The sequence below is a fragment of the Amia ocellicauda genome, chromosome 19, assembly GCF_036373705.1.
Source record: "Amia ocellicauda isolate fAmiCal2 chromosome 19, fAmiCal2.hap1, whole genome shotgun sequence".
Taxonomy (NCBI): Eukaryota; Metazoa; Chordata; class Actinopteri; order Amiiformes; family Amiidae; genus Amia; species Amia ocellicauda.
In genome coordinates this window covers 14055814-14340326 of record NC_089868.1, presented here as the reverse complement: position 1 = coordinate 14340326, position 284513 = coordinate 14055814, and the positions used below count along the sequence as shown (strand labels likewise).

At 39.2% G+C, this 284513-nt stretch overlaps 10 protein-coding genes across 16 annotated transcripts in view; 3 read left to right on the top strand and 7 right to left on the bottom strand.

The window, feature by feature from the left end:
* Positions 1 to 68691: 68691 nt before the first annotated feature.
* Positions 68692 to 84140, bottom strand: rgsl1 (regulator of G protein signaling like 1). The gene is given in 18 exon segments (XM_066692685.1): positions 68692 to 72257; positions 72777 to 72833; positions 73221 to 73296; positions 74244 to 74321; positions 74995 to 75173; positions 75484 to 75627; positions 75936 to 75959; positions 75961 to 76112; positions 76329 to 76551; positions 77234 to 77423; positions 77426 to 77464; positions 77760 to 77988; positions 80396 to 80502; positions 81001 to 81208; positions 81773 to 82547; positions 82918 to 83079; positions 83530 to 83604; positions 83784 to 84140. Coding segments are annotated over 15 exon segments (2478 nt in total). The 5' UTR covers positions 82493 to 82547; positions 82918 to 83079; positions 83530 to 83604; positions 83784 to 84140; the 3' UTR covers positions 68692 to 72205.
* A 4281-nt stretch (positions 84141 to 88421) lies between these two features.
* Positions 88422 to 92675, top strand: glulb (glutamate-ammonia ligase (glutamine synthase) b). The gene is made up of 7 exons (XM_066692714.1): positions 88422 to 88520; positions 89317 to 89501; positions 89820 to 89981; positions 90090 to 90236; positions 90612 to 90739; positions 91089 to 91288; positions 91569 to 92675. The coding sequence occupies exons 2-7, from the start codon at positions 89336 to 89338 to the stop codon at positions 91885 to 91887; spliced, it is 1122 nt and encodes a 373-aa protein (XP_066548811.1). The 5' UTR covers positions 88422 to 88520; positions 89317 to 89335; the 3' UTR covers positions 91888 to 92675.
* A 54582-nt stretch (positions 92676 to 147257) lies between these two features.
* znf648 (zinc finger protein 648) lies at positions 147258 to 152024 on the top strand. Of its 3 annotated transcripts, XM_066692373.1 has the most exons (3): positions 147263 to 147359; positions 148145 to 148205; positions 149013 to 152024. In XM_066692373.1, the coding sequence occupies exon 3, from the start codon at positions 149092 to 149094 to the stop codon at positions 150829 to 150831; it is 1740 nt and encodes a 579-aa protein (XP_066548470.1). In that variant the 5' UTR covers positions 147263 to 147359; positions 148145 to 148205; positions 149013 to 149091; the 3' UTR covers positions 150832 to 152024. The 3 variants fall into 3 exon arrangements, with proteins under 3 accessions (XP_066548471.1, XP_066548470.1, XP_066548472.1); XM_066692374.1 differs by lacking the exon at positions 148145 to 148205 and having other exon boundaries at positions 147258 to 147359; XM_066692375.1 differs by lacking the exons at positions 147263 to 147359; positions 148145 to 148205 and adding an exon at positions 148217 to 148314.
* A 4217-nt stretch (positions 152025 to 156241) lies between these two features.
* Positions 156242 to 172455, bottom strand: sec16b (SEC16 homolog B, endoplasmic reticulum export factor). 4 transcript variants are annotated; one of them, XM_066691959.1, is made up of 26 exons: positions 172296 to 172455; positions 171207 to 171321; positions 169766 to 170157; positions 169084 to 169187; positions 168444 to 168564; positions 167938 to 168043; positions 167482 to 167623; positions 166779 to 166930; positions 166187 to 166248; positions 165890 to 166028; positions 165309 to 165551; positions 164915 to 165012; positions 164451 to 164532; positions 163899 to 164016; positions 163631 to 163742; positions 163264 to 163369; positions 162599 to 162736; positions 162396 to 162509; positions 161994 to 162078; positions 161451 to 161729; positions 160839 to 160867; positions 160239 to 160355; positions 160009 to 160116; positions 159795 to 159909; positions 159344 to 159405; positions 156242 to 158858 (listed from the first exon to the last, which is right to left on the bottom strand). In XM_066691959.1, the coding sequence occupies exons 3-25, from the start codon at positions 170071 to 170073 to the stop codon at positions 159386 to 159388; spliced, it is 2898 nt and encodes a 965-aa protein (XP_066548056.1). In that variant the 5' UTR covers positions 170074 to 170157; positions 171207 to 171321; positions 172296 to 172455; the 3' UTR covers positions 156242 to 158858; positions 159344 to 159385. The 4 variants fall into 4 exon arrangements, with proteins under 4 accessions (XP_066548056.1, XP_066548054.1, XP_066548057.1 ...); XM_066691957.1 differs by having other exon boundaries at positions 156242 to 158824; XM_066691960.1 differs by having other exon boundaries at positions 156242 to 158824; positions 159795 to 159906.
* Positions 172456 to 175947: 3492 nt separating this feature from the next.
* LOC136714980 (growth arrest and DNA damage-inducible protein GADD45 alpha) lies at positions 175948 to 178730 on the top strand. The gene is made up of 4 exons (XM_066692639.1): positions 175948 to 176151; positions 176558 to 176659; positions 176795 to 177008; positions 177922 to 178730. Exons 1-4 carry the CDS (start codon positions 176057 to 176059, stop codon positions 178033 to 178035), a joined length of 525 nt encoding a protein of 174 aa, XP_066548736.1. The 5' UTR covers positions 175948 to 176056; the 3' UTR covers positions 178036 to 178730.
* Positions 178731 to 185185: 6455 nt separating this feature from the next.
* Positions 185186 to 235744, bottom strand: gng12b (guanine nucleotide binding protein (G protein), gamma 12b). The gene is made up of 5 exons (XM_066692638.1): positions 235457 to 235744; positions 214110 to 214171; positions 189217 to 189271; positions 189026 to 189134; positions 185186 to 188529 (listed from the first exon to the last, which is right to left on the bottom strand). The coding sequence occupies exons 4-5, from the start codon at positions 189116 to 189118 to the stop codon at positions 188404 to 188406; spliced, it is 219 nt and encodes a 72-aa protein (XP_066548735.1). The 5' UTR covers positions 189119 to 189134; positions 189217 to 189271; positions 214110 to 214171; positions 235457 to 235744; the 3' UTR covers positions 185186 to 188403.
* Positions 235745 to 245655: 9911 nt separating this feature from the next.
* Positions 245656 to 249103, bottom strand: LOC136714413 (GTP-binding protein Di-Ras2). The gene is made up of 2 exons (XM_066691913.1): positions 249020 to 249103; positions 245656 to 247800 (listed from the first exon to the last, which is right to left on the bottom strand). Exon 2 carries the CDS (start codon positions 247652 to 247654, stop codon positions 247058 to 247060), a length of 597 nt encoding a protein of 198 aa, XP_066548010.1. The 5' UTR covers positions 247655 to 247800; positions 249020 to 249103; the 3' UTR covers positions 245656 to 247057.
* A 4290-nt stretch (positions 249104 to 253393) lies between these two features.
* On the bottom strand, positions 253394 to 272552 carry wls (Wnt ligand secretion mediator). 2 transcript variants are annotated; one of them, XM_066691682.1, is made up of 12 exons: positions 272312 to 272550; positions 266286 to 266558; positions 262946 to 263070; positions 262464 to 262625; positions 262196 to 262332; positions 259494 to 259662; positions 259244 to 259341; positions 258015 to 258078; positions 256544 to 256687; positions 255891 to 255974; positions 255349 to 255502; positions 253394 to 254675 (listed from the first exon to the last, which is right to left on the bottom strand). In XM_066691682.1, the coding sequence occupies exons 1-12, from the start codon at positions 272415 to 272417 to the stop codon at positions 254566 to 254568; spliced, it is 1626 nt and encodes a 541-aa protein (XP_066547779.1). In that variant the 5' UTR covers positions 272418 to 272550; the 3' UTR covers positions 253394 to 254565. The 2 variants fall into 2 exon arrangements, with proteins under 2 accessions (XP_066547779.1, XP_066547780.1); XM_066691683.1 differs by having other exon boundaries at positions 254576 to 254675; positions 255318 to 255502; positions 272312 to 272552.
* Positions 272553 to 277949: 5397 nt separating this feature from the next.
* Positions 277950 to 282215, bottom strand: dr1 (down-regulator of transcription 1). The gene is made up of 3 exons (XM_066692155.1): positions 281476 to 282215; positions 280610 to 280773; positions 277950 to 279357 (listed from the first exon to the last, which is right to left on the bottom strand). Exons 1-3 carry the CDS (start codon positions 281693 to 281695, stop codon positions 279211 to 279213), a joined length of 531 nt encoding a protein of 176 aa, XP_066548252.1. The 5' UTR covers positions 281696 to 282215; the 3' UTR covers positions 277950 to 279210.
* Positions 282216 to 284063: 1848 nt separating this feature from the next.
* LOC136714797 (retinol dehydrogenase 8) overlaps positions 284064 to 284513 on the bottom strand; it is a 4389-nt gene continuing 3939 nt past the window's right edge. The window contains exon 6 of the mRNA XM_066692413.1: positions 284064 to 284513. This exon is cut by the window's right edge and continues 519 nt beyond it. The gene's annotated coding sequence lies outside the window, so the exon portion shown is untranslated.

The window sequence follows — 284513 nt, the reverse complement described above, 5'->3', positions numbered from 1 at the left end:
TGCGAAATAAATAAACTCAGAAGTGGTTTGTTATTCAATTTTTTTAATACAAATAAAGACTAAGATGATTCGTACTATTAATTCACTTGAGACATTGCCCCCATGGTGGACTGAATGCTGAAAAAGACATACAAAAAAAAAAAAAAAAGCTGTGGTGCCTGCCTATTTGTATGTTTTCCACTTATTCTGAATCACAAAGCGCGCTGGCAGTGGCTTTGCTCATACAGGTATCTGAGGCGGACGAGCTTCACCAAGCTTCACTGGGTCTCCTTAATTTGCAGCAGTGACCCATGCTGAGCAGCCGTGCAGCACGCCCTGTGACTGGCCTGCCTCAGCGCTGCCCCGCAGGCCCCGGAGGGACGCCCAGACGCGCTGCTCAGGCAGGGATATTGAAAAGCAGCGACTGAATACTGTGACTGGGGCATCTGGAAAACAAAGGAATCTCTGGACACTGGTCAGAGGGCAGATACCATTTGGCTAATTTAGATCTATTTCTTATGAGAAAGAGGATGGGAACCTATAAAAGGCAGCAGCAAACAACAGATACAGGTCAAAGTAGTTCGTGACTTGGATGGGGTTTATAGTATTCATATTTACATTAAAATCCACACACTTACAAATATCCTGACCCATTGCACTCATCGTCACATTGGCATCTGAATCTGTTTCTTATTGAAACCTATCCCAGAAAACCTAAAGGGACTGAATTTAATCCTGCTTTATTTAAAACTAAAAAAAGATTACCAGCAGTCTGCTTTCCAATGAAGCACCAGCCTTTTTACAATCTATAAAGCGGACAGTATTTCTTTATATATATATAAAACACCAGGGTTTTTCCAGTAAGAAACAGCACTCTGACCTCCTTAAGGAATCTAAAAGAATATCTGCTTTAAAAACACAAAACCTCAGCCTAAAATATATTATCAAATGTATACTTGCAGTCACCTCATGTTTAAAAAAGCATGTAAACAACATGCATATTTTACAGTTAGTACATTTTTAGTACTATTTGAAATACTTAAATATGCTGGGAAGTGACATCAGTGGTGCCCAGCTGACATACAATCAAGTCTAGTGGAACAATGGCTCCCAAACTCTTCCAGCCGAGTGACACCTTTTCAGACTTTTTTCATTCAGTGGGAAAGCCCTAGTTCCAGCTGACACACCGTTTGACTGTTGAAATTTGAAAATGAATATGAATAATACATTAGTAAAATTAGTAGAGCAAGGTTACAAATGCTGAATAAATGCAGTCAAGGACTTTCTATTAAATAAATCAAAACGTATCGCTGAATGAGGACTGAGAGCATGAATGAGGCATAAGCATGAATGAGGAGAGAGCAGCAAAACATTGATTTGTTTTGCCTCTCTCAGGGTGGTTTGTCGCGGGGGGTTTTTTGGGGACCCCCTGGGATGTCTGTGAGGATTTTCAAAGTTCTTGGGATCTTAGTCTGGAAACCCCACCTGGGTTATGTTTACAGTACTGTATGATGAATTACAGTTGAGGTGACAATCTTGTGAAGCTTATTTAAATTCCCCATACACAAATACACACAAACACACACAAAATACAAACACGCACATTGTCAAGTTTTGAAGCCCAAGGTCCTTTCCGTATTCAACGTACTTTAGAAATTACATCATATATGTGAGACACCTTGTAGTTTATTTCTGTCTTGTTGTAAAATATGTGAACACATTTTTGGAACTAGGAAAACTTTGCCTGAGGTTTGAATGAACGATCTCCGACAAAGGCACATGACTAGTGGAAGAACATACGTAGTTTTATATTCATATAAAATAATAAACCTTCCTTTAGTTTGTAATCTATACCCATATAGAAACACACGATATAAGTGCAACTTGCTTGGCATCAATGAATAGACAGAGACATACAATTACAAGGGCTTATGTTTATATAGCTACTCAGACAGCATTAACCTATTCGTTATTCTATATAATTTATTTTAATCTTCTACAGTGTTAGACAAATGGGTTTTCATTTAGAAGAATGTAATGCTCAGGATGTAGGAAATCCACTAAATACATATATTACAGACATTGATATGTTATGTTCAATGGCGGTCTGCATTGTGAATCAGGGAAGTTTCATATTAATAAACACACAGACAATAACAACAACATTTAAAAACACTTTCCAACATTAAAAAAAAGGAAATGGAGTAAATGTTTAGGATACGTTTTTTGTGGTGCACACATTCACTTCTAGGTTAATCAATGGTTATGCAAGTTATTGAAATTGTGCATATGTTTTTTGTTTGTTCATATGAAATCTTTGTCTCTCTGTTCCAATTCCTGTAGAGTTACGGTGGTCATACATCCCAGTACAGCTCAGAGCTGGATTACAGCGTTGTCACACATCCCACATCCAAATCTTCACAGATGTTACAAACAACCTCAAACACAGACGCCTATTTAGTAAAAATAAATTAATAATGGGGAATATTTATGCAACAACCACAAAAAAAGTACATAAAGCAAATTAAAAGATGAAAGCACTTTCAGTCGGAGAAATCAGACGAAACCGAAACAATGATACCATCTGGAAGAGCACAACAAAGCAACAAGTTGAACGGAGGACATCTGTGCCCTGTGTCAGTGTTTATTTGCATAAGCATTCATTTGTATAAGAAACAAATAAGTATTGCAATTCAGGTATACTGTGATATGGTCAGATTCTGTGATGGTCTGCATATACTGAAATGTTAATCAAATAACCATGCTTCCTTGTATTTGCTTATACCTAATTAAAGGCTTAGACATTTGAATTTTCAGGACTACTGATCGAAATCACTGTTTGAAATGTGTATCATTTTATACTTAACATTCTTGTATTTATCACGGACTGAAGGCGATATGAATCAAAATTATTTTTAGGGAACATTTTGGGGTATTGGATAAACACAATGGGTCATATTCTTAGCAACAGCATACATACACTGTTTCTTTAAATCCAACAGCAGAAGACTACAGCTGCATCAGCAACAGTCAATACCAATTGCCACAAACAAAATCAATACCCTCTGATGACTTTGTAGTGCAAAAAAATTTAAGGAAAAGATTGCTTGAAATGATTGAAAAGCGAGCTTTTGTAGAAAACAGAAGGACCTACTAACATACCTTTGCTTTTTAGTAGCATATGGAATATGTTTATCAGTATATGTGATTTTTGATTGAGTTGTATTTTTCTCTGAACTGTGGTGTCTCAGCACAGCCACGGCTTCTGATCAGTCAAATCTAACCCTTCAGAGGAATTCACTGCCACACCCTACTTTGTTCTCTATGAAATCTAGGATTGGATGTGGTGTATCAGTCTGTAACCCATTCATTCAAATGTCAAAGACAATGCTGCTCCTCTACCTTTTTCTGCATTTTGACCTTTCCCATAAAACCGGCGATGTTCAAATAATGTCCGTCATTTGATTCTGTCAGACATGATCTTGTAGCACCATCACAGAAAGGTAAAATACTTCAGTTGTATGTTTTTTAAATGATGTTATTGATACAGGATATTTCATAGATGTTATATGGAACAGTATTTTACATATGTTTTATTTATTTTTCATTGGAAACACATCTGTAATAGTCATTATATAATCAATTAATAGTGATTGACACATTATTTAACAACATTTAAGATGGTTTTAAATATTTAAGCATTGATCTTTTGCATTTTCCCAACATCATTTCTCAACATTGCCATAACTGTAATGTAAATGAATGTTTGCAGAAACATTGTGGTTGTGTCTCAACAATGTTCAATTTTCAAGGAGAATGTTGTGACAACAGTCACCGTGTTCAATTGTTAGCTGGGAAGCTCACAATTTTTAAATATCGTATCCCATTTTTAAATTATTATTCATAATACTTTATATTTGGTTCATCTTGAATACATATTCTCACACCTTCAGAAGCTTATGATTTTCTTTTTCTTTTTTTTAGAAAAATCTGAATTTCAGATTTACATTACTTTTCAGTATTAGACTGCAGACACTGAGACATCAATTCAGTTACTACAGGCATGAAAGAGGATACATTACAGCACATTGATTAGCTCTGAATTTGGGGTCTTACTTTACATAACTTCAACAAATCATCTCAAGATGACCCCAGCAGTAAAAAGCATCCTATAAAACGATGTATTTTGTTTAAGAAGGCAGGAAGTGTATACATTATGTTTAGCACTGTAGGTCATTCTCAGATCTGGCTTTGAGCAAATCTAAGCTGACAATGTTGCAGTCAGTAGTAGATCAGTTGACATTCTTCGATGCTTCAGACTGGAGTCCATCTTTAGAGCCTCGGGTCATTTTTTAAAGTGTAAGCGCATGAATTTGTACTTTCCCCTTGACTTGACTATAGTTTTCTGCAATGTGTGCTAAGCATTAAAGAGAGCATTTTGTTTTTGTGCCGTTTTGTACTGAGGTACAGATAAGTCAGAGCACATCAAAGACGTGGACCTTCTCCGTTGCTGGGGCTGCATTTGTGCCACTGGGCTATAGACACAAGCACAATACTCCCATATCTGTAATCTTCACCATGGTCAAATATTGCACCAGCAGGGAGTCGGCTGTATACAATTCCTTGTGCTTCTTCAATTTAATGGTCCTGAATAATATGATAATATTCTCAGGGTTCTTTCTTATTGCAGGGAAATGCACGACTAGAAGCTGTATTGAATTAAAGCACTTATACTGATGATTATTTAATGTGAAAGAGACTCGAGTTTGATTAAAAAAATAAAAATAAACATTAATTAGCATGTTGGAGATCTACCAAAGAGGCTTGGCATTTTTTATTATTCTTCAAAGAAACTCAACATGCAACATTTTCAAGTGTTATACATGCAAAACTTGGAATGGTGTTTTTTTTATTTATTTTTTTATTATCATATTTCCAGCATAATCTGCTATTTAACTTATTTCTACTTACATATGTACAAATTTGTGTTCAGAGAGAAGCATGATGGAAAACAATCTTAATGCTTATATTGGAGAGGAGGCAAGCCAGTTATTAAGAAAATGCCTGTCTCTGTTGCCTAAATTCAAATGCAAGCTGATTCAATGTGTATGATAATGCTTTCAGCCTAAAGGCAGTCTAGGCTTCGGAACAGTTGAGCTGTGTCTTCATGTTTTTGTTGCTTTTATTATTATTATTATTATTATTATTATTATTATTATTATTATTATTATTATTATTATTATTATTATTATTGGTTATCATCACAATGACAACAGAAAGAAAGACACAGAAATCTACAGTTGAACTGTCGGTTATACAACATCTTCCAATACGCTGTTGATCATAAAGGTCTCTTTAAGGCAATATCTGTAAAGCTGTGCAACTATTCTATCTGAAATAAGAAAAACAACCTTACATCAAGGCAATGCACCTGTTTCTATTGTATATGAGCAAACCCTCTATTAAGAACCAAAAACACAGCCTTAAAGTGTACACCAAGGACAAGGGGCCTACATAAAGCTATGGATCACTCTATAACCATGCCTTGTGTCATGCTCACTTTAGTGAGGCAAGACAAAATGAAAAAGTTCTTTGTAGAAATGAAGAGGTGGACAAATATAAATATAACTCAGGGTCAATGGTATAGAGACACATTTGTAGAGGAGTAAACGGCCGAATTGCTCAGCTGGTATTTCCTATTGCCTCTGCCATGCACAGTGGAGCCCATCGCATCCCGAAGCACTCATTTCTAATGGAAACACCTGCTGAGAGAGAGCAGACAGGAGCAGGTGTGAGTCTCCCTTTGGCCATGGCAGGCTAGTGTTTGCATCTTCAGCTCCAATCTGCATCAGTTTGAAAAAGCCAATCACACAGGACTGTACTCCACAACAGCATCTATCTTGGAAACAAGATTTTCCTGCCTGTTGCGCTATCTAGTTCATTGGCCATCAGTGTCTCTGTGGCCATTTACACTTCCCAAACAGTTCTGAAAAAAGTCCTCTGCCGCTACAGGCTTCATTTGCCCAGACACTTTAGATATTGGCTGTTTTGGAAAAGGCCCCTTTGGGCACAGTTTTGAGCTGATTCACACAGCTGGAGTTGTAAAATCAGGGCTGTCATAGACACAGTAACCTTCTTATCATTATACCTCCAGAAGTGAACAAGAAAAGAATCAAGATAAGAGCCTCAATTAAGAAGTATTTTCTTGTCAACATGAACGCTGACGAATCACTGCTTTGGATTAAAAGAGGTGTAAAAGAATATACAGATTAAATAATGACAACATGGATTTAGCTGGAGTATTTCTTAACCACTACATTACTACACTTTATAGTAATCATTTAACATGGATTGTGAAAAACTTTGAAAACCTATACATTTACATAATGGATCATTATTGAGGAAATATGATGGTAATATATTCCACTAAAGTATAAACATTGATGTTGCAATATCGCTCTACATTCAAACAGTGAAATATTGCTTTGATACAATTTCCACTTGAAGCTGGCCATGTTACAGTCTTAGAAGGGGTTATAGGTCCATAAATGTACGGTATAAGGTCAGACAATTACACATTGAGCAATGCTGAGCAATTAAATACACTATACAGTGCATATTATTGTAAACAAAACATGGTATGCATCAGTGCTGTAGTATTGGGTATACTCTAATACCAAAATATGACGGAAATATCCAATCTTGGTGAAGTGTCGACTAGGGAAGGTGGGGGGTTATGCTTGTGGTTTGTCGACTGGGGAATGGCGGACAAATTAAATAATTAGTTATAGGAATTATAAGGAGTGTATATGCCAAATCTTTGAGGGTATACGCAAAGATTCGTGGGCATATGCAAAGATCCCTTCAAATGATGTGGCTGCTTATGCCCTCGACTAAACCACTGGTAGGCTGTTTATTGAAGCATTTTGCCCTTCACTTTCACCTGGGACCTTGGTGGTGATTTTTTCTCTTGTTAACAGCAGGATTGATGTTTCAAAATCAGGCCATTGATAATCCACAGGACTGTGACACTAAGCAACAAAGGAATTACACTCTCCAAAGAAACTACTCAAGCTCTGTTTATTCCTTTACTTCAAATTTTAATCCCATCATTTTTCTCAGAGTCATATTTTTGTTGTACATTTTACAGTCCTCAAGATATTAATTGCAGATTTATTTATACTACATAACAAGTAAATAAAGGCAAATTATAATTTTGAACACTCAAGTTTTATCTCACTACCCGTGAAACAACATCACAAATCTGGGACAACCATCTGGGATCGGAGCTTCATCACAAAGTTAAATCTTTGCAAATGTACTTATTTTATGTTAGTAACACTGAGCTGGAGCTACATTGGTGCTATATCAGTTTTATTACTTATTTCAGTAGTTGGTGTTCAAGGTGCAAAGTTTTGGTTGTTTCTAGTTTTCCAGTTTATGGTAAAAAGGGATTACCCTTCTTGCTGCACACACCATCCTATGCTCCTCTCTGAGGTCAGTACCATATTTCAAGTTACACAAGTGATGTCATTTTCCTTACAAAAAATAAAAAAAGTGACATTTACAAAATCTCCCATCAGGATAAAACCCTGTTAAGAGCCAGTGCTCAACAAATTGAACCTCTCTAATCTATTGGCTTCCCACAGCATTTAATATGTTATTATGCCATGCCATTATATTCCCTCAGGTGCAATGATCAGGCAAACCCGATCAATCAATCAATACGGTGAATAATTGATCCATCAATCCCAATGAGACGTGTGTGCTCTTTCATGGGACTGAACTGACCACAAACACAAGCCTCCATTTTAAAACTAAGGAATGGACCAAAGCCATTGACTGAGTTCTCCATCCCCACGCCTTCACATCGGGCCATTCAAACTTTAACATTTAATCTTTAACATTAGTCACAGGTCAGTGACAGGGGGAAAAAATACTTATTATATTATTACATTTATTTTGTTTCTATTTGTAAAAAAAATATTCTGAAACACTCACATTTTAACGAGAATAATGACACTTAAAAGTTAACTTAATTTGGAAAGGAAATGTAAACTTGCCAATGCTGCAATATTTACTTTTTTATATGCAAGAACTTTAATTAGTGTTTTACGTTGCTTGTACTGAGTTTTGAAAAATCAGCAGGTTTTTGTTCCCAATGGTAATGCATGGAAAAAACGTTACTACTAAAGTAAAGCTCTGTAAATGTGTTCTTTTGCGCTTTTCTTTATTATATGTGAATGCATATGTACACTACACACTGAGCAAAGAGAAACCGATTGATGCCGTGCATTCACATATCTGTAGAATATCTGGGAGCTTTGCAGGGACAACATTTCTCAAACGCACATCAAGAGACTGGGATCATTGGTAAATGAATGTCAGAGGTCAAATTCTTACTTCTCCTCTTAGATTTCAATAATAGTCACTCAACGTCATTCAAACACGCAGAATTAGATGTCCTTGATGGTCAAATGAAGCAATTATGCGGAGTAACTGCGACCCTTGATCTGAGTAATCCAGGGCCACATTTACATTTATTTTTCAAGATTCCCTGAAGACTGCTAAGCAAAAAGGACAGGTTTCCACCGCTTAGATGAGTTAAAGAAATCAAGACACACAAGCACTGTGATTCCTGACCATGCAAAGCTTTCATTCCTTCCTTTAATGTCAGGGGCACATAATCTCATGCAAACCTTATGTTGCATGGTGGCATTGGTCTTACTGCAATTATATATATATGTCATATTTACATGCATGCTTTAAATATATGGTATGTAACACTGATAACCTATAAACCAAATTCAAGAAAGCAATTATTTATAGTACAGAATCAGACTGTGCAAAACAATCTGTGAATTATGTTTTAGTAAGACACTGTATGTTATAAAGTTCTCTGAACTGCACAACAGCACCAACCTGTTGCTCTTTTTAGCAGGCTAATGCATTTTTATACAAATCACAACTTGAATCTTCCACTATTTGTTTATTAGTTATTTATAAACCAGCACTTATTTATTTATGATGCTAGTCCCGATACTCGCATCTTGGTTACCAGTATTCATAAATTACTTTAAATTAAGCTTTTTTTCTCCTCAGCAAAATACATACCTTGCGTACTTAAAGTGTAAGTTTTAGTTCCAGCTACAAGTTACTAAGGTACAAATACAAAATTGGGAAAACTGTTTCATTTTAAAAATCGATGGAGTTCATTTAAAGTTAGAATAAGTAAATCAAATCTACGGGAAGCAAGAGCTTTTAGTCCTGGAACGGAGCCCTAATCTGGATACCCACAGAGGTAAATTGTACAGTGTGACTTTCTTGTTTATTTTTTCCACAGAATATTCAAAGAAAGACCTAAGCTATACATTTTATATCCAAGCTGTGCATTTTGTTAATTTAGTTTTAAAATGTGAACCACGTTTTCACTCCGGACTTCAGTTTGGACTGAAGCTTTTCATTTGAGGAACTCGCTCGAATACTTCAAACAACTATGCTGGAGTTTTGTGATTTCTTGCCTTTTATTTTTGCCCTTGGCAGTGTTCCAGCCTGAAAAAGGAGGGAGAAAAAAAAACAGGGCTCCAAGGTTGTAGAGTCTTGTGAAGGCTTTGCCGGCTGCCAGGGAGAAGAAGAAAAAGGGCATGTTACGGGCTGGCTTAAATAGACCAAGCGTGAGTCAAGCTCATTGGGAGAGAGCTCTGAATGGATCAATACATTACAGAACAAAGGAGATCTGTACTTCAGGAGAGTTCAGGAAAGAAAACCAAAGACAGGCCAATTTCTCAACCGCTGTCACCATTTATATGTATTTCTAGTATTTCATATGTATTACTATGTATCCCAATTGTATTACTGCACTTTGGTAATACCTTAATAAGTTCATTGTGTAAACTGCCATTTACTCTGCTAATAAACAAACACATAAAATAATATGTACCTTTGTATGGGTAATGTAATGGGCAAAAATGTTTGTTTCCCTCAGCACAAAGGTACTCCTATATATTCATGTATAGTATTTCATGACACAGACATGTTAAATTATATTTAAGTTTCCATATGTATCAGATTTCAAACAACTTCTCTGTTCAAATACTGTTTGTTTGCTTGTTTGTTTTAATTCTTAGGCACCACACACCATTCTTGCTCGACTCTGATTGGATATGGAATTCAATTAGCTCTCTGCTCAGGGGAAATGGGTTCTGACACACTGTGCACTAGTACATGCAGTCATTGACTCCTACATTTTATTCTAAGTAGTTGCTGAAAAAACTACAACTCAAGATGTCACCCTGCCAGTGTACCTTTTCAGAATTTTATCTGAAGTGAGTGTGGCATGGTAAGCTGATTACCACGGCACTACAGGAGGTCTTTAAACTGGGACAGATACACGCCCTGCCCTGAGACGATCCAAGTTGGATGTGGAAGGAGCAGAAATCCATCTTATGGTAATTCTAGATCCTAAGATCCTTCCCCCCCCTCTTTTCTTGTGCTTATAGCAATCAAAGTCCAGGAAAGCCTCCACAAGCACACACTGTCACATCAATCATAGCCTTGTTTATGCATGTGGGTGATTATGTTTCTGTGGCAGGTCTTTTCTTTCTTTTTTTTTCCCTTCTATACACAATGGTCCAAATGACTTTTTGGAATTAAAGGGTTTGTGAATTCTCTTCACCGAACAAATTTAGATCACAAGTAGTAGTATATCATAAAATAAAACATAAAAAAGTACGGTCATAGTTTCAGAATCCCCTCTCCATTATTTATTATATTGTCTGAAACTGTTTTTCAGTTACGTTTCTTCTTATGATTAGTGAAACAGTCTTCTGCTGCTGCAACGCACTGGGGAAGACCAAAGTGGACTGGGCCAGACTGCAAAACACCACTGCTGGGAGTTCAACTGGCAGGCAAAACAACAGATTCTTTCATTACAGTTGGTGGAGCCCAAGTCCCCCAAATTATTCAAAGCCCCTACTATGGAATTTAAAGCTGGTATACAGTGTGCAAGCAAAAAGAAAAGGTATCTTTGTAAGCTCCCACAGGTTAGGGAGAGTAAATCAACTGGCGAATATTCACCTCAGCACTCACTGGAGAGCCCAGCAGAGGAACGGCTGAGATTGAAAAGCTCTTGAGTAAGGATGAGGCCTTCATGCATCTCAGGAACACATCCTGCCTGCCTGTGGCATGTGAAATCTGCACTCCCACACTACGGCACACAGAGACCCGAGAGCAATCTACGCAGGGCCAATTCCTGAATTAAAGAAGGGGCAGACAGAGAACCCAGTTTAATCTGCCACCAATGCAACAGTGCTTTTGAATTCAGTAAAAAAAAAGTACTGTATGTGACGTGTATTTTCCTTTTCATAAAAAATATATTAAAATCCCACTACATACCTACAGGGGGAAAGTAATTTTCCTAGTGTTGCTTGGGATATTGCTTTTGGGCTGCCGATCTCATTCAGTTTAGAAAGAATAATAGACTCTTTTCAACCAATCAGATAGGGCGTTTCGGGGCCACTGACACACCATTCCATTGGCACCCCCAAGGGGAGTTCAAGCAGGCAATAGACCGAGGTTGAGATGAATGTCTCCCAACAGGACCATAAGGCCTAGACTTTAGACCTATTGTTAACCCATTGACAAACAACTGCAGACACCCCTATATCACTGCTTGAAAATAAAAAAGTAAAAAGGCAAAGATTCTAGTCTCAGCAGTCCGGGAAAACAGGTAGAGAAAAACAAAATCGCACAACAGTTGCCCTATACAAACATCTATTTACAGAGACCCTAATTAAAACAAATAACTGTTTGTGTAACCATATATATCAGGCATGAATAAACTGTGACTGGAACAAATAGAGACTACACGCTGTTTGCAGCCTGAACTGCAAAAAGTCAGTAACTGTGGACTCAGAATTAAGCTTTAATCCAACCATAGATAAATTAAGAGGCAGGAGTTGACTCAGCATTTCATTGCCCTGACGATCCATTGACCCTGAGTGTGGGGCTGAGAAATTGAGAAATGTTCTTTTTAATGTCTATTCAATATATACAGCATCTAACTCAAGATGGGCTGAGCAATCAACTACCAATCCATTAGACTGAGATGTTTTTCAAGATTGACATGTCACTTGCGATGCTGTGTTGGCTCGCATTCAAGGTTAACCTTTTAAAGGCAGCTGATTGTTGCAAGAAGGTTAAACAACACATTAACATGCATTAAAATATTAAATTATGGCTCCATTTGCGTTATGAAAGAAAACAACAACATAAAAAAAGAGGCTTTTAAAATTATGAAATGAATTGATGAAGTGGTTTCCCGGGGGAGCTCCGCAGAAAATGACCATTCAGGAATATCTGTGTAGAAATGGGCAAATAGGCAGAAAAAAAATTGAACTTATTTTCACACTGAGGTTAGCATGTGTATGGAGCCAGTTGGATTGCTGTGAAAGCAACAGGTACAGATAGGACTCAAGAGGTAGGGACTGCATTTCCCACAAACCAAAATGGGCCATGAACAAAACAGAGTACATCATTTTGCTGGAGACTGAAACCCTTTTGCATTTTTTAATTGTCTCTTGCTGCAATAATAAATGTATTTTTGTAGTCTGGTACTCAGTGGATGTCATCTTTTCCAACAATCTACGCAGACAGTTGCTTCATAGTACATGACACCAGGTCTTTCCTGTAGGTACAACCCATCCAGGCTACAGGACAGAGGCGGAGGATTGAGTTTTGAGGTCCTGCTGGTCTCTGGCTGTGTGAAGGAGTCCTGTATTGGTGGCATCAGACAGTTGGATAGTGGGTTCTACAGGTGTAGGGTTTTCAGGAGGCACTGAGAGGTGTTCAGACTTGGTGCTCTCCATAGGGTCCTCTCCTGAGTATATAAACTCCACCTTCCATACGAGGACTAGCCATTAGCCGATTTGAAAGGCTCTGGATTATGGGGGAAAGGAACAGCACTTCGATCTCTATCACTTCCACTTAGATAATTAAAGCATCCGCAAAGCCATCCTGCTTTAAATCTAGAGGAGAGCTCTCCTATCACGATTGGATTGTGCACACCACTGCTTCCAGCTGAATCTCAGACCTTTTACAGTCGAACGCCACACAGCTGAATGACAGCTTTCCGCTTTCAGCAACAAACGGTTAAAGTGGAAACGAATGATTATAAATTATATCTGAATTGATTATTGTATAGATCTCACTGTTATTTGTTATTCTATGTTACCTGTTCCATGGCTCTACAACCACAATCCTCAAAACTAGCGATGTGCTTTGTAACTTAAAGGTAAATCCCCTACCCTCTGGACAGTCATGTGATAAATAACAGAAGAAGCTGGCGAGGAGAATAATGTCAACTGAGTGCAGGGCCTTGATGGGCTCGGGAAAAAGGGAGCACTTGTCACACTTAATTTAATATCTTTCGATATCAGGTGAGGTGAGTTAAATGTCAAAGGACATGGCAGTGATTCTTGAGCTAAAATAACAACATAATGTACAGTTTCACCACATGACTCCTAGCACAAGCAATTCCACAATATTAAAAACCAAAAAGCAGGTTTTTTTATTTAAAATTATGGCAAAATGTACCCCAAGGAAATAGACACATTTATCCAAGACTACAAGAGAAACATAACAAGATTTACCCACTCATTAAAACAACAATTACAATCACACAGTCGACTTGAATATATTTTTCTATTGATATGAATGAGGAATAAGAATGGCTAGTGAGCCTCCAAAACCCTGATGATGCATTTTGTGAGATTGGCAGGGCACGGTTTCTCCTCTACTTTAAATCTATTAGCTCTCTGCTTTCTTGGACTGTGCCTTGACCCCAGCTGAATCATTTCTGAATCACTGTGGACAAGCAATTACAATGCATTGGGAGGACAGAGAGTGTGCAAAAGTATAGCATCCAGAGACGATATTTTCATCGCCTGCAGGACAAATGACGCCGGGGTGTGCTATAGTGAATCATGTCTGGGAAGGTAAGGTGCCAGAGATTACACTGAACAGGCATCCAAAATGCCAGGACCTCCCCAATGCTGCTTGTAGATGCAATTACGAAACTGCAAATCTATACATATGTTTTAAAAATCTGTCCTGTGAGGATCAGTGACATGCATTGCTTTATTTCTCGGCAAAAACGCTGTGTTCAAAGTTTCACAGGCAGCATTCAAATCCACATTGACTACACTGACACCCTGTTGAACATGTGAAACGATACACTAAAGCTCAGTTACCCTGCTCACTCACTGCACAATGTTTAGTCCCCACTGTACACTGGTAGATGGTGTTTATTTGGTTGACGATGACCTCTCCCTGCGATCTGAATGTACGTGATGAGCTTTGAGAATGAGGGAGTAATAGAAAATGGCATCTGCACGCTGTCCTGCACTTCAGTTTGTTTTTACTAAAGGATGTTTACTGTGTCAATGCTTTGGAGTGACATTATTTCTGTAAAACTACAGGATCCATATATGTAACAGCACTCGGGGCTTTTATTAAAACTGAAAAATGTGACTGATGCAAAAATCAGGAGCCAGTAGCTGTTGCTAGCATTTTTCTGGAGTAATTTGCATTAATAAAGAGGCTGTTCCTTGTCGGAATGTGTTTTATCCAGTTTAAAATCCCAGGGCGATCCCTCTCGGAAGAGCTCTGGGAAAATCCGACTGTCAGAGCCGACAAGACAAATGAATCCCAATGTCAGCAGCGTGTGGTTCAACGATGACAGATTGAGAAGAACTGTCCCTCTGTCGACAGGCATGCTTCATTTTCAAATTAATAAATCTGAATAAAATATTTTTCCTTTCATTATGAGTAGTGCTGGTTTGACAGCTCTGCTGACAGGAGGGAGTAGGGATGCTGACGAGAACAGCTTGCCTGAATTCCACCTGGGCTTCAGCTGCTGTATTTTTATCTATCTTTTCCTTTTGTTATTCCTCTCTTCTCTTGCTGCATTCACCTGCAAACACTCTCCCTGGCAAAAAAAAAAAAAAAATGTCATTGTGGTGGCATTGGTAGCCGCAGCTTCTTTGCTGTGTGCTTTTTGTGCCACACATCTGCTCCACGAGAAAAAACAAAACAAAACACATCCTTAAAGGCAAAGAAAATAGCACACGGCGTAGCGATAACTCAAGGCTGCCTCGCAAATAATAAGGCTGGAAATGAATACAAATTTTCTGGTCAATTAATCATCATTAAAAATAATGATTAGCCAATTAAATACCAAATAATTATCTGTACCAATTCAGGCTGAAATATGAGAACTTCATCTAGGGTCCTTGTGCAGACACATCCACCCTCCCCTTGGTTTTATTTCCAATCAAAGGAATATGCTGGTTGACTGTTGTTGTGCTGTGCTGGAAAGCTATGAAATAAAACTGACACATTTGCCTTGTAAAATCAGACACAATTAACGGTAGTTCTCATAAAAGCCTTACATAGCAGTAGGCCTTTCCTGAGTGTCAATAGTTGAACCAATGTGCGCCGTGTGCTGATAGATACGGTATGACTGTTGCAATCAAATGGGTAAGTTAGCAAAATATGAGAAAGCAAGAAATCATGATTACTACTCTGGTGTTCCTCTGACGTTGCCGCCGATGATTGACGCAACTGTATTCCAAATGAGAAAATATTTGAAGAGTAATCATTTCCAGAGAAAATGAAACCAGATAATTCACCACTAGCCTTGTCTTAGTGGCTATCAGCGGTAAATAAGGGAGCGAGAGGAGAATAGTGGGGTGGTGCGTGACATCAATCCTTTCTGGTACAAACACCAGAGGTAATCCAGTATAGAGGGTGCTGAGACATGGGATTAAAGGGAGGAGGTGATTTTTACTTTTTCTAGAGGTGCAGATTAGTTTTAAACCCGCTGTTCTTTAATGAAACTTTAAAATAACCTGTTAAAAATAAAATGCCCAAAATGCACACTTACTCCAATCGCTTTGTTTGTGTACAGCAGAATAATAAATGAGAGCGATTACATTTTTTGAATAGAAAAGGCTGAGTGATAGCAATTTAAAGCATAAGCAGGATTTAAAAAGTAAATTCCATGCAGTTGCAAAATTTTTTATTGGATGCATCCCATAAGAACCAGAAAGAAAATGAGCGTAAATTATTTTAAGAACGCAACCACAACCACAGGAGTGCAGAGTTCTGTGAAATAAATATTTTTGGAAGCAAAATACAGACAAACCCACTATTGTTATGGAAATTAGCATTATAACAACTGTAAAAGTGAAAGAGTTAAATTAAAGGGATTAGTACATTAGTTAATGACCTTCTGTATTAAATATTTACAGTTGCCTGGATTGCTGTCATTATTTTTGTAAGACATCTTGCTAAACACACATAACTACTGTTCCTTTTCTTTGCAATTTGTAATGCATGTATTCAAAGCCTCCTCTTTTTATCAAATTATGTATTTCCACTGAGAGAAAATAAAAATGAATTAATGTTTCTAATCAATTTCACAATAAAGGAAGGCAGGAAAGTATATTTCCTTCTGACTGAATAAATCATCACATAAAACGTGTTTATAACACTTAGAGGAACTCAACTGTTTACGATGCAGAAACCTGCTAAAACGAATACCACACATTCATTCAAATGTACTGTATTAATCCCAACAGTAAGAGCGTAGAGCAAAATGTAAGCATCCACCAGAAAACATGTGCTCCACTAAAAGTATGATAATATATGTGAACATCTGGTATTCAGAACTGTGCCAGGATGAAAGACAAAGCCGCACATTTAGGCACGGATTAACAAAGATCCCTTGTGATGTGCGCACAGACACTCACCTGGCTACAGAAGGAAATAACGACCCCTGTTTGGAACAGATGATACCGGCACTGTCTCCACTGAAAATAACATTAAAAAAACTGTGGTGCATAAGTGGCACAGTCCAGCAAAAATAATTCTGCATACTCACAGGCCGAACAAATTAATATACAACAGCAGGAGAAAATAAAAGTGCCCTTTGAATGCAACTTTAAGGCTTAATGTTGCCTTCACACATTCTCCCTGGTCCTAATGCAAGCTGATTTAAATGAAACAGTATGGCTAGGAATGCCATGGGTCTATAACCAGACAGCAAGGTACAGCACAATTGTGTATCAGTGCCATTCTAGCAAGTAACACACTCAGTAAATGCTGATAATGTTTCCCTAAGCTTGGCTCCTCCAAGCTGTGCTCTTTAAGGAAAGTATTGTGATCATTTATTATGAGCTTACAGAGACCAATTAAGTAATTAAGCACTACCTGAAAATAAAATCCTGCAATGCGATAGACTGGAGGACAACCAATGTCCTATTCCTTTAACAAATTCTGGCATTATCACACTTTGTATTTGTTACACTTTTATTCTTTATAATGGTGACTTCACAGGACTCTATACACCGTTTTGACGTTTCACATCACAGTAAACTTATTAGCACTGAAATGGTCAGTGCAATAACATACACCACTGATTAAAACCAGATTTGAAAATTATAAATGCGTTAAGAATGTTTTAATAAGAATTTAGTTTTTTCTCATTAATTGTATTCCCATCTGCCTGTGATCTAATTACAAGGGGAGTTTGAGGTTTGATCAATTAATTTAAATTACATAACACGTGCACATCATCAACTCCATTGTCTGCCGTACATTAAGTTAGGTGTTACTCCTTGTTTACTGCATCTGCCGTAAATATTTAAACACGGAACATGTTTTTGGGGGGGATATGACAGTATATGTCAGTAAAATTTCAGCAATAAAAGCTTTCTCTGTAAATGAAACGGATTCAATCCCAATGGGAATGCAAAGCTTTGTCAACAAATACCAATTAATAATAGAACACAGGTACCTGGCATAAGAACACTGCGTGACATATTTTCTCGAAATAGATCTTCTGATTAGAATCCCTGTATCTGGCTCAAACCACTCTAAATTAATCAGAGAGGAATTTTAATTGCAAGGACTTCATGTATGGTGAAATGACAACAGACTCAATATTCTGTGAGAAGCTGTTTCTTCACAATAAAAATAAAAACAAAAATAGACACCAGAGAAAATGCACTCTACAAAAAATGCACTTTTAACTGAATAATATTACAGCATAACTCAATATTTTTGCTATAACTGAACTGATATATATATAACAGTTAAAGAAACGTAAAATAGTTTATGTGGTCCCCATGGCTAGACTGGGAGAGCTCTAGGAGTTGTCTATGTTTAGTGCTTTCAGTAGGGATGTAGCCAACGCACATTTAAACAAAAACGTGAATTGTATCGCTTTTCAGCGTATGTAACATTTTTTTGCATGTTTTTCATTTTATACAGCAATTATTGCAGACAACAGATTATCTATCCAGTACATTTATAGTGAAACAAACTAAAACTGAAGACCTCAATATAGAACCTAGAAATACATATGTATGAAACTAAAGGCAGTACATACATTAACTAATATACCAAGGTCCCTTCCATCCAAATGTTTTTACCATATCATTTACTACTCATTATGTTAAAATATTACACACACGTTAACTGTCAAAACCATACAAAAAGGTGCTAATCTACCAGACTCTGTACATGTTCTCTCAGTCTTCATGTGTATAATTAAACTGAAGTCAAACTCTAAACAAGGGAATATTATGTACAATAGTTGCACACAATTCAGCCGGATGCTACTCTGGGAGGAAATTACATCATGCACATATCAAAGACTTGAACTTATATACATAGTGTATAGATATCAATAATATTTTGTTGTACAGCTCAGAGAAGAACAGTTAACCAAATATTAAAACAGTATTTATACATAAAGATACTTATACAAATCATACATTTGTTTTATGTCAGCTAAACTGTATCGGGAAGCACTGTTGTGCTGTTGTGTCATGCAGAAATTAACTGGAGGTTCAAAGGAAAGGAACATTTTGAAATCATGCAATAAGCAAACTAAAATATACATTAAAATCAAGGTGTGATACTCTGAAATTAAGCCACTCAAAGCATTCCTACCTGGTGATTTATTTCTTTACCTGACAGATTGAAAAGGCTACAATTCTCAATAATTGAAGGCAAGTTCCTGGCTGGGGCTAAAATCTATACTGTTGGAGGGCCGTGATTGGAAAGCACTGCCCTATCAAACAGAGTGAGCTCAACAGAAGTGGACTGACAGCTGCCTGTGATCCAAATAGGGCCCGGCAGGAAGGGCCCGAGTGCGGAGGGATAAAGAAGCACCCCCATTCCACGGGGGGTGAAAGAACAAGCACACCGTTACACCCTTGGCCAAGAGGACAGTGGGTCACGTGTCACCGCAGGGTCACGGTCACTAGGGAAAGGTGACGGCACAGTCCACCAGTCCGGACCCATCTCTTTTCAGATCTCAAAATGGAGGCTGGACTGCTAAGGTAACTAAGAATTTTCCCAGGGTCATGCCACTTGGAGTAGCACAATATCCTGCATTAGAAAACCAAACCCTCCAGTGAAGGAAGACTGAAGGACCACTTTTATCTACAGATTGCTTTCAAAAAGAGGAGAACACAATAAATATCTTTTTTAGTTCATACAAATAAAAACAAAAAAGCGACTGCAAATAAGTCTGTATTTCTCAGCTCGGTGCTCCATAACCATTTTTATTAGACAGTATTTTTCCTCTAGGAAAAAAAGAGCACAGCATCTATGATGTACAGCTTTTAAAGTGATGCTTTAAAGCATGTAGAAATATTACATTTTAATATTTCCCATTAAACACTCTGGAAGGAATATTGCCACTGATTTTACTAATTCAACCGCATTCTTTTATGATGCATTTTGTTGGTGGCCATCAAACTGTTCTCTCGTCTCCTATCTATGGGAAGAGACAGCAGTGTGACAGTTTTATCTGCAGTGCTTAAGCCGGATTGGTTTCGTTAAAACAAACAGATACCCAGAGATAACCAGCGCTGAGAGTGCTCCGTCTCCATTCAGCATCCATCTACAAATAGGGGTTATACAATCTGAAAGCACATTAGACAAACAAACACAGGCGTAATTGTCCTGTGGCCTGCGCTGGGGGTTTTCCTGCTCCCTGTAATGCAGGGAGGCGCGTCCACAATTGTTTCAGAAGAGAAACAGTTAAAGCCATAAAGACATACCTCAGCCATGACCCCTCACCCTCCAAGGTATCCCCTGTGCAGAATTCTTATTCAACTCCAAACTGACAAAGTGTTTTTAATCTTTTCTTTCCTTCTCTCTTGGAGATTGGGAAACAAAAATCAATACTTGCTGGCAGGCGATCTAGCAGGCTGTGAATTACAGGGCTGCATTTTAGAAACGGCGCTCTCTGCAGCCTTGAGCAGGGAACCTTGGGAGTGCCATTTGAGATGGGAGGTCATGAGTTCAGCCCAGGACCACAGTCTGAAGAGCAAGGTATTTACTGCCAGTGCACTGTAATGAAAAATAACTTCCCACACCGTACCAGGAGAGAGGGGTGCCCAATATCGCCGTCTTTTTGTCCTTTTGTTTTCTCCATATCTCTGGCACTTCACTTGCAATATATCACGAGGCAGGCTGGTTATCATGCCCACACCGCAAATCTGAGGGGACAACATATTGACACCCAGCCCTGTCATTATCTGTTAATCATACTTCTGACGTCCATTCCAGGACCAGGGGTTTTGGCAGCTGTTCAAGCAGCATTAAAGGCCGTCGAATAAATTCACCAGGATAGGAGGCATGTTATTTTTCAGTCGATTTGCTGATTGTTTTTCCCTTTGTTTATTTGGGTTAGTTCATTTTAAAACCACTGCATATTGAAATTGCACACAAACCTTCCTGAAAAGAAAAACACTGAATTTTAGATACACATTTTTAAAAGCAGTAGAGCCTAATTAGAAGAACATTAAATTCTAAAAATCACTGGTGTATCTCCAATATGAAACCGACTACTTATATTATGTTCAGAACCAGGGTTTGCATTCGTCAATGTAGCATATTTAGGTTTTTTTAAAAAGAAACTATGTGAGACAGTGGCAGACGGACATCAAAATATGAAGCGCAGCATAGAACACACCAAGAACACGCCAAACATGGCATTGTGGGAGGAATAGCAAAGTATGCAAAAATAACAGGATATGACCTAGCACATCAAAGTATAAATCAATACTGTTTTTCATAACTGGAACTGATGCACTGTTAATATCTTTAATGATCACACCTGAAACCAACCCCAAGAAGACAGCTTGGTAAAGTGACACTTTAGCATTGTAGGACTGTTTTGTTTGATTGTTTCACCTCAACTCTAATCTTTGTGTATCCTGAAAAGCAATGTTGTCTTTTATGTTATTCTTGTTTTGTTTTGAAGCAGTTTTCTCTTCAAGGACCCTATTTGCACCACATTGGCCTCCTGTCATTGAGAATGAAATGTGTCCTGCACTGCCACACTTCCCCATTGGCACTAAGGACATCGGCCTGACCCTACAGCTTGAGAGATATTAGATGCAAATACTTTTTCTAAGTCTTGAGTTGCGTGGGAATCCACAGCTTATGACAATGTTTTCTAACAGGTCTTCAAATTAGAACTGGAAAAACTGAAGACAGAAACTCACAGGGATACAATTGTTGACAATACAAACTCTTAGCATTAGGTAGGAAGTCAACAGTTTGACAACTTTGTCAGTTTTAAAGCATTTAGCCACAAAATCACTTCCAATAAGGTGCCAATCCATTACATTCAGGGCCGATTTTATTTTTCCATAGAATAACAAACAAACAAACACATAAAAACAAGTAGGTGACCAAGACTTTGATGCTAAACCCAGAATTGTACTGAAAAAAGCCATAAGCGTTTGCTTAGATCAATGACCAAGACTGGGGTTCTCTTCAGTGTCAGTCAAACTTCCTGTGAAATAGCTGATAGATGTAATCCTAACCCTAAGTATCGGTTACCACAGCCTTTACTGACCTTTACGAAAACTGTTCTGATTATATTTGAATACAGGAAGCACAACAAAACCACAATGATGTACTTTTAATGTACACAAACTTATCTTCCTCCTCCTTCTTCTTCTTTTAGGATTATATGATCAGACACATTAGGAATGGTTCTCAGAGCGGAGATAATTGCAATATTCAGAGACAGTGCCAAAAGAGAAGATAGCATCTCACAAAATCATTTTCTTTAATGAGGGTGAGCTGCACGATAGTTGCCCTTAATAAACCCGACTCCTTAATTAGATCATTAGCTTTCCTTTTTAAAAGCATAAGCACATTTTTTTTAAACTCAAACAGGAAGGGACTAACAATTTAGTATGGAATGGAGTGTCACAGACTAATCTAGGGCTACTTTACCTTCCATAACATTAAGCAATCTGCCATTAGTGCTAACCAGGCAGTTGTAAACCCAGGCCCAAAGAGTCACCAATGAAGATTTAATTTAAAAAAACATACTGGAACATTAATGTCTCAAAAGCAAATTGTAACACAAATTGTAAATCAGCATGTGTGCATCCACTTATCTCTACTTGATTTCTTCAAAAAATGAGTTAGTGTGCTTTTACATTTGCAGACAAGCTTCTTTACTATAAGGGAATTACAAAGAGTAAAGTTTAATTACTAAATTCTAAATGGAACATCTAAAATTACATAAAACGGATCAGAAAAGCAGAATTAGTGAATTAATGAAAGCAACCAATCCTTCATGCAAACTCTCATATTTACACATTATGACAGTATGAATGCTCTCTAAATGACTACAGCGTGTATTGACTAGCACCCAACTTTGGCATTGTCGAAAACAGTTTCCTGAAAGATGGAGTCGCATATCAACCAGGATTGCTAAGTAAATAAAGATTCACTTATGACGGGAGATGGTTTCGGATGCTGTCTCACAATGTCATATTACTCAATTATCCCAACTCTCAACAGCTGGCTGCCAAACGATTAGGACTGTGACGATGATAATGATGATGATGATGAAGGGAACGCATAATCGTTTTTCAAATAAGCAAAGAAATCGCTCACTCTTTTATGGGCCTACATAGTCAACTTTCCTATCGTTGCTTATCTGTATAACCATAATGGCCACACGACAAAGCCACACAAACGGTGAGCTGAGCATTTGTCAAAACGCTCTTCATCTGAAGCCAACCAATGGATTTAGGAATTCAATTCACCAGCCACGCTGCATAGAAGCAAAGTCATGCCCAATGCTCTTACCCATGGAGGCCCAAGTCCACTCTTCCAGATGACTGTTTATGCTCTTATCTTCTATCTCATTTCTTCTATCTTAAGCAGTGGGTCACTGCCCTGGTCCAGGCGACATACTGTCCTGCCGGTCTGTATTCTAGCTCAACTCTTGGTTACATAACTGAAACCTTAGCAGAAATAGTAATTTGCTTAGTTTGACTTCATTTATTTGACTTTACATTTATTTAGTTCTTTGTAGCTTTCGAAAAGTTTGAGCATTCAAGTGCCTTACATCATTTTACATTTCCCCAACCGTTTAATGTAATTAAAAAGCTCAGATAAGCCAAATCATTACTTCAGTTAAGGCTTCAGTGAAGTAAATGAGAGCTGGGCTGGACGGTGGGCTGAGAACCACTGATTGACAGTAAACACCTTCAGGGACATTAGACCGGGCAAAAGAAAATTGATAACAGTGTTTGCTAAATAAAGGAAGATACAAATTAAGTTGATATGAAATTCATTAGTTACCAGATCAAGCACATTGCACAAAATACTTTGTTTGAATAAAAGCTTTAGACAAATGTCAATATTATACAAGTGCTGAAGACATGTTCAGATATTTTGGAAATTCAAAATAGTTTTATAATCAAATATGCAGACAACGCTTGCTTACAGGGTTGACAGTATTGAGAATTGCTGACACTTAAGAGGCGCTATTATTGTATTTTTGGATACATTTTATTTCTGAAACTGAAGTTTATTTTGACAAATGAAGGGATATCCCTTGAATATTTTATAACCCATGAAACAAAATATTGATTTTGGAAAATTTTTCTGCATTTGGAACTGATACAATGCACACAAAAATAATACAGGCAGAAACAAAACTAAAGACCATCAAAATCATCAATGTCTTTTTCTGCATTTACACATTAGTGATAACAGTAAACAAAAATATTCCATTCAGGTTTAATGACTTGAATGTCAAGCACTCAAAGGGAGAAGGTGAAACCCTGCATCTGTCTGCCCATTAAACCACAGAACATCGCTGTGGAATTCATTGTTGCCTCTAATTTCATCCACAAAGACCTAATTGAAACTTTCTTGCGATGTTTTGCTGCTTGATTTGACACTGGCTTTTCCCATTGTCATAAAATCAATACTTCTGCCTGTCTCTGCTCTAACTGGTAGGGCTCCTCTTTTCATTCAGCGTTTGCAGGAGATCAATGGGGTTAAATGATCTGTTTATAATGCCTGGCCAGCCTGTCGGTGGATGTGCGAGGCTTGGGATGTGTGCCACAGAGCGTCAGGAGCTAGCCACCTTTTGACGCATTTCCCTGTAATGGCCTTGGAAAAGGGGGCGGGCGGCCGCACGGCTGATTATAAATGCCACGCGTCCAATAAGTCATTAAGTAGGAGACCAAGCACAGGGAAACCAATCAGGTATGATAGCCCACACATGGCGAGCACAAAATAAGAAAATACTTCAATACAGGCTGAGCAGGAAACTAATGAGTGGAAATAGATGAATCTGTTAGTTTATTTCATTTATTCATGTCTTTCACTACAACGAGTGTGGACTCGTACCCAGCCATGTTGTTAAAGCTGACTTCCTTAAAAAAAAGGCTGGCTGAGATTCCTGTTTGGAAAAGCAACTAATGCAGCGAGATGGATCAAATAGCTTCCTCTCGTTTGTAACCTCTCTTATGTTCTTTTATTTGAGAACACAATGGTTCCATTAAGTATCCAAATCCCAGGGGGGCAAACACTTGATGGATTCAATGTTTGAATCCTGTTTATACAGTCCACAGAAAGAACAACAACAAGAGATTTTCATCTGTCCTCCTTGTTTATTTATGTTATCTAAGAGTTTTTTGTTATCGATTTTTCAGGCCCTTTCAAGAGCATCAAAATAAAGGACCTAAACTTTGGGTGTATTTACATATTGGAGCCACAGTCAGTACAGATGGCCTGAACAATGTGGACTAAGAACCTCACACCATCTCAAATGGACTCTACCGACCCTGTGGGCTCCAGACACTTCTTTCTTCTGGTTATGTCAACTTGTCCTACAAGTGGCTCGTATCAGTTGATGATAATGACACAAGTTTACTGTGCTGACACGTCAAAACCCATATATTCTCAGGCCAATCTGAAGCGAGAGCTCTGGCCTCCTTGATTAGTTTACTATGTGTGTTTGTTGCATGGACCGTGGCAAGCAATAAGCCCATATTTTAAGTGCCAACATCCATGCATCCATGTTTTTCTATGTGAGGCCCCAAAGCACAATATTCTTTTTGGTATGTAGTTGGTTGTTCAGTCTGCTTAGAGAGTGACAACCAATGTTCATGGAATGCCTGCCCAGATCAAATCAAGTCAAATCGTACTTTAGACATGAAGACAACCATAGAAATGACTTCTGCTGCTCCCGTATAAACATATTGACAGTGGTGTGTAATAATAAATTAAAAACCATTTACAGGAGGGTGAAGCAATACCACAAAGAAGGGATACTAAGAAACTCAAAAGGTTTACACTTCAGTGTCAACTGTTTTCCTAATTTCTGAATTTATTTATGTCTGCATTAGCTTACTTGTTTATTTTGACTATAAATATGATTCAGTGTGAAAGGTAAATGAGTATAACATAAAGCACCGATGAAAAAGGCAAAGTGGCAGGAGGGGGTGGGGAGGTGAATTAGTACTTTAGTTGTGAAACTGAAGCAGGAATAAAATGAGTTGATATTCCAAGTTAATGCACTTTAGCAAATAAAGGAAAGCAGAAGCCATTTGGGTAAGTAGTGAAGAAATTACGTGAGAAGGTGATTTAAGAGAGACTTGTCAAGGTGGTGGCGCGCGAGGACCTCTCGGGAGAAAATTAAAATGGCTTTCGTAATGGGAGAGACGAATGTGTGACCACTCCGGATTTGGGACTATTACAGCTTGTCAAAACACTGGAGACAAAGAGGAAAACTATGAGGATAGCAATTAGACGACGTGAAGGAAAATGGGCTGCGTCAGACTGATGAAAAGGATACAGAAACAGACTTTGGGAAAGGTGTTTAGCAGTGGAATTTATTAGCCCTCCTAATGAAGCACGAGATTAAATGTTTTTGCTGTTTTTCAATTTAGTTCCTTGACGTTATTTTAATTGGATTAAGTAGATGACGAAGTCATTTTAATATTTCTGTAGATGAATGTCCCTTCTGCATTTTAACTACTACACAACAACCTCATCTCTGCTCAAAATAATTACAGAATACCATCCCCTTTGCGCTGTCTTGGACTGACTCCACTTCAATTACACATTTGCTCAAGGTAAGACCGGTTCACGACTTTTTTTCTGTTAACTGGACTGTTTAATAAAAAGGTCATTGTGTCTGACTGGAAAACAGAAAACAGGCTAGATCTGGGCAAACCCTGAGATGGACATTCACCTCTCAGCAGAAGATGGAGTTTTTCGTGCAGCAATGAATTCTCCACACAAAAACACAACCAAACAAGCGCAAATTAACCCAACAAAGAACTGTTTAATCTGTTCCTTTCCGATTTCCAACAATCTCAGCACATTTTCCAGCATGGGAATCTCTCCTGCTGTGTTTGTCGGTTAATTAAAGACCCCTCACACACAACACACTTTTCCTAAAGAGCTTTGGCTGTGGCGGCTCAGTTCCGGTTTCCCACTCTACCCCCTCTGTAATTCTTAAATCTCCCTGCATCCCCACGTGAACATCAGTGCGGAGCTTTAATGTTCAATATAACCCTCCAGCACCAGCTTTTAGGCGTCTTAGGTTCGCCTCAACCCACGGCTTATATTTGTGACCAAAATGTGCTGATGTTAATTCTGATGATTATGACTCTTATTCAGAGTCGCTGTAAATTCATTTGCCTCCTCTCTAATCTGTTTTATCAGCATCAAAAGAGAATCAGGCCGTGGGCTCCTGAGGCTACATTTGTAGGTCTGTGGCAAGCTAAATTACAGGTTGCAAAATTAGGCTGGAGCACAATGGTGATATGAACGTATTTAGCCAATTTTTTTCTCCCTGGCCCATTTATTAGCCTGTGCGTACACCAGACGCAGATGAAAATAAAATGATTTGAACTCTGGCATTCAACTGCAGGCTTTGTTTCTCATTTGCATTTGCATATTAGAGTGTTTTCTTGAAATGAGCTATTGAAATTAATTCAGGATTAATTGGTGTCTTTATCTCATTAGGACAATCTAATTTGGGGATGATGAAATTGTTTAGACTCCCGTTTGCATAATTGGATTGCTCTGAATTGCTGTCATTATTGGCTCTTTAGCATCATCTGTAGGCCTCTCTCTGAGCATCAGCCTCATAAAGACCAATCATGTGTTGCAGCAGTGTTTAGTTAACCCTTAGAATAAACTCTCAAAGAACAGAGTGCGAGGCAAACAGCACAGTGGTGGTTCACTCACTCAATCATCAGTTCGTTTTGTATTCACTCTCACCTAAACATCTTTAAAGGTCCTACAAGGGAAGACACAATAGCCTTTCAGAGATGGGCCCTTCCCAGCTCATTCCAACCCTTTGCATTGGACTTGGTTCTTCCCATTCCTGATGCATCATGGATTTGTTTCTTTTCTGTCCCCTGTCCTTTACTGAAATGATAATTAGCAATTAAGCAATTAACAGCTTCATGCAAATAAATTCCTTCAATGGAGATGTTTGGGAAATGTGTTTTTGTCCATCCCCGTAGGGCAGGAATCGCCAAACTGTGAGATTGTGTATGTCTTGCGAAGATGCCATCAAATGAACCTTTTTAATGAGAGCTCAGAGGACTATTAATGCATGGAAATCAGCTTTCAGTGTGTATTGTTATGAATACCACCTGACCACAGTCCAGGACAATTATCAGGCCACTCTGGGAAGGCTATTTTCCTCCATATACACACAACTCCATGTAGACTATACTGTAATGAGTTTGCGTGACTTAGATTTCTCAGGAGTGCTTTACAGGTCAAAATTATAAAAATTCTCTGCAACCTATTGTGTCCCCGGGATCCTCATACATATTCTCCCCAAAATATCCTTATTCCAGCACATCCCTGTAAAAACCAGCTAGTTCATTTTTAATTAGATTATGCAGCAGATCTAATAAGCAATTTGGGACCAGCTTCGAAGAAAGCTATGCAATTAAATTGGAATGGACTGGAGCATCAAAGATTTTTGAGCCAGCCTTTCATGAAGGTAACAATTTTAATTGCAAATTTAAAAAGGAAAAAAAAAGAGGACATTGGGAACATAAAAAAGAAAAACGTAATTTAAAGGAATGCTATGTGACACCAATAGACATTCAATACAATGTTATTTATTGTGCTGTTGGAGTTGACATCCAAAGTTGAAAACATGATGAAGAAAAAAGCTAAAACAAAACAAAAGTTATGTGTACTTAAAATAATAAATTCATTCATTCACTTATTTCTTCTGGCTTCTCCCACAATCCTTTGCATACTAGCTTCCTTCACTGCAGTATTTCAGGGTGATGACAGGGGAGGTACCCAGAGTATTAATTATAACTGCCTGTCAGCGCCCACAATTCTCTTATAGCAGTACACCTTTGTAACTATGGAAACAACTTAACAAGGCCTGCAGTGCCCCAGGTGTGAAGGAATTTCTGTATCAGGACTTGGGAAGATGTATGAGAGAGGGAGCGAGAGAGAGAGAGAGAGAGAGAAAGGAAGAGAAAGAGATGGATACAGACAGACAGACAGACTATAAGAAAAGGAGAGTGACAGAGAAGAGAGACTGATACAGACACAGACAGCAGCGAGAGAGGGAGAGGGAAAGAAAGATAGAATGATGTACAAAGTTTATGTGAGCCAGTAACTTTATAAAGGGGCACATAAAGTTTAATGTGCATGTAATTATTTGATCTGTGCTTAATGTTCAGAATTGAACCCTTCAGACAAAGTGCTATTATTCCTACATTTTTTTCCCTAGATGTTGCTTTGCAAATCGTACCACAGAGGTAAACAAACCGGACCCGTGCTTCCATCATTTTGCAATATAATAACATAATAATATATTCCTCAGCAAAACAGATTCTAATCTGGTTACTCTGACAGCAAATCTCTTAAGTAAACAACAGATAGCGGAATGAAATTTATGGTGCTAATACCTCGACTCTGCGAGTCAATGAAATTAGTCCCTAAAGGAGCCGTTTAAAACATGAAGACTGTAACTCATTTAGCTAGATATGCAAGAAATGCCGTCGATGTAAAGGTGTGTAGGAGGTCATCCAAAACGTATCTTTCTTCTCTGTGCATTTAAATCCCTTACTTATTTCCTTCAGAAACAATAAAAGTGTAGTTTGTGGGATATTTATGGTAGATGTAAGTAAAAGTCAATGTTTAGGATTGTGAGTTTGGTTGAAAGTATGCATTCAGCAAAAAAACAAAAAACAGCTGTAAAGTTAAACAGTACTGGTGTCTTTAATATTATTCATACATATTATTATAAGTTTAAAATCAAACCATAGTGTTGTTTTTGTTGTTGCCACAATTCCACAAACAGATACTTCCATAAAGCAGTGCAATACGTGTCACTCATTATTGTGATCGTGTTTTGGATGCATTTAGCATTATTTATGTTTCTTAAAGTATGCTTCTTAAACTACTTCCTCTGTGTTCCCTGTGCACGTCTGTGTTTGAAAACAGAGAATGTCTCAGAATGCTTGATGAATACATTGATTTTAAAATAGCCATTGTTCTAGCCTGGTCTAGTCAACTCTCTTATTAAAATGCCTTAAGCTATGTTCCATTTCTGAATTATGTAATTTATTCGTATATATTCAGTCACATTTGAAATAGTTAAGGTTTAGTGTGTTCTCTGGAGGTCAAAAAAAGTAAGCTATCAATCCACAGCCCATACCGTGTCTTTAGGAACAACTGATTCGATCCTCACGTTTTTAGGAAGCCAGGTTTTGAGTGAGTTGGTGTGTAGGGGGTCCGGAGCAATTAACAATTTCAAACTACTGTGCCGAAATATCCTACTAAACTGGACTATATTTTACCATTAGGCAGTTATCACATCTTCAAATCGAGGTCTTCAGAGGGCACTTCTGGTTTTTAATTCACGTGAGCTCTTAATTAGTTAATTAAACTAATTATTTACTTAAATGAACCAATTTGAGCCTTTTCCCAGGTCTAAAACAGGCAATGATTGAAGACCTATAAACCCCTCTGGATGGTGGCCCTCAAGGACAACTCTGCCATAAAAGGCTCATCTATGATCCAAATGTGACAAATCTGCTATTCTTCTCTAATGCTCAGCACCTCCGATGCATTTAAAGGATACGCCTGAAACAAGAGTGTCTGTTTGGTTGTCACTTTGTGAAGCCAGGCACTTCCCTGCTTTTGTGAATCGTTATGTGGTTCACGATTTTGCCATGCACACCGTAATGTGTGCGGGTTTGGCTACTTTCAAAGGAGCCGAGACGCCACAGAAAAGCATGCAAACCGCTCTCCAGAGCAGGGAACATTAGAAGCCATCAAGCTGACAGACGAATCATTCTTACATGTAAACATAAATATGAGAGTATGTTTTTTAAATTTTGCAATATCTGTTGCTAGGCTACATTGCATTGTGAAGTAGCTGTCATTGTTCATTTAGCTCTAGGGATTTCATAGATACCATAAAGAATATGTTATCTTTTATTAAATTTCTCCCTGTATTGTGGTAGTTAACCTTGCTCATCGCTGTTGCAGACTACTTCATTCTTTCCAGCAATCCCTTTAAAAACTTTTTTCCCTCACAATATAATGTACATGTTTTTATTTTATTTTAGTAGACTGCACTTAAACTCCTAATTTATAGATATTTCAAATGGAAGACTTGTGCATTTAGACGAGATTTGTTTCCAGGTTTGTGCAGAACAGTCAAGATAATACATTTCCCAATATTCCTTCTGGTTAAACCGCACATTTTGAATTATTAATATTTTAGAAGTGAGTATTATTTGTCATCAGTCATTAATGTTTGGGGGGGAGTGCTTGAGAAGAAGCTGATATTTATACAGTAAAGTAAGTGATATTGTCGAAGATTAGGTTCCACTTTGACTTAAGACAAAATAGATGTCGAGATCGCATCATTCATCCACACATAAACCATCTGTGTTGAAAGGTGACACCCAAGCTTTGTTTTTTTATTCATCTTCATCAAGCTATCTGTGAACATCGCATATTCCTGATCTGTAAATTCTCTTCCCAGCATAGCAAATGGATTTAATGGTACATTTAACAAATAGGTGATACATTCAACCATTAAACAGACATATTTAAAGGCTGTCCATCTGTCCAACCTCTTCATTAAGAGAAGAACATCCGCAACAATTATACATTAGAGACCAATAAAGACAACTCCATATGTACATCACAATACAACAAATTACCAGAAAAAAACAAATCAATCCTAAGAATCTGTTACTTTCAGCCAACATTTTATTTTTTCACAAGATGATTTTGTAAAATTGATATGCACATGAAAGACAGTTGATACTGTTTTATTTTTTCAACAAGCTTAATATTGTCTGAGTAAACCTTAGCTTGGTTTTGTCTCCACACAATTCTACTTCTTTTTCCTCACCTTAGACACACAGGGATCTGTGGAAGTAACAGCCGTCTGCAGACTCCAGAAGATACCTATTCTTTAAGAGACATTTAAATGCGAACCTCTTTTACAGTGGCAGCTTGCAGAGTCTGTTCTGAACCAGATTACAGCCCCTGCTGTGATTCTCAAGAAGTACATCGGGTCAGGGGCATTTCTTTGGGTGCAAAACCAATTTGTGTTTGTTTATTGCAAAAAAATAATGCAAATCACATGGATAAATAATAGACTATCCTGGGGAGAAACACTTCCATTTTGAAAGTTACAGTAAAAAAACTAAAACCCACTAAGGCTTATAATCCAAAAAACTTAATTAGCTGCTGATTTTCCTAATGAAACAAAAAAGGGGGGGAAGTTCCACATAAAACTTACTAATTGTACTAATTACTAATTTAAGTAAAGTAAATGCTTTGCTCATTTCCTTTGTATCATTGGGTGTTGGTGTTTTATCTTTGAAAAAGGGGGTAGTAAATGTAACTTGACATTTGAAGTTTTATGAACATGGGGATGGGAATTAATAGTCTAAATACCAAATGCATAAAATGTTGTTTTATACTATAGAAAGAAAAAGAAGGGGGGAGGAAGCCTATAATTTATATATCCAGGTTTTAAAACTGAACAGCAGTAGAACATAAATATAATCAAACACTGACTCATCAGTCTGGGCTCTGTCCATATATGTGTATGAAAATTATGGATTTACATTGATATGAAGCACATTATTCTCCAATCTCCCCAGTTAGAGATACTGGTAAGAGCTGTCAATGGTAGCTGTGGTCTTTACCACTGAGCTTAGTTGGGCTAAAATACCATTGCCCTTCACGTTTCACTGGCAATGTAAGTTCCTCGTTGGGTTTTATCCTACACAACTATTACGGGTGAAGAGTGCTGGTTATTTCCTGTGGAAACTCAAATACAGCATTGTCAGGTGCCGTGCATCGTCTGGCTACTGAAAGGTATAGTTTGTCTCATCCTGCATCTTCACATTGAGTCTTGTCACACATACAGGTTTTCCGCTGATGTTTTCTTCTTAGTTATTCACTATGCTTATGAAATAGTTCAACAAGAACAGACGTAAAGTGCCAGTGAAGAAGCCCCTGAAAAGAAGAATATGAGGCACTTCTCAAAGTTTCCTACAGTTCTCCAGCATATCTGTGGCAACACACACCAATGAGGAATTACAAAGTCATATGAAGTCGGCAGTGGCCTTCACTACACACTTTCCGAAGGTGCACACAAGCACTGAAGGCGATCTGATGCAGCAGAAATATTTATGCAAGTAACTGGGAGATATGCAGTTTTCCTGCCTTGCAAGAGAAACTGTTTCATGAAGAGAACGGGGGGGGGAAAAAGCAAGCTGCCTAAACTCAGTGCCCTGTTGTGAGATTTCTTTGAAGTGTTTCTCTCGCACACGCCGCAGCTCCTTTCATCTCTCACAGCGCTTCATCTTTGCATTCTCCACAATGGCAGGCTTCAGGGATGCCCTTCCTGTCCAGCATTCACAATCTCTCTCTGGCCTGTGTCAGTATTTATTATTCATCTGGTGTGCATTAATGATTCTCTGGCTTGGGATGAAGAAACTGACTTTTGCTCGTGCTTGAAGTAAACCCAAAACAAAACAAGAAGGTGTAAACATCTATAAAGTAGATTTCAGAATACAAATAAATCAAAATTTAAAAATGATAAAGTTACTAATTTAATTACACAAATAAAGTGCTCAATTACAATGTAAAACAGATTGTCTTCTATTTTGAAATGTAAATAGGGGGGGCAAAAAATATGCTTAATCAAAAGACATCTACTTTCACTTTTAGAGGTATGGTGCCTCAACCAAAGCCTGGGGTTCCAGTTTTGGCTTCAGACACATCCTATGGAAAATAAACAGTAAGCAAAGAATACAAGAAAAAGCATATAATAAAAAACATATAACAAAAGGCAAAATGATATATGCTAAGAACGTTCTTACATTTTTTAAGGTATTTAAACATTATACGTTTTTAGAAATAGCTAGTCCATAATTATAATCATCATACATTCTTGTGTTAACTAAAACTCAATAGTTTGTCTTACATTATACAATCAAATGATTGGATTCAGTGACTTGAAAATATGCAAACTGACATCTGCAGGATTTCTTTGCACAACATAATAATGTACAAAAGCCAAATCATATAAAGCTACTGAAGAAGGTGTAGATATAAAGCTCTAGTTTTTCTTTGTCAGAAAATGGTGGTTGTGGTGAAGAACTGAAGGGATGCATCACTTTAATGTCTGTAGAAGTACCATCTAGTTACCGCATGCTTTTCTGTACGAGGGTTTAAAACATGAATGAGCTTCTTTATGTCTGCAGGCGATGTCTCACCTCTCTCACCTGTCTAAGAATCCAGTGCTCTCCCCTGAACTGCTCAGCTCCTTCATAGATTTCAACCCTGCAGTTTTGTGTCTTAGAGACCGCATTGCTAACCTGCAGAAACAGACTGTGTTTTGTAGTTTACAGAACTCTTTAAAATAAGCCGTGATACTCAACAGCACCAATTTAAAAGTGCTTAACCTAATTAAGTGGAAATTCCCTTTTGATTTCATTTTAAAGAGGTTGTTTTCATTTGTGTGTGAGAGGGCAATACACTATTTATTCTGCCTCCATTTGGAAACTACAAAGAAAGGGAATCTCCTCTCTGCCTAGAACAGTGTTTCCACATTTACTTGTTTTATGAATTTTAAACGTCAAAAGGTATGCTTTCCCGGTAATTTCATATAGATTTTCCACGCACCTACGGATTTGCCACCAGCTTGATTGAGATCATACAAAACACAAAAGGAAAATAAAAAGCACTTTGCAGATGAATAAAGACTTTTGAATCACTTGTTAAACACTCTGATTGAAGGCAGCTCTCTCTCCTTCTCTTTCTATTCCTCCCTCACTTACTCACTCACTCACGAGCAGGCGAGATAAATCACGGCTGAAACAGAATGAAAGATTTTGGGCACGTCTTATTAAAACTGTGTAATTGAAATGTAAAGCCTCAAAATCCTTATATCTCCATACAAAGAGAGAGAGCAACTGCCCCATATATATGTGCTCAGTGCTCTAAGACCAACATTTCTCCAGCCAAAGAGAGACCGCCCTCAGTTCTTCTCACTTGAGGCCTGCACCGCCTTCAGGCCGCGATTCATACCAGGCATGAATCATAGAAATGTCAAGCGCAAAGTCCACTGTGGCGCCCAGGCTCCAACACTACAGCACTTTCCATGAGGCAAGGAATCTCATTTATTTCTTTTGTGAACATCCTGCATATGCTACTGAGAGATACAGTACACAGAATCGAGATTACTGCGCGTCCCAATCCCATTAAAAAGAAACAGTTGTGCTGAGAGTGAGACGGGCTCTGCGTTTGGTTTCTAGCTGGAATCCACAAACAAAGCAGCACATTTTACCTCGCTGTGCGGATGCCGCCTGGGCCGGCCTGCATTGTGTCATTTCCTTTGACATGGACTGGAAGCAGTTAACCCTCGTCAGGTTACTTAATCTCAAGTCATGTACCGCGACAATACGTCATAAACGTGCTTATCTGTAGTATTACAGTGTGCTTAAAATCATTATAGGATGATTCACTAGGAAAAAGATTAGGGCTTGATAACCGGCTTCCTGTGTTTATTGGGATACATTCTCATCAGGCAGTGGTTTGAATATCAGTAACGTAATAAAACTCACTTATAGTTTGATCTCACGCTATTTAAGTGGCAAAAGGCCATAAAAATATAAGTATTCAAAAATAGGTTAACTAGAGCTCAGAAGCCATGCAAATCACTAAGAAGGATCCAGAGATTAATACAAGCCATCACAAAAGCAAGTACAGCAAGACAAATAAATAAACAAACAATATCTAATTGTGCTAATTGTATTGTGCCGTTTTGTCCGATTCTAAGTGAAGGTATCTCTCTTCCCTTCTTTCATTTCCATTGCATTTCCTGCCCTTGTTCTAAACTATATGATGATGCAGGATTTCCTCTTTAATTTTGATTAATTGATGCAGAGATAATTTTTCTTGACTGCATATTGCACTGTGCTTACAAGATACCGTATAAATTGTGATGTGGATACTAGGCATTTTAATAACAGAAAGTCTCTCTCAGACCATTACATACCACCTAAAGTTATGCAAAAACCAACGTGGATGTATAGAAACTCTGGAATAATATTCCAAGCTTCCATTTGTTTATGTCCAACGCCTGACTTTTAACAAGAAACATAATACGAAAAAAGCCACATTATAACAATTCCCATATGCCTTAGGGATGACAATTTCTCTTCATTACTCTATCTGTAATGGTATTATGTTACAGCTATTTCATTGTGACAAGTGAACTCTCTCTATGTAGAAATCACAAGCTTGCTGCAATGAGCTCCATCTCTGTTTACACTGAAGAATAAAGGCGTGTTCTGTTATTGTTATTATTATTATTATTATTATTATTATTATTATTATTATTATTATTTATTTATTTATTTATTTCTCAGCAGACGCCCTTGTCCAGGGCGACTTACAAAATATAAGAGCAATACAAAGTGTTGTGTGGAAGACTCCCACACCTTGTGCTACACACAGGGAATTACCTGTACCTTCTACATGAAGAGTAGTAAAGAGCAGTAAAATGTATCTTTAAAGCCGAACTGGATTTTAATCTTTCTTTCTTTCCAATAAGTGCCATGTTGTATTCTAGTGGGCAAGACAAGCTGCTGCAATTCTCCCATTCATCGCAGGTCATTTCTGACCGGCATCTTTTGTCCAGCAATGTCGTCTTGCATAATGGATCTGGCCGAGGGTGACTGGCATGGTTCTTTGTGAGCTGTTTGTCTTCTGCGCAGGTGTCCCTTCCTTGTTTGTGAACAGCCTTCTGCCGGGAGTTTGTTTTCCTGTTGCTTTGTGATCAATGTCAACCTTGTTATTTGTTTGGTGCATTCTGTTTTGGGAGGGAGGGGGTTGGGTATCTTTCCCATTATCCTTTCTGCGTCCTTTGTTGTTCTTAGTGATGGAGTCTGGTGGCAAGGTGGCTCAACAAACAATCGAACCAGCGCAAAGTAGCACTGGGCCAATCCCTGCCTATCTGTCACAGATTTGTATGCTCTGTAGGATTGCTAACAACCCAACCAATTACGTGACACATGGCTAGATTTTAAAATGGAACCTTGTGTCTGTACTTCTGTTTTAACCAAAGCCAACGTATTTCTACAGCAAAGGTGCAGGTTAGTAAATAGGTATGATACAGTATAGGCTGTACAGAAGTTTAAAAACATCTTTTGATTTCTTGAGGTTTACAGAAACCAGCCAATTTCACCACCTAGAACTGCTAAGTATTGTCTACACATCGTATTCAACAGATTTCTCCACGGACTGACAATCCACACACAGTAGATAAGACCCAGAATAGTATAATATTAAATAGATACAAAATTAAGTGACAGGAAGAGATGACAAAGACAAAAAAGACAGGGAAGTTAAATGTAAGAGCACTACTGCACCCTTGCCTGACCCATGTTCTGACAAGAATTTCCACACTCAGCGTTCAAATATAAAATTTGAAAAACACACTGGTACTGTTGAGATGTAAACTTACCGGTATACACTCACCTAAAGGATTATTAGGAACACCAAACTAATACTGTGTTTGACCCCCTTTCGCCTTCAGAACTGCCTTAATTCTACGTGGCATTGATTCAACAAGGTGCTGAAAGCATTCTTTAGAAATGTTGGCCCATATTGATAGGATAGCATCTTGCAGTTGATGGAGATTTGTGGGATGCACATCCAGGGCACGAAGCTCCCGTTCCACCACATCCCAAAGATGCTCTATTGGGTTGAGATCTGGTGACTGTGGGGGCCAGTTTAGTACAGTGAACTCATTGTCATGTTCAAGAAACCAATTTGAAATGATTTGACCTTTGTGACATGGTGCATTATCCTGCTGGAAGTAGCCATCAGAGGATGGGTACATGGTGGTCATAAAGGGATGGACATGGTCAGAAACAATGCTCAGGTAGGCCGTGGCATTTAAACGATGCCCAATTGGCACTAAGGGGCCTAAAGTGTGCCAAGAAACCATCCCCCACACCATTACACCACCACCACCAGCCTGCACAGTGGTAACAAGGCATGATGGATCCATGTTCTCATTCTGTTTATGCCAAATTCTGACTCTACCATCTGAATGTCTCAACAGAAATCAAGACTCATCAGACCAGGCAACATTTTTCCAGTCTTCAACTGTCCAATTTTGGTGAGCTTGTGCAAATTGTAGCCTCTTTTTCCTATTTGTAGTGGAGATGAGTGGTACCCGGTGGGGTCTTCTGCTGTTGTAGCCCATCCGCCTCAAGGTTGTACGTGTTGTGGCTTCACAAATGCTTTGCTGCATACCTCGGTTGTAACGAGTGGTTATTTCAGTCAAAGTTGCTCTTCTATCAGCTTGAATCAGTCGGCCCATTCTCCTCTGACCTCTAGCATCAACAAGGCATTCTCGCCCACAGGACTGCCGCATACTGGATGTTTTTCCCTTTTCACACCATTCTTTGTAAACCCTAGAAATGGTTGTGCGTGAAAATCCCAGTAACTGAGCAGATTGTGAAATACTCAGACCGGCCCGTTTGGCACCAACAACCATGCCACGCTCAAAATTGCTTAAATCACCTTTCTTTCCCATTCAGACATTCAGTTTGGAGTTCAGGAGATTGTCTTGACCAGGACCACACCCCTAAATGCATTGAAGCAACTGCCATGTGATTGGTTGGTTAGATAATTGCATTAATGAGAAATTGAACAGGTGTTCCTAATAATCCTTTAGGTGAGTCTATATAGGTTTATTTCCCCCCCTTCTTTTTTAATCCGGTATTTTTTCTTGAGGTATTATTTATGAATTCCTATACTTTATATTAATATATTCCCGTTCAGCTTCCAATAGGATTCTGTATGATTTTCACAGCCAACTCCGGCTTTGTGCATTCTCGTGTAAACTTGTAAGTTAGGAATATTTAAGCAGTATCTCAAACATGTAGAGTTATGATAAAAGCCGCGAATGACATGCCAAATCTTCAAAATAGCAAAGCACCAATGTATGTGTTTATTCCTGGAACTGTTTTAAGTTAATATTCCTCGGATTTTCATTTAAGACCCAGCGTACTAACCTCTTTTATATATTACCCCGGGGAAATGGGGATATGATTAGGAATTAGCTGGTGGGTTTCTATTTTTATGCTGATGACACAGTTTCTCTCATACTTCTCACTGCTCTTGGCTCTTGACTTTCTAACTCTGTCTCTATCAGCTTCTTTAAGCCTCCTGTGAACTAGACATGGAGTATCTAGACAAGGCGAAAACCTGAAGAAAGACGCACAATCTGACAACAGCCAGAGCCCACCCCTTAAACAAAAAGCATGTTAATTTTAATTAAAGGAAAAAGGCATCTTTGCAAACAATATTGGAATAGTTGGAATCATTTTAAAATCAATTATTTATCCAATATATTTTTCACTGCATAAAGTCTACAAAAACATTTCCCCATTTATGGTACACTTATCCACTTGATTCGTCAAAAAGCAGCCTTTTGGAAAGACAGAACGTGCAAATAGTTTTAAGTTCACAATTCTTCACAGTCTAGGACACTACATGTCTGTTTCACTCAGTCAAATTCAAGTACAAAGTCAAAAACACAGACACAACAGCTCTAATCCATCGGAGAGAGGATACAGGCACATTAAACCTGCTCAGTGCAAAGGTCAACTAAGAATTGACATGGTTCTCCAGGAAGCTTAGATCATGTTTATAAACCATTGCCAGCCCTCGTGTAATTACTCAGGTGAAGCCAATGCTAAAGCAACACTTGCTGGTTGCCTGGAAAAGATTAATTATTATACAGACTATGACAGCTTCAGGTCGATCTGTTTGTGAGAGACCCCTGTTAGTTACAGCGTGTACCGAGTTCTTTTTTTTTTTTTCGGTTCGTCTTTGCTTTTTCCTCAGATGGATTGGGATGCATTTTAAAGCACAATCAAACAGTTTCTTCTCTGAATTCTGTTTGCTATTCTGCTTCCGAGATCAATAAGAAGATCCTCTGAGGACGCGGCGCTTGCTGATACCAGCAACATTCCCGTTATTTTCTGTGCAGAGATCACCACAACAACTTCAGGCGCAGAGACACTTTAACACAGTATGCTGGTACTTCCACAAACCTTAATTTACATTGTTCTCAGATTCTCCTATTGCTCCACAGTGACCTCAGTCAACACAGTTCAGTGTAAAATATGGACAGTCTGGAAGAAAGAAAGCTTTAATTCACTTTATACACAATGTAAAAGAAAGCGGGAACTCACCATTAAAGGCACACATCCTTTGTGAAATAAAACCCGGTATCATTTGAACCCTCCTTGTCGGTTCAGGTATTGTGCACGTGCAAACATAATTACGGCCCAGGACAGGGGCTTACTGCCACCACGTTTGTTTTTCATTGAAAGGGATTACAGAATCTGACACAAATGATTAATCACAGCGTGGCAGACGTCTGAATGTACACCCAGAAAGGTTCAACTTTAAATTTATTCCACATACAATCTATTCAAACCAGCTGTTAGGTTTTCTAATTTTCTCCTTTTTCCCTCTTAATGTCCACTGCATTCTACCTGCTTTCTTTCTTTTGGGGCTTTCAAAATGAAATGAAAAGAGACGGAAAACTATTGGCGCCTCGAAGTGCTGCATGCAGGGCGGGGGAGAGCATCACAAAAACGGTTCTTTATGCTTTAAGGTATGAAACGAATACCCCAAATACTCCATTGCAAGAGAACAGAAAGCACGGCTCATTTCAGCTGCTCTCTTCATATTCTTCATGGCAATTAGAGGTTCTGTGTTTTTCTTTTTCGTATTTGAGAAAATACCAATTATTCTGATACTTGATTTAGTCCAAATTTTACATTAATTAAGTTTATCTACATATATACATATTGAATATGGATGATATCAGCAACAGTTCAATTAACCACAAACAACCTGTTCTCCATCATGATTTGAAATGTAATAAAAGTAACAATCCCAGTAGATTAATGTTAGATTAATTTTGAGCTCTAGTATTGAGATTCACTGCGCTGGCATAGCCATCAAACTCCATATCCCAACAAGAAGCGTCTTTTTCAAATAACTTTCTCTGCGACAGATTGCCAGCCACCACAAAAGGTACACTTCACCATATATGAATGCTTTTTAAACAGATGGACCAAAGATGTATGCAGTAGAGAAATCTGGAGCTTTTAATAATTCAGCACTTTCTTGTATGACATTGACTGCAGTTCAGCTATCTCAGACTGGGCACAGATGGAAAGGCAGACACATCTTTTACGAGGAAAACTAAACAAACAGGAGAAATCTCCAAGGATGCTCATAAAAAGTTAAACAGTTAAGGAAAGACAGAATGTTGTGAAACCCCTGAGAATAAGGAAGACTACTCTCTTTCTGGATGCAAGCAGCCATAAACAGTTTGAGATTTTCTCCATCTAATACCCTTGTATATTTGCCTGATGATTTACCACTTATTCAACACACATTCCCAACACATTTTCAGGCCAGTGGCTATCTCATCTGGGGCTTTATTAGAGAGGGGTTAGATATTAGCTCTTGAAATAACATGGGTTGTATTGACAATCACAGGGCAAACAATGTCATATCCATAGTGTTTTATATATCTTTCTGTGAAAACACAAGATCCTTTATGCCTTCCTGAGCAATCAACCAATGAAAACCTTCATTGACACACAATTTGACGCCTTATTATTACATTCCAAAAATACATAAATAATATGAAAGGAGACATTATAACTAAACAATTGCACATCAACAAATCCCTTTTTTGATTATATGGTTACAGTGATCATCAGACGCTTTGACATTTTCAACTCTCTAGAAATTTCCAGTTGTTGGCTGCTACAAAAATAAATGAACGAGGAGCTCTGAAACAGCCTTAGATGATTATATATTCAAGGGATTTCACAGAGCAGGCTAAGAACAACAACACTTGTACTGGAATAGGGAAAGTATCTTTTCCTAAAGCATTACTTAACTTTACATCCTGCATATGTTATTTACAAAGATCGCAAGTCATACAATCTTCTTGCCTACCACTCGGTGACAAGCCGTGGTTGACCTTTTTCACCGGTCAGGAAACTTAACACATAGCCACCATTCACATTAATGTAACAAGCAAAGGGGAAATTTATTCAGAGGTTTAAAAGGTAAGCTTTTTACAACAACATCCTTACAAATCCCCATGCAGCCTGTGCTCTCTTAATGAATGTTTTAATACTATTAAATCATCTGAAAGAATTCACCACCCCCTAAAGGTCAGAATTTGACATTTATTCTGTGCTGGTTTCTGTTTGTAAGTGTCTCTTTTTTAAGCATATCAACTCGCTTTACTCAGATGGTCCCGTTTTATTATCACTTCACTGCTGCATGTAGTTCACTAAATCTTGTCTATCGAAAACCTTAGTCAATTAACTGCACGCACTTGCCCTTTAGCCTTCTCTCCGGGCTGTCTTCAAACTCCGCAGAAAATGCTTGATGGCTTCAGTTCTGCTGACTAATTACACTGTCTTTGGTGTTTCTACAATTTCAATAAATATGCATCATTCAAATCCTGAAGTCCTCTTTCCATGTGAGGAATATATTGAATGCCATTACATGCACAGATCATTTCTACACATAGGAAAAGGGAACGTCACCTGTGTGTTTACATTCCCATCCCAGACTGACAAAACACACTCACAGAATACATTTTTATTTCAATTAAATCTGTCTTAAGTCGGTTTGGCCTCGTGCCTCATTCTCTGGTAATGATGTGAAAGTCTAAATATTTAACAAGTGTCCGTGTACATCTGTGAGCTGCAGTACAAAAATAACATTTTTGTTCCTGCAAAATTACAAGTTTACTGACAGATTGCTTCGAATGTCTTAAAAAATTACAATCCACGTTTTCCACAAACTCTGCGGTTCTGAAACAGATTAAACTTTGTTTTGATTACAGCTCTGATTTAACTGTAGAAGCACATTATTATGAGCGTTAACACAGCTACAACTAGGCCCAGAACGAATTCGCCATAAACCGTATTCCAGCCCGTAACATGCACGTGCGGGATTTTCAGACAGTATTATTTGTCAATACTTCCCACGAACCTACAGCGATAGTGAAGGGGCAGATCAAAACGAATGAAACTGACTAAGGGTCTGTGTCAACAGGAAATCTGTTTTGTTATGAAAACAGACAGGTAGTGATTGGTGAAGTCCCTGCGAGTCGTGTCGTGAGGCCTCTTTTCTTCTTCTTTGGACCTTGAATAACCAGCCAGCAGATGTTTTCGGTTGTATGGCGCTGTATAATTTATAATCCGTGGCTTTTGTATTGGCATGAGCAGTTTTACAACAAGACTTCAGGGAAATGCAGCCCTTGGTTGCCAGGTTAAGCAACACTGTCTTCCAAATGATGACAACCAATAAATAACAACATATAGTATATAGTGCTCTCTCTATATTGCTCACAAAGGTATGGTCGATCATCATTGGAAACAACATTATGCACTAATTCATTACCAGCACACACAAGTATTAATCAGAATACACTACACTTCAAATAAGTCATAAATAAGTAATTAAATTGATTATAAATGTGTGTTTCCCTAAATTACAGCAATCATTATGACATCCTTTAAAGACATACAATTTTAATTCAAATAGGATAGACTAAAATAGACAGCTGAAATGTATAGCCGATAGGCACATTGAACAAAAAAAAAAAAAAAGAAATGCCTGTTTACTCTCCTCGTTTCAGAACAATTCGTTATACAGTGACTCTTGGCAGTGACAAAACCTTCCACACAACTTGGCATAGCTTCCTGTAACCCGTTACTAAACCTCTGGGCAGTATATGAGTCACATATTTTATAAGGATATCTTCCAGCTCGGCTAGTTAGGTGGGCTGAGGACTCCAGCAATTTCTCTCTCCTCTCTTTAGGACATCCCCGAGCAGCTTGCAGTCATGAACGTGTCGCGGTGGGGCCTGGGGAAGGTGTACTATTATGAGCAGCATCTCATTACCTCGGCGCAGTCCGGCGCACTGGTGTGACACTGCGACTGCGAGGGAGAAGAGCACAGTTGCGGCAAGAGAATGATTCGTTTGGATGTTTCAGCAAAACGTCTCTCTATCCTGTAATCCTTCACCCATGATCCATGCCACAAGCAGTAGCAAAGTCCTACAGCATGTGTAATTCTGTGTCTGTGTGCGACACCAGTTCCTCACTGGGCAACACAAATAAATAAAACGTATCATTATGCCCCCCGATCACATCCACCTAACTGAGGGGCATGAGGGCAATGTTTCATCGCAGATACATTTCAATAGTTCTCTTCCACTCAGTTAATCATTTCAGAACAAGTGCTTTGGTTTGGATTATTAATATCAAGGCGGACAAGCTTTCACAAGTCAAAAGGTCAAAGCATTTGTGTTTTTTCATAACCAAAATCGCCACTTCTTCGTTGACAACAAAAGTCATTGACACTTAAAGACTTGTTTGATAAGACTGTTAACAATTTGTTTAATTTTTTTTTATAATTTACAGGTTGATGACATTGGATTACTAACGCTCCATACGTCCAGAACGGAACAGATTTAATTTAATAAACTGGGCCAAACTCTAATCCCAATTATTTATGATACATGCATTGACAATACAAGACATTTCTTTTACGTTTATTAAAATATGGTGTAACCTGGGTAAAGATAAACAAAGCAGCACATGTTGTAGTGATTAAATAATATCTGTGCAGAGTTTACATTTGGAACAACAGTAATATTCATGACAGAGCCATACAGACTTTCTCTTTAATTGTACGAGCGCCTGAAGAATTGCTGTAGAGCGTGCCATCTCAAATATCGCTCACGTAATCTTAACTTAATAGTAACTTTTCCATTATTGTGTCCAGGATGATGGCTAAGAGTACATTCACATGTACGACTAAAACTCAATGAGCCTGCTGCACTGACATGCTGTTCTGCCAGCCTTAATACCTTGTGATTGCTAACAAACAAAAAAAAAATACAGTGTGGCTTCCTTGCTTTTCTAAGCTCCACGGTTTGATTTTTCAAATTATTTAATAGTTCGATTCCACTCGGATTCACAGCATCCTTAATATCGAGAGGTAGAGCAACGATGGCAGCAAAATGTGTTGACGTCTAGTGTAACGGTGAAATTAATATTTCATAGACTTAAATAAATAATATCCACCCGACTCTCCCTCAAATGTTGCTCAGAGTGAAACATACTGTGCTTCTAAAAATATGTCAAATATTTTCTTTTTAATTGAATTTTGTAAAAATTGTACCATGTTGATAACCAAGAGGGGTAAAGGAGGGGGAAGTAAACAATGAATAATCTTTCACAGAGAAAAACAATTGGAAAAGGAAGTTTCATTTTAAATAATTACATTGGTTTCAACATATCATTATAAAACATTAAATACTACACATCTCTTAGTGGACAAATAATAGTGCTAAAAGCAGATAACTGAAATAAAAACTTCAATACATTTTTCAGATAACTACCTAGTCCAGTAAGGTTGAACTTATTGATGAAAATAAAGCACACGGGGGAAAGGCTTTCAAAGTAATGTGACACTAAGCACTGGTCCTGTTTTAACATTTCTAACAGGAGAAATTGACATTTTAGTTTCAATTATTGTGATGAGTATTTAAAGTGGACTTTCTGATGTACAAGAGATTTGATTTACTTTGTAGCCACAATACATTTTCTAAAAGGTTACAGAATACACACGTCAAAACCAATAGGATATAGTAATCCCAGTAAGCTGCAGGATGTGAATGTTTTTGGCATTTTTTCTGTGATTAAGGTGATTAAATTGCTTAAAAACACCTTGTACTGCGAGACAATGGATATCAGAGGATATCAATATGGGGACATGTCAATAAGGCATCCACAGCATCCACTAAGAGATCTGGAGGCAACCAACAGCTGGTCTCCAATCCGGGAGAGGCGTTTACGACATGAACCAGGAGTTGTCAGGGAGACGATGCATAACCGGGAGAGTGAGGCAGGGGTGGTGTGGGCAGAAGTCAGCTGGGACTCCTCGGACCATTGCACACCAGTCACTCCCTGTAGCTTGTAGGCTTCCTGCAGGTTATAATTGTTAGCAGTCCCAGTCACATCAAGTTTTCTGATTGGCATAAACACTAGCCTGTAGGCATACTGAACTTGCAGTCACAAAAACGGCAGATTGCTTAGACAACATGCGGTGCAAAGGACGCTTGCTCTGTCGGTGGGTAGATCAATTCGGTAATTTGCGATTCTAAACTGGAGCGAGAAACAGTTGGGCGGAAAAATGATTGGATATTCCAAATTCTCCAGCCACAGCAGCAGGTGATAGGGGTGGCCCTAATCATGTCATCTAAAGATCAGGCAATAACAGCAGAGTTGTGGCCGAATTGTCTATCACCGATCACTGCAGTTAATCTGCCACAAGAACATGGACTCTCTCTCCCCTCCTGGTTTATGTCTCTTTAAAGCCAGAGCACGGGAGGGGATATTAAAAGTGGGGTACTGTCCATTCAACCTGAACCATGAAGTAATGGATCTTTTGGCCTTTCACTGACAAGTCAGCATGCAGTCTGCAAAGCAATTCACACATGGTAATTTCCACTCCTGAGCTCCCGTCTCAGAAAGACATTCTTCCAGAGGTCGCGGAGTGATGAAGGGACCTAATCATGACCAGTCACATTGATCTTTGTGTGCTTTGGTAGAGTCAGACAGCACACAGGGACAGCCTCCTCTTAGCCATTTTGGACTATGTGAAGCAGTTGCTGGTTTCAGTTTTGCTTGATTGAAAAACAATGCTCGCCCTGCCCACTGCGTCCCTGAGAGATGTGGGAATTTCCCAGATCTTGACTCGATTGGACATGGGCAAGGTGGTGCCACAAACGTTGCTGTACCCAGAAATACCCTCTTGAAATGATTAATATGAGAAAATTCCACAAAAAGTACAATTGTGGGCCACTCCCTAAGGATATAAAATATAAAAACGAAGGTTTATTTTAGTTCAAACTCTCTTTCGGGCTCACCAACCACTTTTCTATTTTCAGTTTTTAAAAATGTATTACACAAGGGCTTATAGCATCTCCCTATTCCCAGATGGCCATCCAATGTTTCTTTATATATATATATATATATATATATATATATATATATATATATATATATAAATAAAGATGTGTGTAATTTAAATTTGCAGTTCATCATTAAAAAAATAAAAACCAAGTCGATGGACGTGATTCCTTTTAGACAGTGAGAACGTCGTGCAGATACAAATGTGCTGCCAGCTCCTTTTTAATGTAAATTGTGATGGTCTAGTAGCTGGAAGGCGGGGGGGGGGTGCTATCAACCTGCTCGGAGTACCTGCACAGCAGTTTTTCCACCTGCTCGGTTGTCACAACGCTGGTTTCAGTCTGAATCCTCCAAAGCCCCAGTGTGTCTCTGAGGCATCTGTCTGAATATGGAGATGCAAGCGTTAACGACGGCATGGAAATGAGAAACAAGCGAGATAGAGACGTCAACAATATCAGATAGAGATAAGACTACTTCACAGGTTCATCACTGTCTCTTATTTATCCAAATTTACTGTACAAGAGCTGATGTTGAAACGTATACCCGCACTAACCTACTGTGAGTGGCAAGCAAAACCATCCTTCCTTTCTCTGGCTGGAGAACTAACACAATACGGGCAGTAGTGTGGAGTAGTGGTTAGGGCTCTGGACTCTGGAGCACAAGGTTCACTCCTAGGTGGGGACACTGCTGTTGTACCCTTGATGAAGGTACTTTACCTAGATTGCTCCAGTAAACGCCCAGCTGTATAAATGGGTAAATGTAAAACATAATGTGATACCTTATCTGGATAAGGGTGTCTGCTAAGAAATCAAATAACAATATATTGATAGGAGGACCATATGAAGGGTTGCCATTGATTTATTTTATTTTATTTTTCATACTCTCACCTTGTTCAGTGATATTTGTATCTTCACTACATTTATTTCAAGAGAACTGGAGATCCACTTTTTCCATTTTATTGTCCTTCACAAATGTGGTTGACATGCAACTGGTTTCATTCTCCTACAGCCAGCTTTGAACAAAGGGGTGGAGGTTTCTACCGCAGTGCCACACACTCGCTGTGCCCCCAAACAAGGGAACAAAAAACAGCGAGAGCATTATTGACAAGGGACCCCCCTGTTTTCCTTCAGGATCTGTTCTAATACATAGAAGCAGCAACTTGTTTGACTTCCTAGTTGGTTAGTTCTGAAAAGTGCTTTTTTTTTTTGACTGCAGCACTCTCAGTTTTTTTTTCCACCCCTCCATACGTTTGATGGTTGCTTTAAGTCACGGATGATTACTATTAAACTGCTATAAAAGGTACAAAAGAAAACAAACACTTTTTTAAGTATGTTAAGTAGGCAAAGGAGGAACTGGGAACATTTTTACAAAGTAGTGAGAGGATCATCTTCGATACTGTCAACAATACATCTGTCTACTTTTTTTGCTTTGTTTTCCCTCTGATCTCCGTGGAAGAGATTAGCTCCTTCCCATGCCGCAGAAAAGGCATGGCACGAAAAGTAGAAAGCCGCCGGTAAAAAAATAAAAAATCAAGGAAGGCATTCAAGAGAGCCGGGTTTTATTTGCTTGACCTTAAAGGGATTGCAAGTTTGATTTTCTTATTTTCTGTTTTTAAAGCTCAATAAAATGTCAGAGAGGTTTAAAGTTCCCTGTTCTCCTGGAGATCTCCAATCAGGCGTACTGCTCTGCTTTCATCTGTCCTGATCACAAAGGGCACGGTTTCGCACATGAAGTGGGTGTTGAATTCCGCCTTAAATTCCCTTTTTTTCTTCAGACAAAACACCAATTACACCGAGAAAAAGCTATTAAGGAAAATTTTTACTCGCTCATCCAAGAAGCAAGGTGGGAAGAATCACCCCCCCACCACGGCTTTGACAACATGCCGCATTGATATACAGATACATTTGTGGGTTTTTTATTTTGTTTTTCCCGTAAATCAATTTTAAATCTGCTCAGGAGTGCATCACTATGGATTTTGAGGCTATCAAACAGATCATCAATGTATTTCTAGCAATCAAAAGGATGAATGCATGAATAAAATAAATAAATGAAAGAATGAATCAAATGAATCAATAAAAGCATGTCCTCATGCAATAACAGGAACAGCAAAAAAAAAAAAACAGGGATTACAGTCATGCATATGTGAGATACAGCTATAATCGTCTTTTACTTTGCAGGGAAGTAACGCGCTGCTTGCACTGTAACGCTGTGCAAGTTCTTATTTTACTGGCCTGTCTACCCGTCTCTCCTAGGACATTCTGGGAAGCAAGATGTGACACCTCAAAGAGACTTTTTCATCTGATTCATAAGCCTGAAGAACATCAATATCCCATTTTGTTTTAAACTGTATCTCTTGAACTGCTCTATTTGTTCCTTAAATGTGACAAGCGGGGGTGTAGCTTTCATCAGGGATGCAAGCTCACAGGGAGCATAGCATGGGAGGGGGGGGGGGGAGAAAAGTTTCAGATCTCCTGCTAGGTACCATATGGCTTGCTTTTGATCACAAGTGCACTGTTTACCAACAGAGCAGGTAGGGTGCCAGCTCCCTGACGCATTCTGTGCACTGGGGTAGTTCAGTCTCATAACCACTCGATACTTAGGAGTCATTTAATCCGCAAACTGATCTGAACACCATCCAAAAAGAAACAAGGTGTGGTGGCGGCAAAGAATGTTACTGCTCTCTTACAAGGCATGCTGCTGTGCAGTCAAGGAGTAAACCACAATCAAACAATACCAACTTGGCAAGTTTATAGAACCTCACTGGCTCGTTCACATGAGTGACTGATATCATTTCAAATACCCTTGGCTAATGAACACAGGAAATCGTATACGACCTATACAATTACTGCAGACAGATTTACAGTCAAACAAGCCTACTGTTCCATTCATATAACTCACATTATATCCAGGGTATCATCCTTGCCTAATTTCTATTGGCCACCACTGAATTCAACATGGAGGGATTTCTCAATCCTTCTGCTCACAGGCAATACTAATAATGCATCTCATTGGTGGTCTTCACTGGATATTTGGTTATAATCGTATCTTGTTAGTTGCTGCAGCAGGTCTTAAGGAGCTTCAGCACTTCCTACACTGGGTCTTTGGACCCAATAAAATATGAACATGGTCGGCACAGACACAGAAACTTAATTAAAAACAATAAACATGGAATAAGAATTCCCACCCGTTACATTTCCTGAGAAAGTGTGAGCCGTGGAGCATGAACATCCATTAGCCGTTTTGTGCATTCTCATCCATGTTATGATGCTAATCAGGCGTGCTTTCTGGGAGCGTTAAGAGAAATGTTCCACTGTTTTGTGGATAAAACTTGGTAGGTTCCACAACTTCAAATTGCTGTTAGCCTGCTGTGTTCCGGGAGAATATGAGAAAAACAGGAAACTCGTTGAAGGTTAGAGTAATCTGCTTTACTTTTTGTTTCAATTCGTTCATACCCTCCAGGGAGTTTTATAAAATGCCAGTTTGTAATTTTTAAATTTCATGCTTGGAATTGATGGAAAAGGTTATAAGATTTTCTTTTTCAGCTCACTCATGTACCATGACTGACTGCATATTGTCACTGGAGTAATTTCCAGAGCCTCTCTTTGGTTCTTCCATACTTTTCTTCCTCAGACAATTTTTTCTGGGGAGTGTTGTGAAATTAATAATGTATTAGGACTTTAATAAAGAGAACATAATCACACACAAGAGTTTACGTAGTGTGATATTCACTTATTACTTTGTATGAAATCTTGATTTTAGACCTATTCATTAGAGCTCAACATCGGCCTCTTAATAATACAGTGTATTATTCAATTATAATTTACACACACTGCGATTATTAAGAAAGTAAAAGACCCATTCAAATGCATTATTAGATATAAGCACAAAAAATAAACCTGAGGTAGTCAACAGCAATGTCTATCTAGACCAACAAATCAAAACAAGAGCACCACAACTGGAAGAAGCAGTACAATATTGAGAGGAAATCTGCCCATTTGTCACAAAAGAGAAGTATTTGAGCAATGCATATTAGCAGTGCCCGTCTCTGAAACCTGGTCATGGAATATAACCAAGCAATGGTCTTTCAGGGACAAAGAATATAAAACGAAAAACACCATCTCAGTGGGAAACTTGTGTCACGAGGAAACCTCACCTTATTGAATATGCTAGTGGTCTACAAGACTGATATTTCTTACCTAAGACTTAATTTACTTGGGAAATAAGACTCCAATATGTTTTCCCTAAGACTTTAATCACTGCACTTTGCTCATTGCCATTACCCACCCAAAAGCAGGGAGGCTGTGGTTCAGGAGCCCGTGCAAAGGGGAACAAGGCGGGGAAAATCGCCTGCAAGTGTGGCTGTGAGGGGGTCTGGCTAAACGAGCTCAATATGTGAGCGAGAAATCCTCAGGGCTGTTTTCTCTTCCTCCAGAGAAGGAGACGGGGGATCACGGGGTGAAAAGTCGAAGGGAGGACAACTTGACAGATAGAGTCAGGGTGGCGGGGTCAGTGGAAGGCGTCTGATTCAAACTCAGGCAGGGTTATTTCCTTAGTGATTTTTATCTGTGTCTGTTAACACAATGCACCACCTGGCCGCAATACACAAAAAATCTGGGGGGGGGGGGAGTATTTCACATGGCCAGAAATGTAAAAGGTACAGTAGACTTTATCTTCAATCTGAGGACTTTAGCGTCTCTGTCCAAATGGTGACTTCTTCATTCTTTTTTTCCATTAATGGGAATGTAACATAGTTGTCAGTGTAACGTATTACACAAAGTGTTACACAATCCGATCTGCAGCCCAGCTACTTTAGTACTTTTTTTGAACGGCTAAGTCTGTTTCTCTTCTTGACCTCTAGCATGGCTCTCACCTCACTGTGTAGAACTGCAATTCTTAAAAGAGGGAACATTTCCGACAATCCAACGCGGAGGAGACAGGGAGTGTGAAGACTTAAACAAACAGAAAAGGGCTGTGGGTCTCATTCTTTAAAACCTACGTCTATGTCTAGAAATATGTTTTCGGGTGAAAAAAGAAGCTGGCAACTGAGAGAAAGCTTTAAAAGTGTTAAAAAAGGAACTATAAAATACATAGTAGAAAGTATTCAAATATTACTAAAATCCTTTATACAGTCCATTGCTATTATAATAGTCTGCAGAGATGGAGAAAATAATGTTCTTTTCTCACGTCTTAAAGGAAGTTAATTTAAAATACAATTAACATTGCATGGAAGCTCCTCTTAATCATATTGCTATAGTGTTTAATCACAATAGTCCCCTTCAACAGAAGATTCAATTATATCAAACACCTGAACTAACAATATGCGAGAGCAAATTCACACTGTTGGGAAACTGTTGGTATAAGAATTAGCTCAGTTAATAAGCGGGATTGATTTGAATTTTTTTCCTTTTTTTATTTCTGTTCAGGTGCCAGCATACTTTTTTTTACTTCTTTTGTTGGCTTTTCAATATATTCTTGGATTACATTTGATTATAATGCACAATGTAAATTTCATTGGTTAGAAACAGGTCCCACATGACAACCTTTATGGTTTGTATCAGAGCCATCTTTGTGGAAAAGGAGTTGGTATCTATTCAGCATTTCAGCTCACAGTCCTTCTTAGCACTATTGTGCGCAATAGTTTGTGTATGATGACCCCTGATAGACTCATTTGCCTTCTTATACATCATAGCTTTAGTTACAGCAAGTTTGCACAAAAAAAAGTATTGAATATTCTTCAGAGCATTTTCAAACTAGCATCAGCACAATCCATTATCAATATTTGTATTTCTGTACAGAACTCTATAAACATGAGCTGAAAGTTAAAGTTTGTAAATTTAACTCAGTAAAATATTAGAAATCATTACACCTAATAAAACATCATATTTGTATATAGTATTAAACATTTTCACTTTCTCTTCTCATCATAAACTATAGGTTGAGTAATCAACTGAAAGTATATAAACAGTGTCATGGTTACAGCATTACACTTAACAGCATAAATGCACTTCTTCCAGATAAAACGGAGGTATATACATCATCTCCAGCCCAGTACGGTATGTAAGGGTACTTCTTTACAGAGTGGGTAGTTCATAAATCTATCTAAGCACACTTAATGAAGGTCTATGGTCCAATATAAGTGAGCTTGCGAGAGATTTACATACAAGATATGACACTTGAGAAGGTTCCCCTCACGTAGCGCCATCCACTTATATTTTATGGAGGAATCTATAGTGGCACCCACTGCTTTTTCATTAATGTTAATAGTACAGCTAAGTGAAATAATATTAGGCAAAAGATGAGAGTATCCACGGAATAATGGTTTAATCACACTGTTAACATGTGTGATTGATATTTAAGTATATTTAAGTGATAATGTGTGATGGGTTAGAATGAATAAACTATATGTATATACCTTTCAAGGGTTACAAACAGCCTCAATACACACAGATGCACACACATTCACAAAGAGAATTCACTCATCTGACATGATTTGGTTAGAAAACTGTTAGAATTAGGTATTTCCTAATGACATTGCATTTCTGCTTTAAGCACAAACAGACGGAGATGATCCTTCATCTTTTTACAAATATATTATTTCTTTCTTAGCCAACCACACGGTTATTGACAGATCAGAAATGCAATTTTATTCCTTTGCTAAAGAGATGCGAATCGGGCCCTTTTGCCTGAGAATGATAAACAGGAGTATAAATAGCCCGGATAATATCAGCCTGTATTAAGTGGATCTTGATTCTCAATCTTCAGTATATGCTATTAGAAAACAAATAAAGTATGAGATCGATGGCCTGGCAGGATCTTTTCTTTTCTTTTTTCCCCCTGTAAGCTGGCATTCAGCAGAACATGTTGTTTCTGAGAATACTTTTCTGTCTCCCTCTCCCGCTGTGCGGTGCAATGTGGGAGGGAGGGATCCGTGTTCGCTATCAACTGCTCAGGAGAGCAGAGCGGCACAAGATTGATGATACTCTCCCAAAGTAACAAAAGATCTCCCGCCTGTGAGAGCCTGCTTATGAGACCTGATAGACTTGTCATCTCTTAATAAACATCACTGATATGTCAGCAACAAGAGCAGCACCAGGAGTTGCTAAAGGCAAAACCACCAGCTCACTTCTGTACCTATTTGATAATGATCAATATCACACTCAAAAGGATGATGATGTAATAATATTATAATGTTCATAAGAGTTTGGAGAGGATGCATGTCAAGCAATTTCCTCCATGACTCTCTTTCACTAGCCTTTTATCGGTGTAGCTGAAATTACATTTGGCAGGAATATGTTTTTATTTATTATTTCCTGGTAATATATATGTATATGGTCTGTGGACTATTACGGGAAGGAAAGTTGTTCCAATCAAAGTGTACAGTACTAATAATAATAATAATAATAATAATAATAATAATAATAATGAAAAAATGAAGAGACCACCACCGCAGCTCTTTAGCTTCAAACAGAAATGTCTGACGCTGGACTGATCTGTGTCTGAACCATTCCAGTGGATGATGAAGCGTAAAACCAGTAATTCTTCTTCATCGGGTCTTGCAAATTGCTATCAGTTCGGGGCATTAACAAATTAGCCTGTTTTTCTTTCTTTTTTTCATAGACTTAACTGCTAAACATTTATAAATGGACAAACATAATCATAAAACACTCTTCTCTTAGGATATAGGATTTAAATATTTAAATGTACAGTGGTCTTTTATTACTGTTGTTGATGTTTAAATGAATCCACAACCACTGAGGACGAAGCCTCCACTATGAAGCTATTCAGCACAACAAATAACAAATTAGCTCTTGAGATTAAAAAGCATGACAATTAATTTAGTACCACTTCATTAACAAAGTGAGATGTTCCCTCCTTAAATGAAAACTGTTACACTAAACATTATTTTTTTGTATATACATTATTGCTTTCTAATTAATTACTTTTTTGAACTATAACATTAATTACATCATGGAGAGAACAAACAAAAAAGCATGTAACCGCCCAAGAACTACACACATAATCATTACTTATTTAAGACTAGTAATCCCAGCCTTTGTATGACTAACAATCATTTATATTGCTGTTACCCTACTTGTAACGGGAGACACGGAAAACATCTGAAGATCTGAAGGAAAAGGCAGACTTAATAAAAGGTTTTACTGTTGGAAATACAAGACCGCAAAAAACGAATAAACAACTCAAGCACTGAGGAAGAAAGCTTGGTTGAGGTGTCAGCTCTGGTCTCCTGGACTCAATAAAACAAACTTTGGTGCTAAGAGAGAGGCCAGTTCATTGATACGGGTTTAAGCAGTAAGAACACCACTTTTTCTTGTTACAATTCTCAGATCTACTTCTAAAATCGACCTAAACACAGTTTCCACTACATCTCCATACAAGAAGAATACCATTGCTGACTAACAGAATCTCCCAGGGATAAACAGCACGTTGTGTCATGCTTGCATAGGGACAGCATTTGTGCTATAGTTCAGTCATTTAAACCTGGCAGGGATTTCTTTCTAAGACAGTTGCTGATCTGCATACATTAAATACAGTGCAAGCTTTATTGTTCCAGAGTAAGACCAACAGCTCTCCGTCTACAGCAAGAACCACTAATGTAGTAAGAGTGACATTTGATATTGTTCAGACAGCCAGACTGTAGTTGGAAGCTGAACAACAAACACGCACACACTCGGAGGAAGAAAAAAAAAAACACGTTATTGCGAGCTCTGCCATCTTTATAGAGTATACCATTTACAATATTCTGTATTTTCACACAAAAAAGTGTTGTTTCTGTCACAATTCAATCTCCCGAACTCTCCCTGAACACTGTATAATACCTAGTTAAAGCCAGCAGTGTGTGAAATGGTATTTTAAAATAAATGAAACCGACTAGGAAACAGAGGAGTAGAGGAATATTGCGATGTCAAGCTGACAGGCAGGCTCTGAAAAGTAACAAGAGTTATCATCTTAAAGAAAACTGGATTAAATAAAACCCACGACCGGTGGTGCATTTCCAACTCTGATATTGACACGGCAGTGGCGGGGGCTATTTTTCATTGTCTCATCAAGACAAAGCATTATGGGATATCAATCTTCTCTCCATCAGATAGGCCTTGTATAAAGTGCTGGGTATACATTTTATTATGCTACCCTTTATCACGGTCCAGACACAGTCCACATCCTCTGCATTTTACAAACGGCGTCTAAAAACTGTCAAGGTGATTTTAAATGTGAAACTCTCATGCATTGCCTTCTGCACAACTTGGGAGCGTAGACACCTGGTTGCTGCTACGGTTTTAATTGTTGTGTCTGTAGGAACAAGGCTGACCTGTCCCCGCTCAGTCGCTATTGTCCTGTCCGTTACTCTTACAGTTCTGTCATTTTCCCAGCATGTGGTCGGCAGACCTGTGCATCATTAATTAGACTAATTAGTCAACATGATGGAGCTATGATTAGTCTTTTATTCCTGTATTCCGGTGGCGATTTCATAACAATGCACCCGGGCATTTCTTAACATGCCTTGTCTATTTAATGTCATGACCAGGAACACTGCCAACCTATCTAAAAACAATTGTACGCTTACAAAAACACCAAGATTGATTGATTAAGTGGATCACTTTAATTAGCAAAATGCCACCAAGCCTGATTTTACTATTATGATTTTTCTTTTGCTTGAATTATAAGCTCCCCTATCAAAATAAGCATAAAAAAGGTATTGCACATTAGTTCTATAATTAATTTATGATATACCAGTTAAATTTCAGTTCTACAAAGAAGCATTATATATGTGTGTGTTTATATTTAATATGTATATCATCATGATCAATGCTATGTGTTTGCCATTTAAGTATCTTTATTATTAGAGTCACCCACTTGGGGTTTTGTGCAATCAAAGACTTCCATATACAAATTTAAATGGCCGCAGTCGCTAAAATACCTGATTATATACTTATAATATATCTAGCTTTGTAAATACAAATACAAATATGAGGCTGAACTGGGGGGATTTTTTTTTTTCCTCAATGTGTATCTTGTGAGTATTATAAATAGCTGAAGCCCTTTGCTAATTGTCTTCATGTGTAACAGTGTTTATTGCTAATAAGACACTACATATTGATATCAATGTTTACGTATACATACATCAAGGGGGTAAATCAAATAAGAAAAAGAAAAGTCCTCCCGGCTGGCCCTGGATATGTTTCAGACGCTGGTTGTGTTGCAGGAGCAGGATGAGAAAGCCGCCCAAGCACAGAGACGACGCGAGGTGAAAGCTGTAGGCAGCGTGCAGAACAGCGCCGGCCTGTTTCTCATTCTCTGTGCCATCACTGCACATTAGCTCTGTATGATTGAGGCATATTTTCTAAGACTGCATCAGACTTTTGATCTCAGTCTCTGTGGAAAGGCATGTGCCTCCAGCACGGATGGGATGTTTATAATGTAGCCCAAGACTTGGCCTGGGACCACCAAGAATACATATATTTTTCTAAGTCCCTGAATGGCTATCACGGTGTAATATCTCGCTGTGACTTCTACCCAACCTCCAGTGGTAAAAACCCAATAGCCCCTTAGGGATTTCCACATGGAGCCGCTTAACCGCCTGCCTATTGTTGCACTAAACTTCCTCCTTGAACTTGTACAACATGCCACACTTGAAATAGCATTCCCCCAGGGAAGGCAAAAACACAGGCGGCTTTCATCAGTTCGTCATACCTTAATTGAATTCAAATCACAACAAAACCTTAAACACGGTATACTCACAGCTATCAATATAGTTTTAAATTTAATCATATTGGTTTTAATATTTCATTTTATTTTTAATCTGTTGCTATGGGTGCTAATTATTTTTTTTTTAAATGAAGGAGGTGTTTTTGAATGATCTGATCGACATGTGGAGAGGTTATAAAGGCTGCGTTAAAGCACTGAAGGTCTAGTTACTAGTTACTAAGACTTTCAAGGACCTACTTTTACACCTACACACAGACAAAAACAGTGCCAGTTTAAACCATAGTTTGATATGATACCTAAATGAAAATGAGAATATTCCTATAACACATGATGTTGTAAGCCTTTTATATACATTTCTCATAGAGTAGCACTATAAAACGCAATGTTACTGCAAACTACAGCAAGTTTGAAGGATGAATGGTACTGTAACATATTGATATTAGGGTTATAATCACACTGAACAGAAGGGTTTTGTGTGCATGGGATAGTTCATTTTAACAGGTAAGCACAATTCTACTTCAATAATCAAGACAACGGTTATAACAATAATAACAATATTAATAATAATGTGGTAAAGACAGGAATACATTTATAAAAATATATTTCTTAATATTTGTTTTACATTTTACTTCAGCTTCAATTTCATGTTGAATTCTCAGATGCAAGCAAGAAAAGTGGACTTTAAATGAACTTAAGCAAAACCAAAGTCATGTTTAACAGCTCTGCTAAATCGAAGAAAATGAAGTAGATCAATGGATACTTGAAGAAGTCAAAAGTTATATTTTCTTTGGACATCAAATCAGGGCAGATGGAGGTATTATAGAAGAAATCAAAAGGTGAGAAATGGATGGAGTAAATTTGGATGAAACAGCACTGTTGAAAGGAAATCTACCCATTTGCCAGAAGAGAAAAGTATTTGATCAATGCAGACTACCAGTGCTCACTTATGACTGTGAAACATGGTCACTTCACGCAAAAATGATACAGAAACTGACACAAAGAACCATTGAAAGATGTCTGCTTGGAATAACAAGAAGAGACAGAAAAATAAATGAATGGATCCGAGTCCAAAACAAATTACACAATTGAAAGAATGAAAATGTTAAAATGGACAGATTGCAAGAAGAACAGATCAAAGACAGACAAAGGAAACAATCAAATTAATACCAAGAGGTGAAAAAACACCTAGAAGACAACCACATAAAAAATAGGAAAATTAAATAATAAACTTTGCAGGCGTAACATGGAAAAATTAATTAAATAGACTCAAAACTAATGGTTCTGGCTTTTTTGCGGGACCAGAAAATGCTGTTGTGACACACACTGTATGATCTGTTCAAAATTACACTGAGATATATAAACGTAAGTGCAGATAGGCTGAATAGAAAGCAACTGTTTGTTTTAGTTTTCAAATTAAAAAATTAATCAGCCAGTTAACAAACCTTTAGATGTGTGGGATCCTAAGGGACTAGCCTGAAGCCTCAGAGGACGGTGTATTAGAAACAGGGTGCACAATACAGAAACCACTTTTCAGTCTGGTAGGATTTGCTTTATTGTTAAGATCCTCTTGGTTCATATTTACTGTACACTCTACAATATTACAGAGGATACATAATCATACACTATACAAAAGCATTACTAAGAAACTGCTTAGTTGGCCCAGTCACTAGCCAGAGCCCACAATGGCAATAATAACCATAAGCTGTAAGGATTTCAAATCTGTAAAAAATATCTGCAATTATTTTCAGCCGAACTGTAAGTTTAGTCATAGCTCAATAATCAACCTCCTCATGGTTTTACCCAGTGGGACTCAAATATATAAGTATTGGACTGTGCTAGTAGGAATACAGAACTGAAATATTTCACCTGTAAATAAATAAATAGCATTCAAACAATGAAGCATCAGTGACTAAGAGGCTTCAACAAGGACTTATTAATAATACAGAGTAAAGGTCTAACCAACAGAACACAAAGCCACCTTGTCTCATACTTCAATGTTTTTGAAGAGACTGTATTAAAAAAAAAAAAAACACAAGCGCAGTTTAAGGCTGTGCTAATTGTATGCACTCATATGAAGGCACATACCAGGAGTGATGACAACACTGAATCAATTAGAGGTTGCGTTCAATTTGCAGTGGTATCACCAAGACTGAGCTGCCTCTCTCACTCATGGCTGGGTAGTGGAGCAAAGGAGAAAGGAAAGTTTTATCAGAAGGAATAGCTGCTGATTATTCAGCTTGAGACACTAGGTGTTTTCACTTTTTAAAACGTGATACTCTTATTGCCTTTCTCCAAGTGCAATTTGTAATCTTTTAGAAATTATGCCAGACATAGTAATAATTTTTAAAAAAAGCTCTTGGGCTACATTCAGGATGCAAGGACTGTTTGGTCACAAAAACACTGCTAAACAGATAAGCTGTAGCCATTTTAGAAATATGAATGTAATACTCATTGCCTTTGGTAATAAAGCATTTTTTTTAAATATCAATCAAAATAGTTGTTGTTCCTTATCTTCATTCTAGTTTACGCATGTTCATATATTTACTTTAACAAATTCAGAAATGTGTCAAAAGACTGAACTGAAAACAAAATGAATTACCTATAAGAATGTATAAAACACATTAAGGCTTTACTGTCAACAAAACAAATTAGTTTAGTTCATTGTTCACACTGAAAATTAAAATAAAACCCAAATACATCCTTAAAGTTATTATTACTTAATAGTCTAGGTACGTTTAACACTGTGGTGTCTGTACATAACGTATGCCTTAAATCCTTAATATCAGGATTTCAATAGAGGTTTTTAATCCCATTTTTAAGATTTGTTTGAAAAGCCAGACTTAAATTCAATGACATGACAATGTATATTATAATTTACAGTATGATATGTAGATAGCTTGACTGTATATTGAGAGATTTCTAAAACAATGTAGTTTTAATACTACTTTATAATTTCTGTAAAGGTCTTTGTCACATCCTCAGTTTAACTTGTCATGCTTGATTGCTTTATCTGAGAAACCTGTGACCTGAAAGGACTAATCTTAAATATCAGTCAGTAAAAAGGTAGATGGCAAAACAATTTTCAATGCATTCCAGCATTCGTCCAGTATAATGTCTTTTAGTATAAGGAATATGGGTGTTGGTCTGAATTACTGGTAGATAACAGTAAAATACCTGAAGCCTAGTATCTTGGCTAAGGAAAAAATGCATCCAGCCACAAGGACTCGTGTAAAAGAGTATGATTTATTAATCAGTGAATGTCGTTAAATATTTAACCTCAAGAGCTCATGCACTGAAGTCCTGTACTGTGGTGCATTGGTTCACTCAGATGAGAAATAATGAATTGTGCACCAGAGATGTTTCCTAGAACAATCTTCCGCCTGTTTTATGTTTATCTTTCAAAACTATTAGCATGCTCCAGAGAAGGTCTCAACCAACACACCTGAACAAAGCATGAGCGCTGTGCCTCGGCAACAGCAATGTCAACAAGATTGTACCCTCGCCAAAACAGAACCTGTCACTTGGAAAATCACACCCAGTAACACGTAGTACTATGTGAAGATTCCCCTTTTGGACGAGTAATCTGCTGACAGTTCAGAGCCTGCAGTGTGACGACGGAGAAATGAATGAAATATCATTAGCGCTGCGAGGTTAGTGGAGTGCTTGCGATTTTAAATGCCTCATGCTTTGTTTATGTGACTCTCAGGGGTGAGATTACACATTTCTGGTCAACAGTGCCCTCTGCTGCGGCTTTCTGATACGCATGTTTGTGGACAGCCTTTGTGTACCCTCCAATTCAGTTAGTTTGCGAACTAACAGGATGGAAGAGTCACACATGGCAATATTAAAGCTGCCCCTTTCGCCGTCTGTCTGATCTCCTTTTCACCCCACAGCTGGCATGACAACTAATAACACTAATAATCTGAACCCTTCAAACTTACAATCTTGGCAGCATTTGAGCGAACACTGTTTGCCTCCGAGTTTGCAGTGCCTCATTGAGCAGTAATATTGAGAACTAACCTCAGATGTTCAGTGGCCTCTGAAATCCTAGATGAGTCCATTGTACTACTGTATATAGATCGGCAGATAATTCCTACATGGTTATTAACTCTGAAATAATGAAACCCATTCATAAAGAAGCCTGTAAATAAATCTGTCTCATGATAATCATCAAACAGTAATGATCTCTGCCTGCAGCTGAATTATTCTAACATTACACATGTTGCCAATCTTGAAAATGCTGACTGGGGGATGTCATACAGATATCTGTCAGAACTTTACCTTGAGTGAGCTATTCATATCCTGACCTTAATTTGCAGGATACCTTCTGTAGCAGTTAGAGTGAACACATACTCTTCCCTGGAAACACTAACTTGTGATCATGTTATTAAGTAACTGCACAGATATGTGGCTAAAGGATACTGTTAATTTCACAACTGTAACTTTGGTGCAATTTCCCACTTCTTGGGTCCACAAATGCATATGTTCCAGATTTCCTTGCTTTTACCTTACAATATTTAGTATGAATTCTGACACTACTCACTTTGTTTCATTTGAACATAGTAAGTGTGTGTAGGTGTCATGCATTTTGTTTCCAAAAGCAACTTTAGGGTAGAAAAAGTTTTTCTGCATTGACTTATACTTAAAAATACTGATAAATGATACTAATAACAATTGTATTTGTGGATGCAGTACTTTATTTATAGACTATGTCAATGCCTTGGTTAGATTTAATGCAGGTATTTTGTTTAGAAAAATATCAGATTCAAATGAATTGTCACAGTCTTTAAAAACTACATATTAAAAAAGGTATAAAGGTATAAAAAAATGAAGAAAAAAGTAAATCTTCCATTTCATCAAAGCAGGGTAAAAGAAACATAAATACATTCATAAAAACATATCCAACTTTGAGGTTTAATTGATTTAAAAATACATATATTTTCAAAAAGGTGTAGTTGTGTGGCTCGGTGGCAGCTGAGCTTCATAACCTAGAAACACTTTTATAATTAATGTCTAAAAATGAATACTGGCAAAGATGCATTAATTAGTCCAGACCACCACAGTCTATTATCTGGTTTTGTCATTAAGATCATCCTTACAAAGTGTTTAATTTAATTGATAGTGTGGAAGATCATAAAATCTACCTAAATCACACAGAGAAGCAGAAAAAAGTTAATTAGCAGACTTATTACATTTCAGAGACTTTCATAAAGAATTACATTCAAAGAAACCTCCTATTCTCATTACATTTCAAACAGCATAATTGGATTTCTAATAGATAAGTAATTAGAAAAATCCCAAAGTTTTTTTTTTCCTCCTCCTTATTTTTGGTGGAGAATATTCTTTTTTTTCTTGTTTGCTTCTTTTCACAGAGGATGTCTTTGAAATGTGCTACTTGGAAGGAAAAGGGGGATTTTGCAGGAATGCAGGAAGATCTCTGAGGTGATATATAACACTGAAAAGTGCAATCCCATCAGGAGACCGTACATCATTAGTCTTTGGAAGAAGGTCAGTGTCCATCCCTTGATATTATCGTGTCATTCTATTTTCATTTTTTATGGCTGGAAAGCACTGTCTACATTATAAGGTGATAACAAAACTTAAATATTTTATTATCCATCAGCATATATTGGCTCCGTAAGCTAAGTTCCCTATTATACAGCACTTGACACACACACGCACACATACACACACACACTTGCCTCGGCTATACTGACTCTATAAACCCCAAAGGGCGAGTTTGAGATTTTTCTTCAAGACGAATGTTCAGACACTACACACCCCGAGCCGAGGCCTGAACTCGAGGCAAAGCAGTACCTATTACAGCTCAGACCTCCCCATGTGGTAGCACTGCATGGATCGCTTTGAGCTTCCATATTAAATAGGGTGTTTTTTCTTTGACACTGATTTCCAAGGAATGACAGTGACTTCATTGCCAGGATGCTATTTTTATAATACAAACAGGAGGCTGGAGAGATCTTTCCTCTCTTTCCCAGTTAACAGACAGCTCAAAAATGACACCAAAAAGATATATAATTATCACATTCAGCTATCTCCCAGTAAGAACAAGGACTTCTTTCGCGTTTTCTGTTCAAGGTATCATGTTTTTAAAATATTTATATTTATTTTTTTCAATTGCAAAGGTGTTGATTATCAAGACTTTGTGTAAATTGACTTTAAACAGCATTGCCCGCCAGCCACAAAAACCCCGTTCAACAGACAAGCCCTGGACTGTGGCTGTTCTCTTTCTGCAACACAGAAGGCATTGGCGTACATTTTGGACTGTGGATGCAGACAGAAATCAGGAGAATTTTTTTTTTAAGAGAATAATAAGAGGTTTCCATGAGGATCCCGTCAACAGCAACAATATCTGACAAATGCAAAGCAGACTTTGGCCACAGTGAGGAGCAGAACGAGATTTATTTATGTTTCTGTCATACTGTTTCACCATTTGGCACCGCTCTGTGGAATTCCAGGCCGCTTCCCTTTTTTTTTTTTTTTTTTGCTGTTGCCGCTTGTTTTTTTTCTCTCTCTTTTCTTTTTGAATAACGTCAAACATCTGGAGGAAGATAACTGTATCATCCATTGTTTCTCTATCATGACAGTCTTGTCAAGCACTGGGAAAGTACTCTGGACTTGGTGCCTATCACCAAGACCTAGAATACTTAGAATCCACAGAAGGATATTATTTTTTTAATTAAATGAAATGTCTAATAATACAATTATTCCAATGATGATAAAGTCAAATGTATGCATCTGGGGAGTGATAAATAAGCACTGAAGCATTTCATTTACACAAAATGACAGACTGTGCATGCTGTCTTCAATTTTGGGAAACCTCACCATGTTGATTAAGCAAATGAATGGTATTATTCCATTGTTATGGCGCATCTCTGAGCTAGATGTGACATTCACCGCAGCGTAGTATTTGCATCATCCCGTTCGGAGGTTTCCGTCTGTGAACTAGAAGGGCAGAGAGATGTTGACAGGTTCAGCTAATGCTCAAACACTCCACAGAGATGTAACTAGGAAAAGAACATCCTTTAGTTATATTTCCAAATGCACGCGGTTTGTTTTGTCTCGTTTTCCTTTTGTACTGTAATTTTATGCATCACCCCCCCCCCGCGCTGCACTGTATTTACAATGTAAAGTGACATGAAGTCCTCTATTCTTAACTCCTTATCCCTGGGCCATATTTGGTGGAAAAAGCTTCTGGCAATAGTAATACTGTGGCATGTCTGACAGTACATATATCCCACTCAAAGGCAGCACATCCAAGAAACAGAAAACCATCTGTTAAAATGATGTTTTCACTGTGAGTTTCAGCCGCTGACAAACAGGCTAATTAGGAGATTTACAGCAGTAATTATATATTCGCAAAACTGTTCATAAAGATTCTATTTGTTTTCAGTGAGAGATTTATCTACAATTACAAACCAATGTCGCATGTTTAACACTGTGCATTTTTTTTGTTTTGTTTTGTTTTTGTTTTCTTGACATTCATTAAAACTGACATCCGACAGACAACGGGAATAGCTGCTACGCTCCTGGCTCCTGAGGAAAGTTGAAAGTTACTTCTTCAAGTCCCTGAAACTTCTAAGGCACAGCATCTGTGATTAAAGTGAAAGCAATGCAAATGTTTACAGGAACATTTCTGCCATTATTGAAGCACAAATAGCTATTTTAATGATACTGCCACCAAATGCAAATTCTTCGGTAAACCTGTATTCAGCTCACGATTCTCGCACGATTGCTGACAGCTTGTAGCTTTGCTGCTTTCCTTACCCATTCACCACAAGTCATTAAGAAGAAGAAGAAAAAAAAAAGCACAGTTTTAGGTTTATGTCTACGTTTTTCAGCAATATGTTACCCATTAGTTCAGCCCAAACTGTTAAGGTTAATATATGAAAAAACGCAAACATTTATTATTAATATTATTTATTTATTTTGCAGACGCCCGTATCCAGGGCAACATACAGTTTACATAAGCATTACAAAAAGTGCAGCAAAACAATTCAATTCAAAATTCAATTTAAACAGTAGTACAAAGTGCAATTTTAAATTACCAAAGTGCAGTTAATATAAAATACAAAGCATACATCCTAGTTCAAAGAAGTTACAAGTGCAGATATAACACACTAAAGTCCTAGGTATGAGCTAAAGAGTGGGGGGGGTGAGGTAGGAGAAGTCACAGTAAAACAACAGGCAATCTAACAATGTATAAGTAAGCAGGAGCATAATGAAGCATAGTCCTATAAAGTGTGAAATTACAGGAGTGCCGAGCAGCTCAGGAGAATAAGCTGCTATATACAGTATAGTCTGAACAGATGTGTCTTGAGTGATCGCCAGAAAGTGGTCAGGGACTGTGCAGTTCTGACCTCTGTGGGAAGGTCGTTTCACCACTTAGGGCCATGGATGAAAAGGAGCGGCTCTGGAGGAAGAGGGGGCAAAGTTAGACTTCTGGCGCAGGAGGAACAGAGGAGAGGTCTGCAGGGAGTGTAAAGAGAGATGAGGGTCTGGAGGTGGCTCAGTGGCATCTGGTCGAGACAACGTTAGGCAAGAGTGAAAGTCTTGAACTGGATGCGAGATGAGCTCGCGATCAATTCAAGGGAGCTGAGTAGTGGAGTAGCATTTGCAAATCGAGGTAGAGAGACACCAGATGAGTTCTGGATGAGATGGAGCGGGCGGGTGACGAGTAGCTGAGTCGAGTAGTCTGTGAGGAAGGAGCATATGTTGCTCAGGAAGATCCAGCAGGTGCGTGTCAGTGTGGAGATAAGAATAAGAGAGAGCAGGATCATGGGTGGCTCCTAAATTCTTAGCAGAAGAGAGAGAGTGCATTGAGGGCATTGAGATGGACAGATCAGTAGCTGAGGAGTAGGAAGGAAAGAGGAAATCAGATTTAAAGATGTTGAGCTTGAGGGGATACGAGTGCATCCAGGAAGAAATAGGAGACAGAAAGGAAGAGATGGGGGAGACAGGATGAGGGGGTCAGGAGAGGGAATAGATAGGAAGATCTGGGAATCATCTGCATTGAAATGATAGGAGAATACATGGGAAGTGGTGAGGGGGAGCAAGAGAGCTTGTGTAGAGGACAGGAGGGAGCCCAGGACAGAGCCTTGGGGCACACCTGTGAGAAGGGGTTGTGTTGTTGATGAAGATCCACGTCATGTCACTTGGTAGGGCCGATCATTGATTTAGGAGGAGAACCGAGAGAGCAGTTCCAGAGATTCCAAGGTCGGCAAAGGAAGAGAGGTAAATGGAGTGACTGACATTGTCAAATGCTGCGGAGAGATCAAGGAGGATCAGGACGGAAAAGAGGGAGGCTGCCAGAGCACAGCTGAGGGAGTCAGTGACCGCTAGGAGAGCAGTTTCAGTGGAGTGAGGTTGCAGAGGTCTGTGAGGCAATGATATATTCCACCTGTAACTAATCTGAAGAGCTCACACATGGACTGCATTGAACGACGCTGAGTTGGCGAGAGCATGCAAGTCCTTCCCTACTACAGCGATTGGTGGACTGCCCTGAATAACAGCCTTCTTTGATTCCGTTTAATAGTACAAACAATATCTGCTTCCAGGTGACATCAGCACAGCCGGCCTGAGGGATGTACAAATGTAGTAATGCACTACAAGTGAAATTGAGGAGATCTATTTTGTATAACGGTTATTTTCAGGGTATCAAGTTTACGTAAATCATTATTTTCCAATTTTTCCATCCATGGGTTTACTAGGAAACACTGCTGTGTGGAGGGTTCCCCATGGTTGCATTTACATCATGAATCACAGACCTAAGGTAACTTGTAGTAATTTAGGTCTAGTGGGATCATGCCTTACAATGCAATTAATAGGAGGAAAAAAAAAAAGATACATTAAGTGCAGAGTCTGCAATAAGTTTTTTTTTCCATGGTAGCCATTCTATATCATTATTACTGTCATAAATAAGGCATATATGACTGATTTTAATAGCCTGGTGAGCAAATGCTACATCTTCTAAATTGGCACACTGAAAGATGAACACCCAGAGCACTGCCAAAATGGTGCGCCTAAGTGACTTGGGTCCTTGAAAGAGAAAAACCTGCTGTTCTGCATGTCACCTCGAATGTAGGACCGTTTACTTTATGACTATCCACGATCCGTGGTGAAGCACACTGTGAGTGAAAGGGGTTATTCCTCAGGAAGAGGCAGCTCAAATGACTGTAATTGGCTCATTTTACAGGTTGAAGTTCCCGCTCTCACTGCCCTTGACTTTCACTTCTGATCGTTCCCGTGTATGAATACGCGTTTTGTTTCCGCGGATTCAAAGACAACACTGCGCTCCAAAGACAGAAGGAACAGTGTTAATTTCCCTCCCTCTAATTGTGGAAGATCATCTTTAAACTTTATCTATTTATATTTAGAATCAGCAGTAGAAGACTCTCGTTTGATATTCAACCACCAGTCTCACCATTATGAGGAGTCAGGAGCACACCTGGACGCCAACCTATAGTACAGAGTTGCAGGACTTATCTTGCATTTCAATCAGAGATGTTCGGCAAGAGAAACAACACCTAATGCCAACTACAGAAACCATTCACAACAGAAACCTCACCCTCGGATACAGAGCTGGAAAACACAAAGATGCTGTATAGCATTTCACAGAGCTCTTCAGTTCAGTTTCTCAGCCCCTATAATCAAGCAAGTTTCACCTTGGTACACAGGCTTAGCTGTCCGACATCTTTATGGTGCAACTGAAGTTATCCCTTTAATGACCATTGTGTCCTTGTCTGCTGCAAACATATTTCATCCACACAGGAAGTGACAGATGACCACGAAACAGACTCTTCCCATGTGATGCTGCTCGATTCGCAGGCCTGTATGTGGGACAATGGGAGCTCTCAGCGCATGTCCTTTAATACACGCTACTCCAACTTCTCTACTATTAATACCAAAGACTGTCAATCTTTTAAAGGAACATAATCTAGTCAAGGCATCCCTTCTCAGCCAGCTTCGCATTCAGGTATTTTGCCTTTCAGTGGACTGACATAGTGAACTTGGAACTTGCTTATTAATTCATGTCTCACTGACTTAAGGCGGCATGATGTTATTTATTTAATCAAACTAATGTATTTTAATATATCACACAAATTAAAATTGGGAAAATGATTGAATTGTCTTTATCATTTTGAAAGACTTTGTATTGTTGTCAACACCTCACCTTCAATGTGAGTATATATATGTATGTGTTTGTTAGAGCGGTCATTTTCTCACTATACAAACTCTCAGACTTGTAAATGGAACCAGATCTTTGAATATATGAACCATACTTATTACAGTGACAAGATCGAACACCCGAGGGACCCAGAAAAGAGATCTCTAGGTCATGAGCTTCTGCTTCTGATGATGGTTTTATAAAAATGTATCTGGACGTCTTCCTTGTTGTGATAGTGTGATACTCAAAAGCAAATGTTGATTGCTGGCATGCAGACTGGTGTGGTGTGCCGTCTAACAGCACTGTTTAACTCATCACAACGTTGACTCCAGAGCCAAATGTACAGGCTCATGGAGAAACCAGCAGCATAGTGCCAAAATGACTCTTTTATTACCATCTTTCACATATCAACTGGCTCTCCAGTGGCAACAGGCTTGTCAGATTTAAGAGTGTTGGCACACAAGGAGTGTGTGATAAAAGAGACGCTGCAAACCCACAGAGACTGTAAATATTAATGAACTTTGTTTCACATGGGAATTCTGCCACTATTTGTCACACCCCTGTTTGTTTAATTATAAAAGCCTGTTTAGGGAATTAAACCACAGACCACGATATATGGCACCCCTCCCACAATGAGGATGGCTTTTGACATTTAGTGAAGAAAGCAGAGGTGTAGGGGTATAACCAACAACACTGTCATTCTTTCCACTGCCTGCTTCTCTTCATTTTCCAAACATGGTTTAAAAGCAGCATTTCTGTGTTTCATTAGATTATCTTCTCTGGCAGTTCATCTGTCTCAGTGTTGTAAACAGAGAGGCACTAGGCTTTGAGAATCAATCTGCAAACTTATTGTAACACAGCCAGGTCAAAATACTGTGTGTTTAACACACATTTCAGATTTTTGTTTTGCACTCAATTACACTGATATCATTTAATGATAAATACACATTTTTTGGTAACATTTGTAAATGATCAATCAAAATTACACCTTGCTAATCTGCTTCATAATAAAACTGGAAGCCAAAGAACCTGTAAGCTGCAAAGCAACACGCATCTCCCGTGAGATTTACAAGTTATAAGTCTGTGAAGATTCAAACTTCTCAACGTCAGACCAAACAAGTATCTCAGGTTAGGCATGAAAAATAGAGATGGAGATGAAAATAAAGAATGAGCATATCTATGACTGCAAATAAGGGGCACTTGTTTACACAGAGAGTTGTGGATATTACAAATAACACTGATCTCAGAGATTTTATAAGAAGCACCTACATGTATTTAGAGTAATATCAGTATCATTCTTACGTTTGCAATATTCCTTCCCGATTCAGACTATATTGTTAATCCAAAATTGCTTTGACAATTCACAGAGCTCTTCAGTAATATCCATTCTATCCATCCAGCCTATAAGGGTCTTAATCATTTTGAAGTGTTGCCCATCACTTCAAGATCACTAAAGACACATCTCCAAAATGTTGGCCTTTACAAGGTGCATTCTGATAGATTTGTACCATGCTTTTGAATTATGAAAGAAACTGGCATTTCAATTATTTGTAACCCTTATATTTGCCTAAGTGGGCACTTGAGTCTCATTTTTGGTAAACTGGAATTATTGTTGAAGAAGAACAATGAAAGTTATCTTTTTCAGTGAGGGGTCAGCTCCCGGAATCTGTAGCTATTTGGTCACCCATGTCTACCGTAAGTGAACATGAATGGGTTAATGCTGTGAGCAGGGTAAAAACAAAATCCTTCAAAATTAATGTGAACATGGCTCTAAGCATAGACAAGTTTTTATTTATGAATAGAAGTTATTTTGTCTATGCAATTGCTTCTTTTTCTTGTTACAAATGTCCCAGAATATTATGCATCAGATGACACTAAAACCCTGTCTATGTATGAAATGAAAGACTAATGAGACAAACTTCCAGTCTCATATTAAAATAGGACTTTAGGCAGCATGAAAAATACAGTTTTACTCTAAATTGACTATCATATTTAATAACTGTAACATGGTATCAGATATACTGATCTTCACTTCAGTTTTAACAATTACTCATATAAACAGTATTTCTGTCATAAGGCATTAATAATGCACTTTTGTAATATCACCAATTGTATTTTTTTTCTTTCAGATTAGAAGACAGATCCATAATTCACTCACTCCCACAATGCAGAACACATTAAGCTTTTTAGCTGTAAATTAACTTTCGTTAGCACAGGATTTAAAAAAGAAAATCAATGGTAACAGTTTCCTAGAGAATAGAAACACTCTCAATCTCTTTTTAATTACCTTCCTATATTGTTAACAAAGGGGTAATTTTACAATGAGCTGAACTGCATACAAGATGATTCTCAGCTGGCCTGTCCTAATTATTTAATGTTAGAAACTGCAGTTATTTCAAATTGCCATGTAGATTAATTTTCTGATATGTAAAACATTGTTCAGAATACTAATTCAACACTACATATATTGTGAAAACCAAATCTTTTTATGGAAACATAATTAATTATGGAATTATCCTGCGTGTATTCCTTTATATACAGTACACAGCTTTAGAACTTCAGCAATTATCGTTAAAAAGGGAAAAAAAAACATGAATTTAGCCACTCACGTATATAAAAGGTATTTAATTGCTTGCAGCCTCCAGTAAAAGAGCTCCAACAGAGGCCACTGAACACAGTGAAACAAACCAAGCAAGCAACAGCTACAGTTATTCAAAATGCTAAATGTATGACTATAAACACACTATGTGAATTTTCTTATGAAATACAAATTAAACACACTATTGAAGAGTTTCAACCATGTAGTATCTCTTTGCATTGTCGATACATAAATACATAAATTAATTAGGCTAATTAATGAATAAAAAGTGCTAAACTGGCCCTGCGGGTGTAAGGTGAACAGGAAAGAGTGTCACAAGAGCACTGTAAAGATGTTTACAATATAAAACATTATTATGACCCCTTTGTGTCGAATTCTGTTGAGTGTTATAAAAGTAAGAATTTTTAAACACCTCAAATAATTCAAGTAATTCCCAACCAGAATTTGATATGCCGAAGCTATCAAACGTCCCACGCATACAGGTGCAATCGCCCTCAAGAAAAGGATTCTAAAGGATACTCTAAGAGTTTGAGAAGTGAAATTCACACAATGAATGAGTAAGTCCTCTTAAATCAAAGCCCACGGTTCTAATGAAGGCAAGACATGTTTGAAATCCCAGTGGGCCAATGTCTCGATCAGTCATAAAAACAAATAAACAATAACGTGGACTTGGGACTGATATGTATTTTTCTTCTGCTCAGAAAGCATCAAACCTGCTCCTGGTCAGGCTGAGTCCTCAATCGCGGCCGCTAAGCCTTCTGGGTGAAGGTGGTCACTGTAAAAAACAGAGGGCATTACTCGATAAGGATTCTCAATAATTCTTCAAAAGGAAAGGATACATCTCATGTAACCATGGAACAACGCGTGTCAGGTGTAACTGGAACAACGTTCATAGTTTTGAACAAGTCAGACAAAAAAAGATTGCATTGTCTAAAGAGGAAATATTGAGTATAATGTTCTACCAGAAATTAAATTTAAAATAAAAACTTCCTTTTGTCAGTATACTGCAACATTTATAACTAGTTCTGGGATCTGGTGACAGATGGGCTATGACACAAAAACCTTCCCTGGTGAATATAGCATTCTGCTGTATACATTAACTGTGTTTCTGTTTTTTTACCCCCCAGTGCAATTACTCTGCATGTATTACTGCCACGTTTCACTTTGATTAAGATCATAAATTCTTTTCCCTTTAAACACCGTTTATTAGGGTGGCACCGAACAACCAGTGTAAACAAAATAAACAAAGGCAACAGCAAATGAGAGGCTGTAGAGGAGTTCTCTTGAGTCTTACCTCCGTGTGGATGTAGAGGCCTCCCTGTGCGTACTCTGGACTGGAGGTACAACACGTCTATTGAAATAAAATAAGGAGTAGTTAGCATAGTGGCAACTTCAATCGTTTTTATAATGCTTTATGTCTATTGCACTTTTTAAAGACGTGAAACAAGAAAGCATAATGTTTCACAGCTCTGCACTCTTGTAATTTGCTTCCCCTGTAATTAGCCTTCACACAGGTTTTACTTTAGTCAATTACTGCTTGTCAGCTAAGCAAGCCCAAGTAGTAACAGCAAAGGAAAATCCTACACAACACAACCCAATGGGGGTAGGAATAATGTATTATTGCTTTCACTTTTCATGCAGAGCTCTACAAGAATGGCGTTCCTGGGTAAGAAGCTTCATTTCATTTTAACCGAAGCAATGCAACCGAGGGTAATTAGACAATGAAGTGCAGACGTACTCCTGAGACTGGGTCGCTGAGGGCGTGGAGTCACGGCGATCAGGGTTCTTTACAGGGACGACGACACCGGGGCACACTGCAAGGAAGAGCACGGTCTGACAGGAGTGCTGACCAGAAACCCAAATCAAGAACAGAGCCAGACAAAAGTTTTTCAAGTTTTTGGAAGAGCAAAAAAGAAATGTAATTGTTCAAATGCAAAGCAAGCCTTGAGCTGCATTCCCTCTCACCTGCAGAAGACAACACTGAAACTGTTTACTAATGAGACAGAGCAGAATATTAAGAGTCCTTAGGGATGAAATCTCAGTCCTCTTTACTGTCAATGTATCTATTTACTCTGTTCAACGTCTTTCATCCATCTTATTAAAATCATTTTCACCTCGGGAAGTTTTACATGAAAAATCCTATCAACTAAAGAAATACCTTCACTATCCTAATATAAATAGATACGATGGATATGACACTGCTAATGTCAAGACGCACACACACACTTAGAGGTAATGAAGAAATTATTGGGACCCTTTTAAACAATATGGAAAGATAAATATTAAAAAAAATACCCAGGCCATTTCATGACAGTATAAATCAGTATCTAGCGCAATATGATTCCTTTCATCAGCTGATGTGTCACGCTTTTACATTTTCCTCCTTCGTCCCCTTTTTCTTGACTTGAACAGGACTGACACAGATGCTAGATTGTTTCTAGGACTTGGATCTAATCAAACGTGTCTTGTGCACTCAAGTGAAACACCAGGTGTAGCTTGTTTATGTAGATTAGTTAAGAAGTACAGATATGTTCCCGGTGGTTGTGATTTTGAGGACGTAGCAGGGAGCTCGAATGTGGCAGACGAATCCACCATCTGTATTATCGTTTCCATACTATAAACACTGTCAAGACAGTGAAGACAAGTCGTAGTAGGGAAATACATGTCAGTGACGACTCGCAATGTATACTGCAATTATGCAAATTAGCAGCTTTCCCAAACATGATCAATACTCTGCGAAAGAGCCCATGAAAATGATTACCTTTCATATGGAGTCTCGAATGAGGTACAATCAGCTGAAGCCCATGCTGCAGATTAAACCTGAGCGTGGTGAGTTCATCTGAGAGCAGAAACAATGAGAACAGATTTGAAGACACTGCGTTTGTTTAAGAGCATGCGTTTTGACAACATTATAAACAGCCAGCAGACATGGAGAGAGCGGATCAAATAACGCACCACTGCATTCACATACTCCTTCTAGCTGCCAAGTTTGAATGTTTTAGTTCCAGTGACAACCGATACCCAACCAAAAACTACTACAGGCCTTCAGGCAAACATAAGATTAAATATTTCAGATACACCACTTGGGACAAGACCATAGGCACTTCTTTGGATTTTAAGACCGACTAGCAACAGTTCAGAAGCTAAAGCATGTAGTAAGTTTTAAAATGAGCAGTGCGCTTCAGTTGTGAACCTCTACTTTGATGAAGAGGGCAATACGAAACCTAAACCTCCAGCTGATTTAACAATTAATTTATCACTTCAGAAACCTAACTTTTGAACTGGCACCCCAGCACTATATAGGCCACAAATGGAAGGAAATGGAGTGGGTGGAAAGAGAAATAACTATTCATTAACTTCAAAGGGAAACTGTGAAAGCTGCGTGGCAACACCATATTAAAACAACATGACTGGCAGCTCCAATGGCACGTCTTTAGACAGGTCTTTGTGATAGCGCTTTGGAAAACAGCCTTTTCTGTGAAAGCCAGACTAGTATTACGCAATTCATTCACCGGTGACAGACACGATGGTCTTGATTTTCTGGAACCAGTCCTTCTGCAGTGTGGGATGCAGGTAGTTGGGGATTACATCTTTGTCCTTCTTCTTCACATCTTTCACCTCTCCGAAAAACCTTTCGACTACAGAATCTGCAAAGATGAAAATAAAGATACCAGAAGGGGAAAGAAAACACCTGGCACACATGCAAAAACAATCCCCATTGAAGGTATCAGCAATATTTGTACAAAATTCTTCATAATACATTTTTTTCTGAGTTTATAATAACTACAGGATAGCTTCTCTCTGGATCACAGCAATGCTAATCTGCAAACAGCAGCAGGGCCAGACAGAAACAGACAAAGGACTCATTTCAAGAGAAGGCTTTTGTTTACTGCTCAAGAACACTGAAAACTGACCTGTAAGTATAAAATCAAGTTTGCTTTGTGTCCGTTTCCAGAAAGACGATTCTATTACAGTAACAAGAATGAGATAACTATAGCTACTGTACTCTCAGTTTGGGCGGGATATCCGACTTCAGGAACAGTCTGATGATAACGTCCGCCTTGCTGTGCAGCATAATCTAGTTGTCCTCCCCGTACATCCCCGCCGAAGCCATCATGGCGCCCCCGTCTGCCAGGGCCCGGAACCTACCGCAGAGTACAGCGCTGAGAGACCCGCTAGTCACAGCAGAGTTGTGGGTGGGCAGGACTCGGAAATATCCAGTTGCACAGATGCAATTTATTCTATGTGAGGTTGGAATAAGAAAGCATACTTGCTGCATTAGAAATGAAAGAACCAAATGGATTTAGAGTGAAGTAATGATCGAGTTTTGTGTCTTGGGCAGACAAAAGCAATGTCAAGAAATACAATGTGAATGGAACAGAAAAACTGACAACATTCCTAAAAAAGTTTAGTTGAAGGTTTGACTGTAGTTTATAAATTGTCCCTATCTCACCTCTCCGTTTCCAGGTAAAAAGACCACTGTGATTAATTTGTTGTTGACAATACGTTTCCTCAATGGTGTCAAGTGCCCCTCCACCATATTCTCACTGGAAGAGCTGGGATTTAACTCTGTGCCAGCTGGGAAAAACACAGCAGCCTTAAACACTGCCTTGTAAAAAGGCTTTTCTCCCTACGAAGTTCTACAGATGATGGCCTAGAAGTCGTGGCTGGTCCCTCTGCTATATTGACACCTGAGAGCCTGTTGGACTTGGCTTCGTGATAAATTAATCTGTCAGTGTACAATACTGTAAGAAGGTTGGGGAGTTTGCCACAGAATTAGTCGTACGACTTCCAATTCGTAATGCTAACAATTAAAAGCTTAATTTTGTATAGACCATCATTTGAAATGCTGTGCTTTGTACATACTTTCTTCTGAAAAGTCTTGGAAATCATTTCTAAGGTACTGTTCAAATTCAATCCTGGTATCCATATCCTTCTTCGCATTGCGAAATTTGCAGACACTTTTAATGTACCTGCTCAAGACACCCAAGACATGTCTCTTTAAAAAGGGAGAGAGAGAGGGAGAGAGGTCACTTACAGAAAGGGAAAAAGTTGAGGGATCATTACAGCTGACTCACCCTGCAGTCATGCATTTTCAATTACATGCTAGGATGAAAACATCTCAAACGACTTAACAAAAATCCATTCAGCATAATATAAAGATTTCGAGAGGCTTCAATTTACATCAGAGGAAAGACAATAATGAAATGCCGTTTCTGCAGCCACAATTAGGAGGCAATCCTGCAGTTTGTAAACACATCTAGCGAAATGATCGACTTAAGTCGGACAAACACGGCCTGGTTTCTTACCAGCTTGTTGTCCAGCACTCTAGCTCGGACGCAGGTGTCCGAATCTGTGTCAGGCAGTGAGGGAATGTTTCTTGGTATTGTCTGAACCTGCATTGGTAGGATCATGAATGCGAGACCAGTTTCTACCTTACTGAACACTTTACTACTCTACAGATAAGATGGTTTTGAGCTGTGCACTCAAAATAAGAACGAAACAGGCATTAAATTCATGACAAATGGCACGTCGTTATTAGCAGACTATTTTATTTCAAAACTGATAACAATTTAAAACTCATAATAACACCATTCGTCTTTTCAAAATAATTTCTTACAAATGGAAAAGCACAATCTACACATCTGAACTATTCCTGATACCCCAGAACAAAAGATCTAGTACATTTTCCTTGTGAAACATTACCAGGCTGGTTAATACACTGACCAAACAGATTGCAAAGACTTGTTTTAATGTATTTGAATTTGGTTCATTTTTGTTCTGACAAAAATAGAAAACCTGTTTAGCATCTCCCCACTCTGGACTTCAGAAGTCTGTCCACCCCTCACAGACAGAGGAACATACCATCTGGCATCCAGAGATTTCAAGACCAGATCCTGGGCTTTAAAGAGCACGTCCAGAGACACGCATCTCATTTGGCGATCCGAGATATAATGGAGGCGTTGCACTAGAGATGCGCCTCTAGGGAAAGGAGATTTGAAGTTTTAAAACAGAAGAGAACATGTTTCAATTTGATCGGTTTCTCTGCTACCTTATGTGTATTTTTTATAATTGCCCAAAGCAAGATTTTAGATACAGTAAGTATTGATATGGTGCACATTCATGAACACGGGACATTATACACAGCCTGTGACACCTTGTTTATCATCTCTCGATCTGCAGATTTAAAAACGCATAGTTATGGATGAAGCCTGAAAAATCGATCTTGAGTTCTTGTTTAAAGTGTACAATCTTAAAGAGATGGCCAGGCCAGTACCAGCGTCATGTTGTCTGCTGAAGAACCTGTCTACGATGTTGGCGATTTTGACCGTCAGGACTGTGGACTCCACATTGCGCAGCTTCTCCACTGCCTGAAAGAACAGCAGGCCCCCGTGGGCATTGTTGGTCTTCAGGAAGAGCTTAAAGAAGCCCAGGTTCAATGAGTTTCTCAACACCTCTGCCAGAGACCTGTAACACCATCCAAAACAGATAAAGCACGCACTGGACTACATCTGACTGATTACACCAAGCATGTACATGAGTAGGACCAACCAGTACACAACGGCTTCAGTGCTATGATTATCTGTCTGTTGCTTTGAATGTTTCATTAACTTTGTAGTGGGACAATTTACTTTTATTATGCTCTGTATATTATTTGTATATTATTAATTGTTTCATGTTGTTATAGTATTAACTGTTTCAGTTTTGTCTATGAAGCAATCATTTGTTTGTATTTACCCCTTTTTGGGGGCTACTTTAATCAAGTTTGTTAAATCATTTTCATCTATAGTTTCGTACCAAATGCCAAATGCCACAGAAATCTACAAAAAGCATGTTACCCTGTCTCCACCTTAAGGCTCATCGTTTCTTGACATGTATTCAGCCATTATCTTATGAATAGTTGGCCAACTGCTGCCTGAGAGGGCACTTTAACTAACCAACCAGTCTTTTGTATTTCAATCTCTTGGAGACTTAATCAATGACTGCATTATTATGCATGTGCTAAACTGAAAACCTGTACAACTGGATTTTAATGAGACCACTTCCAACAGAAACAATTGTAACCTATTGTTCATCACAAGATACAAAAAGGCTTCAGCTTCCAACTCTCATCGCTAGTTCTTTTCTTCACTTCATGTGAGAGAAGAGCTCCGGGTTAACCTGTATTTATGTTTTGTATAATAAACTTGTAACTTCTTCATCGGTGCATCCCGAGATTTACTGAAACCACTACAACTTGATTTGATGTATTGGATGCAATGAATTAGGATTATTATTACTTAAATTATTAAAAAGGCAGATTTTGTTGTTCTTGGTAAAAAGCCACGTGGAAGGGGGTTATTTCCCAGAGACAAACAAGTGTCTTCTCTTCATCGGCTGACCAGCATTGTGCTAAAGAGCCACTCTGAAGTGTGTAGCGAGCTCATCTATTTGAAATAATGACTTTGGGAGAATTGTTCACTGCTTCAGTTGATTGCTGAAGAGGCTACAACAAGCTAGCAGTCAATATTGTCTCCCTTCACCTTGAATAATCTTTCAGAAATGTAAAGTAATTGAAAGACACCTGTTCAAACATGTCTTTGGAGGCTTTGCATTCGGCGACTCCACAGTGGCGCTATAGGAAATGGGTTTCTGAGAGAGCTATCTTTCTGACTCATTAATCTCTCATCCATGCAGAAAACAGAACACAAGATTGGTCACAATGACAATTGAAAGACACAAATGCTGAATGTGAATTTCCATTACTTAAGCTTAAAAGCTGCAAAGTTTAGATAAGCTGACAGCTCTATTTCTGTCATAAAGGTCATGGAAGCTTGCGGGAAGATTGACAGAGACTAAAGAAATAAGAGTGAGGTGGAAAAGGTTTCTGGTCTTGTTTTTGTTAATTTCAGTAAATCCCTGTGCATAGAGCATTTTCTACCTGGGTCTTACAGATGGCCTCTGGACAATACTATTTCCATCGATGTAAGGTTAACTTCCCTTAAAAGAGTAGTTGCTATTGGTTGCTTAGATTTTACTCCTGCTAGAAAACAAAATACAAAAAAAGACAGCACGTTATTATGGTGCATAATAACACAACACAAAGAGAACTCAGCTGAGATGAAGGAGGAGGAGGAGGAGTGCATGGAGAGGCATCAGTGCTGAGGGTTTGAAAAGCAGACAAAGACATGGGGTCTCTCCCACCCCACAGTATCTGCCCAGAGTCAGCTTGAGTAGAATAGAGTCTGTTCAATTAGTATACTGCATAGTATACACAATAAGAGATAATCCCTCTATTAGATCACAGAAGTAAAATACAGATACAAATAAATACAAATGTCCAAGACTCAGAAGAAATCTTAAAAACACCTTCATAACCTACAAACTACCCAACAAGAGGAGGGAAATTCTCAAAACAGTAATAAGGTTTTACAGCCACATGAGGGTGCTCACCACCATGAAATATTTTCTTGTTGTTTTTGGATTCTTCACTGGCTTTTTTTTTTTTTTTAAACGCCAGGCTTCTGTAAACTTGTTCTAAGCCTTTTTCAATATCATGGTTTTACATAGTTACAGTTCATGTTTTTTTTTGGTTTTCATTTTAACTAGTATATTAGTTCAATATTAATATTTCAATATATTACCACAATGAAATAGCTTTAAGCATTTAGGCATTTGGTCTTGCTTTAAAGTAATGAAGATTGTAAAGGTTCTGCAATATTTAAAGTAATTCAAGGCCAAGCCACTTGCCTGTTCACCAGCAAAAGAGAACAAGCAGATCAAAAGGCACAGGTTAAATCGCTGGTCTATAAACGATAACAAAACTGGTCCCAGCGCCCTTGTGACATAAATATTCTACACATAGTTTGTAGTGCTTTTGGACTGGTCTAACAAGCATATGAGCTTTTCCAATCCACACTAAATATATCATACCGGGGAGGGGTTTTCCCTGTAGTAAATCCTGTACTTTTTACTGAGCTCCTTGACGGCTAACTGTGGGTACTTCAGAGCCAGCATCTCAAATGGCATGTGCAGAAGATCTGATAGAAAGAAGAAAGGGATTAAGAAATGCTAAAGTAACAGGAAGAAGATCATCATCTCATCTATAATATCTACACTTTTTCCATGTGTTCACCAAATTACAATCACCTTAAAACCAGCTGCATAATTAATTAAAGTGTTCTGCCTAAGGAAAACAAATCTTCCCATTTGCCTTATTTGGGGATACTTTACAGGTCTATAAAATGAAAAATATAAGCACACGAAAGACCTATTGCTGACCCAGCACAAAAACCTGTATATATTTGATGAGAAAAGACAATTTACAGTTTAGGCTGACATGAAAAAAGGAAGCAGTGGACTGTTTCTGAGTATTATACACAGAGTTGAACTCCATCCATGAGTACACCAGGAGACTGGCCAACAGCCATTTGAATGAAAAACAAATGTTCATCCTGTGATAATATCCATTAATACTTGAGCATTTGGGCAGGTTTGGCTTCGCTTTAAAATGAAATAATCCTGGAGGCAGTTCTTACTGGTCTTTCTGTACTGCCTAACATCTTCTAGTGCCATTAAGGCCCAGGTGTCCTCAGAGAGGCTGTCCGGGTCTCCAAAGAGGGAGCAGGCCAGGCACAGCGCCAGGGAATCACTCGTCTTCCTCACCTGCTGTGCTGCTGAGTTCAGTCCGCCAGGGGGCAGTGTCGGCCTGAGCTCGGGCTTCCCCTCCTTTACAGTTCTGTTACACTGAAGCAAAATCACAAGTAAGAAACTGAGCAAGTGCAAGATTATAGGAGCAGTCTGGTCATTTATAGCTCTAAATCACTCAATTTGGGGTTCTTTCCAATTTAACTGAAAACTGCAGAACATCAGCAATATGAACATTTATATTTTTGTTCCTACATACCTTTATTAACATTGGTGTGGATCAAAATAAAAGCTTTTTAAACTATTTGGTTTGGTTCATGCAGGAAGTAATCAGTTAAAAAAAAAGCAGAAGCAGTACACATAATAACTTGCTGATGCTTTCCAGATTCTGTACTTGTACAAAATTCAGGGAATCACCAAAAACCATCTGCTTTAATACTGAACATATTTTGCTATATAGCTGCCAATTGGTTTCACTGACAAACACTTACCATAATAGTGAGGAACTGCTCATTTTCTTAATCCAGGAAGGCATCATACATGGAGCAAATCATCTGTCAGAAGGAGACATATTTATCGGTGCTTTAAATAATAATTGATCAAACCGAGAAAAAGCTTTGTTTCAGTACACAAGTATTACAAAAGTGTGAGCATTTCACATACCATGCAGAGCTCACTCTTAGCCACATGGATCCAAGGAGCTACTTCTCCAGCTGGCAAAAGTTTCTGCAGATGTCTAGTGGTGTCGTTCTTCAAGCAGACATGCTTTTCCGAGTCCTCCCTCAGGTACATTCCCACAATCCTCTCTGCTACGATGTGTCTGAGCGTATGGGCTGAGCCATCCTGCAGTTTGAACAGGAGGTTTGAAAAAGTGTCCATCTCATGCCAGAGGCCCAAGCAATGCAGCTTACAAGTGTGGTTCTTGGTCCTCAGATAGGTCTCAAATGGGCCTCCTGCCAAGCAGTCTGCAGTGAGAGCAGAGTGCAGGTATTCATAGCCACGGTGGCTTTCAGGAACCAAGGGTAAAGTCACATAGGCAGGCAATTGGCAAACTGGTGTTTCTAGGCTGAGGAGTGGTGAATCAGTGTCTACAGAGGATGCATATGTTTCAGGTTTCCCAGGGTCATCGGCTTCCCAGAGGTGTTTCTTGGTGTGTCTGGAGGAGTAATCGCCAGTTACTCCCCCATTCTGCTCTAGTGCCACCTGGCTCCATGTGAAGCCAGGGTCCATGGGTTCCTCAGACTGAGTCCTCATGGAAGACCTGTCCTTGTATTCCTGCACTATACTGCTGCATTCCTCCACTTTCTCCAAGGACAGCCTGCAGTGAGTGAGATATTGGGGTAGCCAGTAATATTGGAGCCTCCACAAGGCCTGACCCTTCATCTGTCTCGCCTCGCACTGCCAGGCTTATCACCAGACAAAATCCCCAGCAGAGTGTCTGAAAAACACGGGTGTGTGGAGCTGAGAGAGAGATATCAAGTAATAGCACATTTCAAACTTCTCTGTAATCATGATGAAACATATGTAATGTGTTCCAGTTTATACAAAACAACATTTTAGGGGAGTCTACAGACTTTTGAATTATTCCCCCATAAATACTAATAATAACAAATGAGAAAACACTGATAAAAGTGTATTACTAAATCAAGTCTTAAATTTAGCCACATAATATGTTAAAAAAATAGTATTTTTTCTCTCCATTTGATAAGCAGTGCTGCTGGAAGAGTACTAGCTGTGTAAGTCCAGTAATACAACAAATCACCAGCAGAACGAAAGGTCAGAGGGCCGTATTTCTTGTTCCTGCTAACCTGGAGTGACCTGACAGGTGCTTGTGACGGTGGAGCTCTCGCAAAAGTGCACCGCCTTCAGCGCCACCAGAAGGGCCAGGTATCGCCGTCTCTGAGCCACATCCGTCTCGTCAAGCTGCAGAAACCTTTCCACCCTCACCCAGAATGCTAACAGCTTCTCTCCTTCACACCCACACACACAAACATTTACTTTGTACCTTTCAGTTGGTAAAATTATTAATGAAAGTAAGGAGTAACCATTTCCACTTCCACTTTCTGTTATGCTTAGAAATATAAACAGCATTTTGTTCCTACAATGCTACCTGCACCTTTGATTTGATTATAAAACCATTGTAATACCCATTTTCTGTGTTACATTGTGAAATTACCAGACTGAGGTAATGTAGGTATTTAGTTTGCGTTGTGAATATGTACTCTGTAAGATATATGACTGTCTGCAAGGTGTGCATGTACTTCATATGAGAAGTAAAAACATATGCAGTAGGTCCTAAAACTGCCACATGGCTGGTGATGATTGTTCTCTTTGTGTTGGACATATTTTGCAGGTGAACGTAATGAGAAAAATGTACAACATATTGATAACAGTTTAAGTTCATCGTGATTTGTTAATACCTGGTTAGGAGGGATTCCAGGGCATAGAAACCACTTGTTTTCTCCCAGAACAAACAGTGGAGTTTGCCCAAAAACCTAAGGGGGAAAAATGAAATTCACATGGCACAATTGTTCAATTATATAAAAATGTTCAGTAAACAGAAAAAACGTGCCATTTCCTAATACTTTTGAGTATATACAGTGATATCTGAGAGAAGACACAGCCTGCAGCTTTATTGTGCCAAAACAAACACATCTGTGACCAAGAAACTCACGAGTAAATTCAGAAACGTGTTGAAGAAATCCGCAAACACTTCATCTTTCAAAATGTCTTCCCCAAGGGCTGAAAACACATGTGAAGCACAAGCTATCCATCGTCATATTTTTAAACAACTATTTTAGAAGACAACTAATACTATGTAGGACATAAGCCTATATGTTAATCACAGAAACAAGCAGGCTGAATTAGATGAAGTCATGCACCGCTGACATGTTAATGGTTTCTTTCCTATTTTGATTGACTCCTAACATGTCGTAAATATTTACCTGCGCGTCAACCAAGCAACCATTCTAATAAATACTAATTTAAATACAAATATAATTAAACACGCCCATATAGACTGTAGCTTCAAATGTTATCACGACATTAGCAGGGAGACCTATAAGATGATCTGGAGATGATGGCCTCCATTACCGCGTCTGGTACTTGACTCTGCGGATACGTTTCAGAAGTGACTGCGGATTAAACGGGTCATCTTAAAAGGTACCGTCCTACTGCCTTACTGTTTCTCTGTCTTATGTGTCAATATTTTGTTTTTTTATTTAGCAAATGGAGAAAGAGGCGAAACAGGTTAATTACCGGCGAGCTCTGCCGGTTCGGCGGCCTCCACCAGTCGCTACTTTAACCGATTTATTGCAAACACCATGAGTCCGAGTCTGCGCACACGTTGCGGGTTAGGATGCGTTTTAAAACACAATGGAGATCATATCGACCTGCTCGTTGTTAATAAATGCCAGTTCTCAAAGCTGGTCAAAAAAGTGTCCAAGTGTTCATTGTCGTCTTAGTAAACACAACTTTTTGTTTTCAAGAATTGCTTACTTGAATAAATGTTTTAATTGTTATAAGTACGATATCCGATACTACGTAATGTTGTGACTGTAGTGATATATTACAATGAAAATGCATTTTATAATAAACTCGCATACAAACACCTGAGTTGTTTTTCTCAATTTACTTTTAATGTATTTGTTTTGGAAACACGTCATATTTATGGTAACGCCCCTTAAATACGTATTTTTGACGTCATGGCTTGACGTTACATGGGCGGTAACGTTAATTTAAGAATATAAATACAATTTTTAAAATGTTAAATAACATAGGCCTTGTTATCTTATACATTTTGTATATCATTCAAAACTTTGATACAGTATCCTAGATGAAGGGGAAAGCATTTAATACATAATACTTTTTTTTATTATTTTTCTGACTGTGGCCCCAAATAAATGTAGCTGCATGACGCCTCAGATTTATACACAGAAACATGAACAGCTCTGCTATAGTAGGTGATTTTAGGAGTGATGACAAATGTATAAAAATAAAAGGATAACCTAAATTGCATTTGTTAATGTGTATATCTGAATGAGTATAGTGTATGTATTATTAATAAATTATCAAGGCACAGTGTATAAATTCAGTAGTAATATGCTCAGTTTTGAAAAGTTTATCGAGGCTGGTTTCAATAGCAGATAAAAAATGAAATGTCTAATACAATGAGGATATGTACATTCAGCCTGTTATATTATTAGATTTAAAAGCTAATGTAAAACCAAGCTGATTAACCCAGTCACACAACCTGTTGTATTGATGTAATCCATAAATTAGGTGGATGTGTCATTGTTAATATTGGCCATTAGATGGCAGAATTAATCAACAACAGACATCATAGGCTGAATTATTCAGTTGTTCAAACTACTTACATTATTTATATATATATATATATATATATATATATATATATAATATGTGTGTGTGTTTGTTTGATATCCTTATTTGAGGACTCTCTGTATTTGTGGTACATGTTACCATGATTTATTTAAAGTACATTTATTATGAAATATGCACAGACTGAATTAGCTGACAATTCTAAACATGTATTCAAGCAAAGCAGATTTTTACTTAACTCGTTTATGCTATTGTTTGCACTTTTAATATGGTCATTAGACAACTGTATCCACCAAATGCTATTGTGTATTACAGTATACATACAGTATTACACATTGATTATGTACTCTTGTAAACAGGTTCTTCTTGGATGAAGTAGACTGTCAATTGAATAAACAGGCATTGCAGAACAATCTCAGAAATGGGCTCTAAAAAGCATGGGATAAATATGTTTACCCACACTGATACTAATGTACTTAATACCAAAGCTGCTGCTTTCATGGATCTGTGCCAGGCAAACGATTATAAAGGTTGCAAGTACAATCAGACTACAGTCGATGTGGTCAGTAAACTAACTTATCACATCTGGAAACCAGTTTCATCCAGCTCAGGAAAGTTGTAAACCAAAGTTGCTCAGCAGAGTTTAGGATTATTTTCCTGAAAAAATAACATTCATTTATAGCGACACATAGTCTGCGTTCCTCTTTGCCTTATCAGACAGGTTCTTTCTTACAGGCCTTTCTGGATGTAATGCTGCTGGCTCACACCTGAGGTCAATTATCGAGTCACCTTTTATTTATTTATTCTCTCATTTTTGTTTTCTAGTGCATGTCTTTCTTTATTAATATGATCTTGGAGCTCAGCCAACACTATTGAGAGAAACCAAAAGGGGGGAAAACGGGCCCTACAAGTTCCAACATTAACTCTTTGTGATAATGCATGAAAGCAAATGCTCTGTCAAGCTTGCCCCAGTACCTTTTGCAATACAATGAAAGTACTGATGTGTGATTGATTTATTTTTATGCTCATTACAATATGGCATCCGCAGAAGACTAAAGTACTTGTAATATATTCCAATGTTTTCCATCTTATATTTTACTTGTGCTTAAGAACGGCATATAAGACATGCAATGTGTATGCATATATCGTTTAAGTGCCTGTTGACAGCAATTAAGAAAGTTGTCCTCATATATGATATTTATGCAAGTCTTTTCCTATGTTGTTTTTCCAACTTTCTATGGTAAGCTGATCATTAAAACTATAGGGATAATGACTGTAAACTCTATAACGATTTGAAGTCCCCAAATTCATATTGCACTGATTTCAGGGTCGCTCAGGCTGTTATTGTTCTGAAAAATAACACTGTCAGCAGATTCCCTCAGAACAAGACAGCATCCCAAAATGTGTAAACCAGTAACAACCAATTAAATCCCTTGGACCACACATTTTATGGTTTTAATAGGGTTAATGAAGCCATTTTAGAAATCTTTTGTTTTATCCCTCCATAATAATTAAAACCCCTCATTAAAACAATTAACTTGAAATAAAGTACAGGATCCACAGGGTGACCTTTGTTTAGAGAGCTTCCTGATTCATCCCAAAGCATTGCATGCTCATTAATAGTTCCTTGTTACACAGCGTCAGAAACTATTTTTCTAATTCACTGTAACATGTTATAAATTGTGTGCCAAGATACTTTAATATATCTTGGGGCTTCTTTTATACAGTCAACCGTTACAGACACAAACACAGTTTATTCCTTTCCAATGGCTGCAAGTTTCTATCAACATGTATATGAAGAACCCCACTTCAAAAACAATTACAATATATGCTGGTAGGCATCATAGAAACGTATCTTGAAAGATTGTCCTTTATTTCGTTGAATTGTAAACACTCACGGTAACGAATGGAAAAAAAACAATTTCTTCAACTCTTTCATGAAAACAAGCTTAAGGACTATTACATCCCATTGTGTTCAGACATCTCAATGGGTGGAAATTTCCATGAACAGTTTTTAAGGACCCCTAGCTGCTCCACCACCAGATGTGTACATTTTCCCCCCACCCCCGAGATCCTCTTTCTAGCATCATGAATTGGGTTTTCTTTGTCAGTTTTTGTGTGCATCTAAACGATACAACCTATATAAACAAGTTTGCATAAAGTGCAGTCCTTTATCCCTTTAGAAAACAACATCCCAGCTTCCATTGGTATCGGGATAGTATTGACATTGTATTCAAAAATAATGAAAAGATTGAGTCTAAATAATGCACTCTATTGTTATTCCCTGGCAAAAATGCAACCAATTATCCAAGTCATATCAAATGTAAATGTGTGTGGTCTACACAAAGTGAAGATGCCACCTGCCTCCACATTCTCCAATCGTTTTGGGTTTGTTTTGTTACACATTGCTCATGTATTGGTTTGAATTATTTGCACCAATCCTCCATTTTTGTTGAACTCCACCAGGTGGCACGTCAGTTCGCATGGTTGTGTGGCAGTACTTTTCTTTGTCTCCTTTCATTCCCTTTGCATAGTGAATTATAAGAGCACCGCCAATCACCCAGTCGTGTTGAGAAGCAAAGATCTAGTATTGTGAATACCAGAAAGTCTTTTCCATTATTGCTCCTGTTTTTAATGTAACGTGATAGTCTTCACTGCAAGGACATCTCCAAACAATCGCCAAAGAAAACCCCCCATCCCTCCACATGCTAATTTGCCGAGCGGGCCCCCTGCTCCCTGTCTCTGTCCAATGGACTCCGCGCTTCAGGCTCCATCACCTGAGCACGAACCGAACATGTCTTTTCGGACCAATCACAGCGAACGGAGCCTGTTGTTGCTGGCCAATCACAGCGAATCCCGTCACGTGTTAAATTGACCAATCACAGGCGGCGATCAGGTTTCCCCCGACCAATCGCAGGCGCCGGGATCCCGCTTCCCACGTTATAAATGGGAGTGTAAACCGCCATTCTGGGCCAGAGAATGAGACATCTACACACCAGACCATTTACACCCGCTCACTGGAGGCAGCGCCAGTCGCCACTCTTCTACCATCACTTTCATTTCTTACCAGGTAATGCATTGCACTTTTCCCATTGTTGCCTGTGTGGAGACAGCGGCGTTGTAATGGTTGGTGCTGGGTGTTGCTCGGTTCTGTGTCGGTCCGGTTTGTAAGTGCTAACCCATCCAGCGACACGGAGCCCTTTTCATTGTGCCGCTCTTGAGTAGCTGGGTGTTTCTAAATGCACCACTTTCCTTCCGATTATAGTCATTGCACGATTGAAATTGCACCTGGAAAGCATGCCTCGTATGTGCGGGTTGACTGGAGGCTAGCAATGTTCATTTTATTACAACCTGTCGATTGCTATTAATAATCGAATCGTAATTCTATTGGCGGATATTGTATAGATTAGTCCTCAATCCAGTCCCCATCGCTTCATTTGAATACTGACGTAATCGCAGGGGATAATATTGCATGATCGCAGCTGTAGTATTGGTAGTAGTAGCCTCAGGACCACAGTCATTACGGGAAATTGAGGTTTGATGTTAGAAATTGCTTAATAAAGTATCATTTGAAAGCCGTATGACTTCCAGGCTTGGCTACATAAATTACAGGTCCTAAAGGACAATTAAAAGCGGGTTATGCGCGGTTCCTGGGACACGTGGAGCCCACGCTGGGTGATTGACCACTCCTGAGGGGGGTGGCTTTGTTCACCAGTTAAAGGTCCTGAGGACGTCTGGAAATCAATGTGGATTAAACTTGAAATCTGCTAGGTATTTATATGAATGTTTGCGTGGACTACTGCACACACATCAATGGACTAGTTACATAATCTAAACTGATCCCCTTCAATTTTCCCTTTTTCTAGGTCTTTTCTAGTAATTAAGATGGCCACCTCTTCCAGCTCCAGCTTGAGCAAGGCTGTGAAGCAGCAGTACATGGAGCTCCCCCAGGGAGACAAAGTGCAAGCCATGTACATCTGGATTGACGGAACTGGAGAGGGGCTTCGCTGCAAAACCAGGACCCTGGACTCAGAGCCCAAGAGCATTGAAGGTATAATAACCCTCATACTGTGCAGGCTTAGGAGCGGGATGTCGCACTGCCTTGGCATCCTGCTAAAGTACATGCACATCTGACTGCTGGATTTGCCTTGTGTAAATATTTGTACACTGCTTTTAATTCTTGGACTACAGGTCTTATTGCGTTTATTTCAATTTACTCTAACAGAGGAGTGCTTGGATACAATAATGGACTAGTACTCTTTTTTTTTTTCTAGAGAAATCCGTATGGGTGGAGGGGTATGATTTTGTAGAGCGATCTGGATACCAAACCTTATTTTCTTTGTTTCCCCTCCTCCCTCCCTCCCCCCAGAGCTGCCCGAGTGGAACTTCGATGGCTCCAGTACCTACCAGTCAGAGGGCTCCAACAGTGATATGTACCTCATCCCACAAGCCATGTTCAGAGACCCCTTCCGCAGAGACCCCAACAAACTGGTCTTGTGCGAAGTGCTGAAATACAACCACAAACCTGCAGGTAAGCTTGATACCCCAGCAAGCACAACCTAAATTACAATGTAAATTACTGTGCATTCCATCTAGATTGTCTTGAAACTTATACACATTTTATTCTTCTCCACTTAAGAGACCAACCTGCGTAACTCTTGTAAGAAAATCATGAGAATGGTAGAAAACCAAATCCCCTGGTTTGGCATGGAGCAGGAGTATACCATACTGGGCACAGATGGCCATCCTTTTGGCTGGCCCTCAAATGGCTTCCCTGGACCTCAAGGTAAGAAATGGTTGTTATTTTTATTTCTTGGCAGACGCCCTTATCCAGAGCAACTTACAAAATCAGTGCAATACAAAGTGCAATAATACAGTTCAGTACAAGGCACCAAACATTACAAATTCAAATTTACAGAGTACATTGTACACATTCTAATTTACACAAGTAAATGCAATAATGAGGAAGTAAAAGCTAAGTGCAGTCAAGATGTTGGGTCACAGTCAAGGGCTACAGGAAAGGGAGCAAGGGGAAATCAAATAGTCTTTGAAATCTATTCTGAGAAATAACTGTTCTATAGCTGCAAGAACAGCGATCCACAGCCCTTGTGTGGCTACTATGTGATGTGAGGTTTCATGCATGTTAATTTGTCTTGTGTAGGTCCCTATTATTGTGGGGTGGGTGCAGACAAGGCCTATGGAAGAGATATTGTAGAAGCCCATTACAGAGCTTGCCTGTATGCTGGAGTTCAGATCTGTGGAACAAATGCCGAAGTCATGCCAGCTCAGGTAAGCACAACTTTCTCTTACCGCTAAAATAAGTGATGTCATATGGCAACTTTATTTAAGTGGGCTGCTAGAATCCACTTGCCAGTGCCGTTTGCATTGAATGCCACAACACTAAGTCCAGAGGCTTGGTACTTTATTTTAAAGCTCTTAATGTGTAACGAGAGATTCAGTTTTATAAAGATCACCCTTAATTGACTTTCAGACATTTGTTTACTGAAACAGTGTTTAAGTGGCATCCTGGTCAAATAGTCTTATCAAGCTTGATTTCATATCTTACCGTACCTTATCGGTTATCTAGCAATCGACTATCGGAAAAGTCAATTAATCCAATTTTAATTTCACCCTCCAGTGGGAGTTTCAGGTTGGCCCATGTGAGGGAATCAATATGGGGGACCATTTGTGGGCAGCAAGGTTCATTCTGCACAGAGTCTGTGAGGACTTTGGAGTCGTGGCCTCTTTTGACCCCAAGCCAATCCCTGGGAACTGGAACGGTGCCGGCTGCCATACTAACTTCAGCACCAAGGAGATGAGGGATGATGGTGGCTTAAAGTAAGTTGATCTTTATTTTTAAACTGGGGAGGGGGGAAAATGTATAGCTATTCATGTCGTTATTTTAAGTGGTCAGGAAAATGTTAGCTCCATATATCAATGACTGGAATGCCCTTTTAAATTGTAAACATGATTGCAGCTCTAGCTTTTGTTAATGGACACGAAAATAACTCCTGATGTGTTTAGCACTGCCAAGAGCTCTATACACTGTAGTGATCAAGGCTAAACATGTTCTTAAACTCCATTTCATGGGACTAACTCAATTGCTTCCTCCTCTCAGGTACATCGAGGAGGCAATCGAGAGACTCGGCAAAAGGCATCACTACCATATCCGTGCCTATGACCCTAAGGGAGGCTTGGACAATGCCAGGCGCCTTACCGGTCACCATGAAACCTCCAACATCCACGAGTTCTCTGCAGGAGTGGCCAACCGTGGAGCCAGCATTCGCATCCCTCGCATGGTGGGCCAGGATAAGAAGGGCTACTTTGAAGACCGTCGTCCTTCTGCCAACTGTGACCCCTACAGCGTGACTGAGGCATTGATTCGCACATGCTTACTCAATGAAGAGGGGGAAGAGCCTCAGGAGTACAAGAACTAGATGCTGAAAAGGACTGAATTACTCCCCCTTGAATTTAGGGTTTTTTTTGAGAGGCCAAAGGGTCTAAAACTAGTACTGTAATAGTTTGTTCCCAAGGAAGCTGAAACCTGGCATTTAAATAACTAAGTTGACTGGTCAACTTAACACAAGGAAGTAATTTTCAAATCTAAAAAATTTAACATTAAGGTTTTCCCACAAGGCAATGCAAACGCATTCTCTTGCTCCCGTGTCTTAATGGGAGGGGGATGGTCAGATTCCTAACATTCCTCTTTTAGGACTTTACCACTGTCAGACTTGCCTACTAGAATGGACTAAATCCAGTGAGTTTCTGCTGGTCATGAATTAAAATTAGGGTGACTTCCATTTTGGGTGGGCCTTTTGGAATTGTTGGTTATCCTAATTTAAAAACTTCACTTAACCTAGGTTTTTTTGTATATTGACTGCTAATCAAGCATGTAATGTTTTAATGTGAGGTTTAGAACGCTAAATGGGAAGTGTACATTTTTACAAAGTCTTATGAACATGTAGATGTCTCTTGCATTCAGGTTCATGTTGTACGGTACACTTTTTTTTTTTCTCATAAGGGTTCAAGCTAAAGTTTGTTTCTTATACATTTGGGCCCTCTTGTGTAGAATGCAGACTCAATAAGGACTTGAGACCTTTTTGCTTCTGGTTGTCTAGCACTGTATAATATAGTTTATGGCACCTTCTTGTCTTGGAAATTTACAATGTTACTGAACATGGTGATTTTTATTGAAACAACATTAAAACATTTGTTATATTTTTAACACTACTTGAATGTTTGTTATTCACCTCTATAAACCCTCGAGTAGCAGTTATTCCCCTGTACATCACCAAAAACATGACACCCAATACTGGAGCTCATAGTGGCCAGAAGGTGACTCGAACAGTTTGTAGCCATATAGTTTCACACCAAACACCCCAAATGCCTATAAGTCTTGCAGCTTATGATCAATACCAGCTGTTCTGTTCAGGGGCTCCGGGTCTCGGCTATGCCTGCAAATACATGTTCATTTGTAACTTCGGTTTTAGTACATTTTTCCACTCCAAGCAGTATTTCTTCAGCCAATCCATTTAGTATGCAGTTGTCTTGGTTTGCCAATTATGTCTGACCCCAGCACTAATAAAGATGGACTGTATTTCAGCGATATTACATCCTTGGTCATACGCCAAAGTAGCATGAGATTATAACCTATACACGAACACTGAAGGTGCGGGTTTTCTTTAAAAAAAAAAAAAAAAAAAAAAAACCCTACTAATACAGTTTCACTGCTGAACTATAATTTTTCCAGGATTTTTATTTTTTCAAATTTTATGGGATGTAGTCACAGCTTTTTTCGTTGGCATTTCTTTCTTTGCAGATGTCCTTACCCAGGGTGGCTTAAAGTCTCCTAGTATACATTGCATCATCAAAACATCCTATAGGACCATAATCCACAAAATGTGTACCCCTTCTAGCTTCACCTTTAGCTACTTGGTAGGTTGTACAGGAAACCCCCATATTAACTAATCACTGCAAAACACAACATTCTGGATGTAGAGTCAGATATTTTGATATACGAATGACTTCCTATTCAATTTCCATACATCTTGACCTCCACATGCGTGTGATGGATGTAACCAAACACAGGCTGATTAGTCATAATCTTAAATTCTGTTTAGTCTCCTCAAACATGACTTAGTTAAATTCATATAATGAGCACATGTGGATTTGGAAATACATTCATCTGCACACAAACCCATGCATTTCTATTTTGCCTGGTGTTCTCACAATATCTGTATTGCTGCAGTGCTGCCCTGAAAGACTTCCTTGGAATTAAAGATTTCATGTCTGGCAATAACAGCTGTGTTTACAAGCAGTTCACAGGAACTGTGCTGATGTGTAAAGTGAACAAGCAGTGCAGAAAGAAGAGCAGGGTTTGTTTCATTGCTTCAGGTTTCATGTCTACAAGTCAGAACAGAAGTCCATAAATAAGACTTGAAATCACCACTTCCCAGTAGCTTAGACTTTCTCTAGGTGTGTGGATTTTTGTGATAAACACCCTCCATTCATACTCCTATCAACTGCTAATCTGAAGCTTTGAAATTAGTCTACAGGAAGCTCATTTGTATTATAATAGTTGATTTTCAAATAATTTCAAGTTACATATTTTTTCCCCCAAAGTTAGCATTGCATTCTATTATTGTAATGAGTTTAATAAGACAATGTCCACAGCTATTGCACATGACTTGCAAATTGAGTCCACAAATTGCAAACTGTTCTGCTTAAATTTGGATAAATTAAATCTGATAAATTAAAATATTACAAGCTTTTGCTCAATCCACAAACCAGTCCTCAAATGTCACTTACAAGAAATATAAAGCACACAGATGGCTATCTTGTTTTAAGGCATCACAAGATTAAATAAGATTTGTCTTAATTATCCACTGTAGGCAAAACCATATCTAAATGCAAACAGCACTTTTAAGGGGGAGTCTCAGCTCTGTAAATTAAATATCTGAGGCATTTTCTTTTACTGCTATGGTTAATTCCGTTCCAAGGCCATCCAAATGGTAGTTGTCATTATCCATTTAAAAAAAAAATGTTATGATATAATTTAATGTTGTGAATCTGTCCTGAGAACATACTAAGCACCAGTATGTATTAAAGAAAACTGCTGAAGTGAAAGGCCACTGTTTATTTGTATGTAAATCTACAATCTCAGAGATTTCATATTTTGTTCCTGTTCCTCTTGACATTTCTTGTACACCTTGTGGAATCACACCATCTATCAGACGATTTCCCTCAACAAAAGTGTTTCTTGAGTGATTTGAAAAGAGAAATACTGAAGAAAGTGCTTGATATATGTTTCAATGCATTTGAATTATCCTGACTTAAGTCAGTCTGTTACGAGCAGTGCATGTTTTGCATGATGGGAAAATTATTGTCCTTTACAGTATTCGTTGTCCTTTATCACTGCAGAATGACAGACAGGTTTGTGTCCATGATTATTTTTTCCATATTATAAGATAAGTCTTATAGCACTAAATAATTGCTAAACTGTTTTCAAGCATTCCAGCAGAGATCATTTGGTCAGCTATGTTTGGTATATAGCATCAAGATTCCAAATCTTAAATTTAATTGGATTGTCATTTTAAGTAAACTGTCTTTAAGGACAAGGCATGGGGTCTTCTCTGTACAGTGCGTCCCCGAGGGGGAGGCTGTGCAGAAGTGCTCAGCTGGGTGGATAGTGGTGAGGGTCAGATCGCACAATACAGTTAGGTCCATAAATATTTGGCTCTGTATGCCACCACAATGGATTGGAAAGACAACAATCAAGATGTGCTTTAAGTGTAGACTTTCATCTTTAATTTGAGGGTAGTTACATCCAAATTGGGTGAACGGTGTAGGAATTACACACATTTTTATATGTGGTCCCCCCAATTTTAGGGGCTCAAAAGTATTTGGATACCATAATTATGAATTAAATTATGAGTTTCAATACTTGGTTGCAAATCCTTTGCAGTCAATGACTGCCTGAAGTCTGGAACCCATAGACATCACCAGATGCTGGGTTTCTTCCCTGGTGATGCTCTGCCAGGCCTGGACTGCAGCTGTCTTTAGTTCCTGCTTGTTAATGGGGCGTTTTGCCTTAGAAATCTAAATAAACCAATCAGAGAGATAGCAAAAACGTTAGGTGTGGCCAAATCAACTATTCGGTAAATTCTTAAAAAGAAAGAACACACTGGTGAGCTCAGGAACACCAAATTGCACGGAAGACCACGGACAACAACTGTGGTGGATGACAGAAGATTTCTTTCCCCGGTGAAAAAAACCCCCTTCAAAACAGTTGGCCAGATCAAGAACACCCTCCAGGAGGTAGGCGTATCTTTGTCAAAGTCAACAATCAAGAGAAGACTTCACCAGAGTAAATACAGAGGGTTTACCACAAGATGTAAACAGGAAACGGGAAGACCAGATTAGAGTTTGCCAAGAAACATCTAAAGAACCTGTACAGTTCTGGAACAACATCCTCTGGACAGATGAGACAAAGATCAACTTGTACAAGAATGATGGGAAGAGAAGAGTATGGAGAAGGGAAGGAACTGCTCATGATCCGAAGCATACCACCTAATCTGTGAAGCATGTTATGGCATGGGCATGTATGGCTGACAAGGGACCTGGTTCTCTTGTATTTATTGATGATGTGACTGCTGAGAAAAGCAGCAGGATGAATTGAGGTGTTTAGGGCTATATTATCTCCTCAGATTCAGCCAAATGCTTCAAAACTCATTGGACGGCGCTTCACAGTGCAGATGGACAATGACCTGAAGCATACTGCCAAAGCAACCCAAGACTTTTTTAAGGTGAAGAAGTGGAATGTCCTGCAATGACCAAGTCAATTATCTGACCTGAATCCAATTGAGCAGCATTTCACTTCCTAAAGGCAAAACTGAAGGCAAAACGCCCCAAGAACAAGCAGGAACTAAAGACAGCTGCAGTCCAGGCCTGGCAGAGCATCACCAGGGAAGAAACCCAGCATCTGGTGATGTCTGTGGGTTCCAGACTTCAAGCAGTCATTGACTGCAAAGGATTTGAAATCAAGTATTGAAACTCACAATAGAATTAATGATTATGTTAGTATGTCCAAATACGTTTGTGGGGGGACCACATATAAAAATGGGTGTAATTCCTGCACTGTTCACCCAATTTGGATGTAACTACCCTCAACAAGAACATCTTGATTGTTTCCTTTCAAATCCATTGTGGTGACGTACAGAGTCCAAAATTATGACAATTGTGTCACCATACTGCAAGCAGCAGAGATGTGATCTCAGGCTCTCAAGGTGTGCTGGGCAAGAGAGCAGGTGAAATCTCAACTCTTAGAGCCTTAGGAGGAGGCAGATCCAGCTATTATGGCCACAGCCGTGGGCTACAGCTATAATCACGCTATAGCTATAATCAAGTGGATGGATATGAGTGGCAGACCAGGGACAAAGCCAGGCCTAGCAGATTTAATGCTGCAGCTGTTTTGCTGTGAAACTAGCTGTGAAAAGAACCCTGTAAGGAAGACAATCACAGCAAACAGTAACATAATATATAATAATTATAATAAGAAAATAAGCAATAGCAAAACCGAAGGGGAAACTCTAGCTATACACCTCACAGAGCCGCTGTGGGTATAAAACACGCTAATTTTAGTATTGAACATGACTGTAGTGATTGTAAATGTCAGTGTACGTTTTTTTTAATGCCTGTTCAACAAATGCATTTACATTTTTTGCCTAATGATTCCATATGCATGAATGACAAGCAAAAACAAACTGTTAAAGTGAAGGAGCTTTGAGACAGGGGGATTTTGCCAAGCAGCCTTTCCATAGAAACAGTAAACACGATGAGAGAGTTGGCTGAAACTGATCAACATGTACATTCAGAACATGTCCAGAAAACGTGTACCTTGTTTACAATCTTTTCCCGTGTACAATAAAAGCCAAAGCTCTCTGGCAGTTGTGTGTTAACATTTCCCTAAAAATGCTGGAACAGATCCACCCTTTAGAACAAAAATATTTACTTTCCATGTTCTCTCAGTACAGCAGGGGGATGGGTTTGGCAGGCTAGCTTGTTTCTGGACCTTTTACCTACATCTCTGCACCCTAACAACAGAAAAGAACACTGCAATGTGATTGGAGGGCACTACAAAACCACAGCCAATCACAAATCAGTGGAGGCCAGTTCCCGATCTGCTCCAACTGAACCTGAGAGTTGCCAGGCATTTACATTTTAAACGGTTCCTTTGCCTTGTGAATCACTTTTTAAATAAACCCTTGGTAGTAATGGAAGACGTGAACATTCATTAGTTATATTAATGGCATATTTCCTATTATGCTATATTAAATATTTCCAACACACATACCATATTTTAAAAAATGTAAAAAGCTATGGGCATTTTTTATATCATAGTGATAAACAAAAGTAATACAAAAGTAATACAATCATATTCCTTCGGGCAAAAATATTTACAACCAAGTGTAATTCCATTAAATATTAGAGGGGTTTATTAATGCCAGGGGTTGTGGGGTTTAGTGTAATATTACTTTTTCTGTATGCTTTTGTCAGGTAAGTGACTAATAAATATTGGTATATTTTTTGTTTTTAATTAATGTCACTCAGTCACAGTATTTAATTTTGTGTGCCACTGGAATCACCGAAGTCCAAATATTTGCCCACACCCACAATTCCCTGAGGACCAGTGGACTAGGTAAATTACCATTACTATAGTGGCATGTGGATTAACACTTATCACCTTCTTACTCCCAGAAGAATTTGGGCCTCATTGATACCTTAGCTTGGCAGCATCATGACTTGAATGATGAATCCAGATATTGGCAATATCCTCATGTAGCACCTTCTCACAAATAAGAGCTAGAAATAGCTTGTAGATCCTCAATTCACATATGCATGTATACAACTCTTACAGATGGCCTTATATACAATTGTAGTCATCTGTATATATACACTATTCATTTGAAACAATATTATTCTCTGATTCTTTAAGTTTAAGAAATACTATTCATTACAAAACATAACTTATGAATGGTATACACATTGTGCTGTGTTTTTAGAAGTAATTATATTGTATAAATCAAGTGAACACCCCCACAGGAAAAATAATTGTCCATTGGGTCTTAAAACTGATCTCAATGTAATGTGATCAATGGGCAGTGTTTTTGAATGTGTCGTTGAAGAATACAGTCATTCTCTGCCCGTATGTGTAATGCAATTTAAAACACAAAGAATATATAATCCCTAGCACAGAAAAAATTGATGGGTCTGGGTTAATAATTTATTACCGGAAATATTTGTATCAGAAATAGCCCTGACCTTTAACAAATATATAATCATTTCCATTTATATAATAATTTGGAAATCCATAATCATTAGTGATGCGGCTCCTGTTGCTAAGGACTCGGCTAACTGTTTAAAAGATTAACTTGACACACAGGCAGCACACCACCAATTTAATTTAATAGGCTATTTACTGTAATGAGTTCAGTGGACAGGTTACCCTGGTTTGTAATGCATTCGGAAACTCAGCATCTTTGTCAGTGGAACAGAGACAACAGTCAGCTCCATCGCTCTAGTCAAGGATAAAACGGAGTTTGATGTGCTCTATATAAAGAACCTTGGGACCTGTTCATTTCATTGTTGGAATATAAAAATTGATTTCTTTGGGATTGGTTCACAAGAGGGCAAATCCCAAGAAATATTTTGTTCTCACTCCCTCTGGAAGTGAACTATACTTACTCTGCATCATCATATTCAGAACTTCTGCTCCATGTCTCATTATCAAAGTTCAGATGAGAAACCATGAATGTTTTACCAGTACTACTCAAACGCACAGCTGTAAATGTGTGCTTCAGTGCTTCCCTCGGTGACACCCAACCCTCACAGTTCACTATGCTGTCATAATCCCACACCCACTATTAGACATAACAGGCATTTAAAAATAACTCTACAGTATCATGGGTATACTGCTTCAAACAAGAAACAAAACGCTACCAATTATAATGTCAATGACCTTATCTTTAAATATTCTGAACTTCTCATGGTTGAATTTTTGTTGTCTGCTGAGCATATTAGAGCACGTTTTTATTATTTTCACAAAAAATAATATGCTAATACAGTGCCAAAAAGGTACGCTTAAAAATACACACGCATTTCAATATTGCAACTACACCAATGTGGCACAACAGTACAGTGCGTCTGTCAACATTAACATTAACAGCAAACCCTGCTGCTGACCTCACAGTGTGTATATGCTTTATTTATAAGCTGTTGTTGCAAGGCGAGAGGCACCGTGGTTTCCAAGAAGAGCAAACACTGTAGGAGTGTATTCTCTCGAGTGACGGAGCTCCTTGCAAAGGGAGTGTGGTGGGATCTTTCACATTTATCCAGCAGGAGGTGGGTAGGAAACCCCACAGTTCAGTAAGGAGCAGCACGGAAAGGTATGTTCCATAAACATGATGCCACCCCCTCGCCCCAGTTCACTGTTTTGTTTGACTACATTATATTCCACTGTGATCCCTTGCTTTGTTTTGTGTTTTGATGCTTGAAGATGGGGATTAGAGGGAGTTGCTTGGTTTTATACACTTTGCAGATCACTTACAACCTGTTCCAAAAACATAACTCTACACCATGACCAAGTACAGTCCTATTTACATAACATCTACAGGGGTAAAAGGGATTGGGAATTAATTCCAGGAGAAATACCTGGATGCACTATTTCACAAATTTGAAATAAGAAGTTTGACCTCTCTGAGATTCTTAATTATTTTAAATTAATATTATATATATAAAAATCAGAGGGCATCCTTTTTCCAGAGTTTCATTACACTGTAATTGACCTGAATCGTGAAATTCATTCTGAGTGAAACCAGGCTACAAACAATCAGAAACATTATTTTTATTTCCTCTTTCTATTATTTTGTGTTTTATTGAGCAGTGCTCTGATCTATTGACAGGCTGTCGTCTGCTTGTTACCGGAGGTTGATCAGCCATTGCTCATTTGTAAGCCTAAGTACTAATGTGTGACAACAATTAGGAGACAGAACTGCACGCTCGAGTGATTTTCTCCATGGATGCTCTGTCTGCTGGCACTGCTCGGGACTCTGGAGGCGTCACCAGACAAGTTTTCCTAAGAAGCTGCTCTCAGGGAGTCATGCGTGCATCACATGCCTCATCACTTCTGCATGCTGCATCCCAAGCAAATGCAATTAAAATTTCAATTACAGCACAAAATCGAAATAATGTAATGTAAGGGGAAAAAAACAGTAATAAGATTTCCCACGAAAGGGTAATTGTTAAGAGTAGTGAAGCAAGAGGGTAGAGGGCCAGTCCGTGGCTGATGCTCGGTGGTTGTCATGACACCAGTCCAGTGAAATGTACAGACAGGAATACAACTCCTACACCACAGAGAGCAAAAAAAAACATGCTCAGCGGTTATGTAAGAACAAAATGAACCGTAGTCTTAGAGACAGACATTTGTCTGTTAAATCATTTATCAGTGAAGCAAACCCACATACATAGCTCAGCCTTGTTAAAGTGTAGGTGACAATTGAAAACATGTTTTAACAGTCGCCAGATTAAGACTAGAAATCCTTTCAATGCTGCATTTTCAAAGGACACTATCCAGCCTCAGGTGACTTAGCCTGCTTTTTTCAAATTACATTTTGTATTTCATGACAGACATGTCAGCTATAATATGTACCTTGAAATGCTCACACGGTTCAGATTCCACCCATTGACTGAATTCACATTTGCATGTTGCATAACACATACCAACTGTCAATACAAGTACGTTTTTGCAGCCAGTGTATGTGCCGTGTGGTACTCTAGTGCATGATAACTGCAGATAAATAAATCAGCCCTTCAGAGCATACAGAATATTCCAGAACTAATTGCTGACAGGGTCTCCAGGTTTGCACTCAAGAAAGGGAGAAACCAGACCCAGAATTCAGCAGCAGTGAGTCTGCAAGGTTTTTAATTGTTTCAGACAAATAAGCCACAGTTCCTTTGGTATCTGCTACCTATAATCTTATCAAAGAAAAAACCCATTAAATAAACCCTGAATTTGACACATCTCACATTTTCAACCCAAAAGCTTCTCAGGGCGATATAAAGCATAACAAATAACCCACTAATGCTGCTAGTTTTGAACCTGGATGATTTGCTGAGAGGTATGCAGAATGCATTAGGGTGCTTTCTGTAGCAGATAGGCTATAGATCTGTCTGAAGCAACAGAAATTGTGGATTCCTTAAACTCTCTTATGCAATAAATGAAGCCATTCAGTCACACCACAAAGGTCACACAAGGGCAGTTACTAAATAATACAACCTAGAAGCACTGTGTATTCATTTTGTGGTATGCAAATATAAATTAAATTAAATTATATGAAGGAAATGAGTCTTTCTGGTTTGCACACCAGTATTGACCAACAGTACGAAAAAAAAAAAATATATATATATATATATATATATATATATATATATATATATATATATCCTTTGATAAACAGTTGAAGTGAGACAACAGAAAAAGCAGAACCACAGAGTTTCAGGGACAGTGCGCGTACAGACTGCACTTCTGGAAGACGTCACACAAGATTCATCCTCAGGAAACTGAGCTGTTATTGCAGATTTAACTCGCTCCCGCTTCCCTGAACATTTTACTTTGCACAGCAGAAATCATTTAAACATGTGCAGCTTCATCTTAATCATGAGGGGACAATTTGTTCAAAAACCTCTTCACCCGAGTACACTTCAGTTCAAGGTTAATTAGTAACATTTATCAGAGCGGTAGTTCAGAGTTCTGTCAGTTGTCATAACACAGCGCGTGGCCTTTATGGACCTGGTGGCTTTGGTGAAAACAGTTTGATGTGAAGTTTTGTGCAGAACAACATATCTGAAAACTACTAATGTAACCATCACTCAATTAAATTTCAAAAAGATTTTTGTTTTGTTTAGATTTTTTCCAGACATTGATCATGTATTTTCTGTGCGTTTCCACATATAAACATGTCCTAAGAGCACTCTGAACTTCAAGGGATCAGCTACCTGTTCTGTTTAGTGCAGGTACAGCCTTCAGCACAGAGATACACCTATTCACTTCACTGACAGTCAATTAAGGAGAGAGTCAATTAAACGTGCTTCACCATGTCTTTGAATTCATGCACAAAACACAAAAAAAACAATCTATTCTCCGTACAAAGATGATTATTTACGAATTCCATTACATGTCCAAAGTTAATTTAGTCAGAAATGGTTCATATTCATCTCACCCATTTATCAGCCCTATAGTGATTTTTTTTAATACCGCCCTTGCAACATATCTGACGTAACACTCCCACGCTGTAAAATCAGAAAAGGAAATGGAAATTAATTCAAAAGCCATTCACTGTAGAGCAGTATTCCAGTCAGGCTGTAGGTCTGGACAAAGCAGGGTGTGGGGAAACCTGTTGTATGTTGCCGCTGGTTTCTGACAGAGACCTGGAGGAAGTTGCCAATTTCTCAGGCCCTTTCTGAAAGCTCATAACAAGCAACATCTATAATTACTTGGATTTTGCAATGTCTACACTATTAAATGTGTCCGTTATGAACCCTTGTTTTTAAAAACGTTTTTGCTGGGTTGGTATTTCCACAAAGCTTTAGCTCAGACATGTCGGAGAGGTTTGGAAGGGAAGAGTCACAAACAAGCAAAGACAGATATATCTGTTCCGGGAACACTTATTTTAATGGGAGCAATAGAAGCCTGTGATGAAACTCCCCGAGTCAAAAGTTTGTGTTCTTTCCCGGAGTCAACATCCTGCAGTGCTCTTGGTATTAAATGACACCGCTGCCACATGTAGCTGGCACAGTTACAGGGGGAAGACTGCGAATAACCACTCGTCTCATTGTGGGCCAGGAACACAAAGAAAAACAGTCACTGTTTCAATAAACAACAGAGAGAGACACCAGATACTTTGTTTACCCTCTTCTTTTTCATATTTGTCTTGGCCCTTTGCATGCTGCAGCACTGAGATAGCTTTCCTGGAGTGTTATATATAGCTGGATGACCATTTCACTTTGAATTATATTTAAAACTATGACATGAAGGCCCTACAGGTTTGTAGCCACATCATTCTAATTAAATAAAGTTAGTAAAATGACATTTAAAGAATGTGTTTTTAAAATGTATGGCTTTCCTTTCCTGTTGAAAAGTAAAGTGCTTACTCAAATGAAATCCAGTTTATGAACAACAGTACATTTGGGAATTGATTGGCTGGATTTAGCTTTTTTTGGATCCTATCCCTTAAAAATCACAGCATGTACTATAAAGCACACTCTCTCTCTCTCTAAACAAGCACACTTTAATGCATCCTTCCCCTCTGTGAATACCGTCTCTTGGAGAATTAAACTGATTGGCCACAGTGCGTGGTGTGACTGAACTGATGGCAGAAGCTATTAAGCCTTGCAAACTCACCTGAGCTGCTGTTGGCCACAGCATCTAATATGACACAGTAACACACTTTTGCTGTGCTGCACTTAAAGAAGAAGTTGCTTTTCCTATCCTATTCTTAAATAAACAACACACTACATTTTGATATACCATGGCTGCAAAACCATTGCATTTTGTTGACATATCTTTAACACCTTCCAGAAAATGTAATATACAGTTTTATTTGCCATATCCCTGAGCTGCTAACACAGAAGCATTTACCTGTGATTTCATAGGGAACACAAAATCCCAAACTATACCCAGGAGAGGTCAAAGGGCACTTCAGAGTCACGCCTTCCCTTCGCCTACGTGATGGAAGTCATCTTCAAAGCAAAGTGACAGACACATGTAAGATAATAAGAATGTTAATTACCATACTATAAAATACTATACATAAAGAAACCCTACTACTGGTATGTCACTTTAACAAATGCAGCAACAACAATGGAAAGATAATCTTCTTCCACTCCCTCCAGACCATTCTGGTCATCCTGCACCATAAAACTCACTGCACCCCCTCTTCATTCCCGCTCCTTCTCCACCCTGGCCCCTAAGTGGTAGAAAGGCCTTCCCACTGAGGTCAGGACAGGAGAGTCCCTGACCACCTTCCTGTGTCGACTAACGACACGCCTGTTCAGGCTCTAACTGTGATACCACAACCTGATCTCCTGGACAGCTCAGCATACTTGCTCTTACACACTTTCTTATTCAATAATGTCAACTCAAGCTCCCGATTCCTTACATATTGTTAGCGTATTGTCATTATACTGTGACTTCTCCTATTCCAACCCCACCCCTTAGCACATACCTGGGGGAATGTTTTTCTTTCTTTTGTTTGACCAATTAAATTTTTACTGAAACCTTTATCATCCATTTTTCCAAACAGTACACATTTCTGTTTCTGATAAGCAGACATTAGATCATATTCAAATGAGAACAGCACAGCTTTGTGGTTTGTTGTGTCTTAACCAGTAATCTATACCTACTGAAAAACACCTAAGAACTGCACTGTGGGGATAAGCATCTAATTTTGCATATTGTCCCATGTATCTTTTTTAGCAAGCTTCATAACATAAAAATAAAGGAATTGCATCACTTACAGAAGATAGCATTGCTTTTCAATCATTAATTTGCATTTTGCAGATTGTGAATTGAACCAGCTAGGCCATAGCTGTTGCTTTGCTCATAGGCAGGTACTACACAGACTGCAGCACATAACAGCAGGCCGTGTTTTTGTGTGATGTTATAAGGTACAGCTAACGAGGAGAATGACAAAAACATCCAAAACACTTGACTACAGTTTATTGTGGCATTGTGCTAGGGGGGGCACAAGATGTCTGACAGGCCAGCACTACACCTCCCAGAAGCCCTGGGCGGAGAAATCAGCATGTGGATGCACCTGACCTGCAGGACTTCCAGGACTGGCCCAGCTCCTGCATGACAGCAGCAAGCAGACACTTTTTTGTGGATGGGAGGTTGGGGAGGAGACACCATAGAGAAATAGATTTTGTTTTCTTTTTTCATTCACCCCTTTGGCACTGTATATGGCACTATATACTTCCTTTGCACTATATCACTGCCTGTGCAGGTATGTTTCCCTAAGACCCTGCCTATTCAAAGAGCACAATATTTATTTATTACAATATTTAATCTGTATCTGTCAGAATTACATCACTATTTACAATCCTTGACATGAATTTGAATAAGGGAGGAATGTTGTTTTCTTGGGTTTAACAACTGCAAAGTGGAGCAGAAAGCACAGATTAAGTCAGAGAGAAATGTGTTCAATTCTTATCTTTAGATAACGGTTAAATTTACTGTTCAATTAGACTGCTCTGTTTGGTGACATTGTGCATAGTGGGATATAATAGAATATCAAAAAATCAGCACAGCTTTATAAATGGGAGAAAGCAGAAGTGAAAGACAGACATGAAAATCAGGTACACAGGCAGATTTTCACTGACTGACAAGTTCATCAAAACACAATGGGGGATCTTTGTCTGAAGAACTGCAGGAAATATTGAGAACAGGGAGTCGTGTAGCGTAAGGACATCTGTTGATTTCCTAGGCCTCCTTCCACCCTTCGTCTTCAGAAGGGCACATGTATCAGAGCCCTGCAGCCCTAATTAAGTTCTCATGTCTAGACAAAATTATTGGCAACAAGTGTCACAGTATGTTTATTATCACACAGCAGATGGTCGAAGCCTAACCGAAGGTGATGGTCATTGTGGGCCACAGTTTTGTAGCACGTCTCTGGTGCTTCACAGGGACATTGTGTTAAGTAACAGTTTAAAAACTGGGGGAAGGGTACAGGACAGAATAGGACTGAGGTGCTATGATGATGCCATATAGATAAAGGCTCAACCCTGGTCTTTTCTTGGATCTTTTAGAAGCATCAAAAGCATGAATTTTTGTATCTGATTTTTCAATCCTTCATAAAGTGTGGATAGCACTTTATATTACTAATGCAAACTCCTCTCAACAACACCGCAACTAAAAAAAACAAAAAAACAAAAAACAAAAAACCTTTCTCCCCAGATGTATTATTCTTCATAGTGGTGGTTCATGTTAAAATAACTGAGAAGAGCTTTTAAGTGGTACATGCATATCCACATTTCCCAAGTAGTGAAATATTACCATGCATTCAAGTATTTTGACTGAACTATTCTGACAATGCAGGAGACTGGGCATAGCTCTATGGACCACCGTTTTTATGTTACAAAATGTTTAACTGGAATTTCCCAAGAAACTAATGCTTCTTTACTAGAACGAATGAATGAAAACCTAGATCTATAACTAGATCACAATTTCCGATTTATATCAGAGGAGTTTGTTCACAGAGAAGATTAATAGAGATCCAAACAATATAATAAATCGTAGCTACTTTGTTCTCATTTGTTCTACATCCATCTTGAATGTCTTAATAAGCCTTACTTCCCAACCCCCAACATCACCCCAACCTCCACCACAGCATGATTTACAGCCCTCCCCCCATACACAGCCATTCAGCTTGATAACAGAAGTGGAAGTTTCCAAAGGTCTGTGTCGACATGCAGTCCACACAGATGTGAGGAAAAATGCTACAGAGCCCTAAAATCCTTGCACACATGTTGGGTGTTAAATTTCAAAGCCACAGTCAACAAGCTTAGGTACACACTGTTCTCTTCTTGTTTTAGTTTTTTTCTCTCACAGAAATATGGTACATGTGTAGCCTGCAGCACTGTCAAAAGTCACTTAAAAGGGAACTTGCATTACAAGCTTTCTACAATAGAGCACTTAAAAAAAAAACTAAAACACACCAAAATATAGTGGATGTCAAACTCTGGCATGCTTGCTCTTTCAGGATGTGTTGTGTCATAACTTTCTGGATAGCAGAAACACAGTGGGATTCACCACAGAATGGACTTGCTATGTCTTCCTCGCAGCAACTCGCACAAAGATGTTGCCAGCTACTTCTCTGGGTGACAGGACTCTAGAGAAATGGATTGGATGGTAATATTAACAGTGTGGGGAAAAATACCTAGGCCTAGAAGTGTTCAGAGCCAGAATTATTTTAGTCCAAAAATTATGATCTGCAAAGTTTTTGTGATCAAGAACAAAAAAACAACAGAATATTTAAAGGTGTAAAGCGAGAAAAGCAAAAGGTAGTCATAAAATAAAATAAAACTAACCTTTTTCTTCCCTCTATCTCTTATACAGCATTTGGAAATCTTGGCTAAACATAATCTGGATATGAAGAGTAATTATATGGTAGCTATGTCCTATGTTTTATTTGCAAATAAAAAAGGTACTGTGCTCATCCCTAGGATTTACTGCTATTTAATCCCTCTTTGACCAGCTACGATTACTGACAGCTTTTGAGATCACAGAGAAAAGCCATCAAGAAAGTCACTATTTGTTTACTAGGGACATCCTTAGTACACAGTTATACTCTGAACGCACTGTCTGTAGGAGAGAAAAGCATTATCAAAGTGAAAGTAATAAAAACCAGAGCATTTAAAATAAAAAATAAAACATACTGTAAATATTTACATGGGTTAAATTATAGCAAAGACTCTGTACCATAAATATAAGCTTGTCTAATATCCTTCAATAAATCCGTGTGTGTGCCTGGCCTTCTTCAACGGTGATCATCAGAGAAAACGCATTACAATTTGAAGACTAACGGTTTCTTTACTCACTGTTCTTTACAAGAGCTTAAAACTAGACCCATTATCAATGTTTAGGCTGTGCCTCTTTCATATGTCTTGCAGAGGGAAGTAAAGCCAAGCAAGTACAAGATAAGTACTTGTTCTCTAAGAATGTCTTTGTACAGCTTGGAACATAATGTCCACATAAAGGGGCCTGAGCTAATTGTGCTCCCAGGGGTGTGGCGGGCTCAGCCAATGAGATACGCCACAGAGAGGGCAACAGGGGTTTTGTGATGCTCTCAACAACTAGAGCAGACCTGCATGGCTTAGGGAATTACATTAAAGCGGTGACAAGTGTTTAGCATGAGTTGACTGCATCTGGTAAATTCTGGAATCTTGCAAAGGGATTTTGACATAATTGTACTCTATTGTAATAACAATATCATCACTGAGAAATTCCAGATTTTTTGCATTAAAAGCGCAAAGACCACCCGTAATCTGATATACCTTTTATATGATTTTTAAATTTGAAATGTTTTGAAGATCAACAGCTTGTAAAGCGGAGACTGTTTAGCGCTGTAGAGAAAGAACATTGTTCCTTTTGAGTCAAATAAACATCTATCTGCACAATAAAGGCAAATATTAACTCGCCACGATAAGCTTTCAGAAACCTATTGTTATAAAATGCGACTGTAAAAGTCACCACGCAGGGTTGAAATGGCCTTGGGAAAAGGTGTCAAGCTTGATGTATATCGCTGGGCAGCACTCAAAATTCAAGGGTCAACTGACTATGATGTAAAACAAGAAGCCACTGTTATTATTATACTATTGGAAATGAAAATGAGGAAGACTTAAAAATAAAATCAAGAAACATGCTGTGTGTCCCATGAGTCACTATAGATAAATTGCGTTCCAGCACAGAGGGATACAGGAACACTTCCTATATCTTGACCCACGGCATAAGACTGACTGTAAGACAAACTTTATAGCCCAGGACAGAGGTTCCCATGGGATCTCTCAGAGCAGTAATCAGCTTCCAGCAGCACACTGGTGGGATTCAGCAGGACTTCCCATGGACACCCAAAAATGTTCAAAGAGGCTGAGATCAGATGACCTTACAGTTTAATCCATTATGTTTTGCTGGAAATATCACACAGCCTCTGTAGAAGACAAGAATTAAATAGAGCTGCTTTTGACAAAAAAAAATGTATGTTTGTTCAGATGCTCTCAATACCTTGGCACACTCTCACCTCTTGTTTAAAGTAATGAAGGATTGAAGATCCACTTTTTTAAAATGATTTAAAATCAATCAAAAGTTACATAAAGCATGTATAAGCAAATATTGAAATATAATAATTATCAAGAGTTTCCATGCAAAATAGTTTGTGTAAAATGCTACGTAAGGGACATTATCTAGGATATTGGAAAAATAAATATCTTACATCACTGATAACAGAAATAAGATAACCTTCAATGTGCCAGTGTGTTAAACGGGTATGTATTTTTTTTAATGCACTGAGCACCTTAATTAAGTTTGGAATATGCAGTTATACTAGCTAATATGAGTTCTGGTAGTACAAACCATATCTAATGCACTATAAAAAAGACTAACACACAGCTTTCTAAACACAAGGTTATTTGCTTAAGGCACGATTTGTTTGATGAAAAGTCGGGTAAAGAATGCTTGGATGGCAAGTGGTTTGGCCTTTGCCTGCTACTAGCATCAGATAAAGCTACAGACGCTCAAATTTTAGAGCTTGTATGAAACCCTTCACTAAAAAGCAAGAATTGCACCTACAAATGGGAATTAGAAGTAAAAGGCTTTTTTATTCTGGAGCCATTTAGTTTCCCAGAGACCTACTGCAACAGCAAGGTTCAATATTTAAGCCTCCAACACCCCTGAATAAAAATGTTGCAATTCTGTGCTTTCCGTCTGGCCTTGGCACACTGTGTGGTCAGTAGGATGAGTCTTGCAAGTGCAGAACTGGCATTGGCAGGATTGGGAACTCAATGGAAGACCTATATTAACTTTGCAGCTGCCAAAGCCTGTGGTTTAAAAAAAAAAACTGGCTGTGGACTGGTCGTAGCTGAATTAAACATTCCCCATCCGACGTAAGACCAGAGGCCTGGGGTCATGTCTTTCCAGCCTTTACTGTAAATGAGCGGCATACAGATTCCTTTTTTGTTTTACCGGTACAGAGAAAGACTGCACAAGGAGGCCTAACCAGGGGAGATGTCAATTTAGCCATGCTGTGCGGGACTGATCTCCACACATCTTTTCAATTTTCTGCCCTCTCCTCTCCTCCGTGTATCCGGTGTCCTGCAGAGCTATTGAAGTCTAGTTAATGAACAGTGTACATGGACACTGCCGCCCAGCTGGATTGAATCGCAGCCCATTTTGGAATAAACATGAAACAACAAGGCAATGTTTCTCTACACAATTCAGCAGCAGGGTGGTCAGTTTGAATCTTCCCTTTGTTTCCACAGTTTGTCATATCCTCTGTAAAAGCCCAATATAGTTGGATGTTAGACAGGTGTTTTCATTTCACTGCAGTGAAAGAAAGGTAAAATGAGATTAAGTCAACACCAGTAAACCTGGTAGAAACAAAAATAAGAGTTTTGTAGGTATCATGATGTGGATCTTTTCGGTTGACATTACTTCTCTTAAAATTGGGAGACGGTATGTACCGACGCCAACGGAGTCATTTGCTGTGCCAATGAAGGGATTATTATTCAACATTCAAAAACAAGATCACATTGGCTAACCTTTTTATTATCATTTTTACTGAGGCAGGCATTGCTGTAGTTGAGGAGAACAGACAGAAGAGTCTAGACTTCACCAGGTAACTAGTGCCAAAGTAAAGGGAAGGCCTTGATCTGAGTGACTGTTTAAGTCCATTCTACTTAGAAACAGGTTGTTCTCTGAGGATTAACTGTGTCACATGGTTGTGTTTTACCACACATTCAGAGGTATCCTAGTGTAATATTTGGGTAAAATATAATAGTGCATATATATATAGTGCTTTTGAATGGGGGCAAACAGTGTAACAGCATCTCGGCTCAGCAGTCACTGTCTCACTACAGCTAATGTAGACTAATTAAATAAGATCTTCAGAAGCTTGTTTCAACATGTTTATCTTGTTCACACAATGCTGAGACTAAGCCAGTGAGGAACAGGGATCAGCGTACCCAGTCCCTATTGGCAGCGTAAGCAACATCTCAGATGGCATTAAAAAGAGACAGTTGTGCTCAATCCTTCTAGATTTTAACACATATACAAACACCAGTCATGATTCTTTTAATAACAACAGTTTCTAGTCCAGCAGCCTCCATTTAAAGACTTTTGCATTGCACAATATTCTGCTGTTGCATGGCTTAATGCACCATGAAAAACATGCAAATTGTTAAAGCCTTAAAACTGAATTGTGATAAGATAAGATTCCAAGCGGGGAATAGACATCTATTTTTCTGTGTTACCCAATGTCAAGCAATCAGCACTTTTGGACTGAATTACAAGAATACTAAACTTAATGCATTTCTGTGTTAACGTGTGCTTGAACTCATGTAATACAAATTGAAATAAAACAATTTCATTGAACTGTGAGCTGCTCACATATGAAAATTTGCTTTTCTAGACTAGATAGACTAGTTTTGATTTGGGATGAGAAATTGTTAAGTGTCACAGAGGAGAGAACTTAAGTAAAGTAAACTGCAGTTTTACTATTAAAAAGGGAAAGCCAAAAGACACAAATGATGGTGATAACAAGCAGGGGGGGAGGGGGGGGGGAACCAGACTGAGCCGGTTGTGCGCGTTTCCTGAATCCCTTTGCCCCAGTTTCTATTTGCCGTCAGCAGATTCAATACCCAAACTGACATTTGTAGCATCATCATATTTCATGTCACTCGACAACATCTTCTGCATATTGGTCAATAAAATAGTTATATTGCTAATGTGTGACTCAGCTCTGAGACTTCCACGGGGTCAGAGTCTCTCCAGAGCTCGGCAGACATAGACAAGAGACCACATCTATGTATCTGTGTGTACTGTAGCTAGAGGAAAATACACATCACTTTTCAAACAGCTGGTTAAGAACTACTATTTTCACAAAGAGAGGAATGGGGTCGGGCTAGATCTTACTGTGACAGACTGATCTCTGTAATTGATATCACTGTCTGCAATACTTTTAGGTATATCCTTTATTACGTCTAAAATGAAACCCATTTCATGAAGCGTCTGTATTCCAATAACCTTGCCTATGTTCGTAATAAACAAACTCATAAAATCGCTGGATATGGCTTGCATGAGGAAGAAGGAAATATTAGCTGCTATGGTAGCTTTCCAAATTAGTTTTGTTTACAATTTTTCAGGATGTTTTTAATTCCATGGTTAAAGTGTAGAATTCTGCTGAACGAAAAGGAATGTGTTTAATGTACATGAAACACACATGAATTGCATATTTCACTTACAATGCCTACTAATGTATCTGATTACATGATTCCTTGCAGCATACACTTGTATAAACATGAATTGGAAGCATTGGATTTAAATTAAGCATGCATTTGGGCAAATAGACTGTATGCACAATTACTGCTGCTAGACCAAACCAACCATCACTAATCTGCAATCAGAAATAAACGTATATGTCATTTGTCAGCTATCATCAAACTGGAGAAACAGTGTCCATAAAAATATGACATTATATAACAGCTCGTTATAAATAGTACATTTCCTATTAATTGACAGGGCATGCAATCTTTTTATTACTTTCAACGCATGGTGTGGTGGTGTGTGCATGCTATTTTTGAAATGAAAAAATGCAACCTAAGAAAATCAGGCAACATCAGAACTATAATTAATGCAAAATCTGTTGTACTGAAAAGGTTAAAATGCTCATATATTTTAAAATGTGGATCTACACTGAATACCAGCTGGAGTGTTTGTGGGCCAGTGTTTCTTCTATACTCCACCTTCATCTAGTCTGGCTGGATTAAGTGGTATTGGCATGTAAATGATGGCATGAAACAATGGTATATTTTTTGCAATGTCCTGTTCCCTTTGGAATTAACTAGGTGGTAAGATTAGCTTTTCCTTTGTGTCGTTCTGAAATAAATCGGACATCTCTGGCAGTTTCTAAAGTTAAAAATATGTTGTTTTCAGAACCTGGTGGCCATCTTGAAAAAATGGACGCCATGATGAAATTTCACGTGGCTAGCACTGTTTTCTTACAGAGTGACCTTGAAGGAATGTTCATAACAAATGCCATGCTTATATCAACATTTGAACGATTCTGCCAAAAAAAATCACACTTATCTGCTCAACTATCTGAAAGAGGTTAACAGAGATGTTTAATAGAAATGGTATCTGTTTTGATAGTGAAGAAAACTGCAAAATGTTTACTCACCATTAACTAAGAATGCTTAATCATTAAAAATTATACAAAACTAAAGTCAACACTATTCAGGTCAACTCTATCCTCACAGAAGGTAGTTAATGTTCAGACTTATGTCAGGCGATAATGTGTTTTGTTTGGCATTTTGTCTCCAAAGTATATTTCTAATCATCAAACACATTTTATTGTACATCACTAACCCAGATTCGCACATGGCAAGGTAATGCTCTCCCAGTCACAATACCAATCGGCAGACAGGATTCAGATTTGCACCCTCCCTTCTCATGTGTTATTGGGTTGTGTTGGGTATGATATGTTTCTAAACTGGACTACACATGTCCCTGGAGTTTAACCTTGTGTTTTTTCCAAATCCTGGCACCATCAACAATATTTGATCACTTAATACAGCCTCAGCCTCTTACATAATGCAGTTTGGGACAAGAACTTGGCGAGAGTAAATAAGAGGGTTCCCAATTCTTACCTTGTCTGAACCATCATACAGTATGCTGTAAACATGCTGCTATGCTGGCAAACTAAGAAGTGCTGAATTGCAAAGATATGTATTGATCCCAGAATCAGTAGATTCACTCTTCTGGCATGTTTGCTCACAAAAACAACCTTTCTGGGTGATTTAAATTAGTAGATGACTAATTCATTTTGTTCTGGAAAAGTAGTATGATAAAATCAAATGTACCACATCTGATTAGAAAGCAAAACATGGAAAAAATTAAATAAAAATAAACCAGAACTGCTAGTAGGAAGTTATACTGTATGTTTATTCCCTTCATGGAAATGTGGTGGAAATGTCCAGGTCAAGGGGTCAAAAACACAGTCATGGTCATGAGGTCATGCAGTTTAATGTATTTGAAAGCAACTGCTTACTTATAGTATTTAGACACAATCATTTACTCACTACATCTGAGCTTACATTTCTCAAAGGACATGGCACATATCTGTTCCTTCACAGCTCTTAACCCACCTCACCTTCAAAGTGCTGCATTTCTGTCCATAGTAAATCTTTGTAATTGACTGACAGCAGCATCACCCTTGGATGAACTGATACGCTGACCCCGGTGACCTTTGAAGCAAAACTGGAGTGAGTCACGTGCACAATATATGACCAGCACACCTGCTCTGCTCACAGCCATGCAGTATAGAGCATGTTTAAAGGTTACAGCAGTTTTATTGTTCAATCTATTGCAGTCACACAGATGGTACACAAATATATTAATTGGCATTCTCTATATTAACAGTCTTTACGTTTTGTGCCATTCATTACAGTCTGAAGCAATCTAAAGTTGACCTGTTTGCCTTAGCTATCGGTAAAGCCACCAGATCCCACAGGACTGATGAAGGTGGCAGCAGTTCAGATCACTTATTTGACAGCCCATTATTTAACTACTGTAACTGTTTCTGTACAGTCAGCAAGATCATTTTGCCCCAGGTCACAAGCATGACCTTGTTCGGGGGATGCATGGTGTAGGCTTCTGGGAAATAAAAGGGCTTCAAGACATTTAACATCGCTTGAAGTGCTTGGATTTGTTCACTTGCATCATGAATCCAGTGTGATACAACAGGACTGCCACATAAGTCTTCAAAGTGCACTTGGTTTAATAGATTTATTATCCCTTTACAACAGGTTTTGTCCCCTATAAATCCACACACTCATAGCCTTGTGCATTCTCCAAAAGCTGTATTGTTACTCTTCAGTTTTACAGACTAGGCACTGTGAAGGATAAAATTATTAAGATTCAGGTGTTCATAATCTTACTAATTGCATTCTTTTTGGTATAACTTTGGTAAGTATGTCCATGATAATCTAAATCTCACAAAAATTTTGTCTGAGTGGCAAAGAGTTATCATTATCATTTGTTTAGGTTTCAAAGAACTTCTGCATTCGCTTTAATCCTGTCTTCAAATGTTCTAAAATAGCATAAAATTTACACAATAAGCATAGCCAAATGACAAATGACATTCCAAAAAAATAATTTTGCTTATGGGTTTGAAGGAAGTCTGAAGACGACTGAATATTCGAACAGTCTAGTATTTTGGCATAACACAACACATGACTCCATGGAAAGATCAAAACAGTCCTGAAATAACCAGGTTAAAGACAAAAGCTCTGGATAAGCCAAAAAAATGAGCACCTTGAACTTATCATTGAACCAGAGATGTACAGACGATTATGTAGAAAATACACTCTGTTCTCGGACAACTTAAATCATTCAACGTGCATCTGATGCGAGGACAATATTTATCTTGGCTGCAATCTCCTAATCCTACAAAATCCTTTTCTTTAGTGCAGAATAGAGCCAGTGGATTAGGAGTTTTATTCACAGTTGTTAACCAATCGCAAGAGGGGACAAATTAAAAAGTTAGATTCTCATCTGAATATCAACCGCAAATCCTGAAAGAGTAATCGGCGATGGCCGGGTTACAAGAACAGATGACGGAAGTGCTAAGTTTCTATTATTATTTTACATCGTGCGTCTGTAACCACTGGATTGCAAAAGTGCGAATGAGTCAAGATGTTGACGTAATTTCTTTCAAGTAGAACGTTATTCTATAATGTTTGTGTCCCAGAACTAAAATGCGTTACCACTTGCACAACCCCAAATATTTAAACTGGTCGTGCTCCCAATGCTTATATTTCCATTGTGAAAAACAGGTGTCTTTGTAGAGTCTGAGCAAAGTTCAAATCTTTGGACTTTTGTTAGATGTATGCTCCAGAAATTCAAGCTGCATTTTCTTCTGTGATATGACATATTTACATAATTCAAATGTTGTAAGTGCTTTCTGATATTGTAAGCATTTTCAAAGGTTTCAGCAGTGAGAAAATCATACACTACGCCACAGACAACAGCAGCACTAAGGAGAGTCAAAGCAGGTCAAAGCTCTTTGCTATTGATATTTCAGACGCACATACCACTTTATAGTACTACAGTTAACATTTGTCATTATATGTATTTCACACAATGCATTTACTTGGTTATAGGTTTAGTATTTACTCAGATTCTTCATAGCCAATGTCTGGGTCTCATGAAAACCTATAGTAATGTGAGATTAATCTTTTGACACTTACATTGCTTTAGGTTTGTTGACAGTCAATCTATTTAACAAATCAATGTCTGTTCAGCTCTATACAGCAAGGGAAGAGCTTCATGTGGTTAGACTGCTTTACTTTCATCCAAATCAGTTCTGACAGTGTTGGACAAGGCGATGCAGACAGTCCTGCTGGAAAAACAAGATGTTTTTCTTTACATAGCATTACCAGGAAGGTATTGAGATATTCTTCAATATAATACATTTGCTTTTCCTTCACTGACATTTAAACAAATGAACATGGGTTAATAGGCATCAAGCAACAAATTAAACAGATTTTACAGATTAAACACATTTTTAATTGTTAATAGCATCGTCTGTACCATCTTCTCAGGTTGCCCAATCTTATACTGCTACGATTTAATTAAAACAGTCTGCTGAAGACTCCTTTAGGCGGTACGCTCTTTATTAATATAAGACTCATGGAAAAACGCACATTCCTCGGAAAGTCCACAGAATTACTTTGCATGTTTTAGTGAGCTCTACTGCTTTTCCATCAGTTTGTGAATGATGTTATATGAAAGCATGTGGCAAATGTATGATGCACACACATTGCTTTTATGAGATGTATAAACTCAATATAATCCTGATTTTGACTACTATCATCTACTACTTTGACAGGGCTTGTATTACAAATGCTAGCCCAGTCCTTGAATATTGAATATTGAATATTTTAGGGCGTTGTTTTAACACTTATTTGACCTGATGAAGAAGCTATTGGGAAATCTGCAAAAGCATTTATAATTACCCTTCACTGATATGTACATTTAAAGCACGTTTATGGAAGAAGGGACTTCAACATGTGTCAATTTAATTAAGACACTTCTGATGACTGTCTGCCACTGTCTGAATTGACTAAAACCATAGAGGCATCAGTGTTGTTCATTCTTGCGATTCTTCCTCGATGTTGAAACAGGTTGGGCCTTTAGTTTAGAGACTGACCTTGCTTGCTGTGCGGGTTATCTGTTTTGCACATATTTTACAGCTTAAAGTAAGAATGTATCGAGAAAATCGAGTAAATGCGCATTTAAGATACTTCAATCAGCCTCTATTTAAAAATAACATTTTTTGTGTGTGTAAGAAACCCCTACCAGCTGACGTCAATACTGAGGTGAAACAGCTGAGATTATTTAATCTCCCAGACGGACACTAATCTCCTTCATAGATGTTTGACTACTTTTCCATTTCAAACAGAAGCCGATCTACTGGTGAAGAGTTAAATACAGTTATGTATTTACCTCAAAGGACTGGAGCGATAAGGCAATCAACAGCAATGAGATTTTAGAAATTATCTTTACCCATTAAAGTCAAATTCACAGGGTTGGAACAGTTTGTTCCAGAGAGCGTCTTTGGATTGTCCCACCTGCATAACTAGCTGCATCATACGCCCTTTTTTGGGAAATGAATGCATTGCCAATTTATGTTGTTACTTAAACTATAATAGTATTCGGACATTCCAATTAAGGATGGTTCTAGGACATTTCTAGTATGTGGCATCTGTCCTGATCATTTGTGATTGCAGCTTCACAGAAGATGGAATTGATTTACCACAGGTTATACTATTACAAAAAAAGGTATTCAGAGAACAGAGCACAGCGGTGAAAGAAAGGATTCTGGGAATGTGTGCTCTGTTTTGAGGGTTAGATATATTTAAAGTGATCGATGTAAATTCCTCACAGCAACAGTGCAGTAAAGCAGACCCGTTTAAGGAACCCCACCGAAACACTAGTCAAACAACTTTTATGGAGCCAAAAATGACAGAGGATCCATTCCATTCCAAAATCTTAGCACAAGTCATGATCTGGAATACGGCTGACAAAACCCAGAGCTGTATGGGTTAATTAGCCTTAATATAACATGTGTAGGAATTTCCATTTAACCTGCTGTCAGTCTCTGTCATACTAAACATCAGTTAGGCCAATATCCATGCACCATTTTGCTGAGCTTTCAAGAAAAAAAAGGACTATTCAATATTTTTCAGTCTGCAATTGTTCCAACGTGGTTTTAGATAGATTTTAAGATATTCTGAGAAGTGGGGATGTTACATAGAGGTAGAGAGTTAACGGTGCCTTAGCATTGAAAAATTGAGTGGCTCAGACAGACTTTCAAACACTAACAAGGTCAGTGGTTCACGTGCATGATGGGAATGTGAGAAATCACAATGGAGAGAGCTAAAAATAACATCTGTTGCTTTGGTCCTGATGGTGAGATTTGTTTGACAATTAAACAAAACATCTCAATGAAAACAACTATAAAAGGTATTTTCCCTACCAATTATTGTTAGTTCTAGGGCTCCAAACTGATGTAAACATATCAATAAACTGTTTGTCGTCTTCATATTGACTGGGTGACAGTAACAGGGTGTGTTAAAAAATGTGTTAAAAGGCCTGATTCAAAAAAATGTATTCCTTCACACGCTACAACTTTTTTGAGGAAATTAGCAGGCTTAAATATACAAAAGACTACACTGTACATTAGCATAGCAGTCATAATGTTTTTTAATTAATGTATTAATTATATCAATAACACAAATATACGCAACTCCCCAGCACAGTTTTGCAACCACACTCTTCCTCCTGTAGCTGGTCAATGAACGCTTTCAAAACTAGAACAATGAAAATAACATTTTACAGGCTTTTCAACTAGGGCACAATTTTGCCCAGCTCAGATTTCCTTTGATAAGCACCCTGTCCCAAAAAAGAGTTTGAAAAAAATGAATTGTGATGCCTTGAATGTTGTGCAAGAGACACGCTGGGCATATGTCAGTTATTTTGCAACACCGTATGTAGTCAGTTAGCACACATGGTGTATTTAGTTAGTTGTATACAATGTATACAAAGAGTTAAATAATGAATGAAGCCCCTGAAATGAGACTGTATGCCAGCCCTGTCCCTGACCGAGTTTCTTAGTCAGCACAGAACCTGAAAGAGGAAGCAGGAAGAAGCAGATCACCCGTTCAGAGATGAGGTCAGCAATTGCCCTCCAGTGGGAGACTGCAGCTGGTGATTTAAGATCTTTATGATTTTGTTTTTGTTTTTAAAGCATTTGGAAAGAACAAAGCAGTGACTCACATATTATCAAAGTCCTTTAAATAATATATTTTTGCATTTAGATTCATTTTTGTCTCGTGAGTATAACAGATTTAATTTCTTGGTGTATTAAATGTAGTTTTGTAAGTATTTCTTAATGAGGTCAAGCTGTGGGTATAGTGCATTCGATAAGAGTCAACACCTTTCTGAAATAATTGAAACAACGTGGATAGTGTGCGTTCTGCTTCTTTCAGCTTTACATTTACTATTTTGAATTTTTTTCTTTGATTCTTCTATGCAGGATTTATAGGCACCACCATAAATAAAGGCAATTTCATACACTAAAGCTTTGTCTAAAATTAGAATAAAGAGACATCACTTATAACTGGAGTCACTGGAGTTCTGTTTAATGGAACCCAGACTAATTCAAAAATATTTTAATGTAATTTATGCAGAGAAATACAAATTATGAAGAGAGGCCATTTATTATTTCAACACTATTTACTGTGAGATGTAAAATTATGATGGCAATAGCTTTGCACGGACAAAAAAAGGTTGATTTTAAAAGTAAAACCTTGCAACAAGTTACCTTGCAGGCTTTTTGTTGAGTTAACAATACACACACCAGTATTCATGAAAACTTTTACAAATATACAGTTTTATATTGTTTTTCTTTCATTTTAATTTTAGTGAAGGATGCTTTGTGATCATGCAGTTCAGGAAATCATCACGGCTTAGTTACAGGTACAGTATTTTCTGACAATTTCCTGTTACTGAACTAATATAAATAAATAACATAAATGTTCCCACTACTCAGACACAATGCAACTGCTTTCAGATCTGAATCAACTTGATAGTATTTTAGGACTATAAGAAGCCATAGGGTTAAGAATCCTCCAAAAATATTTCTCCAGGTCTGTTTCTGAACTCTGGTCACACTTTATATTTGATCTAGGGCAACGCCAATGGAAAAAATAATCATAATAAAAGCACAGGGGTGGCCTCAATGTTCATATTGTTTTGAAACATAGAGTGGTGTTTTGTGAATAAATGAGTTGGTGTAGAGAGAAAGGAAAAAGTGATTTTCCTCTGTTTTATAAATAACATTAATGTTTCCACTACTCAGACACAATGAAACTGCTTTCAGATCTGAATATACTTGGTAGTAATTTAGGACTTCAAGAAGCCTTAGGGTTCAGAATCCTCGACAAATATTTGAATACATTTCTCCAAGTTTGTTTCTGAACTTTGGTCACACTTCATAGTGGGTCTTGGCCATGCAAATGGAAACAAAATGAAAAAAGAAAATCACTGGGATGACCTCAACGCTCATAGTGTTATGAAACAGTGTGGTGTTTTGAGAATAAATGAATTGGTGTAGGGAGCAGGTAAAGAGTTATTTTCCTCTGTTTCAGTCACTATTATCTGGGCTTCAACACCTTTTCCCTCTGTTAGTCACGCCCATGAGTGCTTACTGTATAGTGGTTTGCCATCTTGCATGCCTCCCCAGAGAAAGCTACAATCAGGTGATTATGTATTCAGTATTGTAGATCTTTGACCGTGGGAAGTATATAAGTTACCCAGGACTGTATTGTAGCTCTGAGATAATAGATTCAAAAAGTCGGAATTCAATACACAACAACCCTAATTTAAAGTTTCACCTCCACTTTTCCTATTCACGATATCCCACACAACATCTAACATGATTATTATTAGTTTTATTATTTATTTCTTAGCAGATGTTCTTATATTTTGTAAGTCGCCCCGGACAAGGGCAATACAAAGTGCAAATAAGCCCGGGTTGGTGCTGTACTTGACCTTTTCAGGAAGAAAGAGTTTGGGAGAACATCTGTGTACTCTGTCACAGTGCCAGGTTTTAAAAATACAGTGCTCCTTTTAAATATGAAGTGCTTTATGGCTCAAGACCAAAGCACAGTGGAATCTAATTACAAAACCTACAGTCCCTGAACTTCAGCAGGGCATGTCTAATGTTGTTCTGATGTTTGGGCCCAAGACATAAATAAGGAAGGTTTTCAGCAGAAGGTTTTCATTATTAGTACAATCTTTAGTAGAATATTAATTGAACTTGTCTCCCAAGTGGCACAAGTGGTAAAAGTGGTCCCATAGACATCACTGGTTCAGCTCTAGCTATGTCAAAGCTCACTGTGACCAGGACCCTTTTGATTGACTTGACCAAGCACTGCTGGGTTGGGAGGCGGCACATAGTTACCCAGGTGATCCTCAGCCCCTGTGGCTTGCTGGGTGCTAGTGAGTCGGTGAGAGTCGGCTACTTGCACTATGGACCTACAGATGGTAAATCTACTTTCAAGGGATACACGCCTGTTGTCTTGCTTTCAGGCAGGCAGGGATTTCAGACACTGAGATGTTGTCTTCGCGTGAGTAGGAGGGTCACACCAGTTAGCCAAGTTGAGGGGGTATTAAGGAGATTAGAAAGAAAATAGAAAAAAATAAATGTCCATGTATTTCAAATCCTAGTGGTTTTACAGCTGATTTAAATGTTTTCTATTAAAATTATGTATTTAAGTACTTCAACCCTATTTAGTAGAAGTGCAAGAGAGGAGTTCTGCAGGAGAAAGGTAAGGAAGAATAAAGAATATATCAAATAGGACTGTTGGTTAGATTTCAACAGGTTAACAGTCTAAAACACAACACAACTCTCATGGATTTGTATCCGCATTCCTCTGCTGATCCCTGTGCTTCTATAAAGGACTTTAAGAGCGTCAGAAAACAATCTTGTTCAAAATCAAGGGTGTTTAGGAATTTCACAGACACTACAGCCAATTCCCAAATAATACTTCCAAACGTGACTGATGGTCACTGCCAAAAACACTGAGCTGTACATTTCAATTTCCTTCTGGATTAAACGAAGTACAGGATCCTACTCATTTCCATTTTGAGAATCAAACATCCTTCTAAGAATTTGACAACCCCTGGAATAATATGTACTGGTTACATAAAAACTGAAAACAGCTAGAGGTTTTCTCGGAGGGGTACATACTAGAAACAGAACAGCACCTCGGTCCAATTGAAAATGATGTCATTCTTGGCTTTTTTGTGTCACACCCCTCCATTTTAATTTAGAATAGCTTTTCATTATCCACCTTACAATGCCAGTCTTCTATAGTTAAGTTTTACCTGTAAACACATTATTTATAGATTGACTATAATTTTCTCCCTTATAGGAGGATATTTGATAATTATGCAAAGGGTGATATTCTATTTGTCACTGCAGTGAGTAAACTGTACCTGACCGGTCTGCAGACTACCTGTGAGTCAATTCACTTTGCATTCCAGCAGCTTATCTTCTTGACAACATGACTCATGACTCCAACCAAACATGGGCATGGCTGGGTCAAGAGGGACATTATTGGACTTAGGCCTGGAAATCAATAGCAGCAGGCGTCTGAGCCTCAGGTTTGACTCTCATGGGGATATCACATCCACTATCAGTGTCTCAGCAGAGTCAGCCAAAAACTGTTGAAAAGGCAGGATGCCACTCTGCAGATCCCATAGGCACTCTAATCTCCAAAAGATTAATTTCCGGATCCCACAGAACAATTGGTGCCACAGTGAGTAGCAAAGAATTTCCAAAAACATATTGGGTAATAAAAAAACATTGTAATCGCCTTTTATTGAAAAAAAGTTAATTTGTAATGGCATAAGAGTAATGTATTTGGCATTGTGTCTTATTTTATGACCAGTGTCATCACAAGAAACTATTTGTATAGTACAGACAACATTATAAGGAATCGGTCCAAAAACATAACTATGAAAGCAGGTGTTGAAAATGATCCCCTCTGCCTTTTAACACCCTACTAAAAGAAGAGCACTCTTTCCAAGAAAACAAAAAGGGAAGGAGAAAAATGAAGCAACTCAGTTCTAATGTTTTGTTTTGTCTTCTTTTGTCTGAAAATGGGTCAGGTCCACCTCAAAGCAGGAGGCTCTCTGCCCATGTCTAGATGGAGGTTTATCCATTTAATTTGGGAGGTTAGGTTACATTCATATAACAATATAACATGACATACTTTAACTGAGCTCAGTTTCTTGGCCCATATGTAGTTGCCGTGTCTACCCTTGCTATTCAACATGAAGAAAATCGAGTGGAGAGACTTGGGATTCATTAAATGACCTGGGCAGCCTAAGCAAAAAAAAATCACTATTGTGTATCCAATGTGCAATCAATGTATGTAAGCAGAATATTCTCATATGTAACGTAATATATAGTTATTTGAAATGTGTATGAACTTTTGAAATATTATAATACTAATAAAAATTGACATTTGTTTTGCAAGAGTTTAAACTTTACACCAGTATCTGTCAAAGTGCAAGAATGTGCCTAGTGGTAGCAGAAGGTACTGCAAGATCAGTTAAAAGCGGTACAATCATTTCTGCTAATAATACAAAAAATAAGATGTTTAAGAAAATTCACTGTCATAACTATGAAACAAACAGCTTGACCCAAAGTCTCTATAGAATCCAAGGTGTTTGATGGATTTCAAAAGTGGTGTATACAATTTTTGCTGTGGTGTTAATGAGGCGCCACCTAGAGGTGGTCAAAGGAAGGTTAGATCCACCATCTTGTTTTTTTTATTTTGGCTGTATACTCTGACCATTTCTGGTAAGATTCTTCTTGTGAAAAGAACAATTTTGAGACCCTCCACAGTTTACTCTCTTACAGTTGGAAAATCTGCATAAAGTGAAACAGGAAAATTGGTGTCAATGTCTTATTTCTCACACCATTTCATTTAAACTTGGATTTTGGGAATCTGAAGTCATAAGTAAGAAGGCTGAATGGTTCTGATCATGTTTGGAAATAGTTGGGTACAGCTCTGCTTCAATGGGGGAAATTAAGTTGATTAAATGTGGCCAATGTGTCTGGGGATCCTCCTCTGGCAATTATTACTATGCAATAATATCTCATTCAAATCCTCAAACAGATGTCCAACACAATGCCGTTTGGTCCTGCTAGGTGTTAAAAATCACAGCCCAGGAGAGATCACTGTGTTTTTCAGACTGACAAGATGCAGTGCCTTGTGAATTGATACTCGTGTTTTTATATATGTACTGTAAATGTATGTGGTGGCTTATGGGGACAAATCTGTGGCCTGAAGGAATTATGCCCCAAATAAGCTGTAGTGCGGGATACGAACTTTGTAATTACTAGTTGCAGGACACAGAAAATAAGTAATGTCCTCTAATGTTTAATGTTCAAATTGTTAGCTTATGTTGGCTACACTTAATGATTGTACAAATATTTATTCAAACAAATGTCAAGTGGATCTTAAGAATGGAATAGAAAAGCACAAAACTGTAAATAATGCTATAACTGCATGGAAAGGATGAAAAATAAGTTACAAAAAAAATTTGACTCTATTAATAACAATGAACTTTGTAATTAAATCCAAACTGTTGACTGAAAATTATCAGTGACTGCAAAGTATTACTTTTTGTTAACTGTATGTGATAAATCAAATTGTCTCCAACAGACACCCGTCTCCAATAAGAACTGGGGCCACCACAAACACTGCAAAATAAGCACTGGGGGCACTAGGGTGTTTCTGAAAACTGAACGCTGTAAACACAGATGTAATTCATTAAGTGAAATCAATATCAGAGGTGATGTGTGTTTATTATATCCTGTAATTTGAACTATAATGAACTGCAGGAAAAAGAGAAACCACTCAAAACCTGTGTGTCCATGCTCTAATTTTAATGGCCTCACATCCTTTAAAGTAATTTTTATATGATTGGAGATTTTTTTTCAGTGCTGCTTGGAATACGTTTAACATTAAACAGACTCTTGTATATTTGTTGGCATTTCAGAAAGCGGTGTGGAGAACCAATTTCACAGCTGTAATAACTCAAAACCCACTCTCCTAACGGGCATTCACACGCCTCTGGGAAATCTTTAGCATAGTGCTCATTAGCATACCTATCCCATGCCCAAGTACAATAATCCTGTTTTAAAAACTTTTTTCTCAGGGAGCAGGCCTGATTGTTTCACCGCATAGAGGATTTTTTCCAGTAACCAAAAAAAAAAAATGTGGAGGTGTACGGTTAAGAGCAAACACTGACAGTTCTTCAAGAAATTGAATAACTTTGAAAAAAATTAATTAAGAATGTATGCACATCATGAATACATACTTCTCTTTGAAAGTCTAACAGAATTCAACGACTTACAGGGCTTAATTATTTTCATAATAAACTGATCTGACTGTGGCCATTTGCTATATCCAAAAGCTCTACCGTCTGGTACAGAACTGTATTCAGGATTATTCCCTATTGCACAAAAGGGAGCACAGCTTAGCTCTCCTTCCACAGCATTAAATATGTCATCTCTTTTATGAGAGATCTCTGAATGTGTGCTCTGCTCTGCTCTATGCGACTATGTTACATTCATCACAGCAAACCTGCTGATTTTGTGAGTAATTTGTGAAAAATTATAGGAATGTTATATTATTTTCATATTACACAATCATGGAAAAAACAGTACAAGTGTTTGATGCCACAGTGAAGCAGGTTCGGTCAATATTCTGTCAATGTAAGAAAACATTACAAAATGTTTCACTGTAGAGTATTCAGGGTTTATGCAGCATAATACAGGGCATTATGTTTATTCATATTTTAATTGCACGAAGACTGAGCATCTATAATTTGTTCTATAATTTTCTTTTATATAAGAATGGATTTATGAGGAGAATCCTTGTTCATTCACGCCCACGTGAATACTGTATATTAATTTAACTCTTGGGAACACGGTCTAACTACACATTTGTGCCATCCCCCTTCTCCAAGATAATTAACAACAGGGTTTACTATGTGTTGTTCATGAGTTCCAGGCCTAATTGTTCTAGTCTGTCAAATGTTAATATCCAACACCCTTCAATCAGCCAATCTGCACTTCAAAAGGAGACCTTTAAGAAAAAGTTTATATGTTACTTCTTGTCTTCCTGTATTCCTGGTTATGCAGAATCAGTGAATCTTGAAGTCTTTATCTGCATGGCTGTTTGAATTGCCACTTTCAGTTCCAGAAAAAGTGGTGAAGCACAAAACTACACATATTAAAGAATAAATTAATACATTAATTTGGGAAATGATAATGCGTTGGAGAAGTGGATCCTAAACAAGTCCAAAAAGGCTTTCCAGAATGTATAAAACAATGTTTTGTATGCCAAGGATAATAGAACACGTGCACAATGCTCATAGTCACAAGATGTATTTGGTATTTAATGCATAAACAATGAGCTCACACTGTCTGTATTGTTCATTTGTTGTCAATTAAAGCATTATTCTGTGAGGAAACCAACATCTAATAGATATACTTTGTCAGAGGGTTTATTGACATTGATCTGATGTACCATGTCATATTTTGGTCTATTTTGGAAAGTTGTGTTTTTTAAAAGTTTGCAAGTGAAAAAAATAAATACAAAAATTAAAAATTAAAAAATATGTTATATAGTTGATAACAGACCAACAGTGTTGGTTGAATGTAAACACAGCATCAAAAACAATCTGAACTATCACATCTGTGACTCCTGGGCAATGGGCAAATGAGTGATTTGCATTAAACTGCCTTCCACCATTCCACCATCTGGAGTCTGAAGCCACAAGCGCATTGAGACGTTTTTAATAAGCAATTCAGGTGGTTAACTTATACTCATTGTGGTAAAATGTATTGTTAGAAATATGTCAAAACATCCCACCTTTACCCTGAATACAGGCATATAGGAAGAGAACAACAGAACAATAAAGACAAAGAATCTTCACCAACATTAAAAACCTAATTTTATCAACTAGAACAAGATTTTTAGTCCAGGATAGACTTTGGTACTCATTACAAATATATATTGATGATGCAACAAATTATTATTATTATTATTATTATTATTATTATTATTATTATTATTATTATTATTATTTGAAGGCCAGAGGTTTTCAGATGAAGTACTTCAGAAGATACCGGCGTCAACATTTCAAATACCCTAGACATCTTTCTCCGTGTGCCTCCAGCAAAGGGTTACACTGACAACCCAGCCAGAGACGTTTTTCCAAAAAACTATGCAAAAACAACAATACAGTATATACTAGTAATAGTAATTATTCTTAATTGACCTCATTTGCAACTAAAATCAGTTACAATTCTATCCATCGAAAAAATGACAAGGATGGCTGAGAAGGAAAATAGGACAATGTGAATTGCAGCCAACTGAAGCTTTTCAGTGCGGTTCATTCCACTGCTGCACCCAATTACAGCACAGATTACATAACAAGAAACCCACTGCTACAGCTCTCCCTCACTCTTATTATTACTATGATGAGAAATGTCTTCTCTTTGTTTGGAGGGAGATTCAATGTTCTTGATGCACTACTGAAAATAAACAGCTCCACTTGAATTAACTGAAATAAAACCTTTAAACTGAGAATTTTTTCCCTCACTTAGTCCCAGTAGAAATTACAGAAATAGTGTGTCAATCTGCTTACAGAATCTTACAATGAACCAAATTGTTTTTGAACCAGACAATGACAGCCCAGTTAGGTCCTTGTAAAAGACAGATTTCCATCTTTAAAATGATTTAAGAGAACCTATAATAAATACTTACATTTCATTTTATTGTTATTGAAATCTGCTGTGTTCATTATAGCCTTTTTTATCACTTATTATAGAATATTAACATCACACCAGAACACTAAACAAACATTAATCTTTTAAATATTGTGCCACTATGTTTATGGTGTGAAAAACAAAATACCCTACAGAAAGAAATTTGGTTTTAATGTATCCTCAGATGATGTTGCTGGGCAATTTTTATGCACAAAAGTGGAGTCAAAGCCACACAGCTTGACAGAAAAGATCTGATAATTCAGCAGAAAAAAACACAACAGCAGGTCTTTGAAACTGGCCAGATCTGGACTAAACCAACCCTGAATCTTTCTTCCTTTCTTTCTGACCCCTCCCTTTGCAAACAGCCCAGTTAGATAACAGCCCCTCTTCCTCTCGACTTTTATATCTCGCTCTAAAGCTCGGTGCTATTCACAGGCAGCCTGAGAGAGGCTTTCTTCTCCTTAAGATGAACTTGAGAACCATTGACTGGAAACAAAAAGACCTTGTTTGTTTCTTTTTGCTCTACAAGGAACAGGACAGAAAAATAGCTTTTCTTTTCAGGGTTTAGAAAACATTTGTTTTTCCTCCTTATGCAATCTGATACCCAGTTCTTATTACAGTGTCTGTGAAACAGCAACTACACACAGCACTGTACTGCTGAGGGGAATCCGATTGGTTCCCAGGCTGCCATGGTTGCCAAGTAGCTTGGAAACTGATACTTACGGGGGGAGAAGAAAAACAAGAAAAAAGCACAGTAGTTACTTTGTTTTTTGGGGATTCAAAAAAATTCAGACGTTTCATACTTTTACTACAATAACAGAACAGTCTGTTTTCCAGAGCACATTCCTAAATCATTTATTCACTCTACAGACAAAAACATCATGCAGGACTAATTAAAAGTATTTTTTATATCCATCAGTGTTTATACAATTGTTATACGACTTAGCCAAAACATTGTCCTGAGACTTTACCAAGAAGACAAATATTGCCATTAGGGAATATTGTGGCTGTATGTCCCACCCGTTTTTTGGCTTTCGTGATGTTCTCTTTGTTTATTGCTGAGCACTTCCTTCTTAGTATTTTTGGTTACAGCAAAATTTCTCAGAAATCCACTTTTCCCTGCCCAGTTCACTGTTGTTCCTTTTGAGCAGGTTACCAAGAAAACAACCATGATGCAAGTTCACATTACGTTGCTGGGTGTACCAGTGATGTGCCATATGACAGAGTTCATAATTTCGCTTATCATCATACACTTAGAAACAGAGGCTGCTTAGAGACTGGGGCTAAACAAATTTGGTACTCTTATAAATTAAATAAATCACAGATGACATTTCATTGCCAAGTTTTTTCTTGTTTTGGGGGGAAGAAAACTACTAAGATTTTATTTCAATATGACACTGATAAATTAGAAATGTCTTGCCAAAGTGCAGCTTTCAGGAGACGTTCACGGAAGGTCTATATGCACCTTCATACACTACCAAGTGAATATGTACAATTAAGTATTTTTCTTTCCTTGAAGCTTGCACAGGCAGTATAAAAGACTACCATAAAACCATTAGCATTGTGGGAATAATGGTTGTAGACACTGGGCAAAGGGTAATCATTAAAAATTGAAGTCTCGAGTGCTGACACTGTCACAGAGACGAAATCGGCAGGAGACACAGAGCAAGCTTAAACAGGTAAAGGAGAAGAATCCATAATAGCTTGTGCTATGTGCATGAAAACGACTTGGATAACCAGTGCTGACAATGGAAAACATGTATTTATCTATTCTTAGCATATATTGGTCAACTTGGACCATAAACAACTGCATCAGTAGTAACAGATATAATGCATCTCAAAAGTGCCAGGATGTAAATTATTCATCAGAATTCCAGAAAAGCTCGACATACAGGATTTTCCCAAGTCAAAATGCAATAAAATACATTTTTGGGAAAACGTGCTTATTTGGTAAACAACAAATCTCAAAACAGTTTATTTAGAGAACCAGAATGTCTAAACAGTGTAGTTTCTTCTCTGTTATAAATGTACCATTTCAGACAATTCCAAGGAAAGGCATCTGTCCTGTGAATGTGTTCATAATATCAGATCAACAGCTGGTCATCTACAGTGCATAAAACACATGGTAAAACACATAAACAAGCACATTCTCCCTCCATTAAAGATAAAATATGGAAGGGTTTGCAAAAAAAGGAAAAAACTAAGAGCAGTCGTGATTTGCCATTAAAGTAGTTATAGCAGTGAACTCCAGACTCAAGGAAGTAAGTAAGGCTCATCCAGGAAATAACTTCCAACCCTCTAAATGTCAAGGCAATTAACTTTTATTGACCATTTCAGGAGAACCCAGGTTCCATACACTGGAAAGGGCTTACATGTATGCACCCTGAGAGTGTGAGCTGCTTACAAGGAAAAGATCTGTCATTAGGACATGATAACATTTTCCTGCACTAAAATTAGTTGTAATAAGCATTATTATAAGTTAGTAGAGAAGACTTAGAATACAGCAACAATGATAACACTTATACAGGGTAGATATATGGCATTGATATAACTGCAAACAATTGAATTATATTGAAATCCTTTGAATTCCTCCCCTTCACTGAATTGAAAATGACATTAATGCATTTTGTCTTGTTAGATGTATATTTGAAAAGTAGCTGTGAGTGTCCAGAGTTTTCCCCCCAAAAAAAGAAAAATGTTATCTCTTTCTCTTTTAGTTTTAGTGTCTACGTTAAGCTACGTTTTGGAAAGCTGCCAGTTTTGATCTTCATGAAAAAAAAGTGTAACATTCAAGTTCAATGGACTGGTTGACCTCACGTGTTTGCAATGTCCTGGCAATTCACACAGGAAATAAGTGAAACTCCCCGTAGTCTACAGGCATGCTGGCTGAAGAGCAAAGGAAATGCAACATATTAGAAAGACTGGTCCTGTACGGATGCAGGTAAAATATGTCATAAGAATCTCTACAGTCCAGTTTACAATACAAGGTATAAAGTGCTGAACAACTATTGTGCAACCAGAAAACATGCATTCAGGACACAATATATATGTCACCATGAACACTATAGGAGTTGCACATAGTTTTCACTGTATCTGTGAATTTTCATCACGGGAGACCCGTATCATTTTAGATTCATCCTCAACGCATGCGTTTATGATTCAGCTGTAGTTATTGTGGTAACCACATAATATGCAGCATCCAGCAGAAGCATTTTATTTTAAATTGCTAAAACTCTTATTTTTATAAATGTTGTAGTGATGGCATTGTTTTTTTGGGGGGGAGGGTACTTTCACATCATAGTTTATTAGTAGAGATGTAGTAAGTGATACAACTTGGTGTCGATAAACACAAGTAGATCAGACAAATTGTCTACCTCTGACAAAGGCAGGATCAAAACACTGCAAACTACATCGTGACACAATGACACCATGTTTGTCTGTGGGGCCTTCCCCTCGTTTTCAGCCAAAACCAATACAAAGTCAGCACTCAGAGCAGCAATGACTTTTGAACTAGCTGGCAAACACGAGCGATGCACATACAGTCAGAAATCCGTTATGTTTTCCTTCCCTTAATTTAGCTCTCCACTCTCCTGGGTCACTTTTAGTATGCCTTTCCCAGTGTATCTTGCACTTTCTGAGTAAGGGAGTGGGAGGTGCAGGCTATCGTATGACCCCATGAAGCCATCTGAACTTGCTAAGCTGGCATTTTAGATTGGCATGAGTAAATAGCATACGTTTTTCTACTTGGGAAAGTAAACATAATTGTTTACCAACACTAATGATCAACCGGCTGCAGACAGGACAACTTGATCACGAAGATCTCAGACTATTGCAAAGTCTGCCCTTTCTACAGCTTTGTGTTTGTTTTCCATAGATGAAATGCACAGTGCTTTAAAATTGTTTAAAAAATAAGTTTAAACATTGTAGACAATTGGCTTAGCAATTTTTTGTCTTTCTAAATCAAACTTATTTGTAACCATATGTAAATATCTGATTCTCTTACAGAATCCATAAAGTAAATACTTCCTTTTCTGTTTTGTTTTTTTGTTTGTTTTGTTCTCTTCAAAATAAAGTGACCTTACAATGCTATACCCACCACCTCTGTTTCCAACAATGGGATAATCACAACCTCTAAACATATGCTGAACAGATTAAGTCCTATACAGACCAAACACACCTTTGTTAAGCCAGTTTACATTTGTGTTGTTGCACTACAGGGAACCAGTTTCCTGAGTCTTTAAAATGTCTAGGTTATGTGAAGAGCTCTAATATTTTGGAACAATGTCTCTTAGAGATTTCACTGTGTTGCACATGGAACCAAGCACTCATCTACGGCTTTCCCAATAGGATTCACAAGATCATATTTTTAACAAACCCTTATTGAGCCTATCTTGCTCTGAAACACAACAGCACTAATACATTTTCATATTAACAAGGATTTAAAGTTTCCCAACTATATTGTCCAGGAAGTTTGTCCTGTAAGCAGATTGGAAGTGGATTAAACCAGTAAATGGGTCAAAAAGAAAAAAAGCAAGGCCTTCCATGTGAAACAAACCTGTGAAAGGTCTTTCAGAAAAAAGAAAAGAGAAAAGCAGTGTGGTAGTGAAGGGCAAAGAAATATAATATGGGGTATTGTGAGAGAAGCTTTCATTAATGCATTTGTAAAACCTTGAATCCTCCAGACACCACTAATAACTTCCGTTGTTCTTAATGTTATGCAATTCTCAGAAGGACACAAATAACCCAAGAGGCAGGTAACATGGAGCTAACGAGTTCCATTACAAAAGGCAGTCAGCATTGTGACCATGAACTTTGAGCATGGATGTTCGGACACAGTCTTGTTTGATGATTTATTTCAAGAATATGATTTAGCTACAAATGAGTGAGTGATGGCAACTTGGATCCATTCAAATCAAATAGCAACACTTGAGCAAAGGCATCAAATGAATAGATCATATGGATAAAAATGATCATGACACTACCTGTCAAAAGTTTCAGAACACCCCATTTTTACAGTTTTTATTGAAATTTAAGCAATCCAAGTCTAGTGAATAACCTGAAATGGTACAAAGGTAAGCGGTACACTGCCAGAGGTTAAAAAGTTTAGGTTACCAAAAGCTGAAAAATAATATACATTTCAGAGTTATATACTGTGTTACTACACCCTCTTAAGCATTATTTGGCAGAGTTATGCGCAGCTCCTCTTCATAGAAGTTACACTGTATTCCTACGATGTGCACATCGTTTGAAACCTTATTCTCTTGGCTACCAGCGCGTTTCATTCTCAAACACATCCGATTTACACATCCGTCATACAGAGCCCAGGGGGTAAAAGCACAGTCTGCTCTGGTTCCAGAATATGTCATAATTGTCAAAAAATTCTGAGATTTTGTATTCCTACTCAGACTAAATATCCCCCCACCCCCCCATTTCAGAATGAAGAGAGGGGGGGTGTAAATGCACAGGGGGTATAAAGACCAAATTTTTCACATCAGAGAATGCTTCACATCGTTAGAAAGCTTAGAGTCTCAGCTTTCATGGGATACCAAACACTTGTCAAGCAACACAACAGTGAAGAGTACACATGGGATTAAAGAGGGTCTTTAATCGGATTTGGTGCCCTTTTAAGGTACCAGAGGGGTTTGTCAGCTTAAGGGGATCAATTTTGTTAAACAAAATGATTCCATTATTTCTTTTTTTATCTCCAATTGTTTATTTGTTCTATGCTTTAATTTTAGAGTACACCGAGACATTAAACTGCGTATATTTCAATAAAAACTGGAAAAATTGAGCTTTCTAAAACTTTTGACTGGTAGGGTGTATGTATTGGTTTCACAGTAATTACATTCAATACGGAAGGCATGGCGATGGCAAAGACCAGGCCACTGCCTCAGTCTCTGGGTACTGAGCATTTTTCTTGCTGTGATATTGCATATTGGGATGGATTTTGTGGCTTTTTGAACTTTAAACATATAATTTAAATATATTTACATATGTTTCTGTTGAATTCTCACAGATTTGGTGACAAAGACTTTCAAAGGGAGCCAGAGGATGCTAGAATCCTTATTTGGCGACACTGTAACTGGGATGAACTGACCACTTTATAAACACCCCCCACCCCTTGAAAAACACAACAACGGAAAAAACAACACAAGACAAGGGTTTAACTATAATTGAGGTGCAGACCACATAGCTACAGTATCAGAATGCATAGTAAGATGGACAAAAAAGTTTCCTAATGATCGGAAAATCTATACAGCTCTGCCTTTTGTTCTGGTAATACCCAGTCATCCTCTTCCTTTCAACCTCAAATGAAGCGATTCCTGTCCTGGAATGTTCAATTATATTAAAATAGAAGGACATCTAATTTTCTTCTGGTTGGCCTGTCAGGTCTCTGACATCTTGCATAAGAGTTGGCACCAACAGGCCCAGTGTGCATGTGCCCTCGGCCCATTGTACCCCGACCTGCTCGAAGGAGAAGCATTGCTTATACAAATTTGGCATGTTGGAATAACAAGATTATGTTGTGCCGGACTATCAAAACAAGTAAGTCTGCTTTCACCCCAGGACAACTGCAGAGCACAGAGGTATGATGAATCAGAAGAAAATTAAAATATACCAAATTAATAGTAAAGTGGGTTTCACTTTTCTAGCCCTGGGAAAAAGCATTTAAGATGCTCTTATCAACAGCCAATCACAGCTGTGTCCAGTTTGTAGGATCTGGATGTGCTCTTCAGTAGATAGTCTTTATATGGTGTAGTAGACACACTTGCCAGCTATAGATGTTTACCCAGACTATCTGATTTAAACAAGAAAATATATTTAATTTATTTCATAAGACAAGAACATTTTCTTGTTCTGTTAGTGTTTTTTCATTTTAAATAGGTTATGTTTTTTGTCAGCATTATGTAACTTGTTTTAAAGCTGGTTTTAAGAAAAGTTGAAATAGAACTCTCAAAATATGCAGAAAATACCCCATAATTAAGGGCTAATGCTAATGTAAATCTTTCTCTCCTGAGCAAACTTGAGCCATAATATTTATTTCCTCACGGTCTTTAGTTAAAGACTCATAAGTGACAAACGTCTGTGAAAATCATGGGTCTTAACAGGCCTAAACATCGTCTGTGGATAACTCTCAGTTGATTACTCACTGTGAAACCACTACTTTGCTTTCCCAAAGCTATCTGTATTGTATCTAAAAGTCTGCATCTCACACTTCTCTGATATATACCTGACTTTCCTATAGCTACATATTCAGCGATTTAGTAGCCGTTGTTTCGGGATAGTGTCCGAAAGGCAGTTTATATTTCATCTTTCAGGGTAGAAGTGAGAGAAATAAGAGAAATTGTTCTTGACATGCATGCTAAGGGTACATGGACAAGGGGGAGAGGGATTTTAGTGTCCGTGTAAGATTATTAACAGATCTGTAAGTAGTCCTTCGTTTATTATTAGAGTGAAGATTATTGTTATTGTTACAAGTATTGTTATTCAGGTTGTTTTGTCCAGTTTTGCTGAATGTCCAATGTGTTTTGTCATTGCAAAAACACAAGATCATGGCATAGTGTAACTGCATCACCCTATCATGGCTCCAGAGACCAAAACCAGCTGTACTGGACAATGCAAACGTTGTCCTCACGGCCCTGGTGATATAAAGACCGATTATTCCCCTTCTTGGCAGTGGCACAAATTTACCTTGTTAGGAGAATTTGCTTCCCAAGCTTGGCACTTCTTTTTTGGAGATACTGTGGGAAAGCCATTAAAGTGTAAAGTTTTCCCTTTTATTTATTTTTAACAGAGTATTAAAATTGGGAGGTTTATTATTAATGAATGAAGGCATGGGGAAACTTAATACAGTATAATGCCTTTCCTCTGCCAAAAACATGCTTACTGCTACTCCCGTACAGTGTATTTTTACATTCCTTACAACTGTTATACATAATGAGGACAAGACTTCAAAGTGGATAATATTTAAAGCTTTGTCCTGCCTGTATGAATAGGTATTTGGAATCATGTGATCTGAATCTGCCAAGGGAGACTGGTGCAATGAAGTGTGTGTGTGTGTGTGGAGGTGGGGTGAAGCTCCAGCACAGGAGGTCATGGAAACTATAATACATATAATGTTCTTTAAAACCTTTACTGACCAGAAATAGCACATGTCTTGTTATTACAGAATGGACACAATTAACAACAACTTAAAAATAGCCTGACATCGCTAAGTTTGTTAAGGTGTGGTAGCAGCAAGGCAACATTGGGACCATAATTTTTTTGCTTTTTTCAGAGCTTTCCAGCGGACCCAGCCACCAGTTTTGATGCAGTCAGCGAAACATAAGAAAACTGCAATAGCCTGACCACAAAAACGACACGGTGTTTTTCATCCTCACACCGACTGTCATATGTTCACTGCCGGGACTGCACATTCAGGCCAAAACTGCCACTTGTCATTTTTATGGCTCTGCATGTGTTTGCTGGTTAGGAGGCACATTGTTCACCTACAACAGACAGAGAAACTTGGGAAAAACAGAATTGTATGGCCTGTGAAGCCTGTACACGCATGCATGTGCTGTTTTTTTGTTTTTGTTTGTTTGTTAATTCTTGTCACCATTTGCTCATTTGTTGGTCAGGGCTACATTATGCATACTTCCTTTGCAGAACCGTGTAGAAATTATCTACCATATAATGAAGTGAATGAGCATTTCGTTTTGCAAAAAGGGTATGTGTAAGATTGGATTGTGTGTGGTCTGAGAATCAGTGCGTCTTTAAAACAAGTACATAACTGAGAGTAATGTACTCAAGCCTCGACAAGGAGTATAAATATGAATGTTATATTCCGAAAACAGTAAACACAGCTCATGAACGTTTATGAGTGTCTTGCGGTTAGCACTGACAGCGTTCAGACAATTCCAACACTTTCCAATTTTGTGAGACATAGAGGCCTCTTCTGGGCAGACCCGGTATTACACATTGTTTACCAACTGGTCTGGCACACAAAGCTACTGGACAAGAATGCTAAACATGATGATGAAATGTACATTACACTCTGCAGCTCAGCATATGTCTGTAACACTTCTCCATTTCATTAAAAACAAATACAAAAAATACTTCAAAGGGTCAAATGAACATGTAATCTGTTTTACCTACGTCTTAAGGGACAGTTATGGTCATAGAAACACTTAGTTAAACACAGTGAAGCTCGTAATGTTAGCTCTGACATGACAAGCCATGAAGTTTAAAAGGCTGCAGACAAAGGGTCATGTTACATGCAACTGCACAACTACTGTCAAAGTAATAACACTAGCAGACAGAGCAGGGACTGTGTGTACGGCGGATTACAATCACTGCGAGATTCAGCAGCTTTGGTTCTTGAACTGAAAAGTAGTTATGTAAGATAGGTATTTTTGGATCTTTTGTTGTCGGTTTTCCAAGGCTTAATCAATTTCGTTTGTAGATACTCTTGTGGGACACACCATTATTATATTATCACTGAATTGCTGATGTTTTTTGTATCTACGTCTCGTGATTTACAAAGGGTGTGAAAAAAACCAAACAAACTGGCCTTCATTTCACATGGAGATATTTTATTACTAACATATTGATGCTAAATTGGCAAATTTGCTATTCAATGCTTATGGAAGCATTACTAAAGACCTTTCAATTAGCTATATCCTGTGCACTTGTTAAATCCACTGCTTAGAGAAAAAATACACTGTGTACAGCGTGTTCTGTGCTAAACAATGATCGAACCGAGTCGTTAAATACTGGAATAAAGGGCAGGTAACATGAGTATGAGCTCACAAAAATATACAAAACAACTCAATATGCATTATTCAGTGGTAAAGGCCTTTATTTTAGTAATTGATATCTCCAACAGTTAAACAACAGTAAACTGAGCACTGTGTGGAAATTAAATTACTTATTTTTGTCATCCTCCCCACCATTACACAGAAGGGGGTGAAATGCCGATTATGAAAAACGTTTTCTAATTAATTAACACATTAGCTCAAAACTGTACACGAATTTATAGTAGGAAGGGAGGCATGATTATATGCCACATCAGACCTATTTCAACAACTGTTCAGTTCAATGGAGAAACAGTAGTAGTGAGAAGGCCCTTTGTCCGGGGCAATTGGTATTCTGATACCAGTTTTGAGTATTAGGGCTTTTTGTAATATCCACATCTAAAACTCCCACTTACTCTGGGGCCAAGCTCTTTTGTACTACAGCTCCTACAAAGCCAAAATTACTGAATCTCTTGGCATCGCCTGGACAGTCATATCAATGGCTAACTCTTTCCAGATATCCACACAGATACTAGATATTCTGGCTCCTTTATATATTGGTAAATTATTTTGAAAATAAAAGTTTCCACTCTCTACAAAGTATTGCTTTGTCCGCTTAAATGTTTCTTTGGTTTTGTTCACCACGTTCACACTAATGTTGTGCAAGTGTCTTTAAATACACAACAAATACATCTCCAAGGCTCTTCTATTTGACAGATGGGTAGAAAGGACCTGACAACGTGTCTATTAATCATAGTATCTGTGCATTAGGGTCCGAGTTACATATTTAAATTTGAAACTGAGCCATTCAAGGGTTATACATTTATGATCCGTGAGGAAAGCGTGCCCTTGTGAATGTTCTCCCTCGGAGTCGGCTTTTATGGAAGTCGAGCACCGCTAAAGATGGCTCCTTTGTGAGACGGAAGCTCGCTGCTCTGATTGTTACAAAACCGTCGTCAATAGGTCCATGTGCTGGAGTCCAACATGATCAATAGGAAATGCCTGGCAACCATAACAACTGTGCCGGATGTCAGCAATGCGATAAACTAGCTCCACTATTCTCTGTGTGCATCTTTATCTTTGTGATTTATTGCACATGTGCTCCTCAGACATGTCATGTGCAGGAATCACAGATATGACCTACAATGAGAATTCATCCCTCGCTACTTTCGAACTGGATAAATCCTGAATATCTGCACTAGAAACTAGAAACATTTTTTTCTTGGCTAGATGACCTTTTCAGAAAAACAGTGCTTTTCATACAATATATAACATGGTCAGTGTTACATAACTCCTGTCAGCTTGTATAGATCTCAGACAGCTCTTCCTTCTTCATCTCTTCTGCCTCCCCGATCAGCTTTCTGGCTGATTACATCCTGCTTTACTGTTGATTCAAAGTGCTTCGGGGGGCCCGGGGCCTCTGCAGCACAGCACAACCTTTTTACAGACAGCGCCTAGATTTTACAGTGGGGAAAAAACAACATTGCTGCTACAGTAGGCTAACTTAAAGCAAGATATACCCAACAAACCTGGAGTGAGTGTCTACTAGGCAAATCAGAGATGCTGTGACTCTTCAAGGCAGTGCCATGGTAGTGAATATGGTCACATAACCCTACCATATCCAGGGTGCCTAACATAGTTTAACCGAACAACAGTCTTTTTAGGAATTAACCATTTAATAGACATAGAAACCTCTTGTACGTGCGGCATCTGCTATGTAAGCGTGGCCCAATTCCCCAGATAGTGCATGTTAGTAACACTCACTGTATACATACAGTGAGAGAAAAAAGTATTTGATCCCCTGCTGATTTTGTATGTTTGCCCACTGACAAAGAAATGATCAGTCTATAATTTTAATGGTAGGTGTATTTTAACAGTGAGAGACAGAATAACAACAACAAAATCCAGAAAAACGCATTTCAAAAAAGTTATAAATTGATTTATAGACTGATCATTTCTTTGTCAGTGGGCAAATGTACAAAATCAGCAGGGGAGCAAATACTTTTTTCCCCTCACTGTAACACCTGCCATTAACTACGATGAAGTCATCTCTGTACTGCGGCCAAACCCGTGCCCATCTTAATACTAGGCAACAGCTCGGGAGAACAAATTCAGAGTCATGACATGTGCCCCCAACTTTTAATGCTCATCAGTCCACAGAACTGATGCAGGGGACTTGTTTGTTGTCTCATGTATGCACCATATTTGCAGATGACAACTGCAAGTCTTAGTTCTGCTTAGAAGAAGGGCACATTTTACGAAGCATCATTTTAATGATTCGTTGATATGCACTGGCTCGTGTAAATGAAATCGGAGGACAATAAATGAGTTGAAAAACTATGCATTGCTAATATGCTTATTCTTAGGGTTATACAACAATTTTTTCAGTGTACATAGAAGAATATGAAAACATATTGGTCATGCAACATGCACTGAAGTGATTGACTATATCTACTATATCTACACATAGACTGAATCTACGTGTGGTGAATTACAATGGAATGAATTATGATTAAGGTCAGGGGATGATTTACCTTTTTGACAATGCTGCATGTATTAAGTCACACCATGATAAAGTGATTAGGAGATGCATAACCTTACACTACGGCCATTCAGCCACCAGCTTCAAACCAGAACTGTGCTTTCCATTGAGCTGAAGGAAACGGGGAGCCAGCATCAAGCACTAGGATCATAATAAGGACTACACAAATATTTGCTTGAAACTCTAATGCAAATTTAGGTTGTAATAAAGCACTCATCATATACATTGTACATATATACAAATTATGAAATGACTGAAGTAAGGGTGAATTCATTTGACAGGCATAATTCCACCCAGTCCCACTTTCACAAAGTAGAAACTGAATCTAGGCAAACAAGTTACCATTCGCACTTCCTGATATACTGACCTATTTTCTTCCTTCGGTTGCTTTGGTGCCGAATATGAATATGAAGTCATTACAAGCATAGTAACATCTTCAATGTTAACATCACAGCAACAGCTTGTGTTGTCTAGAAGTGACAGACATTATAACAATCTATGTGAAGACATGATATGTTATGTATCTAAATAACAACAAATTGAATTGATATACACTTTCTGTACAGCACAAGATAAACTCATGTTTAAGTGCTCAGGCATTAGGCCCTGCCCCAGCTAGTGAAGTAGAACACTTTTTGCTACTAAAGTCAATATCCCATATGGCATCCCCTTGCACAAAAACAGATACAAACACACACACAACAAAGGTATATATTTTCAGGAAAGAGTCTCATTCATCAATCCATTCACCCTGACAGAAAACAGTTTCCTAGGCACTAGGATCATACAATTTCTGTGTCACAATTCTTCTCATGAATTCACTTGCACCTTGCCCCCTTAGAAATTAGATGAACGGATTATGTATTAGAGAAAACATTATCTTTGAACAATCAATATCTAATATCTCGTTATTTAGTCACCTGCACGTCCCGGTTTATGATATACTTTATTTATGATCACTTTACAATACAGCAAGTGCTCGTGGCGATAAAGAATCTAAAGCTGAACCGGTTCGTACTAGATAGTGTGTCACGTCTGACTTAAAAATAAAATAACAAAATACCCCCGTGTTACAACTTAATTATACATTTAATCAGACCTCTCTTTTTTCAAGGTAAGAGTCCTACACTGGCTTAAGTGTAACCTAAGGCCAGAACTCAGTAGGTCTCGAACTTTATCAATAATATTAACTCTTGGCGTTAATCGTTGTGGAAGAAAAGGGAGAATAATTGATGTGAAAGTTCTGAAAAGCGGCTGCTGTTGGCCAAAACCTCAGATAATACGAACAACAAATTGTGTTTTATAACGTCATATCTAATCTTTGAAATACCTCACACAGAGATAATCAAAAGAAGCCCTGTCTGCTATCCTTAATCTCTCCGATGACTCATTACTTTCTCTTTTAGAAAATTCCTAAATTGCGGTAAGGCAAGCAAAATCCAATGCAGAATGTGCTTATTCCAGCTGAACTTACAGTAGGAGTGCTTTTTTAGTGCTACTGCTCTCAACATGACCTGGCATTCATTTTCCATTGTGACTTCCATGCTTTTCCATCGTGTGTTTTTGTTGCCATGACACTTTGAGAAAGGACTGGTATGAAACAAATTGTTATATCGTCATATAGAGCAGTAGGGTGGCTAGACTACATAATTTGGAATTGGACTCTCTTCGACATACTTACAGACTGCTGGTTTCCTACAGAGACACTACGCTTTAGAGTTTGGGGAGGCTTATTTATAATTGTTTCCATGTAATTGTATTAAAATGAGAGGTGTTAAGTGTTGAAAGAAGATGTGGATTGTGTTGGACTGGACACAATTCGTTCACCACTGCATAAAACAATGTGCCAATGCCTTTGTATACTACATGATTGAATACTGGGCATCTATGTGAACCAGTATGTGTGCGGAGCTGTGGAGCTATCTGTTATAAAGTAGTGGACGTGTTCAAACTCAATCCTTGATTATTGCAACACCATGCTCGGAGCAGTACCAAAAGATACTCTGAGAAGATTACAGTATGTCCAGCCAGACTTTTATCCAGGTCCCACTGTAGAGACCATAAAAATAATTATTATACATTGTAGACAGAAATGACCAAGAGATTTCATGCAATCTGCAATATAACTCATTACGCAACAGCAGATACTACTTTCTAGTGCAACAGCCTACCTCAGCTCTCCTGACTAACACATTCAATGTGCTTGCGACACACTACCCAAAATATCTTTGAAGAACCGATATTTCAAAACCTCTAAACTGCCCTTTGAGTCCTGCCATTTTAATTTGAGACTAAACGCGACATCAGCAAATCTCCATTATTACAGCTATATTATTTAGATTAACAAAATTACATTGTGCTACAGGTTGAGCTATAACATTAGCATGACATAAAGGAAAGACAATGTGAGGTTTGGTATTTTTAACAGAAATTGGTAAGCAATTAAGGTCATCGTTTTCCCTTCCAAGCACTACAAATGTGAGGCTTATAAGGAGACTTATTTGAACCGAATTCAAATCACACTCCAGCACTGCTTTTTCTACTGCTACATACAGCTCCTTTCCTTCCAACTCAGTAGAAAGGATGGAGAAGATATGCTGAATAATATCCTTTTATTTCCCCTACTAAAAGCTTTTAAAATATTTGTGGGTGTAAGTATAGCTCTTCAGAAAGGAGACAGAGAGAGCAAAGTTTGGTCTCAGCCAACATACTGTGTGGGAGAACATGCTGCGGTGCCCAAATCTCAAAGGTTTTAACTCCTAATACTTCAGAATCTACACAGAAACCAGGACAAGAGGAAATACGTGGATCTTAAACGCAATCCCATTCAGGACTGAGCGGAAACCACACCCTTTTAAATTAAGAGCTGTGGGTTTATGGTTGAAGCAATGAAGTTAGTTTGAACTCAGCTGTCACCTCCTCTCATCACATTGATATGCAAATAATGACAGACATTTAAAGACTTATTTCTATTTATAATGTAACAACACAACCAATTAACAGTGAAGTAGACCAAGGTGCTTCTGACATCATAAATGCAACCGTTTGTGTAATACACATCAGATATAAATAGACAGATAGATCGATAGATCGAGAGACAGGCAGCTCATAGTCTCTCGCTCATTGTACACCTCTTGTAAACAGGCATCTGAGCCATGAATCATCCACCAATCTGAACATCTATCAAGGTTTATTAGATTATTCATTAGCAGCTCCTCTGAAATATCTAATGTCAATAAGACAGTCACGCTACTCATCTATACAGCTACATACCAGATATGACACATGGCAACCATTTTAAATTGACACGCAGGCGGTGTCTTATTGTGTCATCCTGGAAACCTGGATGCTCACCGTGGCAAATTTAGGAGTGGTTATAATGTCACTACAGATATGTTACAGGCAGCTGTAGGCACACTTTGGGGATAAAATGTCACAGTACATCACTGTGAAATTAAATTAATGATTTATTGAAATGTAAATGTTATCATTCTAAAGACCCTTGACATGTAAACCAGTATACATTTAGTAATATATATTCCATTTAAAAAATACTCATGAAAACCTAAACAGCCGGTCAACTAAAATTAGAATTCCAATCTAATTTTACTGAATGCTGCCAATACTGTCATCTAATGAAATAATATTCCTGATAGGGAACATTATATCCTATAGGGACCTTTTGTCATGAAATCCAATTACAACCAAACCGAGTTACATAATACGGTTTACACTATGGGGTTATATTGTCCCCTGGTGGTAAGAGCCTGGCAGATTTTTCTCACGGAATCTTTTATGTCATTTTAGTCACGTTTTAGTCATGATTTTAATTAAACTAGGAACACTCACTTCAAGTGCTGATATAGAATATTACAAAACAATGACAAATATGTCAATAAAAGTAAACAACAGCTTATGCAATTCATAATACAAACCACTAGTGTCAGTATACCTCCCTTGGTGTCTATGATAGACTACCACTGATTTGGATACAATTCATTCTGATTAAGATTCAAATCAAAGGAAAACATATACAGATGTATCCAACAGTTTATCATAAAGGACAATGTAATGTATTATTTGTCAAGAAAAATCAACCAGTCTCCTTAATTAGAGTAGACCAATGCAATTATTCATCTTGAAAGACTATGAAGATGAAATAAGTGAACTGACAGGGCCACCTAGTGTTCAATAATATATACATACATACAAACAGACATCAGTTGTTGGTTTTCGAACTGAATTTGTGACCACAGAAAGAGCACATAGTGAACCATATTTTACAAATGGAGGTTACCTTTGCGTACCTGGCTTTCTGGATGCTGGCGTTTTAGCTGGAACTCCTGTTGATACTATTCACTCTTCATTTCACTGTTCACCAATGCTTGACCTTCCAAAACACAAAGAAAGAATTTTAGCCACAGAATAGCAGGGTCAGGTTTAATATAGACGGGTCATTATGTGTCAATTTAAATAGAGCAGCCCACCTGTGCTTTTGCTCATCTGTTGTGTAGGGGAAGATACAGCTCAGATATGAAACCAGACCTAATCACAGGCCTAAGTGACATTTTGCAACCTTTTGACTTGGATTTACGAGTTATTTTTTTAACTGAGCTGTGCGTGCGACCAAGCTTTTAAAAATAAATATTGTTGATCCTTAGTTCAATTGTCTTTTTTCTTTAAAACATGCCAGCAAATATCCACATGCAATGGCAAACGCAATCATTTCTAAAAGTACTTTTGCGAGATGCAGCAAAACATTAAAATAAAATAAAATAAAAAATCAGGTGCTGGTGCCATTATCTAAAATATTTGTGGCACCAGTGTAAAATGTTAGTCGGTTAGTCTGATGAAATACACCTGCTTTCGAAGCAGGGCACAGTACTCAAGCTTTAAATGTGCCTAATTTATAAATCTATTTTTTTATATTCTGAGGGTTTGTCACATTTAGAATAACTGGAGCCCTTTGAAGGCTTTCGTACAGATTACCAGTTTGGCCATCTGCTGAACTTATGCAAAATAAGTATCACAATGTCAGTTTTCCTGAGGATCGTAGAAATAAAATTATAAAGGTAAACAAATAGTTTTGCTTTACAATGTTAAAAATAAATAAATACAAACATTCGACATATCAGTTGCTAAACCTTGCACTGAGGTCAGTCAGAATGGGTCAGGCGCAGACGAATCCTCCTTGTCCATACTAACTAATCGCTACTGGTCTTACTTTTGTTTTAACTATACAACTGTTTGTCACACTGCAAAATAAGCTAATTCCACTTGCCAAACGAAATAGTATTTTTTCAGCAAGTCTCTTTGCTGGGGTCCTGAAGTGCTGGATTTCACCATATTTCTGCCCCCTGGTGGCCAACAAAAGTGGGTTTTCTGTAACAGATATGGTTTTCTGCCACTTCCTAGTACCCTTGCATTTGGTTGGTGCCTCAAAAATGTTTTTCAGTCTTCATGTCTTATTCCACATACAAATTGTAGGCTACATACATAATGGCTCTGTGATTATGAAAGACTGGTCCTAGGGGGCTGATTTTAGAGTTTTAATTGTAGAGCAGTCTAGGTGATAATGCCATGTCTTGGCCTGGTGCCTTACTGGTCAGTGATCCACATTTATTCAGTGCAAGAGATCCTTTTTAGTGCCGGCTTCAAAGACAGAAATTGTTTATTTTGTCCTGTTAAAAGAAGCTGTCGATCTGTTCGTTGTTTTAGATACCTAGAGACTCAATGCTCCTTATTCTGGGTCTTCCTTTTCACCATCTGCCCTCTGACAATTCATCACAATATTGTTGCCTTGACACTCAAGTAAGACATTCAAAAACTGCTATAATTTCCAAACCATTCGCTGGTAGTATGGCATACGAAACTGCGAGGAAGCCCAGAAAATGCATTAGCATCCCTCTGGGTTGTGAATTTAGATTTTCAAACATTAGACATGGCTTAAAAGGCAGCACATTTCCATCGAACAGTTCTTGCTATTAGCAGCAGCTATTATATCAGGATTATGACTAGTGAAAAAAGAAGACATGCAGTTACATTGTATCAAAGCACACCATACGTTTACTTCCATCCTTGCAACTGTTTCTTGAAAGTGCGCCTCACTGCACAAATGGTCCAACTGCTGAGATGTTATTTCAACAGGAACTTACGGTCTTTAAATGCAAGTACAGCTTGAGTGTTTCATTACTACTCAAGCCCCCACAAAAATGCTCTTGTCTCATCACAAATATACATATTGTCATCTCTGGTTTCAAATGCTGGCGAAATGGCACTGGACACCCGATCCGCACATGTAATGCGTCAGACGGCCAGTCCTGACAAGCTGCTCTCTGTCATCTAAATCAGCGGCATCCAGCTGACGCGCATGCGCAGAGTGGGTCATTCAAACTAATACATTATAATGAGAATAATAATGTAATTAAACCCATAAAATCGGTTAAAAACATACAAACATATATACTGTTACAAGTTTGGTACCTTTAACCTTCTTAGATCTCATCTTTTTTTCATTACAAAGAAAACTCACATCAAATGCATGACAATTGTTATTATACAGAATATTAAAGACAACAGGGGTCGACAATAACGTTAGTATGCGCTGGCAACTTGCACATTGTCTTAGCGAATACTAGCATTTTACAGTGCGATGGTTGGATGCTTTCCAAAGTTTTGGCCATGAGCTATGCTCATCCGACTAAATTATGAATCAACTCAGATGTCCACCCATGCAAATCAGGAGAGGGGGTGTTTAAAGCGCCCCTGCCCTCCACAGACATGACACTGACATCAAACCCCTTCCCTTTCAGAGGACAGGACCACTGCGACCAGAGAAACAGCCGGTGAGTTCATGCGTGCCTACAGCTCCAAGCTCCTGGTCATAGAGTTGATCATTCAGCTGCCCAAAGCCATCAACTTTACATAAGTGAGCTATCTGGCACCTACTATCATGAGTGGTGTTATTCTTAATTAAAGTTTTATTATTACTATTATTTTCCTGCATTCAAAAATGCCACAATAACAGTCATGAATCCTTAAACTAAACCAATGTCTCATAGGTGTTGCCAATCAGCACCGCCACTGCGACTTCAACAAGAGAATAAACTTGACTCACTGAAACACTGAATCAATTAATTAATGAATTAATTGCGCGATTATATATTCATTATAGTGTAGCCTAGTATTTAGTTTTCAATGAACAGCATGGTAAGGCCAAATCTATGTTTTAATTGAGTCAATTATACTATTAATTGTTAACAGTTGATAATTGGATAGAAAAAGTCTACTCTTCAACCGAAATTACATGTCAGATCATGTATGAATGTTGTTTTGTAAACTGGAAGAAAAGATATTTGCAGTCATGCTTTTAACAGTTTTTCCCCACACATAGCCCTCTTTACAATTACAACCATATTTTTTATTTTCTTTACACATTTCTAAATGGTTTGAACGGGTAGCTGTGATCAGTACTGGCTGGAACAGATGTCTCTGTGAAGGCGAAATGCGGAATTAAAAAATTAAAATACCAAAGGGGGGGGGGGGGGAGGAAAAAAAAATGAATCGGAGGCGATGCATCAGCCAGCTGTTCACACTGTCTTCACTCATACTGGGTCCTGTTCCCGGACAGGGGGCAGAATAGCCAGGACAGACCCGCAACACCGTGCAATGCATCCATTTAGGGTTAAAAGGTAAGAGATCGGTATGCTAAAACGACACGGGCCATTGCATCTATTATATGCTGCAAAATGAAAACGAAAACCTGCAGAGACGGGACTATATATGCTGACAGCTCGGGATGTAAGTGTATGATTATGATCCATTTAGCCTACTGCATTTACGAGACTTGCACATGGAGTATCTTGGTTTTGCTTGTATGATCTTACTGACGCTTTGGACAACGTACTCTTTTTCAAAAGCAAATCATAGAGACCCCTGATCTAGATTTTCGGAGGACTGTCAGGACAAATTGTAAAGCAGTTGCAATCTGTCAGCTGCTACGTGATCTGGGTGCAAACAGCTGAACTTGCAGGGGATTGATTGAGGGAATTATACCAAAACAGGTAGCAAGTCATTTAGCTCCATTTTGATGCCTGCACTCTTCTTTTTGCTAAATAAAAAGGTGCGACCATATTTCATTTTAATTTTAACGTTTGTCTTACGGATGTTGGCAGGAATCTGTCCAGTTTGACACGTTCCCCTACGATGAATGTATCTAATAGTTAATTCAATAATCTCGACCAGTCTAGAATTGTGTTGATAATGTCTGCCAATAATTACATGTATTTATGTCCAAAACAGTTTGGCAATGATGCATTCTGATTGATTCGTTTCATTTATCTAGAACTGATCAAATACTGTAAGTTGACTTGGTTTTGAGATTTGATCGTTTTACTCATTTTAAGACATTCAAAAGTAATTGCTCTGAGAATCCTGTACTACTGGATGCTTTTATAATTTAAATCTAGATACATTCTTGTTTTTGTTGGCATTTCCAGATACAAGAGTAAAATGGAGGGAACAGAAAGGCATCTAGGCACCAAAACTCTGGTCATCATATCCAAGTGAAAGGGTACCATGGAGGATTTAGACCCAGAGGAGCCTTCTACTGAGGCCTCTTACTCTAATGTAGAGGCATCAACAAATTCAAAAAGAGAAAATGTGACGGACCACAGAGAAGCAAAACGTTGTCCTGGTCTTCAAGGTGATTCAAAGGTTGCTGATGGTACAGTTTCAGCTTGCTCATTACAGAGGGAAGACGAGAAGAACGACACATGCAAGGAGGAAGAAGTTCTTAATTTGCAATATGAGAATGTTACTTTCATCAACGCCAATGGTGTGGCCGGAGAATATAACCCCATCTCCGATTCAGATTCCAGCAACTTGTCTTCCATTGTCCACAACCGTGATGAAAGCCTAAATTGGAGACTGTTACAAAAGTTCAGCGAGTTATCACCTGGGGAAAAATACCTAACTGGAGTCTCAAAGCACGATCATTTGGATTCTGACAGCTCGACCGCGGACAGCTTTACTCCGGCGTCACCAAGACCTGAGCACAAGGAGGCCACCAACAGTCTCATACGCCCTGCCTCTGGTGAAGAACAGAAAGGGAGAAAGGCAGAGGGCAATAGACAGAAAACAAAGCCAGTGAAGAGAATAAATTCTGGTCCGTCTGAAGAACAGCCGTCTCGGAGAACAGTGCCCACACAAGTCACCCTGATCAAGAAAAGATCGGATGGAATGGACACTGAGAACCGGCCGTACAAATGCCCGCAGTGCGGTTGGGCTTTCAAGAAGTCGAGCAACCTGCTGAGTCACATCGAGACGCACAGCGGACTGAAGCCCTACGTCTGCGAGATCTGTAGCAAGGCCTACTCCCACCAGGGCACCTTGCAGCAGCACAAGCGCCTGCACACGGGGGAGCGGCCCTACATCTGTCCTTACTGCGACAAGACCTACATCTGGTCCTCGGACTTCCGCAAGCACATCCGCACACACACGGGGGAGAAGCCGTACGTGTGCGACGCGTGCGGGAAGGCCTTTGTGCGCTCCTCGGACCTGCGCAAGCACGAGCGCAACATGCACAACAACAACAAGCCCTTCCCCTGCCAGGAATGCGGCAAGACCTTCAACAAGCCGCTGTCACTCCTCCGGCACGAACGCACCCACCTGGGGGAGAAGCCCTTCTCCTGCCCCGACTGCGGCAAGGAGTTTGCGGTGGCCAGCCGCATGGTGGAGCACCAGAGGACTCACCTTGGGGAGCGGCCTTTCATCTGCCCGGTCTGCTCCAAGTCCTTCACAAAGTCCTCCAACCTCCTGGAGCACCAGACCCTGCACTCTGGACAGCGGCCTTTCAAGTGCTCCGACTGTGGGGTCTCCTTCGCCCAGGCCTCCCGCCTCGTCCGCCACCAGCGCATCCACACTGGGGAGCGGCCCTACGTCTGCGCCCAGTGCGGCCTGGATTTCACCCGCTCCTCCACCCTCAAACGGCACCAGCAGACGCACTCAGGGGAGAAGGCCTTCCAGTGTCCCCAGTGTGGCCAAGACTTCCGCCATGCCTCACAGCTCACCCAGCACACGCGCACCCACACTGGAAAGGTGCCCTACACCTGCCCCCCATGTGGCAAAACCTTCACAGAGTCCACACACCTCCTCCAACACCAGAACAAGCACAACTTGGCCAAGGCACCACCGTTGTTGGCACAGGAGACCCAAGTCATTCATGTGCATTCCTCTGCTTATGGTCCACAGCACTCTCTGGAGCAGCACCTGCAGTCTGGATCCCCTGTCAGGAGACTTTCCCCTCAGCCCGTTTGACCCCGGTTTTAGGGGGCGAGGTGTTATATCACAGTAATTATAGATTTCCATCTTTGTGTCAACGTTTTGGCTAATCGTGCCTTCAGTGCACGTTAACGGTCTAACCTCTTTACGAGATTCTGTCATAGGAGTTCCAACAGTTCAAGTCCTCCATATTCAAAATGAAAAATGCTGCATAATAGGTTGGTGCCCCTGCAACATGCAGTTATTGTGTTTCTGATCTATGCACATTGCAGCATGCACTACATTACAAATGCATTCTTCTGGTTTTAAATGAAAGAAAACGCGGTACATACAGACAGGGACTTTTTCACTAAAAAGGATCCTGCTGACTCAAGCCCAGGACATACCGTGCCTAGGATCCAATTGTAAAACCATAGGGACAGATAAAAGGATACAGATCAGCTTCGCTAGCTTACTATATATACTAGCCTATATGTTTTCTACACTGGCTCTCAACTTGTAATACAAACCAGTGCCAGCTGTCAAGATATGCATATTTATTATTTTTGCTGACTTATCATATAAGCCTAGTACCAATTTACTATAAGAGTTATGAACTGGTACTCTTAACCGTTAAAGGAAAGATTTGGTTATTAAATTTCAAATCCATTTTTTTCACCAGCTTCAGCATTTTAAGCTCACCAGAAGGTTTCTACAGATTGTGGGAGTGTGAAGGGGCCAGGGAGGGGGAAAGCCTCCCAAAGCAGAACTGTCACTAAGTTTGAATCCAAAATCTCCATGTTCAACTTTTAAGTAAAACCAGCTGCATTCAGCCAATCAATTGATCGATATTAAAAAATAAAAAAAGACCTTTATGCTACAGAAAAAGAAATGTGGAAAAAATACCAGCATGTAGGAAAGAGTGTGTAAATGCACATTTAGTACACAACCCCCTGAATACTTAGTACAAATGTCAGAAGCATCATATTATTGTTCCTGATTTGCATTAATAAAGTCAAGCAAAACGTGGGTTGTGTGTATTGGAAGTTGTTGTTGGAAGTGTTAATTTATCTCTCATATATAAAACAATCTTGAGGGGTTAAGGTTTATCCTGTTGAACCCCTGTGTCAAGAAAGAAATACATTTGTAATGTCCAGCAAAAAGGTTTATTTTTTCTTGTTGTTTATATTTCAAATGGAGTCTAAAAATGTCCTTTAGTTGCAATATGTTAAAATAAAATGCTTAAATTAGCTCTGCAGTAGTAAAATTCAGAGTGAAAATCATGGATGACCTATGGGTCATTTTGAGTCCTAAAGCCCAAAATTATCAGGTTTCCTTGTTATATAACTCCTCAACTACACACATAAATGAAAAAGAATTGGTCATTCAAACATTATCAACTGATACAAGTAATAATAGCAAGAACAAAAAATAGATTAGCCTTGCAGTGCATTTCACCACATGCACCTGATAATCTGCAAACCAATTTACTCCTAAGCAAGATACCATGCATCATATTTAAAATTAAAATGCATATCCAAAAGAAGCTGATCCAAAACAGATGCAACTTAATAAAATCCAACAATCATCATCCACAAGACACAACAGATAAGTATCCACAGCATGGGCATAATATAACATTCACAGGGGTTAACATGTCAGTGGTTTCATTCATTTAGCCAAAAGCCCAGTCATCATTCCAGAAAAGATGCAACCGTCTCCAAAACTGCATTGTTGCATTCCCACACACATACTATAGCAATGCACACAATGCCACCTGTATTATTTTCCACAAATACAAGCTTTCCGGTGTCATGCTAGCTCAGTGACCCTGCCAGATCATGTGACTTGGCAATATTTGCAGCGACATGTGCCAACTACCGCCCCCAGAGCCAAATACTCCTCTTAGACATGGGGTATCTATCACTCTCCTGTGAATTACTTAATTGTGTGTTCGGCTGCAGTGTACAGCTGCTTTGTGTTTCGATTCAGGCCTTGTGTTAAATGTACTGCATACCCTTTAAATCAGTTGTTCAAAGTCAAACTTCAACTTTAGATGCCAGGTTACCAAACTAACGTGTAAGTATTTATTGTAACTGTTTTTCAAACTCATATTTCACCTCAACAGACTCTTATTCTACTGAACTACGTCGAGGGAGGTTGAACTGTGCAATTAATCAATATACGGCCAGATGGTCCTGTTTTACCGCGCAAACCCAATTTCTAGTTCAAACTCGAAAACAAAGGAAATTTAACTTCCACACAAACAGACCATTAAACACATTTACAAATATCCTTCATAGCAAACATGTGTTATGCTCAAATCAGCCCGGATAGTAGTGGAACCAGCGATATGAATGAATTAATGAATGTAATAACATATACACAAACCCTTTCTGATATGCATATGCAATCATAGATGGAGTATTAAACATAGCAATGGATAAATCAGTTTCATTCAGAAACTCCTCACTCCTTAATGGGGACAACAGGACAGATAGTCTCAGATGATGTCTGATAATATCAATAAAACAGTGAAAAATATAGGTAGATAGTTAATAGTTAGTGCTAACATAACATAGTAATTTTATATTGCTAATGGCACCAGTTATTTGTATATCCTAATTATACTTTTATGTAATATTGTAAAATATGTCTGGTAAAATTAGTCCTACATTGGGAGGGGCTTTTTGTATGAGTGTATACCAACTCTGTCAATGGGGGTGTTACCTATTTATGGAGAAGTGCATTCTTTATTACCCTAATTATCTCTCGCTCTCTCTCTCTCTCTCTCTCTATATATATATATATATATATATATATATATATATATGTGTGTGTGTGTGTGTGTGTGTGTATGTGTGTGTGTATGTATATACGTGTGTATAGGTATGTATATATAAATATATATGATAAATAGATATTGTAGATTTTTGATCATAATTTATTCAAATAAGTAATTGTGACCTAATTTCATGATAGTCCTTCTGACTAGGCCTTCTGAATATTGGCATGTAAACTGGCTAAAGCAGGAGCTGAGACCTGTATAAAAAAATATAAAATATATATTTAACTTTCATTTTGTCGTGTTTCTTAATTAACCCTTTTTTTAAGCATGACTCAAGCTGTCACAGCAATAATAAATAAATATATACATTACTATAAACATCTATATTACCTACTAATAGTATTCTGTACAACTGCATATAATATATACTGTATTAGCTGTGATGTATAGAATTATGTATGTATTAAAAAAGGCTGATGTAGGTGATTATCATTATTATTTTGTACCAGGACTAGCAGTTTACAGTCTTTGAAACCACTGCCAATCCATAGTTACTTACAGTGAGGGGAAAAAAGTATTTGATCCCCTGCTGATTTTGTACGTTTGCCCACTGACAAAGAAATGATCAGTCTATAATTTTAATGGTAGGTGTATTTTAACAGTGAGAGACGCATTTCAAAAAAGTTATAAATTGATTTGCATGATAATGAGGGAAATAAGTATTTGATCCTCTTTCAATCAGCAAGATTTCTGGCTCCCAGGTGTCTTTTATACAGGTAACGAGCTGAGATTAGGAGCACTCTCTTAAAGGGAGAGCTCCTAATCTCAGCTCGTTACCTGTATAAAAGACACCTGTCCACAGAAGCAATCAATCAATCAGATTCCAAACTCTCCACCATGGCCAAGACCAAAGAGCTGTCCAAGGATGTCAGGGACAAGACTGTAGACCTACACAAGGCTGGAATGGGCTACAAGACCATCGCCGAGCAGCTTGGTGAGCAGGTGACAGCAGTTGGTGCGATTATTCGCAAATGGAAGAAACACAAAATAACTGTCAGTCTCCCTTGGTCTGGGGCTCCATGCAAGATCTCACCTCGTGGACTTTCAATGATCATGAGAACAGTGAGGAATCAGCCCAGAACTACACGGGAGGATGTTGTTAATGATCTCAAGGCAGCTGGGACCATAATCACCAAGAAAACAATTGGTAACACACTACGCCGTGAAGGACTGAAATCCTGCAGTGACCGCAAGGTCCCCCTGCTCAAGAAAGCACATGTACAGGCCCGTCTGAAGTTTGCCAGTGAACATCTGAATGATTCAGAGGAGAACTGGGTGAAAGTGTTGTGGTCAGATGAGACCAAAATCGAGCTCTTTGGCATCAACTCAACTCGCCGTGTTTGGAGGAGGAGGAATGACCCCAAGAACACCATCCCCACCGTCAAACATAGAGGAGGAAACATTATGCTTCGGGGGTGTTTTTCTGCTAAGGGGACAGGACAACTGGACCGCATCAAAGGGACGATGGACGGGGCCATGTACCATCACATCTTGGGTGAGAACCTCCTTCACTCAGCCAGGGCATTGAAAATGGGTCGTGGATGGGTATTCCAGCATGACAATGACCCAAAACACACAGCCAAGGCAACAAAGGAGTGGCTCAAGAAGAAGCACATTAAGGTCCTGGAGTGGCCTAGCCAGTCTCCCGACCTTAATCCCATAGATAATCTGTGGAGGGAGCTGAAGGTTCGAGTTGCCAAACGTCAGCCTCAAAACCTTAATGATTTGGAGAGGATCTGCAAAGAGGAGTGGGACAAAATCCCTCCTGAGATGTGTGCAAACCTGGTGGCCAACTACAAGAAACGTCTGACCTCTGTGATTGCCAACAAGGGTTTTGCCACCAAGAACTAAGTCGAAGGGGTCAAATACTTATTTCCCTCATTAACATGCAAATCAATTTATAACTTTTTTGAAATGCGTTTTTCTGTCTCTCACTGTTAAAATACACCTACCATTAAAATTATAGACTGATCATTTCTTTTTCAGTGGGCAAACGTACAAAATCAGCAGGGGATCAAATACTTTTTCCCCCTCACTGTAACTCAATCAGTTATTACCTTTTTTGTTAATGTCTCAATCCAATGTCTCCATTCGCACTCGTTTGTCCAGTCTTATATTACTCATATGTTTATAATTAGATAAGAACTCTAACCAGCAAGTTGACCTGGCTTGTTCATGTACACTTTGAATAATGTGTCCACCCAGAAATGCAGCGATTTTGGCCCTTGGTTACCTTCTTGTAAGCAGCATCTGGTCACTGTCATTTTACTCTGCAAAATCATTTAAAAGGGCCTTGCTCATTTCTCACATCCAGGGCTAATATTTCCAGCTCAGTTCTTAAGTTTATTGCTTTTGTGAAAATGTTTCATAAACCTTACAATGTAGGCCTACGCTTAAACATTTCAGAATACAGGCTTAAGTACACTCCAAGAATACCAGTTATATAGTGTACTGTACATAACTATTTCTAATATGGGAATTGTTTCAATAATACAAAAATAGTACTCATATTAATAACCTAAAACAGACATTTTGTTTTTATGCAAAAGGGTATTTCTTGTGTCATCATCTTAAGAAATCTTGTTTTCTTTACAATATTCAAAAACAAAAAGACAAACGTATTATTCCCAAGATAATTTATTGAAGGTTTTCAAGTTTCTCTTACAAAATAGCACATTAAAAGACAGAAATTAAATAAGCAAATTTAATGGGATAATACACAGGCTCAAGAGGCCGGGTTTCCAAATCTGGATCCAGTATCTCATCGGGTAAGATTTCAGAAAATTACAAATAAATGGGTTAGACAGTTGAAAAGTGGTCAGGTCAGAATATGTGTTTCTGCAAGTCCATCAGTAATTTTTTCAAATATAATATTTTTTTGTAAATACATTTAGGCCAATATAAAACCTTTTTTATTTTTTAAAGGACAACACAGGAATCACCAACACTGATTGTATAAATGTCATTTTTGTCTAGGTAAACCACATAAATGTCTTAAATGTATGATTTATTACATTTTTAAAAAGCTTGAATATCTGTTTTCTGAAAATAATAAAAAACTTAAAAAAACTTCAGAATACATTGGAAAAAACATGTTTTTCACAATTAATAAGTGCTGAATGTCAGCGTCGTTTCAGGCGAAGGAAATTGAATCCTGCTAATAGGACTATAATGTGAGAGGCTGCGGGCACAGAGCTGGGTATTAGCCAACATGCTGCAAACTCTGCCAAACCCCTCCAGAATAAACCTGCCAGAAGCAATGCAAGCATCTGCCGAGTAATGGTAAAAGGAGATTTGCTAATCAGAAAGTACTTTGGCATAATTAAAAGGGCTTTGATTTAGTAAAATAATCTATCAGACCAATCTGTACAAAAAAAAAGGCAACACATAATTATACATAACACTGTTTCATATTGAACTTATATATAAACTTGATCATTAATGTCCCAACAAATAAAAAAGTGTTAATTGAATACAATTAGGTAAATAAACCAAAATCAATGCAGAAAGCAACCGGAAGTACTTGCTACTCCCTTAATGTTCAAAACAAATAAACTGATATCCAGATACACAGCTGTGTGTGTATGTTATACATATACATTTTTTTATCTTAAAAAAGTTCACTTAAATACTTTCTAGTTTTAGCTTGGCAATATACTTCTGGTACATGCTGATTGTCAAGAACTATACACGTATATAACACTGTCATTGTCGCAGTAGATTTTGAGTACCTTTTTACCATTTTTTTGCACTTATACAATCATGGAGATACACCATTTGATTCAGATGAGTGCAACTAAAGAATTGTTTAACAGTTTATGTTTTAATGGTCAGAATAGGTCAGAACAGCATAACATAACTGTCCAAAAGGGGTCTCGAGCACTAGTCCTAGAGAGCTTCAGGGTTTCATTCCAAATAAGTGTGTCCTTACTTACTTTGACCGTCTGTTAGCATAATTAATCATTCAGCGACCAGTTTGTCAGCAACTGCTAGAAGACAAATGAAATCTGAATGACCAAGACTGGAGACCACAGCTGGTCAGCATTTCATCGTACAAATACGATTCAAGATAAATGGCAGTACAGACGTATACATTTCCAGATGAATAAACACTAGTGCAAGTGAGAACTTCAATAATGACTAGACTGTGGGTTTATAAAAACATAAGAAAGTTTACAAACGAAAGGAGGCCATTCGCCTCATCGTGCTCATCTGGTGTCCATTAATAATGAAGTGATCCAAGGATCCTATCCAGTCTGTTTTTAAATGTTCCCAAATTTTCAGCTTCAGCCACATCGCTGGGGAGTTTGTTCAGATTGTGACGCCTCTGTGTGCAGAAACGTCTCCTGTTTTCTGTCTTGCATGCCTTGAAGCCCAATTTCCATTTGTGTTCTGTTTCAAACAGTGCTGATCTCAGACAACACGTCACGGTTTCTATAAAAGGGTGTGCATGACGCTGTCTGAGATCTCCACAGACCTGAGGGATCATTACAATTAAATTACAATTGAACACTGTGATCAGGCTGGCACAACCTTCTGTTTATGTAAAATTACATTTGGACAACATAAATGTCTAGACACCAAGATACATCAGTACAACACTGTCAGAACAAAATAAGGCTCTTATGTTTCTGCAACTTCACTAGTCAAAAACGCTGTATGTTACAACCATATGTCGGCCACATACAAACTACAACCTTACAGCAATGTTGTGAAATGTTGTGACACAGTTGTGTGATAACTGAGCTGTTATTCCCTGATACAAAACAAAATGGAAGCAGTGCATAGAAACCTGCATTGATGTGTACCAAGTCCTCTTGTGTCACATTCAGCTACATTACAATTACAGAAAGTGATATCAGTTTTCATATTTAAACAACTACCAAGTGCAAGATTTGTTTTCTTTGTTGTTGTTTTTTTCTAAAAATTAATTAAAGTGGATATTCAAATGCTATACTTTTGGGTTGCCAGCAACCCCAGTCAGAAGGACTGTGTGGATGTGTATAAGAAATACTGCATGTGTCTGCAGGAGGTCACTCGGCTGTTCTTAGAAGATAATATTGCTCCAGGGTTGAAGTCAGGACAGTGTTTATAAGTGAGGTCCTTTGAGGTTCCTTGAGAAGATCAAATTCCATCTCTAGGTATTAAAATCTTTCAGGTCATCATTTTCTGTTAGTCCTGAGCAACCTAGTTCTGGTGGACCTGTCACGAAAATCAAAGGTCATCAAAATCCCTTCTGGATGGGAGAAAAACATATGTCAATTTGTAATGCCATAATATTAAAAATAACATGATAAACAAGTAGTCGATACTGCTTCCTCTATAAATTCACTGTGGCAGGTTATTTTCTTGTCTTTAATGGAGTGGGATTGTAATACAGTTCATACAATCCCACTACTTATAAGTAAAATTTGACAGAAATGTAAAAGCATCAAACATGAAGGCATTTTAAACAAGAGCCCAGTACGATGACATCCATGAACACCAAGCAATGTGATCTGTCAGGTGTCCAAGGAATCGGAAATGTATCTGGGAAACAGCGGGCAATGAGAATCCATCTCTCTGGTAATGTTATCTCATATTAAAAGCGTTTTATGTACAACACGTTATGGGAAAAACACGATATGAGATAGCTGATGATCTAAATACATGAAAGAGGGACAGAGAGTCATTAATCAAACAGAAATGGATCAGAGGATGTAACTGAACCACACCGCTTACCTGGGTCAGGAATCCTCCCTCCGAGGACAGTGACTTGGTCTGCTATGACGTGCTCTGCCTCCCTGTGGGGTGCATTGATACAGAGGAAAACAGCAACACATAGTCATTCATGGCACATTGCATCATTTTAAACACACACAATCCTATACCATTTGAGTCAACTGATATACACAATAATTAAACATCATACATAACTATTCTGTAACAATTTAATGTTTTAAGTTAGTTATGGTGCTATAGTCCCTACATTTTAATGCTACAGTTTCCTATGATGGCAAGATATGGTATTTCAAGTTTATGAGGAGCTAGATATTTCTAAAGTTCAGTTTAGGCCTCTGGGATTCCTGCACAGCATTCCGTTAGGATTACACCTTTGAGAGTCCCATCTGTATTGATGTAGGGCGTTACTCATGAGCACAGTAATAGAAATGCCCGATTAACTGTTCCTCACCAGCCCATCTGGAGAAGGGGTTGACCCCTGGCTGAGGGGGTGGGGGGCCTGCAGCCTGAGAAAGTGCAGGAGGACGTGGTGGAGGAGAGAGCAGGGGCGGGGCAGAGGTGTCCTGCTGAAAACCAACAGACAAAGGGAGTCAACAGTCATTATGGGGGAACCCAAGGGTCTAGAACTTCAAAGAGTTCAACAGAATTCATTCCAGAACGCTTACCCAGCTGACATTATCAGTGTCTTTTAGGTCATCCTTTCTGGATTCTTTATTCTCTGTCTTGGCTGCAGGTTTGGACTTAAACCAGCCAAACCAGCCAGATTTAGCGTTCTACAAAGACAAAAAAAAAAGAATACACAGATTTTTACGAATATGTTACAAATATCATATATTATTTGAATATTCCGTTGTAAAAGGGGCAATAGGTGGGCTCTGATAATGGCATCACTCACATCCTCAGACTTGCCCTGCTCTTGCGGTTTTCCACCGTGTTGCTCCACAGCTGTTTGGAGTCTGGCCTCACTCTGCCCATCAGGGTCTGGTCCTGCCTGGCTCACATGCATGTCACTCTGAAGAGGAAAAGCAGAAACAATTAAGCAGAATTAAAATAATGTAGCTAAATAAAGAGAATAAAACCGGTGTTTATTGCTGGGCTCTAAACAAGATGATTTTTATTGGTGTTTTAGTGGCCCTGTACTTCAGATACTTCATGTTTATTACATCGTTCCCATCTGTCATGCACTGACTGGCCCAGGTTCAATAATGCAGAGCAATACTCTTCAATCTGTACAGCAATGGAGCAGGTGTACAATATGGCTTTCAGAACTACAGTACCTGCGTACATCTTCTGCTCAAAAGAGTTAAAGAGGGTGTTTGAAGCTTGATAATTAACAGTGTAGCATGTACCTCACTAAGATGACGGACTGAATACTGAGGCTGCACAACCGAGCGGTCAGATTGTGTACACTCACATGCACAGGGCATTCACAGCCTCCTTGGGCTAGAGGGCAGCACTCTTTCAGGGAAGTCTAAAGCAAAATAAAACTACTTACCGTCATATTTCCTGACTGCATTTCAATACCTGTGGTGAAAAACAGGGTTGATTGTGTACGTAAAGTAGAACTGTTTCAAGCGGATACCAAAAGAAAGACCTGCCCAGCTGTAACGGCAGTCATGGGGTTTCTGGGAGCAATATGCCCAGTGCGGTTTAATCTCAACAGCTGATTTCCTCGCCAGAAAGCAGGTTCCCTACCACCAGAAATAGAGGGTCTGTGGTCTTCTGCAACTAAGCCTTACTGCGCCTGCTGGGATTTTATGATATTATACTCTAAGGTAAGGTAAAGTAAGGTACGTATCTGTCCCTCTAGTCGTTTGATAAAATCACTGGAGCTATCGGCCATGTGTACTTAGACCAGTAAATACTGATCTACGGTGCTACAATGCAGTCTTATACCATTGGTGGGTAACTTTAATTAAATCAAGGGCCAAGTATGAGGCCTCTAAAGTAGCCTGAGGAGTGGCAAGAAACCCCTAATAATATAAACTAGATATATCTGCCAGTCGAAAGGTTTTTAAAGCATTATTAGTGTTTATACAGTGGGTACTCTATGTATAGTATTCTGAGGGCCATGAATTGCTGACCATTGTCTACAAACAGTCCATACCTTGAGGCCACTGGTCAGAAGAGATTGAGTCCAGCGCGGAGGTGTGTGGATATGTGGCATCTGGGACCTGGAAGGGGTACCCATGAGCTCCTGGCGGGCTGGGCGCTGCAGCGGTCTGGGGAGGGTCGGCTGGGTACTCCTGAGTCCAGGGGGGAGGAGGCTGCTGCCAATGTCCATCAGCCACTGTGAGAGGCTGCAGGTATTGCACATCTGGCCCAGGCCTTGGCAGCTCAGGTGTCATCGCTCCTGTCAGGAACATCTGGTCACGCACAGTATGGTCTGCCAAAAAGGGCACAAAAAAATAATAATAATAATGAATAGTTAGTCTGTGTGCTTCAGAATTATCAAAATGTAAGAAACTGATAAACCTTTGTCCTACGTGGTGAGTGAGCCTAAATTAATAAAGGCAGTGAGACAGGATACTTGTTGAGATCTACACTATATTCAATCTGCTGCCATCTTGTGGCTAACCAGGTTGAAAAGCAAGACAGCCTCAGAAACCTTAGAAATATTTAATATTTCATTTAAGACTAAGAGCTGTACCTGTGCTTATTCCATTCTCTTCCTGTGGGGCAGTTCTTTCATCAGCAGGTGGTTGGTCTCTGTTACACCAGCCATTGTTCCCCATCTAAATAAACATTTGTATAAAAGGAATATCACACGCACGCAAAGCAAAGTCAAACAGTTTTAATAGGTTTTTGAGGAGGCCTGCTGTATCTAATAAAACCTTTATAGCATTTAAACACAAAGTTATCATACTAAACATATTTATACGGTTTTTAAAGCTTTGCAGATTGAAGCATGATAAGGGACTATATAATTGTGTCATGAACGAGACCAAGTCAGGGAAGCTAATTTTTATTAAAATCTTAAAATGAAGGCTATGATAGGTACATCGTAGGCAAGTGTGAGTTATAAGAGCAGGTATGTGTGAACGTCTCAAACCTGTGGGTTGAGGTGTCTCAGCTGCAGTTGTGCCAGCCACTTGGGGTCCCCAGTCTGCCCCTCCACTGCCCCGTCACTGAACAAGGGGTCCGAGAGCTTCAGTCTCTGTGCCAACTGTGGGAACACAACAGGACTAGAATGGTGCATTGTGGGTAGTGTTAGAGTGCAGTACAGTAGTGTGGGGGGCAGTGTGAGGACAATACCTTGATGAGCTCCCCCACCAACACAGCAGGGAGGACATCCTGCTTGAGTAAGGCCTTCCCAATCACCTCACAGTAATGGAAGGCCTGGGACGCCAGCCCATAGTCCAGCAGGCGGCACGCGTAGATGAATTTGTACACCTGAAAACAACAAAATAGTAAAAAGCCAGAATAATACATTACTTAATCTGCTTCCCTGTGATGATATTCAAGTGCATGTGTAGATTTGAGCTGTAATCTGGTTAAACACATATCAAAGTAGGATTAGTCATAATTTAAGGAGAAATTAAATACTGCTTATGCATATGTAGTAGATATAAAAGGTACGTCCCCTCATCTACATATCATTCCCTAATTTGAAGTGTGCCATGTTGTACAGCTGTTTGTATAAGTACTCAGTGCATGCAGTACTAATGGATTTCAAGGTCATTTTGTTGTGTACACTAAAGTCAATCCCTTATGCCTGTAAGAGCATTACTGAAGCTGCAGCCAATTTATTAAAGCACAGCTGATGAAAAAGTGACGGATTGACAGGGACAAGCTGTCCGTGAGCAACGTTAATATTTTCCACATGGCCTGAACACTATAGTCTTTTATCTATTTCATTAGATTGTGATTTGTGTTCTGTGACACAATTGCAACTGTGTTTGTATTAACAAAGCAATTACCTGGAAGGAGGGAATTAAGAAAAAAGGGTCACCCAATAGCTGGCAGTACTCAAACACTTCTGTGCACTGGATAGCAGCATTTTTAGTGAATTGCAGGAAGGGCAAGCTGTGGAAATAAAGACTTCCGCCTCAGTTTGTCTCATAAGGTTCACAGGATTTGCATCTTTCTCTTTTGGTTTCTGTTAGAACCACAGTATAATATTAGATCTACCTTTCTTTTTTTGTTTTAAATAAACTAATTTATTTCAAAGACATCTGTGTCGAACCTTCAGTTTCAATGGAACTATACAATATTTTTAAAGATTGCATTGTCACACTAAAGGACCTGGTGATGTCACTGCTGCTTATTGATGACTTCATGACTTACCAATGGTTACTACCCAGAAGAACTAGCTTCTCGGACTTTACAGTGTAAACACCGAAGGGAACACGTGCCATTAGGTAGCAAACATGGGCAGCATCTATCAGTCCTCTTGTGGCTGGAAAAGTAAAGAAAAAAGTGCTTAGTAATCTCTGTTTGCTGTTAATCATTTTATGATTCTGCCCACCAGTTATCAGAGCCGGACAGAATTGTGCAGCAGAAACCACACAAAGATCATTTTTATGCCAACGCATGAGGTGGAACTGCTCCGTACCCAGCGTGTCGCCCATGGTGGTGATTGCTCTCTGGTTCAGTTCCACGTCTCCGGTCGGGTTAGAGAGGATCACAGCCAGGTGAGGTTTCCAGTCACCCCATCTCTCACTCCCACAGCACTGGCACAACAACAATGACAACAATGTCTGAGACAGTTTTTTCAAAACAGAGTTCGTTAAAGACCTGACACTAAATTCACAACATTCGGGTCAGCAGAAGGTGTGAAAGACAGTAGTCGAATCAGGAGTGTTATGCTTTTTTTTTACCCAATGGTCTGGTGGTCAGGTGACACACCCTACAGATTCTGAAACATCTGTAATTAAATTTTAAGTAGCTGCAATCATCTAATTAAGATTATTACACTGCCAAACCCCATGGACAAAACCCCAATTGACTGTAAACATGTTTATAAGATGCTTTTGTAGAAAACAAAGCCACGCAATTTTGAAAGCTCTTTATGGAGAGAATAAATGCAGTTCAGTATTGAGTGTACCCATCAATATGGAAGAGGGAAGTTAAAAAATGAGTTTCTGTTAGTGAAGAGATCAGATACCGTAGACACAGCAGGAATCCTCCCCGACAGCAACTGAAATAGCGTTTGCAGAGGATCATTGACAGCCAAAGAGCCTGTAAACCTGAAATATACAGGGGGGCGATTCAGTCACGTCTGAATAGTCACACATTTTCAGAAAAACATCTTTAGAAGGAAGGAAAACAGACTGATAGTGAGTTAAATGTAATTGTAGAGACGCTGTGGCAAGAGGTACCTAAAACATGGTATGTTTAATAATCGTAAGGCATGTGACGTAATTACTACAGATAGCAAGAGATAAGGAGTCGTTAAATCAATTCACCACTATATTAATATAATACCGGGGAGTCCCCCATCCTAATATAATTAATCTTTGACAATGATCAAACTACAAACCAATATAGACAGAGCTCAAATAAACAAAAGCTAATAAACCAATAAAATAATAAGAGGCATGATGTGAGTAACAGTGGCTTGTAATTTACCTGTTTAACACTGTAGTGTAAGACCGGTTGTCCATTTTACTGGCCAGGAATAAAGCATGCCCCCACAAACCACTTCCCATCGCCGCCTCCAGGGCTTCCTGAAGGAAAAAGACAAGAATCCGCCATGTTAATGCTTTTGACCACATACAGCATACACAACCTTGTCTAAACATTTATAACTTCAAATTATATCCTCAAATAGCCCTTAGTACAAATAAAAACAAGGGATACTTTTTTTAACCACCCCTACATTTGTGGCACATGTTTGAGCAAAAACAAGAATTCAAGAAGAGTGTGATCTGAAAGATGTTTGTGACTTCAAAGGGCAGGGGTCTGTTGACAAGGTAGACCCAGACAGAGTCCATCCTGAGGGGATGTCTAAGGGGGCTCTTACCTTCTTCCTCCCGGAGAGCAGGAGCTTGGTGTACTTTCCCAGGGCCTCTTCGCGGGACTCTGTGCCGTGTGTGATCTCCCCAGTCAGCAGGTCAGTGGTATCCAGGCTGCCGCCCATCACAGTGCCCTCTTCACTAAGATCTATGAGACTCGCAGTGCCCGGATCCCCCAGCTCCCCCGCACACTGCCCCGGAGCCCGGTGATCTCTCAGCAGCTGCTCGGCAATATCTGAGCCCACGATCCTCTGGGAGGAAGCAGAAGCGTGGCTTTAAAAAGTTATTCAATTAAAATAGTTTCCCTTATTCCGATCCACACAGTTTATATTTTAAGCATTGGAATCCATAAACCAACAACAGATATAAGTTTATTTTTAATCCAACAGTGTCTAATCATCATACACTGCAAAGCAAAAAGAGAATATCCTGCAGATAAAAAAGAACAAATCGGATCTATTATGGTTTTAAATATTTATGTGTGATTAAGAATTGGGCACAAAAATGTATTTACAATATTACATATTACAATGCACGGTGTTTAATAAAGCCCAGTTATTAAATTCTGTGTTATCAACGAAGTACCTACTCCGTTCTGCCGACACAACAGTACAAGCAGATTCCACAGGAGGGCAGCAGAGGCCTTGTCTTGCAGGGCCTCATCTGTCAAGCAGCGGTCTGCACGGTTTTGGGCAAAGCTTATTGCGTCCACCTTGTGGAGATCTTCCCTGCAAAAACAGACAAAGTTGGTGCCGAGGAGTGACACACAGAGAATGTACAAACACATGTGTGCAACAGAAACACATTATAATAAAGTGTTCACACTGCAATTGCCCTGTCCGGAGTCACCAGTGGGAGACTGAGAGGCACGCGCTGAAGAAGGTACCTGGTCAGAGGTCCCGGGAAGGCTCGAACTTCCTCCTGTTCCCGAGTGTCAACAAGGATGACCTACAGAGATGAAGTCACCGGTTCAGGAATACCTCAGTAAGCTGCCCACTGCGGCTTACCTACTGTGGGCAAACACATCCGACTCACAACAATGAGGATATCTCTTAATCCGCTTCGCCCGTCTCACACTGTCACCGCTGCTAGTGATGGCCTTCTGCCAAACTGAGCCAAAGGGACCCTCTCCTTTTCTGCTGCTTTTTCACTTAACTATGGTAACCAAGATTTAAACAGTTCCCCCAGTTGTAGGCATTTCCAGGAGAAAGTCTGTTCAAAGCAATTAAGTGTAGCTTCAGTTTAATGGCATTTCAGGTATGAATGTATCATTAAGGAACATCTATTGCCAGGGTGGCAAATGTTTAGGCAACAGAGTCATTGGTTTTTTTGCTTATACTGCATGCTCAGATATGTAACTGAAGTGATTATATGGTTAGATAACCTCTTTAGAGACCCTGCACAATGTATGTTTCCAATCCTACCATGAATATAATAAGTTAGTTTTAACAGGTGCTAGCCCTGTCCTCAGCCATCACCTCCAGACTGTGGATCTCCACCAGCGCCGGCTCCCCCTGTGTGGGCAGGCTGGGGCTGACCCGGAGCAGCTGGCCCCCCGGCCCGAATCCCACCCGCACGTGAGGGAGGGAGAACTTCAGGGGGGCAGCGAGCTGAGGGACCTCTGCACTCTCTGACAAGACATGGGAAGAGAAGACGGGACACTTTAGCCGGCCGGAGAGAGGGCGCTTTCTGTGACTGCCAAATTATAATGTCAAAAAATATATGTTTTCTAATCACATGCAGCACTGCTTCTGCAGTGGGAGTAGATTAATACTGGAATACAACCTTATGAAGGGAAAGAATGAGTCACCTTGTTCTCGAGACTCAAAAATGGAGCCAACTGAGGCAGAAGACAGACAGGCCCAGTTTCTGTCTCAGTTGACTCGGTTCAATCTAATAATAAAGCTTTTGTACGTGCACATTTTGGGGAGGTTCCTTCAGTGTTAGAATTTGACCTGATTTAACGGCCAGAGATTTGACTTGTTCCTTCTTTACACATGCCTTTAAGTTATTAAATATTTCAGATTCCAAAAGCGTCAAGTCTTGGAATGTGTTAAAGACATGATGTTCACTTTCAAAACCACAAGATGCCGTCTCACTCTATTAACACTATTAAGCTATTAATATTTTTTCTTTCTTGCACTGTCAGTTGAGTGAAGAACAGGGCTGCAGTGGGCTCACCTGTGTAAGCAGAGCTCCAGAGAGACTGTGGGGGCAGGTCGCTCGGCTCGGTGCTGTCGATGTACTGGCTGAGCTCATAGCCGCTCGACGACAACCCAGAAGCCTTAGCGCGAGCGAGGCCTCCTGATTCATATAGGGATAGCTGCAACACAAAGAAACAGCCAGGGTTGACGTGCACAGCTATGACTTAACGCGCATGAAAAGCAGGCCCATATATAATAACTTCCTATATATAGAGCTTCCTTAAGCCGGACCAAAAAAGGAAACACCAATGACTCAGCAATAAGTCTTCACACGAATGCCCTTGATATGTAAACAATACGTCATTCGGGCACAGAAAGTACTTGGGAGGGATGAAGCATTGTGGATAGGTAGGAGTACGAACTTGTCTTCCAAGCCTTTTTTTTTTGGATGGTTGTTGTTTTGTTTTGTTTTGTTAATGGGTATCACTGTTACCTCTGCGAAGCTATCTCCGTTCTCCTGCGCGCTGTCTCCATTGGGACTCTGGAAGTTCGCCTGAGTGCCATAGTCATACTGAGAACTTTCTGAAAACGGGTCATATCTGGAAACAAAAAAAAAAAGTGAATGGGTTTGCTATGACCAAGATAGTGGACATCTCACAAAGCAGGCTGTTTGCTGAATTATGATCAAATGAAGCAACAAATAGGACCTGTCTAAGATTTTTGAGTTTTAAAATCAACACAGACGAAAAGGCAGAGAGTTGAAACCAATAATATTACGGAGAACTCTGAACTGCAGTGTGGTCAATGTCCAAGAACTCACATCACTTGATTTCTGGCCTGGCGTTTCCTTTAATATCTCTTTCTGGGAAATGTCAGTGTCACGAATGACAAGGTTCCCTGTGTTTTAAAAAGTAAATATTACAAGTGAAACTATAATTTCAAGAAAGTGAAATGGCTCTGAATGAATTAGGTGTTGTAGCTGCCAGGTTGTGCACTGACCTTTTGGATTGAGGCTCTATGTAATGAGGACTGGCCCAGTCCTGCTCATATCTTCTGTCCTGGGAAGGAGGTTGCCTCCAGTAATCTTGCTGAGGGATATTGGGAGTCCATCTGTCAGCCTCTAGATATGATTATTCATACATTGAAATATACAGCATGGTATATAACACTGTTTTAGAGTAACTAACTAATGCATTTTAAATTCAAAGCAACAAACTATTTTATAAAGCTCCCAAGTGTAAAAAAAAATTAAATATAAAAATCATACAATATAGACTGTGCAATATGAAGCTGTTTTCTTCAGACACCATGCATGCACCAAGCAAACCTCTTTTTTTGTACAATAAAAATAAATCCTTTAAGTTTAACTGTGTTGTTAAAAACCGTTAAGAAAAACATTTAGATCACAGACCATAATATCACTATTTTAACAATCTACTTTTGCTATAGAATGAAGATGGGGAATCAAACACAGACATCAGCAAGGTGTTACACAACAGCATTTCGTGAGATTCATGTGCAGTTCACTATGGATCAGTGCAAAAAACTTGATTACTCAAGTAAAGCCTGTCTGGAAAATGATGACAGTAAGCATCTCAGTGTTTCAAGGCTGGGAATTAAAATAAATCAGTCTGAATACCCGGGTGTCGGCGGTGCCCTTTGTGGTAGCCTCGATCATAGTACCCATAATCCTCTCTGGGGTCCCAAGCAGGGTAGTTCTGACGAGGGTAGTCGTAACCATGTCTGCAAGGCAAAAGGACATTTACACACTGTCCTGAGAAGGTCAATCACCGTGCATGAAATAAAGGAAATCACAACACATTCATTTGTTATTTGTCCTAAGTACTAACAAAACTGCAGAATGCACTGTAAACTTGAATTTAATTGTAGTTCATCAGAGGTTTGTTTAGAACATTGTCGATAAGCTGATAATGACTTTTCAGACAGGAACTGCTACTTGCATCTTGTGACAGGGATGTCTACGCTGGGCTGATGCCAAACCACCTGCTGTGACAGTCTAAAAATAGCCCTTCTAAAGCACAGTGTGTTCTTCAACGCACACTGATCTTGTGTAGAGACCACACTGGGTGACAGGGTGGTGCCGTGATGTCAGGCAAGGGTGTGGAGACAGAGGTGGCAACGTTTGAAATGAATGAGAAATCAATGGATCTCTCTATCATGTCCTAGCATTTTTTTTAAGGGAAACTACACCTAGGTTTGATTGTTATTACCATTGGTAGTATTCCTTATCCCCAAGCTTAAAAAGACATATTTCAAGGATGTAATGTAACCAGATTTTATTTATAAGAGGAAGTCTATACCTGGAATGTGCTAGGCCAAGTGGCTGGTCTGGGCCGTAGCCTGCTCTAAACACAGGGTTGCTCTGGTAAACGGGGGTGACATCAGTTCGGGGCGGAGGGCTGGTAACATGGGGTCTCGGCCTGTGGTCGGCTGGTGTCCAGTGCTTCTCTCTGGAGTCCGGATGGGGGTAGTACATGTCCCCATAGTGGCCAGGCCTGCTGCTGTAATAGGCATCTCTGTCGGGGTAATCTGCTCTGGAAGCAGGTCTCTGGGGGTAATATTGGGGGGCTGCAGGTTCAGGCCCATACGGATAGCCTCTGGGATCCATCCTGTTTTCCCTCCCTTATCTGTTTTCAGTATTTTCCAAGACCCATTTATTCTCCACAGAAGGGACAAGGCTTAAAGTGAGCACCTAGATCGGACATGGGGGAAAAGCAACAGATTTTAGATTAACTTCAACCGTATTGATCACCATGACTGCAGCTGTTCCACTGTGGTGAAAAAACAAACGTGCAAGAGATGTCAAATGTGAAGAACTTTCCGGAAACGGCTTCATTAAAATTATTTATTTGAATTGTGACTCGAGAAAAACGCAGTGCTACATCCTGCAGAGTTTTCACACTAAAAGATTCTGCAAAGATAAATATATGTTTAGCCTGCATATGAAAACTGAACTGAAAATGGTCTACAGCAAATTACTTTGTATCATTTGGAAGGCATGGATTTCAATATTACCGTATTCTTAATAGTGGACTGTTTTTTCAATAATTGATGCTGACAAACTTTGAATCAGTGCTCAGGACTGTGACAGTAAAAACAAACTAGCAAATATTCACATGAAACCCATAGCATTATCTTTCAGAGGATACTAATAATATTAAATCAAAATATAGACATATAGGCCAACAAAGTGTCTATAATTATTTAGTTTTTCTATAGGAACATACTTGACCAGTTATGAAGATGATACATAATTCTGACTCTTCTACCTAAAATCCTCTTTACACTAAACCAAACTGTGACAACAATATGAATGAAAGAGCAGGTTCTACAACACCCTACTGCAATTTTGTATCTAAAAAAGAAAAGCAAGAGCGAGGATTCAGACTTACGCGGCCTGTATGGCGACCAGACTCTTTCTCCGCTGTCAAAGTACACCTGCCACATCAGCTCCCTTGAAATCACAACACCGAGCCACACAAAACCTCACTTCCCTCTACTTGCACTTGTCAGCTGGGGCAAAGTGCAGACAGTTTCAACAATAGCCTTGCTTTTACCAATTAATCAATAGCTCTCTCCCTATCTGCTTTACTGTGATGTAGCTTATCTTATAATATATGCATACAGCATGTAACTCAAAAGGTATGCAGGCACTATACCTGAACTGCGCGTCTTATTTTGGATTCACTGGTATATCAGTCTTGATTTATGGGTTATCAGATTTGTCCTGCTGCTACATACCTTTTCCTCTCCTCTGTATGATAAAGGCCATAGCTGTTTCCCTTCCGAAGCGGTTTGTCATCTTTGATTTAATCATTTCATAAATCCCATCAAGTCAGGCCATCTCCTCCCCTGACTGTTAAAACAAAACCACATGACACACAATACTAATGATTAACCTGTAAACATAGATAGAGGTACAATACTACACACTAAGCTTTAGGCAGGCTTGCAAACTTTTAAGACAAGACTAGGCTAAACGTTTAGGCCTGATACAAAGTTTGAACATGCCCAAGTCTCCAGCAAACTGCTATTCCCACCCCACCCAGTTGCTAAACAACCAGAACTGAGATTTGATGTTAAAATAACTTGGTAGAAATCAGGTGCCACCAAGTCTATACAGGACCATTTTGATTTGTGTAAATGTCTAAGCTGCTAACCTGAAACTAATCTGCTAAGGGTCACATCCTACATTTTAAAAGACACTGCTAAACCACACAGCTCAGGAGATCCCACACTGATTAATGAGGGGGAGGACAAAGTGCAACTCATTTGATTTTGTTACTCTGTTCAGAACTGATTTAAACAAGTCCACAACCTGGAGATAATTGTGATGATGAGTAGTTCTCTTTGTATTGAAGGCATGTTTGGGGTTTGTTTAAAATGGTCACTTTTCATGTATCTGTGCAATACATATTTAATTGAAATATGCAAAGGTTTTCACATACCCTGCATTGAAGAATGCCCAACCCCCCACCTTTAAAAACAACTGAAGTTGCCATGCATGTAAATATGTGAAGGTAAAAAGTTAATTTATGCATGCATGTCAACCTCATCACAAACGTCATCCACTGCCATGAAATAAACATGCTTAGATGTAAACATGCATGAAAAACCATGCCTTCAACATCGCGACCAAAACACTGTAGCACCTCGGAAATAATTAAATCAATAATAATCTACTCGTCAACATATACTACTACTACTACTACTACTACTACTACTACTACTACTACTACTACTACTAATAATAATAATAATAATAATAATAATAATAATAATAATAATAAGTAAAACAAAAACGTAGATCTTTTTCAAACCGTCACTTACTTTTTCTACATTTTATTTGAATGTCTTCTTTTTCGTCGGAGGACCTTATTTCCTGCTGTATTTATAATTATTATTATTATCAATGTTACAGTATCCAAGTACAGTTCTGTGCTCTTTCTGAATCTAAGCACATCCTTGCCACGTATGACGGAACCATTCATATACAGATGATGATACTATTCGGTACAGTTAATGGGTTACACAGCCTGCAAACTGGAGATGGTGCAGCAAGGCCGCCATATTGAGAAGGGAAGAAGTTATGAAATACTAACCTTTTAAAAGTAATACAATCCAATAACTGTATAGCTATCGAAGTGCATATGTTTCTTTAATCGTATATTATCTGCATTCTTCACTACTGCAGCCTGCTGTAATTAAGAGTATTAAAATGTATAAAAACATATGATAGCCTTTTAATATAATTTAAGACCAATGAAAACGACACATTTCATAGGCTAGTTAGATCATTTTGATACTTTGTTTAAATCCTACTGCTCCAAGATGACTGATTTAGTTCTAGCAGGTGGAGATAAACTGAAAGAAATGTGTTAATTATGACAAACAATTATTTAAATAACCAAACAATAGATCCCTGTGATTGGGACCTGCCCTGTATTTAGCATTAGAATTGTACATTGAGGGGCATAAATCTGAAGGTGTTGATGTGTTTTGTGTTTTAGTTTGTCTCACTGTTGATGAGATTACTTTAACAAAGCAGGTGTAAGTGGTACCTGTAAGAAGGATGCCAGTCTATTGAAGTTAACTCTGAATGAAACCTACAGTGCTTACATTTGTTCCCACCCTAACCTTGTATGCTCTCTTTGTAGGCTGTAGGTCTACAGATATTACATTTAAGTCTCCTGGTTAATTCACAATTGTATGGCAAAATATTAGAACACAATATCAAATTATCCACAATTATATGATATCTTTAGTATTGTACGACTCCCAAAAAGCATGGTAAACGTCCACTTTCCACTGCAGGGGTGTGACACACAAATGATTAATAAGCAGTCATTGTTTCATTGATAATGCATGCCTAATAACAGTCAACGTATGTTTTAGTTAACGCAAAACAGCTCCCTGACGTGAAAGATGAGGCATACTCTGGTCTATAATCCGTACAGTCACACCCAAGCAAATTCATGACGTGAAATGCCATGATCACTGCATGCCTGTTTCAATTCTACAAGATTCTAATTGCAAAGGGAAAGCATTAATTCAATTTCCTTGTTAACACATTTTTAAATGCCTTTCTTGCTTTTCTGCATTAGAGCAATCTTTCAGTGTGTTACCAAGGGAACATGTCAGAAAGGAATGAGAGTTGAAAATGTTTTTTCAATTAATCACAAATGTTCACTAGACTTCTGACATTCCTGTACTCAAGCAACCAGTGTTTACAGCATTATCACACAATAAACCCTTACAATATACCCTTGGAAGATTAACTGTGAAGCACTGGTATTTCTCTTTTCAGAATGCATAATACAGTTTTATAGTTATTAATTATTTAATTATTGAGTCTAAGGACCCCATTTCATCAAGTCATTTTGAAATGTAAAAGTGTTGCTTCAAATAAATGAAAACCCTTGAATTGAAAAGGGGAGTTACATATTTGTTTGAAAGCTGTTCTTAAAAAAGAAAAAGACAAATGCTGTCGAGGTGATCCATTTTCAGAGAAAGAAACGGAGCAAGAGCAAAAGTTCTTGATAAATACGGGCCTGTAACATTTTAGTGTTGGCTTCGGTACAAGACTTGTGCTAAGTAGACAGTTTAGTGTACAAGTAATACTGAGTCTGTTTGTCTCATCAATGGATTCCTTGTCTGAATTACAGTTAACGCAGAAACCACAATTACAGGGGCACCTTCAATCTCCTCAGCCAACAGGGAGAAAACATGACAATATAACTTGAAATGGTGAAATAGTGCTGTGTCATTTGATTTGTATTGCAGTAAAGAACTGACTGGAAATAAGCCTTACAGTAAGACAGCCAGCCACAGAGTACGGGAATGTCTGCCAATGCACAGTGAACACTGTTTATCTTGAAAGCGTGGCGTTGTAGAGTGTCTGCCAATAGTGCTGCTTCTGTTGTGCTTTCCAAGGGTGCCGCCAGCACTTCGGGTTATAAGGATAGGCTCGGTTACTATGCTTTAACCTTGTAGCTGTGCCACAACACTTTATGTGGAGGTTTGACGTTGCTGGATCACATAGTTTCCGGTTTCAGACTCAGCCTTGGGGTGGCGGCGTTCTTTCTGGCGACTGTCCAGTTTGAGTTTTAGGTCATATCCTTATGTTATTTCTGAACCTTGCGTGTGTGCATGTCCCTTTACTTTGTCCTTGTTCTTCTTGATGCTGTGTGCCCACCACCACCCCACAAATAAGCATCACACTACACCCTCCATTCTGCAAAGAACTTGTAAGAGTAGGTGAAGACTATGGCAAACGTTGGTGCTCACCAGCGGGGTGTTTAGAGTTATTTAACACTCACAGTTTCCTTCAGAGGAATGCAACTGTTTAAATGAATATAACTATATAACTTTGTCTATGCCCTTTTTTTTTTTATTGTAAAGAAATATGCACCAGTGCCATGCAATGCAATCTGATGGAAACAAAAAGGTGTAGGTATGATCATTAATTATTCCTTAGGGTTTTGTTCCTTTTTTGGAAACACATTTTACAAATAGCTAATGTACTGGTATTCATTTACCCATGCATACTTATTTAAAGCTTGTTTGTATGTCATTATTAGTTAAATACATTTGATTATTTGGGAATGGTTTCCTATTTCATAATCTAAAGTCAAGTCTCTTGTATCAGGTTTCAATAGCACAAAAGTAACTAGGGTGCTAATAAAAAATAAAAATAATAAACGGTCATTTGTGAGACACTCCTTGACTTTTTCGCGGGTCAAGTACCAAACTGCGGGCTCGGTTTCTGTCCAATCAGAGAGCTGGGTCCTGTTGCTGGGCGTCTATGAACTTCGGACAACCCTTACAAGCCAAGTCTGTTTTATGGGTTATCAACGATCGGTCTATTTTATGAGTAATTGCTCACCAGCATTTCAGTATTTGTACATGAAATCTCTTGACTAGTACGGTCGATTTCTTCTGTGTGAATTACTATGCATGCCCCTACCATGAATTCAATACTGTCCACTCGGGGTCGCTATTGATCTAATCTACTTAGTATGAATAGAGCAGATCAAATGTGTTTATTACTTTGCAAAATCAACCTCTGGCCCTGCATTTCAAGTTTTGATAACACTAAATGCATATAATCTCCTCCTGACTCAATATTGGCCACATAGTATTGTATTACAAATGAATTGCAAAAAAAACCCCAAAACAACTGTATGCTTTTTAAATAACTAAACTATATTTAAAATGCTTTCAATCTATTTCAGATATTCGTGCAAGCCAACGCATTTCTATCATGCTCTTTTCTTCCTTGCCTTTATTTCTCAGTATTGAGATGCCTCTGTGCTCGTCCAGCTGGGAGACTCCGCAGCAGCGCACCAGACCCGCCCACCCCTCCAGCACCTCCAATCAGAGGCCTTTATTCTGCGTCACTGTCGTGACGTCTGTCGAGCTCATTAGCATGCGTCCAATAGGGTTAGCCATGCAAATAACCGGCAATATAGACGGACGGTAGGTGCGGAGAGGTGCACATGTATTGGGAGCGCTGAGCCGGTAACATACGGAAGCCGAGAGGGTGCATTGGACCGGTGCTGTGGATAAAAACCTGAGTGGGGGAGTTATTTATGTATACTGAATTGCGCTGCCAGGAGGGAATACTGGGCCGTATTACGTGCAACATGACTTTTGAGGAGCTGAGTGGAGATCACGCTGCAGAAAGGTAATTGAGTGTTTAAGGACTGTAGCGAGACCGATGCAGTGACACAAATGATGATGATGAAGGGAAAACAATGCTTTTACAATCCCTGGAGGCTGGCCTTTTACAGTCGTTTCCATGCGCGCGATCTGGAGAGAGGGCGAGCTCGAGACACATGTATGTGTATGTGCTCGAAACCACATGCAGGTCCGCGCCACGCATGTCACGGTGATCTCGTCAGCTGTACTATAGTCTCCGTGTGAAACCGTGTCCAGCAGCCACAGGTCACTTGTCGGCCAAGTGATTTGACGCACGCTGGGCTCGCCGGCTGTCATGTGACCTCAGCTGTGGCTGTAATATCGCCTGCTGTAGTAACTGTATAGGATAAAGGTCAGTGGATGGAGAGTCAATGTTTTGTGTCTTTTCCCAGGATGGATTCGGTGGGAAAAGCCCTGGAAGAGGTCCTGTACAGCGCCTTACCGCAAGGCTGCATCACGGTGGGAGTTTATGAAGCTGCCAAGTCGCTCAATGTGTAAGTATGGCACTATGGCTTTGCATGTGGTTAGGGATGGATACAGATGGATATTTGTGTGCAATAGCCTTGCCTGACTGCACATGCCTTGTGATCCTGTTGTCTGACGGTGGGGTGTCTGGTCTTTTCTTGCAGAGACCCGGATAACGCGGTGTTGTGTCTGCTGGCCACGGACGAGGAGGATGTCAAGGACGTGGCCCTTCAGATCCACTTCACTCTGATCCAGGCCTTCTGCTGCGAGAATGACATCAGCATCCTGAGGGTGAACAACATGGCCCGTCTGGCGGAGATCCTGGCAGGGGTGAAACAGGGAGGAGAACCTATGGACCTCCACTGCGTGTTGATCACTGTAAGTGTCGACTCCCGAGCCGCGTCTGCCTTGTTTTGAGATGTGCCTGGGTGATTTCTGGGCTGCTGATAACTTTAATGTACTCCTCCTCTATGGAACGTGTTACAGATCCTCCCTATGGTGCATTTGCTAAATTTGACTTTCGTGCACCATGGGGAAATGATCAGGCTGCCTGGTAACTTTTCATCAGATGCAGGAAACTCGTATGTCTGTGAGGTGCAAGATTGTTTCAAGGAACCGGCTTGTGAAAGCAGATGTGCACCCGTGACTGAACGGGCGTAGAGAAGTCCCCCTGGCCCACGTGGTTTATGGCTGTAGTAGAGAAATGAGTTTTTGATATTTTCAACAAACCAGAGCGCGGAGAGAGAGAGTGACTTGCCAGCACGTTGCAACCTTTGAAGATCACAGTCATTACCACTAATTGACTGAGCTCCCAGAAGCTCTTTCAAGTTGTCACAGACCTGCTAAGGGGTCCTGTGATGTGGATTGCGGGGGGGAGATCTTCAGAGGGCCCCAGCAGCCATAATTGGGCGTCCTCTGACTGATCTGATTCCAGTCTGTGGGATTTGGCTGTTGGTTTAGCAGAATGCTGTGTACTTCCTTCAGGGCAGTTATGCAAACAGTTTTTCCAGGAACTGGCGACGGCAGTAACAAGAAGGGAATTCTGTGAATGTGAATTGGGAGAAACAGTTATCTGTAATTCAAAGAGAAAGCTAGAAAAAAGATATACCATGCAAGGAACAGAGTTCATAGAGTTCTTGCCACCACACCCAGTTCACAACAGGGAATTTGTGCTGAAAAATAGTTAAACCATATAATTAGATTACCCCAACAGTAATTTGTACTTTTTTGCAGAATCACAAAACTGTGTCAGTCTATTAATTCACCTTTTCTTTCCTGCCTCTCTTTCCAGAACCCAAACTCATCTACTTGGAAAGATCCGGCCCTGAGCAAAGTCAACGGGTTCTGCAGAGAAAGTCGTTGTATGGATCAGTGGGTGCCTGTAATTAACCTCCCCGAGCGATGAAGACGGAGGCGAGGACTTTGTTTTTTTTTTCGGTGTATTGCACTGGATTTGCGTAACGCTCTGGCGGATATCTCGGGCAAAAAAATCCTTCTTGCTGATGAAGAAACAAACAACTTTAAAAAAATAAAAAGGACAGTCTGATCGGAAGGGGGTGGAGTTCAGTCCAACAGGAGGAGTTCTTGCCCTGAGGAAGGGTGACTCAGCAGTTTGTGAAGAAAGTTGACTGGGAGGAAAAAAAAAAGTGTTGTTCACGCTGTTCTGCAGCAGAGCCTTCAAATGAAATGGATCATGTGGGGGCATATCAGCATTTACAAGAAAGGGATCTGAAACCACATCAGTCTGGTTCTGAACTGGATGGGCACAAGGACTGCACAGTTAATGATTTCAGGAGCTGAAACCGAAACAAGGGGTGTTTTGAGATTCTGTACTATTTTTAGTATTACTTTTATCATTTCTATTGCTGTTGTTGCAACTATTTAAAAGGGAAGGGCTGGAAGTCCAAATGTAGGAAAAGCAATATGTTTGATATTTTTTAATTCGTTTGAAAGAGAAACTGTTCTTTTTTGTTGTCATTAAGTTATTTTTTTGACTTGTATTAACTTAACTTGTATTTATGTTGCTGTTTTTACCAACCACACACAACCTGTAAAGAACTGGTACAACTGTATTCTGTTGAATAAAATGTTTGAACCAGATGTAAAGTTGAATTTATTGCATGCAGTGAGCCACAATGCACAAGGACTCTTTGTGCCTTCAAAAAGGGTATCTGATCTTGTAAATGGTTCATACCACTGATATTAAGAAGTCAGTATTATCTAATGTGACGTAGTATTCTCCAACATGGCCTCAATACCTTTCTACATCCTATGCACGGGTTTCTAATGTAGACATGGGTAGCAGATGCTCTGACAGAGATCTCGGACAATACTATTCATGCCAAATTAGATTTTAACTTCTTTCATAGATCAAGGTAGTCTACATTTTGAAAAGCATGAACTTAAAAGTTTGAGTTTGCGAAAAGTGAGAGATACGACTTACTATCTAGCAAAAAAATAAAGCAAAGTAGTTTCCAGCATCTTTTTTTTTTTTTTGGTTGGATGCAACATATCTTCACTGTGAAGGTTATTACACTGTTCTAAACCAAGCAAAAAAACTAGAGCGTGTATTTCCATGAAATCGGTTGTAACCGATGAGGAGGGAGTGTCTCCACACACTTTCCTGCAGGGTGCAGCCCAGAAGAAGAGCTATTTAAAGCACTTGAATGCTCTAGCCAGATCAAAGCACAAGGTCAACCACTTTAAAGTACACCATTTGGCCCCAGGATTACAGATTTTCCACCATTATGGTTTTTTTTAACTAGACAAAGAACACAATGCTGCCACAAGGTCTGTTTACATGAAAGTATGTACTGTTGTTTGGGAAATAACCTGAGTTGTATGAAAACTGAATGTGCCGTATTGTTCAGGAAACAAATTAAACATTGGCGTCCTACCCTTTGGCATGGAGGGAGCGGCAGTTTGACGGTGATAACCCAGTCTGCCATTGCGTGACCAAACTCCAGCATCAAGCGAAGAGAAAGGCAGGTATGCGTGTTGCGCAACTCTCTCCATGCACGCATGTGATGCTGAAACTCCTGACACAGGCGTGGCAAGAGCTGCAACTCCTGATGCAAGACAGACAATCCCCGAAACCCTGCTAATTACAGGGGCATTGCGGTGGAAGAGCTAGAGGGACAAAAAAAGGAAAGTAGGAATCAAACCGAACTTTTTAACTGCACGTGAATCAAAACCCTATGTCCTAGAAAATGGTTTGAACCTATATCACTTTACCATTATGGGCAAAGACTTTGTGCTAGCATGTCAGCATCCAAATGTCCAATATGCAGTTTTGTGCACACATACTGCACACATACCTGACTAGAAAACATTAATGACAAGTCTGTAAACACCCTGTTTAAGCAGGTTTGCAGTACTTCATTTGAAAGCATTCTGGACTCGGAAAGAAAAAACCATTAACCCAAGTCATACAACAGCAGGCAGTGATAGGCTTTTATTTTTATCTGAGGGGACTGGGGCTCCTTCAGACGGCCTAAACAGACAAATGCACAGCTGAGCCCTGAGATAAGAGCCCTGACTCTTCTTGGTCGGAGAGAGTGGACAGACGCTAGTTTTCTGTGGCCTGTGTTTGATTAGCCTGTTGAATAGTGAGGCTAAAACAAACGTTTGCCTTGGTTTTGATGCAACATTCTCAGGGCCTGCTGTCTCTGTATTGTTCCATCACCACAAATGTGATCCAGAGTACGATGATTACACGGCCTCGTGATTCCTGATAAAGATTCAATTTCATCCTGCAGGCTAATGAGACTGTTGTGAAAGGGGATACACAGATTTGCTCATTATTAATTATACAGGGACACACATTCCCGTTCTGATCTCCCCCTGAACTGTTTGTTTCGGAGTGCAGTGTCTGTTTCTGATCCACTACTATCATCCTGTAGAGAATCCCTAACCAGGAGAAAATGGTTCAGAGCAAAACAAATACATAAATATCTAATCTACAGCCACTAGCCTCGTAGATCCACTTGTGTGAATTTTCAGAAAGCGATTCTGAATTCCGGAAAGGGATTGTCTTGAGTATTAACGTCACCACCAAGTCAGACAAGTCTCGTGATGTCATAGCTGACGGTGTCCCGCTTGGCCCAGCCCCGGCTGTGGCGTATTTTCAGAGGCAGCTCAGCCATCACAGCGTAAATAACAAACAGCAGGAGTGTCTTAAACTAAAATGCAGGTCCTATCACTATCCCTCGGGCAGGGCTTCAGCACTGTGGTATGAACAGTATTACAATGAAAACAGGCCTACATTGCCCTTCCCATTGTTCAGTCTTCTACAGTAGCTGAGATTTCAATGGTTAGGATGCAACTGTGAAGGTACAGGCCCTCACCTTTGATGCCCTCTTCCAAACCCCTCTCTTGGGGGAGTGACCAATGGTCAAAGGTGCAGGACAGGCTTCAGGCCGCATAGGCAGACTGGTAAACCACCCACTGTGTCGCCCCAGGTCACAGTGCTGTTCACAAACATATCCCAGGGGTCCATTCCACAATGTAGGAATGCCAACTGTGCTTTAATTAATATGTCATCTGTATTAATTTATACAGATACAATAGAGTAAAGGGAGTGTTTTTAAATTAAACATGGACTGGTATGAAATCAAAACTTTGACCTTGTTCTCAGTGGCAGCTTTATTTATTGTCAGATGTTTCTTTCTTCTACTTGTACATTTAACAGCTATCAAGCACAGTTTTGCAGTGTGCTAGTATTGTATTTAATCTGGCCCATTGGAGTTTAATTACTTTAATTTGCAGATTCACACACTAACCTCTTGGTCTGTGACTCAGTTGTTGATTGGCAATAGATCTGAATGAATTATAGTCACTTTATCAGAGCAGCCCAGACAGGGGACCACAGAAACCATGAAAGAGGGAGCGCTTCACACTTCAATACCACTTGGAAGTATGTAGGTGTGCCACATATTACAAGACATGTCTTATTGAAAACACATTCATTAGGATTTTTGTATAATAGTAATTCTAAAGGCATCTAAAGCAAAAACATTAGATTGCCTATGTCATGCTCATGGAATCACATTTTTCTTTTTTCCTTTTTAGATCGGTCTGTATGACGTTTAGGGAGACTCCAGAGTTGCTGTGACTATTCCTGTCTGACCAACACAGCAGACCGTCTCCTAGCCTTATCTGAATATTAAAAGGATAAATGTGGGATGAAAGAAAAAGGAACAAGATATTAAATTTAGCACAATTTAGCAAATGAAGGGGAAAAAATGTCCATATCTGATCTTTCTGTGTTTTCTCTCCTGTCCACTGACAACTCACCACCTTGGCTGAATCTTTAAGATGAACTCAACCAATGATTAGCAATTCCTTTTAGACTGGTGAAGGCTACCAGTAATTGTGATGTACCTTTCCCGTGCAAATATTGAATTTCTCCAGCCTTAAGGTTCAGCAAAGTTGCTCTGGTACAGAACACTTTGCATTCGTTTTTTTTGCCTTTTCTTGACTGTGTAATTACGGTAAGTCACTGACTGTAAGTACTTGTTTCACAACATTTGCATTAGCAATTGCACAATTTTCTGGATGAATTACAAATAAAAAAACCTATCTAAAAGATAAGCACCACTCTTATTGCAAATCTGTGTTAAATGTTGTCACTAAATGCCATATATGTGCCACTCCACTCTACACCTGAACAATTTGCACCTTTGAGAAGTCTTTGTTTTTCATTCAAAATCAATTGTGCAGCATAGCCTTCATGGGCTGTGATTTTTATTTTTTTAATGTTATATGACCAACTTTTTATTGAACGGATGTGCAATTGTGTTAATATCTATTTTTCTAATTGACAAATTTACAATTATATTATAAATGTAATGTTCAGCATCAAAATAAGTAAGTCTTTATCAACTTCTCATTCCCTTTCGATCATTCATTGGCACAATTTGTAAGGACATGTTTCTACATGTTCCACTAGGCTAAGTCCACACCCACTATTCAAATGTTTCCTAAAATAGATTTTCTAATGCGGAGAGGAAATTGGGATTCATGTGGATTCTATTTTTACATTCTTTCCCTGTTTGCTCAGTGTGACAACAGAGACTCAGAGGCCTTGCTCTAATCTGAAGAATTATAAATAGCCTATTGATGGTACCCACGCATCTGGTCAGGGGAGGGTGAGTCACCGCTAACCCCCCAAAAACATCTTTGAGAACCCCCATCTGGTAGTTTGTATAGCAAAATGGCACCGTGCCATTACTGACTGGCAGTATACTATACAATAACAGTGTGAGTTGATACAAAATAGATTACTGTTGAAGACTCAAAGATTCAAAATAAGAGCCTGTTAAGAAAAACAGTTCTGTTTGCAGGAGAGAGATCAGATAAAGTTCAAACCTTGTCCAAGAGGGGTTATGTGACACTGCCCTGATGTCAGCACATTTTTTGATACTGAGAAAGTCTCTTCTTCGTAGGTGTTTAAACAACAAAGATGCGGGCTCTATCTGAGACCTGATGTGAATAATACCGGTGTTTTTGAAAATATGATATTGGTTTCAAATGAAGCTTTTTAAAGATATGATTCATGTTATTATCTCTATGACTTAAAAACAGACATATTAGATAGAGATATAATATATGAACTCAAGTATTGGGACTTCCAGAAAAGGATTTTACCACCAGTTTGGTGCTATATTGAGCATCCCATGCTACTCACAGTGGAATAACCACACATCTGCGGCTAAGTGCTGGGATCCAGTCTGAGCACTCATCCCTTTAACACCTTTAACTGCCAGCGAGTTGTGTTCTGAGTATCCATACTCTGCCATTGAGAGAGGAATGCATTTGGGAGCTGCCTGACAGGGGGTCTGCATCGTAAAGGGGAAGTGGTGAGTGAGGAGCTAAAACTTTGAGTGTGGGAACTTATAAACCCCTCAGGAAGGCTGTCACAGGCACTTGAAGAAATATTTAAGGTGGCTGGGACGGGAGGAATTCCTCCTCGTTGTGGACTCTGAACGGGACACCGCTCCCTGGCAGACTGTTATCTAAAACTGATAGACTGTGGAATCCCTGTAGAAGGAAACCTGCCCTACGGGTTTATCATCTCGTGTGAGGCCAAGTCTCTCCCACTGACATAATCAGAGTGAAATAAATAGCACCTTGTTTCCGAGCCTTTAAAAGAATTCTGTGTAGGGATGTTATATTTGTTTCGTCTTGAAAGGCAGAAAACAATGGATGCTTGTTTAATGTTGTTAGACAGGGGGTTGTATTTGGTGAATCAGATGGTGTCTCAATTTGATTGGTGATTGGCAATTGTAATGATTATCACTAGAGGGGAGATCAGATAAACAGTACGGGGAAAGGATCAAAATAACGGTTTTGGCAGAAAAAAAAGCGACAGATAATTGGAGCATTACCAAAACAAAACTGCTGTAGCTTTTATAATGCATCATTTGAAACAACTAGTAACCTGCAAATGTAGGTGACATATTAAATGACCACATGCATGCCACAAAGACTAAATTACAACCTTAATCCAGCGTCCTCACAGGCAGTCTATCAGGAAACACAATCACTGCAAATAACAATGCCACAAAGGGCTTCCGGCCATCGCAGGGAAACTGAGCACAGATTACATACAAAAATGGGGCAGTAAATATGGAATGACCTGGTTTCAAACCATAATTACAGCTTAATAATAAAAAATAAACATCCTACGCACTTTGAGACCAGTTGAGTAATGACAATTCTTAATGGTTTTCCCAAAATAGAAATTAGAGCAAGATGTAGGATTTACTTGACCTAGCACAAAACTGGCAGTTATCTGGGTGAAAAGACTACAAAGAGGGGGAAATGGAAGAAAAGGTTTGCTCTGCTGCTTACTTGCTCCAACAGTGTGTTTGTGGCATCTTTTTAGTTAGGGTACACGAATTAAAACACTAGTACAATAAAAGCAGACAGAGGAACTCAGTACCTCTAATGCTGAACCATTTCAGCCAATATGAAAGAAAATGCAATTGCAAGGGAAATGCAATAGTCTTGACTTCAGAGAAAGCTACAGCTCATGGTTATTTCATTTCCCCTCTGTTAATTAAACGTTACCTCTCTTGAAAGGGGTCATTACTGGGGGCCTCGGGGAAGAGCAGCAGGTGGGATTGTAAATGCTTACTCAGCTCTTATGCTGGTGATGAAGTGGTAGCACTCCCTCAGGGCCCTAACTAGAAGAGGCATTCACACATGAGGATCTGGGTGGGAACGTCAAGAAAACAGTGCTGCACTTACACCTTGGTCACTCCCACTAAAACCAAAACGGCCAAACGCTGACAGAAGCCTGAAAGCCATGGAGAGACACTAATAGGTGTCTATGAAGAGAATAATAATGTCCCTGAATTAGCTGCAGTGCATGCCGGGTCCTGACTAAACACCTGCATGTAAGAATGACACTTGTTTTTCTACCCAGTTCTACAAATAAAGAGTGTTGCACCTGCTAGTGTAAATTTTTCTCAGCTACAGTTAAAATGGTGGCCTTCTGCACGAGCTTTCGATTTCTACAAATGTTTCGTTGATTGAAGACAGGAGCCAGATTTGATACAATCTACCTTCCTTTACTTTTCCACATACATTTTGCTTCAGTGTTTGTAGGTAACACATCCATTTTACACCAATAAAAATTAGTTTAATGAACATCTTGAAGGAAAACAAAAAGGAAAATATACAGAAACAAGATCAAAAATAAAAATAAACCATCATGAACTTTCACCCTCTTGCAATTTAATTAAGACATTTTAGGAGAGCTTAATGACTTTTCCCCAATCAGTTATCAAATTAACCACAAATGTCACTGTTATACAGTAAATATATAATCACATACCTTCATGAGAGACGATATAGATTAGCAGTGCACATCTGGTTGTACTTGAGTGTAGAATAAAGATTTGAGGTTTTAAGATCTGGAAACGGGTATAAAATGCTTAGGATTTTTAATAAATGATGATGCACAATACCCAAAGAAATACAGCTTGTTAACAAGAAAAAGATAAAATGAAGATTGTTTTAAAAAGTTATAAATTCATCTGTCCAATGAACTAAATTGGCAAAAACAATACTTTTGAGAGAAGTCTTGATTGTATAGCTAAAGTTATACAAGATTAAATCACAATATAAAAGCAACTGTAAAATGAACAGAGCAGAAATATTCATATACAGTATAAGAACCAGGCCTCCGAGGACACCCTTTCAAAGACAAACAGTAATGTGAAAACACAGAGGAAGAGGGCTGTGGCCATGGCACAGTGATGCAGCTACATGATTGCAGTTTTGACCATCCCAATTTTTTCCTTCCAACAATAAAATGTTGCTGCTTTTGAACCTGTTCCCAGACTCATTAGTCAAGTGGCACGGTTTGCAAAAACTGGTAAAAACAGTCCGATTGCTCCTCAGTAATACTGGTGGCAGAGAGTTGGCGATTTTGCACTCCTGCCACACCCTAAACTTGGACCTGGTCTTATACGAGTGTCTTCATGACCATTTGTAGACGACACAAAAAGGAGGGGGTTGTATTATGGGTGTTACTACTGGACAGCGCTACACCTGAACATCATCACAGACTGAACACAAACCTGTAAGGCCATTGATGGTAAGCTGGTCTCTTGGTTGGGCATGCCAGTTGTATTGTGGCACAAAAGCTGCATGGCTGTCACACAGATTTAGAAATATGAATAAAGTGTAAAGCTTGGATCCCCAAAAACCACAGTGGAACGTGCCATTTCATTTTGCCAGGGGAACACCAATTGGAATACAGAGTTTTGTCCCCATTTGGTTAGAAAAACACAGTTTTACCTATTGCTAGACAATCTTTTGAAAAACCATTTCAAGCTAAGAGCACCGTGTGGTAAATACAATCAGGCTTTCTTTTTTCTCTATTGCTGGTACAATCTGGAGATGTATAATTGCACACTCAAGATCAAATGTTCTACATTTTACACTCCAGTTAATATACATTAATCATTATAAAATGACAATAGAAAGATCCTTCATATTCTTATAAGGCATACTCATTTAAAGGGTTGCTGTAGTCCCAGGAACTGGAATGCAATGCCATTTTCCATCCTGTCTGCCCGCAATACACACACACTAGTAGTTGGCTGTGTAACTTAGCTTGGCATTTATAAGTATCCGTTTAGATAGTGAAAGGCAGCATGTACAATACAGATTGTATGTTTTTAATACCTTGCATTTAAACAATTTGGTTTTACATATAACAGTACATATTTTACTATAAATTGTACACCCAGGTGTTGGGGGTCGGAATGAATTACTGAAAAACTGGGATCGAAATGGTCTATCCCGAGATGAAATCAATTGCATTTCAGCTTCTATGGCATACCCATCACTATCCACTACTAGTCAGGTTTTCAAACATATGGAAAATGTTTATACATTTTTCCCCCAATTTCACACAGAAAACCAAACTGAACCAAGTTCAGTGTCACTCCAACTGATAACATACATGAAACATGGAGTTACTAGAATGATTAGTAGCATTTGACAGAATGGATAGATATATTCTGGAAGTGGAAAACATAAGAAACATTACGGCAGGAGTTTCTTAACTATGCACTTTTACATACAAGCACATAACGAAGTTACATTTCAAACCAAAGTATTTTGATGATTTTTTATTATTATTATTAGAAACACTTGTTTGCATGATGCTAGCAACTGCAACATTACACAGGCGAATTAAAGATGATTCAAATATTTAAAACATTGTAGCAATGTTTTCTTCTAAAGATACATTATTCTTTATTGCTTGTTGTCCTATTAACAAGTTAAACTGGGCACAATGGCTAATCTCTTGCGATTGCACAGGCTTTTGGATCCCCTGCATCTCTTCTTCACCGGACACCCCAACAATTGTCTGCTTTATCAACAGCACAGCTCCACAGACCACGTCTGGCTGTTCTCAGTCTGCCACCCTGAGACAGGATTGGCTTTGTTGATGCATCATCACCGGTGCTGTATCAATGCACTGATGTCACTGAAGACACGTGTGCATGTAACAAAGGGACTCTTGAGCAGCTTAATGTTATGCCGTAGCCTTTCACCCAGACCCGCCCCTCCGCCCCCTCAGCATCAGACAGGCGAAACCACCTCTTCCCACAGGATCAGGAACAGTGGCTGTCACTGTCTTCAGAAAGACGGTAGCTATTTTCAGAGACGTATATAGGGTTGTAGAAACTGAGTCATACTGTTTTTAATTGGAAAAAGAACATTAATTCTAAACTAATGAGAATTGTTGGCAAATACCTAAAACATGGATCTAATAATTTCCCCAACTAATATCCAGCAACTACAAAGCACTTTTCTTGCCCCCTTTCAATAGGATAAAGTAGTGAGATCTACACTGAGCACTATTCTCAGGCAACTTTGGTCTTAAACACATAATATATGAAGTAATGGGACACTGCACAGCTCTGATACAGCAGAGTGACAAACTGATACAGCGCTGAAATGACTAATCATCCTCAGGCTTGGTTTCCTCGCACACACACACACTATTACAGCATTGTTTTTTTAACAATCAAAAATAAAATAAAAAATGCTTGCAGTTGAATTATGGTGTGGGGCACAAATTTTCGTGTGTGCGTGTGCATGTGTGTGGTGGGGGGAATCAGGAGGTTACTAAAATAAGATTTAAATATTTTTTCTTGTGTATATAAATATATATATATATATATATATATATATATACACACACACACAAGAAAAAATATTAAAAAGCACAGAGTTCAGTCGTCCACTACAATATAGTGCAGGGCTTTTTGTCCTTGAAGGGGTTCTCGGAGGTTGGGATGCCCATTAGTAGGGGGTCGTACTTGGCATGTTCTCCACAGTAATGCATGAGATCCGCAGACGCCTTGGACACCTGCAGAGCAGAGGAATGGGGTTAGTGCCTGGGACTGCACATGCAAGCACACGCACAATCAAGATAAGGAAATACCCTAAATAAGTCTAGACGTTCCTTGTGACACTGTTGCATGCTGGTGAGGGCGGGGGATAACACATGACGTGCAAAAAAAGGTCACAGGTCCTAGAGAACACCCACTGAGGGTCAGGTGGATTGGCATCATAGATGAACTCAAACAGTCGATGGAGGACATAAGGGAGTCTAGAAACAATCTGAAACTCTGTCCATTGTGCCATGCAGGCGGTGTTCACAGTTGTTCCACTACCACACACCTGTTGAAATAACAGCTTGATGCCAGGGGACAATAACTATTTTCAAGGGCATTTTCCTGTAATTATTTATACATTTATTAATAATCATGGCTGTGAAATTAATAGTTAAATGCTAATTCGGTTTAAAAAGAACAGATCTGAAAATCCAAATCATAAGCATTGCATTGGTTTTCAATATCTACCTTTATCCTCTCGATGTTTGCCTCTATCCTTAGCTGCTGCACTGTCCTCCTTGCTTGTGCTATGTTGTTTGAGCTGGGCATCTTCGAAGACATCTTAAACTATACACACCTGTGTAAAAACACATATTTAAACATGCACAAAAACAATAACTGTCAAAAACATAACTAGACCTCAAATAAAAGCCACTTGCCTTCTCTTCCTGAAAGCACACTGTAAACAGCAATGGGCCTGGATTGTTGAAAAACCTGCCAAACAATAAAAAAGAAATCAAAAGACTGGTAAAAACGATTCCATGTTATCCTTATATGTCACAGCTGGAACTTATTGTGTTTGGCACCGAAGAGTCAGTTTGCTTTCCGGGAACTTTACACAACTCCTACCTACGTCTGTCATCAGAGCAGAACTTCATGGTGAGGAGAGGAGAGGAGGACGGCACTGATGCTTCAGAAATGGTTACTACATTACAAAGACAAGACTTACTGTGCTATCTACTCAGCTTTTACCCATGTCATCACTATATACATGCAAGTATTCAAGAACAAAAGCTGCAGACATTAAAAAAAAAAACAGCATTTGACTGCCAAAGGTTGTCATTTCTGGAACCTCTACCTACCCAAACACCTCCTTCCCTACACCTACATGACTTAAATCAGTGGGGGATATATATATAAAAAAGAAGAAGGAAAAACAAATGTGGAAAACAGCCAAAGTGCAGTATACTATAATTCTTCAAGGAGCAGAGGAGTATTTTTCAATATGTGCACTAACGAAAAGCATGGAAAAAAGGTAAATTCTGATGGACTTGGGCCTAGAATTCCTCGAGTCGTGTGCCCTGCATGTGTAGGCCGTGCCCTCCAACATCTTCAAAGGCACATTTAACACATGCCAGCGCCAGCACAATGGACAGCCCGAGGGGAACACATCCAAATATCAAAACACAATTCCTGCATGTAATTATGCCGTAAGATTACAGCAGGTTCTATCAGCATGTTTATAGAGTCTACAAACTAATTTCTGGGACAGTAAAGTCATGACTGTCCAACTACTGTTTCCAGCAGCTGTTCCCAATCCTCCTCTTCCTATCATTTAGCTTTCTAATGACTTGGCTTATGCAAAGACAGGCAATAGGGCTTTCTGCCTCAGACGGAAGTATTGCTCAAGATAAGATGAACAGCCTGATCTGAAATAAAGAAACTTCACTTGTGCAGCTGACTGAGCAAGTTGGACTGGGGAAGTGAAGCTCAAAGGTACGCAACAGGACCAACGTGTTTTAAATGAAACCATCATCCAGTTAGGCAAGGCCATTTTTTAGGGAGTAAACAAGTCCTACATGTAATTTTCAGGTGGCACGCTCTGTGCAGCAAGACAATACTCACTCTAATCTTTTGCTGGAAGGGAATGTTTGGAAAATTGTGGGGGTGACACTGAGCCATAATTCAAAAGAAAGCATTGTACTTTCCAAAGGACAGGGTAGACACCTGCTATTTTTGTTCCATGAAGGAAAGTCAAATATGTATGGGAGTATTTGTGCAGTCTAGTTTGAGAACAATACATCACTGGAATCAATGGAATGAACAACTAACCCTTTTTATGACGAACAAACAAAAACTGCCAGGTTATGCCTTTTTATTCTGACAGGGTGAAGCCGAGAGGTAAACGTGTTGTTCTAGAACACTTTCTCGTGGGACTCTCACGCAGTTACAACTCGAAAGCAGAGAGGAATTTATTGAACTTCCACAGAACCATAAAACATTCGTAAGCGCAGGTGATAAATCCTCCAGCCGCTTATTTTTAATCTAATAACCTCCTCCCTGTAAATGATCTACAGTACGTACAAAACATGCCTAGACTTAACGCTGCCCTCATACCTTATCAGTCAGTTTACTACCCCTTTTCGTACCTGCTTTCCCTTTCTGCACTTTAGGGTAATTTCAGTTTCCGTTTACTGGGTTGGTTCTGCTTTAGCTAATCGGACAGGACCCTTTCACTTCCCGAAGTCACAGTCCTCCCCAATGCAGGGAGGAAAGCTCTCTCTCTCACTCACACACACACACACACACACAACAGCAGCAGCAACATGGATGACATCACGCATGTCTGACTACTAGTCATTCACAGGATGCCAACAGGAAGATGCGATTCCCACACTGTAATGAATAATGTTCATTTCTCTGCTTAAATCAAAGCCTTCTACCATTTTGTACACAATTTCTATATTTAGAAGTGAAGACGACAACACAAACCACTATGTTTTGGGCAAAGTATTGCAGACCCAACTCTGATGTTTCTAAGATTGCGTGTGATATAAACAATAATTCATTCATGACAAAAGTGAGAATTGGAAGTACATAAAGTTTCTAACCATAGTCACTGCTGGTCCTTGGCACTTCATAATTTCAGGCCAATTTATGTAAATTTAAAAAATGTAATTACTTATAACAATGGTGTGTGCGTGAATGTGTTACAACTGGGAACAGATAAATATACTGCACCTGTTTCCTCCACAGTCCTCTTATTGCAGGTCTACTGTCAGTAAATGTTCTCAAGTGAATTGTAAACTGCATGAATAGAAAACACCATCTGGAGTCTTTGATAAGCAGTTTTTTTTTCTTTCTTTTCTGTTGACATCCTTGCTGTTAAACATCATAAATATAGAGATTGTGTAGCACTTGTCTATTAACAAAAAAAACTAAAACAGCACAAAATTGGGAATTCAAGACAGGTTCCCAGTATACAGTTAAATTAGACTCATTACCAGCACTATGGTTTTTGCACGGCATTAAGACTTTTTCCAGTCTTAATTCTTTCCAGAATTTGAGCAGCACACAGTGTGATGACGAAAAATGAATGCCAGCTATGCAGTTTGCATTTTCGGGCAATGGGTTCCGCATAGCCACACAAATGTAAATTTGATTCCGTTAAACGATGCACAATAATGATTGCTCTGTGTGAGGAAACTCTGGCAAGACTTCTACTGACAATTTTTTTGCCAATAAATATACGAAAGGGCAAACAGAACAGCAGAGGGATACAACCCTGGCAGATTCACAGTAGCTATGCTCCTAACTTTTATCAGACACTCATTATCCTGTGAGAGAAGGAATTGTACGGGGGAATAAAGTTTAGTTGTCATTACAGTTAACCAGTGCAGTAATGTCAGCACTCAAAAAGCCACACAGAACTTTGTCCTATTAACACACGGCAGGATTTATGTAGCTTTGATGTCACTGCTCTTTTTGTATTACAGTTCTCTCACATGTGTCTTCACTCTTCAGTGGCTTCTGCAGAGTTTCCTTGCCAGTGTTAGTTTTTATAGCCTAGAGAACAATCCTCAAACTTCTTTGCAGAGACAGGTTGAGGTAAACAGACTGACAAACTGCATGTGATGGGTTTTCTGCAGAACTTCAAGCTTCCTTCACATTAAAGGAAATGTTTATTTCAGGGTTTTCTTGGAAAATGCATGCATTAATCAGAAGGGACTGCCCCTCAGAGTTCTCCTTTACAAAGTATCGTTTAAAGTGAGGTGAGGCTCTGTGGCAAAGCATACAGAACATATTCAAATACATTTTAAAGGACATTTTACATGCATTGTGTATATATTTATTTATTTTTCTAAAAGACAGCAGCAGATATGTAAAATCGCAATAGTAAAATAACATACTTTAGTGTTGAAACAATTCTGGCAAGCCAAACCCACTGTTGTTGGAAATACTGGCACACAGGAAACGCACAGACAATTATTGTGGTCTGTGTGCAACATGGATTAGCACGGAGCCAACATTTTACTGCCTCACTTGCGGGAAATCTGTTCTTGCAAGGCCAAAAGCAGTTGTGGGGCTGGACAAACCTGACGGGGGGTGAGGGGCTGCCATGCAAATAGCTGTGCTAAGGATCCAGCACCGAGCACATGGCAGTGAAGGCACTGCGCAACGGAAGCATTCACAGGATACAGCGCACACTGGAAATCATATGTTCCCATTCGCTTTAATCAGCCACCTCCCTTTGTACAGGAACAAATACGTTACCGCTTCCTTGAGCTAGCTGAGGCTGAACGATTAAAGATGTGTTTAAAAGTCAGAAATAGAAACGGAACAGGAACAGGGGTGTAAATGGAGCCTGGAAGACGGCTGTTCTGCCAAAAGGTGAATCTGCATTAAAAAGTGTGGCAGGCAAATTCATAAAACATACACACAAGCCAGTTACAGAGCAGTGGTCAATCCCTACTTATCCATCTTGATTTATCCCCACAAGGACACAAAACTATTTCCATGTGGATTTCTAAATTGTAGGCATTGAGAAGTTAAGTTTAATTCTAGTTGTAGCTACACACACAAACGTAAATGGTAAAAAAAAAAAAAAAAGTGTAAACAAAGCCCAAATATCTTACAAACAGTGATACCAGTGGTGATTTAATGGATACGTGAATACCATGGATCTGAAACCTATGCACCGATGCAGTATACTTGCATTCAGTTGAGTTAAGTAGTTGATATCTTCACATGCATTGGTTTGCACCATTTCATTTCCCCTTTCTAACCCATAATTACATGCTTCTCATGCAGCCAAAATGTCAACCAGTTTAAAATGTCCCAACCTTCCAAAGCATGCAACCAAATATGCAGTAATACAGTCTTCCATCAATAGTTTTGTTTTCCAAAAGTGCAGCAAGGCTGTGCAAGACAGTTGCGTGTGCACATACTCAGGAGTCACTGCCAACACAAACCAAAGATGGAAAACACAGAACCACTGCAAGGGTGCTGTGAAGAATCGCCATGAACTTCCACTGCTGAGCCAGACAGACTGCTTCAAGTACTCGGTCCTAATACAGGAGTACTGAACCAAAGCGGCTGTCTGCGTCATCCGGAGTTGGAGATGGTGACCAACAGACACAAGACAAAGTATGGGAGCTCTGTCTGCAGATTCCCAGCCCGTGGTGTAAGGCTGGCAAAACCTTTTAGCACTGAGAGCCACTTACTGTGCACTGAACTATAACAAACTAAGGTTAAAGGAATTCACAAGAAGCAGTGCTATCAAGAGGTTAAATGAACAACACATGTCTCAGGAAGCTCAAAATACTCTCTAGTGATTATACCTGGCTGCTCTTTTTTTTCAGGTTTGTTGAGTGAGTTGGACACCAGCATACCGAAACCTACACAAGACAAAATATGCAGCTGTACAATAGAAAGCAAAACTGTATACAGAACTGTTTTACCTGCCATTGTCTTCCTTCTATTGCCAAGTTCAATCTAGCATTAGGCTATTTAAAATCATACTTATTCAGAAACAGGAATACATCTTTCATCAAAAACACTTTAAATTACCAGCTATAAAAGAGATTCCACGAGCATTTTGAATCGACCTGTGAAGAGAATTCTTGAGCTTTTGCAACTTCCTGGGCTTAAAAGGTGGGAATTGATACAAAAGAAAGGCTCTCTTATTATACACAGCACACTGCCCTCCCAAGGGCCAGTCAACAGGTTACATCACATGTGCAAAGAAATGGAATTCCACACGCACATGTGAACAGCCCTGCCGTTAGTGAGCACAAGATGACACATTACTCCGCTCCGCCCTGCTGGACTGGCTTGCACATGTCTGTAGCGCTGGGCTGGGCGTCTGGACCTGAACCTGCGCGATTACGATGCAGGAATGCCTGGTGAGCAGTTAGTGGTCATCCATCGGTTCTGGACCCTCCTGAATCTGTTTGCTAACTTCCTCAGACTTTTGATCTCGTGTCTCAGAGTCTGCCATGTCGTTCCCTATATAACCCCGTGTTCCTGGGGAGGAAAACCACAGCTGGACCACCTAGACAGCTCAGAGATTATGAAGCATTGTGCTAATGTCGTGCACATCAGTAAAAAAACCAACAAAAAAACACGTCGCCGCTAACAACGAGACCACCTTGTGCAGAGCTTTTCGAGCAGGAAATAAGCCCAGAGAAGCGTCTGTAAACTTGTAAAACTTAAGATTCTGCAGTTTGGTGCCATTAAACAGATTTCATAGGATTCAGTTTTGCATATTTACAAGTGAAAACATATGCACAAACATGTTATAATCCCTCTTGACTACAGGTAAATGTTTAATACATTACACTGCTTCAGAAAGAGTAATTTAAGTAAGCAGGTATACAGTTTAGTTTTAAAATTATGATTTTTCTGGTTTACATATTGGCAAGTATCAACCTGCTCAGCAATACTGGATAGGCTGATTAAAGCACTCTTAATTAAATCAGCTGACAATGTTTTTTTAACAAACTCTAACTGTGAGAAACCCAACTGTGAAGGAAGGTAACTGATGAGATTTGCTCTTTAGTAAATTCTTATCTCCCGTCCACACGTCCGAATCTCTCGAGTGTATTCACAGATCTCTTATCACAAGTTTTACCCAACAGTATCGCTTGGCCAATCCCTTAGCAACAGGGAGTCCCTTACGATGTGACCAGTGCTTGTTACTACAACAGACTCTGCTGTGAAAAGAGCAAGACACTGCCTTAACAAATATAGTGATACGATCAGGGAACCTACAAGCCAAGTTGTTAAAGTTGAAGTTGATGCGTCAGCATTGCAGCTGGCTGAACCTTAATGGCCGGTTTCTCAGACCCCTCATTAACACTAACCATATACGATCTGATGTTATCTTAAAGTAAGGCAGTCTCAGATTATTCAAGTGTGTGTGACTTCCAACCAGTGTTTCAATGGCAACAAAGTTCCCCAAAACTAGTTCGTTGTCATGTAAGGGATGAATATTTTCCATTTCTACACCCCTCACTCAACTCAGTACTTTACACGGCAGTGTCTGCACCATGAGTAGTGTTTACTGTATTCAAGTCAGTAGAAACTAAATGATTCAATTCATATCTTATCTTCAAGGAAATCAGGTGTCTGGTATTGCAAAAATGCCACAATACACACAGTTATCCCGGGAAAGCTGAATAACAAAGGTTTAGTTGTTTTTAATTTGTTATAATATTAAATTACAGTGTAAAACGTATTTTGACATAACTGCTAGCTGAATGTTAGTCAGTTGTGCAGAACTCAAAGACAAAGCCTCAGTTATATAACCAATGAGTGTGTTGGCTCTGTGCCCTCAGGTGGCAGCCAGGAACAAGTTATTATAGAATCAATAAAATCTCTTCCTTTGATAATTAGAAGGGATGGGATGATTTTCCGAGGCGTTCAATAAGAAGCTTTGTGTTGTTGCTTTGTTTGTTGACGACTGCAAGCAAGTGAAACTACTGCAGGCACAAAACTGACTGAGCCAGAGAGTCAGGTGAAAGGCATGTCTCCCGTCTCATTATCAAAGCCTGAGGTGGGAGGAAATAAGGAAAACAAGCATACAACCCAGCTAAATTTGCCTTTTCCTTTTCTGTCCTGTCCCAGTGTGTGGCAAAGCCCGTGTGTGATCAGTTCTGTGGGTATTATTTCTGTTTTTGATCTTGCAAGGGGGCTGGCAGACTACCGGCTCAGGACTCCTGCCCAAGCAAAACAAGCGCAGACAAACCGCACGGGGAATGAAAATCTCAGATCACTCACTTCCTGTGCCTTTCATTTATGTCTCCTCACACGTCCTGGAGGAGGAAGGTGAGTGACGTCTGAAGATTAAAAGAAACTTTCAAGTGCACTCGCTTTTGGTCATGAATTGAAAATGCACTACAGCAACAACGAGGGGGGAGAGAGGAGAGAAGAAAAAAAACTTTGCTTTGACATTCACAATCTTGAAACAGTAGGACCTGTCAAAGGACAGGAAACCAAACAGCCCTTTTCGTAAATGGCATTTAAATTGGTGTACAGTCAGGTAAGCCAGATGCAAACATCAAAGAAAGAAAGTAACTTGCTGCTTCTATTTATACACCTCCACAAGCTTCACAAAGCATGTCCCAGGTTTAACTTCACTATATTAGAGCTCAATTATGACTATCTTTGTTCGTAGCTTTCTCAGTCAGACAACACTGCTCCAGTGACCAGTGCCCGGGCTTTGGTTTGTTCAGATTAATGCAAGCTGCATTCAATCACTCAGGGTTGCCTGAGCAAAGCTTTTTCCTCTCATAAATGAAATTAAGAAATGTAAGCTCTTGCCCAACACTGTAATCTCTCCCAGTTATTTCTATCAATTTTAAAGAATGGAAATTCTTTCAAACTCCACATTTTGGCACAGTCTGTTCTTCTACTTGTTTTACCGACATCAGCATGTTCCCAACATCGTAACCCCTGCACATGCAGGCAGCACAGTCCAAGGTGACTTTTCCTGCAGGCTGGAGGCACACTGCACCACATAGCACTATGATTGCCTGTTCACCTATTTATTCAGTCTGATGTAACTGCAGCTACACCATCAAATAAGTTGATATCAAAAGTCATACTGTGATACTGCAGCCTTTAAAAGGAAAATCTCAATACTATTTGAACTTGCAGCAATACTATTTTCCAGTCATTAGGTTGGAGTTAAAATCTCTGAACCTGGAACATACCTATACAATTTCATTAGTACAGTCTGATCTGCCATGGAAACCATCAAACATTTTAATGTAGGTTAATTACTGAACATACAGAACATACTACTTAACCACCAACAAGTAGAACAAAAACTAATGAGAAACACAAGCGTCTTAATTCATTGTTCTTGCGAATGCTGTACTGTTTCCATTGCGTAGAAGACGCCTATTTTCTAAAAACCTGTCCGTCATTCCCTCCTAAAGCCTGCCTGACGGCATTATGTCTCCTTCTTTTGTTAATTTTTTTTTTTTGGTATACAGCTTTTCATTCAAAAGATGAAGGAAAACTGGCTTGTGTTCAATACATAATATCAAAGGGGTTAAGTCACCTCAGTTATGAAAGGGTCATTTATCTACAATGTACACATCCCTCAATTCACCTTTGACCTCAGACAGTTGAGAAAGTTCATGTGCTGGTAAACAAAGGCAAGCCTGACTCGGTGATAATCAGGGGGATCTTCCTGCACGGTGTGTGGCGAGTTCCTGCTTTGGCCTGCAGCCTCACTTATCAGTTCTGCCATTATCACTGCCTCCCATATGTCAATCACAATCCTGTGCACGATCTGACACATCCTGCTCAGATGAATGGATGAACTCTGCAACAACTTCTAGTGAAGACACCTATATTTCAAGTTTACAATAGATTCTTTTGATGATTCACAATACTCTACTTGTTCCAGTTTTGGAAGTTATTGCTGGTACTTTGCTTAAGTGACCGCTTAAATCTGGAGCTTTAGAGAAAAACTTATCGAAAGAGTAGACCATATATACAATTAACCAGTTCCTCTGCAATTACCAAACAATCAAAGTAATCAATTGCTATTTGAATTTAATCCTAGTGATAGGGTAATTTTATTCTGGCACTTCACAACATGTTAGTGCATATAATTGAAGGATCATGCACTATAACTGAAGGTGATCAGAGCCCACTTAGTCACTCTTATTTCAGCAGAACTACCTCTAGCAAAAAGCTGCAGGTGTTCTTTTGCATTGTTTTGATAACACTTGGTTTGTGTGTGTGTGTGTGTGAACATGAAACAATTAGGAAGTCGTACTCTTCCGTTCCTTTCAGGGGTTAGCTGGATGTCACTTCTGCGCAAGTTACTGGAATGTTACGTTACTGTCCTGTACTGGAGATCTGCGCTGTGTGCCAAGAAGCACCAGGGACTAACGTTTCAGTTTCCTGTTGTGTAACAGTCAGCCGAACTGTGACCTCCCTGGGGACGCTGGGTTTCTGCAGCAATGGCTGTGTAACGCAACTCCACAGCTCCATGAACAGTTTAGGAGGAGAAAGACGGGGAGAAAAACAACAAAACATAACATGCACAGACTGTCTACTTCAGTGGAGACAGTTGAGGTAATTTGTTTTAACTCCCCAGAGGGATCAGGAAGGTGCCAAAAGCCGAACACCACCCCCCCGGTACTGGAGAACTTCCTGCAACTTTGCTCAGCTTTATATACCAACCAAGAACCCAGAGGTCCATTACAACAGTGCTTCCCTGTCTAGACAGCAGCCTAGACTGAACTAATTTCAGAGGAATCCAACAAACCCACATAGACTTATAATTATAAAAGCCAATTCGTCTCTATTCAGAAGCAGTGCAGCCGTTTTTGTGAGTGAGGACAGCAACCCCCTTTGTTACACTTTACATTGTAACTGCAATACATGTTCTCAATTCCCATCCAACTTTCATGGTACGCTTTTCTTGTTCCAGTAAATCCTATCTGTTTATTCCTACAGAGTTAAAAACATAGTTTTTGTGTGCATGACCTTTTCTGTTCAAGGTTCTTAAACAGTTAAATTAACTTAATCGCAAAGGCATGCACACTTTTATTTCACATTAAAGATGCGGAGACATTCACAGTGGCAGTTTAATTAATTTTAAAGTAAAGTTTGAGCCAGAACATATTTTTGAAACCATTCATTATAATACAAATGATAATGCCGATCAGAATAAGAACACAGGATGCCCTCTGGCCTGTTCTGTCAGTATCCTGAAAGTAGCACATGGACTGCAACCAACTGCAAAGGTGAGAGGGAAGTGTTCAGCTCAGTTTCTGATGCAGGTGAAAACAATCCATAACAGTTTCTCTGCCGCCAGACTTCCTACAGTCTGGAGCACGCAATACGCTCTTGAAGATAAACCTGTACTTTTAATCTGATTAAATGCTATTTGTACTTCAAATAATGTGCAGTGGGGAATGTATACAAACACGGATCCTATATATATTAGGAACGCTAATTTACAAGCAGTTGAGCAGCATCTCATGGTATGCAATTGACGGTAACTGGAGCACTGTAGTAGTAGGAGGAAGATTTTGTACAGGAGAAGAAAAAAAAAGTTTGATGTATTAGCACAATAAATGTCTTTATAAATATTGCCAAAGCAACAAGGATGCTTTGCCATAGGATACATTTCCTTGGATGTGTAATAACACTATCTAATCTACGGCTTGCTGTTAATCAGACTCCTGTCAAGGACACCTTTGCGGGGCATTTTATTTTCCACTGAAAAACACACACTAGTACATCTGAGCTAAACATAGGTAATGCAATTCATTTCTCATGTTCATAAAAATCAATTTCTATGGTTAACGTGTTAATCACAAGCACTTTTTATTTCATTTGAAAGTGAAAATGCACTTTTCAAGGTCTGGCAAAACATTATATATATATATATATACATATATACATATACATATATATATATATATATATACATATACATATATATATATATATATATATATATACATATATATATATATATATATATATACATATATATATATATATATATATATACATATATATATATACAAATCCATCATTTATATCCAGATTGGTCGGGTTTTCATTAACTGTCTGCAAAATGTTAAGGATTACACTGGAATAAGGGGACAACAAAGAAATAGAAATTAAGTATATTCACCTGCCAGATTTCCCAAAGATGAATCGGCACAGATTTACAAATAACTTGTGTCTGTGATAAGCAGTATTGACTGTACTGCAATCCAGAGCATGTCAGACAACAATATCTCTCAATTATAATTGCAGTTTGCTAATATTCTTTCCTACTAAAGCCTGTATGATTTAATCCATGCAGTCTGTAAAATGTACCAGGGGATCATCAGCAGGGTGTTTGTGTCATGAAAACAGCTACCAACAAGCTGCTCTGCACCACCACCCTGCACATCACATTGCTTTGATATGCAAATCCAGCATGTATCCCTTTTCAAAACAAAATCAACAGCTATCAGCTGATTAGGCACGAGGATAAACTCTTGCCCTGAGCTGCCATATCTATTATAGAGAGGGCAGGATGTTTCACACTCTGGAAAGCTGCAACTCGAGAGACGTTTTCAACCCAAGTAATTAAAGATAGTCTCAAACGGAATTTATTAAGCCTAAATCCAGGGTGTGTGATGCTGCAAATTAGCAAAGGTGAGACACAGACAAGGATCAAGTACACAATACTATCCTTCTGTAGCACCGTGTATCAAAGCATCACGCATTGTAGTACCGAGCACCGCTTTGGTGTTTGCCACACACTTATTAGCTCCTATACTGCAGTGTGCTCAGTTCTCGTCTTGCAGCTGACAAGCCTCTTGTGCAACACCAGTATACTTTGTACTGTAAATGTTGTACTTGTTGGAGGGAAATGCATCACAGAACTGCTTCCTGGTATTGCATTATTTTAATAGATGACAATCAATTGCATGGCATTGTATTGGTTTTGTAAATATGCAATAGCAGTGCAATCTGCATAGGGAACATTTACAGGAGGGAACAAATTATAAATGCATTTCATATAATCTTGAATTAGATTTGAGGTTCAGACGATTAATTTGATTCGGTGTGGATGTAAAATTGCAGAAGCTTCAAGTTACAATGACACCCTAAAGGTTTGCACATATTCTTGCACAGATACTCTTACCAGCCTCACTGTGAAAGCATGCTGGGAAGGGAAAACAATTACGAGTGGGCATAATGTGATTGGTCATAAGAATAAAAACCACATAATTCTGTTGTGAGGAGACGCATGACTAACCATGACTAGAATGTCAACAGTTAACCACTTTAATTAGTAATGAAACTGATGAGATTTGTTGATAAAAAATGCTTTCATCAGTAAATATGTTCTGGAAATTGTGCACAAGGGAAGGTTTTCTTGTAAAGCCGTATTCTGGTATTTCAATGGCATGTTCAGAATCATTTTGGGATAAACAGGGTAAATGTTTAGAATAGCTTATCTGCAGAGTCATCTACCCAGCACCACCTCTACAAGGTTTCATCTTTGACATATGACAAAATGCTGCCATTCATATGCCTATTTAGCAAGGTAACGTTTCCCTTGTGAATTCCCCCGTGCCATTGAGGAAGAAACATAAGACTGTGAAAAGACAAAAAATATTTCAGTTTTGAACAATTCTTAGAATGCAAAGGATTTAGGTCACCACTAATATGTGCATTTTAGAGATGGTGCAATGCATTATGGTTTTAGGGCTAGTAAAACCTACTTCTGATAATTAGGAAGTCCTGAACCACCTTTCTAGTAAAAACAAACAAACACTATATACATACACACAAACACACACCTTTTTGTTTCCTCACTTAAACTTAATTTCTTAAATACTGGCCTACATGAAAGTAAACTGAGATGTTTTAGGTTAAGTTACTCAGCAGGTAAGTTGATTATTTTCTCAGCTCAACTCCAGCTGGGATAATTAAAAGCCTGTAACCACAGCCCCCACCCCCCCACGTGAGTGCTGGACTCCTGCTGCAGGAATAGAAACTCACCTTTGACATCTCTCAGCATTGTCATCATTGAAAAGACACTGTCAGCCATTTAATCATGGCCATGAAGATATGCAAATAGCCTTTTACACTCTTTTGTCTTTCAGGTAAAGCAGCATTCACAAAGGGCTGCAGCATTTCCTTAATAATGGTAAAGTGGAAGGCAAAACCTATTCTTGTTTTTTCTCAAGCAGATGTGCAAAACTGACATGTCATTAAGTTGTGTAAAATGTACTATGCAAATTGATCCAACTTAAACAATGGACAGAATATGCTTTAGATTCATAAGTGATTTAGTTTTAAACAATGATTGCTTGAACCACAGCAGATGTATTTGTATAATACAGATAGTTTTCGCTGTGATTGCTGCCACCAAGTGTTAACTCAGGGGGGTGGAGACTTATCCATGCATGAGATTTCAGTTTAGTAGTTTTAACATTTTTTTCACAGTAAAAACTTTTTCCCCTTTAACAGTGTGGAGTTTGGAAAAAAAAAATTAAATGCATTAAATGCTGACACAGCACAATGTGAAAAAAGGTTCAAGGGGGTGTAGACTTTCTATTGGCACTGTATATACACTTTATTATATTATATATATGTACAGGAGAAAACCCATTCGGGCACATGTGGAACTGCAGATGGTTCAGTTTTCACAGTGGAACAACTCCTGCCCTGTATTTAGCAAGGTCCAACACGCTGCCTGCCCATGATTGCCAGGTACAGACCCAAGAAGAGTGATTAAGTGGCTAAACCCTAGGCATTTTGCAGTATGTCAGCAAAACGGCCTAATCTTTAATGCCTGCCATTCAACTGCCCCTTCATGAGGCTGGGTGGAGGCTGGGATGAGAGGGAAGCCTGTACATGTCTAAATGCACATCACAGCCATGGTGTAGTTCGCTACATAACAGGGGGGACATTTCAAGAGGAAATGAGCCGTCACTGGACATTGCACGTGCATGCCCCGAGCCATGACCATCACTGACCCTCCTATGTGTGCTTATTCAACTGATTTGAGTGTTAAACAGATTTATACAGAAAACTACTTTTTTTATTCTATAAAATTCTATTCAGTCTACATTTTGTACAACTTTTTTTTCACTCAGCAATATTATATACAGTATTTTTTGCACAAACATTCACAAATATATTTTCTTAAAATGAGAACAGAAAAAACAACATTGCAATGATCTCATCACAATCAGCCTATGTTTACAGTGGTTGCAGGATGGGGTGGCGTGGTGGGGAATAAATGAAATCACCACAAGACTCCTGATGCTCCCATATAAGGTCTCCCTATGCATACTGCTCCCACATGCTCTTAGCTGTGTGGTGGAAAGACACTGTCATGATCACCTGACAGTCAGCACTGCTGCTCTCTGCCCTGCTGATGAAATCACGGCTAATTGGAAGGGGATGACTGCTGCTCTGCAGTAATGCTGGTGATCTCACTTTCAGGAAATTCCTCCCATATCACACAATTACTGGACAACGGGATTGGCCGTCGAGAACAATCCCGAGCTGGATATGCATATTCAGTAGGTCAGCGCAGCGAAAAAGAAAGGACTTTGGAACTGAAGGAAGCTTAAGAGCTGTACTTTTCCTTCTTTCTGCACAGCTCTCATTTCCTGGTAATGTGAAAGGCAATACATGAGCTCACTGCTAAGAAGACAACCGACAGGATACGATTACAGATACTCGTTGGCAACTTCCAGGCTCAGTTAACACAAACAATACTACTGTCATATTGTTTTGTATCGATGATAAAACGATCAAGGATGATCAAATACATATAGAGTTTTGTTTTCTCACTCGCTTTAAAATAAATAAAAAAAGAGTTTGGACTAAGCCATAGGGAGGTCTTTATGTATTAATGTTATTTCAGTTAATATTTGATAGAGCACAGATCCATTCAAACAATTAATCAGCTAGGTCACATTTAACTTTTATAATGGTTTGTTTAAACTACATTATAAAGAGCATGTGCCTGCACAATCTCCAAGAATTATGGGCTCTTGAAATTCTCAGCATCACCCACTCAGTTGAAATAGGAAGTAGCAGTACAACAAATACAATTAACTGTTTAAAATGTTACAATATCATGAATATACATCTATGACATGCAAATATCTTGCAATAAAAGTGCAGCCCTAAATAACTTTTTTTTTTTTTTTTAATGCATATTTTGTTGTTATGCAAGATACTGTGATTTGCATTAATCAAAATGTTGTATACACTGAAAATGCATACATTGTTTAAGATTGTTTTGGGTTTTCTGATCTCACTGAGAAGACGTTGCTCATTTGCAATCCATTTAGAGCTGGTGTATTTTGGAAATATACAGACAGTGATTAAATGTGGAGTTATTTGCTCAAGGTCAAATTTAAACCCCACATCAGAGTCTACCTGAAATACTCCATTCCAGCACTTGAATAAGCTCACCTTTATTTACGGGTTTGTTTGTGCTGAAAGACAGGTTTTTGGAGAGCAGGCAAAATGTGATGCTAAGTCTTTACACAGCAATGTAACAAGGGGGTCGGGCTGTTATTTATCGAGGACTTCAACAGTGGCCACCTGATCCAAAGTCAAACACTGATTATATCAGATTTACGTAAGCAGGGCAGAGCATGAAAAGTCAGAGAGCTCATATCCTGGTTTAGCCCTTTAAACACTGCACTACAAAACCTAAAAAAATATAAAAGGCGGTGTTACTTGTAATGTTGACTAAACAAGAAATGCACAGCATTAATACCTCTCCTCACAACTGAAAACAAACCAGCGCCTGCCATGTGAAAAGCAGGAACCAACTGTAGAATGCACCGAGGAAGTTTTCATTTAGAACTTAATTTCCCCACATTTCATACTGAAAAACGTTTAAATATTTTCAGTTTGGTGAGGCTGGCTACATTTGTGCCTCTACAGTTTCCTGATGTTGAATGTTAACAATGAATTCCTGTCAAGTTCCTTGGAACAGCTAATTATGAAATTTGCATTTGTGGTTTGAATATGAAACCGATCCAAAAATGTTATGAAGGAGTTAATTCTTGACTTTCAAGAGAGGGTATTATGCAAAACCTTTTTTGAATACAAACCATTTAAATATCCACTTTCATATGGGATTGCCATATTCTACCATTCATATGCCTATTTAGCAAACTACAAACTACTGCAATACCTAGTAATTTCAAAAGTGAAAAAAAGTCAACATTTGACTGGGTGACGTTTCTTGTGCTGAATGTTTAGGAAATCTTCACATGCTACACACATATATAGCACACATATGGCCAGGTTGCGGTTTCAGTTGAAAAAAACACATTTATTCATATTAAAGTTATTTTTCTATAGAACAGACATATGACCCTGCATGTCATGGGAAAAGCTAATGCATGAACCCACACACAAATCAAAGTGAAAAAGCTTCCCCATCACTCTACACTCCTAACCCCCTCTTCCACTTCTCACCATTTTCACAATGAAACCATAAACACAGACAACAAAATAACAATAGGTTCCCATGACTATTAACGGTAGCTCGGTACAGTAGATGATGGGAAAGATGGCACAAAAAGACGCTTAGTGGTCATATTTCCACTCCACAATGATATTCGGCTCAAAAAGAAACCGACGATGAATAAAACAAAAACAAAAAGCACTGGCTCAGCAATGAGGAAGATGTCGTTTACGGCTGGGAAGCAGTGCCGTCTGAAGGTCTCTGTCACACTGCCATGAGAGGGAAACCTGAGAGTCTGCTGCCCAGTCAGAACAAAAATATTCACACTGTCTGACAAACAAGAATGTGCAAAATGCGGCTGTGCAAATGTCATTGGCTTGTCATTCAAAACTAGGTCTGAACTAGAGGCAGGTTAACATGAACTGTTACTGGAGCTGTATACCAGAAGCATGGAGAGGGGGAACCAGAAACACTGTTTACTGCATGATTACGAGAAGCCCCTTGCTGTGTGCTTGTGGTGGGCTGCACTCATACTAGTTGTCCAATCAGAGGAGGTCACATGCTCAGGACAATCTACAGTGCAAGGGCTATGTGTTTCTAAATTCAAGCTTTACACGTCATCAACAGCAGCAGCATCCATACTGAACGCTGGCAGGATTCTCTCATATCAAATGTCACGAAGGTCCATAAATGTAGCCTTAATGATATGTGGCTTTTCTTCACATGAACAGTAAAAAAATAAAAATAAAAAAAAAAAACACAAAACACATGGCATCAACATTCATCACCTGCCTGATAACAGCAACTGTAATAAAAGACAAAGTATGTGTGCTGTAAGTCTTTGCTATGTGGGTAATGCTCCCTATAGTGGTAGTTGGGGTCTCGGCCTATAGGAGGGTGTCATATAGCGCCTTCTGCGCCTTACTGCTCCACAGTCTGCTAACCCTTGTCTCAACTCTGGTCACATTGAGATTAAAGCCATTTCTCAGTGCTATCTGTATGTGTGAGTGAGTCAGCCTTTGGCCCTGATGTAGGGTGACAACATATGATTACAATATAACAAAGCACTGTCCATTACATGTGGCATAATATTAAATGAGATTATTTTAAAGTGGCCATTCAGTTTGAAAAAGGTCAAATACATTTTTTAACAAAATCGGTAAGCTTGCATTTAAAATGTAAACTATATGTACAAACCTCACTAACGAATTAAAAGAAGTAACATAGAATTCAATATATTTTTTTAATTATAAACAAAAGGATTTACAAAGCTTATCAGTACCATAGCTGCCAATTACAGTACTGTACACAAAGTATATGGGCTAGTTCATTAGAAAGAATATTCCCCACTTTCAATTACAGAACAAATCCAAATAAATAAAACCAAGGGCACCTTAATTAAAAAAGCATAATTAATCTGATATTCAAAGATAAAGTCAATACAGGAAATTACTTTTATGGCAACCTGATGTCAAGGTAAAGGTCTGGAGTTTACGTTTGTCAACAAGACCAGTGAATTTCAAAGACTTATGTCATGTGTCATGAGACAGCGTTGTCATCTCTCACACATTTCATAACTGCAATCTCACTTGTAATGTTACGGTTATTTGTCTTCCAGAAGGAGGAAACCAAACTGATTTTAAAAATAAATAAATAAATAAATAAAATGCAAAGAAAATCTCCTCCCTGAAAAAGTGCTCGAAAAGCAATTGAAACATACTTATTATTTAACTTCTGTGGTAAACTAAATTGCTTTTAACAACTGCTAATTAAGATGTATTTATCAGATATAATTGGATAAAAAAAATGGTCCTGCAAAAAATGCATACAGCAATGTCTCCAATGTTGCGCAGGTATTAATTACTTCAAATCTTGCTTTTCATTCTGCAAAGGGATCTGAAGAGAGATCCGATGAGTTGATTGATGCTACTGCTGTGTTTTTATTATTTCTTCAAAGTAAGCACACCTCTTAATAATTATATAATTTATAAAAAAACAAGCATTTTTAACTACCAGTACATGCACAGTATGGGTACATTAGACTCATTGATGGATCTCGTCTCTTCACCTCCTAAGTCTAAGAACTAAAAGACCTTCTAGAAGAAACGTCCACTGCCAGAAAAGGTACGAACAGCATACCAGCACCTCCGTGAGAGAAACGAGTCACTCTGTCTGGCACCAGGATATGTCTCCTAGTTTGCAGTCACCTTGCCTAAGCTGCACACCTTCACCGCTGACAGAAACAGCATTCCAGACACGAGAATATCATTTCCAGCTTCGTTTCGGACTAAATAAGGTTCTTCGATAAGATCAGCCCTACACTGGTTAAAGTGCGAGAGAGAGACGAGAGACGAGATATGCCCCACAGACTGTGATTTAGACGTGCCGCTCCTTTGAAATCTATCAAGCATTAACCGTTGGCTCCTTTCAGCATACCGGTCTTTCTTGGTCTTGCACCAATTTGACAGAACAAGAGGACAGATGATTGGAATGGGGCGAGGAGATTAAACTAACGAGACTGGGTTCGGGATGCCATACCTCAGCCACCTGTCTCCAAGGACACCCACATGAAACGGGGGGAATATAAAACCTGTTCTGCTAGGTTCTCATATCCAAGGTGGTGTACTTGTAGAGCATACCGATCTGGTACAACCTGCTTTGTACCGATGTTGCTTGGTTCGGTTTTAAGTTCACTGGCAAACGAGCACATTTTAAATTAACCGATTAGACTATAATATACATTTTTGGGTTATTTAAAAACTACTGTAAATAAAAATAAGTTTCAGTCCCATACAAATCCAGTAACAGGCAGCAGAATTAAATTGATTGAAAGCAGCTTTGGGACCATGGTGTGCAGTGGGTTAATGGGCCATTGGGAGGTGTGATCAGCCATTACTAGTTTTTTTTCCTGTCGCCCATCCACCTCCTCATTAACACTCAGAGGGACACACCTGGGAGAGGTCATTGTGTTACAGCAGAGGCATCGAATGGCCTGTTTGCCTGTGAGGTGGATTGACTTGGCAACCTCTCCAGCAGAGGGGAGGTTAGCTGGAAAGGGGCCAGAGAGCATTGAGGTGGGAGAGGATTAAGCGGAGGCTGGGAGACATAGCCCCAGGGCCAGATGACTGCTCATTGTACCACACGAAAGACACTTCCAGAAGGACGCATCTCCTCGAAGGGAAACGAGAGCTGTGCCTAATGAGCGATTAGGATAATTACCTTCATTCAGGGGGACATTCATTTGGAACACCACAAAAACCTGGAGAGTCAACATTTCCCAACGTAGAGCCTCACTGTGGAAGACTGGCCCGGGTTGTTGAATGCTCTAGGGTGCACATCCACAACCTTGTTCTTCATAGATAGCTGCACTTTGCAGGATTGATAGCAAGAGGGACTGCCTGCCACATTATAGTGGTTAGAGATCTGTATATTTTAGGAAAGGCATGCTTATGTGTTCATAAACTCAGCCAAATTGTGTGTTGTCTCGCATAATTAAACAAAAAATATCAAATAAACAGCCCTTAGTTAGAGTGATCACTCCAATACAAACTTAAACACAAACACCGTTGGCTAAACGTTGGCATATTTTACAAAATGCACATTCCTGGGCCAGAGACATAATAGAAACAAGAGTTCGTGAAAGAGTTTTAAAACTTTATATTGGCAACATCCTGTGGGACTGTAAACATGCTGTGTTTTGCAGGCTAAATAAACTAACTTGTACACTACTGGCCCAGCAAGGGAAATCTGTGGTATGTAGGGAATCTTGTCTGAAGTTAAACATTAAAAAAAAGTATGCTGCACGCCAGCTGCACTCACTGGAAACTGCCTTTACAACCCTTTCATGTCACATGGGGCACCAGGCAGCTTCAGACCAAGACCAAACCCAGAATGAAAACCAAAAGCAAAATAAAACCTGTCCACGTATTTCATAAATCTGTCACATTCCCAAAAGCAAATATGGATAAAACAACAAGTGTTAAAAACACAGTCCACATGAAAGCCCAAGAATGTGAGCGATGTCCTGTCCACAAGAAAGGCCCTGCATTTCTACCTCTTCAACTAATTAGCCAATTGCTTCTGTAAGCTTATGCTCAGGAAACCACAGCCTATTTTATACCATTTGACGTTTACATATTTTCCAAAATATGTAAGCAAATATATTAAAATTAGTGTTTTTAAAGTCAAATACTTATGATCTTTACTTTGAAAATGTTGGCAGGCTGTGTGGTGCTTCATTATATACATACATTAAAACTGCCATAAAATGCAGCTGTTCTGGGAATTACATTTTCTGTAGTTGATCACTGAAAATCTGGACTAGCAATGCACACAACAAAAGCAACACTTTGCAAACAAACATTCAGCCGGCACTGTGGCCTGAATTGATTTTCTGACCTAGTTCTAGAAGAATTCAAGTAGGCCACAGTCAGCGATTGAAAACTGCATTAAGACATTCAGGCTAATAGACAATTTTCCACGGAAAGCTGAATCTCTAAATCGGTATGTCATGTATTGTTGGGAGAATGTAACAGTGGAAGGGTCCTTTATTAGTGTCCAGGTAACTGCTATACATGCGATTACCTGTTCTTTGCTTGCCTCTGTCCAATCTCTAGCCTGCTCTAGTGAACAATTACGTTGATTAAATCGCACACGGTCCTACACTGCTGTGTGGCAAGGAGCTGGAAGCATCACATCTGGTTAATGAGGGGAAAAAAATCATATCATCCACAGTGCACGCTAAAGCCCTCCTCTGTTTATCTATGTCAGTGATCCGCAGAACTTGGAAGATACAGAAACTCAAATGTAAGTCATAGAGAGGTCACTTCTTAACCAGTCACATGGGTGCTGACATTATTCACATTGGGCTTTCACTACAATACCAATACCAAAGAGAATGACACTTTTGACAGCTCTATCAGTGAACTCCTGACCTAGTTCTGTGCTCTTTGGTACTTGGATATTTGAATGCATCATGTATGCAAAGTTTAGAATTCTTGCTTGCAAAAAGCTTCAGCAACCGATCTGAACAACAAGACAGTTTGTTTTGGTTTCTTTTACAGAAGCTGCAGTTGTGGCCCTTTGACAGCCACCTGGGATGGGGGGGATTCTATTCTGGCTCTGCAAGAAGAATGAAACAAAGTAGGTCATGGTCAGAGCCATAGGCAGGGTTTCTGCAAAGCGCTCGATTCTCAGAGTTGCAAACGCAAAACAGGTGCTCAAGTTCAAAAGAAAAAGGAAATGGCAGGGCTGCGCTCTGGGTCAAAAGAGGAACAATTTGCGTTTCCAACAACCCTCCTTTGTTTCGTTTACAAGGAATCATGTGCCTATAACCTTAAACTTTGCAACCTTTAAAGCGCTCTAGGGGCCGTACTTTCGAACAAAAGCAGTTCCTGTTTCGAGGGTGCGAAAGCTCCCAGCCTCCTACAGTAGTGCTCTGCTGGCTGAGGAGCTCTTGTGACAGCTGCCGGCAGCCAGACCAGAAGCACTTCCTGCTGCCATGACGGCTGGGCTTCTCAATGGTGGTGATGAAACCCCAGTGCTTTCTCAATACGCTTCTCAGGAAGCTTGCCAAGAACACTGTGCTAGGGTCAATGTAGCTCACAACGGGACGGTGATACTATTTGGAAAATGGCCGGGAAGTCTTGGCAGCTCGGCCACGTGTGAAACCCGTGTGATCAGACACGCATGCATGGCTCCCAGCGTTTCAGATACTGTGAAGGCACACACATGGGAGGCACTCTGCAAAATGTTTAGTGGGGATGACAAGTTTCAGCAAAGCAAAGACCAAAGGGATTGTGCTTCTGTAGCTGTGCATTTTAATGAGATGAATCCAGCCTTAACTATATGCATTTCCTCAGCCATCTGTACATCATCAACCGAAAACAGTGCAATAGAGAGTTCTTTGAGATGACGTTTCGGCACACCTGTCAGGCTGGAGAAAGAGCTATTGTGCGACACCTGCGCAGTCAGCATGGCCAGGGTGAAGTTTTACTCACACGCTTCCATAGCAATTACAGGGGATCAGAGGCACAATAGACACTCGGTGCATGTAATTTACTACTGACACGGGATGAAACCAGGCACCTGCACACCAGCAGGCCCTTTGTCTCTCCGGTGTGACTCAACTGGAAGCTTGCTGCCAGGCAGCCCGCGTTGTGCACAGACATTGCTACCATCATCAGCATGGAAATACAGTACGGCCTGTTTCACAACTTGGTGGAACAAACTTTTTTCTTTGTCAGACATTCTTAATTTATTAGCATGTAGTTCTGACAATCTCCTCCCACTTTGTGATTTACTGTTATTGTGGGTTACCCATTTCAGGATTGTTTTTAATTTGCAATAGAAAGCAATAAAAAAGTAATTCAAATCACTACAACATAAAATAATATACATTCACCTTGACAAACAAACAATCTAGGAAATGTATTCATTCATTTAAACTCAAACAAGCCGCAGAATATAATTTCAGACCCTGAGACCAATCACAGTGGGAAATAACCCCACCTAAATGATCATGCTGGTATTCAACAAAAGGACCAGCGGTTCAAAGAGCACTGTTCTGCATTGATCTCCCATGGCGGCACTGGTGACACCCAGTGTACAGAAAGTGGAATAGTCTCCAGCACTCAGGGAATCTGACACATCTACACACGGGCAGGGTGTGTGCATGACTAATTATGCTGTTAAAACAGTTTCACATTACAGTGCCAAGTTCTTTCCTGGGTCAGTGTGATATGGGATCCTAATGCATTCGTCCTAATCGTGCAACACAAACACACAAGTATTTCAAACAAGGCCAGAGTGTGTTCTTGCTGGTCATAAAAATGGAAACTATTTTATTACTCGAAATGAGTTGAAGATAAGACTTCCTCTAATTAGTTAGTTCCCAATACAACTGAGCTCACACAGAGCTTGACAATTACAGTAATTCCCTGCATGCAGCTCCCCAGTGCAAAGCGAACAGAAGAGCCAGATCTAATAATTCTGGAATGCTACTAGCATGGCAGTGGCCACAGACGTTGCACATTCGGCAATGCTCGGTGAGCGGACAATGAGCCAGGGGACGTGCGAGTGAGCACCAGGCGCCATCACCTGATTGAGGAGCAGAAATGCAGCCTTTTCAGCACAACAAACAAAGCAAGCCCTCGTTTCATTGCCATGCTGATCATGCGCTAGGTTAGCACAACTGCGTTTGGATTAACTGCATTCAAAATGTTAGCCAAGCACTTTCAACACACATCCTCATTTGCATAAAAGCATTAAGCAAGGCTGAGCCACGTGAAGACTGAAAAAAAAAAAAAAAAAATAGATTTTCAAATGTTCCTGCATTGTGAGCTTCTCTGCAGACTTCCCCTGCAATGTCCCAATTGAGTGGCAGCACAGTTTGCTGAATTATAGTGTTTTTAAATATCAGGTTACATGCAAATATTGTTTTAGGTTACAGATGTTTCAACCTTCAACCTGTACAGTCCTACAACAGTAAACATAAGTGTACTGTTGAACAGACTGCATTTAGAACAAGCTATTCAAAAAATATATATATAGTCCACAACCACAAGTCTCCGCAAAGTGTTTATGAATTACTTGTCGGTCAGGCAAAACACTCGGACCAGACATTAATATTTACGATATTTAGAATAAAGCTCTGCACCACTCTCCCCCCCCCCCTGCTACACACACAGGATACAGGAAGAGCTGCATTTTTATATAGGGAGTCACCAGTTGATTATATGGTTTGTGACCAGAGACCCACTAGAGGGCAGTATCAACAAACAAAAGGATAGAGGAGCACAAGGGCTTATGTAACCAAACGTGTTTGAATACTAGGGGCAGGAGCAGCTGTTGGAGGTTGAAACCAAAGGCTATAACCAAAATAGTTATTTTATTGCATACATATAAAGTTAAATACAAGTTAACATTCAATATGTGAAAGTCAATCTGGGTTATGTGGATGTTTTAAAAATAAAACAACCCCCCCCCCCCCCCACCCACCAACACATACACAAAATAATGGATAGATTTGGCAACATTAATGTAAATAAGCAGTTTTTAATACAGTATTTCACCAGAACTAAATAGACACACTAACCATAACTAAGAGAATAAGGAACACGACAGAAAACATACAACAAACCATGAGTTAATTTTAAACAAGCATGATCATACCATGGTTGTTAAGCTATGATTTGGGGCAACTTGGGGGGCAGATAAGCTAATCTCAAATGAAGTGCTGCTTCCCATTTATATACTACAACATGAACAAGCATGTATTTCCAATAGCACATCTTTCACCTATTTATAAAACAAAACTAACTAAAATCACCAAAAACAAATGCTCACCTTTTGTACAGACAATGGTTATGAACCCTCAATGGTCTTTGCCTCTGAAGACGACGTGGGATCTGAAAGAGTGAAGGAAACAAATCTTGAGCCATGAATCACTGCTGTGAGATAGCAGTTCCAGTGCCAACAGCTCGGCCCAGCTGGAGACGTAACCAGGCTACGGGATGTTGAATCAGACGTGAACAATGATCTACTATTGCCTGGGATGGAGTTCAGCCTTGGGAATTAACACCCCTGAAAGCTTCCCTTTTACCCATCGCTGTCAACATTAGAAAGATACTTGGTAGTTTAGTGCGTCAGTGAACTAAGAAATTGCCTCACTCCTAGTGCACTAACAGACCCATCATGGCTTTATAAACACCTTCCAAAGCCCTTAATACTGTTATTGAGAACTACAGGAAAAGTTTGTTACAACAGAGGCAGAATATTCCCCTCAACACATTGGCTAAAGGTTGTGTTAATTAGGGGTCACAGTAAAAATGAATGCAGTAAAGTTCAGAAGAGCACAAGTCTGATGTTTCCTGAGCTGAACTGAGGATGTGCTGTAAGAGGGAATTTGGAAAGGGAAAGGCCGAATGCCAAAACGCATAATGCTGCCGAATTGTTGCTGCTGCACTACACACTGCCTCACGGATGGGGGCAGCAGAGCCACGGATGCCAGTCTGAAGCCAAAACAAAAGTAAGTTGTGCATGTTACAAACAGGAGGGGGACAGAGAGGTATGAAAGTCACCGTGAAGCAATGGAGACATACTGGATGTTTCACAAATAAAGTTATTTGAATGAAAAAATTAAAATTGCTTAAAAGATTCAATTTGCCCTTTTAAATCAAGATGAAGATGGTTGAAGTACGTTGCAGTCGGTTGTATCTCGGCGAGTACAAGAGGTTTTGAAGCAGGACAGAAGTCTGAGCACCACTAAGTGGGAGGAGCAAAGAGCTGCACTGGGGACTATGACATCACTTCCTCCTTACCTGCTAGTAAGTGAAGTGCTGCATGCAGAATCAAAGAAACAATTCTCAAATCTAAATATTTATTTTCACGTATGGTCAAACAACAATGTTCCCCCAGTACAGCTCAGAATCGGTATCTCGAATCAGCTCGCTTGACTAGGGCAGATTTAAAGCGGGGATTAAACCTCTAGAGTGGTTCACATCCAGCAAGAACTGAAAGGCAGACAGAAGAAGTTAAAATCAGTCAGCTGACTCATTCAACCCCATGGTATAAATGAGCAGTGTGTGCGTGTTGTTTTTTTCCTTTTCTTGGAATGCTTCATTTGCCTTTTTCAAATGGCTGCATCGCACGGAAACACACAACCAATTTCCTTAGATCCATATCCTTCACCCGATGAATGAAGGACTGGTGTTCACTTTTGGAAAGTGGCACCGTACAATGTAATGCCCCTTGTTACCAATCCAACAAAATCTAATGAAATAAGGAAGCAAGAACACAGCATCACTCTGTTCAAGCAAAGAGGATGCCTCTGGTGGTAAATGTTCACCACAGGGCCTACACTGACTGGATGTTTTTTCTGTGGGTTTACGAGATGGACTGGTAGGCATCATAAAGGGAAGCGAGCCCTGTAGTACGGTTGGCCAATGATTATAAAAGGTTGCCAGGGTTTATTCTATGATAAACACAGGGCACATCATCATAAAAACAGATGAAAAATGTGCACAGGGGCGGAGTTGGAAGGGTTTGGCAAAGTATAGGGTCAGTGGACAATGACAGTATGACTGCACGCCAATAGAAATTAACAGTTTAATAAGAAACTCAGTGGATATATTTCACATACATGGGAATGTCTATTCTGGGCACAAAAATGGCATAGAAATGTTCGAAGATATGTACGAAGTGCTTATTTTAATATTATAATTTTTGAGCTCTCATCTTTCCGTTGGCATTATTCTTGGACAAAGCATTGGGTGAATTACACATGCATGTTCATTCTATGAGCATGAATACAATGGGGAAGTACCTAATTAGTGAACTGTTAACCTCTAACCATGCCAACACATGAGCTCTGATGAGCTCTAGGGCTAGAACATCTTGCAGGCTTTGATATTGCTATGGACCTGCTTTATCAGTCTCTGTCACCAAGTTAAAATACAGAAAAGCTCTTTGACAGGAAGTTGCCTTTATTGGTTTTATTACTCACAGGAACAGTGGATTTGGCGATTAGAAAAATCAGAGCATTGTAAATGGAGTACCAGACCAAAGCAAAATACATAAAAAATACAAAATGTACAACTTTAAAAACCTTTGAAAAGGAAACCGTGCTAAAAGATACTTTTCACTTCTCAGTAAATATGAAAACGTTTGTGGACATGATCCTATTTTGTTGATATAACAGGTCATATGAACTAGCATCATGCCTCCTACATTTGCATACTACAGTTCTTACTCACAATCAGACAGCATTTCCCACAGAAAAAATATTGCTACATTAATCTGCAACTATAGATGCTTGTAAATGCAGGGACAGCCACTCTCACCTACAGCATACAGGTGTCAGCAAATGCACACCTTACAGTTATTCCTCATCCTCAATTTGGTGGCACAAACCCGCACCCAAAAAAACCCAAACAGCTTTGATCTGTGGAAGGGATCCAAAAGCATGGGTTTCCCAGTTTCCATTAATCTCCTTAACATCAAAGCCTGGACTTGGAGTACCAGACAAATTACAGCATTAAGAATGGAAGGTACAAAATAAATTTTACATTTATACATTGTGATTTGATTAATTCAAATCTAAACTTTATATGTACCTATGAAAACCAAGCCAAAAGTACATCTGCAACATTAAGCCTTAGATATACCTGATTTTCAAACATTCAGAGACAAATGGGGATGTTTTCAAAAATCTGGCCATTTCCATTTGCACATATTACATTACTCTCCAAAATTAAATGTAAAATTCATTACAACCTCCCAGACGACGGTTGCAAAAGTTGTGCAGTTTAATGGATTGCTAGGCAACTGGCAGGAAACACTGTCCAGATAAAGACTGCACTCCCCAGCTGAAATCACGAAGCAGGTCATAAACTGAAGACTACCGCCGTCTTAACCAAAATATTTGATTTCCTGTATTTATTCAAAAATGCCAAAGAAAGTCTTTGAGAATGCAGTGTCTCCTAAACTTAAACACTACTAATACCTAGTTCCTTAATTTTTTTTTAAATAAATACCTAGGCTAAAAGGTAAACCTAATATTTAGAGGTACATAATGATTAAGTGGCCTTTTAGTAATCTGTAACTATAATAAAGTCTACGAAGCGTCATCTATACTGGAAGGAGGGATACACAATTTATAAGATGCAAATTAAAGATTGAGAGCATATCGCATCTACAGCTCCAATTGATGGTTGTGAGAAAAAAAAATCCTAAAATAACTGACCCCCACCCCAATATGCTTTTTCAACACAAAAAAAGAAAATCTGAGAATGAAGTTCACTGATCTGTAACAATAAATACTAACGAAACAAACAAAGCAGAGTCAAAAGGACTTTATTTTGCTTGGCAGAATGAAGTTACAGCATGAAGGGTCTTTTCTGAATATATGGAAGAGTCTGAACAATGCAACATGTTAAATCTAGTATTGAATCAAAATGTTTATATTGTCGTACAATTCTATACATTTTTATATAAAACATACATTCCACTGATGGCAAGCAAACTGGCCCTCACAGACGGCTCACTTTCATAAGAAAGCGCTGCCAATGTAAACAGAAATGAACATAAAATGAAAGCACCTCGATATTGTTTCACTGCTATTGAATATTGTATATTTTCTTACTGACATTTCTAAAACGAAAAAAACTATTTATTACCTACTGTTTCCACCAGTTGCTAAGCAACATGTTAATACACTCCTCTCCTCTGTTTGCTGTGGCTCCCACACTTCATTTTTGCCAGTCTAATGTCAGCTCTCAGAATTATGGCTACATTACCCACATCACACACAAACACTTATCAGCATGGCACTGGAAATATGCCGCTTCCTCTGGGCTGAATGAAAAATAATTAGCATGACGTTAACATAAAACATTTCTTCTTCGGCAATCAGACATACAAGCGGCACTAGAAAAGCAAACTAGCAAAGCATGGGCTTAACCAACACAGTCAACTGATAGGCTATAGGTTAACAGGCCTTTGCACACTTGAAATTCACATTCACAATACTCTGGGAGAAGTTAAACTCAAAAAAGCTATGCACAAGGTTAATCTGGTCTTCTCTTAATTTCTGTTGATGCTAACCAAATCTCTTAAATCCTCCAAAGAAAAATATTTTTCTTGTTCTCACTAATCTGGACAAATAAAATGAATGAGAGAAAAATAAAGACTACACTCGGATATTGCCAAGCGGCTAACCAAAGACAAGTTAAAATCTTTCCTAAAAGAAGGTTTTTCTGCATGAATAATAAAGTCATAGACTTAAGACGACAATTCGCAAATTACAGAATCTACGAGACCATTCACGTGTCCATGTTTGAAGTTTCCTCTTGTTGTAAGCACGGTATATATTTACAACACAAAGAAAAGCAGGAACTGTGTCCTGCCAGTCAGCATGCAAATGAAAGAAACCCAAACAAACACAAGTCAGTTTCATTTTATACCCTTATATGTGAATCCATATTGTGCCTTGAGTCTAGAAATGGATACTAGCAAACTGTGCAGGGAATTCATTTCAGTCCAGTAAAGCATTACCTTTAAAGCATATAAATAATACAATTGGAAATAATCCACAGGGCTGTATTTTACACAGCCTATTTACAGATGCTTTCATATATAAAAACGCTAATTTTGACCCAAAGCATGGATTTGCGGTGTATTTTCACAGTATACATAGAAATCATTGAGTGATTGGTAAGGGTTATCTGGTAAAAAAAATAACAACAACTTTGGAAATTACGTGTGCAATTAACCCAGTGCCGATAAATGTTTTAGTTACTTTATTCAGTAACATCAAATATTTGTTTCCACAATTTGAATTAAAAACACCAAGAGAACCCCAGCTAAAGACTAAAATATTACATTTTAGACATGCTTCAAACTTGAAATGCAACTTTACAACAGGTTGATATCGTCAAACCCTTATTCCATTTGCAGTAGGCTTGATTGTTGAGAACAGAAACCTGTGTTCATCATTACGGTATATTTCCTACTAACCCAAATGCAAATATGATAAGATTCTCCGTTGGTGATTTTGCCTAAATTCATACAGTACATTCTGCTCCAAAAATAAGACTTAGCTGATACAGGCTACAAGAAAGAGGAAGCAAATAAACATGGTATTTCTTTACTTCCTCCTTCTGATAGCCTGTATCAGTATTACAAACAATTTGTGCAACAATTGTATTTGTCCCGCCATTCATCGTCATCATATCCAAGAGTTTTTCCTGAAATAGTTAGTCCAATATCAAATACAAACTGGCAATGCCATAAAAAAGTAAACTCTGGAAAGTACAGATATTAAACTCATTCTTGGAATTACATGAGTAATCTCAGTAGCTACATTTATTGATTTTAAAAAGGTGAGAACGTGGCGGCCTTCATCTTAAATCTAATTTTTGCAGGAAGATTGGTAGAGCAAAATAAATGCTGCAATGAACATGTGGCAGGCAAAAGCACTCCTATCGTAGCCACTGATTAGCAGACCAGCTATCTATATAGTCCGGTTGGCTAAGATGTCACAATAACACCAGCACTGCCAACCAGTATTCCTATCTCAGTTAAGAGTGAAGTAAAATGCCTGCATTTAAAAATGGATCACAAATAAGCAGAAAGCATTGATGGTTGTAGAGTGGTGTGCAACAGGCTGCAATAAAACATGACTTTCTAATTTTTATTTTATTTATTTAAACAAACCATCAGTCACCTCAATTTGACAATCAAATGACGAATCCCTCATTTTCAACACTTCTCTGGAACCCGGCACACAAGACTCAGCTAGCAAAACATTACAAGAATACGGATGTTTCAGCAATTCTCATTCAGTGAGACAAAAATAAATAAAATAAAAATAAACCCTAAATGTATTAAGCAATTTGAAGGACATTAACTCTATGGTGCTTGAGAAAACCTTGTTAAACAAAATCATAGGTATTAGCTTGGAAGAAGAAATACAAAAGTTTATATGCAGTGTCAAGCATGTACTGAGATGTTTGACAGTCTGAAATGTATTATTGTATCAAAATATTTACACTGTTAATGGCCAATTACATTTGCACAATAATGATTTTGCAGACATTTAGTTACATTACAAGAGACCTTGGCACAACATCTACATAAATACACAGTAGAAAATAAACATTATAAACCAGCAAATACAATGCATTAAATATATTGGTCGGAGATAAACCAGCACCTTTGTGTTTCGGCAGATAAAAATGCACTTGCCACACTACATAATCTGACAAGGTTGCTTTTTATTTTCAAGGGTGGAACATAGAGCTACAGACCTAAAAAGAAAGAAAAACAAAACAAAACAACGGTCACAGGCCTTAATGGACTGTCACACCATGTACCCCATTGCACATCTTGTGATGCATTATCGAAAGCATTATCCTGGTGGCAAGAGAGGCTCGATGCGTGAGCAATCAGGAGACCTAGAAAGACCCACAGCCGTTCGTTTACGAGCCAGGCAGGAGGGCTGCCTGCGTCTGTGTCTGATGCAGCTATGACATACTCTCGGGCTGTTTACGTCCATGCACTTCACCGTTCACACAAAGGGGTAATTGTGAAAGGAGCACTGGCTCGACCTCCAAAAGTATGGAGAAGATAAGAAACATGCAGTTCAGAGACATTAGCATGGGAGGCGTTTCTATTCCCAGGAGACACGTACTACACTAAATACAGTGCGTACTGCGTAGGTAACAACTTAATAGCAAAAATCAAATGTGGCAAAGTCAGCATACCACATAGTGGATTCAATATATCACGTAGTTAACGGATTTGATTTAATTATCCTTACAATATAAATACGGCTATAACACACACCTTTGAGCAAACCTCTCAATGCAATGGTAGATGTATGATTCAGTTAACAAAAAAAAGGATTCCTCAATTGTCGAGAAATTATATATTTCAGGACATGCTAGAGGCTCAAACACATTTTATATGAATACAACCAGATGTATATTGGCAGAACACATGCAGCCACAAACTGTTTTGAAGAAACTAAACATTAACAAAGTCATTTTCTGTGTATTCGCCTAATTGGGAACTATTCAAGGAACAGTCTTTTGTAAACCCCAGGACTGTATTCACACTTCTGTACTACCCACATTATCATTAATCACCTTGAAAGCAGTCCCCTAAATTAATCTACTATCCCATCAACCGAAGAAAAAAAATCCACTCCATCCTCAGTTGCTTACATCAGTCTATTTACACAAAAACATGTCCACAATCTCTTCCACATTCATGCATTGCCATCTAATCATCTGTATCTGTTATTCGTATGCAAAGGCATAACTCTGGGTCCTCCGATTAATTAGAAACAGACCATAAAACCCAAAACACTGTCAAGAGTGAAATGTAGAACATCAAGCACAACACTGGAGGGAGCAGCAGGGAAGTATTATTAAAAACAAAATCAAATAAATGACCGAAGGGTGCTCTGTAATGCTATCAGAGTTCAAAGACGAACCGTAGTGGAGCTCCGCAGCCCCAAGAGCGAGATAAGAGAAGCATGATTGTCATGTTAAAAAGAAAAAGCAAGAAAAGCATTTTGGCAAAAAAAAAAAAAAAAACTATAACTTCCCAAAACAAACAGGTTGGAAAGAGGATTGAGTGTCTGTCGTCTAAAAATACACTGATCTGAGCCAGGACTCCTTGGGGACGGCTGGACCTCTTCCGCTCTTCGCAGTGTCGTGACGTCACTTACGACATCCTCTCCCCCAACTGGCAGGGCCTCAACGCTGGACATCACGGAAGCCCTGGACTCTGGGGCTGCTTTAATTGGCACAGATGACAGACAGGAACACACAACGATCCTTTAGATCAGGGTATGATCGAAGTTCTGCTTGAAGCCTGGAGGTCACATTTGTGAAGTGAAGCGCTACATTGAGGGCTAAAGAGATGAGAGCATGCTTGTTTTACATAAATGCTTCCAGTGCAAAAAATAATATGCTCACTTAGGTTTGGTCTTTCATATGATGTGCATGACAATACCGTCAGAATCATTCACGTTTCCCCGATGAAAATGTACCCTCATCTCCTCCAGTGTAGTTTTTAACGTATTTCACCTCTCCTCACCCCCCGGTACTGACATTTCACCATCCAGAGAGGTCAGCCTTCAAAGGGTCGCACTTGTTTACCACAATCCAGCAAGACAGTGACTGAGTACACAATATGAGCTTCACAGATTTCACAAGCCTCCAGAGATTCAGAGATTTAAACTAGTTCAAATCTGCCTCACTGTGCAGTTTCATGTCAATACTGTGAGGGATGGATCTTCAAAATCTAACAGTCACTAAAAGGAGAGGGGGGAAAAAGGTACATTTATGCTTTCTCCTCAGCTGCTTTAAGAAGACTTAATGTTATCACTGTTGGGGGTGTCAAATCTAATACAGAGCCCCCATCTATGGAGTCAAGGACAGGCAGATGCACACCTCACAAGAGCCAAGCTATTTTTTCACCTTTCCATTACAGCCGTCACGTGTATTCTAAATCCCGCCTCACGGGCAGATATGCGAGCCGTTCTGGAGTGTGACAGGCGATTCAGACCACACCAGAGCAGCTCTCTGCTTGATAGTTTCCATATGGCAACCATGGACGTCATCACAATCAGACGTCACGCCGTTTTCCAAAAATAACCTCCTTTAACAGCCCCCCTCTGCCCCCTTCCCCACTCCATCTCCTCCCACCCCTCAAAGGAATAGAATTGCTTTTCTTTTCATTTTTCTTTCGAAATACAATTCAAAAGATCAACATCCAGTTCAACTGAATTTTATTGAAAGGATTCGGTGTAGCACAGCATTGGGAGATATTCAGATCTAACCCTGTGAGGACATAGCAAGGAGAAAGTGTGTGTATATATACTCGCAAGATATATGTACGAGATGGGGGTGGGGGGGGTTAACGAGCGAGAGCAAGTGCGCTTGGGTTTAATTTTTATTTTTTCTCAACATTCACGCATTTGTTTAGTCAGGCAGGAAACGGCAAATTTCCTTTAGGGGCAAATAAAGGGCAAAGGTGCTAGCGTTTGCTGACCGAGTGGTGGTGCACTGGGGGAAGGTTTGCAGTTAGATAAGGTACAGCTGGCAGGAAACTGAGGGCCATTAACTCAAATAGTGAAAAGTCAGGTCAATTTCTGTAAAAAGGACATAAAACACAATCAGACACCAATAAACACTTAGTGTAGACAAAAATAAATAGAAAACGGAGGCCATAGCTAGGCATCACCAGGCCACAGTCACCTCTCTGTACACTTTTACATTCACAATCTGTAAACAAGGGTGCCAGTCTCGTTTTCTCCTACTTGTAGCAGTGAAAACTCACTATACACTGTAAAGCACAAAGCCAGCAAGGACCAAAGTGAAGCATTCAGCTCAAAAACAAACTCACTTAGGAAGAGACTAATTATACTGTGCAGCTGTTCTACATTGTGCAAGTCATTTGCAGGAGGCTATTATCCCAGTGTATCAGGGCTTTGAAAATAACAGTGATTTATAGGATTACTTCTTTGGGAATCTATTTTGCTGGATCACTGAAAACGTGTGTAGGTGCACTACCATGCCAGGAGGCATGGTCTAAATTGGAGCTGGAAAAGCAACCATGACAAAATCCTGTTGTCAGGGCAATTAGCCAGCAGCCAGTCGGACAGGGAGACGTGACCTCTTTCATGAAAACATTACTTGATTTGAATACGGCTCTAAGAAAGAGTGTTTTTATCTCTACATGTGGGCGAGTCCAACTTCCTACTAATGATAGTCAAACCACACTTTCAGTGGAGGTGACCTGAATGGGCAAACAAATTAATGTCAAATGGATGAAACCATTCAGACTCAGGCATAAGCACTGGCAATTTAGGTAAACCAGTCATTATTTTGGTGAGCTGCATGAACATTTCCAAGGCATTGCTGACAGATTCAGGGGTGTCCTCACTGTAGAGAAGTCAAAAGTTGAAGAGAAAGAAAGTGTGTGGTTGAAGGCAGGTGACTTACAAACTTACATTTCTCTTTTTGTTTTTTAATCCTGTGACATTGCTCGCAATTATTTTAATTTAAAATAACATTCCCAGGTTTCCAGCATGCGGTTCAATCTAGCTCCCAGAAAACAGTTCCCCATCAAATCAACTCTACCTTCTAACACAGACACAGGTTGGTGAAGGCGTGTCTAGCAATGAGGTGTGTAAAGGGCATTATCGAGGCGAGGTTGCAGAGCTGAGCTCCCACCAGGCATGCCAACAATGCTGAAAGGCCACCATCTAATAAAAAAAATATATAATGAACGCAATCTTATATAAGTAATGTGCCTCAGTCGATGTGTCAGTGCAGTTTACAGTTTGCAGTTTAATGGTCATTCTGAAGACCAATGAAATTGCCACATGGAGAGAATTTCCATTGTTCTTTTAAAGCGTCTGCTTGAAGCACGGCCACAGGCAGACTTGATGACAGAAGTCTTGTTGGGGTATCGCATGCTTGAAAAAGGTGCTGAAAAGGGGGCATGCTGCCTCAGAGAGATAAACAGCACTTCATCTAGCGTAGGAACCTTGTCAGTGGCAGTCAGCAGGCAGAAAAACGATGGTTCAGTTTAGAGTTACAACCGCAATTGTCAATTCGCAACGTGGTAATCCATCAAGTTCTGCCGCAAAACCTCAGAGGCACAGAGCATATCATTAGTGAGGCATTTGCACAATGCACCGGTGATCCTGTGGGAAAAAGACAGACAAGCACCAGCTTTAAAGGCAGGACGGAGCTTACAAATATGGTTTGCTAATTCTGTAAACATCGAGGCTCCTATTACAGCCAATCACAAGAGCAGAGTTGAAAACTGCAGCCAGTCACAAGAGCAGGGCTGAAAATCCTGCATGTACCCTATAATTGAACTGATTTCAGTGGTGTGACCCAAGATAGATATCTGAACTCTCTTTTCACACCTGAACATCTTTAATTACACATTTTCTTCTCAGAATTAAACTGGGGTTTCAGTTCAACCTTAAACTAACTAGGAGGCACATTTTGAATTGAAGCCAAATGTATAATTTAACAAAAGTATTGTCCCAAAGAGGTGAAAAGACCCTGCAATAATAATATAAACCAAGAAAGTGATCTGCAAAAGCAAAGGAAAGAAGTTACTGATGCTTTCATGAGTTTAAAATGGTACACTCTCAGAGCCAAAGCTTGCTAGTCAGTGTTTTGCCAAAGCACAGATCTCTTTTCTGGGGGATTAAACAACATGTCTGAAACCGTATGTGATAAACAGCGGCTTTCAAAGCTTAAATCAAACAAGTGAGGAAAACTGCCTAAAAAAGCTAAACTAAGAAGTAATTAAATCCAGCCCTGCTTCATGCAGGTCTCATTAAGCAACCAGAACCCAGGCAGTACAGACACAGCTGTGGGGCCAATGCCACTGGAAATCAGTTACTGTCTCCATCAGCCTGATAGGATAAGACGTCCATCAATTCTAATGACATTTTTGATCTCTAATAACTTAATCACTCCAACATGCTCTGATGAAGGAAGCATACATCGGATACGCATAAACTTTAATTGGGAACCTTTTAAAAAAAAATGTAATTACTTTCCAATTATGCATGTGACCTAACAAATTACCATGCAGAAAGGAAATTTCACCAAGTATACTTTTCAGCTCCATGGATGAAGGAAAGGTATATAGAGGTATGTCACTGGGATCTAGCTAATGAGCCAAGGGATTAAATAAAAGGTACTGTGATAAAGCATGCTTGTGGTAAAGAGTATCAAGAGTGATTCTATGTCTCTAACTATGTCTCTAAACGCCAAGACTGAAATGTGCACACTTCAGTTAAATTAACCTGCTATATTGTAGCTGCTGTTACTGTATGAGTAATCGTGAAACAAGTATTTTGTTTCAGCTGTAATTGCCCTGGTTAAAGGCGTCTGCTAAGTTAATTAAAAATAATACAGCAAAAAGTGTTGTTTGCAGTTACAAATCTGAAGAAAGAGTAATAAGTTAATGTAGTCATGTTGTGCCGTTTAAAATAATTATCTACTAGCACAAATGATGATGATAATACTAAATAGCAAATATGTATTATTATTGTTACACATGGAAAAGTTAAAATAGTCTTTGTTTTTAAAACGAAACACAAACCAAACTCAAAATCATTCTGCTCCTCCACAACAGGGACACACTTCACACCGGCCTGGTTTCACACAAAGCTCTGGGACGCTTCAGCCAGTGGAACCGAGCCAGTGTAGAAGGGGGAAAGTCAATGTACCTCTGTTGGCGTCAAATAAAGCCTCAGTTTTGTTTTGGAAACGACTTATTTTTGTGTTATTTCAACCACGACCTCAAAAGTGGAGGTCGTTACATTATTATGCCTGATGCATAATAACTGGCCACGAAGCTGTGTTTAGTACTGCGTACTAATTCTGGAAGTTTGTTGTTAATCAACCAGTTATTATTATTAATAATAATAATACAAACAATATACAGTACTGTGCAAAAGTGTTAGGCAGGTGTGAATAAATGCTGTAAAGTAAGAATGCTTTCAAAAATAGAGATGTTAATAGATTACATTTATCAATTAACTAAATGCAAAGGGAGTGAACAGAAGAAAAATCTAAATCAAATCCATATTTGGTGTGACCAGCCTTTGCCTTCAAAACAGCATCAATTCTTCTAGGTACACTGGCAGTTTTTGAAGCAACTCGGCAGGTAGGTTGGCCCAACCATCTTGGAGAACTAACCACAGTTCTTCTGTGGATTTAGGCAGCCTCAGTTGCTTCTCTCTCTTCATGTAATCCCCAGAGACTCGATGATGTTGATATCAGGGCTCTGTGGGGGCCATACCATCACTTCCAGGACTCCTTGTTCTTCTTTACGCTGAAGATAGTTCTAAATGACATTCGCTGTATGTTTGGGGTCCTCGTCATACTGCAGAATAAATGTGGGTCCGACAACAGATGCCTACCTGATGGTATTGCATGATGGAAAAGCATCTGCCTGTACTTCTCAGCATTGAGGAGACCATTCATTCTGACTAAATCCCCAACTCCATTTGCAGAAATGCAGCCCCAAACTTGCAAGGAACCTCCACCGTGCTTCACTGTTGCCTGCAGACACTCATTCGTGTACCGCTCTCCAGCCCTTCAGCGAACAAACTGCTTTCTGCTACAGCCAGATATTTCACATTTTGACTCATCAGTCCAGAGCACCTGCCGCCATTTTTCTGCACCCCAGTTCCTGTGTTTTCGTGCATAGTTGAGTTGCTTGGCCTTGTTTCCACGTCGGAGGTATGGCTTTTTGGCCACTAGTCTTCCATGAAGGCCACTTCTGACCAGACTTCTCCGGACAGTAGATGGGTGTACCAGGGTCCCACTGTTTTCTGCCAATTCTGAGCTGATGGCACTGCTGGACATCTTCCGATTGCGAAGGGAAGTAAGCATGATGTGTCTTTCATCTGCTGCAGTAAGTTTCCTTGGCCGACCACTGCGTCTGCGGTCCTCAATGTTGCCCATTTCTTTGTGCTTCTTCATAAGAGCTTGGACATCACATCTGGAAACCCCGGTCTGCCTTGAAATGTCTGCCTGGGAGAGACCTTGCTGATGCAGTAGAACTACCTTGTGTCTTGTTGCTGATCTCAGTCTTGCCATGGTGTATGACTTTTGACAGTAAACTGTCTTCAGCAGCCTCACCTTGTTAGCTGAGTTTGGCTGTTCCTCACCCAGTTGTATTCCTCCTACACAGCTGTTTCTGTTTCAGTTAATGATTGTGTTTCAACCTACATATTGAATTGATGATCATTAGCACCTGTTTGCTATAATTGTTTAATCATACACCTGACTATATGCCTACAAAATCCCTGACTGTGTGCAAGTGTACCTAGAAGAATTGATGCTGTTTTGAAGTTGACTCACTTTGCATTTAGTTAATTGATGCATATAATCCATTAACATGTCTATTTTTGAAAGCATTCTATTTTATAACATTGTTTCACACCTGCCTAAAACTTTTGCACAGTATTGTATAATATTGACACAAACTCTGAACTGTAGAAGGGAGTCTTTTTATTATAATTAACCCAAATGTTAAGGTTTCTGTGTTCCGATGTCTTTAGTATTTACTAATTTCAGTATAGTGTTATTGAACACCGGAGTATAGGCTATTCATCAAGGGGTTTACACCAAATCACTGTATAAATAAAAACATGATTACTGTTCAGGATAAATTATTTAAAAATTCAAGGGGATGTTTTATTTTGTTTATATGGGTTACCTGTTAAAACAAAAAGTAAGATTGTCATTCAAATCTAAACACTGGTAGCAAATGTGAGGTCATCAATACATTTTGAAAATTACCACCAACGAAGCTTCGAAACTTTGTACGGTAATGTGTTCCTAATCTTCAAATGTAAAAATTGACCCTTCAGGACAGCCCTAGAACAAATACAATCTGTTCTCCAGAAGAGAAAATGTACTAGAAGATACCTTAAAAAATGACATGCAGAATTATAAGGCATTTGAATAGCGAGCATCTAGAACTATGAGATTAAACCAAAGGTGTTTGTGATCTTGAGGGTTCAAGTCTGAAAGAGGAACCAGCCAGAGGATGAGAAATGGAAGCCTGAGAACCTCAGGAACTAGATTCATGGAATCAGTGAAAATTAAGTATTAAAACTGAATGAAAACGTGATGGAATTAAAACCTCCGATGTCTAGAGCAGTCTCAAAATAGACTGCGTGAAAACAGGCAGCAGAAAAACAAAGTAAACTCTGCTTTGTGTCATGATTGCCAACAAGAGAAGAGGATAAAATGGAAAAAATGATGTCGGTCAACAGCGTGCTCGGAAACACCTGGAAGCATCTCTCATGGCCTGAAGGTGTTCCTCATACTCCTGGACCACTGTATCAGCTGGCATTGTCATAGACTAGCTCGTTCTTCGGCCATTTACACCACACGTATGAGCCGAAACGGATTCTGATTTCATATTACAAAAGAGCACCACCCCTTTCAGTCAGACAACCCTTTCACTGTTCGTCGTTGAGTCACTTCTGTAAACATGTAGCGACCGATCTTGCCAGGCTATTCCGTGGGATTAGTCCTAGCCTGCCAGATCTCCCATGCACCGTCAATGCTGTCAAGATTTCTGTTAAGACCAGGCAACTCAGAGGTTTCAACACAGCCTCATCTTTTCATCAAGATTTATAAACAAACCAGATTTAATAATTTTTAACATAGTTTGGAGGAGCTCTGAAAATATGTATGGGAAATTTACCAAAAAAGTGAAATAAATGTCAAACTACTGGAGATAAATCTAGTGAACAGAGGTTTAGAACGGTTATCAAGGGAGTGTTTGACAGGTAATTCCACAATTTACATTTATTTAATTTCCAGGCTACAATAATAAAGTCTGGGTAGAATATTGCTCGCTCTGGGTGAACGGTCATTACTGTGAGAATAATATTAATAGTTGGTGAGACTTTAACCACAGAACAGACACTACTCACTGTATTTTTAAAATAGGGAAGAAACTGACCAAAGCAGAGCAGTGTGGATTATGATTGTGCAAATCAAAGAGAAACTTCCAGATTTCAAGGGAAGTTGAAAAGTCTATAAATTCTTGCTTCCATTGCCACTGTGTCAGTTCTCTTCAAGTGGGCTTAATTTACTGTGGATTACTATTCTCATCTGACTGACACTAACCGTGTAAACTCTGAGGTGCTATGAGACCTAATTGTGTTCAGGTGCATGAATGCGCATTTTTCCAGTCATACATGTCCACACCTATTGCACCAGCAGGTCAAATTCAGCACCATTGGAGATAAATTTATGTTTATGTACATGATGGAAAATAAACACCTGGAAAAAGTTTATCGTTGATGATAAAAAAAAAAAAAAAAAAATACATGACCAAACACAAATACCCGATTTAAAAATAATCATTACAGGCAGGTGAGAGAAGAAAATACTAAAAGTGTTTTCTAAACAAACTACAGAAGAGAGCGACGATCACAGTTCTGTAAGATGTCATCATATCCACTGATTTTCACAGATTTAAGAAATAAGAAATAAGTGCACTGCTAAATAAGTCATGGAGTCAAAGCCCATCAAAGGCATCAAACTAGCATCACCATGTGTCACATCCTCATAAGATTAACGTGCCAATGTTTTCAAATGAAAATCACAAAAAGCAGCTTATCATCTGCACAGTAAACACTAAATGGGTTGATATATATTCTTGTGTAAACCAAGATCGCGCCCAGGACTACTCCCGTTTTATGTTTTTACACCAGGTTACTATAGAGACCCAAGATATCAAATTCGACACGGAGTTAATCCAGGGATGACAGCCCGGACACATGAATTCATGTCAGCTGAAAGAAAGGTCTTACCCCTGTGTTTCACCAGATCTTTGGGTGCAGGTGGGGTGTCCTTGAAGCTGCTTTCTGTGCCACATCTACTTCCAAAAGCACACACTTAGTAGATTTTCCAGCCTACACACACACCAGTCAGCAGTGACTCTGAAGTCCTGCAACTTTGTATCAGTCTAGACCAGAGCCCATTTAGCACAGTAAAAGACAAGGCGACGTCTTTTCACTAAGGATTCAATAGCCTGAGGTGCATGAAATTTCCGAACACGTCCCATTATGTGAGCTAGGAACGGTACAGCAGGCCTCCGTGAAATCCCACACACAACAATTAAACTGAAACCACCTTTCAAATACTATTGTAAAAGAATAAGGAGTATTTATTATTTGTATTATTTTAAAGATTCACTCCAGATCCGATAGGCAAATATATACCAGTAGATAAAACTAATCTGTCTAAACACTGGAGGATTTAAAAGCAGAGGAATCCGATCCACCCTTCTTCAAATATTTGTTTTAACCCTTCAGTACAGTCTTGGGTAAGTGAGCAATCAGAGAAAGCAAGAGATTCTCAAAACTAATGTTGTTTGACTAGTTCTGCAACATGAACTATTATTCGTTTGCTTCATTAACACTAAGATGGGAATTCGTCTGTGGCATATCAACACATTCATCATGGGCTACATATTATAATATTCTTAAATGGAAATAGCCTTTAATGAAAACACCAATTTTCCAGTTTAACCAAAGAGAAAAAAAGAAACAGATTTTGTTACATGGTTGTGCGGTTCTTCATTGTTAAAAGGTCCTAGACAAGACATTCAAAAACACTGTTCTGGCTGCCTCAATGCTCAACACATGTATTCTAAGAAAAAGATGACAATGCCACATTGATCTATGCAGTCTTTGAAGCTGGGGAGAAAAGCGGTCACAAATATCCCTAGTGGCCTCAAAAAACAAACATGTTGCATCCATCTGAACAGTTCTTCCTTCCAGTGTAGATTTGAAGATGACAGAATTGCTCATCACACTTGATTATCCAGATTTCTATTACTCTACAGTCACACGATCGTTTCTGGAAAATGAGATAGGGATGTTGTTTACAGGCCTACAAAATTAAGCGGACCATCAGCTAGCCAATTGACGATACACTCGTATTCAGCTGTAATGGCAACCCTTAACACAAAGCACATGGCCAACTTTAATGACCATGAAGGACACAGACTCCATTACGACAAAGTGCCTAGATTTCCTGTTAGGTAGATATTTTCCAACATCTGACACAAAGCATGTGGTACAGGAGCAAAATCAATAACTACTACAATCGATATTATGAGTGCTTTTTAGATTTTGTATGTAAAGCAACTGAGCAGTACTTCAGACGGTCTACATCTGCATTCAGGACACAGCAGCTCCACTACACACTGTCACTTTGTGTTTGCAAACAACGCGGCAAAACAGTGATGCCCTTTCACATCAGCAACACATGAAGCAGCAAACGTTGAAGAAACACAGCGTTAACTGTGATACAACAGTGCAGCCGTATCCCAGGGCAAAAGCGTTTTCCTGAATGAGAGGGACACACACACACCTCAAAGATAATAAGAGACAGGAAAAGGCTAGAAAAACGTCCATGGTCAGACAAGTTGTGTCATTTTACAGGTTTCAGTAACACAATCTTTCTCAAACAGAATTGCTTGTAAGTGCTTTGCTTTAGCTTTTCAGTTTGATATTCCATATATTCATGTCATTTTGTAAACGAATCCAGCTACAGTTCAGCTCAAGTGCGTTTGCCAGAGCTGTATTTGTTTGATGTTCTTACAAAAGCATGTTGAGCACTACTACACAACAAAACTTCAACTGCAGTAACTTTCACGCAATTTCCCTATTAAAAGTTATGCAACACTATTTCACAGTAGCCTACTTCCTAGGTCCTGTAGTGATATAAACAAGAGGTTTGGGTTTCTGGTTTATTCGTTCTTGGGAAACATTACACTCTGTATGTAGTTGCAGTTTCAGAAAACAAACATGATGTGACGCATAAAGTTTTAAATGTGTGTGTGTGTGGGGGGGGTTCCCGAGTATGCTGTTCTTTTCCATTTTCCAAAAATATAACTAGAGCAAACAAAGGCATATGTTGTTTGTACACAAGCCATTGCTTTCACTCTGCAATCACATGGAAACAACAGATTCTCTTTCATTATAAGCATTTCATGTCATGCTTCTAAAGACTGTAAATTCTTCACATAAGTTAACACTTGTGTTTCAAAGCTTGATTAAAGCAATCTGAAGAGGCAAAAATACAAATATTGTTCCGAAATATCCAACAAAATGTATTATGTAAATATTTTCTTAAGGAATTTCCCTTCTTAAGTTTGTTTTAATCGATTGGATTCATGTATTAATAACAGTTGAAACTGCCACTTTATTGCATCCAATCTGGGTAACCAAAAAAGGAGAAACATGCCTGCGTTTGTCCTATCAAATCTGTTAGTCAAATCAGGTAATAACGTATATAATGCTAGAAATACAAGAACATACACTAAGATTAAACTACTGCCGGCCAGCAAGTATTTAGGGAAGAAGGCCTAATGTCTGCTTTATGCACGTTTAATAATCTCTTTCACAATCAGGAAATCCCCTGATTTTCCCTACAGAACCATTTCACAAGCTCAGAAAAATGTAAATGAAAAGACAGAGGAAATGTTTGAAATTGCTTTCCTGTTCCACACATGATCTTTCAGTCCATAACAGAGCAGCCTAAACCTCCAGCATAAGGAAGTCACTATCGTTGCCTTTTTGAGAAATCAGAAAAGCAAAAAAAACAGCTTCTGCTTATATGGAAGGTTAGCCTCAAAAATCTGAAATAATAACAAATACACGGCTTACGAAAAATGAAGGGTATGACCTCACATAAGATTGACATATAGCAACAATTGGAAGAAGGGAGATAAGGTAGTACGCCGCACGTGCCACAGCATGACAAGACAGACAAAGAAAATATGTTTCGACACTTGTCATTTAACGAGTGAATGAAAAAAGATGGTTTATGTGTACTGGACAGAAGAGGACACGGTGTTACACTAGCAAACGCCATCTCTGAGCATTTTCTTTAGTCATTTGTTTGGAAACATCATCCGATAATACCTCATGCAAATACATGCCAGTTAGAAATTTATTCAGCTGCTGACAGAGCAGGCAATGCACACATGGCACGTTTATTCTATCCCATATAAATGAAAGGACACTACTTTAACAGATATTGGAAAGCAATTATTATCTTGACGTGCATGGTAGAGTGTCACACACCCAAAACACACAACACTATTTGAGAAATCTTCCAGACAAAAGTGTAAATTTACGAAATTAGAATATTGGTATTTTAAAAGAACTCCTTTCTTGCTCTAAACAATCAGATCAATCAATAATCAAGACTTTTTTTTAAGCCTACCTTTTTATATTTCAAACAAATGGGGGGCCATAGACAGTTAATTCTGGTATCAAATGGTCTTTGCAAGTTGAGGAAGGTATGCCCTTACAGCTTAGAATCAGTGACTGAAATGTATTTGAATTCAAGCCTAAATAAAGCCTAAATAAATAAAATCAGGATTATTTCTCTTGAATGCCAATGCTGCTGTAATTGGCATTCAAGAGAAATAATCCTGATACGCAGCAGACCACACAGGTTTATGAAATTCTAAAATAATGAACAAAATGAGACAAATCAAGGTGCATCACAACTATAATGGATACATTAAAATGAATTACATTCGTTTAAATTATAGTTGGAATTGTATCTGAAAGTTGGCACACCAGCACAATTGTAATATTATGAATGTTTGTCTCTCCAAGTCCGGAGAAAGACTACTTTACCAACGACACTTTTACCTTTACATTACTGGTGCCTGATTCCCACAACTAAACACAACTTTGGCAGCTGGCACAAATGTGGCTGATGCTTAGATTCATGTTATACATCTTAGTTAGTTTATTGATATTAAACTCAATCAGCGCATCCTCTGTGCATTGCTTCATGTTTTCATTGAAACAGTCTTTTGGAGCATAAAACAAAGTGATGTCTTGTAATTGGCATGCAAGAGAAATTAGTCACAAATAACAGCTGTGTTCAAATGTATAGACCCATATGCTCAGACACCTATGGCTACATGTAGAATAACTAGATCGATTAGTGGATTTAGTAGATACAAAAAGGCTTTCTTTAAGTTACTCCACATCAGAGAGACCTTCCAAATGTTGCCTTTTCAGTTTTAAATTCATTATTTGATTAATGTGCTAAAGATGTTTGGCTTTTCATATAGATCCCACACACTCTTAAGTAAAGCACTACAGTACATTAGGTTACTCTTGTTTTCCCACTGTGAACATCCATTACATTTAGTAGAAAACCAGTAACAACCTGAAAGTGTTTCTAAAGCAATTTAAAAAGAAACCAATAAACTGGACTGGGAAAAGCCGCACAAACTGGAGCTGAACGACCAGGGAATTACATTTGTGAATAAATACCAGGGACTGAAACCAAAACACAAGGCAATCCACCCGTCTGACAAGGAAAAATACTCGGTTTCCTGTTCTCAGGCGATTCACAAGATCCGTCAGCAATGGCAACAAACGCAGCAGCATACAGTCAACAGTCGCAAACTTTATGAAACAAGTATATAATGATATTAGCAACCGAAACAACAATAATATAAAATAGTAATAAACACCCACGCATGGGCCGAGCTGCAGAGCGCAGTGTGGAGCTGTATGTATGCTGACATAGGATAGATTATAATGACCTGAAGTCCCAGGGGCGGCGGACACTCACCTGAGCGCAGCCGGGAAGGGGCTGTGGACGAGTGGGGACCCTGACACCGCCGTCCCTGGACGCCTCTCCTTCACTGACACACACCGTGGACCTCAGCAAGGGCTCCGAGCCGCTTTCTCTTTCTCCGACTGCCTTTTCCTCGGCCGCCTCCCTCCCTCTGTCGACTCTCGCCTCTGTCGGTGACCCGGAGAGGCGGCCTCTGTCGGCGCTCCGCCTCGGAGACGGAATGGTGGGAAGGATGGAGGACTTGCCGGAGAGGGGTCTGTCTCCACAGCCTGGGCGCCCTCTGTCTGTCGGTGAGTGTGTGTGTGTGTGTGTGTGTGTGTGTGTGTGTGTGTGTAAGGTGTTACAGAGAAGAGAGGTTTGTTAGGGGGTTGTTTTTGGGGCGGGGGGTCAATTTAACTGTCAGTCTTGACATGTGTTTGAACTCACAGTCTGTCTCAGCTCTGGTTTATGAAGCAAACGCCACCGGTTCTTAGTCTAATTTCCTGCAAAACACACAAATGCATAGGTTTTGCAATCCTGCAGGTTTCCCAGGTCTCTTTAAATCAAGTCATTGGATACCTTGAACACAGGGACATTTTGCCTAATTAAGACCCATAATTGGTTCAATTAAGCAATTAACGATCTGGATAAAACAAAAACCTGAAAGCACTGTGGCTCTCCAGGGCCAGGGTTGTTTACCCCTGATTTTGTAGTAGTTTTCAAACTTGAGTACCCCCTGCCCTGCTGTTTTGTGTTCCAACCTAGGTCTTAATTGCTTAATTGAACACTTAATTGATCCAATAAAGCAATATACCATTAAATTAAGTAATTAAGACATCGGTTGGAACAACAACAGGGCAGGGGGTACTCCAGGACCGGTTTGAAAACCACTGTGTTAGAAGGACACCTCCACCTCCACCTCCACCTGACTGATTTAAAGACCAATTAATCAGGTAGTCTTTGGCTTTCTCTTCCTGCAGAACTAATTCCTGAAATGTGAGATAGGATGAAGGAAACGGTAACAACCTGCTGATAAAAATGATTGATGTGAAGAAATGTGCCCAATGGATGCCGGACATCCCATCTCTATAGGTCTGGTGTCACATGTTCAGGTCGCAGATTTAGACTTATTGATGTATTTAAATGATCCCACAGTTTTGTCCATTTTTATTTTTGACAAGTCGTGACTGATTTCCATTCATGGGCTTTTTCAGTTTCAGTTCAGTTTATAACGGATAAAAGTGTGGTTCCTAAAACCCCATTCAAGTTTATTTATTATTATTATTATTATTATTATTATTATTATTATTATTTATTTTACCCAGCATGATATGGGGAAATCTGTGCCCCTGGGAAAATTAGTCTGTCCTGTTGTGTTAATAGGACTTAAGTGATTTAATGACCCTGACATCACGCAATCTTATGTAATTAATATGACAGTTTCAACTGTAACAAAATATATATCAAACACAATTAATACAATTCAAATGCACCTCAGATGCATGTACATGGTTTGCAATGTGCTGCTCTTAATACTTGCTGCAGGAATTCACCTAAATTAGTCCCAATTAACTAATCTAGGACTGAGCTTCAGGGGGAGTTAGTTTGTTTTCAGGGAGTTATTCACACAGACAAAGCATTTTATCTGTTTATGAGAGAAGATATCACACTTTCAAATAACCGTTTCCCGACTGCATAACTAAGCTATGCTCTCATATAATTATCAAAGCATTTTTAATATGTAGCCAATATCTGATATGTTGGGTTTGATAGTCCTTTAAGAAGGTTGTTTGCAATTACCACTAATATTCCAAACTCTTTCATGTAATCTTCATGTCTGTTGGGGAAACCTCTTCCCACTTCATCTGATGAAGGGCAAGGATATAGCCTAAACATCAGGTTTTAAGGCTGTAATTTTGATGTGATTAATAAACATGAACAATTTTAGTATGAGCAAATATTGTTTTCATTTACTCTTCATCCTAAGAGAGCAAATGGGTCTCAGTTTAAATATTTGAGTTCTCAGACACATTCATTAAACATTAGAAACCTTGGTCTCATTCAAGTTAAAAGTCCTTTATGTGAAAACACAGCCCATTGGCAGTACACAATCAGAACACACATTAATTGATTACATTTTGCAAACACTGAACTGTGCAAACCCATCACAATATTCAATTGTGCACTATTTAATAATTTCTTAATGTAACAGGGCTACAAATTCGAGGACCCCACTCAAATCAACAGGGCGGTGTAGTCTGACAATACGTTTAAAAAGAAAACAAATACAAAACAAGGACAAAAAGAAGAACAACAACTCCTTAAAACTCCATCGCCATTCATCTCATGCATGCGGTTTCTACTCCAGCACCTGGTTGCATGCCTCAAAGAAATACATTCTGGCAGTAAGTGATTATCCCTTAATAGGTAATGAATGGCTGATTGAAAAGCAGAGATAGGCCTGGGAAGGAAGCTGCAGCTGCATAATAACCAGAAAGAAGCTATGCGAGTCATTCAGGCACAGCGCAGCCAATTACTCCGGCGACCAGAGGCCCCGAATGAAGAATCACACCAGGAGTTACCTCACCTCTGTGTCCCCAGTCCAGCAGACATGGAGGGATATTTATTTACCTATTCTCATTGGGGAAACCAATATTGTATATCTAAAAAGATACAAGAAATTCTACACGAGGTGCGAGTGATTGGTTTAGATATGATGTGGCTGATAGTGTGATCTTGACCAACACTAAAGCTGTTTCAGAGGAAGTTGTGAGGAATACGCACAGCTTGGTTCCACATCACCAAAACACAGAACTGAAAAAGGCAGGTTGTAGGCCCAGCTCACCACAAAGGAGAGGGTTCTGCTTTCGAGCCCCTTGCACACGTTGGTATGATGTTTCCTGAGCTGGCAAAAGCATTCCTGTTCTTGCAATTTCAGGTTTTGCCCAACCGTCAGATAACGGATTTGTCAAGACTGATTTTAAAACCATTTAAATGCCAGATATGAAAGATTTATTTCTAGAACAAAGTTTTAAATGTTTCTGCTAAGCATTTGTATTTTCAATAAATAAGTGGAGTCATATATTCACTTATAAAAAAAAATCAAAGTGAAATTTCCATTGTCTGAAGAAAAATCCTCACTTTGTCGCCTCCTTGTGGTAAAACGTTATTGAATGGAAACTGTGCGTCAACCAAAGCACAAATACGTCCAGGTGTAAAATGCACTTTAAAAGAACGTGTTAAGGGTTTATTTGTAAATTTACATGAAATGCAAACCTGATGTAAAAGAGTTTAGTTAATCAAAGTTCATCAATATCAATAGTTAATCATATATTAAAGTTCTAATTGTATTCCCTGCAGCATTTTCATGCATGACTTGTTTTTCATGTCATGTAGTTACATAAAAAATCAAAACACAGTTATCTAAAACTCAACAAATAATACCTATCACTCAAAAGTCACATTATTATCAAATATTTACCAATTCGGAGAGTGTTTATGAGACATTATGAGTCTTATTAAGCCTTGTGAATGGTATTTCCCTCCCCCATGTCTTCCATTCAGACTGATGATGGATGGATTTGTTAAATGAAAAGAAAACAATGGCTTTGATTATGAAATTATGAGACAAAATTATCTTCAGCTGTTCTCTCATTTCATGGTCCTATGCACTCACATTGCTAACAGACTTATTTAAACCTACAGCTCTTTAACCCAGAATATTACAAGACAGAAAAGGGTGGACAGAGACTTATTGCGCAGGTTTGTGGAGAATAATGTTTGAAAATCATTCAGTGTTCACTGTGAAACCAAGGCCATGCTGGTATGAGATATAAGTCATCCCACTTTTCCCTGCTGCTCACCTACAAAAAGTCATTATGGATGTGAGCAGATATTTTGTGGCCAGAGAGAAAGGCAGAGAGAGAGAGAGAAAATATAATGTGTCGGCTGTGAGACCCATCTTTTGTCTGCATAAATTTCAATAGTCACGTCTGAAAATAGAAGTTGAAGTTTCATGGGCTCTGCACAGTTCTGCAAAGGTGATTTTGAATGGGTATTCAGCAGATATTTTTACCCACGCCTACTCAATAATTATCTCTTTCAACAGAAATGAATGAAAGAGAACACTTCTATATATATATACAAATACATACAGATCAGCCACCCCAAGGTAAATTGTACATCAAATCATTTTTGTTTCATATAAGTAGGAGTTAACGTGAACATTTTCTGACAGAGGTGTATCCGATGTTAATCAAAAATATTTCCTAAAGATTAACTCTAAACAATAGACCCAGAGCACCTTTGGAAATGGCCAGAATAGAATTGATTTTTCATTAAAAAAACTAATTGTCTTTTTAGCAGCAAAAGCAGCTCACTGGCAACAATGTTGAAACAGAGAGAAGAGATTATTCAAACCAGCAGAGCTAGTGGGATTAGTAGTGTTTTACGCCAACCCCTCTCTCACGGTGTAGACACTGAGCATGCTCTTCCGGGCCCACAACAGAAAAAAAACTAAGCGCCAAACATGTGCCTATATATCCTGCCGCTCTGAGTAAAAAACAAAAACAAACCTGCTTTAGGATTGTCCAACTGTTTATGATATTGTGAAAAAAGCTGCAGTGACATAATACATCGTTATTAAACCACCAGACCCAACATACCGGTCACTCTCGAGATATCCTTTCTTTCTCATCAGGAGCCATCATGGGGGCCTTAAATGAGGCATGGTTCCTTAATGCAGCTATTCCAACTCCATTTGTGGGATAATGTCAGCTTTCAGTTAAGCACAAAGGGAAAAAAAATATCTAACACAGCAGCAGTGGTATATAGCTTTCGTCGGCTTTGTTATCTTTGTATGGCCGACCTGATGGGTTCTGAGAGTGCAGTGAATGGAAAATAACTCCATTTGCCATTCAGGTACTGTTTAATGAACCTCAGTAAGTCAGCCTAACCCAGGCCAGTCTGTACATTATCCATTGGCGGTGTGCTACTCCCTGTGGGAGGCGATGCCACAGAAACAAAAGACTCATGCAGAACTTCTGGAGAAATTACAGTTTCAAATGTGGGTCATAAAGGGACACACTGGGCTCATAATCATCTTCATCATCATCGGCAAGGCCATTGTTTCACGTGGCAGCAGTTTTGGGTCCGTCTATCTATGACTTCTGCCTTGTCACTGTGACGTCACCTTTCTGTCTTGCAGGAACCTTGTTAAATGTATAAACCTATCATTTTATCTGCGTAGGCTGGAGCTATTTATTTAATGAGAGTGTTTCCCACCTACCTACTTACACCCCCACACAATTAAGTGGCAGCCTCCATCTGCACGACAAATTACAGCTGACAGAACTGCCGGAGTAGCACTGCAGTCAGATGCAATTTAGCTGGGAATGTGGCGGCTTTTCTGCCACCCCCTCAGCTTCGAGGGCTGTCCCCAGTTTATTACAGACGAGCTGTTCTCAGGGAATCCTCATCTGAGATGCAGCTCTGTTCTCCACGATCTTTTGTCAGGATGCACACCGTGAGATTTGGATGCCTTCTGAGAGGAACTGCTGTATCAAATGTGCTAAATATTATTTGTAATGATTGCCAATTTGTATTGTACTAGCTATATAAATGAGCTAGTGCTGATTTTACGCTCAAATTAAATTCTGAATTAATTTTTTGCTGTGTTTCTTTAATGCAAATAAATCAACAAAAATGTACTGGTTTCTAATCAACTCTAAAGCACTGTCGGCAGCAGATACTCAATCCATTTATCTCTCCCTCATGTGAGTGTCATGCTTTCCATGCATGGAATAATAAATCTGGTTTGGAAATGTCTGTTGTTGTTGTTTTTTTTAAAGAATGTTTTGGCAGCTAGATCAATCTTTACATTTTCAAAAATCTTCAAAAAACAGTTTCTTGGAAGTTCCTGCATTGGGCACATTTTATGTATTTGTAAATGTTATTTATTTTAAATTTTGAATGATAAGAGTATGGCACAATACATCTATGTGTCAGATTCATTTGTTTTTTAGGTATACTTTCTTGCAATTGCCTCTAGGAAGTCTGAGGTTAGACTTTCTTTGAGCATAGTAATAGGCTTGGAAAATCCACAGTATTTCTAAATTACAAACCTAACCTTACCATGACATGCTTTTGTACAGTTACAGAGAATTATTAATACTATTAAGTAGATTGTTATGCGATTTTATTTCCCATTAATAAAGAAGCTCAGTGTTGGCCTCTTTGCAAATGGACAATAATATATTCAGGTTACAGTCAAAACTCATATGTACAGTATATATATTCTATGTTTTCATATATTTGTATTTATATATATGGGTAACACAGACGCCTCTTGTCAGAATAGGCAATTCATTTTGAAGAGCTGAAAAATTTTACATTCGTGTGAGCACTTGTATCTTCCTGGTTAATGCATTAGCTAAAGTGAAGACTTAAAAAACAAGAGCAATATGAGTTTTTCAATTAATTCCAGACAGAGCAGCTGGTCTCTTGGATACTTAATTCGGGGATAGCTTTTTTATCTCATCCTTCAGAGAGCAGAGTGATTCTTCTTGCAATCAGAAAAGGGTTAGATGACATTTTAAACAACCATCTCTCAGCACAGTCTGGAATCCATTTCCAATCACAATCCACTCGCAGGTTCCTCTGCTGTGTTTTATGCAGCAGGGGATTACATAACAAAAGGCTTTGCACCAGTTGTAAATACATGCATAGAAGAAATATATATTTTCCAGGCTTAAGAAAGAAACAGAGACCGGTGATGACAATTAGCAATGATACAAGAATAATACATTAGTTAATTGCAAAGCTTTTGTCTCTATGGATTCTTCTATGGATACAAATAAATCAAACTTAAAGAAAAAAACTGATACAAAACAGTCTCTGTAATTCAGGTCACAAAATATTTTCTCAGTTATTAAATAGATTGCATACAGAGTGTATCATTTAGGGCTCCAGACCTTTTTTTTTTTTACAATGGCTCCAAACTAGCAATCTGGTCTCAAAATGACTATCCCTTTGGACCTTTGAAATGCTATTAGGCTCAGTGATGCTGTAAGCTTACATGTTGAACTCCAGCACAATACAACTTTTCCAAGTAATCAAATGCTGCCAATGAAAGTCATTCCAGAGGTAACCCAAGAGTATTTTATCACCGGCAGAGGACCATGACCTTGTAATGCAATTTCTGTCAGGTTTGCTCAGCTGAGCACATCTGTGAAATAAAGGAACCCTGCCAGAAGCACCTATTACTTTCTGTTGGAGGTGAAGAGACACTGGCCCTGAGAGAAATACAATAGGGTTACAAAACTACATGAGACTCCATCAACAAGATATATGAGATGTCATCTTTTTACATGTTTTCTTTTTTTATATTTTAACTTAAGTGCTGTAGTATAGCATAGAAATCATTTAAAAAACATTGCGGTAGCAAATTCCAAAGTGCATTCCAAAATACCGTTGACAGTGTCTGAATATAGGAACCAGCCGAGCAGGAAATGGGCAAAGCTGGAAGCCCCACCTGGACCCTGGAGAGGGTGGGCCCACTTTGCCAGAAAGAAGTGGCGCCCAGCAGGAAGAGACAACAGGTCTAGAGACTGGGTGCTGTTGGCCCGGCAATTGTTTCCTTGATTCTCCACTGGCCCACATATTGCCCAGGCTTGTGGAATACATGAGGAAGCACGCTGCTCTCCACCACCTCACTCCAGCACGGCCGTGGTGGTGGTGCTGCACAGCTGGGCCACCCTGAACACGACTGCCGCTTAGCTGGGCAATTCCTCTACTTCATCTTTATCATCCTCCCCTTCTTCTAAGCAGGATGAGAGGGAGAAAAGGAAAATACAGGCATGAACCCCAAAGCAAAGAAATAAACCGGCAGTAGAAGTAACTATGGCAATTAAACAAGACATGCAATGAGCAATCAAACAATAAAGCAAATCAAATAAAGAAATAAGCCATAAATCCTCATTAATACAACACTGTGTGGAAAAGGAAGACATAATAAGTGACTGGAGAAAACAACAAGAAACAAATCCACAATCGTCAACCACCTAATTATGATACTAATAATAAGTGCATAAATCAATTAAGTGAAAGAACACCATTAGTCACCTCCCGTGACATACACAACCCACATCCTGCCGAGAGGCCCGGATCTCCTGCGGAAAGATGAGCAATGAACAGCGGGAGCAGGAGAGTGCTTCTGTCTGGGGAGCTAGTGGGCTATTGCTCTGACTTCCTGCGTCTCTCGCTTGGCACGTGTGATACTGGACAGTCTTACAAAGATAACCATATCAGTCGACCTGGGACAAAAGTAGAAGTTAAAATAATTGAATTAAAACAGCCCGACAGTGGTGGCAGGTTCCTCTGAATGCATCAGGAGTTCCTTACTGAACGCAGTCATAGGTGTGTCTGACTGGGCTGCATGCTCCCTCGCTCTTCCCACGGGGGCAATCGCAATAGGTAGCTGCATCTCACACTCTGAAAATGCCAATAAGCGTACGCTCCCTGTGGTACCATTCATTAGCTTCGAAAATTGCATTATACTGCTCCCTAGAATCGTTCCCACTCCCAGTGCAGATACTGTGGACTCCTGATGAACACTGACCGTTTTTTTCTTAACACCAGGCTGCACACGAGGACAAGAAACTCAGTATACTGCCCTTGATGTCAGCTCCCCATCCCCTGCCTCCTCCACCACGGCGCTAATCGAAAAAAACAGCAACACCGCGACTTCCCCCATTAACAATGCATGAAGGGTACCCCTGCCACTATAGATTTTCCTCCCACATATTCTGTACCGAGATGAAACACAGAGGAGCAAAGGGAAGAGTGGAAGAAAAAGAAAATGAAAAGATCAAAGCTCGGCACGGTGGATGTTAGCACTGGCTGGGTTAGCACTGAGATTGGTAATTATGAGAGGGGCTTCCCTGCCCTGGCACTACACGCCTGCTGACAGGAAAGCACATTGTGTGGAATTAGCAGCACAATTAGCCCTGGGTTTTGTCACAGTTGGCGTGGGTGGACTCCCCCACAGTCCACACACTGCAGCAAAGCATGTTTTTCGATAAGAGAAGAAAACGAACAACTGTAGAAAAGTGAACAGGCACTGACTGGGCTTCCGGAGATCATATGTTGCCACTGAGGTCTTGTTTTGGCAGCACACTTTCACACAAATGTAACTTCTGCCTTTTAGAATGATGACCCAAGGGACATTTCACATTGCCTTCTCTCCAGCTATTACTCAGTCAGGTATGGGTAGGAGAAAACAGTTTCCTCTACAAGCCTGATGTGGAGATGCCGTCTCTGCGGTATTTCCTGGCATCATTAAGCCAAATGTGCTTTACCATCTTCATATCTTATCCTCTTCAGTCTGAGCTGCTCGACTATTAGTCATAATCACAAAGAAACAACGCCAACAGCTGCCAGCGCCGATAGGAGTCTCAGCATGACTGAATCGGCTCTCAGAGACGCATAGAGCTTCACTTTCCTTTCTGCTCTGCTTTTAAGAAACCAAATGTTCCAATATTTCTCCAGATTTAACTGAAATACTCAGTGATCTTTGCATCTCTCTCTCCACACCTTCATTTAGGCCAGAGACGTATAAGCAGACTTAATATCAGCCCACAAAAAACCTTTCAGTTGCAGACAAAAATACAGACGTTAGACACAAGACAGACCATCCACACTTATCAGATTTCTAAAGGGCAAATTGAATTTTTCAATAAAGGAATACTGCAGACTTAAGAAGTTAGTTTGGGCAAATGCATCTCCTGGGAACTTATAGGTGGAACAGATGGGAGTTGATGTTAGCTACCTTATTCCTTGTTATTCCTTGAGCTTCAGCTTTACCCCCTTGACAGACACATGATCACAGTCTTTTTTGATTTTGTTGGTTTATTGCACAATTTACTGTTCTTGTCAACTGGCGGACAGTGGGCCCCCCAACGAAAACTCTCTGAAAACTATCACACAACATGACTTCCTCATAATCTTCTGACAGCGCTTTATCAGCCCTGACCAGAGTAGTCTTTGCCTCTCATTGCTATGAAGATGTTACAATCATGTTAGACTTTCCTGCTGTTCCTGAAGAGGTAGTGACCGGGGACGTTCAAGCTTTTAACGTCGAAGTAGGGAACAGAATAATACATCCCTTTTGAGTAACCAGACTGATAATACTGTATTCATATTTAAATGCTCAAAAACCGATGCCTATAGTGCTTTTAGGTCATGAAGGACCCTGGAACCTTGTGCAAGATGTTCCTAAAACAAGCCTTATTTGGAAACTTCTTTTGACTATAATCCTGTTAAGACACAGCAAGGGAACTGGTCAGGGTTAAGAATTGGACAAGAGGGAACAGGAACACAAAGTCAGTGTGAAGGAAATGTATGCTGTAATACTTGTAAGTCATTCTTAAGCGGGATTTTTCAGAATTGCATTGTGTAAAATTACATCACTGTTGAGTGCTCGGTATGCTTTTATTTTATAAAACCGATTCTGCTGAAGTGATACAAGTCTTTTACTTCGCACCTGTTGAACCTTTTTCTTCTTTAAATATAAATGAAGGAGAGAGAGGCAGTAGCCTAGTATACACACTTCTTTAAACACTTAGTGGGGGTGCTTAAAGTAAAACAATTGCAGACTAACTGGGATATTGACAAATACTTACCAGTAGAAAAGTGAATCATATTGATTAAATAAATATTGTATATTAAACAAAACAAAAAAAAGGAAAAAGTGTTGTGGCTCTCAAAGCTCGTCAAACATCAGTCAATTTTTGTTAAAAATAATATCAATAACATTGTCCAGAATAAAAGCAGGTAATATTTCTTATTCTTGTATCTTGTGAGCACTGTACTATCTTAGGATATGGATTCCTGTTCTTTTGTATTTTTGTTATTGTGTTCAAACTGATGCTTTTTAGCATCTGTGGTTGAAAATAATAGGGAATGAAGCAGTGCATTAAATCCCTGTGCTTCACATTTGAATCAACGTAGCTAGACTCTGGATATATCCTATAACTGCAGCGCCTCTATCAACTAAACCACAGGTCTCTGAATTGTACACTGCACAAACCCACAAATAATTCACATTAAGTGTGAAAAGGTGGCAATTTGCAATAGTGCATGCTAAACTGAGCTGACACTCAACATTTCTGCACAGGCTCTCCGAAGAAAACAAGCAATAAGTGTAAGCTAAAGAGTTTACTGATGTTATATACACAATACACATCTGAATCACATGCCATTATGTATATAATATATATTAATAAATAACCTACCGGGTTGCATTAATACAATATAAATGATTATCAGTTAATAACAACAAAATCTTTGGTGTAAAAAAAAAAAAAAAAAAAAAGGCTGTCTTTAACTTAATTAAAAAAGCACATTTTCTCAGCATATAATGAAATTTTAATGATGGTTGCCAGTATGAGCGTATAAATTCATACAAACACCCAAAGCACTTAGTTTATTAATCTGCAACAGCGAGTGAAATGAAAGTGCTTTAGTGTCGATTCAACCCTTCTTTTCTTTTTATATATATTCAAAGTCCAGGGTCAAAGAAATGCCATGCAGTGAAATATTCCCCAGTACCACAGTGGACTACATGATGGAGCATTTCCCTTTCAGACGGTCTTTCTTCTTCAGCTGCTTGGACTTCTTCCCGTCCACCTGCAGGCTGACCGCCCGCCTTTTTTCCAGGTTCAGAAGTTCCTGGAAGAGCTCCTGCACGTTATAGTTCATTTTGGCCGAGGTCTCCATGAAAGAGCACTTCCACCTGGTGGCCAGGCCCTCCCCCTCACTAGCCTCCACCTCTCTCTGCGTCTCATCACTTTTGTTGCCCACGAGCATGATGGGGATATTCTGGACGTCTCCTTTGATGTGGCAGATCTGCTCGTAGATGGGCTGCAGCTCCTCCACGGACTGCTTGCTGGTGACGGCATAGACCAGGATGAAGGCGTGGCCCTTGGAGATGGAGAGGCGCTGCATGGCCGGGAACTGGTGGCTGCCCGTGGTGTCTGTGATCTGCAGGGTGCAGATGTTCTTGTCGCAGCTGATCACCTGCCTGTAGGTGTCTTCTATCGTGGGGATGTAGGTCTCTCGAAAGGTGCCCCGGACGAAGCGCAGTACCAAGGAACTTTTCCCCACCCCAGCGGCTCCAAACACTACCACCCTGTAGTCATTACTTTGCTCTGGCATTTTCTCTCGGTCTGTCTGACGCTCTGTCTTTCTTGAACCTCTTGGATTCTTCCTGGTTTCAGATGAGAAGCTTGCCAAGGGTTCTGATTGGCACTGGGTGGGTGTAGAGGATGTTGACCTTACATTCCCAATAGACTTTAGCTCATCTGTTTAACAGAAAAGAGACCAGTAGATCCATTAAAGCTGTGTCATATTTGGTGTCACTCTTTTAAAAGAATAGGAAATACCGAATAATCTACTAAATCACAGCACCTTATAGGCAAAGTCATGTTCACATCATCCAAATCTTGCAAACATCTTGCAAACTTTTAATCATACAGATAAAGCCGTTACTAACCAGGTCACCTATTCTGAGCACAGGTTGCAAAATCACAACCACCTTTAGTAAGACTGGGGAGATAATCTGATGATAACAACAATAATAATAATAGAGAGAATGCCTCACATAAAACAGACAGAATTAATGATTTTAAAGATTTTAATTTTAAATATAAGTACTACTATTTTAATCTCTTTAGCACATACCTAGGACTTACCTGAATTATGTCTGCACTTGTTAACACATTGTAGTAGAATGTGTGCTAATTGCATTTTGTACTGCATATTGTAATGCTTTGAAATGTTACTTCTGTAAGTTTAAAGAAGAAACACTTCAAAGCATTACAATTGCAGTACAAGCAGAGGTGTAACAGGAAAACTGCCCCTACTGAGAAAAACACATTGACACATTCAACCTGCAGATTATCCCCACCCATCTGAAGCCTTTGGTCCATATCTGCAAATAAAGACTGTCATGCATTTACAACATGGGCCAAAACACACTCTAGAGCATGTTAACCATCTTGACAGTTTCTGTTTGATTGATTGATTGGTTTTTCAGGAAAATCCAATATTTCCAACGTTATTAGTGGACATCAAATGCTAAATCATGATGGGTCCAGATCCATCAATTAAGTTAATTAATTCATTAATATGCGACGCAAGAGTAAAGCAATCTCCCTGTTGTGCAGTTCATCTCTGCCCAATGCAGCAGGTTTCGGTTTGGAAGTCTTACGATTTTCGTCTATAAAAGGTGGTCTGTCAGTTTATATAAACTGTAGTAGCCTATATAACATGAATACTACACGCATGCACAACGTTGTAACTCCCCATCCCATCAGGTTCCCTAAACATGGATCAACAAAAGCCCCCCATTGCACGTTTACATCGTTTATGAAGGCAGACACTCCCAAAGCCTGACACAGGACTATTGATTGCTTTCTAATGCAGTTAATCTACCCTGATCACAGTCACACAGGGGAGCTGTCGTTTCCCACAGACTGCGTGTTTTTCTCTAGCTTCACATGAAGGTGCAAACCCCCCTACCTGATGCCAGTCCCCTGCCGGAGATCCCTGCTTCAGTGTAAATAGAAATGCCAGGGTTGTACAGTCACTATATAGGGCTCTCAGATGGGTCAAAACCACTTCGTCAACGGGGGGATGAGATTTGCAAAAGTGTTGGAAAATGCGTGTTTTTCATGTTGCTACATAAACCAACACGCTGTTCCAGGGTGGCCCGTTGGTTTTATAACCCCCCAGCGATGCACAATGAAACTGAGATTTTCACACAGTCCAGGGTTTTTTCTGGACGCTGTAAACCGTGTCAACCCTTTTTTTCATTCAGTTTTTCACGGCATGGACCAGCCCATTCATGGAGCAAGGAAAATACAGAGACTATGCTATATGAATACTAAAATATACTGTATAGCAGCGTTTATTCATGAGATCATCCTTCTCTGCCCCCCCCCCCTCCCCTTCCTCAGTCTGATATCCTTGATCTGATCCATTTTTAATTGCCATCTCTCTGGCAGGCAGTTTTTTTACCACCCAGATTAAAAAAAGGTCATGGGTAAAACTTATGTTACAAAACCGACATATTTTAAAAGTTGCGTCAATTTGAAGCTTTAAAATGAGTCTATCAAACGCATATTTCAATAAGCTCTATTCTCTGGTCTTGGCTTTCGGTGTCCTAAAATCATGTCCATTAGTCTCGGCTGGACACATGCATCGCTGCTGGGATTAAAAGTAAGACATGACATGGTCCAGTAATGGGCAATATCATTACAGATAATGTGAATTACAGATGCCACCAGATTGACACCAATGTCCGAGTGGGGAGGTTTCATTAAAAGCAGGTAGCAGGGGTTTGTGAAATGTAGTGGCCCAGATATCAATATTGTTACGTATTAATCTTTTTTTTTTTTAAATCATTTCATTTTTTAACCATTCAAGGTCTTCACCAATAACTTAGAGATGATGATGCACAAGTCGCAATAGTAACCACAACTTTAAGAAAAGACTCGCAATGCTAAAACAATGTTTCATCATTGCAATGTAGGTGCATCCGTCTTTAACCTTATATTAGGGTCTCTCCTCTTTATTGTAGTGATCATAATCGTTATAATGGATTTCACAGCTTCGCGTTCAGTCCCTGTTTCAGAAACACGTTTTAAGAAATGTAAGACACATACCTCTTGTTGATTTGCTGCTGCGAAGCTGTTTCCCAGACCCATAGTCTGTCCTGTCGAGACTGCTGGCTGTGCATCACGAATACGTGTGTGGGGGCGAGTGGAGGGGCAGTGATAAGGGCGACCTGTCCAATTGAGCCTGTATGACATTGGCTTTGCTGCAAAAAAAACCCCTAAAAACTAAAAACAGTATCTTCCCTTCTATTATTTCAGTTCAGCTGGTAAAAGGTGTTTATTTCAGAGTTGAATTGATCCAAACATCTATATATATATATACACATATATATATATATTCCCTTTGCCCCCTCCCTAGATAGTATAGTGAAAAAGGACCACAATCCACATCACTGGACATGAACATTATAAGCACATGTGGGCTATCTTTCCTTTATACCCACAACAGTAACCCATTAAACCCTTTACTCAGATCCTGTCAGGGATTGGCTGTCATCCCACAGACTAGGGCATAAAGCATTATGGCAGAAATGCTAAATACTGTAATTAGCACGAATCTGAAACAAAGGGCTTGGCACAGAGAGGCGAGGGCAGGGTTTGAAATTGACACTTTCTTTCTTGATGGAAAAGCTTACAAATGAGACTCTAACATCACAATCTGCGCCCTTGGGCTCCTCTTCAAGACTCCTTAGAAGAACCCAAAATGTAAGAAACCTTTCCAGCTTTGGAGATAAATTGGGCTGTGAAAGCAGGCATCACTTCAAACTCACTGATCAGATGTATGGTTTCATCTGATGCATCTTTTCAGGTAAAATATGCATCAGATGAAACCATACATCTGGTCAGTAACCTAAAATAAATTAATTTGAATCACTGAAACATCCTGTACTCTTGCGAGACACTAGTAGGCACCACTAGGAGGCACTGGGGCATTTATTTACTCATGAGTAGCTTATTCCAAACCCATAGGTTTCATTTTCAGTTTACTAAAAACACTCCACTTTAAAAATACTTTACATATTTTGACTATTAAACAAACACAACAGATCACTGAACATCTTCAGTCTCCCAAACATCAATTTCCTAATCCTGGGCATTCAGGACACAAAACAGGAAAATAAACCTCTGAGAAGATCAGTAATTGTATTTGTGCATTTTCTATAATAAAGACAAGGGGCAACAGACTCAAACATTGATACATATAGGAATGTCCTAGGGGTTGCAAAATCTGACATAGTACAGTGTTGTAGTTCAAGCCTTTTTTTTTAGGGGGGGGGGGGGGGTGGTTAAGAGTTCTTAACCCGGACCCCAGCAAATGTACTTTGATTTATGGTCTTCTGCAAGGTTATGTGCAATTACTTTGTACTGCATTCGATTATTTCCCACCATACCCCCCCCGAATAACAAATAAAACCTCGATACAACATTTTAAATAGATGGAAAATATTTCAAGTGCAAGAGAGCATTACTAGAAGATGCACCTTTATCTGTAGGGTTCCAAATAAAGGTTATATTCTCAGAAACCACTTAAGCATTTTTTCTATAGTGCTGCCAATTGATCCATTATTCCACAGTGTTTTAGAAAAGCATAGAGAAAATACAAACACCGAAGCTTTGAGCAAGTTTTAATTAAATCCTAAACACACAAACATGTCCATGATTTTGAAAAAATACTAAAAGCCCTTTCTTTTTTAGCAATTCATTCACAGAGCATGAGTTGCCTGTAAGTTACATAACCATTGTGCTGAAGATAGACCAACATACACAAGACTTGGGAGTTTTAGACAAAAACAACATGACTCACTAGAAGCAATATAATAAGGAATGCTTTGTAAACTAGTCAATGATAAAGCTTTCTGATCAAAACATACCAGAGTCCCATTTCTTTTAATTTGTCCTGCATTGTGTGGTTGCTTTTTTAGCAAATGTTAATGTGTAATGTTCCCGGAGTAATAACGTTCTACCAAACTTTACCTAATCCATTAGAATCCACCAACCTATAAACACCATCAGAAGTTGTGAATTAGCATAGGCCCCATTCTCCCATAGTATTGCCGTTACAACCTCCGTCTTCTTTGTATAAAAAGTAGAACTGGTCATTGTTAAAGTGGAATTAGAAGCACCGCCCACGAATTTAGTTCTGCTCATCGATGCAGTCTTTGCCTTCGAAGGGTAGCCAAGATACAGGGCAATTGTGGAAAATAAAGTCAAGAATTTAGTGTAAACAAGGGATACATGATCCTAAAGGCCATGAGGGATTGTCAGCTGAATTCATGTCTGCAAAAGTGGTATATTTATGCACACAGCCATCAGCAACTTGTGGCCTTTTACAGCCAGTGCAGAGAGGATGCAACAGAGGTGTAGAGAGGTCTGTGCAGCCTGGACAGTAGATCTGTGAAAAGCATCATCTTGATTGCGCCCATTGGAGATATTCGTGGGGCTGGTGCTGCACACAGATGAGCACATGGAGGCCCATGCTTCATGTATACACAGTGTAAACAAAGACGCCTTGAAACTCAGATTATTCTCTGCTTGAATGGACCATGAGCACAATGATCACCACAAGGTGTCGCCACTGTATTGTATAGTGTTCAGCTGCAACAGTGTCAATGTGCTAATGGTTGAGGACTATACCAAAACAAGTGGGGGGGGATTAAATACAAAAGCCACCCAAAAAAAAAGAACAGAAAAAAATAAAGAAACGGGTTTCACTTTAAACCGGCAATGCATTTCCTTAATGAAGTTGTCTACATTTGTGTCCATTCCTATTACTGCCACAAACAATTTGCCAAGGCTTTTTACCATTGCACCCCATTCAAACAAAATTATCCCTGCATTTAAAAAAAAAAAAATGCAGCATTTCATATCCACAAAAATAATGTGCTCAACTTAAGCTCAACGTAACATAACCCAAACATTACTCTGATGCAGTCACTCGGAATAGTGCGGTGCAAATAGCAACACAAACAATATCCTCCAAAAAAGGAAAAGAGACAGAGACCACATTAGTAATGACCATTCCTTGAGAAATTTGAAGATTTTCTTATAGCAGTGGATGTCGTGGGCATTTGAGAACTGAAACTCAAAGAACTTCTAACAAAAAGCAATCTTTTTGCTAACAAAGCCACAGTTAAATCCTTGTTATATCCCGGAGATTAGCCTGAACATTACCACCCCTGTGGGACACTGTTATGGTGCCTCACATTCAGAGAAGTATTCATTACACTAAATACTTGTTACAGCATTCAACAGAGAGAGAAAGAAAAAAAAAACCATATCAAGTAAAAGAATTTTATTTAAATTGGCATAAAAAGCAAATCTACATACTCAATTGTGTAACACAGACTTGTAACATCTTGAAAAGATAACTTTCAGTTACCCAACAATCCACAATCATCTCAGCTTAAAGCTGTGACGCTTGGCATATAACTAAATAAAAGATCTGACACTACACTTACAAAATAGCACTGTATACAAAAATATCTACATCATAACATACTGGACTTAGGATTTTATTATACAGACCGACTGTGACCTGCAAACACCCACTTGAGCCTATTATCAAAGCTTCTCGCATCTGAACGTCACGGCTTTTGAAAAGGAGATTAGATGTTTTAAATATGTGAAAGACAGTTAAATAACTCAGTAGTTTAAAATATAAAGTTAAATGTTCTTAGGAGGCTTTAAGTCCAAAGCACAAACGTTTTCCATTTTAAAACAAGTTTTTCTGTGTGTTGTTTGTTTGGAGTTTGTCAGATTGCTTTGCTTTTATTTGGAGTGTGAAAAATAGGAAACAAATAGTTTGCTTTACAAGTATGTGATCTGGGACAAAAATTTTAGTTTCAAAAAGTGGTCATTTTAAAGCATGTTGTGCAGTACAGGTACCACACGACTTTCATGCATAGGACTAAACAACTAGACAGTCGCACCTTCAGCTCCTCCAAGTGGTCAGTAACTGCCACAAAAAACTAAAGGTGGGCTAGCCCGACTCTCTCAGATCATCCCCTTTCCCTCGTTTTCAGTCTTCAACAAGCAATTCAGCCGTTCCAGTTCACTCCCCACGAGCGACAGGCAGGAGCTTGGGGCGAAACAACTTGACACAAGATTGCAGTTCAGCTCTGAAATTCAGTTAGACCTCGCCACTTTCAACCCACAATATACTCCCATCCATTTCAACCCTCTAAAATTAGTGCTCAGTTGTGACCATAACATTTAAAAAAGTTTAGTATGAATTTCCTGAAGGGCAGCCACCTCAGAAAGGAAAGGAAGATTTGAAATGGGTAACACTGGTTGATATGGTGGTGGGATGGGGGGGAGGCTATTACAGTACTGGTCTTTGTTTGAGAAGTGTGTGGATACATCGGTGTAACACCTTTTAAATGAGTCATTGAATGCGAGGATAAAATATGTTGAAGATATGAGGGGAAAGAAGGACTGCAGTGAGAAGGGCTACTCCTGGGCCTCTTTGCCGGTCATCTTGTAGAGCACCGTGGGGCCGTCCACATGTGTGATGGTGGTAGTGAGCTGGGCATCCTCCCCGCTGTTCACTCCCAGATCACCTGCAGAGAGAGAGACGCACAACTAAAATCACAGCTTTTTATTTGGTTATGATGTGGAATGTTGACCACCTACAGAATTCAATTTACGGAACATTAGCTTTCTTTGATTGTATATACATTTAAATACAGATACACATACACAGAAAAATCCATGCTCTGGTGGTCAGGAAATCAGTCTTGAAAACACACATGAGCAGCTTTAAATCAAAATCAACCCTAGAATGAAGTCTGGACTGCATTAGACACACCCAGGCTAGGCTAACCATGGAAGCGTCCGTTTTTCCCCGGAAAATAAGTTGCATCTACCCACACCCATTCCCAGCTGGAAGGAGCCTCAGTGACACATTGAGAAATGTATTCAGAGGAGAACACAGGGACAAATACTAGGCTGCTTTTGACATTTGAATGGGGGCCGACTGCACAATACACAATGACAACCGGTAATTAAAAAAAAAAAAAAAAAAAAAAAAGCACCAGTAAATGATAATGTCATTCCGTTTTCCCTTTGGTTTTTGACACACTCACAAAAACAATTGGAGGTTAAGGGAAGAAAAAACTAAACTGTCACTGTCTGAATCACTGTGTGAGGATGCCACCCACATTTCTGAAGACATGACATGTTCTTTGCATTGAACTATTTACCATACTCCACAACGGCGTCACGTAGGCGTACCGTTGGACTGCTCGTCTCCGTATTGTTTGTGCGACGGTGCGTAGAGGAACATGATGGCAAAGACGTACAGGTTCCACATGCCATAGATGCCCGTGAAGAAAGCGCTGTTCACCTGGACGGTGTAGTTCCCCCAGTGCCAATGGCCCTCGTTCACCTGGCAGGAGCACAAATTGAAAACTGTTCAGCTAAAACGGCCGACGTCCTGTTAACATCCTGATTCAATCTTCTCAGAAGTGGTTTATACAAGTATTCCTACCACACTCATGTTGTGCTTTTCAAAATGGTCGTTTTACCACTGAAATGCGTAGTAAATGTTTATAGCCCTGCGAAAATGCCGCTTGGGAAATGCCCCCGCATCAAGTCTGTATACATAAGTAGAGGGTCTCTCTTGGCTTCACTGATTTGTACTTTGTTTACTGAATATTGTTGGCTCATCATTAAACAGACACTGGTTTTCTTGCCATGCTTCAGTCAAGTCCCAGTTACTCAGGAATTATGTTGAAGAGAAAGACTTCAGTTTGAGGTCAAGGACCTTTCCATACCTGGCTAATGATGAAGAAGATGACCGTCATCGCAGCGCATGCTAGGGTGACCAACATCAGGAACTTGAAACGAAAAATTAGGCCCTGGAAAAGCAAGAGGAAAGCTATTTACACAAGAACTAAACACCAACATCTGTTATACTGATGTGGAAGTAGAGGAGGCATGGGGGGGGGGGGGAGCAAATTGAAAGCATTACAATAGTGGGGGTTACTACTCAGAGGGTTTAATGACTCAGAGTGGTAAGCAGAGGTTGAATCACTGGTATGAGACTGTGGGGATGTGATTTGTCTCTTTTAATCCAACAGAAAACCATAATTTTCTGCAGCAGCTAACTGGTCTAACAGTTGGATTAAGGATTAGTTGGAGAAGTTTACACTGCACACAATCTTAACATTTCTACAGCTTTGGCCAAGAGGTCCAAGTCATTCTGTTCATGTCAACATAAAACTTCAGGTCATGGCTGAAAGGACTGTTCAGAATCAAGGACATCTGTTGAGCCAATTGCAAATGCCAATCAGAGGACCCAGAAGTTCTCATGGCTTTGGGTTTGATACCCCTGGGATAAAGCAAGAGAAGGGTCAAGAGTGTCCATCAAGCCTTCACATGCAAACATCATACAACAGGTGACAGAAGCAAACCGTATTCTCCTGACCTCATAGTGCAGACGTCTGGCCTTGGACATGGCAGGCAAGCAGGACCTCTTCCCACTGATGTTCCTGAACACCTGGAACACCATGAAGCACAGGAACAGGAAGTACAGGCAGGCACAGATCCCCGCTACGATGATGAAGGCCATCTTGGGCTGCGGTTAAGGAAAACTCTGGCGTGATTAAGGCTGTGCACATTCATAAGTGGAAAGCACTGTACATAAAAATAGATGTTACAGCACTTTCACCAACAGATATATAGTTTTGGTGTTGTAAGCTTTTGTGAAGGCAATTCAAATGGTTTTGAATAGTTATTGTGCATTAACAAACTATTCCAGCAGGGTCAGGGAGGGTTGTCTTCAGAGAACACTAAATTATTCCAACTATCCAGAGGACGTCCGAAGACCCCCCAATTGTGCTGCGCTCGTAGACAACGTGCCTCTGCTCACCGAGACAACGCTCTGCATTCTTCGCAAGTAATTTACAGCTCGTTTTAGTTTTCCAGAGCCCAGCAGAGTGTGTACAAAAGATGCAACACTAAACAGCACTCTCTGCTCCAGTGGTGCACAAAGGGGATTCCCAGCAGAGGACTGGGAGGTTGAGTGGCCTTGGACATGGGGGCCCTCACTCAGAGGCAGTGGAACTAATCGCACAGGCTTATCTCAGCCTAGAAACACAAATTAATGGCAGCCAAGAGCATTTCTGACAAAATACCACTTGCTTCTAAAATAAATCCTTACGAATACATTAAAAACAAGTACATATCTGTCATGTTACACTCAGCTAACCAAAAAAAAAAGTCTTTTATAGGGATGGAGTGTGTGTGTGTATTGGGAGGAAAGCTATTCAGGGCTTTGAGACGCAAGCACTTTTGCAACTCGTCTTTGGGGTATAAGAGTGCTAATTAAACTTGCATTAAATTTCCCTACCAGTTTTCATCTGGGATTTGCAAGGCTGTCATCAGACTCCACTCACCACGAAACATTACCCAGACTAATAAAAACTCTGGGACGGTAGGAACACATGCTGCATAAATATCTAGAGTACCAAGCAGATAGAAGAAATAAAACTGGACTGGAGCCGAAACACTGGCACTCAGAACCTCTCGAATATGAATACAACATGCTCTGTAAAACGCCTTTAAATAGATTAGACAAATAAAACTTTACAGTAAAATGTTCATATCATAAAAGCCTTTTCCTTGTTAACTCTGTACATCATTCATTTTATAAATGCCAAGATACCTTGTAAATGCTCTGAGCGTTGTCATGTCATGCTAACTAAAATAGTTTTAAAAAGATAAAGGAAAAAGAACCCCCTTCAACTGACAGCATGAAGCCCATTGTATTGCTTAACGCAGTGTTTCAATTAGGAAACCACCGTTCCGTTTAATTATGGGTTACGATTCCAGTTTTTCAGAATGGGGATTTGAAACCTCCCTTCTCCATCATACCCACAATGCATTGCAAAGGATACAGCAAGCTCCGTCCCCACATCTGAAGCCCAGATGCTGTAAAATGGATTCTTCAGCTGGACCCCCCTGCAGGAAAAGCACAATGACAAGAGTACATGAAAACACTGCCTGCTTTTGACAACGCAAATTTAAAATAGATTAACAAGAATGCTTTCAAAAGAACATCCCTACTTAAAGATCCATGTGTCGTTCAACACCAGTGTACCAATAGATCCAATAACTGGTGGCTGTGGAGATGGTAGAACACAATCATCTCTATCAGGGGTGACTGGGGGGACGTCAGACTGCACTGGCATAAAATAATGTAGGCCTTTTACACATCGGGTTAAATAAATCTGTTCACAGGAGTATTTTAAAAGCGATCACCTGTTGGATTTGAATGCCCAATGTATTCTGGGTGGAGGACACTTAAGTATGATTACTGTGCCAACAGGAGTGACAAGACAAACTAGCCTGCAGTATTTCACAGTGTACTTGGACACTTTTTTATTTTACGGCCAGCAACTTGATTTAAACTGCCTAAGTAGTTCCTGACATTCTCATCCACAGATAGGATGACATCACTCTTCAAGGGACCCCCCCACCCCCCCGCTTTAACAACTTTTCATTTATTGCTCTCTTGACTCCCTGATCAACTCCGGAACTCTGCGTTACAGAGCAGCGCTGCCTTACCCCGGCCCACCTCATTAATCCGTCTCGTAGGCGTCAGGGTCAGCACCTTCTCCTGGCTCACCCAATCAATCACGGATGGGCCAGTCTGTGCTGCCAACGCTCCTGGCACTCAGATCGCTGCAATTTCTCCTTACGCTGTCTTGCATGAAGAGTGTCCTATTTAATCACCAAGTGCCCTTTCCTTACAATAAACACCAGCTTTCCAGGACAAAAGAAAAATATACACTTTCAGGTCCAGCTTGGAAGTGTCTGTGATGTCACCATTGAGTCTGTTCACTCCCTTGCCATTGTCAACAAGATCAGTGGGGGCTGAGAGTTTGAGAATAGTTCACAAATCAGGTAAGCGGCTGCAATGCAGTCTTGTGTAAATCACTAAATCCAGTAAATTGTATTATTACCCCACCTGGACCCTGCTTGGTAGATAAAGGGGGGCAACATAAAAGCATGTTGTTCCTTCAGAAAGGTATTTGTTATTTAGAACTTTTGGTTAAGGTGTATTAAGGAAGGTGCCCGTCATTGTACCCGAGCTTGAGTGGCTGTAATGAGGCACAGTGCTTACCTCTCACACATGTCAAAGATGAAGAGGCAGAACGAGCCAAACACAATGGGGCCCACTTGCTTCCAGTAGACAGAAAAGCGGTTCCTCTGGGTCTGGTCCTGGGGACGCAAACAGAACTTGAGTCAGGTCAGGCAAGAAAAACATTTCTATGCACCTGATGAACACCATTCTGGTTTTCAATAATGTTGCTCAACAGGCAGGTCAATGGAAAGCACTCGAAGCTACAGGGAAATGTATTAAGTATACAAACCATCAAGTGCTCTCCACAGAAGATGATCCAGAAGGACAAGAGCATAGCATAGAAAATGCCCTGCCTGATATCTCCAAAAAGCAGCATCCAAGTCCAGTTGAACCCAATTGAAAACCACTCCACTGGGATATTGATGAAAGTCATGGAAATCCCCAATGCAAATATGACCCTTTCAAGACAAAAAACAAGGATCAACACCAGGAAAGGACAACAAAGACCATTGTAGAACAGCAGGCTTTAAATCTAATCTGAAGTAGGCCTGTTAGTGCAGAACTAGCCCTAACTGGAAGTGTGTGGGTGTGTAGGTCTGCAAAAATCAAGAAACCTAAATATCCTTCTAAATAATCACATTCCAGCGCACTCAAAAGTTTGCAGTTAAGATCTCCCACGAAAGCAGCACCACATTGCATTGGTATGCAGAGAATGTCTTGCCACATGCACAGTAATGCTTAAACAAGACTGACAGCGAGATCTCCCCAATGGTCTGGTAGAGGCTGGGCTTTTGATTCAGCCTGAAAGCAATAACCAACACAGAAGCAAACTCCACTTATTTGCATTTATATTCTGTTAACGGTTTCAGTTGATACTGCAGAGCTGGAGTGTGCCCAGATTGTGAAAGCAAGCTTGTTACAGATTTTGTTATGGTCAGCTGACATGCACTCAAAAGTGCTAGTTTTAACAAATGCATGTACATTGTATTTGTAGAAATGGACAGTGCAAAGTCCAAAACAACTAATACATAAAGTTTAATGATGCAAGGTATGAGTGCTCACCCCCACCTCAAAGAAAAAAAAAATGCATTGTGTAACCAGTTTGAAGGCATTGTTTCCTCTTTGTTATGGATAATTAATTTCCTGTTTAATACAACATAAAAACAACCTTTAAAAGGATAAATATTTAAGAAATATACTATCTCCACTAGAGGAGTTTACAAACAGAGAGAGACTCAGCAAGACAAATTGTGGACATGATAAAAAAAAAAAAGTTGTCAAATACTGCCGTCTTCAATACCACTAACATCTGTCTGTGAAAATTGACACATTTCCTCCTTGATTTGCAACTTCTTGGCTCTTTTCCAACTGTAAGAGATCCACCAGGGACCGCTTGAAAAACACACTTTAAGGTTTAAAAAGATTTCTAAATTTCCATCTTAATGCCTCAGTGCAGAAGCGTGACAGACAGACACCAATGCTTTTACAGCATTACAAAAATATTTCCCCCTATGAATCACAGATAGGCACCACAATCGAGCTTTCAACTGATGCAAAGTTCTTAAATGGATGAAGAGCACATGTGGGAGTGCCTCTCCATTGAGACGGGTTTTTCATAGCCTGAGTGCAAATAATAAAAACACACCAACAAAAACCTATTTAAACACTAGAAGCGCCGAGCTGGTCAATTTGACTGATTTGGTTATTCAAATTGAAATTACTCTGTGTTCCTAAATACACTGCACATACCCATTCCTGACTTTTCCTAAATATATGTATTAAACATGCCTACAGCGTTTTAGATGCATAAACGCAAAATTAAATAAGTTAAACACATTTACCTAGAATAGCCAAAATCGGGTTATTTTGACTGGTCATTTAAACACATAATAAATCAAATATAACGCATAATCTTGCGTTCCGTTTACAATAGGGTCAGTCTGATACTCAAGTGGCGATTGCTACCTGTCTATATTCTTTCATGTGCTTGAAAAACACACACATTGTACAGCATTACAGGCGTTTTCTTACAACTGCATTCAGATTGAGCTGATACAGTGATTACCCGCAAATAAACATGGATTGGAAACGGAGACTGAAGAGAGCTCGTTTTGGACATGCCGTGTATATGAACTTGACTGATTCAGGGGCATCAGTGATACTGATAATGACAGATCAGTCGTGGGTTTGTGCCAGTGCTGTGAACACACTGCGAGTGAAACGCAGGTCCAAATGGCACCGAGTGCTTTTACTGCACTGATCAATACTTGATGGTACTGCAGTACAGAGAGCAATAGCGCAGCACATCCACCAAAATAATGATTCACGGACATTATCAGTGGAGGAGCATTTATTTCAATGCTATATATTCGTGGAGCGAAAGTGTTCACCTGGAGAGGGCTGTCAAAATGCAATGTGAGGGACGAGCTCCTGCAGGGAAAGTGTAGAAACTATCCTGTGTGGACAGTCCCGAGCTGTCAGGTATGCAGGCTAAATATATAGTAAATCGTTTTTTGAAATAAAAAGCTACAGTGAAAAGCAGTGTATGTTGAAAACAAAGTTTAAACAGTGTTGAAACGGTTTACTTTAGCGTACAATTATGTTTTGATAAATGCAATAGTTATTTTTGAACTATAAAATATTGCTTTTGAGCATTATTCCAATATTTACATTTACACTTGTTTCATTCTCTTATTGTATGCCGTTTTTGAGCGTTTTGCTTATTGTAGGCTATATAGTTATTCATGTTTTTACTGCAGTGTGTGCATTTTGAAAAAAGTTATTTATAGCAATAATATTAATGTTTAATGGTCATATTTCAATTTAAAAACATTTGTGATATGTAAATGTTGGATTTGTTCCGAGTTTTATATGATGGGTTGCCTTTGATTATCATATCGCAGCTGTTATAGAGCTATCGGTTACAATGACCGGCTTTGGCAGTTCAAAATGTCGGCGCTTCTAGTGTAAAAAGCAGCCTGGCAGTCTTACTTCTCCAGCAGTACAGGTGGCCTGGTCATGAGCGTGATTCGCCTCCAGTACCAGATCATAATGATGAGGATGCTCGGCGTGAGGAAAGTCTTCATGGCAAACCACACTTTTGTGAAACCACCATTTTGGTGGATGCCCTGATAGAGAGAAGAGAGGACCACACAAGACACAGTTAGTACAATAATCAAAAGATTACAAATTACTAGAAGTAGCCAACAGTTTAAAACTCAAAGGCTGCAGACATCTCCCGTTCCAGCTCCACACTCACCACCAGGCGGATATCTTTTATCTCTCCAATGCCCACGTTGATCCTCTTCTTCTCGTTCACTGGGAGTCGGATGTTGATGAGGTAATATTTGTGTGCCACACTGCCCATTTCCATGAAGGGCAAGAGATCACACTCATAGTGGCGCCCCTCGTTCTCTGGGGCCTGCAAAAGACAACGTACTTTTCTCTTGAGAACCACATCGGACCTTTCACATCGCAAACTGTTTATAAACATGCTCTGTTGCCTAAGGTTTAGGAAATAAACTATAAAGGATTATACAAGCTCTGCATGTTGATGGTGATGTTCAGTTGAAAGGCAGCAGCAAGTTAACTTCCAGAATGCTAAGCAAGAGCAGGAACTACTACCTATAAACCCTCCAATTCAAGAAAATCCACACAAGAAGTGGAGTAAAGCAGGAGGCCGTAAAAGTACATTTACATGTACCGTCTATACACACACTTTATTCTCAGTGCCTTGCTCACCTTGGCCGTTGAGAAGATGCAGCTGAGTTTGCGATGCTCTATGGAGTGGGCCATCTCCGTCCACTCACTGAAGGTGTCGTCACGGAAAGCTAGACTGACGTCAATTGTGGCAATAGCTCCTTCTTCTGCACAGAACAAGATGTAGATGTTATAGGGAGAAGCAGTTCAACCTGCTGTACTCTAAAATGAATTATGAATCTCTGACACCAAATAAGAGTCCCTGAAAAATTTAACCACATGCTGCATCGGGGAAGCAGAGTCTTGTGAAAATGTAGAAAAACAACATTAGTTAACAATTTTAACTTTCACCCTTTGTTGAGACTTAAAGTAATAGATTTAGTGTTAAGATTCAGTACTTAGCATGAAGAGTTAGTCAGATTTCAAATTAACAGTTGCAGACAGCTTATTTGGAAACACAAAAACAAACAAATGAGTATTCTACCATCACTAGTTCCAGTACTTTCAGTTCCAGCTTTCAAACAAAGCTTTATTTGATGCAATACAAAATAATGAAATGAGTTTTTGATGACTGACGCACTGACGTGGCATCTTGTTAAAAGGCCAGGACTAAGACTTGTTTAGACTTCAAAAGGGTACATTGAGGGAAGATTAACTGTGCTCAGACTGTTTTCTTGACTCAAGCGGACAGCACTTCTGTGTGTGCCAAGGTGCTTTTGTCCCTCTACAAAGTATACAGTTTATTTCAATACAAAGGTGGAGACATATATATATATATATATATATATATATATTCCCCTTTGTTCAGAAGCTGCAACATTAGTACAAGCCAACAACGCATGTGTGAATGAGTGCGTTGACATGAAACTGCCTTTTCATCCGTACAATTATAAGTGCAGAGAGACTTAGGAGGTTGTCAAGGCTGTATATGACCATATAGAGCCAGAAGAATAGGTGAGATGGGTAATCATGTAGTAGACCACAAATCCAGCACTGAAGTCTATATATTCCTGTAGGTCCTACACAGATTTTTCCATATGATTAATGGGAAAGGGACATTTAAATTAATCCAAAAACTTCAGGTGGCAAGACCATGATAGATACTCTGCAATCTCAAAGGAGACACAGCTGGCACTCCCGTAACAGTGACCGGAGGAAGGACCCCAATATTGGGACCGATTCCCCATTTGTGAAAGTCATACAGGCATGTACTAGGCACTGGCATGAGTATTTTTGAGATTCTACCCAATCACAAGGCACCACGTTCTTGTACCGCGCCTGGTACGCTCTTACGGACTCTGTTCAGGATAAGGAATGGCTGGCCTACAGGAGGCTGACTGCAGATCAGATTGCAGGGCCACACAGTTACACTTCACATTTCAAAAGAGACTCTTGTGCTGTTATGAAACAAGCCAAAAAAATCTTGTGGTCAGAATCGGGGGTGGGGGGGATTATTGGCAGTTTCTCTCGCTATCTTTCTTCCAGCCCAGAGCCGCTGCCAGTCGTCTGAATGTCAGCTTACTCCACACAAACATTCCCTCACAGCCCAGTGTTCATTGCCCCGGCGACTAAGCCATCTCAACAGCTGTGTTATTGCTGGAGGCCTGCCAAAGTCGTTTGCACAGGGTATTCATTTCGGCCCGCTTGTGTGAATGAGCTTTATTGCATTGAAAGGGGATTCGAGTTCTATTTACAGTTATGTTACCTCTTTTATCAATTAGTTAAAACATCCATTGGGAGCTAACATTTCACACTCAATGGCATTTGTCACTTTAGGAGACATGATGTATCAACTACATGGAAAAGTTTGGATTATTCTTTATTGCATTTTATTTACTCTAACAGCCTTTAATAATATAAAAGGAAGGAAAAGAGGGTTCAGAGTTTTTCTGGAAAGATATACACATGGAGAGTCCTGAATAGCTTAAGGTGTACATGACAGCTGGTACAAGTTCATGGTTTGTACATCTAAAAAAAGGTCAATACTACTAGCAAATTGGTCTTGTAAATTAATTCAAAGAAAAAAAAGTATTGAATCTGTTCACAGAGGAATCATTCCTTTGTGACTTTTCTTTGAGGCTGCCGTAAAAACCCGAGGCCTCATGGACACATTTTTGGCGGTTGCTCTCAAGTTCCCTGCAGCAGCTGGACAGGTATAAATAATGGCAAGGACTGATTTATAGACACAGTTGGCAGCATCATGGCCAGAAAACATCCAGGCAATATCAGACAGAGACCGATGTAGTCGGCAAGTGCACAGGGCTGGATAGATATAGAACTGGTGCAAATATAAGCAGAGGAGTGAAAGCTAATTACTACCTAAAGTTGATCGTATTATTAATTTTAAATAACTCTTCATAGATGCAGCGATAAGTGGGGATTCCCATCAATTAAAACCTCTACTACAAAATAAAGAAATATAGATGCTAATGAAACTATCCACGGAGAAGGAGCCAAGTCTGCTGAACTTTCCAATGAATTCAGTTCTTACAAAGCTATGGAAGCAGCGATTGCCCCGACAGACGCTTGTCCTGCTTCAAGGAAGGCCACAGCCTGCTTTACTATCACTTTCCCAGGCAGCGCAGCTCAACAATGTCCCTTCAATAACAGGCTATGTTATCCCTTAATCCCTCCATTGAGAGGCAGCCCTGGCCCCAGGCCAAGTGCCTACCCTCAAAATGTTTTCTGGGTGAAAATGTCTAAAATATCCACTGCACTATGGGTGTAACAATCCCAGAATCTTGTTTAAACAAGGAAAGGGGGAAAGGCGGATTACACCAGTGCAGGGCCGGAACTGCTTTTGAATGACGGTGGAAAAAAATCCCCCCCGCCTCTGTCTGTCGCTCTCTCTCGCGCTCTCTCTCTTCCACGAAGGCTTTTATACCACAGCTCACATCAAATGCCAATTACAGACTACACAGACAATGCATTTGCAAGGCATAATACTTTCCAGGCTATTCTGGGTTTAGGGTCTACTACATTGTTTATCTCAAGGGCGAAGCGGTCAGAAATGCATTTATTAGAAGGAGCTTCTGGACAGCGTATGCATAGACACAGAAGAAAGATACCACAGATATCCCCAAGAATACATCAGAGAATAGGTAAAAGTGCATAAATGCAGGAAAAAAAGAGCACTTGAGAATAAGAGGGGAAAAGTATAGACAAGATACAAAATCATACCTACATATTATATACAGTTCTAACTTGACTGGAGAAGTTAATTGTGCTTAAATAGTGTTGCCTGCCATCAAGTACAATAAAATGAAAAATAGACATCTAGACATCCACAGGTGAAAAGATCAAACCCATGACTGAGGATTTGTTATTAAATTGGTTCCATTAAAGATATTAACACCTCAGGGGAAGGAGAGCAGTCACTCACCAATGGGGTTGACAAGTTTGAATGCGATGTCAAACTGCAGGATGACCAGAATGAACTGGAACCAGGGGCTCATGTCCTTATTGGGCATGGGCATGTGCACGGCGAAGACTATGTCATCGGCCTTAATCTGCTTGCCCATGGCCTCGTCAAAGTCACGGATCTTCTCGCACTGGTTGGGGCCCCAGGGCATGAACAGCTTGGTCCTCTGGAGATGCTTGCGGTTGTCCACGCATTTCGTCGCCAGATAGTGGACAGCAGTGGTGGGGCTTGGAGCTGTGGAAGGCAACAAGCAGGGACTCGTTGTGGTTAATTGGATATAGTTTCACACATTCTCACAAAGAAACAAATACAATAAGATCTCAGACTTTGACCTAGACCAAATCAAAAGAGTGACCTACCTGCCAACCGCAAATTACAAACTTATTTACAAGGGGTTTCTCCCAATTAATTAAATTGCAGCTGACTGAGGATTTGTAAAATGTGATTCCCGGTAGAGAAACATTCAGTTTGGTCTAGGCCTTAGTGCAAATACTTTACATCAGAGCTGACACACGTATGCATATATACACAGACAAGATAACCCATTACCGATGACTCTTTGACATTATACCAACCCATAAATCTATTTTGCCATCCATGGCTTTAGCGTATAAACAATGAGTAAGTGTTGGAAGCAACGCAGCAGACATGTTGCTTTGCTTTGGCATTTGGGTAAGTGATGAGAGGGAATTTCTGTTGCAAAAATGTTTGGGACGTTTTGAGTAATTCAAAAGGGCAGAAGAGGTGACCTTTAGAAAGGAGGCTGCTTGGCAGTCTTTAATGCACATTTTCCTTCATCAGCCTGTAGGCTGTGGTTTTACACTGTACTCGCGCTGGCATTCAATAAAATCATAAAAGACAACTTTGTCCTGCAATTAACATTCCAAGCATTTTGCCACAATAGTTGGAGGGCAGACTTAGAGGTTAATTGTCTTAATGACAGCACGAAAACAGGAACTGATATTTGATCTTACAGGCTTCAAATTCTTTGACCCTGACTTGTAATAGTAGAGATACTCATATACTACAGATGAAACTGTGCAATTCCAACGGATTTAAACTTCTAAAATAATTAGAGTAAAACGGTTTAAATGTTACATAAGCACAAAGTATACCTCAGTGCTTAATTTTGTTTAAATAAGATGTACCTTGCCTTGGAGACCAGTACAGTTAAAATAAACCTTGGAAGACAAAACAGTTTTTCTCCTGGAGGCCCACATTTCCTGCAGGACACACCAAAAATAAATGTCAAATAAAAAAGACATTGCTCTCAGACCAGACCCACTGTTACAGTATACCTGTATTCTAACAGCAGGGCCCTGGGGATTTCTTTAGGTTATATAAGGGTTTTGAATCATAAGTTAAAGATATCAGGTGTTCAATCAAAGCTTCTGGGTTCCATTCCAGCAGAGCTTTCAGATCATTTATCTCAAGTTATCTGTACCATCTGATAGTTCAAGTGACTTATGCCCTTTAAAAGACAAGAAATCTCTGTAGTTCATTCAATTAAATCTAGAAGACACTAGGTTCCTGAGGATCACACACAGATTGGTCCTGAAGTATGAAATGAAAATACTTTTCACATTCTCACAACAGTATTCATTTAGCAATTGGTTCTAGACATTGTGGGCACTTTCACTGGAAGTCAGAAACAAGTTTAACTTAAAAACTAAGCACACCGCAGGCCCATTTAAAACAGCATGGCATTTCTAACACTTCATACAAAGTAATGGCGATTTATTTTCCTCAGTGTGAATATCCAAGTAATTCTTCCATGCATTCCCAACAGGATAAAATGAATAAGGGGGAGGTTATAGGCAAGGTGAAATAACTAACCCGCTGCTACTTGGATAAAAAGTGGAAGATCTGCAATACAACAGACGGCGAGATGCTAGTTAATATTGCTGACGAATCTCGTGGTAAAACAAAAAGATCAAACGCAGCCCCTGGAGGACAGAATATCCCACAATTACCTTGAGAATGGTTCTCACAGACACTTTTCCTAGGGGGGTGAATGCTTATTAAGTACCAACTAATGGGACTTTTCCTGACACACAATAGACACCTGAAGGCTATAAATTAGCAAGAAGAAATGGTAACCAGAACCAGGCCCCAAGCAAGCACTGCATATAGACTTTGTAGTTTCACCCATTTGCCAACATCAATACTCACATTTTAGAGAAAATTTTAATTAGACTGGCCTATCCAAAAGCCACATTTAGTATATATATTACCTTGTTAAACTTTTTTATACCAAATATACAAGCTATATTCCAAATAATTAATGGGTGTGTATATATACAGTGCTCCAAAAAATTAAGGGAACACTCCAAGTTCAGAAATCTTTTTTTTTTTTTTTTTTTTAGCAGTATATATTTATAGATTATGGATGTACAAAAGCTTCAGGGAGTTTAAGACCTCCTATGTGCAACACACTGCCTATATTTATGAGTGTTTTCATATATTTTCTATCCCAGTCTAAACATAAGAAATTCAGTCACGAATTTTCTTGCACCAGAATCCAAATAGCCAAGCAAAAAAAAAAAGCCCCATGAATAAGTAGAAGGACTGGAATTTCTCTTTTCGAAGCCACCACTTGAGGTTAAAGACCGGCCCAGACTTCTGGCCAAAACCACAGATGTTTTCATTACTGGTTGATTGCTTCATGTTGAATTATTTACTGAACAGAACGCTTGTCTTAAATCTTGGGAGATATTCTGCAGCATAGCTAAGGCAACACCTCAGACAGCAGGGGGGAAAATCTTTTGATATCTCAGTTTTTAAATTCATGTAGAAACCTTGGGAAGTCACAGGTCCCATCCCTTAGAGTAATATCAATATTCTAAAAGAAATGACAGATGGGCTACATACTCAAGTGATATTTGTTATGGTTATTCATTGTGAACTTAATAATGCTCATGGAAACTGTGCTTAATACAAAGTTCCCAAAATTCTTAATTTCATGTACTATACTACCAGAATTAACGGTTTAATATTTTTTACCAAATAAGTACACCTTTCCAACAGCATTTGGCTTTTTAAAGAGTCATTATCCAATTGGAAAGGTGAAATGTAAATACAAACAAAAAAACTATATGCAAGTAATCTATAGGAAAAATAAATGGCAATGACGTATCATTCAAATAAATTACACCATTCAAAATGTTTCATTGTCCCTCAATCTGAAACGGTAAAACATCTTCCGTGCTCTCCACCCCTGTGTCCACACAGATTACAGTCTGATGACCTCATGCGTTGTCGAGTTGTCCAGTACAGTGAGAGCAATATGCCTTTCTACTCAATTACCTTCGCTGTGGCGGCACTGCTCCTGGCCACCGAGCAAACACAAAGGCATTCGGGTTCATTACACCGAACAGCAGCGGCCAGGCCCAAACAAGCTAATTAATCACCAGAGATCGGAGCTTAGCCGTCTCCAGAGGTGGCTGGGACAACGAAGCCCTCCCAAAACACACACAGGCATCAACACCGACACCAACTCAACGTTGTTCGATATGCAACTATGTACATTCAGGAATTGGTTCTCGATTGGGCTTAGTCTGATCCATTTGACTAATTGAGGAAACCCAGCTTATAGAATAACAATTTAGGGGCAGTTGTCAAGCTTCCCTTCTGCACTGTTGGGCATAAAACATGTTGCTGGCATTTTCACCATCAACTGCAAATTATACATCCGAGCAAAGACTCCAATAGACCTTAGATACTCTATGGTCAACTGCACAACTTAAATGCAGCTAATGCACTTCTCATGCTTGCACAGTAATACAAGAAGCATTGCAATTCACAATGTTTACTGGGTTATCAGCAGCCAAGGTCTTACCACTGACAACATAACACTATTGTGTAATTATTTTTGTACTAAAATACAGAGACATTTAACTGGCCAACTTGGAGAACGGAATTCATCCCATGCAATTGGTCTACATGTATAGGAAGATTGTTCATAAATATAATTTTCCTTCGGGTTGTATTAAAAATAAATATATAGCATAAGGTAAAGGTAATTAGGGTTTATTTGCCAACAATTCATTGCAGTCTCTTGGTAAGATATAAAAGATAATATAATTAAGCAACGCAGGAAAAAAACATGAAACCTTACAGATTAGTTGTCTTTGAAACACTACATTGGGAGGGAATTTAGATACACAGACCACAGTTATCAAGAATAGAAATTGAGCAGGGGGGTGAAACAGCATTAAGCATACCTTACTTAACAATTCAAATAATTCAGTATTTGCAGACAAATCAAGACAAAAAAAAAAAAAAAAAAGTCTTGTCATGTATTAGCAAGGGGACAGAAGGGCAATTTTTTTTCCCTCCATTATAACAATATTCCATACAAATTTAAATTAAACAATGCAACATTATATAAAACAATTCTGTGTTAAATACAAATAAAAGTAGTTTGTTGAAAACTATGATTGCAAGCAAACCTGTTGGAAAGATGCATTTACTGCAATAAACATCTAATGATGGTTTAAAAGTACGGCGAGCCAAATTGTCAATTAGAGATCTCGTACTACTTTCCTGTGAATATACTGTAGGCTTTGTATGGACTTCCAATGAATTTCAAGATATCTCAAAATGGACAAGAAGTTCATTCGAGATCTTGAATTGTACAGCCTATTTCAAAATGACTTGCTGTGCTGTTTAGATGTCAAATCCAATTCGAGAGATCCTCAAATGGAATTAGGTTGATACATCTGCAATTAAATTTAAAATACCTTAAATTATATTTCAAGACCTCTCTAAATAACAGTTTGGCTTGTACATCTCACAATCCTGGAAACAAATCTCTAAACATTTGAAGACATAGCCTAGGCCTACTTGTTAGCCTGCTTAAGATTTCATTCCTAAGAAGTGTTTCTAATCTTGGACAACTCATGTTTTATTAGTGTATTGGCTAAGGAAGATACAAGTCTTTGAAAATGAGAAAAACTCCAGCCAAGCGCATGTCCTTTCAAGTCTTTAGCAGCTCTCTCTGCTGCCTTCCCGTCCTCAGGAAAGCTGGGGAATCTCTTTGATATTGAAATTTGAAGTCATTCACTATTCCGACTCGAAATGCATTGATCTCCCTGAGCCTCGGGCAAATCCTAGTGGACTGATCCGAGCCTATAGGTCTGCACTGATAGTGGCTTTTAACGAGGGATCATAATTGGCGCTGGTGTAAAAAAAAAAAAAACTTCCCACGACTAATTCAAACTAATTCAACGAAACCGGGTTATTATGCGAGCTGTTCAATCACAGTTCCTGGATTTGCATCGGTGGTGTTTCTGTAGCTCGCTTTGTTTTCAAAACATCTTTCATAATATTTAGTTTCTAATGTGCGGTAGACGTTTGTTTCGTCATTATGAGATAATAGACCTATACAGGATATACATACACACACAGGGTGTTTTTTTTTTTGGGTTTGTTTGTTTGCAGTTTAACCCTCATTCCTTCACCTTCAAAGTTAGCGCAGTTATTTTGCAACAGCAGGAAGAAACAAAGCTGCACCAGAATAAGGATTGCATTTGTCTTCGGATGGCCAAACACCGTCTTTCTATGCAGATAGGCAAGCAACAAACCCTTAGGTATATCCGAGACAAGCGAGCTGATCTACAGACATCCATGTTGCGCCCACTTTATGAGCAAATGCTGCAACCAGAAAGGTGCACGCAAACTTTGCACTTCTCCACAACTTTTCCCACGATCAGTCGCCATGCTCAAGACTGTGCTTCCTTTAAGTGGATACTGAAGCTAGGCCAAAACTTTCCCCTCTTTTCACACAGCTATACAAGCCCGAAACGTCCTCAAAGAGCCCCATGCCGCTCTGCTACAATAGCAGCCCTAATGAGATCATAGTAGCCAGGCAGTGATACTGTAACACATAGCCAACAAAGAGCCAGTGGCACAAAACAACAGGGAGAAGAAGAGGGGGGGTAAAAAAAAAAAAAAAAAAAGTCACATCTGAATAAAGCCAAACTTACCAATCAAACCCCCAACAAGGAAGGAAAGCACCTGGAAGATCAGCAGGATAACTCCGACTATAACCAACTTCTTGGTGCTCATATTCTCAATAATTGCCCCGGCCATGTTTCAAAGTTGATGCAAACTTAAATCAGAGAGAGGTGACTCGGACAGAAAAGCTCGCACATCCACCCAGCCCACAGCCGAGATTGAGTCTGCCTGGCTCTCTACTGCCTTCCAGCTTTCCAGAGGAGAACTAGTAGAAGGAGAGAGAGAGAGAGAAAAAAAAAGAAAGAGGAGTAATCACATGACCTCCCTGTGGTCCTGCCGGCTGACGGCGTCTGTGCAAAGCGAGCCTCGAACAGCCTGTCTGGGTTGGAAGGGAAGCCGGGGATGGCACCTCAAGGCGCAATTGTCATCCTCCCAGAGTGAAAGTGCCTCTGCTGTGCCACGACTGACTGCATCTATAAAGCACTCTGCTCCTGTCATGCCATTTTCATCTGTAACAATCATCATCATCATCATCATCATCATCATCATCATCATCATCATCATCATAATACATTCAGCCTATGCCATTATCAGTTACAATATTATTTTAAATTAATATAAATAAATAGATAGATACAGAGGGAGAGAGAGAGAGAGAGAGAGATTTTGGGTACTTTCCAATTTCATAAATATGCCCAACTTTATTGTTAAGGTTTTTGATGACAAAGGTGGCCATACTAAATATTATTAGCCATTAAGACACTAAGAATTAGTTAGCATTTGTTTTCTGTTAAATATATTTTAAATTATTTGCATACTGGGTATTTTTAAATAGGTATGGTGCAAGATGGACAGACTTAAATATACACTGATATACTTGTATTCCCTCTTGCTTCCTCCTGGCACTCAGTTATGCACATCTAGATGCTATCTGTCCCATCATCCGACACAGTTGCTGTACAATCAATATTATCTAACAATGAACAGGACCTTTATGAGAAAACCTACTGTAGAAATGTCATTATTATGACTTGATTTCATATTTCCAAACAATCTATATACATCTATGTACATGTACCTCACAGTTTTGTGTTTATTTCATTACCAAACAGGTTCACCACATTAACATAAAATGAAAATGTACTTTCTGTAGTTCTATTTATATATGTATTTATTTTCAAGCATTAGCATCTGACTTGTGATTTTGGAAAGATCAAACCCATTTCTTAGAAGCATTGATTATACACACAGCATTTCCAATCTGACCGGACCTCTTATTTAATATAATAATGCTGTTCTTGATAGAAAGTTGCCAAAAGCATAGTTAGCTCTGAAGTAACTCTGAAGTGTACAATGCAATAATCAGCCATTCCTTTCTCCATCCTTTATATGTCAGCTTTTGACAGAATTTCTCCCTCAGTCGGTTTCTGTCTTGTCTTCACTTCCGAGCCCTGCAATGTGGAATCATTGCCACCTACACAAGGCCTGTGAAGTACTCACAGCTAAAATTAAACTGTGCTATCAATTTTTCAGATCTTGCTAGAGAGGCCAGCTAGGCTGCACTTAGGCTGAGTAGTTTACATGTTGGCACCTGCCCGAGTGCTGTGACAGGCTGCTTTAATCTTATTTTAAACACCTTCTTCGGCTGGTGAAAAAAACAAATTAATAATTGCAGCAATCCTGCCAGATAAATATTTATCAGAAGGGATTTTAATGCTTAGGAGTGCCAGTGTCTATTATTCGTCTGGAATGAGTCAAATTTGTGTTTTGTTTGCAAACATTAGTGTATTTTAAATTAGCATTATCTATAGGATGAGCTGGAAATGTGTTTTACTGATGTCAAGAAAGCAAAAAAGGAACCTTTAACACAAAAGGGTTTGATCATCAAAAGGTGTCTGTGTTTCTTCTCACGCAGATTTCACAGGAACAGAAATAATACATTGAGATTATACAGTGACAAAGAGCAATAGTTAGTAACAAGGATGAGAAGGCATTACCTCAGTTATACTGCAATGCAGCCAGGAGCTATGCCATCGACTCTGCCTATCCTTCTTTCTAATTGTACGGCAGATTACAATACTTATTTTTTTAAGTTTTTGATTTTCCTATGTTATCCTTATGGTTTGTAGGCAAAGCAATTGATTAATTAATTAATGGATTCCCTGAATTTCTACATGGCAGTGTTATTTATCAAAATGTTGAAAAGTGTTCATTACCAGTTTAATTGATCTATATCCTTTGTTAGGTCAAATAAATGTAAATTCCGTGAATAACTGAGATTAAAAAACACCTGTAGAAATCTGTGTGGTTTAATTAGTGCTCTGATCCAGAAGTTTTTTATAGTGTGTAGGTGTTCTTCTACAAGCCTGTGATTCGACTGAACTTGCGTGCTCCAAGACGACAGAGCAAAAGGGTGATTTTCAGTTGCATTGTTATACAGTAAACAGAATTCTATGTTCAAGGCTAAACATTAGTTGAATCTGATATCCCACATACATGGGAGTGAGTGATCTACAGACAATGGGAGCACCATGTGCCCGGGCTTGCCTGCAGCAGCCCACAGTGTTCATGAGACTCGAAACACGCTGCGGGCCATTCCTACTGGAACAGGGCAGCTGAGCCATACTGCCACTGGCCTGCTACAGGAAAACCCTAGTAGTTCATAAAATAAGCATAAGTTGTTCAAGCTTCTTAAAGGGTAACTTCTATAGAAAGAAGGGGGATCTCATGAAAAACACTACAAATCCAGGCAATATAATGTGGACAGATCATAAGTCCTGAGACTGCAGTTAAACCAACTGTCTAAAAGACTGAAGATGGAAGTTAAAAAAAAAAACAGGCACATAAACAAAGAATTAACCATAAAGCATCTGTATATGATGTCATCAACTTTAAGAGCTCCATGGAACTGGAGAACAGGGAATTAAGTTCTCTGAAGTACTATAAACATTCATTTTTTATTTTTTTTCAACTTTACAACATGTTTCTACTAGCTTCCATAGCTCATGTCTAGGCTGTTTGCTTTTATGAATTCAACTGTGTTACAAGAGCTGTTTTACATACATGCAGTTTTTGTCTTTGAAAGAACATCTTATAGTTTATGTCTGTAATTTCTAGCTGGAGAGGAGAGAGTATCATGTTATTGAAAATATTAGAGATTGTTTCTGTTATGGAGGAAGGGGGGATTAACTTAAAGCATAAGCTTTAAGGAGGGTGGTGGAATGAAAAAAAAACATACACCTGTGTGTGGCATCACTAACAGACAGCCCTCAGAGAGCGGGAGAGAGAGCAAGAGAGAGAGAGAGACACAGAGAGAGAGAGAATTGGGAATTGTGTGTTTGACAGAAACAATCCCAGTGTCCGATAACCAAACGAAGAGAGATTGAAAATGGAATTTCGGGGCCTGAATCACCTTGCCGAGTCCCAGCCAACGGAGGGGAGCCTTTTCAGTCACTGTGGAGTTTCCAACAAAAAAAAGAAAGGGGAAAAAAAACGAGGCCAACACAACCTCTGGAATGTAGCAGCGCCAGTAACGATGATTGATACTGACAGTGCCGCTTTCATGTTGCAATATCCCTTGCCACCAGCTGCGAGACGGAGAGAAAGAACTCTCTGGAATTCACAACACTGGCCCAGAGTAATCCACCGCCCCCCCGCTGTGGATGTGAATGAATTGTGCTGGATATGCTGTGCAGTAATGTGGGACATGGGATGATTTCTGGGAGCCCCCCCGAGGGCAACTGATACAAAGAGCAAATAGCCGCCCCACAGTGTTGTTGTAGTGCCCTGAATGAAGGCCCGTTGAGAGCCCTGCCTTTGTACAACAACATTTATATTTGCCCTCCATTGGACACACACACCTATAGAGCCCTGTTTACAACTGCAGCAGCCCAGGACCCCTAATCAAATCAAACTCCCCAAAGAAAACATACTTCAGACTGCTTAATTGTGTAAGGGGAGCAATTTAATTGGTCTCAGGGACACAGAAAGACATAGCACAGTAGAAGGGATTGAATTCAACTGCAATGCTGGGTTGCCTGGGCAATTCTTAGCTAAACTATGAATACAGGAATTCCTTTCTAAAAAATTGAAAACACAAACTCACCTGCAAAAGAAAAATGAGACTGTGTTCATTGTGAGATTTGAAAAGGGGATGAGATCAATTTTAATTTATTAAACAGCTCAGCTTTATTCAATTACAAAGCACACGTAACATCCAGGTAAATTAAACCTCATGACACAGAGCAGAAAACAGATGTGCATTTCTAATGGCAAAACAACTGTATAACTTAAGAATGCGTCACTTTAAATAACTAACTAAAGCAACAAAGCAGCTCCCCATAAGAGCTTATTTAGGGCAATTATGCCTCAGGCTGCAGTCTATGTTCCCTTATTTTCAGTATACTTATCACAAACGTGGAACCGATTAAAAAACGAAAAAAAGTAATTGATCCCAAATGTGCTTTGAAATGTTTGAAAGTATGCTTTCTAAAGCAATCTTTAGTTTATCTCAAAGACTCCCCAGAGTGGAAAACATTGGCCGGCTGTCTTAGAATTGTTACTCTGAGGCAAAAGGCTTAGGTAAAATTTTATTTTATTTTTTTAACAGAAAAAGTCATTAGTTTTTAACAAAGAAAGGCTCTCAAAAGAGCTCAAACTAAAGTGTAGTGCTTCAGTCCTTTTTTGTATAGTAAAATAAATGAAAAACACAGCTACGTTATCTTGAACTTTACAAAAAAAATGCAATCCATTATGTATTACCAGTGCCAGTGTCCAGTGGTAGTGACTCAGAAAAGAAAAAGCTTTTATCTCTTCTTACATTTCAATACGAAGCAAGCTTTTCTTTTAATTGATCCCAGTTGGAAGATATGTCTGTGAACATGTCCTCACTTAAGCTTTTCTGTCAGTTCACCAGACTTGAAGCAGGCTGCAACATGAACATGAATTTTACTGCACCAGAGACCAGGCAAGCATGGAATAAGAGGTGCTGGCTAAGGGAATTGTACATTTCTACAGCCAATTCCATCTGTTAAATTAACAAAACTAAACAAAATTAAAAAAAAAAAAAACAACAACCAGCTGCTTTTGATCTGTTCGTTTCTCAAACCACATCATTTTAATCAAGAGGAAGTGGGGATGAAAATGTGCAGTTTTGACATTATAACACTACCTTGTGGTCAAATATAGAATTGCAAGACTCAACAGTTCTTGGATTCTGTACTCAAATCACACAGGAAATGAGACATTTGTTCAACTACTACAACGGCCTCAAAATAGCTCATAATAAGAGATGTAAAATGGATAATTATTAATGTTATTTTGCATTGTTATCCAGCACTGAAAGAATAACATCCCCCAAGAACATGAAATTCCACAATTACAGAAAGGATGTATTATTGATCCAATACATGCATTTGCACATACAGCATTGTTTGAGATTATAGGGACATTTGAGAATATTACTTAATTAAATGAATTGACAAAATAATGCTGCAATCACTGGCTTTCAGTGACAAATTAGGAGTTATACGCAGTATTGACATTAGAAAAAAGATTAAACCAATACATCTACATTCAATCAAATGTCTTACCAAGTATCAGGAAATACGGGGGCGTGCCATCAGCACACTAATGTCAAAATCACACTTGACTGAACACACACGCCACTTTTTATAAAACATGTCAATTTTATTGCTCAGAGAATACAGCTTGTGAAAAGGCATGAGAACAGGAAATCACCATTAGAAGTCACCAATCATCACTTGCTTTAATGCACCACACATTCACAAATGCAGGTTTTACACTTTTTTTTTTTTTTTTCAAATTCCCGAAAAAAATCTGCATCCTCAGGTATCAAAACTAAAACAATTTTCAAGGTGAAAGTTACAATTTTTCCTTTTACTTACTACACAAAAACACCTTTAGTTTTATAGAATTTTAATACATGGAAAGTTATGCCATGAAAATCCAGAATATCTCACATTAAATCCAGCTTTTTAATTTCTTGCCAGGGAAATTCTCTCTTTGGTACTACAGGATGAAAGCAATTCCTTTGTGTCCTTAGGCTTTACTTTCCATTAGCAGTAAATGTGAACTGCAATACTGTTCCATTAAAAACGCCAAAACCTACTTGCACCATAGTATGACCGAAAAACAAAAAAGTACCTAAAAATAACCAAGTCACCATTTGTATTGTTTTTTTGTTTTTTTTTTATACAGCAAAACACATCTTCAAGTTCTCTTCCACGTGAAGCTCTGTGTATTACAATGATCAATAATGGGAAGAATATATGTACATATTTTTCCATTTGAATTGGCATTACTAACATCAGTAAGTAATGAGGACAAAAATAACTCCAAATTGTCAAAGGCAAAAAAACTAAACAAATAAAAAAGCTAATGAACTGAAAGGGGTTCAATACCTGAAGAATGTGAATGTGCTCTACCATACATGCCAAACAAAATCATGTGCACATCTTTGTTGTTAATAAAACAGGGTCTTTCAACTGACACAAGTACCATTACAGACTTCTATAACAAAACCTTTGTACTGCGTTTAACAAAGAAAGAAAAGGGAGGAGGCCAAAAGAGATGAGATGACGAGTGCTCTGAAAGCACAAGCGAACTTAGCCAAACTTGTCAGGTTTTATAGGACTATGTATTGGAGAGAGGTTATATAAACATAAAAATGAAAGAGCAGACAAAAGGATGACAGCTAGGATAACCTTCCCTGAAAAAGCTAGCTTAAAATCCAAAGACAAAAAAAAAAAAAAAAGTTGAATTGGAAACAGTACATGTTTGGACTTCACTGACAGACAGAGGGGTCCCAACTCTGTCATTTCCCCAGCCCACCAGCCCACACAGGAGATGAGTGTGTGTTTGGGTGTAGGGGGCGGTCGGTGCCGACTCCAGAGACAGCCTGCAGCGCTCACATGTCGTCCTCCTCGTCCTCGTCCTGAGAGGAGCCGGCCTGGTGCGCCGCGCTGGCAGAGGCTGCTGCCAGCTGGGCCTGCTGTGCCGCCTGCTGCATCTGTAACCACTCCTGCTGGGCCAGCTCGGCCTGCTGCTGTCTGGCCTGCAACCGCACAAACAAACAAACACAAGTGTTCACACAGCTGCACACAACGGGAGGCGGGTAAAACGGCCACAAACACTCAAGTTTAAAAGCTCATCGTTTGAGCTCGGCCAGCGAGATATCAGATCACCAACTGAAACATTTATGACATCGCTCTGATATCATTGTTCCCGGTAGCATGATCTTTATTTTAATATTCTAAAATGACCAATGCGAGACGTATTTTTAAAACATTAAAAAACGTTTTCTACAAATGTTTGTAAAGACATTTTTATCAGCATCTGATGAAAGAAATACCAATGATATGAATAATTATAGCATCATCTTGTCTGCACTTATCGGCTTTTTCATTCTAGGATGCAAGACATTGTTTACTGTATATCTCGTATACACTTGTGTAAATTGTAATAACTTGAACTGCACTGTATTATTGCACTTTGTATATATTGTATATATTTTGGAAGTCATCCTGGACAAGAGCATCTGCTAAGAAATAAATAATATATAATTATATACATCCAAAAAGAGGCAAAACATACACTAGTGTCTTAATTCAAATATATTGTTTTGTGAAAGATGTTTAGTCAGTTTAGTAAGGCTTCATAAAGATCCTGGTATTGTATCGTGTACAAGGCAGAAGCATTACCAAGGAAGTAAAAAGAAAACTTAAAAAAAAATATATATATATAATACACACACACACACACGTTATGCCCTATACTGTTGTTGGATCACCACACAATTCAATAAGCATGTACATATAATTATTATGAGGATTATTTCTCAGCAGATGTTCTTAAGCTTTCAAACAATTTTCACAAGAAACACACTCAAAACATTATAAAGTGGAGTACAAATGGGCTACTAAGTGCAAATATAATAGAGTTCCTAGTATGTGCGAAGATAGGAAGAGGAAAAGGATACAAAGTGCTAAAAATACACAAGTAATCAGCAGCATAAATGTAATTAGAAAGGGCATAAGAGCAAGGAGTGCCGAGATTAGACTGGCATTACCGCAACAAGACTTCAACTGGGACTGGGTATTTCCATTTCCCTGTACTGCAAAGTTCAATGGTACTTTGAGTGTCATGAGGATGTAAGGCTCGCTTTATGAACCACCGTCATGTATACAGACTGGCTCCTGTCAAGGCCGTCTCAGACTAATACTGCCGAGGTCCTGGGCAGGATGGAGCGGCAGGCCTACGCTCAGAGAAGAGGAAAACGGGAGCAGCAGTGAGATGGAGACGTTTACCTTGGCAAACAACTCCTGCTGTTGTCGGAGCAGCTCCTCTTCGGGAATGCCAAGGTTTTCTAGACGGGAGCTCGCCTTTCTCCTTTTAAGTGCCACTGTTTTACACTCTTGCAACACATCTTTTACCTCGGTGATGTAGGACGCAAAGCCCAGACTCTCAAGTGCTTCAGGAAATAAAGAAAATGCACGCATTAACAATACAGCTCTCATAGTAGAAACTCAAGCATGCAGTCCAGGACAGTCCCTGTAAACAAATAACCTATAAGGTTAACAGGAACTGTAAATGTAACGGGTTGACATCAGCTCTATACATATTGTCCATGAGCTATACAAGCTATAAGCCTTGGAAGGAATGATAAAAAAGTAATTATTAAACCGTTCAATCAGATAAGCCGTGGTTATTTTAGCTTGGTTGCCCATCCTTGTGTCACCCCAAGGTGGTTATACAAAACTTCAAATCGTGTACAAAACGCTACTTTTGTTTATTAGTGCCAAAAACATTTTTAATCTAGAGAAAGGTAGTGTACATAAAATAAATTGATACATTAAAAAGTCCCAAGGGTTCAGTGTGGCCACATTTGTGGAGTCACCTACATGTAGTGCATTATATCTTTAGCCTCATGCTAGTTTAGTTAGGAGAGCATTTTTGTAATAGAATAAGGCTTCTGTGCGAAATGCTTCTCATATTTTCTCAAACCTTTAATAGTTCAAATCTAGACATTCAAGTTCAAACTTCAGGCCAGTCACAGAAGCAGCTGTGGGGACAGATGGGAGGAGGGGACAACACCAGGATGGGGAATACAAACTGACCCCCCACACAAAAAAAGGACCATCACTAGCACACGAAAGCAATGCCTTAACCTTACCGTGTATGACGTGCTCTGGAGAAATGGTTTTCTTCTCGGACTTGTTGCAGATCTCATTCGCCTCCGAGGAGATGAGGTGGATGAATTCCGTGCAACAATTCACCACCAGCTCCCTGGCATCGTTTGCCACCCGGACGTTTGGCAGAGTCTCTTTGATCATTTTATTAATGGCTGCCCTGGGTATAGTGAGGTCATCATCGTTGCCAGACGAAGAAGCCATGGTTGATCGAGCTGCTGATTTTATTCAAAGGATAGAGGGAGATATAAAACAACAACCAAACACAAACACTGGCTTCCCAAGCGGCCTAGCTATAGAGGAGGGGAGCCCCAGGTCTTTGTCGATTTTCGAAGTAAACAAATGTCCCTCTTACATAAATGCGACTGTATCCCAAACGATCGCCAAAATACACTGTGAAATATCATCAAAACAAAAAAAAGGGGGGATGAAATGAAAGGCAAAAACCAAAGCAGCTGCTCTCCAGGCAGGAGTTACAGTCGCTATTAATGTGTACAGTCTCCACCCTCTTCAGACCGGTTTAAGCGACATGTTCGTCCCGCTCTCTGGAGGAGATGGCCTTTATCCGGTACAACTGTAGGCATTCAAGCTGATAACATTAATCCAAAGGCAGTTAAACGCGTTTCTAATTAATTGTACTGTTTGGTCCACAGTGTCAGCGGTGCAGCAGGATTTCTAATCTCCCCCGGAAGCTGCCCCACAATGCAGCGCGCAGGATTTAATTCCACATCCGGGTGCGAGTCTCAGGGCGGCCACATGGAGCTGCAGTCAGACGCCACCCCGACAGAAATATAACAGGAGCAATATTCACACATTCTCACATGGTTTGAGCAAGTTACAATATGTCCAAAATGAGTGTATTTTTGTATGCTACAAATAATAATAATATTTAGACCAGATCTATAACTGCAATATCTGCTAAATGTATTAACTCAAGATGGCACATTTAAGTTCCAGTGGCAGTAGTTGCAATGCAAAAATAAAGAGAAAGTTACAATGTAATGAAGTGTCTTGCAAATCTTTGAGACATCAGGTTTCTAAAATTAAAGTCCAACAAAATTACATGTTTTATCAGCCCCAGCACGTTTTTGATTGCGGCAGATTTCTGTAACCAAGTATTGGAAGCTTTGGTTCTTGTTTATTAGAGAGGCTGTAACTTTTCTCATGGATGCCTTAATTACTGCTGTGCTGATGGGTTCCAGACAACATCTCCGCTCTACTGTGGGTGTAATTCCTTTAATCAGGACAGGATGAGTTGACAGGACTGCTGGTTGGCTTGAGCAAGCTTCAGCTGATTACACAAGGGCCTACTGCTCTGCTGCAGATATGTTCTGATGGTAAATCTAATTGAATCATCATTTCTAAAGCTGAGCAAAACAGGATTGCCTGGTTTTAAAATTTGCTGCACTTGCTCACCGAAGTAGTGACAAAACACAACACAATAAATGTACAAATTGTCTCAGAAAGAGCTTTAGTATCTAACCAGCATGGGGCATGTGTGTTCTCAGGTGATTCCCACATCGTGGGTATCCCACTGAAATAAAGTTTGTATACCTTGTGTTGGCACAGAATAAGGTCATATGATCCATAGTCAGGAAGTACAAAATGGCAATCAGTCTTTTCAGTTCATATTGAACACATTATCACATGCCACCTACCTCACTCCCGATATTACATAAAACATGGCTAAAACAAGATTAAGCTTATTTTCTGAGCTGTCAGTAGCCTCTAGATTAAGGTGTTTGTATTTTTTAATTGTTTTATTGCAATACAGGATTTCTTCAGCATTAATCATTTAGGGACAGTTAATCCTATTACTTGGCCATATGTGTCTGGGTTTGGATTGTCCTAAGTACCAAAAGTGTGGATGAACAGTTTCTGTGATAAGTAATCTATTGTCTAATTAAAAAAGACTGAGTCTTATTGAATAATTCAAATTGAAGAAGATTGGGCCCTTATACTGAAAAGTATAGAAATATAAATCAAAAGAAGATGGCTTAATTTTGATTTATATAAATACTAAAAACATGTTCTTATGATGAGCTTTCTTTCCAACAGTATTTGTAGATGTATTCCACTGATCAGGCAGCAGCTCCTTGAGATAAAATGGACCAATGTCATATTTTGGCCCCATACAGCAAGAACATTTTAATTGTTTCCCTAGTCAGTTACTTGTTTTTCACATTGTATCAATAAGTATTCAGAACTCTAAAATGTGTATTCATAACATAGCAATACAAATTCACACAATTAAATTCACACAATTAAAACGCAACTTACTAACAGTGCTAACCTATTTGCTAACTTCATCTGCAAATGGAGAATTCCTATAAAATCCCAACTTTGAATTAATAATATGTGTTTAATAAGTGCCTTTCTGAAACTCATTCTTTGTAAGGGTATTTGTTTAGAGGACTATTGGTATAACATATTCTGCAGCTTCAATTAATACATTTTTTTTATACACCAGAAACATGAATGCTGGTTCAGATCAATATGCTGTAAACTCTGTTGTCAACATTATTTTAAGGACAGCTACTGTACAGTATATGAAAGTATATCATTCCAACGATAATGATAACGTGTTTTTTTTTATTCAGCTCTTAATCACGTGAGGAAAGCATGACATCAATGGGGAAAGAAAATATGAACACTGATAAATTCAGCATCAGACAAACACCATAGACATGTATCAACTTAGTCAGCAGAAAAGTATACATATCTCTAGTTGAAAAACATATCCATCAAAATTAGATTGATTGCTCTAGGAAATAAATATAATGATTGTAATCTGTTTTGTTAGTTTTGTACAACAAAGAATAAATGTATACCGCCAGAAATTTCTCGACATATTGTTTCTTGTGAGCTGCACTGCTAATGCAAGAGCTCTGTATCACTCTGCTGTTCTTTCGGCTTAGATTAATATATACCACAGTTTGACTTTTACAACCAAAATAGCTTCACAAAGTTTGTTGCAAGATTGTGAGCAATGGCATCAGTGTTGCTTCTGTGTTGTTTTGTC

Excerpts from the sequence above, each read along its gene's own strand:
- sec16b (XM_066691959.1), bottom strand. The coding sequence starts at position 170,073 with ATGGATCCCAGAGGCTATCCGTATGGGCCTGAACCTGCAGCCCCCCAA. Across the intron at positions 165,013-165,308 it reads TGCTCTCCGGGAGGAAGAAG|GAAGCCCTGGAGGCGGCGAT; the intron begins GTAAGAGCCCCC and ends TTTTTCCTTCAG. Across the intron at positions 164,533-164,914 it reads TACACTACAGTGTTAAACAG|GTTTACAGGCTCTTTGGCTG; the intron begins GTAAATTACAAG and ends TGTATATTTCAG.
- LOC136714980 (XM_066692639.1), top strand. The coding sequence starts at position 176,057 with ATGTATACTGAATTGCGCTGCCAGGAGGGAATACTGGGCCGTATTACG. Across the intron at positions 176,660-176,794 it reads GCTGCCAAGTCGCTCAATGT|AGACCCGGATAACGCGGTGT; the intron begins GTAAGTATGGCA and ends CTTTTCTTGCAG. Across the intron at positions 177,009-177,921 it reads TCCACTGCGTGTTGATCACT|AACCCAAACTCATCTACTTG; the intron begins GTAAGTGTCGAC and ends CTCTCTTTCCAG.
- znf648 (XM_066692374.1), top strand. The coding sequence starts at position 149,092 with ATGGAGGATTTAGACCCAGAGGAGCCTTCTACTGAGGCCTCTTACTCT.
- LOC136714413 (XM_066691913.1), bottom strand. The coding sequence starts at position 247,654 with ATGCCAGAGCAAAGTAATGACTACAGGGTGGTAGTGTTTGGAGCCGCT.
- dr1 (XM_066692155.1), bottom strand. The coding sequence starts at position 281,695 with ATGGCTTCTTCGTCTGGCAACGATGATGACCTCACTATACCCAGGGCA. Across the intron at positions 280,774-281,475 it reads TCCAGAGCACGTCATACACG|CACTTGAGAGTCTGGGCTTT; the intron begins GTAAGGTTAAGG and ends TATTTCCTGAAG. Across the intron at positions 279,358-280,609 it reads AGCAGGAGTTGTTTGCCAAG|GCCAGACAGCAGCAGGCCGA; the intron begins GTAAACGTCTCC and ends GTGCGGTTGCAG.
- glulb (XM_066692714.1), top strand. The coding sequence starts at position 89,336 with ATGGCCACCTCTTCCAGCTCCAGCTTGAGCAAGGCTGTGAAGCAGCAG. Across the intron at positions 89,982-90,089 it reads ATACAACCACAAACCTGCAG|AGACCAACCTGCGTAACTCT; the intron begins GTAAGCTTGATA and ends TCTCCACTTAAG. Across the intron at positions 90,740-91,088 it reads CCGAAGTCATGCCAGCTCAG|TGGGAGTTTCAGGTTGGCCC; the intron begins GTAAGCACAACT and ends TTCACCCTCCAG.
- wls (XM_066691682.1), bottom strand. The coding sequence starts at position 272,417 with ATGGCCGGGGCAATTATTGAGAATATGAGCACCAAGAAGTTGGTTATA. Across the intron at positions 259,663-262,195 it reads CCACCTGTACTGCTGGAGAA|GGTCATATTTGCATTGGGGA; the intron begins GTAAGACTGCCA and ends TTGTCTTGAAAG. Across the intron at positions 254,676-255,348 it reads CGGAGACGAGCAGTCCAACG|GTGATCTGGGAGTGAACAGC; the intron begins GTACGCCTACGT and ends CTCTCTCTGCAG.
- gng12b (XM_066692638.1), bottom strand. The coding sequence starts at position 189,118 with ATGTCTTCGAAGATGCCCAGCTCAAACAACATAGCACAAGCAAGGAGG. Across the intron at positions 188,530-189,025 it reads CAAACATCGAGAGGATAAAG|GTGTCCAAGGCGTCTGCGGA; the intron begins GTAGATATTGAA and ends TCTGCTCTGCAG.